Source organism: Vipera berus (genome assembly GCF_964194415.1).
Source record: "Vipera berus genome assembly, chromosome: 2".
NCBI classification, from domain to species: Eukaryota; Metazoa; Chordata; class Lepidosauria; order Squamata; family Viperidae; genus Vipera; species Vipera berus.
Genome location: NC_138203.1, coordinates 64,694,781 through 64,983,138, shown reverse-complemented (window position 1 = coordinate 64,983,138; position 288,358 = coordinate 64,694,781). Strand labels below are relative to the sequence as shown.

Sequence of the window (288,358 nt, the reverse complement as noted above, 5' to 3'; positions counted from 1 at the left end):
GCAGGGTGCAGTTATTCATTGACCTAGTTATGGTTTGGGGAAGGGGTGGGGTGGGCAGGGGAGAGGGGTGGAATATAGCTCTGGCTATGGGAAGAGTAACCCAGAAAAGCCACAACTTTTATTTGAAACAGCATGAATGGAAAATGCAAGTGCAAGCCATCTGAACAATCTTGTCTGAGTTAAATGAGGCAAAGAAAGCATACTTCTCTGTTTTTACACAGGAGTAATGGGGAGTCTCTTGATAATGAAAATCAAGGAATTCTTCCCTTCCCTCCGTTCCCTTCTAATAGGAAACAAAATATTTTCAATTCACCCAATCCACACTCAGCTTTTCTACACCTTTTCTGGACGAAATGGTGGGTTTAGGCAGTTTAATTTGGGACCGAACCATTTCCTCCATCCAGAGAAGGACTTCAAGACAACTTATTCCTTGATGTACTCATTTGATAAAGGAACATTGCATTACGTTCTGAAATAGTCAAAAGTATAACCCTGCGTTGATGTCAGTGATTCAGAATTCTACCACCTTGGTCTGCATAAAAGCATAGAGTGGCTCTTAAGCCTATTTCATATGTGTAAATCAATGCCCAGATGTATGCTTCTGAAACATGTACCCCATCATGAGTTCATAACAAATTATTTGGTTGAAAGGCTTCCAGTACTGAAGAATTTTTGTATAATAGCATATTCCTACTTGCAGAATCACATGTCTTTATCCTAAACATACATATGTATGTACTATGCAGTTTACTGGTCCTTCGCTTAGCACAATGGAGGGGTTCATACTGTCTGAGAATGGAGTTTCATAACATGTGCTTATAAAAACATACCATGGTTTAGCATGAAGCTCTCAGTATCATGAAAAATGCTCTCTTTGCTGGCCATAGATAGATAATCAGATAGATATGAAAAGATGGGTTTATGCCTTTTAAACCAGGGAGCCCCAAACTTTCCAGTTCTGCAGACTGGTGGCGGTGGCAGCAGCAGCACTGGTGGTGGCAGCCGGGAGGGGGAAGAGGGGATGGTTCTGCACAAGTGGTGGGTGCATTGGGGAGCGCTTGAAGTTCCATTTGTGCAAACGGTACGCTATTGTGCAAATGGAGCTTTGCATGCTTGCCCATGTGCCCGCCACTTGCACAAATGGAGCTTTGTGCCCTCGTCTGCTTACCACTGCTTGCATGGCCCAGTTTCCAGTGGGCTGCAGCCCTGTACTGGGCCATGGTCCTGGGGTTGGAGACCCTTGTTTTAAACAAGTGTTAGTGATATGGATTTTCTGAAAAACTTTCCTTATTATGCTTGATTAATCTTACCTTATAAAATATTTTAAAAAGGGGGGTCTTCAATGTAACAGAATAAGTATATATTAGAGGTTCGGTAAATGACTTTGGTTTTAGATATCTGCTGATATCCATCTTCTATAACTTCATGGTTTCATTTGATTTGTAGCTTTATTAAGGCCATTCTCTTAAGATGCAGTTGATTTTCTCCAACCATACAGTAATCATTTACATTAGTGGCTGTTAAATCTTATTGGCATTGAGTTGGATCCAGTAGGGAATTCATGGGAAAAATTTGCTTCTTCTAGTTTATGAAGTGTTCTTAAAGTTGACGATGAACTATTGCTATCTTCATTGGATAGTTTGGTTGGGTAGAATAGCATTGCTGTGGGAAAAATCTTCCTTTCCATTTTTTTTGTATTCATTCCAGGGCTGAAGAGAATTAGCACAATCCACAAACTATTTTGGCATTAGTGGTGGAAAACTAAAAATTCTGATATGGCAAGAAATTCTCTAAAGAGAGGTCCTGCAACTCATCACTTTTCTAGATGGGTTGAACTATAGTCCCAGTATCATATACGAGCCTGAATAAAGTAGCTTTACACACATGGAAAACATCCAACTGAGAAAGATTATCCTAAGGGACACAAGTGGATTTGTCCATCTAGAATGAAATTCTTTCAGATACTGTGATTTTTCAGAGTTTTGCCCACCAATATGCCTCCATCAATCACTTGGCATCATGCCTCGGCATTCACCGCCTTACATTACATTATGTTTCAGCTCTGAATATTTTTCACAATGGGGAAATACATTTCTGGAGGGAAGTGAATGTATTTTTGCAACATGCTTGTTTTCTGGTAGTAAAATTAAGAGTCAAGATGATAAAGGAGGAAGAAAAGAGTCAGGCAATAAGACAACATGCCTACAGGTGTAAGTTTGGAAAATCATCAAATGCAAAACCAATGGATCAGCCAACAAATGGGAACATGCTCAGTTTTCTTGAGGATTCGTAAATGGGGAAGAAGCAAGAAAAGGATGGGGCTGGAATCAAAAATGGGTGGGAATGGCATTCTACTCATTTTTCTTTCTTTCTGACAGATTCCCCCACCCCATCCCCATTTAGTTGCTCTTTCTAAACCTCTCTCTCTCTCTCTCCCCTTAGCAATAGACTGTTTTAAAGGCATATATCACTTACCAGAAGTCTGAACTAATCTTTCAGAAGGCTTTTGAAATGAAGCTGAGTGCTGCATAAAATTAGGATGGGAGTGTGGGATGCATTCTTGCTTATAGGAGCAGGAAATGACTCTGAATGTATTTGTCTGGATTTACTTTCTCCACAGCTGAGAAAGTTTAATGAATACTCCTTTTGACATGGAATTTGCAGAGAGCATGTGTCATCTGGGGAATTTTTTTAAAAAAAAACAAAACTTATTCAAAAAAATGGCAAGCCAGTTGGTGGAAATGTGGAAATGAAATTTTCCTAATTTTACCTTGTACAAACTGCTACCCAAACATGATTTGCCTGCAGTCATGAGACTGACTAAAGCAGGGGTCTTAAAACTTGGCCCTTTTATGACTTGTGGACTTCAACTCCCAGAATTCCTTAGCCAGGCATGCTGGCTGAGGAATTCTGAGGGTTGAAGTCCACAAGTCATAAAAGGGCCAAGTTTGAAGACCCCTGGACTAAAGGATTTTGACTTGAGGATTGCTCATTTTTGAACAATAACTCAATGATTTTGAAAGCCTGAGAATATGTTCTGCCAGGCTATGCCAGGGAACAATGGAAATTATTATATAAGTATCTCAAACTGAAATGATCTGATTGCTGCAGGTCAGCTTTCAGAGGTGCAGAGTACCACCTTGAGAATGCTAAGAGTTGCAAAGCCAACACATTGTAGAGTACTGTAGAGTAGCATAGTCATCTGGGAAGACTATGCTAGCTGAGGAGTGTTTCTAGCCAAAACACTTGTAGCGTGATACCAATCTCTGAGTTTTGCATTGGGGTTGATTCTGTGTAATCACCAAGTGTTCAGCAGCATCTGTAGCAAACCAAAATGGTGTTGAAATGACACACCCATCATACATCTTCACATGAACGACCACTGTTACATACTTAAGTCTCAAAGTCTGGGGTGGTTTGTAAGTTGCAGCAGTGAATTATTTGCAGCAGTGAATTATTAGAAAGAGAACTTGTTCACTTTCAATAGTGGAACAAGATTATATATATATATGTAAATTTTTTTGGATTGCTAACAAAGAATTAAAGGGAAACTGATATGATCATTTCAAACTTATTTGTTCTCATCAGTCAGCCATACCCTTCTGAGATTCAAACCTGGGCCGATTGCACCCTAGGCAATTGTTCTAACCTGGCCACTGGCTCTTTCTCGCTTTGTTAGCTGAGATGCAAGGGAGATATGTGTTAAGTGTTTGTTAAGTATTTAGAATACCTTGCTAGGCCCCAAACATGGGACAAATCTTATTTCCTGTTTCAGCCTAACCCAAGGCCATCCATAGGCAGTAGTCACAGCAGTGACAGCTCATATTTGTGTAAATAAGCAATCCAATTTTTTTTATATTTTATTTATTTATTTATTTTATTTCCATTTATATCCCGCCCTTCTCCGAAGACTCAGGGCGGCTTACAAGCTTAGCAGTAGCCTTCATTCTATGTATATGCCTGCTTATTAGGGCTTTCACACACACCGCAAGCGGCATTATTACAAAGTTAGCTTATTGCCCCCAACAATCTGGGTCCTCATTTTACCTACCTCGGAAGGATGGAAGGCTGAGTCAATCTTGAGCCTGGTGGGACGCGAACCTGCATATATATATATATATATATATATATATATATATATATATATATATATATATGTAGATCTAGAGTCTCGGGTTTCTTCCCGCGTTCCTTTCATCTTCAGAAAGTTGTGGCGACGTTTCGACGAAATCCCATCCGTCATCATCAGGCCAGAGTGTTCCTCCTGCTGCTTCCAGGAGCAATGCGTGGTCTGGCTGTTCCTTTCCTTCCAACTGCCGGTGGGGCTGTGTTCTGACTGGGTGGAGGCGTGGCTGCTTTCTGATTGGGTGGGGGTGTCCTCCGATTGGGTGGAGGCGTGGTTGTCTTCTGATTGAGTGGAGGCGTGGCTGTCTTCTGATTGGGTGGATGCGTGGTTGTCTTCTGATTGGTTGGAGGCGTGGCTGTCTTCTGATTGGGTGGGGTGTGTTCTGAATGGGTGGGGTTTTTTGTTGTGTTGTAATATCCTGAGTGTTGTGATTTGGTGTCCTGAGGAGTGGGCTGTGTAGTGGCCTCCAGAGCTTTGGTTTGGCTCCGCCTCCAACCAATCAGAAGACAACCACGCATCCACCCAATCAGAAGACAGCCACGCCTCCACTCAATCAGAAGACAACCACGCCTCCACCCAATCGGAGGACACCCCCACCCAATCAGAAAGCAGCCACGCCTCCACCCAGTCAGAACACAGCCCCACCGGCAGTTGGAAGGAAAGGAACAGCCAGACCACGCATTGCTCCTGGAAGCAGCAGGAGGAACACTCCGGCCTGATGATGACGGATGGGATTTCGTCGAAACGTCGCCACAACTTTCTGAAGATGAAAGGAACGCGGGAAGAAACCCGAGACTCTAGATCTACACATACAGACACCCGCGAGAATCTACGAAAACATATATATATATATATATATATATATATATATATATATATATATATATATATATATATATATATATATATATATATATATATATATATATATATATATATATATATATATATATGCTAAGTGAGGAGATGGAAGTTGGGTTTGGCCGTGTGCGATGGCAATGTTCCAGGTCACAGCTGTGTGTGCTGTGCAAGCTATCTTACCTCCCATTCCCAAACTAGCTTGGGAGATAGGACTTTTTCCACAATGTAGAGTACTGTAGTCAACTGCCAATTATGTGGCCTTCCACACATGGAATGGAAGAATGTGGGGAATGCTCCTTCTTCTTAATCCATGCCTCAAAAAGTCCTAGGCCAGCCTGGACTTCACTGGAATTTCTTTTTTAGTTTATGAGCACCGAATGAAAGCATCCCATTCCTTATAATGTCAATTACCCTGAAGCTTAGAGCAGAAGTCCCCAACCTTTTGGGCACCAGGGACTGGTTCCATGAAGAGAGATTTTTCCATGGACCGGAGGGTGTGTGGTTTTGTGTGCTGCCTGCATTCCATGGATGGGGTTTGCTTGTTTGTGTGGACCAGTTGATGGCATGCCATGGCCTGGTACTGGTCCATGGACCAGGACTTGGGGACCCCTGGCTTAGAGTGTATAGATATTAGGTAGGTGTGTGAAAGAGGGACTGTTAATGATCTTGGCTGTATGAGATCAGTTGTGGAGAATAAGCCTTTTCAATGTACTGTAGTAGCCTCTCTGGGGTGTGCCTTCACCCAAAGAAAGTCCCATTATTTTTTTGCTGGAGGGTTTTTTTTATTTCATCAAAGAAATAAGCTTTTACACCACATGGTTTTAGCTATTTGAATAGCTACATTGTGCCTTGGGCGATCATTTATTTGGTGTTTGATATGTATTTTAATGATTTATTTTTTTACGAACAGCTCTCAAAACATATTTGTAAAATGGCACGTACAGTAAATGTGAATGGAAGTAGTGAGGATAAAGGATGGAATGAAGCACAGAACAGAAGGAAAGAGACAGGATTAACTTCAGGTTGTAAATATCATTTCCCACCTATTTTCTTTGAGAACAGAGAAGATGTATCTGAGCAGTAGGTTTTTCTTTTCATCTGCTCCAAAAATCAAAATATTTTTGTTTGTTGTTTTTTTTAAAAATGACAGATATTCAGATGGTCATTATACAATTTTACTCCTGGGTTGCTATAAAGTGGATGTGTAGTGAATGCTAAGCCCACCAACAAAGGTAGGAAAAAACATCATGCCATCTCTTGATTAATGTGCACCCCTACACAGTACTTTATTATTATTATTATTTTACAAACAATACAGTTTTGATACTGGATGGTTCTCTTTCTCGGATGCTCATTAATCTCCCTGACTGGTGTATTGTCCAAGGCTGCCTGAGTTGACTTGGAGAATGCAATATGAGAATGCTTCTGCACTTTCGTGCTCATCAAGAAAAAAAAAACTTGCCAAAGTCCATACAGCATTTTCTTTTAAAAAATCTCTGATCTCTTTTAGGATTCAGAATCATACAGAGCAACCCTTTCTCTTTTAAAAAAAATTGCTTTCATGCAGAGGTGAGGGCCAGCATCTTGTGGTATTTGGAAAGATAGAAATGTATTTGTACATATTTGATCTGCGGAAATTGCATGCAAATCCATAATGAAACCATTAATGATCTGATTCTTGCAGCTCAGGACAAAGGCATTTTTTTTCAGGTGTTTCCTCCATGGTGATGGTCTCTACTCCCAGAGGTGAGATTTAAAATGTGCTTCAGGTTAATGTGTTTCCCACATTGTCTTGCATTGTTTAATTTCCAGAGTGCTGAAAGAATCAGTTTGCATCAGCTTGAAATAGATAAAGCACACATTTTTTTAAAAAAAGAAATAAATGCAATATTTTTGGAGATGAACTAATTATAGAACTCGGTGGGCTAACTGATGAAGTGTCTACTCTGGAAAAATACTTTCTAGGGCTTCCCCCCCAACTGATATTAACTATAGAGAATTTGTGTTTGAAAAGGAGATTGGAAGACTGGATGTTAAAATTAAAGTCCAGAATACTAATAAATTAATTTAATGTATTAATAAATTAACAAGTCACAGAAAATAAGGAAAAGCACGATTGGGACCTCATTGCAAGGCAGAAGGAATTGTTTGGGAACATGTGAGGATAATGACTTTCCCTGTGTCCACTGCCAATTATGCTTTATAAATATTGCCCAGTTTATAACATAATCCCGAGTGCCCCGTAACAGAGTGAGCGCCTGTTACTCGTCCCAGCTTCTGCCAACCTAGCAGTTCGAAAGCACATAAAAATGCAAGTAGAAAAATAGGGACCACTACAGTGGGAAGGTAACAGCGTTCCGTGCGCCTTTGGCGTCTAGTCATGCCGGCCACATGACCACGGAGACATCCTCGGACAAGTGCTGGCTCTTCGGCTTTGAAACGGAGATGAGCACCGGCCCCTAGAGTTGGAAATGACTAGCACGCATGTGTGGGGGGAACCTTTACCTTTTATAACATAAATAGGGACAGAGATACTCATTCTGCCTTCTGTGAACTTAAGTGCAATTAATGGATGTGGGAATGGCCTCTTGTCCCAGCTCCAGACAAGCTAGCTTTTATATTTGGAGGAGGATTTACTTATAAACAAAATCTATTGATTTATTTATATAATGTTATTGCTTCTTCCCTCCCCTCCGTCTTCCCCCTTTTCCTAGTGATATTTGCTTGCTGGAGGGAAAAGCTGGATGTGAACAAGTATTTGAAAATTTCTATTCTAGCAATAGCACGATATGCCTAGCAGAAAGCGCAGCAGATCTGGAAATATCCAGGAAGCATAGAGGGATCATAGTGAATTTCAGGATGGGCAACTGGTAATCTTACACTGATATTTTATGAGAATAAAATGAGGTGGCAGGATGGGTTGCTCTTTCTACTACAAGAAGCCTCACTAAACAAATTGCCTTGCAAGAAGAAAAGTAAATTTGAAACAAATGTGTATACCATCAAATCTGTTGTATAAATATTTATGTGCCAATTAGGTAGGACAAAGTGTGCCTTGAGAGAAGTTTTCTTTTTACAAATGCAGTTTTGCTTGCTTCTGAGCTAATACAAGTACAGGGACCCGCATGACATGTCCCTGAGAGGAAGCAAAACTCACTAAGACAAGACAATCTCTAGCCAGGGAAGAAGAAAAAAAATGGGTTGTTATTTATCCAAGATCTTGTTGATGAACTGGATAATCAATCTGATCGAGTTCAGGAGGAAAATAGAGTTTGAAACGGCTGACTCTTATGCAGTTTTGCAAAGTGGTGAAGTTCTACTATACTTCAAGCTCAACTTTGAAGAGGTTCATTTCTATTCTCAATATAACCATGTTACTTAATTTTCATCCTTCTATTATCAAACAAGTCTTAAGTAAGACTTAAGTAGACCAAATAAGTTATAAATAAGTCTGTTTGTTTGGAGCTGTGGTTCCGGCAATAACACTGAATCCATACATTTTCATTTTTTCCAATCTATGTCCATGTGCTTCATTGTAGCAATTTCTTTTTCTTTCATACATATGTACCTCCCTAAAATGATACGAAACGGTCCCAGTTCTTTTTCAGATGCCTCTATCACTACAGTATTGTAACATCTTGCAAATGGACTGATTCTCTGACTTAAGAAAGTAATGGCATATTGAACTGAGTGCACCGACCTTATTTAAAAAGTGTGAGTATCTGTAAATCAGCATTCATTGATATATGATCAAAAACATAAAAGGAACACATTTATTTAAAAATCATAGTCTTGATTGAGGGCAAATTTTCTGCCGTGTTGCCTTCACTCATAGTATAGCTTTGAAATGTTTGGAGCACACACTGAATTCTCTTGTATTTGTATTTGATTTGCACATATCAGACATAATTTGGATGCATTTTTCCTCAAGATCCTTCCAAGCTTGCCCTTTATTGCAAAGAGTTAATAAAGAAGTACACTTGATCCACATTGCAATTTGACTTCTGCGAGTCATCTGATACCACTAGAAGTTCAAGAAGGTCTTCGCTAAAAAGATCCAGACAAAATACAAAGCAGGAATCTGCCTCATTTGGAATACCACGAGTCTCCAGACTTATTGTGGAATTCAGTGTATTGCTGATTACACTCAGAAGCAATAAAATTATTGGGTGTTGATTTAACAGCAAATTGACATGCCCAGCAAGCATCAGACAATTTCTTCAATAGTTCTACTCCTAGTTTCATTTTGCAATTCAGTGAAATGTGAATATTGGAAGAATCTGATATGATCACATATGCTTGCTGAAGGAGAGTAAAGAAATTTAAAACAGCTATGTTTTGACCATCAGATGACCATCAGGTATACTACTGCGGACAAGAATCCCTCAGAAGAAATGGAGTAGACTTCATAGTCAATAAAAGAGTAGGAAAAGCAATACTGGGATACAATCCTCAAAATGACAGAATGATCTCAGTTCGAATCCAAGGCAAACCATTCAATATCACAGTAGTCCAAGTCTATGCCCCAACCACCAGTGCTGAAGAGGATGAAATTGACCGGTTCTATGAAGCCCTACAGCACCTTATAGAACTAACACCAAAAAATGATGTCCTTATCATCATGGGGGATTGGAATGCTAAAGTAGGAAGCCAAAAGATAACTGGAATAACAGGCAAGTTTGGCCTTGGAGTACAAAATGAAGCAGGGCACAGGCTGATAGAATTTTGTCAAGAGAATACGATGGTCATAGCAAACACTCTTTTCCAACAACCCAAGAGACGGCTCTACACATGGACATCACCAGACGGTCAACACAGAAATCAGATTGACTATATGCTCTGCAGCCAAAGATGGAGAAGCTCTATACAGTCAGTAAAAACAAGACCAGGAGCTGACTGTGGCTCAGACCATGAGCTTCTCCTTGCAAAGTTTAGGCTTAAACTGAAGAAAGTAGGGAAAAGCACTAGGCCACTCAGGTATGAATTAAATCATATCCCTGTTGAATATACAGTAGAGGTGACAAATAGATTTAAGGAATTAGATCTGATAGACAGAGTGCCTGAAGAACTATGGACAGAGGTTCGTGACATTGTACAACAGGTAGCAACCAAAACCATCCCAAAGAAAAAGAAATGCAAGAAAGCAAAATGGCTGTCTGAGGAAGCTTTGCAAATAGCTGAGGAAAGGAGGGAAGCAAAAGGCAAGGGAGAAAAACATAGATATGCCCAATTGAATGCAGAATTCCAGAGAATAGCTAGAAGAGATAAGAATGCCTTCTTAAATGAACAGTGCAAAGAAATAGAAGAAAACAATAGAATAGGGAGGACCAGAGATCTTTTCAAGAAAATTGGAGAGATGAAGGGAACGTTTAATGCAAAAATGGGCATGATAAAGGACCAAAATGGCAGGGACCTAACAGAGGCAGAAGAGATTAAGAAGAGGTGGCAAAATTACACAGAAGAACTATACAAGAATGAGCTTAATGTCCCTGATAATCACAATGAGGTGGTCACTGACCTCGAGCCAGACATCCTAGAATGTGAAGTGAAGTGGGCCTTAGAAAAGCTGAGCAACAACAAAGCTAGTGGAGGTGACAGTATTCCAGCTGAGCTATTCAAAATCTTAAAAGACAGTGCAGTAAAAGTGCTACACTCAATTTGCCAGTAAATTTGGAAAACTCAACAGTGGCCACAGGATTGGAAAAGATCAGTTTACATTCCAATTCCAAAGAAAGGCAGTGCCAAAGAATGTTCAAACTATCGCACCATTGCACTCATTTCTCATGCTAGTAAAGTCATGCTTAAAATCCTACAAGCTAGACTTCAGCAGTATATGGATCGAGAACTACCAGAAGTACAGGCAGGATTTCGAAGAGGCAGAGGAACTAGAGATCAAATTGCCAACATACGCTGGATCATGGAGAAAGCTAGGGAGTTCCAGAAAAACATCTACTTCTGCTTCATTGACTATGCTAAAGCCTTTGATTGTGTGGATCATAACAAACTGTGGCAAGTTCTTAAAGAGATGGGAGTACCAGACCATCTTATTTGTCTCTTGAGAAACCTATATGCGGGCCAAGAAGCAACAGTGAGAACTGGACACGGAACCACTGATTGGTTCAAAATTGGGAAAGGAGTCCGGCAAGGCTGTATACTGTCGCCCTGCCTATTTAACTTATATGCAGAGCACATCATGAGAAAGGCAGGGCTAGATGAATCAAAAGTTGGAATTAAGATTGCCGGAAGAAATATCAACAACCTAAGATACGCAGATGATACTACTCTAATGGCAGAAAGTGAAGAAGAACTAAAGAGCCTCTTGTTGCGGGTGAAGAAGGAGAGTGCAAAACTTGGGTTGAAACTTAACATTAAGAAAACCAAGATCATGGCATCTGGCCCTCTCAATTCCTGGCAAATAGATGGGGAAGAAATGGAAGTAGTGACAGATTTTATTTTCCTGGGCTCCAAGATCACTGCAGATGGGGACTGTAGCCAAGAAATTAAAAGACGCTTGCTCCTGGGGAGGAAAGCCATGGCAAATCTAGACAGCACACTAAAAAGCAGAGACATCACCCTGTCAACAAAAGTGCGTATAGTCAAGGCTATGGTCTTCCCAGTTGCAATGTATGGCAGTGAAAGTTGGACCATAAGAAAGGCTGAGCGCCAAAGAATTGAGGCCTTTGAACTATGGTGCTGGAGAAGACTCCTGCGAGTCCCTTGGACTGCAAGGCGATCAAACCGGTCAGTCCTAGAGGAGATCAACCCTGACTGCTCTTTAGAAGGCCAGATCCTGAAGCTAAAACTCAAATACTTTGGCCACCTAATGAGAAGGAAGGACTCACTGGAGAAGAGCCTAATGCTGGGAAAGATCGAGGGCAATAGAAGAAGGGGACGACAGAGAATGAGGTGGCTGGATGGAGTCACTGAAGCAGTAGGCGTGAGCTTAAATGGACTCCAGAAGATGGTAGAGGACAGGAAGGCCTGGAGGAATGTTGTCCATAGGGTCGCTATGGGTCGGACACGACTTCGCAGCTAACAACAACAATGTTTTGACAGTTATAAACTACTGTCAAGCTGATGACAGTATTAGTAATAATGAAGCTTGTGGTATCTCTTTCAGAAACAATGCTTGCAAGCTGTTTACTGCCAGTGTTGTATGATGGTTAAATTGGTGGATTAGGAATGGGGAGACTCAGAATATAGTTTACCCTCATCCACAGAAACTCACTGAGCTTCAGCTACCTATCCTTTCCTACCCAGCCTGCTTCACGGGGATGTTGTTCTAGGGAAAATAGGTCCCTTTACCTCCTGACTGAAGGAAGGATGCAAATCTAAATCAAATAAATTAAAAATAAGCCATGTTCCATTCATTATAATGATAGCATAATGATCTAAACTTTGCAATGTGTATCTTATTTTAGCTTGGATTAGCAGCTAGCTATATGAGCACAAACCAATTTCATATGTTATCACTCATCTCTTGACTTTTATAGTCTCCTTGCTGAACAATTTTTAGTTTACAGCGGAACAAAAGAATTTCTGCTAAAATAGGCATGTTTTTCTATTTTCTTTTGTTAAATTCTTTAAGAGTTTTACTCTCACAGAAGTTAGGGTCCAGAGTTGGGGTAGCATTGCTTTGTTATATAATCTTGATTTGGAGCTGATGTAAAGATAAGTGGCTATATAAATGCTTTAAATAAATAAGAGATATATGGGAATAGTATTTGGTTCATTTTTCTTCAAATATTGATTAAAAACTCATCATTTTTTTCATTAAATGAGAAAAAAAAATGGATTGATACAGTGAGTGGAGATTTCTGCTTGTAAAATTCATGAATACTTTGATATATATCCATGTTTCCATAAAAATAAGAATTTTAATTTTTGCTCCAAAAGATGCATTAGGACTTATTTTTTGGTTAGGGCTTATAGTCAGGGAAATATGGTAATAAATGCGTCCATCTGGCTAACGATCTTAATTTGGGCTTATTTTGGGGGGTGGGTCTTATTTATTTATTTATTTATTTATTTATTTATTTATTTATTTATTTATTTATTTATTTATTTATTAGATTTATATATTACAACTGTCCTAAAAATCATGCTAGGGCTTATTTTCTGGTTGGGTCTTATTTTCAGGGAAACACGGAATTTGAAAGCAGACTTATGGTATTTAAAGGAGGGGAGGAAATCATCTTGCTGAGGAGAATGGGGCTTGATTAGGGACTGCCCATGGTTATGTAAACCAAAAAAAACCCACCATGGATATTTGTATACTTAAGTGGAAATGCATTCTTCATTTCCTCCCCAAAAAGAACTGCATCAATTTAATTGATTAAACTAAATGCTAAAAAAGAGAGCTTTTTTGGCCATGAGAATAGAAAAAGTGGAGAAACAAAGATCCTACTTGGAGATAAAAGCAGATCTATGCTTCTCCTTCGCCTCCTCCTCCTCCTCCTCCTCCTCCTCCTCCTCCTCCTTCTTCTTCAGATAACTTTCCTGGTCCCTGATATAATAAAGTATATATGTCACAAGGGTAGGAGAACCAGTTTGGTGTAATGGTTAAGACATCAGGCTAGAAACCAGGAGACTGTGAGTTCTAGTACTGCCTTAAGCACCTGAAAACTTGGCTCTTCGAGCTGTCTGGCCCAGACTGAGGGGTTTTAATTTTAATTGGGTTTTAGTTTTAAATTTCAGGGACTTGAATTAATTAATTGTTTTAACTGATTTTAATTTTTGTATGTTATGCTTTTAATTTTCCCTGTAAACTGCCCTGAGTCCTATGGGAATAGGGCGGTATATAAATTTAATAAAATAAATAAATAAATAAACCGTCGGGTGACTTTGGGCCAGTTACTCTGTCTCAGCCCTAGGAAGGAAACAATGGCCAACTACCTCTGAGATCTTGCCAAGAAAAAGGCAGATACTTGCCCAGCCATTTGCTAGGAGTCCACACTGAATGAAAAGGACAAACAAAACAAAACAAAACAAAAACCCCAAAGGGGACATGTGTTCAGAGAGGTGCAAACTAAATTACTGATTCAAGGATGGAGTGACTACTCAAGTTAAATAAAGAAAGCCATGAACATGCTTTAGCTTCTGACCATGTCAATTAGTGTAGAGGAATGTGAAGAAAACATGGACACAAGTATGCAGGAATCATTAAGAAAAATTCAAAGAAACACAACTCAGTCCCACAAAAAGGGAAGGCATTTGAAAAAAAAAAGTTAAAATAACCTTACCTTGATTCTGTTCAGCATAAGAGAGGTCAGAGGGAGACTCTGGCAAGCTTTCAAATGCTGTAATTACAGAATGCAACCATGCAACAATACAGTAGCATTTCTGTAAATAGTGATTATTTCCTGACCTGACCTGTCTTGAAGGTCACATTCTACATTAATAAACAAAAATAAAATCTCTTGAGTTGAATCCAAGAACCTCTTTTTTTTATTGAAAAGTTTTATCATACATTTTATCTTTAACAATCCCCCCTACCCCCCCATCCCTCCCTCCCTCCCTCCCTACCCCTCCCCCCCCTCCCCCCCCCCCCGACTTCCCAGAGCTAAGTACAAGGTATAAAAAACCAAAAAAAAAAAAAACCAATCGTAGACATTCATATGCTAACAACCATAAACTCTGAAATCCATCTCTCTCTAGCTCATATAGGATAATTACAAACACTATTAATATAAGATATATAAAAAAAAAGGAAAAGAGAAAAAAAGAGGAGAAAAAAAAGGAAGACTTATTCAAATGCTACATGAAACTTCTTAGTCCCATATTTGTTCTGGATATACTCAATCCATTTTCTCCACTCCATAACATAACGTTCTTGCGAGTGATCTTTCAAATAAGCCGAGATCTTTGCCATCTCTGCCAGGTCAGAAACCTTTAAAGTCCATTCTTCTACAGTCGGCAGTTCCTCCTTCTTCCAATATTGGCCTATTAAGAGTCTTGCTGCCGTAATTAAATTCAACATCAGCTTAGTGTCCACAACCGTAGCATCTGTAATTATACCCAACAAAAAAAGTTGCGGACAAAACTTTATCCTTTGCTTGAAAATCTTCTGCATGTTCCACCAAATTTTTATCCAAAAGGCCTTAACCTTTTTACAAGTCCACCATATATGAAAATATGTTGCATCTTCTTCACCACACCTCCAGCATTTAGGCTGATAGTTCGGATACATACTTGCCAGCTTTTTAGGATCTAAATGCCATCTGTAAAACATTTTATAAAAATTTTCTCTTAAATTTTGAGCTTGTGTGAATTTTACGTTCCTCACCCAAACCCTTTCCCATGTGTCCATTGTAATAACTTCTTGGATATTTTGGGCCCATTTAATCATACAATCCTTAACGAGTTCTGTTTCTGAGTCAATTTCTATCAAGGCAAGATATATCCGTTTAATATGTGCTGGACCCTGATTTCTGATTTGCTTTATCAGATTTTCATTAGTCATTGTAAAACCATTTTTCTGATCTTCTTTCCACCTGGCCCGTAGCTGAGTATATTGAAACCAAGTCTGAACAATCTTGTCATCTCGCAAGAGACTATATGGTTTCAAACACCAGACATTTCTTTCCAAGCTTAGAATCTCCTTGTACGTAGTCACATCGTGTTTGAAACCAGCATGTATATTTTCTATTGCGTGTTTTGGGATTGCCCACAATGGTATCTTACAATCTAATTTATGTCTGTACTTCTTCCAAACCCTCAACAATGCCTGTCTTAAAATATGCACTCTAAAGACATTATCTACCTTCTTATCATACAACAAATATGCATGCCAGCCAAACAACAAGTCATGGCCCTCAAGATGTAATAATCTCTCTTGTGTCAAATTGATCCAATCACTTATTCCTGCTAAAGCAGCAGCTTCATAATATAATTTAAAATTAGGCATTTTAAGACCACCTCTTTCACGAGTATCCTGTATTATCTTTAGTTTAACTCGTGGCCTTTTCCCTGCCCATACAAATCTATTGATACCGCGCTGCCATTCCTCCAAGTTAGAATCTTTCTTAAGAACCGGTATCTAGGCAGGACATTCATTTTCACTGCTGCGATTCGCCCCAACAAAGACAATTGCAATTTTTCCCAACTCTCCATTTCTTTTTGGATTTTCCCCCATAATTTTTCATAGTTATTTTTATATAACTTTGTATTAGAGGGCGACAAAAGCACCCCCAAATATTTAACCCTTTTAACAATCTCAAATCCAGTTAATCCTTCTAAGAGAGCCTTTTGCGAAGCTGTCATATTTTTGGCCAGAATTTTAGTTTTTTGTGTATTAACTTTAAATCCAGAAACCTTCCCATATTGTATTATTATCTCCATCAGGTCCACAACAGAGTTCTCCGGCTGGGTCACTGTAACAACCAGATCGTCTGCGAACGCTCTCAATCTATAATCCTGATCTCTAATTTGTATACCCTTAATTTTTTCCGAATTCCGTATTTTAACCAACAATATCTCCAATGTTAGTACAAATAACAAGGGCGATAACGGACACCCTTGCCTTGTGCCCTTCTCAATATTACATGCTTCTGTCAGGCTATTATTAACTATTATTTGGGCAGTTTGTTTTTGATATAATGCCCTAATTGGTTGCAAAAAATTATCCCCAAAATTCATTTTATCCAAGACTTTCATCAAAAATTGCCAATTCAATTGATCAAAAGCTTTTTCAGCATCTAAAAAAATTAGCGCCGCAGGGATCTGGTTATTCCTTTCCAAAAACTCTAACACATCAACTATATGCCTCACATTATTTTTCATTTGCCTACCACTAATAAACCCCGTTTGGTCCCCATGAATCGTCTGTTGCAGAACCCTCATCAATCTATTAGCCAACACCTTAGCAAATATCTTGTAGTCTGTATTTAAAAGCGATATCGGTCTATAATTTTTAACTTGAGTAGCATCTTGGTCTTCCTTCGGAATCAAAGAAATAAAAGCAGTTCTCCAAGACGGAGGCACCTTTCCCCCCCTCTGAATTGTCTGGAACAGTTCCTTTAACGGTTTTATCATCTCTAATTGTAAATTTTTGTAATAAGCCGCAGTCAAACCATCCGTGCCTCGTGCTTTGTCCACCTTCAATTCCTTAATTGCTATAAGAATTTCTTCTTCTGTTATCAATTGATTAATCCCCTCTTTTTGTTCTTGCGTAAGAACCGGGATGCTAGCATTCTCCAAATATACATCAATATCTTTTTCATTAATCTTCTCCTTAGCATATAATTTAGAATAAAAGTCCAGAAAGGCCTCCTTAATAAGATCCTGTTGAAACACAACCCTTCCCTTATGCTCAATTTTATCTATATTAGAAGCCCTTTGCTTTTTCCTCAGTCTATAAGCTAACCATCTACCTGGTTTATTAGCATTGCAAAAGGTGTTGTGCCTGGCAAACCGCAAATTGGTTGCCACTTGGTCAGCCATTAATTTATCAAATTGTCCTTAATCCAAGAACCTCTTGAATTAACATTCCACCTGGAGTTTGAATGATTCTTTTAACTTTAAATCCAACATTAAAGAGAGAAAACTCTCTTTCTGACTTGTAAAATCACTAGTTCTGTGTACTATTCACATTTGTTTACATGGCAATCATCCCCGAGTTATCTAGCAAAGACAAAATCTCCTTTCTTTGCTGTTTCTCTTTTTATGACTTGTCTTACTTTTAACCACATCCGCCCTATTGTTTTCAGGACCTGCAATCACTTAAGTTAGTACTAAGAATATCAAATGCATGTCATTTAAATTTTAAACAAGAGTGATAGTTTACCCAGACAGTGCACAAGGTTTGTTGAATCACCCAGACTGGTGTGAAAAATAAACTGTGAATGTTTAACACATAACTTTAAATATTTTATCAGAAGTCACAGATGCTTTTGATTTCCCCTTTATTGAAGCATCTGCTCTTGACATTACAAAAAAAAATCCCACACTTAAAGCAACCTGTAAAATGAACTTGACAAATATTTACATGAACATCAAGGTGACACTCAGTCAGAAAGCAAAGATTGGGGAACCATGTTTGAATTCAGATTTTTTTTTTATTCTGGTTCTCATTCACTAGTTTTGCTCTGCCAGAAGTTCCATGATGCTATTTGGCACATGCATGTCTCAAATTGTATCTCATGAGTATTTTAAGGCAGATGGTTTTCAACGAGCATCAATATAAATTGGAAACAAAAGTATAGCAACTGCATCAGTTGAGAAGTGATTTTATCAAGGACTAAACCAAAACACTCCAGCCTGGGCATCTTCCAAATGTGCGGATTTCAGAATTCTCAGGCAGTGTCAAAGATAGCTGTGAAAAAACATACATCTGCACTAAATATTGTTTTATAAATTAATTGTCAAGGTGAAATGATGAACTCTCATAAGGATATGCAAGAATAAGTGAAAATGACTTAGTTAAATCCTTATCAAATTAAATGAAACCATGGGGATCTGGCGGAACATTTCAAATGCCAAAAAGATAGACCATGAGGCTTCACACACTGCTGAGTTGGAGTGCTCCAGGTAACAATACTCATTCATGTTTATGTAGGAAGCACCAAGATGCTTCCAGGTTGAAAGGATTACCCAGTGACATCACTGTTGCCTGGGGGATGCCCAGTTGGGGGTTCCTTTCATGTTCCATTTAATGTGCCCACTGAAGTGGTACCTATCTAGCGGTATACAAGTCGAAGTGCTACTACAGGTTTCAATGGATAGTTAGGACTGCAGAAAAACAATTGCAACCAGCCTGCCTTCCATTGAGGACCTGCAGGAGCCAGAAAGAGGGCTGCAAAAATATCTACATGCTTCTCACATCCTGGACATAAACTGTTTCAACTTCTCTCCTCAGGACACTGCTATAGGGCATTGCATGCCAAAACAACTAGACACAAAGACAGTTTTTCCCCCCATGCCATCACTCTGCTAAATATCTAATTCCCACAGCACTGTCTTATGCCTAAGGATGTTTACCCATGTAGTAAGGCTGTATTATCCTTCTTATCTTTCCTATTGCCTTCTTCTATTGGTATCTGATGATTATATCACTTTGTTGTTTGTATGTACACTGAGAGCTTATGCACAGGAGACCAATTCCTTGTGTATCCAATCACACTAGGCCAATAAAGAACCATTCTATTCTATTCTATTCTATTCTATTCTATTCTATTCTATTCTATTCTATTCTATTCTATTCTATTCTATTCTATTCTATTCTATTCTATTCTATTCTATTCTATTCTATTCCTACTTGCAATTGCATGCTTTTGAATTGCTAGATCAGCAGGACAATAAAATCAGTGAAAAATGGCAGGCATGACAGACCAGATGGAAAGAAGTCAGGGGCCTCATTCTCCCTTCCCAAAAGCCTAGGTGAAGTTCCATGTCCTCACTGCTCCTCTGAACAACTACAAAATAGAAGCCATCAGGATCCTGGGGGCAATCTCATTCCAAGGGGCAAGCACTGCTATAGAGAAGGCTATCTGGGGTTTCAAAAGATAGCATTGTTTGATCGAAGGAACCAGAAGCCCACCAATCTTACAAGGTCAAAGTGGTTGGGTAGATATTATGGGAGACAGATGTCCTCTTCAATTAACTAGCCCCTATGCCAGGTACATAAAATTCACAGAATAAAAATGCAAATATAAATGTTGGTATTCCAATATCTAAGGGGCTACCCAAAAGAAGAGGGGGACAACCTATTCTCCAAAGCATTTGAAGGCAGGACAAGAAACAACAGATGGAAACCAATCAAGGAGAGAATCAACCTAGAACTAAGGAAACATTTCCTGACAAGTAGAACAATTAATCAGTGGAACAGCTTTCCCTCAGAGGTTGTGGGTGCTTCAAGCTGGAGGTTTTTAAGAAGAGACTGGACAGCATAGGGTTTCCTGATTGAGGGGGGGATAGACTAGAAAACCTCCAAGGTCCCTTCCAATTCTGTTATTCTGTTATTAAATAATCATAAAAATATAAAACCAAATATATAACCACCCTAGGTGTCATGCATCATGAAAATGCTCAGGTGAAAGTGGAGAAGGGCCTTTCAAAAACAGACCCAAAGCCTTCTTGCCCTAGCTGTCCAGCTCCCTGTCTTTATACACTGGGATCTGAATTTGAAAGTTATTTTAGTCTTTTATATTTCAGAGTCACCAACTTTGCACAAGGAAAGCCATCTTTTCTAGCTCATGTGTTATGATTATGTTTTCTGCTGTTTTTCACCTTGAGATTGGTATTCCCTACATCTGCCTTTCTCCAGTGGTCACATGAGCTGAAGATAATGAGAACTGCAATCTAATACAGTTGGAAGGCTCCACGTTGACAAGGTCTGCTATACCCGAATGGCCTTATTGATCTCCTGAAGCAGTTTTTAGAGGGCAGATTGAAGGCAGATAAGTAGAAAAAGAGAGAGGATCTGCTTGAGTAGAAATACCAGATCAGTAAAACTCTGGAGAACAATACTAGAGGGCAGCAAAACATTAGAGATCTAATAGCCTAAGGTGTGGTTATTTCCCTGCATTATTTCCCAGTTTCAAATGCCTCTGCTTCCTTCGTTGGCTTCTCTCGCTCTGTAGATTTCAAGTAAGATATACATAGTTACTCAGTTAAGCCATTATAATTGATGATGACTTTAAAGAGTATCTTGTACTATAGTACCTACTTTGAAATATAAAAGAAATTATATTAGCCACCTTGTTTTATACTGTTAGCCAAAACAATGGTGTGAAAATGGGTAGAATGGTAGAAATACTAGTTGCCTAGTTGGGTAGCAATTCAAATATCTATGGAATGGATTTAAGACCCAGAGGGAGACCAGAGCTGCGATATACGGATATCTGCAAGAGGGATCTAAAGACTTTGGGAATGGACATTAGCAGCTGGGAAAACTTGACCTCTGATCATTCAGCTTGGAGGCTAAAGACACATCATGGCCTTCTCCAATTCGAAGAGACACTTGTGTGGCAGGCTGAGGCAAAGAGGCAGTCCCGGAACCAGCAAAATCTGGGGGCTGGACAGGGGACAGACTGTATCTGCCCTCAGTTTGGAACGGACTGCCACTCTCAAATTGGCCTTTTTAGCCACACCAGATGCTGCTTTAGGACCTCTTTCCACAGCACGATACCATAGTGTCTCGAGACTGAAGGATGCCAAGAAGAGAAGAAGGATTTAAGATCCACTTAAGAAGAAGAAGCCAGAATATAATCAAACTATTCTGCTTGACTACTATAATCAAGGATTGCAGGGAAATTAATATAAGCTGTTTTTGTTAAGGAAAGTGTATATTTCCTTATGCCGCTGTTATTATCTATCTCGTGGTTTATGACTTATATAAGCATTATATAAGTCGGTATATAAATGTAATAAAATAAATAAATAAATAAATTAGCTATCCATATTAGCTGGTATTTTCTTAAAGAATTATTTTACGCGATGGGTCTAACATTAAAAGGACATTACTGTGTGATTATAAATAGGGTGCCTGTATTGCATGAAAGCATTTCTTGGAAATTACATGCCTTAACATACAGGGGCAGTACAAATGGCTTCTTGGTAGCCTTTATCACTTCTACTCTAAAATTTGCCATTTGTATCAGGACCTATATGGAACATTCTTCATAGGGATGGAAGTAGAAAGTCTGGTCATAGAACTCTATACCAGTGCTTTATATCAAGTAAAGTATTGACTATTCTTTAGTTAATGATGGTGTCAGCTTTGCTTAAGAAATGAATTTGTAAGCTGGAAGCTAAGTCGGTGTGTTTCCCAATCAGAGAATCACATTGTATAGAATAGAATAGAATAGAATAGAATAGAATAGAATAGAATAGAATAGAATAGAATAGAATAGAATAGAATAGAATAGAATAGAATAACAGAGTTGGAAGGGACCTTGAGCGTCTTCTAGAATCTAGTCAAACCCCTTTCTCAGGCAGGAAACCCTATATCATTTCAGACAAATGGTTGTCCAATCTCTTCTTTAAAACTTCCAGTTTTGGAGCGTTCACAACTTCTGGAAGCAGGTTGTTCCACTGATTAATTGTTGTAACTGTCAGGAAATTTCTCCTTAGTTCTAGGTTGCTTCTCTCCTTGATTAGTTTCCATCCATTACTTCTTGTCCTGCCTTCAGGTGCTCTGGAGAATAGCTTGACTCCCTCTGCTTTGTGGCAGCCCCTGCGATATTGGAACACTGCTATCATGTCACCCCTCACCCTTCTCTTCGTTAAACTAGACATACACAATTCCAGCAACCGTTCTTTATATGTTTTAGCTTTTATATGTTTATATGTATAGCAAGTAGGATGTTCACTTTATGATGACAATTTGGGGCATCTGAAGATGTTTCCTCATTCAAAGATGTACGAATTATGTGAAAGTAATCAGACATAAATCAAACAAAACCCACTTGACTTGAGCAGCTTTCAGATGTAGCTTTGCACAAAGCATATGGGCAGTATGAAACAGGGTTTTCTATCACCAGAATGAATATTGTTAATAGATTTAATCAATGGGAAACTCCCTTTGTATTCTTGCCTGGAGAAAGGTTGGAGGAGTATATGAGGTTGTAGGTTAAGAAAAGGAAAAGTATCTTGAGACATGCAATCAGTTTGCCTAACATTGTATTAGGTCAAGGGTCTTCAAACCTGACCCTTTTATGACTTGTGGACTTCAACTCCCAGAATTCCTTAGCCAGCATGCACACTGGCTGAGGAATTCTGGGAGTTGAAGTCCACAAGTCATAAAAGGGCCAAGTCTGAAGACCCCTGTATTAGGTTTATTCAGTGCAGCATTCCTTGAACTGGTGCCTTGGACTATAACTTGCATAACTTCCCTCCATTGTTCATGCTGGCTGAAGCCGATGGGAATCATACCCCAAACAATTTGGATGGCACCAGCTAGGGGAACAATGCTCAAAGCCTTTTTTAAAAATATTATGAAGACCAATAATGCTTTTAAATGAAAAGCCTTTTAAAAATATTATGAAGACCAATAATGCTTTTAGATGACAGAATTCATTGGACAATTGCCTGAGGTTTAGAATGTGGCATTTTGTTTTTGTCCAGTTGTTTATTGATACAGTATATATACTGAAAAAAACAAGAATGCGATTTTGAGACAACAGAAAATGTCAGATGTATAACAAGCCACAAAAGCACCACACTTGTTAGTGGCCTACTAAAACAGGGAAGATCAGTTGTGCCAACTTTACAACCTGTGGATCTCAATTCCCAGAATTCCTGAGCCAGCCATGCTGCCTTAGGAATTCTGGGAGTTGAAGTCCACAAGTTGTAAAGTTGCCATTGTTGCCTAGCCCTGTATTAAAGTCTCAGGTGGTCCAGGATGCTTTAAACTGCATTTTGTCTCTGGACCACATGTCGAAGCTGTTTTACTGATAGCTAGCCAAGGTAAGTCCTGCAATAACCTCTCACCATTTTCCAGAGCCCAGATTATGTATTGCTCCTAATAACCAGCTTATGACATGATTTTATCTGAGGGCACCTTTCCCTCATCTAAAATCGTGAGAGTGAGTAAATCTCTGTGAGTGTAAGAAAGAAAGGATGGGAGGGATTGCAGTGTCAACCACACATGTACACAAGGGAATCAAGGACTCAAATCAAGGAATCAAGGACTCATGCCCTTGCGCTTGGTTCAGAATTTTGATCTCTCTCTTTCTCTCTTTCTCTAAATGGGAGGAGGATAGGTGTTGGACGGGTTGATTATAAACATAATAAAGGAGTGATACAGCATACCATAAATATCTAGTCTGCTCTTTTCCAGTTCTGATTCTATCATGATACTTTAGCAAAGAAAAACTAACATCTTGAAATTCCTTATTCAGAAACATTAAATAAGTTCCAAATGAGCAAACAACAAATGTAACTATTCCTGTTACATTAAAAAAATTGGTGGCTTTTGTAATGTGGTTAAATAATAAAATTGGCACAAAGATTTGAGTGGTTTCTTGAAAATCCACCATCTGAGCCAGTTCATGCTCTGCTGAAATAGCTGAAAGGTTACTCCATTTCTGCTGTGTTATTGTGGAGCGAAATGGATCTCTATTAACTCCAGCTTGGAGAAACTTCATACTCCAATCCCAACTGTTGCAGGAAATTTTTTGAAAGAACGTATCCGTGAACTGATATTCCAGAGCAACCTTTGGAGAGGATTCTGCTGAAATGTATCTGAAAAGGGCTTCTGATTCTTTCCTAAATCAGCAACACATTAATATTGTGCATTGTTGCTATAGGACTTCCTTAGAATTTGGACTATCACACGACATCCCAAGTAAACAACTAGGTGCCTTGAGTTTCATGAAACAATTTGCAGCTGATCGTTTTGCATAACCTAGCACCTGTTGCTGTTGTCTGAGGTTTCTGTGGAATTATCCCGGCTCTGTAATAATAGAAAGGTCTTTGGTGACTTTTTTTTTCTTATTGAATGAATGGGAAAATAGGTTCAAGCATGAAATTTCTCTTCCAACCTTGATGTACTTTTCAGACATATTCTTTGCCTCACAGGGATGTCTGTAGCTATGACTTTGCTTTGTCCAAGGACAATATTTTGGATTTTCTTGTTTAGAGCACATCAGGCTTCTTGCCAGAACTTAACAGTAAACCTGGCTCTTCAGACACTTAATTGCTTGTTCAAGAACGGTTTTACTTGGCAGAAGGCTCTCAGACATGACTTGGCTGGCTTAGACTTTTTATTGCAGACAAGAATGATGCCGTATATACAGAAATGATTTGCCATCTGCACTAGAAAGAAGTCAAAACTTTTATGTAGGTCTGTGTTCCAGAACTTAAGCTCTAGATGTTTTCTTCCCATGTTTCTGAGTTAACAGAATCTTGGTGATTTGCTTGGGTGGCTTGTAGGGTTCAGACACGTTTAAGCAAGAACAAGCCTAGCTTGGGAACCATATGTTGTTGCCTTGCTAGATTCAGCCCTTATATCACTTCTTCTATTTTTCTACTCTCCACCTCTAAGGTAGAGTCTAAAGCTGCAGCTGACCCTTTCTATGGGATTCTCCAACACACGCCAAAAAATTGAATGTTGAGGCACCTCAGTTGTTGAGTACAAGTAGTCCTTGACTTTTGACTACAATTGGGATCAGGATTTCCATCGATAAGCTAGGTGACCGATGAATGAGCTTTGTCTGTTTTACAACCATTTTTGCCGCAGTTGTTAAGCAAATCACTGCAGTCCTTAAGTGAATCACAAGGTTGTTAAGCGAAGCTCCCCCTCCTGATGACTTTGCTTGTTGGAAGCTGGCTTGGAAGGTGCAAATGGTGATCATATAATCCCAGAAGGCTGCAACCATAGTAAACACATGCCAGTTGCCAGGTACCCAATTTCTGGTCAAGTGACCTTGGGGATGCTGTGATGGTTGTTTGAGGACTGGTCATGAAGTCACTTTTTCAGTGCTGCTGTTACTTCAAACAGTCACTAAATGAGTCATTGTAAGTCGATGACTATCTGTAATGAACCTTTGGCTCTAAGTTACAGGGTTGTTCAGCAAGCCGAGTTCGTGTGTTAAGGACATCTGTTTTCACAATGCAGTTATCTTTTTTTATCTTAAATATGATACTTTGTTAAGGCTTCAGAAGAAAATTCTTAATAGGATATGTGAGCTTAAATTCAGACATTTTGGTGGTGTCTCCTCCCACGTGTTTTTTGTCCCAATTCCTTATTTTTTCTATCCCTACCCAAGCAAATCTTGATTAATACTGTCATGTTGTCTACAATGCCTTTATGAACCAGTTTCTCTTATGTTTCATCCAATACTTCTTTGTTAAATTAGGCACGGAAGCCTCTTTTCTTCACATTCAGAGTTAGTAGCTGAAAGTCAGTAGCCTATCCCCTACTAGAAATGACATATTTCAGAATTGGCAGTCATTCACTGGACTGGATCATCAAAGTTAGTTCTTAGGCATGCTGCAAAATTAACCTGTTGTCTAACTCCAAAATTAACTTGCTTGTCTAACTGAATCATAAGGGGAGGGGTTGTCAATTTTTCAATGCAAATAACTTAGATAGTTATCCAAGTTTAAGAAAACTTCTGTTATTTGCCATGTACAGCTGATCTGAAATGCCATAGAATATAGATTTTTGTAGGGATCTCTCTTAGAATAGAAATAATCTTTTTTTCAGAACATTTTCCCACTACGTTCTCTTTATGTTAATTATTTATGCAGAAACTATTATCTTAAGTTGTTTCTACCTTTGGAGTATTGTTTGTTGACTTGTGTTGTCCAATGGCATACCAGATTTCTAGCCAGATTTTTTTTCCCAATTCCTTGTTTCTGAAGAACCTAGTGTGGTTGGACAGCTGGGCTGGAAGACATTGCAACAAATATGTATGCAGCATTCTGGGATTTTCAGTACATAACCCATGAACCCTTATATCTACTTTCTCCATTAAAAGTTTGTTCTGTGCTTGATCTGCTTTTTTTTCCTTCTTGCAAAAGAGAGAGATTACTTAAGCAAGCTATTTCTTCCTGAGCAGTTTTTCTCTGTGACCTGGCACTTCACTAATAAGCACTAACCACAAACTAGCAAGCTCCACTCTGTGACTTTAGTTAATTTGTTTAGTTAATTGGTTTCCTCCAGCATGTCTCAAGCCACTGCTAGCAACTAACGAGCTTCCTGTCTTGACTTTAATAAGTTAATAGTTGATGGCTTTCACCTCCAGAATGGTTTGTGACTTGCCACCATAAGCATACTAGGCAAATAGCTGGCACTATTGTATTCCCTTCATCATGAATTGTATGCTTGTTTATTCTTTTGCATTCTTTTTCTCTTAAATGGATATAAGCACAAATATTAATTTCCTTCTAGTTAATCATCCCATGCCAGAGTAAGGATTCCAGTGGGTGGGGTTGGGAGTGGGATAAGGGGCTATAATATTTGACCCATGGAACTAACTTCTTGTTGAGTCCTTTCCTTGTCCAGAGAGGAATTTTGAAGACCAGCTCTTCATAAATTATTTCTGGACAAGGAGATGACTTGTGATTCCTGCCTGAGCAGGGGGTTGGACTAGATGACCACCAAGGTCCCTTCCAACTTATTATTATTATTATAAGTACTCCACACAGTTGCTTCCTGCAACTGCAAGGAGACGACAAGACATCTTGTTGTATAGGATATACAAATGACATTGGCTGATGTCTTAATAATTAAAAAGGGTATACAAATAACTAACCAAAAGAATGATTTGGATAACTTTCTCATACTGAGTTTACAAAAGTAACTTGTTAAACATCTGAATGCTGACTAGGGCTGAAATGACAAGGTTTTAAGGATTTGATTATCGATAAGAGATGGGATATAGAATGGAGAGATCATTTGTTGCATTTTAAAAGAAAGTGATAAAGTTACCAAAATTGTTTATATTCGTTGTGATGGAGGGGAAATTTCTTTATATATTTCTTTTCTGTTTCTTTTTTAAAAAAATTCTTATGTTTCTTTCCTTACGGCACCTTATATATTTTTTCTTTTAGTTTGTATTAGTTTTCATATTTGGTAATAGTTCATGTCACTATATGACTGACCCAATTTTACTATCTTTTTTGTGGTGGTCACTAAGCAAATGCCACAGCTGTTAAGTGAACCAAGTAAATACTGGTTCTCAGCAAAACCTTTGTAAAATGCTGCCATGTTACTATGGGAAGCTGCCAACAGCCATAAATGCAGGCCTATTGCTGAAGGCAATGACATGACTGTGATGGGGGACAATTGTTGGAACTTTGAATCTAATAAAGGAGAATATTTGTAGCTCAGGGTTGAAATGCACTGATGATATTACCTAGTTGGGGTAATGAAATGTCTGCAAGAAAACAGCCAAGCTCAGACAGCATCAAAGACCCTTCAACTTTGAATCCAGATCACAAGTATCCCCTAGGGAGGTCCCCAAGCAACTGGTTGTAAGTCTGTAAATACAGTAAGAGATATAGATATGTCCAAAGTGAATGCATTGAAAGAGAAAAATCACTTAATTGTTTTCATACTGTGTAATCTTATTTAAATACATCCTTCTATATATATTTAGAATATCCAAATACAGTTCTCAGATATGTTTGCATGTAAATCCAAGAGCAATCAAAATTTTTGTCTTTATGTTACTATGTTTGCAGTGTTGTGTACTTTGTTTTCAGAGAAGGATGTTATTTTGAGTGTGGGAGGTAGAGTTACAACTAAGTGGAAAGCAGTAGCTTTTTCTCCCTCCCTCCCTCCCTCCCTCTCTCTCTTTTTTTTACAAAGCACAGAACAGAACTTTAACCTCTTGTTCTGTTTTTAAATAGAATGACTGTGACCATTTTCTGAACTCCATAAATATATTATGCAAGCTTGGGGAATATGGCTCTATTTATGCACTTGGGAAAGGGAATCTAATGGACATGGATTATTGTAAGAAAATGCAATTTATATACTTGTTTATTGATAATAACCATCTATTAATAATTGAACCACAATTTCTAGTGCCATTATTTATATATGACCTGTAGTGTTATGCTAGTGCAAAGACAATGAGGCCACCTGAATGTTATTCTTTAAATAGTTTTATTAAATTTTCATGTAGAAAAATATTTCAGAGGACCAAACAAGAAAAGAAAAATCTGGATGTAATGAAGCAGGTCTGACTTTATCTATCTATCTATCTATCTATCTATCTATCTATCTATCTATCTATCTATCTATCTATCTATCTATCTATCTATCTATCATCTATCATCTCTCTCTCTCTCTCTCTCTCTCTCTCTCTCTCATTTCCACATCATACAGTTCCATTTGGAAGTAAGCAACATTTTGCAAAGTTCACTAAAAGAATAAGAGGTAGCTAAAATAAATGAAAGGCAGGAAAGAAGAGAAAATAAAGGAAAATTTAACTAAATCAAGTTTAAACTAGCATTTTTTTTACTATAATTCTCTGTACTTTTTTATTCTTGCAAACCGTTCTAGCTTTCACTAGTTTCTATGCACTAATGCATATAAATTGCCTTTTATCCTTTAAACGTAACATCTTTCTCATCAATTCCTTATTTTCCTCTTCAGTAATCATTTAGTCTCTTTATATAATCAAACCATTTCAATATAATTGCTTGGCTAATGTGGTCGCTTCTTTGATATTCTGTGCATATTCATTCAGCACCCTTTAATCTTGATCCTAGAGCATAGAACATGTACTTTTTAAGTACTGCATCATTACAAATGTGTTGTCAGATACATTTAGTCCGAATCTTCAGTTGAGATTTTTCTGGTATGAGTGACTCTTCTTGGGGCTTACCATAACCAAGCCCTCTATCCTGACAAAATAGAATCCATTGACAGGGATGATAATCATGCCATCATCCTCACATCCAGGGCTTTTTTTGTCATAGAATGCTCAGAACGGAGTTCCAGCACCTTTTTTGGATGGAACCTTGTAGGGTAGGCAAGGTGGGTTGTATGACATGTGTGAGTTCCAGCACCTTTTTCTTTTACAAAAAAGCACTGCTCACATCCATCATCATTATCATCTTTTTGAGAACACTATTCTAACACTGTAGAAGGGTAGAGCTAGGAGTTACCGTATATACTTGAGTATAAGCCGACTCGAGTATAAGCCGAGACCCCCAATTTCACCCCCAAAAACTGGAAAAAGTTGGTGACTTGAGTATAAGCCGATCCGCCGTTCTGCAAGCCTCCGCCGCCGGCTGCTTCGTTCCGCAGCGGAAAGAAGCAGGCAGGCTGCTTCGTTCCGCAGTGGAAAGAAGCAGCCTGCTTCGTTCAGGCTGCTTCGTTCCACAGCGGAAAGAAGCAGGCAGGCAGGGGGCGGAGGAACGGAGACCCGGCGACGTTTGGGGATATTTGGAGAGGCGCCCAAACCTCCCCAAACGTCGCCGGGTCTCCGTTCCTCCGCCCCCTGCCTGCCTGCTTCTTTCCGCTGTGGAAAGAAGCAGGCAGGCAGGGCACAGAGGAACGGAGACCCGGCGACGTTTGGGGATATTTGGAGAGGCGCCCAAACCTCCCCAAACGTCGCCGGGTCTCCGTTCCTCCGCCCCCTGCCTGCCTGCTTCTTTCCGCTGTGGAAAGAAGCAGGCAGGCAGGGCACAGAGGAACGGAGACCCGGCGACGTTTGGGGATATTTGGAGAGGCGCCCAAACCTCCCCAAACGTCGCCGGGTCTCCGTTCCTCCGCCCCCTGCCTGCCTGCTTCTTTCCGCTGTGGAAAGAAGCAGGCAGGCAGGGCACAGAGGAACGGAGACCCGGCGACGTTTGGGGATATTTGGAGAGGCGCCCAAACCTCCCCAAACGTCGCCGGGTCTCCGTTCCTCCGCCCCCTGCCTGCCTGCTTCTTTCCGCTGTGGAAAGAAGCAGGCAGGCAGGGCACAGAGGAACGGAGACCCGGCGACGTTTGGGGATATTTGGAGAGGCGCCCAAACCTCCCCAAACGTCGCCGGGTCTCCGTTCCTCCGCCCCCTGCCTGCCTGCTTCTTTCTGCTGTGGAAAGAAGCAGGCAGGCAGGGCGCAGAGGAACGGAGACCCGGCTTCGTTTGGGGAGGTTTGGGGAGGTGCGCGCGCACCTCCCCAAACCTCCCCAAACTTCGGCAGGTCTCCGGACGGCGGTGGCTTGGGAGAGGTGAGCGCGATCCCGGAAGCTCCAAAGCCTCGGCCGCGCACAAGTCCTCGGTAAGTTTTTTTGTTGACTGGAGTATAAGCCGAAGTGGAATTTTTCAGCCCAAAAAGTGGGCTGAAAAATTCGGCTTATACTCAAGTATATACGGTAAGTTAAATCTGAGACTTTTATTTCCCAACTGGCACCAATTATATTAAATACTCTGAAGTTAGATTTTTAATTTGCACTTAAAATATGTATAACATATTTTCTTTTGAGAGTCCTTAAGATTCCTAATATGAGATTTTTCTTGGATGAAAACTTTATTTTACTAGTTAAAATAAATCTTAGGCATAAAATGAGTCATTAAGTTGGGGTTTCAGTTTGTCAGTGAATGCCGAGACCTTTTATGTTTTGATTTATCCAATCTTTTCTGACAATTCCTAATATCAATTAAAATGATTATTTTCCTGAAGGGCCAGGCAAACTATAATACATAAAATATATCAAGGACAGGTATAATCACACAAATCTTCCTTCACGCGTGCTGCCCTCAACAATCGTGGCTATAGCAGGAATGGAGCAGTAGAAGGGGATGCTTTAGTTACTGACATGAGTTTCCATTTTCTTTCATCTAAGTTTTTCTTTTAGTCACTTGAGGGTTTTCCCCCCTTCTTTTGATTCCATAAGAACCTTCATGAAAATGTTGCCTCAAATGCAGATGGAGGAAAATTATCTGTCACCTTCTTTGATATTTCAATTATTTCCAGATATTTCAATTAATTAATTTTTATTAATTTGATTGCTGTAGCTATCCATCTCAACAAGTGACTCTGGGCAGCATACTTCATAAAACAAAAATAAAACAATATGCTAAAATAGAATAGAATAGAGCTGGAAGGGACGTTGGAGGTCTTTGTTGTGATTCAGCATCAGCCTGTGGTTTCGGCAGCTGAGTCGGACGATTCTGAAGAGGAGGAGGAGGGGGGTTTGGAGAGCCTTTGGTGTCAGAGGAAGGTTCTGATGCACCGCAGAACTCTCAGCCTGGCCCCTCCCATCTTGTTCCTCCTCAGACCCAGCTGTGTGAGCATGAAGGATTGGAAGAAGATGATCCACAGCTGGCTCTGTTCAGGGACACTAGGAGCAGGAGGCAATCTAGCAGAACTGAGCAGAGGAAAGCAATGAGGCAACTCGGGAGAAGGCAATGAGAAGCCACGCCTTGGGACTGCTGTTAAAAGGGGAATGTGTGGGAGGTGCTGGTTGCTGAAGGCAACCGTTTGAAGAGCTTCTGCGAGAGTCCTGGTCTGTTATTGGTTAACTCTTGTTTAACCTTTATGGTTTAAGTCTTGTTTGAACTTTTCGTTTAACTTTTGTAAATAAATTTGGTTGGGTTAGTTCCAGTCTGTTGATTATAAAAAGGGGTTTTCCCTGACATTCAAACAGGGCCGGTCGTAGGCTGGAACAAAACAGTCTTCTAGTCCAGCCCCCTGCTCAAGCAGGAGAAATTATACCATCTCAGACAGATGAATGACTAGTCTCTTCTTAAAAATCTCCAGTGCTGGAGTGCCCATGCTTTCTTACATACTTATATACAAATGCTCAAAGCTTGGGGAACAAACAGGGTGAACTAGAAGCAATAGTTCATGAGGGAGGGTATGACATAGCTGGCATTACAGAAACCTGGTGGGACGAAACCCATGAATAGAATGGACTGATGGATGGATACAAATTGTTCAAAAGAAACAGGTGTACAAAAAGAGGAGGGAGAGTTGCACTATATGTAAGAGAACACTACATATCTATAGAAATGCACATGATCAAAGATAAAATCTCTCCAGAATACACATGGGTCAATATAAAAGAGAAAAAAACTGGCATTACCATAGGTGTATATTACAGACCACCCAACCAATCAGAAGAAATGGACGAACTTTTGGCCAACCAGTTAACAAATGTATGTAGGAAGCATACCACAATAATCATGGGAGACTTCAACTATCCAGATATCAACTGGGAGACAAACTTTGCAGCGAGCAGGAGTTCAAACAAATTCCTAACCAACCTAGCCGCCAACTTTGTGATCCAAAAGGTAGAAGAGGGAACTAGACGAAAAGCCATACTGGACTTAATTCTCACTAATAAAGAAGAAGTGATAGAGGGAGTAGAAGTTACCGGAAGCTTGGCAAAAGTGACCATGTCATACTGGAATTTAATATAACACAAACACTAGCAACAGAAAACAATCCAACCAGGGTCTTAAACTTCAAAAGAGCTGATTTTAACAAAGTCAGAGAGAACCTAGGAAAGATCTCATGGATAAAAATCCTAAAGGGGAAAACAACCCAAGAAGCGTGAGAAATTCTGAAAAATGTGATCATAAAAGTCCATACCAGTACAATACCACTGAAAAAGAAAAACAAGAAATTCAAGAAGAAACCAGCATGGCTGCACAAAAATCTCTCTGACAAACTGAAAGACAAAAAGGACAAATACAAAAAATGGAAAGAGTTGTTGTGATTCAGGGTCAGCCTGTGGGTTCGGCAGTTGGGTCGGATGACTCAGAGGAGGAGGAGGGGGGTGTTGAAGACCTTGCTGAGGGGGTTGAAGATCTTGCTGATGAGAGCCCTCAGCCAGGCCCCTCCCACTTGGTCACCACGGAGACCCAGCTGTGTGAGCCTGACAGCGTGGATGAAGATGACCCACAGCTGGCCCTGTTCAAGGACGCCCGACGCAGGAGGCAGTCAATTAGGAGCAAACAGAGGAAGGCAATGGGGCTTCTCGGAAGGAGGCAGAGAGAAGCCACGCCCTGAACTCTATATAAGGGGAATGTGTGGGGAGGGCTGGTTTGCTGAAGGCAACCGCTTGGATTGTTCCTGTTTCTTTAAGCTCCTGTTTCTTGGTTTGTCTTGTTCCGTTTGTTTTTTGTAGTAATAAATTTGGCAGGCATAATTCCAGCCTCTTGCCTTATTGTAAGAGGGGTTGTCCCTGCCTTTTCTGCAGGGCCGGTAGCAGGCTGGTACAGAACAAGAGGGGCACATAACTAAGGCCGATTATCAGCAGACAGCTAAGATGAAGTCAGGAAAGCAAAGGCTCAGACGAACAAAGACTTGCAACACAAATCAAGGATAATAAAAAAAGTTTCTTCCAACGTATTAACAACAAGAAAAAAGTCAAGGAAACTGTAGGTCTACTAAAGAGAGAAGATGGCAAGGAAATAACAGGCAACAGGGAGAAAGCAGAGCTGCTTAACTCATACTTTGCATCAGTCTTCACACAAAAAGAAACTATAGCCCAACATACCCAAAAAAACCACTGCAAAAGACAAACTAGAAATAAAAATTAAAATAAGCAAGAAAATAGTAAGAGAACACCTATCCAACCTTGATGAATATAAATCATCATGACCTGCCAGATTACATCTCACAGTTCTGAAGGAGTTGGCAGATGTTATCTCAGAACCATTGCACCATATCTTTCAAAAATCCTGGAGCACCAGGGAAGCACCTGAGGGTTGGAAAAGGGCTGATGTGGTTCCCATCTTCAAGAAAGGAAAAAAAAAACAGATCCCGGAAACTACAGACCAATCTGTCTAACATCAATACCTGGGAAGATCCTGGAAAAGATAAAAAAACAGATCTGCAAACAAGTAGAAGCAAACAAAGTTATAACTAGTAGCCAGCATGTATCACCATGGCATTAAAACAAAATTTGAACAGTGTATGAAAAATAAAGGTTCCCTAAACATCTGCTGGCTATATCTATACATTTTCTTTGATAGCACTCTATTGCCTTCTTTTTAGCCTTTTTTTCAACTTCCCAGCTTAAAAAAGGCAAGGCACCGGGAGCTGAAAGTTACAGAGACTGTTTAAGCAGGTTGCTAAGCAACCTGTTCACACTCGGTCCTTCTTACCCTCCCACTTTTAAATTAGCCTGCATGGATCATATTTCCTTTGATTTGAGCCATCTGAAGGCCTGTCATTGCGATGCATTCTGCTGCTCTGCAACCTAGCTGCCTGAGGAGAATTTGGCTCTCCAGAACAGTTTCCTTCAGGTTTCTTTTTTTTTTGTTGGTGTGCAAAAAAAGGTGCCATAATGCCATTCTGAGTGTTCTATGGGAAAAAAAGCCCTGGATATATCACATATAATTGAAGATTGTAATTAGTTGCGTGTGCACGTTCAGCAAGTGTGATGTATTTGTGCTGGCATTTCTAGGCCTCTTTCCAACTACATCCAGAAAAATTTGTAACAAACATTGGAATTCTTAAGGCCATGTTTGGTATTTCCCAGCAATCTGTTACTGGAAGGAAAAAGCAATCCCTGCTGCGTTACTGATCCCAGAGAACCATTTGCACGTATGCAGGTATCCTTAGCGTGCCATAGTTATGGATGAGAAATATTGGTTGCAAAGTTGGCATTTCTGGATGTAATACAGATATTTTGGACTTATTTTTGTTTCTTTGCATGTTTGATATTTTTAAAAAGGCATATGCTACTGATTATGCTTATGCACATATGTAACATCTTTTGCTAGGATACATGACCACTGCTTTTCAAGAATGTGAAAAGTGAAAGATTGTGACTAAACAAAATTTTAATGTACAGATAATACCACCAGAAATTATTTTAACCATTTTAATAAATGTTGTTATTGATGTTAAGCTCACCATGGAAAACATCATATATTGTTATGTATATACTAGGTTAATTATTTAAAGACTGAAGTGCAGTATAACTAGATTCTAAATAATCTATTTTTCAAAACACACAACAGTCCAAACAGTAAAAGTAAAGTCCAAATTAATAATATTTCATTCTTAAGAATTGTTTAATTTAAAGTGGTTTAGTTGTAATAGATGGTTAGATTCAAAATAGTTTTCAAGAGTATGTACAAAAGATACTATTTTTTTTCTAGCATCAGCTAAATTAGACATATTACATTGAGAAAAATGTTTCTCATTTCTTTCCTGTTACCTTTATTGATTTCATTGCAGAGATGTTAACATAGGAAATACATTATTTTGTTATCTAATTTTACCTTCCAAAAGACAGAAGCAGATGAAAAATGTGAGGTTCTTTCCTGTTGGCTTTTTTGAATTAGCTGTTTTAGATTCTAAAAGTTTAGTTCCTAAAGAAGTAACCCTATAAATAATTTTAATGTCCTCCTCTAGTGCAGGCTCTTTTATGACTCAAGGACTTCAACTCCCAGAATTCCTGAGCCAGCATGGCTCAGCTTGGAAACCTCTCCCTTTCCCCTCAGCATGGCTGTTTCAGGATTTCTGGGAGTTGAAGTCCACAAGTCATAAAGAAGAGCCAAGATTGCCTAGCCCTGCAATAGGCTTTCAGAAGAAGCTTTTTTTAAAAAAAAAAAGGTGCTGGAACGCCGTTCTGAGCATTCTATGAGACAAAAAGCCGTGGCCCTATCCAACAAAATGAATTTCAATGTGGAGAAAAGTAAAGTTTTACATTTAAGCAGGAAAAATCAAAGGTACAAGTACAGACTGGGCAAGACCTGGCTTAAAAACAGTAACTGTGAGCGAGACCTTGGAGTCCTAGTGGACGATCAATTGAGTATGAGCTAGCAGTGTGCAGCAGCAGCCAAAAAAGCTAATACAATCCTGGGTTGTATAAAAAGAGGCATAGTATCAAGATCACATGAAGTATTAGTACTGCTTTATAAAACCCTAGTAAGACCACACTGCAGCCAATTTTGGTCACCATATCACAAAAAAGATGTTGAGAGTTTGGAAAAAATTCAGAGAAGAGCAGCTAAGATGATCCAAGGCCTGGAGACTAAAACATATGAAGAACGTCTGCAGGACTTGGATCTGGCTAGTCTATAGAAAAGAAGAAATAGGGGAGACATGGTAGCAGTATTCCAGTACTTGAGAGGCTGCCACAAAGAAGAGGGGGTAACATTATTCACCAAAGCACCAGAGGGAAGGATGAGAAACAATGGTTGGAAATTGATCAGAGAGAGAAGCAACCTGGAATTAAGGAGAAACTTCCTCACAGTGAGTACAATTAACCAGCGGAACAGCTTGGCTCCAGAAATTGTGGGTGCTCCATCACTGGGGATTTTTTAAAAGAGGCTAGATAGTCACTTGTCTGAGATGGTATAGGTTCTCCTGCTTGAGCAGGGGGCTGGACTAGAAGACCTCCAAGGTCCCTTCCAGCTCTATTCTATTCTATTCTATTCTATTCTATTCTATTCTATTCTATTCTATTCTATTCTATTCTATTCTATTCTATTCTATATGAAATAAAAATATTACTGAGTAAAACTATTGTCACAGATCATAGGTGGGCAATTATGGAAACTTTATGACCTGTAAATGGTTCAGGAATTCTGGGAGTTGAAGTCCACAGGTTGCAAAGTTGCCATAGTTGCCTACCTCTGCTATAGATGTTAATGTAGCCAAGAAATGGGTTTAACCTTAACTCATTCAGGGTCCCAGGTGGGGGCACATAACCAGGTCTTCTTTTGAAAGGCCAGCAGAAATACCTTTACTTTGCTGGGAGCCATGAGTACATCATGCAGGTGCGATCTAATTCAAGGCTGCAGCCGCTCTCCCATTCAATGCAGCCACCAAGGTTCAGTCAGACTGTATAGCACTCTTCCCAGGATTTAGTTTCCTCAGCTGTTTTTTGGTTGCATTTCACACTGTTCTTTCAGATATTGTAGGGGTTTTTTGTGCATTTAGGTACATATTTAATTTGCTTCAGTACGTTTGTGAAATTTGATATGACCATATATGTTTGATAGGCAGTTTTAAATCTTATAATCCATCAAATAATTTTGCCTATTTTTTATTCCCATGTTTACATTAATTAACTCATTTTACAAACCAATACCAACACAAGGATAGAATAGATTTTATTACCTGGCAGGACCCTTTATCAATCAAACTTATCAGACACCAGAATAATTCTGTATCAGAGGTTCCTATCTTTTTGGAACCAGGATCCCTTAAAACAGGGGTGTCAAACTCAATTTCATTGAGGGCCGCATCAGCATTGCGGTTGCCCTCAAGGGGCCGGGTGGGTATGGCCAGGGTGGGCGTGGCCTACTGGGTGGGTGTGGCTAGAGTGCGTATGGCCTACTGGGTGGGCGTGGCCAGCTCTACATCGTTCGCATCAAGGGTGCCTATGGGGGCCTGGGCAGGAGTGGGACAGATCTGAGGGTCTCTGGCAGAAGGAGGGTCTCTGGGCCAGGGCCAAGGCAGTGGGAGCCGTTCCCTCACTGTTTCTAGGATGGCTTCGCAGGCCACATGAAACCACTTCGCTGGCCGGATCCAGCCCCCGGGCCTTGTGTTTGACATGTCTGCCTTAAAACAATAAATACATTTCTGTGATCCCCTCATGAATAAAACTGAGAAATAAAGGAATAAACACATAATGAATAAAAGCACCGTAGTTGGCAGACGGTTTTGACAGATGATTAGATCAAGAAATTTAGCCATCTCTTAAAAGTTGATGCAACTTCGGTCCAAGCTTTGTCTTTGCAAGCCTCCACTCCAGTGAGTTTTGACCACTTGCCTACTTTTCAAATGTTTGTGCATGCAAAGTAGGGTGTTGTCAAAATTCACTCAGATCTCTTTGATTTGCAGTTCTAGAACTCACTCTGAATTTTGCTCTCCTCTTTGTCCTAGCTCTAGCTATCTCTAAAACCTTGGAGGGGTGTGTGTGTGTGTGTGTGTGTGTGTTGATTCCTATGGACCTTTCCCAGGTCTTAAGGAAGTGTCCATGGAGATTCTCAATCATCCAGGTCATGGTTATCTCAAAGGTGCTTTTTCCAAAAGGCAACTGGACGTTCTTGCTTTTTTTTTCCTTTGAAAAAATTTCACTTCTCATCAAAGAAGAGCTGAACTGAAAAAGTTTCTTGGATGAGAAATGAAACATTTTCACTTTGGGACATCTTAAGAAAGTGTTGCTATTGCAATTCATTCTGGGCTTTGCATCCTGCTTTCTCTGAACAAGCCAACTTCGACAATACCCAAACTATGCGTTATTTAGTTTTAAAAACTGGCAAGGTTGCTCCTATTCTAGGGAAGGGATCATGAGCCACAGCTTGAGATCTCCTGCTCTAACCAGATTGAACTATGAAACCTGATCCTTTAAATCTTTCCCTGGAGCTTAGCTTTAGCTGGTACATTTTCTCTCTTTCCATCTTTTTGCCCATAATTCTCACTTCACTGGAGTGGAATTCCTTAGAGATTAAAAACCATATTGGTTAATTATGACAATTAATAATTTGATAGTTTGCTAAGCTACTCTTTGTGGGCAACTGTGTAAAGAAGACAAAATATGCCCTCTCCATCAGTGGTTAACCTTAAAGAACATTTAAATCCACAATCGATGGCCATGGATGTCAATGTTTAACAAGGCTTTTAGCCTTTTAACCATCAGGAAATCTGTCTTTTAGGATATATGGCTCTCGGGGACTCTCCTGTGGTATTCCTGGGTTTAGAAGAGAAAAGAAGTCTCATTTTGTCACCAAACATTTGGTTTTCCAAAGTGTACAAAACTCAATAATTGCAGTAGGTGCACTCAGGAGGTTATAAGGAAAGTTGGATGTATGCTTTTCTAATCGGCAGCAAACAACTGTAACATTCCTCTCCAGATGTGTTAGGACTACCAGACCAAGAATTCCAGTCTGGCATGGTCACAACTTTCCCTAGCCTTGTATCAGCCAGATGTGTTAGGATGTTCATTCATTCATGGACCTCTAACCCAGATGCAATTCTGGCAGTTACAATGCTAATCCCTCGTGTGGGTGTGCACATAAACACCAGAATTGGGAAGGATACTATCCTACCTGTCCCAGTATAAATGTAACTTCTACCTCCCAGTCCATGTAAGGGGAGAAGGCTGCTATTTCACCCTTTACCTCAGAGAGCGGAAGATCTTCTGTTATCCCAGCTGCTACTTGCCAGCCAGAATAATGAGATGAAATCATGAGATTTAGTTATAGAAAATATCTTTGCAATAGTTGTTAAAAAAACAACAAAAACATGTCTTTTCCTTCTTTCCTGGGCAGGCAAGTGTACTTTTAAGGGGCGGCGGGGGGGGGGAATGGACTATATGTCCTGTGATGACCCTGTCAGATCCAGAGAGGTTTAACTTTAAGGCATGCCAAGTTTTCTTTTTATAAAACTGGTGGGAATTCAAGAGTGGTATATGTGACATATTGGAGCTCATGCTTGAAGACTATAGGATGGCCCAGTATTTTGCATAGTTTAAATTTGACAAATATCAGCCACAATGACTTTGTTGCAAACTGGAATCCTGAATGAGAGAATAAGCTTAGCTCCTGCTTCCTGAATTATGTTCAGGCCAGAAATGGCAGGTTACCATTTGAAATCTTTCTAAATACTAATAATAGTATTGGGATCTTGGATTTGGGGACACAGGGATGCAAATTGTGATGGTATGTTTGGTTCCTGTGTAAAATATTCCAAAGCTGATTCCTCCCATCTAAATGAATATATATTCACCACCAAAACAAGAATCTGCAGGCAACAGATACACCCAAATAGATACAGGCAGACCTCAACCTATGACTAATTGCTTAGCGACGGTTTGAAGTTATGATGGACGTTCCAAAAGCTATTTACAACCTGATTTAAATTATAATAGCATTTGGGGCACTTGGCAACCAGCTCAACTTAATGGCTGTTTGCAGTGTCCCACAGTCACATAACAGAAATTTTTGACATTTTTATTTATTTATTTATTTAATTAATTAAATTTCTATACCGCCCTATTCCCGAAGGACTCAGGGCGGTTTACAGGGCAGCATAAAATACAATATAAAAATAATATAGAATTAAAATACATTAAATTAATTAAGCCCAATTAAAACAATATTTAAAAAGCTAAAACCCATATTTAAAAAGCTAGTTTCCAGAGTTTATTTCTAGTTTCTGGCAAAAAGTATCAATTGGGTAAAATGTATTTGCTTAATGACCATGGCATTTGTTTAACAACTGTCACAAAAATGTCAAAAAATAAATTAATTAAAAATCATAAGCTGAAGACTACCTGGATTATTATTCCTACTTTGGTAGCTTCTTTCTCTCTCTCCTTCCTTATAAAAAAAACAGTTTGACCACTGTGACTGAGAAAATCCCCGCTCTCCCTTTTTGCTCTCCTGCCTGTTATAATTATTGACTTTTCATGATTAAGAAATAAAGGTGAAGGAGATTGCTTTTTCCATCAGATTCACTATTGACTCCAGAAACATTAGCTTGTCTAACATGATTAAATGTGATCTAATCAATCAATGATATGACTGCTTTGACATCAAGGCATATTCAAGTTTCTCTGTTAAACAACTCAAGTTCATGGATTCTTAGAAGTAAAAGACTGAAAAATGATATGAAATGCCTATGGGCTTGAATGTTGCCCTTCCACAGTTATTACAATATACTTTTGAGAGCCTTGTCTACCTTGGTTTGAACATCCCTAGAGACTGTGTTTCCTGTAAGCTCCAGATTACCAGAAAACTGGCATTAAGAACGAGCTAATTTTGTTTCAGCAATTTATGTTTCAATAGTTTACGCACAGTATGTCAATGCTGATAAACAGTAGCTGAAAAATATTCTGTTGGTAAATTTAAAAAGAATTTGCAGTAACTGGAGCATTATCTAGACCTGTGTTTCTCAATGGTAATAAATTTAAGATATGTACTGTATACTTCAACTCCCAGAATTCCCCAACCAGCATGGCTGGAGAATTCTGGGAGTTGAAATCCACATATTTTAAAGTTGCTAAATCTATATATGAGCTGTACATCAGATTTTGTTCTCCATGTGGATTCCTGCCTGTCCCCAGTGAAGCCAGCCCATTTATATGATGTAGAAAGATTTTTCAAATTACACCACACACAACTGAGGGATTGCTAGATCAGATGTTGAAAGATTGATTATACTTTTATTTTTAAGGGTTGTAGGGGGAAAAAAAGAAATTTAGATGAGGCTCCAGTCTGCAAAAGGAAAGAATTAAATTTATTTGACATACAAAGCCACCTAATTGAAAATGACTGAAGGTGATGTGCAGAAGGTTTGAAAACATCATAAAAACAATACAGGACTAATTCAATAATAGCAGTATGTCAGTGAATACCCAGAAATTAAAATAACAGACATTCAAGAGGTTTCATAAATCTTCCTGAGCCAGGGCCTGATGGAAGATGATGGGTGTCCATGATTGGGCACCCCACATTTTTTTACCATGTCTAAAAAGGCATTGCCGTAGGGAACTCAGTAGTTCGATAACATTGTATACAAGAATTCTTGGTTACCTGTACACAACCATCATTTCCATTCTCCAATGTCTCAGAAATTGATGCCATTCTCAAAGGCAAGAACAAAGTGTAATCAATTAATATCCCAGCCTTCCTGTTATTAAGGGTCACCATCAGTGGTGGGATTCAGCCAGTTTGCACCACTTCGGTTTAACTGGTAGCTAATTTTTTGTTGCCCAGGCCCAGAATGGGCTTCCGGAAGCGGCATCCACACAGAGAACTGGTTGTTCACATATTTGAATCCCGCCACTGTTCACCATGAAATTTCATTGCAAACTTTTCAGCAGAAAACTCAGAAGTTCTAAGTGGATCCAAGAGGGGGTCAAAGTTTTTAGGCACTGTATTTCCAATTTACAGTACCACGTGAAAGTGGTACTGTATTATATTATGCCTAAAGGATACTATTCTCCACAGCAGATCCAATGAACCATCTTGAAACTTTTTCATCTAATGCAAAATATACTTCAAATTGGATTGTTCTGATGGGTCTTCAAATTATTCCTGAATCTGGATGGGAAGAAACAGGATCCAACTTGTCCCTGATAAGATCAAGTAGCTCTGGGTTTTAATTCTGGTATTTTCCATTCCTGTCCCTGGTTGATGCTACGTTTCTCCATATGAAGCTGGTATGCAAATTGGGAGCCTTCCTGAACTGGCTACTCTGCTTGAAGAGCAAGTGGCAGCCATGGCCAGGGGGATCTTTGTACAACTTCATCTTATGTGCCGATTGGATCTATTTCTGGATTGGGAGTCTTTAATCATGGCCCCTCCTTCAGTCATCTCCCTATTGGATTATGCATTGAAGTCAACATGGGACTGCTCTTGAAGACCGACTGAAAGCTGGAACTGGACCAGAAAGTAGAGTTGCAGATTGTAATCTCTACCTTGATATGACAATGGAACATTTCTACTTTGCAAGTCGCCTCTGGCTCCTACTTGGCTTCTGGTGCAATTTAATTTGTTCATTATCTATAAAGCCCCTAGTACAGACAGGACTGTGGGACTGATTTCTTTCTTTCTTTCTTTCTTTCTTTCTTTCTTTCTTTCTTTCTTTCTTTCTTTCTTTCTTTCTTTCTTTCTTTCTTTCTTTCTTTCTTTCTTTCTTTCTTTCTTTCTTTCTTTCTTTCTTTCTTTCTTTCTTTCTTTCTTTCTTTCTTTCTTTCTTTCTTAGATCTGTCCCAGAAGGCAGGGTCAAGGAAGTGAAGAAGAAAATTTTTGATGCTTCAGCTAGCGTAGAAGAATCTTTGGAACATTCACCCTGAGCTCATGTTCAACTCTTGGTCCATAGTGGGATCTGTATTGACTTTCTGATACACAGAAAGTTATTTCAATTTCTCCCCCCTCCTTCCTTCCTTTCCTTCTTTCCCACAGAGCACTCAGGTCCTAAGCAGCCATCAACTTGGAGGCCATTCAAAAGAATTCCACTTACTGTCAAACAATGACATTTATGCCATCCCATTTACTTTAATTTGTTTACATTTACATTTTCTGTGTTTCCAGTGTTATCCTTTTCCTTATCCCACAGCATTAAAATTTCTGGACAGGCAATAGAAGTTCAGAGAGAAAGAACTGTCCCAGCAGATATAATGTTTGCAAAATTGCAATTGCAAAAGCCTAGTATTCAAGATCAGGAGGGCTGATTATGGCTTTAAATTCATGACATTGTTACTATTGCTACAAATGAGCATATAACATCAGGTTTCAGCTACAAATCCATTCTTACACATTTGTATCTGTAAAAATGGTACATCATCCTGTGTAGACAAGTATATCTATATCTATCTATATCTATCTATATATGTTTCTATATCTATATATCTATATCTCTGTCTGTCTGTCTGTCTATCTATCTATCTATCTATCTATCTATCTATCTATCTATCTATCTATCTATCTATCTATCTATCTATCTACCTATCTATCAATCTATCGATAGATAGATAGATAGATATAGATATATAGATCAATCCTACTCTATTTAGCACAGACAAAATGAAGTAGTAGGCTGATGACACGGGAAGCGCTTTTATAGGGAATAGGCAGGCAAGTCCCGCCCCCCCCCATCCTTCACATTCACTTTCACGGATGTGGCCCAGACATTCAAATACATCTCTTTCCCATCTCCAGCAGAAGTGCAGATTTGGGTACAAATGCAACAAGCAGATTCCCCTTACCCCTCCCCTTTCTCCCAGTGATGCAATACTGTATTTTTCTTCTTTTAAAATCAAGCAGAAATTGCTTTATCAGAGGTCAAAACCAAATATGAAATTAGCATCTCCTCAGCTCAACTTCAAGCTAGGAATTGCAGGAAGAAGAGTTTTCCAGGTAACAAAAGCACAAAGGTAACTTCTATTCTTTAGAGCAGGTATATCTAACCTTTTAAGACCCATGGACTTCAACTCACAGAATTTTGTGATTTCTTAATGTGTGGTGGTTAATATTTCATTGTCTGTAAACAAGCTCAGTCATTGCATGCTTTATCCACACAACACATCTTCTTTGCAGCAGTGTTGCATTAGTGTACAGGAGCCACCTTGTATTGGTTAGCAACAACCGATTGCTAAATTTTCTGGAAGTTTGCAAGCCCACTGAAAACAGAACTGAATCATGATGCCTAGTGCATTGATCAGCTGTTTGATGACAGAATTGGTTATTAAATATTTACCAGCTTTGCCCTGTTACTGTAACCTTCACCTTCTGATGCTGTTGTAGTTTAATTGAACAAATTTAGACGTTGTCCAGTAGAGGCCACCATAACTTATCGTATAAGGAGAAAATGTGTAATTTTTAGGCAGTGTAGATCAGGATTCTAGAGGGAATAGGCCTTTCTTCTATTAAAACTGTTTTGTTTCTAGAACTACTTTTCAGGCAAGAATGTAGAATTCTTGAGAGCCTGAAGGGTTTCCGATTGAACTTCAAGCAAGGAATCTTTGAAAAGAGTTAATACACATTATGTAAAGTACAGAACCAAAGGAGTACTCAAAAGTATTAAAAGTTAATATTACGGTTATTATTCATTGCAAATATTCATTGCTTGATGTATATTTTAACTGCATTTGTCCAATCACTGACAAATCTGTGGTAACCTTAATGCAACAACTTAATGGCTGTATAAGCAGATCTGGGTTAATAAAGGTTCTGGGCTAATGAGACAGGTAATTTCCTTTCTCTTTAAAAGTCTCTTTTATTCACTTAGAACCAAGATGGATGGCAAATACATTTAACAACTACAACTTCCAGCCTCATCCTGAACTAACACTCAAAGAGGCAGTGAACATGAAAGTCTTTGCACAGTGTCTATCTTGCACCCATTGCTAGAATGGGAGGGCCTTCAGATGCTCATGGATGCTTTAGTCACCTCATGGTCAGACTACTGAAATGCATTCTGCATGGGGCTGTCCTTGAAGATCACCTGGACACTAGTCCAAAACGCAGGGGCACAGGCAGTGAAGAGTGCAACTCGGTATAGCCAGGTGTCCTCAATGGTTTATAAGCTACAATAGTTCCTAGTTTTCTGAAAGGTGCTGTTTGAAATACAGTCTAGACAGCAAGGAATGCCACTTTGGAAACAAGCATTTTCTGATAGGGCACCTGCCCTCTGGAATAGCATCCGTTCAGGCATTTATAAATCCTCCAAGAGTTTCACAAATGTGAAAATGTGGTTCTGCCCTCTGGTCTAGATTAGGTTCATTGTGGAGCCCCTGAAAGATATTTTGTCGTGCAATGTTTGTTTTATTTGGATACTGATGTTCTTTTCCTTTTTAATTGCTTTCCCTCTTTCGATTATGTAAGCTGCTTACACAAACCACATTTGGACACAACATATCCTTATTTGGGAGTTGGAACAGTTTTCTAAAGCCAATAGAATAAAAGAATAACTAAAACTAAAAGGGTACATCCAAGAGCTTGCTACAACACTTTCACAAAATGGCCGTCATGGTGGACTTGGTTAATTACAAAAGCCCTATTTAACAGAAAGTGATCGGGGAACTCATCATGCTCTGTATCATTGCAGGTTACCATTACGAAAACCAAACTCAACCCATAATGATTAGGGGTAGTTGGGCACATTGCAAACAATATTGGTGGCAGTTATTTGCCATTTGATTTTTTGTACTCTGTTACAACTCATAATGGACTCCTGGAGACCCAGTTTGGTCAAGTGGTGCCAGGTTAGAAACCAGGAGACTTGTGAGTTCTAGTGCTGCCTTAGGCATGGAAGCCAGCTGGGTGACCTTCGGCCAATCATTCTCTCAGCCACACTCCACTCACAGCATTGTTGTTGTGGGGAAAATAGGAGGTAGCAGAGGTGTCAGGTATGTTCGCAGCCTTGAGCTATTTATAAAAATAATAATGGGCAGGATATAAATAAAATAATACAAAGGTACTGTTGAAATTCATTCTGCAATATTTTGCAATATTTATTCTGAAAAACTCCTATGAATGAGTTCATTGAGGGAGGCAGCACCCCGAGGGATTTATTTTATTTCCAGTATTAGTATACTGACAAATTATAGAAACTAGGCTTTTCTAGAAATTTGTACTCATAGTGGAAATAAATATACATTGCGTATGTATGTATTTAGGATTTTGGGATTTTCCAAAATACCCCATTTGAGTCCCTTCTATTTCTTGTGGTGATGGTGGGTGTCAAAAAAGCATAGAAGCTACTCCAGGAAATGGAAAGTTATTCCATTTTCCCAGCATTGAAAGTGAATCTTACCAGCGAAACTGAACAATACTTAAATATTTTTTTAAAAAAAAATATTTGTCCTTGAAGAAATGTTAAATCAAGACCAGAGTGCAATTCAGAGAGTAAAATATTTTGTTGCAATGTCTCTCAATATACACGGGGAAGACATGCTATCTTGACTTCCGGGGAAGAAATGGCAAACTGAGGAAAAACGCTCGCAGTTTTTCCGTGTCCAGCTCTACCTGACATTATGCTCATAAACGAAGCATAGATTGTTTTTCATTCCGACCAGTAGTTCACATGTCAGCCACGGGGTGGCGCCAGACCTCGCTCCTGCTGAAGACACTGCGGTGCATTCTCCTGCTTCTTTTTAAATTACTGCGGAAAGAGAGGGGAGGGGGAGAGAGCAACCGCTAATGAAAAGACGGATTCCGCGACAACTTGTTTTGATGCCTGCCATCCATCACACGTGCCCGAGTATTCAAGATGCTTAGAGAAGAATATATTCCCTATTACCGCATCTGTGGATATCTATCTATCTATCTATCTATCTATCTATCTATCTATCTATCTATCTATCTATCTATCTATCTATCTATCTATCTATCTATCTATCTATCTATCTATCATCTATCTATCTATTTTGCATCGCGGAAGATATATATATAAGATATATATATCGCTTGTCTCCAGATTCTCCCTTGTGTACATATTGCATGCATACATGTGACATGCACGCACGTATATTTCAGCAGAGCAAGCTAACTAGTCCCATCACCAAGGCAGGCAGGCTGGAAGGGATGTCGGATTTCCACCCATCTCCCGGGTTCTTAACAGGGTTACAACGTCTGCACCGACGATCCCGGACTTCGTCCTCTCCTAGCCTGGGAAAGCCCGCAGGCCGCCCCGAAGGAACCGCAGCGGTCTCGGTTTGTTGCAAGCGAGCGGCGAGCGCGTCGAAAGCGAAAAGCGGGACTCGCCCGACCGTCCCTCGCACTGCGGAAGGCGGCGAAACCTAGAGACGAGCCACCCTCCTCCCTTCGGGAAAGAGCCGGGAGGCGTTTCAATAGCAGGTCAAGCCGGGTGTTAATTCAGATCACGTCCCGGCCAGTTTTGGAAGGGAAGAAGGCGCAGCTGCGATTGCCCGTGCTCGGGTTTGCACGGCGGCGGCGGCGGCGGCGGCGGCGGCGAGAGATTGCAGGATTTATTTTTATTTATTTTTTTAAAAAAAATAAAAATAAAGGAGAGAGCGAGCGAGAGAGGAGGAGAGAAAGGGAGAGAGGAGAGGGAAGGAGAGAGTGAGTGAGTGAGAGAGAAGGAAGGAAGGAGAGAGAGGGAAGGGAGAGAGAGAGAGGGAAAAGGAAGGAAGGAGGGGAGGAGAGGGAGAGGGAGAGAGAGAGAGAAGGAAGGAAGGAGAGAGAGGGAAGGGAGAGAGAGAGAGAGAAGGAAGGAAGGAGGGGACGAGAGGGAGAGAGAGAGAGAGAAGGAAGGAGAGAGAGGAGAGGGAGAGAGAGGGAAAAGGAAGGAAGGAGGGGACGAGAGAGAGAGAGAGAGAGAGAGAGAAGGAAGGAAGGAGAGAGAGGGAAGGGAGAGAGGGAGAGAGAAGGAAAAGGAAGGAAGGAGGGGGGAGAGGGAGAGAGAGAGAGAGAGAGGCTTCGAGGCTTTTTGCCCAGGGCGACGGGCCGTCTCGCCCATCCTCACGCGTGCGCGCGTGTTGTGTGTGTTGTATCCAGACTCTCCGCCTGACTATTGGTATCTCGTTGCCCACACCTCTTTTCCCCTCCTCTTCCTCTCCTCTCCCACCTCCTTCAAAAAAAAAAAAAAAAAAACAAGAATCCGGCTTTTGGGGGGATTTTTCTACCCCGCTTTGCGTCAGCAGCCCAACGTCACTTCACCGGTGACAGCTCCCTCGGTTTGGGGCTGCAGCAGGAGCCGGAGCGCTTTATTATCAGCAGCGCGTGGACCGGGAGGTGGCGGCGGCGGCGGCGGCGGCGGCGGCGGGTGACAGCGCCTGTGTCTGTGGGTTGAGGCGGGGGGGGGGGAAGAGAACCGCCGCCGCCGACGAGGAGAAGCGACGACGCCCCCACCGCCCACCTCCTCCCTTTCCCAGCCCTGCCCCGGAGCGGCGAGCGGGAACCGGGCAGGAGGAGCGGAGCAGCTGGGTGGCGGCGCTGCAGCTTTGGAACGAGGTTCGGCCGCCTAGGTAGGGGGGCAGCGGCCACCTGGCCGAGGAGGAGAGGCTGCGCTAGCTTTTTAATTATTGCTATCCCGGGGTCGGGCGGCGGCGGCGGCGGCCGGGCGCCTCTCCGCGCGCGGGCAGCGTGGCCCCGGCTCTAGCGCGCGCCGCTGGCGCCCTCTGCTCGTGGGGCGGGAAACGGGGTCGGAGTCGGTGAGGGGAAACAAGCCGAGACGGCGGCGGCGGCCCCGGCTGCCCCTTCACAGGGCATCTCTTTCTTTCCCAGGCTTGGTCCTCGGACGCTCTTCTGAGGGGAGCCGCTGCGCCCGGGAGGGATTTCGCCGACTGACCAGAACCCCAGAAGTTGCTGCCTTCGGAAGGAAGGAAAGGAGGGAGGGGAGAGGGAAAGGAGGAATACGGAGGTGGCGGCTGCTCTCGGACAGGGGAGAAAAAGGATGCTCGAGTGACTGACGGCTCGGTGTCCCGGCGGCCGAGCTGGATTGATCGCGCTTGGCGGGAAGGGGAAGAAGAGCCACCGAGGAGCGGCGGCGGCGGCGACATGGGGGCCTCGCCAAGGGCATGGTGGTGGCGGCGGCGGCAGCAGCAGCAGCAGCGGCTTCAGGGTTCGCCCCAGGTGACGGCGACCGGCTTCTGGAGCTTGTGTTGGCTGATGTTGGGCGCCTGGCGGGGGCTGCTGGCCTCTGCTTGCCCCACCTCGTGCGCCTGCAGTCCCGAGCGGATCTGGTGCAGCGAAGCCGCGGCCAGCCTCGTGTCCTTCCCCGTGCTCGGCAAGAGGAGCGAGCGGGAGAAAGTCAGCGACATGTGAGTGGCCTGAGCGGCGCTGGGGTTGTTGGGGACCGGGGAGAACGGGAGGGAAAAGTAACGAAGGGAGCGAGCGGGAATCGGCCGGATGGTTGGGTTTGGGGGTTTGCTTTTAGTAGCCTCGCGTTCAATATAAGCGAAATTTTATTCTCGCTTATTTGTAAGAATGTGAGGTTTGTTGATTTAAACGAGGCTCAGGCGTGTGTGCAATGTAATCACTGCTTAGTAATTACCGCTTATATATATAGCACATATATATGCTAAGCGGTAATTAAATTGGCTGTATGTGCAATTTGATTTGTTCAGATCTACAACTTGCACAGTACATCTTGGATGTTTAACAAATACACATCTGTGTGCTCCTTGGAGAAAGCACTACCTTCCTTAGGGAGTACATAAAATGAGGATTAAGATGAAGCATACCTCTTCTTATCTGCTTTTTATGTCTCCCATTGTGGTGCTGGATGTGTACATGGTTTATGGATATTTTAAGGTACCCCAGGAAAGGCAGTGATCGTGCATGTGTTGCTTGACAGTCCACTGTTGAAAATAAATAAATAAATATACAGAGAATCTTCTGAAACGCTTTTAACTGGAGGTTTGCTTTTAAACACCACAATCCATTTGCCATTCCTTCACGAAGTCTTTCAGTTATTACCCAAACATTTTCAATCTGCTTTGGTGAACTGGGCAAAATAGCTTCCTAGCAATAGTCAAGTAGATTTTTATTATAGGGATTCTGCTTAAGAATATGCCTGTCGCTGTTTTGGAAAGAATGTGTAAGAGGAGATGTTCTCTGTATAGCAATGCACTTGCTTCAAAGGCTACTAGCTGAACATCTAAAAGCCTGGATTGATCTAATTTAGATTTGACTTTGCCTCAGATACAATTTTAAAAGCATTTAGCTTATGAATCTTAATTGCCCTGAGTCCAATTTCCTGGGAATCAACTAAATGATAAAGCAAGAGAGCAAATAGATTGTGTTCGTTTTGGTTGAACATTTATTAGTATTGTATTACCTCTAGTCAGTTTTTTTTTACTATGGAGAAGCTTGCTAACTCCCACATTCTTGTTACTCCTCTTTTACAAAAAATGTTACATTATGTAAATAAAGGCAAACAAGGCAAGTAGAGTTGAATAAGGTGGTTGTGTGTGATAGTACTAGTAAAAGCTGTGTGGTTTGTTTATATTCTTTTGTGTATAATAAACAGGGAAGATAGTAGGATTTATTCCCTCCTTACACGTATTCAGCTTTTACATTTAGTCAGTGTAACAGTAGTCTTCACTTGTTAATATGCATGGGTTTGTTTGCTGTAGAATATGTAGAATATGTTCTTATGTGTAAGAGCTGGGTCTGTTTGCAAAAAAGATATGCTTCCCTGTCATTCCTCTAGGATGGATTTTATTGTGTGTTCAAATGCAGGGCTACTGTTTTTGGAGGCTGTGCAACATAACAAGCAGATGGATCCTTCTCTCTGCACGTGAGGTCTATATGGAGAGATTGAAGCCCAGTGGCAGACCACACTGCCTGGTCTATACTGGAGCTGTGAGATGACTATCATCAATACAATCAGCTGACATTCATGAGAATGTTCATCGCTATATCCATACATTTGAAAGAGGGAGACAGAAATATTTTGTTCCTCTTTTCATTGGGTTCAGTTCCCCCTCAGGTATAATGGTCAGAATATATTCCTAATCTGCAGTTCATGCATACCTGCCAATAATGGCATGTGAGCATCTGCAGCAGGGAATTGATGGTGCAGTGGGGTGGTATCAGGGTGGTAATCTGACAAGGAAAGAGGAAGGGATCAAGTTAATAATATGGGGATCAAGTTAATAATAATAGGTAATATGCCGGATTACCTACGGCAACACCTGCGGCCGGCGTCAACCTCCCTCCGTCCAGTGCGCTCCCACAGAGAGGGCCTCCTTAGGGTGCCGCCGATCAAAGAATGCCGATTGGTGGCCCCCAGGGGGAGAGCGTTCTCTGTGGGCGCGCCAGACCTTTGGAACCGCTTACCGGTTGAGCTCCGGATGGCCCCCGACCTTCGCTCCTTCCGGCGCGATCTTAAAACCTTCTTTTTCGAACAAGCTGGCCTGGTCTGATGGGATGGGGTTGGGTTTTTATAAATAGCTCTAATTTTAAGATGTATTAATTATTATGGGCATAATGGTTTAATCGCTTTTAATTTTTGTATTCGGTTTTTTACTATGTATTGCCCTGTTCACCGCCCTGAGTCCCTCGGGAGAAGGGCGGTATACAAATTAAATTATTAAATTAAATTATTAAATATTGCTTGAGAAACCCTGGATTAAATTACCGTATGATTGTTTTAGCAATGTGCCCCAAATTTACTTTTAGTTAAAAGTAAATCTTTTAACTAAGAGTAAATGTTTTAACTAAACCAAATGAGTCTATTGGAGATGCTAATGTGCAGCCAGTGGGACTGTTTTAATTGCTGTTAAGTTTCTGTCATGGCAATTAACTTCTGCTTGAACTCAGGCCTTGTTCTTTATGAAATCAAAGTGGAGGTTTGTTGACTAATCATCTCATGCATATAGACATCTGTGTATGCAGAAAATATTTTGTTCCCTCACCTGCCTTGGTAGCATATTGCAAATTTTTTTAGCATACAGTATTATAGCAATTATTTTTGCTCTGTACTTTAACTGTTTATCATTATGCTTTTTAAAAAAGCTATTGCAGATAAGATAATAATCTTTGAGAAACCACTGTTCAGGATTGCTTTTTGTGATAAAAGGAATCCTGAAGAAGTTATCCTGTACCAGTTCCTGTACATGGCAGAAAGAATTTGAATTGTTTCCTTGGACAGCACTTAAAGGCCTTTATATTTTTGCTCTTTGCTTTACATTAAAATGCGTGCATGTTTCAAGCAGTTATTAAAATTGCTAGTATTAATGCTTATTTGTTGATTATCAAAATAGATAACATTGATTTTATAAATTCTTTTACAGATCCCAACCAATCACTGGGATCAGTTAAAATGTTCTTCGTTACATTTATAAATTTGTAGCAATACACTTAATATTATCTCTATTTAATCATTGGATTTGGATTCATCTCTAGACTAAAAATTGGTTTTTATTCTGTTGCAAACTTTGGCAGTTTTTCTAATACAAAGATTACAGATTTCCCAAGAGCACTTATTGTATATTAATATTTTACTCTGCAAGATATGAAGCACTGAAATTGGTCTTGACTTTAAAAGATGTTCATAAAAGATGAAAAGGCAAGGTTGTTCATTAATAATGATAATTAAACATTTAGCTGCTTTAATAGTTTAACAATATCCGCATGGCAACTACAACTTAATTAAAATGCCATTGTATTGCTTTGGAAACTAAACAAAGTAAGCTAGCACTGTAGAATATTACTTCAGAGCTCAAAGCATCACAGGAATAGCAACTACTTTTTTCTGCTCAAATGTATTGTCACTCATAATAGTTCCATTATGAAGTTTCTTATACCTTTCATATGAAAAATGTTTTTGGTTACTGATGTTTTCTGTAAACACTGTTTGGAACTGATGTGTTTTTGTCAGATTTTATGATAAAGACAAATTTAGGGTGTTGTGTATTTACTAATTGTTATTATAGTGAATTAAACAGAAGTACAAGGGCTGAGGTAAAACCGCGGCAGCTTTTGACAGCTGTCAAAAGCTGCCGGGCGAAACCGCGCAAGCGCCAACAATTGACAGTTCAACACGCGCTACAGATGACAGCTCCGAGCTGTCAAAACCGGACGGCTCCGATTGGCGGAGACTACGGCGCGGGAGCAGACTCACCCCTGATTGGTCAAGCCGCCGGCAGCTGTCAGTATAAATAGATGTCTTGTTCCCTTGTTCTTTGCCTGGTTCCAAATAAAAAGTTAAACTGTTAACTTGCTGTCTCGCCTGCTTCTTGAGCAAAGCACTGGCGACGAGGATGGGATGCTGCTTGCTTAGCTGAAGTCACTACCTAAGGGGAGAAGAGATTTTTTCCCTTAGCCGAGCTGGTCACTTGCTGAAGTCACTGGAAGTCAAACTTCCATTCAACGCAAGCAGCGACACCTCAATTCAGACAGCATGACGAACCACGGCCACATTCGAGAATTCGATACCCGCCACCCAGAAGGCTGGGAATCGCATCTGGGCCAGGTAGAAGGGTACCTGGTAGTCAAGAAGATCACGGATGACCGGGCCAAGGCGGCCGCCCTCCTCTGGCTCAGCGGCCCCGCCGTTTATGATGCCGCTGTGGGGATCTTCACCCCGGAGCCGGTCGCCACCATCTCCTATGCAGACCTCACTGAGGGGCTGAGTAAATACTTCATGCCCCTCAAGTCAGAACTCTACTGGAGAGTGAACTTCGCTCGGAAACTCCAGCTTCCTGACGAGTCAGCAAATGACTTCATAACCAGGGTCAGACATGCCGCACGTCGGTGCCGGTTCCCGGATTTGGAAGACCGAATCCGGGACCAGATTGTCATAGGGCTTAAGGACGAACGGCTGAGGAAGAAGCTGATCGCCAAGCCTGAAATGACAATGACCGATGTGGCTAGGGAAGTCATCGCATACGAAGACTGCCACGGAGACGACCGACGGGTACCGGACAGCGGACCACGGGGGTCCGTGCACCAGGAAGACGGCAGGTTCAGCGGGTCTGAGGACGACGATGGCCCCACAGATATAGACGCGGTGCAACGGCGGTTCGAGAAACTGAGGATGCAACGCAACTACAAGGGGGGCCCTGCCAACAATCAGAGGGGGCCCAACTTCCCGACAAACAGGGCGAAGTGTGCCAGTTGCGGCGGAAGCCACCCTAGGGCAACGTGCCGGTTCCGCAGTGCCAAATGCCACGGGTGCGGGAAGACAGGCCACCTCAAAGCCGTGTGCCGCAGCCGGAGCCGGGAAAACCTGCACGACCTGGAGGTGACAGCCGAAGGTATGGCCCCATATACACCCAGAGCTAGGCACAGCCCCAGAACCCCAGTGTCTAATGTAAGGGGGAGGGCGGAGAAACATACAGTCCACAGCATTCTTAAGCCCAAAATCAAGGTGGACGTCCGGATTCACGGAATTCCCTGTGAGATGGAGGTGGACTCTGGGTCCTCCGTCTCACTAATCTCATGGCAAACGTACAGGGACATTTGTAACCGAAGTAGGGAAAGGCCCGCCCTTAGACCCACCAAACTCCGCCTAGCCGACTTCCAGAAAACGCCCATTAAACTCCGGGGAAAAGCTTCCGTCCCCGTAGAGTTCAAAAAATTTAAAGGATCCCTTCCTATTTTGGTGACCCAAGAAAACAGAATAAGCCTGCTAGGATTAGACTGGTTTGAGGCACTAGGAATAGCGTTGACAGGTGTCAACGCCATTCAGCTGTCAAAATTGGAATCCGTCTGCTGTCAATTCGCGGACGTTTTTGACAGCTCACTAGGGAAATACACGGGACCGCCCGTATCACTTAAACTGAACCCAAATGTAATGCCTGTCAGAATCAAGGCCAGAAGGGTTCCCTTCGCCTTGAGGGAAAAAATAGAAGCGGAGCTTGACAGATTAACAAACTTAGGGGTCCTCGAACCGGTAGAAGGGGCCGAGTGGGAGACACCCATAGTGACCCCAGTTAAGCCAAACGGCCAAATTAGATTATGTGCCGATTATAAAGCGACCCTCAACCTCGCTTTAAACGCACATGCCTACCCGGTACCGGCTGTCAAAGACATCCTCGCGGCCATCAAGTCAGGCGCCATATTTGCCAAATTAGACTTGGCGCAGGCGTATTTACAGTTGCCTGTCACCCCTGACACCGCTTTGGCTCAAACAATAGTCACCCACAAGGGAGCATTCAAAATTAACCGCCTTCAATTCGGCATCTCTGCAGCCCCGGGAATCTTCCAGGAAATCATGGAAAAAACACTTAAAGGAATTCCCGGGGTCTGCCCATATTTTGATGACGTCCTAATTGCAGGGGAATCGGAAAATGACCTGGCGGACAAACTAACTAGGGTACTCCTAAGGTTCAGGAAGGCCGGTCTCAAATTAAAAAGAGACAAATGCTCCATCGGGGTGCCCTCAACAGAGTTCTTAGGTTTTAAAATAGACGCTAAGGGAATTCACCCCACGGACACAAAAATTAAAGCTATCAAAACAGCACCGACCCCCAAAAACAAACAAGAACTTCAGGCTTTCCTAGGGTTAGTCAACTTTTACCACACTTTCCTACCGCATAAAGCCTCCATTGCAGAACCCTTACATAGATTATTAGACAAGGGCAAACCTTGGACGTGGACCCCTGAGCATGATAAAAGTTTTAATCTCCTAAAAAACTTACTCTCCAGCAGCACAACGGTAGCCCTGTTTAACGATCAGCTGCCCTTATGTCTCGCCTGCGATGCCTCCCCGTACGGCATCGGAGCGGTCCTAAGCCATTTAACTAAAGAAGGAATACAGACCCCTGTAGCGTTCTATTCGAGAACGCTGTCAAAACCTGAGCGGAATTACGCTCAAATCGATAAAGAGGCTCTAGCTATAGTGGCCAGCGTAAAAAAATTTCATGATTACCTGTATGGTCGACCATTTACTATTTACACTGACCATAAGCCCCTGTTAGGACTCTTTACAGTAAACAGGCTAACACCACAAATATTATCTCCCCGCATCCTGAGATGGTCTACATTTCTATCAGCCTATTCATACAAACTAGAATACAGGCCAGGGAAAACCATGGGCCATGCAGACGGCCTGAGCAGACTGCCGCAGCCAATTGTTGACCCAGACCCAGCACCAGCTGGAAGGATACTGGCTATCTCAGAACTGCCAGAATGCCCCTTAACTGTCAAAGATATCTCCGCAGCTACCGCGGGAGACAAAATCCTAGGCAGAGTCCTAGGCTATGTCACCATGGGCTGGCAATATGCACCCCAAGAACCACAATTCCAACCTTACTTCTTAAAACAAAAGGAATTATCCACCCATCAGGGATGTCTCTTGTGGGGCTGCAGAGTAATCATCCCTGACAAACACAGGCTTAAGGTGCTAGATAGCCTCCACGAAGGACACCCGGGCACCGTCAAAATGAAGGCCCTGGCCAGGAGCTATGTGTGGTGGCCGGGTATAGACAAACACATTGAGGCACACGTAGCTGGCTGCTATGCCTGCCAGCTGGTTAGAGCAGCTCAGCCACAGGCGGCCGTACATAGATGGGAAACGACAAAGTCACCCTGGTCCCGCATCCATATAGATTATGCAGGTCCGTTCCAGGGACAATCATTCCTAATTGTCGTAGACAGCTTTTCAAAATGGCTCGAAGTGGCGCCGGTTGCCAACACAACCTCCTCGGCCACTATACAAGTTTTAAGGGGATTATTCGCCACTCACGGCCTCCCTGATGTTATAGTTTCCGATAACGGGCCCCAATTTACCTCCTACGAATTCCAGAGTTTCACAACGGCGAACTCTATTAGGCACACCACCTCGGCTCCCTTTCACCCATCATCGAACGGCTTGGCAGAGGTGATGGTAAAATCAACCAAGGAGGCCCTGCGCAAGATCATCTCCGGCAACTGGCACCAACGACTGGCGCAATTTCTTCTCTCCCAACACACCACGCCTTGCACAACTACTGGAAAGTCCCCAGCAGAGCTTCGCTGGGGCAAAAGATTGACCACCAGACTGGACCGTCTCCACCCAGACAGATCCCCTCCAGACCCAGAACTGCCCCTCCATCATAGAACCCTCACCACTGGGCAAGCTGTCTGGGCGAGAAACTACGGGGGAGGAAACAAATGGACACAAGGGGTGGTCATCGAACAAACAGGTCCCTTGTCTTACATCATTGACATCGGACAAAATATACACATCCGCAGACACATAGACCAACTACGCCAACGCAGTCCTCAAACTATAGGGGGAAGGGGTGACGACGAAATACCGACAGAAGCACCGGCGCAAAGACTGGCACGCCAAAACTCCCCTGACCGGAACATACCATTTCAACAACCCACTCCAATCAACGCAGATCCAGCAGAGCCAAACCCCCCACCCCCGGAGCCAACACAAGAAGCGCCAAGAGAACCAGAACATACCACCGAGACTACCCCCCGGCGCTCCGAGAGATTAAAGAAACCTCCCCCATACCTAAAGGACTACGAATGGGGAAACCCTAAAAAGAAACAGTTGGGGTAAATTCAACTCAATCAGAGGGAGGGGGAAGGGGTGTTGTGTATTTACTAATTGTTATTATAGTGAATTAAACAGAAGTACAAGGGCTGAGGTAAAACCGCGGCAGCTTTTGACAGCTGTCAAAAGCTGCCGGGCGAAACCGCGCAAGCGCCAACAATTGACAGTTCAACACGCGCTACAGATGACAGCTCCGAGCTGTCAAAACCGGACGGCTCCGATTGGCGGAGACTACGGCGCGGGAGCAGACTCACCCCTGATTGGTCAAGCCGCCGGCAGCTGTCAGTATAAATAGATGTCTTGTTCCCTTGTTCTTTGCCTGGTTCCAAATAAAAAGTTAAACTGTTAACTTGCTGTCTCGCCTGCTTCTTGAGCAAAGCATAGGGTTCATGACAATTTTTATAGGATTGAGGGGAATTCAAGGCCTTGTTATTAGAACCAGGGGGGAAAAAATCATAGTGCTTTTGAAGCAGGTGCATTTCAGCTTTTTTCAACCCGGAGCTCTTGAGATGTAATGAATTGGTAAAAGCCATGATGCATTGGCTTTATGAAAATTTAACAAATATAGAGGTGCTTGAAATACTGTATCTGGGAAGCCCATATTGAGAAAGGTACTCTAAATGAAAACAAGTGTTTTTCATAGAGTGCTTCTTATGGTATAATAAGAAAGCTATGGGTGGAGTAGATATCTACAGGTGAGTAAATCTGTTAAAACCAACAGATTAATTGTTGAGAGGTAAAATTGCAAAGCCATAGATTTTATTCGGGGCAAAAATGTTACTGTGTTTTAAGTATCAGAAGTTCAGATAAATTACTTCCCCCAATACATCTTATCCAGAACTTTTTTAAAAATATATTTTATTGATTTTTTAACATAGTCACCTTAATATTTGGTAAACAGCATATTGTCTGGGTTTACATTTAAAAATAATAACAATTAATTTCTATAGTTCCATAATCCACATAGTAGCTTTCTTTGATTTTCTCTTCTTCCAATAATATTCTTTTACCAAGCTTGAATTAATACATGTCTTAGTATTTTGATAGATAACAATTGAATATAAACATTTTTCTAGTACGTAATTAACAACCACATCAATATAAAGCTTCTTTTCTAATTAATCATCTTAATTACCTCATCATAGATCCTGTTTTCAAAGTTCTTATTTAGATTTGTTCCCCCCTTCTCCCTCCCCCCCCCAATGTTCAAAACATTCTTAGCAGTTAAGATTTTCTGAGTTAATTACACTTAAGTATTTAAGTCTTTTCCCTCATACAACCCATCCCAACATTTTTATGTTTCTCATATCGTAAAAGAAAAGAAAAAGAGAAGAAAAAAGAAGGAAATAGTATACTGCTTGAGAAACATGTCTCTCTTAAGCCAAGATATATTTATATCCAGAATTTTTCTATTCTTTTTAAACATTCAAACAAATGTTTAATCTTTAAATATTCCATCTAATAAATCCAATCATCTAATCTTTTGAATCTATTCAGAACATTCTTATCAGTTGAGATTTTCTCAAGATCAATTACACTTAAGTATCTAGAACATTTCCCTCATGTAGTGTCTTATCCAGAACTTACGGAGTGTAAAAGTTTTTGTTTGTTTTGTTTTGAAATTCAGTTGATGGAATCAGGAAGAAGATGGAATTTTTCTCACCAAGCTTTCTCTCTTTCTCTCTCTCTCTTAATAGGTTATTCACAGACTTGCTTGTCTGTTTTAATGAATAACATAGTCCTGATCTTACAAACCTATGCTTATAATGAGATTGTGTTTGATCCTGTTCCTTGGGGTCCTGGCAGGAGCTTGAAAAGCTTTTGTTACACACACACACACACACACACACACACACACACACACACACACACACTGATTATTGTTCCATAATGGACCATAATCTACTTCTGAAGCAATTGTTGCAGGTTATTGGTTAGACAAGTATTCCAATCTTTGCAGAGAGGCACTCTGCCATGAACATTAATGGAGGCCTCGCATAACTGTTGCTGATGCTAAAGAACATGTTTTAAGACATTTCTGTTAGAAAAAAAGATAAAAATCACTTTAGATTTTAGAGCTTATGAAATCACTTTAGGGTTTAAGTCAGAATTTTTTCATAGTAGAATTTTAAATGGAAATGGACATTGAGCTCTCAGGTTCTCGTTCTTCTAGTTCTTCCTTTTGTACTAAAATAAATGCAATTGCAAATAATGACTTATTCTATTAAACCATTTTATAGAATGGCTTAGCAAAATTTGATAGGGTTTGTAGCAAAACAATATTACACTGACAGGACAACTTTTGGGAACACCAGCAATTGAAGTTAATTGCTCTGTTCAATGTGTTTCCCCAAAAACCTCTGTGCTCCCGTTTTTTTAAAAAGAGTTCTGTATGTGCTGGTTACATACATCGAAAAACCACAAAAGAAACATGCAGCAGTTACATAAACTAATTCAGATATTTTAATAAATAATACATATTTAATAAATAACATGTATTATACAGTTTTAAGAATAAAAGTATAACAAAGTGAAGGTTTGGTGAAATCAGAGAGAAGAGAGTATTACTTTTGAATTCCTATTTTTTCAGTACTTTATTCCTTACATAGTTTTTTTAAAATGCAGGGAAAGTGCTTTTGAAAGAAGACCAACTGCATAATCTGCTGTTTAAAAAAATAACTTTATGGGTGTTTTTGCCTCTACAGAAAGTTCTTTTGAGATTGAAATTTTAGTCCTTTCTGAAGAGGACAACTCAATTGAATCAGATGTTACATTCAATGTGTGATTACAAGAAAAACACATGCAGAAAATCTTGGCAGATTTCAGTGTGTCTCCAACAGGCCCAGACAAATTTTATGATGAAAATACAATCAGTATCAACCAATATACTGTTCTGTGCCATTGCCTACAATGGTTCTTAAGAACAGAGACAGGAGCAAAAAAGAATAATCATACATGCATTATGATCCCAGAACAATTGAGGTATCTGAGATACTATATGAAAAATTGCTTGCATGCAATTTTAAAGGGACATTTCATTCTTTTTTAGCTGTACTGCTCTAGAACAAATAGGAAATGGTTAGAAAAGAACTTAAGGCATCATTATCCAGATATGATTTGGAAGGCTATGCTGTCCCTAATAACATGCCATCTTCCTTATTCTTCCAAGTTTTTTTAATCAATTTTTCAATACTATGACTTTATATGAGCCTTTAATCTGTTACCTTTTAATGAACTTTTAATGAAACATTTAGTTTATTGCAGCATTTATTTTTCTATACAAGATGTTAAAACTCTTTGATTTTTTTTAAAGAAAAATCTTGTTGCAAGTGAGTCATTTAATTTATATATGATTTTCACATGAGTAAGTATTTTAGAGGCTGAGTTCTAAATCTGCTACTTCTGCAGAACTATTCTCCTTATCCTAGAACAATAAATGTAGTTGAGCTATATTTTATTACTATTTTTTATAAATAACATAAGTCAGAGAACAAATGTGGTCGTCCATCTTCCTATTTTCAACAACCCTGTGAGGTGAGGTGAACTGAGAGAAAGTGACTGGGTTTAAAATAAATCTAAACTACTATAAAGCATAGTCATGAACTGATTATTCTTGATTAAAGCTAAATAAGCCCACAATCAGGTTTCAGTGATTGCTAATTCATAATAGTCCGCCCAAATAAAAAAAAACCAGTAAAAATGAAAAAATGGTTATGATATATTGAATTACAATTGGAAAAGAAAACTAAAATGGGTTAGGGCAGGGGTGTCAAACTCAATTTCATTGAGGGCCGCATCAGCATTGCGGTTGCCCTCAGGGGGCCGGGTGGGTGTGGTCTGGGTGGGCATGGCCTACTGGGTGGGCGTGGCTAGAGTGCATATGGCCTACTGGGTGGGCGTGGCCAGCTCTACGTCGTTCGCATCAAGGGTGCCTATGGGGGCCTGGCCAGGAGTGGGACAGATCTGGGGGTCTCTGGCAGAAGGAGGGTCTCTGGGCCAGGGCCAAGGCAGTGGGGGCCGTTCCCTCACTGTTTCCAGGATGGCTTCGCGGGCCACATGAAACCACTTCGCGGGCCGGATCCGGCCCCCGGGCCTTGTGTTTGACATGTCTGGGTTAGGGGAAGAAAGTACATGGAAATCTGAATAGGGATGTTCTTGCTTTGAAGTAAAGGCGCCCTACAAACATTTTGTTATAGTTCCCACTTGCATAGGTCTTATAACAAAGATACACATGACAAAAACTCTTGCCTATTCTTGTTTATTAATTTTCCACACAACTACACAAAAAGCATTTGTATCATGATGCGTGTTTTGTCACTTGCCCTTCCTTACCCTTCTTGAAGTTTCAGTGCCCACTTTTGAGGAAATTTATTATCAGTTCAAAAATCTAGGATGGGCGATATTATTTGATACTGTCTTTTCTAGTCAAAATATTTATTTTAATTTTTTAGGGATGGTAATTGTGATGCCAGTTAGAATGTCTTATACGTAGAATATTAAGGGATTACTCTGTCAGAGTTGTTAAGCAAACTTTATAAATGCTGGACAGTTTTTAATGAAGCATGAAAAGAATAATTTATCAATTATAACAAAACGCGTTTCATTTTTCAACATGTAATCAGTTTTGTTCCACTTAAAATACATTCTGATTCAGAGAGATTTACTTTATATGTAGGCAAATACATTTTTGCCATTTTTCTTATTATATGATTCAGAAAGATGCCCTTATGGTATTTTTACTTTAATAAAAAAGTATCAAATGCTAATAACAGAAAGAAATATAATAAAATTATGATTAGCTAAAGAAGTTATTGCTAGTTCAGTCTTTTGAGTATGTCCAAAGCACTCAATCTTGTGGATCTAACCAGCTACTGTTTTGTTTTCCACGAATTTGCCTGATATTATTTTAAAGGTTGATCACATCTCTTTGTATCACATCCCATAGTTATAATTATGCATTGCATAAAGTATTTTTTTTTGTATATCCTCACATGTCTTGTATTTTAAGAGAAGAAAAACTGTTCCCCCTTAACTTTTTTTAAATAAAAAGACCCAAATATTGTGTTTGTTTGGGGTAATGGTTGTACCGTATAGGGAGCATATCCTGTATTCCTGGAAAAGTGCCCTTAACACTTTCAAGATCTGAAGAAGAGAAAAGAAAGACTAGAGGTTTACAGTCATTTGGGGGAATTAAGGTAAAGAGAAGCAGTGTGAAAGAAAATTCATTTAAATCTCCATAGATTGTGGATTTTCTATCACAGGCTGTTCTTATGACTGGAGTTAGATTGAAATATTGCTTTTCCTCCAGAGACCTACAGTTTGTACTGTATGTAAGACCTATCTTGGATAAATGCTGCACAGGTTGCCAAGTTTCTTGGAACAGGTGTGATTTGCAGAAGCTGGTTGATGCCCTCTTCTCATTATTAGTTGTTTCAATTTGGTTTGCTTTTTCTGTATTTTAAATTTTGCATTTTTGTGTCTTGATATAAGACTATAGATAAATACTTTGATTTAATTTGATTCGGTATGGCTTAAAGAGGATTTAAAACTAATACCGGTAGTTCTTATTTAGCAACTGCCTTGTACAGTGACTGTTTACAGGCCTGTAAAGCAAAGGAAAGCTGAAGTAAGATAATAAGCATGGTCATAACCATTTTGCTTAACAACCAAGTAGCTAGTCCCAATTGTGGTCCTTGAATGAGATCTCCTTGTAAGCCCAAGTAAAAAAGTCAGTAACAATAAAATGCAACCATACTAGAGAAGAAAAGCAACTTTGACTACATCACAATTGTAATGGATTCACACATTATCCTTAATCTAGTGCTTATGGGAAGAATAGTCTCCTCAGGGAATTTGTATCAAGAGCAGAGCACTTAATTACAAACTTGAGAATGCTTCGCTGTGTTTAAGCCTTTCTGTGTTGTATAATTTTATTGCATGCTTAGAATTTGTGCATGAAACTTATATGTAAAAGAAAAGAAGATAGGCGCAAAGACTTTAGTCAAAGAAAACTAGAAACAGGCTTTAAAGAGGCAAAGAAAATGCAGAGCAGTTCTCCTGAAATTAGAAAGTTATTTTGAAAGTGCAAGGAACCCCCAGCAGAAAGTGAAATTAAAAATAATTGGGGTTAAACTGCTTTTGACAAAAATATTTATGATAATTAATAAAAATGGGAATGATATATAAAAGATGGGAAGTGAAACAACTGATATAACTCAAGGACATTGTATTAAATTGCAATAAATGCTGTGAATATTATGAAAGCATTAAATTATCCAAGACAGTTGTATTTCATGGAAAAATGGAACGAATGATGGGAAATTTTACCTAAATAGCAAAAAATTAGAGCAAATAAATGCATTTGTGTACTTCTGTAAATTATTTATTAAAGATGGGAATAGATGGGAAAATGTTAAGACTTGCAGTATTATGTGGTCTGCTTCAAGAGATGAAAATTGAAGCAAGTGAAGATGGCTGTGTGTGCTTCTCTCCACTTTGTTACCCAAAAGGAGAGTTGGTATATCAGTGGAAACATGAATGTTATGTTGAATGCAGTGGGAATGGGTTACTTAAGAAGTATGCATGATAAAACCAGAAGAGATGGGGCCAAATATAAATGGGTCCTTTGATTATTTATTTATTTATTTATTTATTGATTGATTGATTGATTGATTTGATTTGATTTGTATACCGCCCTTCTCCTGAAGGACTCAGGGCGGTGAACAGGGACATAAAAACCAAAGTACCCAAAATACAGAAATTAAAAACAAATTAAACCCTAGTGCCCAAATGCAGAAAATAAATTACATTAAAACAATAATTAAAACAAAACCCATCAGACCAGGCCGGCTTGTTCAAACAAATAGGTTTTTAGGTTGCGTCGGAAGGAGCGACGGTCGGGAGCCATCCGGAGCTCAACCGGTAAACGGTTCCACAGGTCAGGCGCACCCACAGAGAACGCCCTCCCCCTGGGGGTCACCAGATGGCATTCTCCGAACGGTGGCACCCTGAGGAGGCCCTCTCTGTGGGAGCGCACTGGGCGGAGGGAAGTTGATGCTGGCCGCAGGTGCTCCCTAAGGTACTTCGGACCCATGCCATGTAGGGCTTTGTAGGTCATAACCAGTACCTTGAATCTGACCCGGAAGGCAACCGGAAGCCAATGCAGCTCACGGAGCAGAGGTGTAATATGGGAGTATCGGGAGACCCCCAACACAACTCGTGTGGCTGCATTCTGCACCAGTTGGAGCCTCCGAGTGGTCCTCAAAGTGAGTGACTACTGGGAAGTATATTTAAGGAATTATAGTTATAATGTATAATAATTTGGATCAGCTATCAGTAGAAATATAAAAGTAAACCATATTTACACACCATTCAGAAGAAACAGTAAAAAACTAAGAAGGAAACAGAAAGACCAGAACACATTTTCTCCAGCAGCCTACATCCCTCAAATAAACCAGAATTAATACCAGCCAAACAATCAAGCAGAAAATACCCCAATCAAAGAACTACTAAGGAGAAAACCATATTCTCGCCAAAACTGGCAGAGTAAGCAATTGTGTATAAACATGGAGTAAAGTTATTTTTTTCATTATCGAGTGTTAAGTAGTAATGTGGTTGAGATTATTCCTGACCCTGACTCTTCTAAGTCCAGCTTGTACAGCTTGATTTAATGTTCCATTTGTTGTGGATATATGGATTAGTTAGGCAGTTTTAGCTATCTTGTATCTTTATGTTTACCTTATTGTTATTTCTTCTCTTTTATTTTGGTTTATGTGGTTTCTATAGTTAATTTTGGTTGGTTTACTATATTTAATATAATGCAGTTACAGCTCAGATGATGTGACTCTTGAAACTATCTCAGAAGTCTGAAAAAGGGGTATATTTAATTAGTATTATTATATCTGAGCTGGAAAGAAGTGGAGTAATCACTAGATGGCAGTAAACAATACAGAAAACCCTAGCTCCATCTTGTGGTCGCTTTGTTTTTTGCAACCCAGATCTAGTAGGCCTATCTTATGAGGCATAAATCCCATCACAGAAGTAGGAAGGTAGATCTGAAATAACTTTAGTGAAACTATTGTTCTGTCTATTTATTTGTTCATGTATTAAATATTTTGAGGTATCTATCCATTATTCAACAGCCTTGGCTTATTCTGTTAAGGTGTATTAGGATCAATCACTTGCTATATATATTTCAGAAGTCACCTGAATATGTTCTTACCTTGTGGAAAACATTTGTTCTTCTCACCTTGTTTTTATTCTAAATAGATGTGTTAGACATTGTATGAAGATTGAGAAATTGTCCTTGAATCCTGTTGTCATGGTTCCAAGATGAAACTATTCAAAAGAACTTTGAGGCATTGTTTACCTTAAAGGATCTTTTATTCGAGTAGCATAATATCGGCACTTACATAATCGAAGCCAAAAACTGAATTCCCCTCCCCTGGGCACATAGTATCAAAGCATAATTCCCTCCTCCAATTAACAGTCATAAATTAGCTTGAAGCATGGGCTTCCTCTCCATCTCTCCAGCCTGCCAATTCTTTATCAGCTCTGGGCTCAATAACTTTGATTCTCACGCTAAGTTTAGTGTTGTTATGTCTAGCTGAACTCTCATTCACCCCCCCCCCCCAGCATCATCTAACTCTAAAAGCAAAAGGGAAAAGATGGCTACATTTCCATCTGTTGTCAATGCAAAAACATTCAATGTTAGCAGCGCTGACACCTGTTCTTATGAATATAATTGTTATTTCTGAAATTGTCCTTATAAAGTAATTGTTCTGTACCAGCCTACTACCGGCCCTGCAGAAAAGGCAGGGACAACCCCTTTACAAAAAAGGCAAGAGGCTGGAACTAAGCCTGCCAAATTTATTGACACAAAACAGAGCAAACAGAGCAAAACCAAAACACGAACCATGAAACAGGAGCTATTCAAACGGTTGCCTTCAGCAAACCAGCCCTCACACACATTCCCCTTTTAAACAGTTCAAGGCGTGACTTCTCTCTGCCTCCTTCCGAGGTGCCCCATTGCCTTCCTCTGTTTACTCCTGATTGACTGCCTCCTACGTCGGGCGTCCTTGAACAGGGCCAGCTGTGGGTCATCTTCATCCACGCTGTCAGGCTCACACAGCTGGGTCTGCGTAGTGACCAGATGGGAGGGGCCTGGCTGAGGGCTCTGCGAAGCCTCAGGGCTGTCCTCTGCAGGCTCTCCAACACCCCCCTCCTCCTCCTCCTCTGAATCGTCCGACCCAACTGCTGAACCCACAGGCTGACCCTGAATCACAACAGTAATCATATATTAGAATCAGGAAGCCTTTTTGTATAATTGTGTTATTAACAATTTTAGGATTCTCACTAGCATAGAAATAAAAATAAAAACATTGACAATAGATATTAACGAATTCTAAATCCCGCTACTGCAAGAAAATTCTCCCCCTCTCCTCCAGTGTTCATAGACTATATGCCAATGTTAGATGAGAGTCATCCCTGATTTGCCTTTGCCAGTTCTGGATTTTGGTGTTTTTATTATGAATAATATGCATGTGTACTTTTTAAAAATGCTATTGTATTAGTATTGTATATTAATGTGGGACTTCTCTACATTGTATTATATTCTCAGAGTTCAATACTTAGGGATGTCAGTTTTCAAGTAGACTATGAAAATGGATAGAAGACCAGATCTTTAGATACCAATTGCATAATACAGATAAAGAAGAAAACAAGTATACTGTATCACCATGCTGGGCTTTGTTAATGACTAAAATAATTAGAGGATCTAGTGACTGGAGTGGCTGAAAGAATTTTAGATGTCTCAGGTTGTTTACATTTACTGCAGTGTATTAAAAGTACACCATGTTCTACCACATGACTTCAGTAATCTGCCCTCTTTGTGTTAGAACGATTTTTGCCTAACTTAGAAAGATGATTCAATTAAATAAAAGCCATTTCTGAGAGCAGAAAAACATACTGAATTTCTCACAATTGTGCTTAGAAAGCCATTGTAAAACCAAAGCTTTTAGAATATTAATGTTTGATAAGCAACATCAAGGCAAAGTAGTTGTGAAAAAGCTTTTGGTCAGATAAGCTTTGTTCTTAAATCTCTTTCTGACAAGATTATATTCAGAGAATTTTCTTCATCCATCCCCTAGTGAGATGAAGCTAAAGTGGAAGTTTTATATCACAATGCTCACAAAGTAGTAGCAGCTCACATTTTATTCAGGCAAATTCACTCCTGGGCTGGGCAAAGACAAATGTAATTCCATATTATAATCCACCAGTTCATCCTCCATGACTCTCACAGTGATAAAACTTTGAATGTCTAGGAAAAGCCTCCCAACTATGTTATTTCATTTTTTATTGAGAATGTGCCTGGTTGGCTAAATAGTGTCCTGTATATAAACTATATGCCGGGAAAAAACTTGTTGCCCAGTGTGCTCATGATGGTGGTGATGATGATGATGATATAAACCAGGGGTCCTCAACTTTGGCAACTTTAAGACTTGTGGACTTCAACTTCCAGAATTCCTCAGCCAGCAAAGTCCACAAGTCTTAAAGTTGCCAAAGTTGAGGACCCCTGATATAAACTATAGCTGTGAAATATAAGATATACATGGGAAAAGATATTATAGGCCTCTAGGAGTTGTTAATTTGTGGCTAACTACTATGGGTTGCTGGAAGTTTTATTTCAACTACATCTGATAGTCTGTAGGTTCCTTATCAAAGCTCTAATGAAAACCAGCTGGGTGACTTTGGGCCAGTCACTCTTTTTCAACCCAATCCACCTCACAGGAATATTGTTATAAAAAAACAGGCAGGAATATTATCTACATCCTTTTTAGTAGGACAAACAAAGGCAGGAACTAAATATAATAATAAGATAAATTAATGTTGGAATCGTTTAAATATACGTCTTTAATTTATTGTTTAGGCAATAATTATTGTAATACTAATTTAAACACAGCAAACCTTCCCCCCATAGTGTAGTGTTGTTTCTTTCTCCAGGTTGTTATTTGTCAACCCTTACCTTTCCAATTTAAGTAGAACAGTACTTTTAAGGTTGAAGGACATTTTATATTAACTGTGCAGTATGTGAATGATGTTGCTAATTTTATTGTGTGAAATCCAGATTTTTGTTCAGTTTGAGGGCTTAAAGCTTTCCATCCACATGCTTCAGTTTTTAATTAAAAAAAAAGATAATCCACCATTTGTACCATGTTAAGAACCTGGAAAGAGGAAGGTTTTAAGAAATCGAGGCACAGTGGTATCCATGTGATGCTTCCTTTGTTTGGAATTAGGTTGGTCAGTTATGCTGTGTAATCCAGAGGTCCCCAACCTTTTGGGCACCAGGGACTGGTTACGTGGAAAGAGGTTTTTCCGTGGACCAGAGGGGGTGTGGTTTTGTGTGCTGCCTGCATCCTGCGGATGGGGCTTTGCTTGTTTGTGCAGACCGGTTGCTGATATGCTGTGGCCCGGTACTGGTCCACAGACCAGGGGTTGGGAACCCCTGGTATAATCAATAAGTGAGTTGATTTTTGTACTCCTTTTATCTTACTCAGATCTCTTATTTGTTCAGAAATCTTGGTTGCTTCTATTTTATTTTGTAGGATTTTTTTTCAACATGGACACCCATAATTGCCCATGGTATTATAAATGAGGTTTTACTAGTGTTTATATTATGTTATTCAGGTCTTCCTATCCCTGGTACACATAGCATATATATTGCTTGGTGGAATATATCATATTTATAGAAACCTTGGCATTATTGTTATTTTCCATAACTGATTTCTTAACAAATAGTTAAGCCTTATACAGCTGGGCAAGATCAAGTAAACAAGAACTATGTAGGCTTCAGTAAAATATCTTTAATTCTAGTCTTAGAATAAATAGAGAATCTTGGAGTAAATAGAAATTATAAGCATTACCAACCCTCCTTTATAGTGAATTCAGTAAGGAGGAGTCCCCTTGAATAATTTAAATTGCTTTTTTTCCTATTTCTAGCTACTTGGATTGAATTGAAATTTATAAAATAAGCTGCTAATAGACTCACCTTCTATGTCTGTATTGTTTATTCCAGCCTCCCCACAGTTTCTCACACAAATTACACATGGCTTTAGGCTAGAATTTTTATACTATTACAGAAAAACATTCTGCTAAAACCAAAATCTTTATGTTTTACCTACCAAGTTCTTCTCTTAGTACAGTTTTTCGAACACTACCACTCCTAGTCAAGCTACAGATGTGACAAAATTCTTAACTTAGGCCTGGAGCCATAAGAATAGTGTGGAAAGAAAGAAGTAAAGCTAGTTGGTGTTGCATTTTGTCTAAAATGCATATGGTATACTGTTGGCATAGTTTGATTATGAACAGGATAAAGGTGCAGATCTGTGACTCAGAGGTTCTTCTGGACTCATGGCTATTGCTGTAAGTGAAATCCATGGGCAGGACAGCTTTCTGCAGCGGTGATTTAGGGCAGGAGAATGTGGCAACAGGCACACATTCCCTCATGGATATGAGGCTTGGGTTCATGGGGCTTGAATTGACTTCAGGGCACATTAAAGGCTACCCTGGGAGATAACCTAGAAACTGGAGTTGTGCAGAATGCAATTGCCTGCCTACTGGTAGGTGGGAACCATTGTAACCATATTTCCAAGAGATGCATAGGGTATGTGTGCTTTAAGAAGATTTGCTTCGTAATTTATTTATTTTGTTATTTATTAGATTTGTTAAGGCTACTCAACTCTTACAAAATAATAACTCTAGAGTGTTTACACAATATATTCTGTCTGTTTGGTATACAGGTAGTCCTCAAATTACGACCACAACTGAGCCCAAAATTTATGTTGTTAAGTGAAAGATTTGTTAAGTGAGTTTTGCCCCATTTTACGACTTTTCTTGCCACAGTTATTGAGTGAACCACTGCATTTGTTAAATTAGAAACACGGCTGTTAAGTGAATCTGGATTCCCCGTTGACTGGGCTTGTCAGAAGGTCACAAAAGGTGACCACATGACACTGCAGCTGTCATAAATATGAACCAGTTGCCAAGCATCCGGATTTTAACCATGTGACCATGGGGATGCTGCAATGGTCATAAGTGTGAAAAACGGTCATAAGTCAGTTTTTTCAGTGACGTAACTTTAAACAGTCACTAAATGAGCTGTTGCAAGTTGAGGACTGCCTGCATAGACCACCTCTGGATTTCAGTTCTACCCTCTGCATTGCTGACTTTGAGGGAGGCAGTGACAATTAGTTTTTCAAAAGACTTTCAGACTGGTTTCATGGGTTTGATTTCCTTTATGAGCAAGATGTTGTCAAGCTCCACATGGCTGGCAAATCAGAAAAGTGAGAACACACTGTTTTCAGAAAGGCATCTTTAATGCTAATCAGGGATAAAAACATAATCTTATAAACAGTAAGACTAAATTCCAGGCAGACTTATAGTGAATTAATTAAGGCACAGTCTTTCTGAAAGACTTCTTCCCAGCCTGTCGTGCATGCTGAAGCTTGATTTTTTAAAATTAACTTAAAACATTTGAATTCGTTTTTATTTTGATAGTTTTATGACAGTGAATTTTACCTAGTATTTTATCATAAACATTTGGATTAAAAAATATAGAGTTGTATAGCCAATAAACATTCAAATATTATTCTGACACCTTTATACAAGTATATGTAATGTGAACATAAACTTCTGCTCAGCACATTTGAAAAGAGTATAACGGAGTTTTAAAAAGTGTAAAAGAATGGAATTGAAATGGTCAGGGCCTTGAGCACTGTATGAAAAAAGTCTAAAATATTTGGAGTTCTTTAGCTTGGCGGTAAGGGACGCGGTGGCTCAGTGGGTTAGGACGCTGAGCTTGTCGATCAGAAGGTCGGCAGTTTGGTGGGTCGAATCCCGAGTGCCGTGTAGCAGAGTGAGCGCCTGTTACTCGTCCCAGCTTCTGCCAACCTAGCAGTTTGAAAGCACGTAAAAAAATGCAAGTAGAAAAATAGGGACCACTACGGTGGGAAGGTAACAGCGTTCCGTGCGCCTTTGGCGTCTAGTCATGCCAGCCACATGACCATGGAGACGTCCTCGGACAAACGCTGGCTCTTCGGCTTTGAAACGGAGATGAGCACTGGCCCCTAGAGTCAGAAATGACTAGCACGCATGTGCGGGGGAACAAAAAAAAAGCTTGGCGGTGATGAGGGCCTCACTGGATAAAATGGATGGGGAGACATTTTAAAATAATTGTGAAGAAATTTAGGACTGACAAAAGAAAATCTTCATGGTGCATAATTAGTCTGTGGAGTTAATTGCTGTAATACATAATGATGGTTACAGGTAATCATTGACTTACAACAGTTCGTTTAGTGAACATTTGAAGTTACAATGGTACTGAAAAATGTGACTTATGACAATTTTTACGCTTATGACCATTAAAGCATCCCCATGGTCACATGATCAAAATTCAGACGCTTGGCAATTGGTTCATATTTATGACGGTTGCAGTGTCCTGGGATTATGTGATCACCTTTTGTGACCTTCTGACAAGCAAAGTCAATGGGGAAGCCAGACAAGCATGTTTCTGACTTAACAAATGCAGCAGTTCACTTAACAACTGTTGCAAGAAAAGTTGTAAAATGGGGCAAAACTCACTTAACAAATGTCTCGCTTAGCAAGAGAAATTTTGGGCTCAATTGTGGTCATAAGTCAAGGACTACCTGTACCAAGATGGCATTAAAAAGGGCTTAGGTAAAAATCATGCACATTGAGTATATTAAGATCAAATAATAGTGAAGAAATCAGTGTTACGTCCAGGGGTGGGGTGGCGTGCCTTCAAACTCCAGTTGCCAGGGAATAACAGTGGCAAAGGGACATGTTTGCATCTTCTCCTTGGGAGGAACTCAGTGGCAATTAGTTGGACAGTGTGGAAAATAAATGCTAGACCGATTCGGTCCTTATTGCCTATATATATTGCCTAGGTCACTAACTTTGAAGCTGTGCACCTTCAGGGAACATCTTCTGCAATGAGTGTATTTGCTATGGAATCTCTGGCCTTAAAAAACCCTCTGTGTTAGAAGATCCTGGAGCACATTCAGTTCATAAAGAACTCTGGCCAAACCTGTTAATCCTTCTTGTCACTTTGCATCAACTAAGAATAAATCCTAAAATAACTTTCCCCAACCTGGCATGCTCCAGATGTTTTGTGAATGCAGCTTCCAGAATACCCACTGGAATTGGTAAATCATCCCAAACTTTCATGTGAGGGATCATGCCATTGCTGATCTTTTGGTCGGGGTACAGTTGATAAGCTTCCAAGGAAACCAAGGTTTCTAGGAACACTGTTTTGAAAACAACTAGCAGAGTGCATCTGGAATACATCTGGAATAACACATCCCTCTCAATTTTAATCACAATGTTTTACTTATTTCAAAGAGGCTGGCAACAAATAGACAAAGTACTCTGGATGAAGAGTACTCCTTTTCTCTTTCTTTTTCTCTGTGTTTTTTGTAAATATACTTGAAAGATCAGTGTGAGATTTGCAGTTATGTGATCCCATGCGCGACAAGAGTTTTACCCCTAAAATCTGTAGTAGTATTCTATTAGTTTTGCTGTGGCCCTTTGTGATGGCTCCCTCAGACTCCAGCTTGGATGAGGAAGAAGAGCTGGTTTCAGAGCTATCCTAGAAGGAGTATGGGGAGTATCAGGGAAAGATGGAAGGGTCTGTGCTAGAAGTAAGACAAATAGCAGTCGAAGAGGGCAATTGTGGTGAAGCAATTCCCGGATTGTTGGGAGAGAGTGGCCAGAAGAGAGTGGCCGTGCAATCCAGAGAGGACATGCACCTGCAACCAGTGAGCATGGACGAGGAGTTGCCGCCCCTTCCCGATCCAAGGGTGTGCAAGGCCTAGTGGAGAGAGGTGCAATGGAGATCAGTGAGACTAATCATGAAGAGGTACCCTCACCCCTCTTAATGGTTGGCACCTACTTAACAAGGATTTTGAACTTGGTTGGTGTTGGAGGCAACCACTCATACTCCAACTCACCGTGAATGTTTGGGACCCTTGTGTTCTTCATTATGCCTTGGATCTGTTGGAATCATGCTTGCCTTTGTCCTACTTCAACTTAGTGGAGCCACATTTGTTTCTGCCTTGCCTGAACGGGTGGGAACTGTGGTTGCTTTCATTGAGCTGTGATCCAACGGGACTAGGACTACTCTTAGGTGCTGTGAATAGTGGACTAGGCCACTATTGCCCGGGAGTTAGAAAAGACTTAAAGGGGACCGCCCATTAGACTTTTACATGCACAGTGGGAACTTACTTATTTTAAGTAAGATAGACAATGCAATTTTATTTTTCCTTCAGTTTTCCAATTCTCTGCATCCCACTGGATTTCACTTGGCAAGGTTAGTCTGTCAGTAACAACTTCTTTGAGATCTTCTTCATGATGTCAGTGATCATATCTTGCCATCTTATCTTCTGTCAGTTTCTTGATTGCCTTTGATTTTTCCAAGCATCAAGGTATTCTCCAATAACTCTTGACTTCACATTATGCATCCGAAATATCTCAGCTGAAGCTTCCAATGAATAATCTGCCTTCCTTCATCTAGTATTGAATGTTTTGTTCTTGATGCAGTCCAAGGTCTTTCCCACCATCTTCTGCAGTGCCATACAATTCAAAGACATTGATTTTCCTTCCTTCAGCCTTTCTAAGGATTCAGCATTCACAGCCAAGTGCTACAACTGGAAAACCTATAGCCTTGATAATACCTATCTTTGTTATCAATATAACGTTTCTGCATTTCAGTATTTTGTGGAGACCTGTCATAAACTTTCCCCTAGGTAGCAAAGGTCTATTTATTTCATGACTACAGTCATCACTCTTGTGATTTAAAAAAAATATTTGGTCAAAAGATAAAGTCTACTATTGTTTCAAGTTCTCTGTCTATTGGCTTTGGTTTGGCATTGCTACTGAGATAATCTTAGCTTTCTTTTTAAATTTTTAATGCTAAAGAGCAGTCCAGCTTTGCAGGCTCTTTTTTTTATTTTCAGCTTGAGCTTCCTTAAATCTTCTTTATTCTAGCCATGAAAATTGTATTATCAACATATCTATGATTATTAATTTTAATTCCTATTTTTTTAGTTAAATATTTCTCATGGTATATTTTTTAATAAATTAGGTAAATAAGTTGACAGCAAACAACCCTGGTATATCCTTTCCCAATATTGAGTCAATTAGTTGTTTTTCTAACTGTCACAAATTCTTCAGTAACAAATAATACATCCAAGCTTTTAAAAAGACTATTTAAGTTAGATAATGAGTTTAAAATATCCCCAATCTTCTTTCTATATTGTTGCAAGAAACATTGCACGATCATATCCATGTAATCATCAGAAGAATATGTATACTTTTATTCTTATTATATTAAGACTTGATTACTGTAATTCTCAGAGTTTCTGCTACTGTCTCCAGTGATAAATACACAAATTTAACAAATTGATTTACATGCTATTGACACCCAAGTTGGTATTGATTCTTCCTGACCACATAGATAGATTTTCTCCATGATGCTCTGTCCCTAAGCTGGTTTTTCAGATCTTCCAAAGGTATATTTGCTTTCCCTTATTGCATATTATTGGTCATTATTTTTCATAGATTGATTATATACATTTTGATACCTCATTTTTCTAACCCCGAGTTCCTTTCCTTGCATTCACAATATTCAAAAAGCAAATTTCTTATGAAAATAGGTACATATTTTATGTGTAATTCTATCCAAACCTTTGCAGGTGATTTGGCTTAAGTTTTTTTTATGTAGTTCTACAAAATGTAATACTTTGCTTCTATTCAGGAGTGGTTTTAATACTTTTTATTCTATGTACTATGTATTTTTTTTTATTTTCCCATTCTTTTTATGGGGGAAATGTGAAAAATTGAGAAAAACCAACTGAATGATAATAACTGCTTATTTTATTTCTGATTTGGTTTAGCATATGCAAATTAAAAACATTATATTAAAATCGGGTCCAAACTAGTTTCTTTTCCATTATTTCTATCAGGTAGTATATAGAATTTAGGAACTATATTATTATTGACTAGTTATTGGTTTTGTTTAACAGAAAAAGAGTGAATCAAAAGAGCAACAGATAAAAATATTATGGTATAAATGCCAGAACTGGCCTACTAAGATTCTAGTACAGGTACTCCTCAACTTACAACAATTTGTTTAGTGAATGTTCAAAGTTACAACAGCACTGAAAAAAGTGACTTATGACCATTTTTCCGACTTACGACCATTGCAGGATCCCCATGGTCACATGATCAGAATTCAGATACTTGGCAAGTGGTCCATTTTTATAACAGTTGCAGCATCCCAGGGTTATGTGATTCCCTGTTGCGACCTTCTGACAATCGAAGTCAATGGGGAAGTCAGATTCACTTAACAAGCTTGTTACTAACTTAACTGCAGGATTTCACTTAACAATTGTGGTAAGAAATGTCATAAAACAGGGCAAAACTCACTTAACAAATGTCTCACTTAACAGCTGAAATTTTGGACTCAATTCTGGTCATAAGTTGACTGATTTCCCTTTTCCTCAGTCTTGACTAATGTAATTTCTCTCCCCCTCTCTCTCCCTCTCCCCTTCCCCCCTTTCTCTCTTTCTCTTTCACACATTACACCCACCCAGCAGACACTTATTTTACATAAACATCTCCACAGTGACAACCCTATACTGAATCCTTGATTCACAAACAATCTATTACAAATTGCTCCATTACTCCCAGAATATACCCAAATTAACCCCTTGGTGGTTATTTTCCCTAGTTTAAGAATGACTGCTTCCATCTTGCAAAAGGCCTCTTAAGGTAGTATAGAATTTAATATGTTTCTGCATATCTGCCCTGCTGTATCATATTGTAATAGAGGAACGATTTATTTCTCCATTTTCCCATTTTCAAGTCAGACAACTGCTATTTGTGTGCCTATTATATAAATAAGAAAATAATATACTACCATAGTAACATTTCTCTTCTTCCTCTTTTTTTGTCCCTTTAAACAGTTATATTGCAAACCAGAGGGATTTAGAAAGCATAAATGAAATAGATGTTGGACTGTACACTGGATTAAGAAATTTGTAAGTAAATATTTTAATTACGTATATTTAGTATTATAAATGACATATTTTGCCCACTGTGTAAGCTTTATAATGGAATGTGCCGAGGTCTTACATGGGTCATTGTCTTCATTTATTTCATTAAAAGAAGCAACTCATTCTTTGATAAAGTAAGCTAGAAAAAGGTGGAATAACATCACAATAACATCACCATCAGATGGATCTGTAACTGGCTGGCAAACTGTACTCAACGAATAGTCCTTAAGGGCACTACATCCTCATGGAGAGCAGTAAGCAATGGGGTACCACAAGGTTCTGTCTTATCCCCAGTACTCTTCAATATCTTCATCAATGACTTAGATGAGGAAATTGAAGGGGAACGCATCAAATTTGCAGATGACACCAAACTGGCAGGAGTAGCCAACACCCCAGAAGACAAACTCAGGATCCAAAAAGATCTTGACAAACTTGAACAATGGGCTCTGTCCAACAAAATGATTTTCAATGTGGAGAAAAGCAAAGTTTTACATTTAGGCAAGAAAAATCAAAGGTTCAAGTTCAGACTGGGCAAGACCTGGCTTAAAAACAGTAACTGTGAGAGGGACCTTGGAATCCTAGTGGATGATCACTTGACCATGAGCCAGCAGTGTGCAGCAGCAGCCAAAAAAGCTAATACAATCCTGAGTTCTATAAACAGAGGCATAAAATCAAGATCACATGAAGTATTAGTACTGCTTTATAAAATCCTAGTAAGACAACACCTGGAATACTTCAGCCAATTTTGGTCACCATATCACAAAAAAGATATTGAGAGTGAAAAAATTCAGAGAAGAGCAACTAAGATGATCAAAGTCCTGGAGACTAAAACATACGAAGAACGGATGCAGGACTTGGGTCTGGCTAGTCTAAAGAAAAGAAGAGACATGATAGCAGTATTCTATTCTGTTCTGTTCTGTTCTGTTCTATATATGCATGGATCTAATTCATGAAGCTGACTTAATTCATTATAGTGAATAGAACATTTTTTCACATGCATCACAGATTGCTGAATTGGGGCAATATAATAACAATCTTGAACCATGATTTATTCTGAAATTCCTTGAGCTACATGCTATTCTTTCCATAAATAAATGAATGGATGATAGATAATTCAGTAACTGTAACTTGTGCTTGGGTACTTTTACAGAACTGTGGTGGACTCAGGCTTGAAGTTTGTCTCACGCCAAGCTTTCCTGAAAAATATTAACCTACAGTACATGTAAGTGAAAATCCACTTTATGACTTTAGGGGATTTAAAATATTGTCCTCTGTACTATATTGCTGGACTCAGGCTTGTGACTGGTTGCCACTTTTTAGAATATATCACTGTTGTTGTTGTTGTTCAGTCGCTAAGTCATGTCCTACTTTTCCTGACCCCATGGACCATATATTACTGTATGCAAGAGCAAAAAGTGTCTGAAAAAAGACAAATATATGTTTCCCCTATATTAGGTGTGAAGGATATTTAACGCGCGCGTGCACACACACACACACACAGACACACAGACAATAATAATAATAAAACTTTATTGTCAAAGTACAACATGTGTTCATTGAGATTAGCTGAACCTCCCCCTGTGCTCTCTCCCCTCAACACACAGTGACAACAAACCCTCCATCCTACCACACTATGTGAACCAACTACACCACACACCAGCCTCCCAAGTCAATTCTGCATAAGTTCACAGAGATTATGTCCCATTTAAAAGCCTAACAGCCCACGGATAAAAGCTATTTTTCAGCCTGTTGGTACGGCTGATATATATTCCTATATCTCCTACCGGATGGTAGGAGAGTAAAGAGATACCGTCCAGGGTGTGAGTCATCCCTGAGAATCTTCCTCACTCTTCCAAGGCAACGAGCCCTGGCGATGTCATCCAGTGGTGTCAGGGAACAGCCCACAATGTCTTGTGCTGTGCTCACTACCCTCTGTAATACTTTCCTGTCCGTGGCTGTCAGACCAGCATACCAAACCATAATACCGTACGAGAGGACGCTCTCTATAGTAGACCAGTAAAAGAGGGTCATTAGCCGTTGTTCTACCCTGTTCTTCCGCAAGACCCTAAGAAAGTGAAGCCTCTGTTGGGCCTTTCTAGCCACCTGGGTTGTGTTAACTTTCCAGGTCAGATCTTCACAGAGGTAGACTCCCAGAAATTTAAAGGAGGAAACTCTCTCTACACAGTCCTCCCCGATGTAAAGTGGGGCAGGTTCCTCCTTTTTTCTCCGGAAGTCTAACACCATCTCTTTCGTCTTGCCAATGTTTAGGTGCAAGTTGTTACTACACCATGTGGATAGTTTTTGTATGTCTGCCCTATATGCTGTCTCATCCCCACCTGTAATAAGACCCACCACAGTTGTATCATCTGCGAACTTGATTATCGCAGTGGATGGGTCAGATGATACACAATCATAAGTGTATAAAGAGTACAAGCACAATATAGTACAGTATACCCAGGCACCTCCCTTCCCATATATTTATCCTACATACATATATACATCCAGTTACAAAGATATTGTGCTCATTGCAATGTTGCTGGGTATAGATGTTAGGGTTAGGGTTAGGAAGCCTAGAAGCTGATGTTTTCATATGGACGTCTGATTGACCATGATAGGAAGATTAAGTTGACTAGAAGGCCCTTTAAACTAATGCAGCAATTCTCTTCTTGCTAATTATGTATCTGTCTCCTGACCCAAATTTCTCCTCCCATTTGAGAGTATTATAAATTGCTAGAGCTGCACATGGCAGCCAATCGATACATACTCATTTTCCTTTTCTGTTGTTCAAATGACATTTTCAGAAAAAATGGTTAGACAGTTTACTGCCAAACAGATGGCAGTGGACTGTCCAAGTTTAGTATTAAAAGGAAGATGACTGGAAAATATCCAGCTATTTTTGGATACATATTGCAACGTTGACTTTTAAATAAAGATGCGATTTACTGATCTTGCTCTTTAATGTAAGTAATTTCCACTGCCACATATAGCAAAGGCTAAAGATCTTACATAAATGACTTTAAAAGTTCTATCTTTAGGGACAAATAGCTGCTAAGGAACTGATTCATTTACAAAATTCACTTCTATAGAAATATCTCATCCATTAGAAAAGAGGAGAACATTGGATGAGTACAGAGGAAAGCAGAGGATGGAAGAAATGTTGTTTTGACTATCAGCTACCCAAGATTGTTGTGATAGTGTACAAGCTATTCCGTTGGCTATTGGAGGGTATATACATAGTTATATATATTATACATTTTATGTATAAGTACTGAGTACTTACAGAACTATCTCTCATTGGGGAATTTTTTTTTTTAAAAAAACTATTGCTTCGTTGGGATATAAGTTAATTTACATTCTTATAGCGATAATGTACATTAATAATTTCCCTGTGTCTTCTCTTAACAAGAATTTGGCACATTTGTGATTTAGAAACTTTCTGTTTTTAGAAGATAAACATAGACATAAATTATATGAACTTCCAGTTTTTTAAAAAAAAATATTTGGACTTTAATCAACTTATAGGAGATCTCTTTAATTTCATTTAAAATCCCTTTACAACAGATATGCTACAATATAAATAATTTAAAAATATCAGTATTAACATAGACGTATCCACCAACCTTATTAGTATCAAATTTTAAAGAGTTTTAAATACAATATTTTTATAAACATATTTGCCTTCTCCCCATTACCTAGGTGAAATTTATGTAGACAAAATGGCTGTCTTTAGTAACTTATGATTATAAAAATCAGTAATATTGTAAACAAAGGAAATTAAAGATTCCACAGACACTGCCTAAATGTAAACTCTAGTATCAGAGCAACATTCTAATGGAAAAGTCTGAAAATCTTTTCTATATTTTCAAAAAAGATCACTGCATCTTGTGTGCATGTTTTTCTATTGTGCAGACATAATAAAGAATATTTTCTACTACTTTTGTTACTTATGCATAGGCTGGCCCATGGTATCATAAGAGAAAAGTGTCACCAGGACTTTTTATTGACATTTCCTTGGTCTGCTTTGGTGTTCCAACAGTATTAAGATAAGACAAATATATGTGCTAGAGAGAATAGTAAAATTTCTGTATGTGGAAGAAAAAGGATAGTGACAAGAAGGAAAAAGTTTTCTGATAAGAAACCAATTGTAGAGAGAGGAGAACACTGGGCTAGATCACCTGTAGGTGTAGTTTTAGATTAACCGTACTGTTCCTGTAAGTTGAACAATCAATTCATATGAGAGATGTATCTTGGCAAAACATTATAGGTTTGCCATAAGGACTGCACTGCAAATTGATTATCTCAATATGCTATGTTCACCAATAATTGCTCATACTGGTTGAGAATTCTGCAAATTGTAGTCAAAAACATCTGGCTGACACTAGATTGGTAAAAGTTAAGAAACAGTTTAAGTATTTTATTCTCTTCTTAAGATGTAAAACAAAGAGAAGCTTTTACTTTTGTTTTCAGCTAACAGTGTTGCTCGTAACATGGAATCCTAGAAAAATGGGTTAATTTTCAGTATAGTTTAGAGTAGGAATGGGCAACTCATTGACTCTATGTATTCCTCAGATGTTGTTTTTTTCAGTCCACAATGATTACTTTTCTGAAATTTGATGGCAAATCATCAGATGGGGGAGGCATCACTTCCAATTGTTTTCCAGAGGAATTAAAAGAATTGAAGAAGAAAAAGGTGTTTTAGGATAGGCTTTAAGGAAGCAAGATATATATATACATGAACCCCAATGAAACACCTGTCTACAAAAAGAATAAAAACCCCTAATCTCCTGCTTCATTCATGTGCTATTATTATGTCTTGATTGAGTTAGGACATGGGTGTCAGACTGCTGGCCCATGGGCTGGATGCGTTATGTGGAAGCCGCACCCACCTCAGCTCCAGCAAGGAGGAGAAAATCGCGATATGTTGCGACACGTCACGTGACGTGGCGAATTTGACACCCCTGAGCTAGGACATTTTCTACCAGGGACATAGTGGTAACGCTGCACATTATTTCTAGTATGTACATATTCTATTAGATATTTTTGGCCATACCACTTTTTTCATGATTTTGACATCTTCACCTAATTGGCCCTGGTGTAAAATATAATACAGGAAACTGTTGTATACTTAGGGTAGGTGGATTTGGATTGAAAAAGTTCAGACAAGCACTACTTGGTAACATTTCTGATTTGTATTGTGGCAGGGAGTCTATATCCTGTTCAGTGAGAATATATTTCCTATGGAAAATAAAAGGAAAGGTGCTGCTGGTCTGGAAATCTTTATATTTTGTCCAGTTTAAATATTCTTTAGTAAAGGAGTGCCTACCACAGTGTATGTGATCCTGTGAATATAGTCAAGAGCAAGAATGCACCTGATTTTCATTGTAATGGAAGATGCTAAAGTGTATTCCAATATAGTACAGTAAATACTTAATTGAACTGAAAGGTTTAATGATTTCATGTTACCATTTTTCCATGATGTTTGCTGTGAACACATACTTTAAAAAAGTATTTCTAAAAAGCTTGTGATGGAGTTGTTTGGGATATAGTCAGGGTTTGGAAAAGTAAAACCTTTGATGTAAGATCAAAGACGATATGGTAAACATCTATTTTGCTTATGAATAAATTGAGCGTTTAGTCAACATCTGAGAACATCTTTGGAGTAAAACTTAATCCAATGTTTTTCCCCCCTTCATTTGAACTGAACTGTTTTAAGGTACATGTTGCAATCAGTGTTTATCTGTGCCCAGTCTAGATGTCAAGCTAGGATACAATCTGTATCAGTTTTGAAGTTCATCAGCAGGAGTTGTTTGTCAGAGTTTAACTTCCTGGGATGTGTCTCTCAAAACTCTTTTGTTTCCTCATTTTTAATTTTGACATTGTTTCTTTACAGTAATTTCTCCAGAAACAAGCTTTCAAGTTTGTCCAGGAAGACTTTCCGCCATCTGAATTTGACAGATCTGTAAGTAATTGCTTTTCTAAAAAATCAAGTTTGTTGTTATAATGAATTTTATTAGCATTATTGCCAGGCACAGTATTTTAGAATTTAGATTCTAGCAAGAAAACATTTAAAGTTTGTTTCTAGGAAAAGTAAAATTTGTTTTACAGTAGTGTGTGTTTTTAATGTGTGCGTTGGGGGTATGTGTGTATTTAACATAAGGGACACAGTCCAGGGAACATATAGCCGAGGGCCTATTGTGGCTATTCTTCCAAGCATCAACATAATTTCGTGTTTAGACTAACCCACACTGGAGCAAGAGGGCCATTGTTGCAAGAATGGTTTCACTTTTTAGATAGTCCTGGAGTTTTCTTTAGTCACCACGCAAACTAAAGGCTCCTTAACTCTGAACTTGCCATTAGTCCGTATTTGGATAGTATGAAAAATTACTACTATTCCAGGTAAGCCAAGAACAATCCATGACTATAGATTGAAGGTATAGGTAATCCTCAGGTTCCAACCACTAAATCAGTGACTGTTCAAAGGTTTGGTGGTGCTGAATTAATGGTACTTATGATTAGTCCTTGAAGTTTTACCATTGCAGCACCACGAGAGACACATGATAAATTTGGGTGGTTGACAACCAGCTGACACTTATGAAATTTGCAACAGTCACATGCTCACCATTTGTGACCTTCCCTGTCGGCTTTCCATAAGGAAAGTAGTGGGAAAGTTGACAGGGAAGGTTGCAAAATTTTCCTGTAAGTCACTCCTGCTCCCACTGTTTTTTCTCCTGAGGATCCACAATACTGAATAAGGGATTCCAGGGATCTCATACTCCATAGTGTCTGCCCAGAGCACCCCCTTGTTTGTACTCATATCCACCTGACTACATTTGCACTCGGCTGTAGTACTCATCCTCTATCTACCTGGCTGAGCTTGTACCAGGCCAAAGTACATACATTCTGACACCACTCTGCAGCACTTACTCCCCACCTGCACATGTACTGCACCTGTCCACCTCCTCTGGACTCAGTAGTTGCTCACCTTCCTACTGAGCTACACTCATGCCACACTGCAGCACCTACCGCCTGCTTGCCCATCTGTGTGTGTGCCACATTGCAACACCTATTGCCTTATATCTGACTAGTCTTCATAGACTATCATTTGTCCTACAGCCTAACATCCATCTATTGAGTTAAAAATAACAGTGTTTTCAGAGAGGCTGGCAACAAATAGACAAAGTACTCTGGATGAAGAGACTCTTTTGTCATAAATTTGTCAAACCTACAAAACTGTCTCTTTGATCTGAATATTTAGTTGAGTTGATCTTCGAAAACATCAGAACTGCTGTGAATATTCTATGAGATTACATTGACAGAGGGATCTGGAAGACCAAATCAAATGTACTGCCTGTAGATTGTTATAATTAGTGCTGGATTGTTTCATCTTAATAAAATGTCTTAGAGGCAACAAGTGGTACATCAATGAATTAGCTCATGAAATATAGGTTATGCTTTTATAAGCAAAGCTGAGATAATGTTCCTTGTCTGAGCCAGACATCTGGACTTTTTGCTGTTTCTTTTTTTATTCTAGCTTCTTTATGCATTAAGTATGAGAAATACTTTAAGTATGTAATTAAATAGGCTTTCCTGGATGTGTTAATTTTAAGTGGGTAATAAAGATTCCATTTTAATTCCTCAGTGTGAGCTTATATATTCCTCTAAGCCTTAGAGCCCAGTATTTGTTGTTGTAGTCTCAAATATTACTTAAGCCATTTTTGCATTTGTTCCAAGGGTTTAATAGATGACTTTTTTCAAGTCTTTGCATTGTTTGCTTGAAATATATTTCTGTATAGTTTGACCATAAGGGGGAGCTCAGTTTATCCACAATAATAGAAAACATCTAAAACTGTATTATGGGACACTGTATACTGAGAATTAAATACGATTCTTGTTCATGGTCCAGAATATTTTTTTCTACTGAAATGAAGAAAATGGCGTTCTTTTCTTCCCAGTCAAGACCAGATTTCTGAGTTGCAGCTTTTTCAAACCTACTTCTCTCCAAATGTGTCTAAGAAAGTTAGGAATTATAGTCCTAACACATTTGGAAGGGACCAGATTGTCGAATACTAAACTAGATAAATGGGTTAAAACTCTTTTGGACAAAATCAAACAAAGAGGATTTGGGACCTCATCTTAGAAGAGGCATCCCTTTCACACAGATGCAAAAGGGAATATATTTTGGTCCAATGAATGCTGTGAGAACCAGAGAAGTACTATTTTATTGATATATAGTCTTAGGCTAATTAGTAGATTAAAGCTCAGGAGCCTCCATGCAATGCCAGTATTATATTTAAATAACCACATATGAATCAGTGAAAAAATAAGTACATTAGTTGGACAGGGATGAAATGTGTTTTATTCTAATTGTGAGCCAGATCAGAGACAAACTTGATTCAATATGCTTTTATCTGCTGTTTTTATCATTGTTTAGACCCTTATTTAAAGTGTCTTTAATTTGTCAACTGTTATTTTTTTCTTAAAACGCATTGTAGGATTTTAGAAGGCAATCCTTTCAAGTGTTCCTGTGATATTATGTGGATCAAAGTATTCCAGGACACCAAATTTCCAAAAGCAGAAACTCAGGATTTTTACTGTATAAATGACTACAACCAGAGGATATCTCTGCTGGAGAAGCCTGTCCCAAACTGTGGTAATGCTCTTTTAATGAAAATTAATATCTGTATTTAAGATGTAAAAAAAGACAGAGTATAATAGATTAAGCTCTGCCTCTGTCCAAACATTGTAAATTTTGATAAAACTTCTGTTAGAGATTTTAATGGATTTTATTTTAAAAACAAGTTCTAGTTTTGATTGGGAGATGAATAAATCCTATTTCAGGTAACTCTTGAAGTTGCAGTCATATATTGGGTGTGTAAATTGAATCCTGATTAATAGGATTTAAGTTGCCTTTCTGCATGATTTTCTACCTAAAATAATTCTCTAACTTTTATAATTTTCAAATTCATTTTGGTGATGTGCTTATATTTTCCCCCATAATGTACTCTTATATCTAATTTGTCTAATGAAGTGTTTTTTTCTGTTATAAGAACATTGAAAACTGTTCATATCCTGTTATTCTATAAATAAATCTGTTGGTTAAAACTGAAACAGATAATTGTAGGTTGAATTGAACTCTAGATCTGTTCCTACTTCAGAAAGTTTTGCTTAAAAATATAATTTCAAACATTTCAAATATCAGAGTTCATTTTGAATATTCAGTAAACAAAATTTTCACTTGCATCTAGAATGAAACAAACTATTTATCTGAGCAAATAATCTGGTACTTAATGGATTGTGCTCATTCATGGAAAGTTCCTGTTGATAGAAAGCGAAACAATTTTCACTGATTCTGTTCTCTGTTGCATTTCAAAAAATATGAGATTTTGGAGGTTAGGGTGGGAGGGAGAAATTGACTAAATTCATAAAATTCCTTTCTATTAGTGGAAGGAAAATGTAGTATCTAAGATTCACATACATTTATTTATCCCTAGTGCTTTCTTTAGTTTATGCTGTAAAAAAATGGAAAAATCTTGAATATCATGAGGTCCTTTGCAGGCTTGTTTATGGTGCTTGGTAGCTTGTCTCCTGTTTTCCTTGCCTTGCATTAATATTTTGTGTCAATGGGCTTGCACCTTGGAATATTTCTTTTTTCTTTACTTTGCTACCTTTTCTTACTAAAGTAATTGAGGGGCATATTAATATTGCATATTGGAGCAGCATTATGTAGAATTTTCTTTTGAGCGTCATCTTGAAAAGTTTTAAGCTTTACTTTATTATCCTTTTAAAATGAATTCCACTGTATTTTTTTTATCTTTTTTCTCTTTGCTTCTGATCCAACAGGGAGTAAAATTTAAGAGATGCAGTTAGTGTGGTGTAATTTGTTTTGATGGCCTGTGTGATATTGCCTGAAGTACCTTTTTAAAAGATGTGAGTTTGGCACAGAGTAGAAGAAAGACACAGTTGTTTTACAGTTCTGTGGATCAATGCAACTGACAGAGATGAAAATTTAAGCCTTACAAGTTTTGAAAGACAAAAATCCATAAGGAAATTTCTCTGACATCTGCCCCTTTAAAACCACATTATTTTTAGCATTTTATTACAAGATTTCTGGATAAAGTCTTTTTGTAACCAACGATTCCTGTGGTGCTTTTAAATACTGGGATAGCTCAGGTTAACCATGATAGCATTTTATTGCCTAAAAAATACAAGATGAATCAAAGCATTTGGCTTTCATTGCCCTCCACAGTGTTTTTCATTCTGCATTTTTTTCTTGTTTGGTAAGAAATTTCTGTTTTAGCTCTGCTTCTTGGCAATAGTCAGAATAGAATTATTTACCCATATGGTATTATGGTCAAACTTGGAGTGATGGATGAATTAGTTTTGAGCCTTCTGTTGAAATGTATTCCTTTGGTAATTTTGATAATATATTCCTTAAAACATATACAACAATAACTTGAATAAGTGGTAACCTGTTTATTTCAGTACCAAAAATGACAACTTTAAAATAAGGATGTAATTGAGCATTTTCAAATTAAGCACAATATCATTCAGCATGAATAGAAAAATTGTCATAGGAATCAATATTTGGGCACAGTGTTGAAATATATTTGGTGGCTTTGATGATATATCTGGCAGTTTTATTCCTATGTATGGGGAAGATCTTTCAATAGATATGAAATCTCTTCTACAAAGACCAGTTCTTAGGGCAGACTGCAAGCTGTAATTCTTTATGGTTCTTTATGGTGTAATTCAATATAGTATAGATGAATTTTACATAGGGTCAGACCATTGTTCAGGATTTCTGGAATTCAAATGGTACTAATTCTTAATGCAAGGAAGAAACATTGATCCCATCACTGACACTGTGGTGTGGAATACATTACTCTTTGCTGTTGAAATATCAGCATCAAGAAGTACTGCTTTACTTAAGCTAAGCATATTACTTATATTATATGTATACTCCTTAGAGATTTTCCTCTATTTTTGTTTTTGGAGAGCTACTATAGTAGTAGCCACGTGTTGACCGACCTACCTACCTACCTACCTACAGCTTTGAGAAAAGATGCTGTGCTATTCATGTAGAAATCCCTGGACAATTTTACATCTGCCATATCTCTAGGCAAAACTAACCATTCTCCCTCGCAGGCCCCTCACCTATTATGTGAAAGACAATAGAACTTATTTAGCCAGATTTGGATAAGGTTTATAATTGGAGGGGATATAAATATAGATTTGATATATCTCAGAATACAAATGTTAACTTGTAGTATTGTGAATATTTCACTCTTTAGTATTTCCTTTCTTTTAATTTTGTATCTTTGTTTCCCATGGGAATCTGTTACAATTGCAGCTGCCAAGGGTTTGTTTACAACGTACAAATATACAAGGACAAAATTTTCATCTTCTGATGCTCTTGCTTGGGAGCACTTTATAAGACAGAGATATTTTAGTTGTCATAACTTCTCTATACAGACCTGCCATAATCAAATTACCCATATTAGACATCTAAACAAACCCTCTCCTGCCCAAATTTAAACAGTATTTAAAACCAGTGCTTCTAATTATTTTGCTTAAGAGAAAAGTAAGAACAAAGAAATTTAACTGAGGAGCATGGAAAATTTAAACGACAATCACACGCATGTTTATATGAGAGTTCCTGGGTTCATGGACCATACTGAATGACAGGCCCCAATGTCATATGTAATCCTCAGAGATTTCCAGATTGTCACCAAACTGGAATGATAATATGACAGGAAGTGAAAATGATCAGATACACAATGGGAGACATAATCAAATTAACTATTTTTAATTTTAATTACATTTTAATGTAAATTATATTTAGTTTTCATCCTGACTCCTGTCCAGTAATGTTGGAGTATAGTCTTTAGCATGGAAATATATCCATACCATGATCTAAGTCAATATGTGATTAGTTACAGAAGTGTAATATATAAAATCCAGCTATTGTGGTTTGTAAACCATGATTTACTGTGTTCAGTCATTACAGACAAATGGGCTTTAATTAATAAACTGTGCTTAAACAAATCTTGGCTTAGTGCATGTTATCTGAGGAGAGGCAATGAGGCTTGTTATTCACTAGATCTGTATAAAACAGACTTTTCTGTTTTTCTGTTTAATATCTAATAGGTTGTTTCTAGTTTTTTTATTCTGTTTTGTGGAAACATTTCTTTTTATCTGTCTACTGAGAAAGTTTATCTTGAGATATTAAACACCTTTTTTTGACAGATTAGAATTTGGCTTCACTTTTAAAAATCAATATTGCTGCACTATAGGGAAAAATGTGTAGTCTTTTTTTTTACTCAGTAGCTATATTTCTCATTTATTTATTTAATAAACTTATATCACTGCTAGCCTCATGTGTATGACATATGTACTATATGTATGTCACTTTCCCTAGCTCTCCCCTGGTTTCACCCAATTTATATGTAGTCTGTGCCTGGCCTACTCTAACTTGTTCACCAACCCCTTAAATCTGAGAAATTAGACTGATGGAAATTATGGAAAAATGCTTTAGGTATATGAAAGCAAAAGTGGTTGTAAATGAGAAAAAATCATCTAAGGCAGGGGTCTTCAAACTTGGCCCTTTTATGACTTGTGGACTTCAACTCCCAGAATTCCTCAGCCAGGCACACTGGCTGAGGAATTCTGGGAGTTGAAGTCCACAAGTCATAAAAGGGCCAAGTTTAAAGACCCCTGATCTAAGGGAATTATAAAAATAGAATGAGAAAAGGGTTATTCTATAACCTTATACAATATATAAAAAGACAAAAAGTTAGGTGCAGAGAGCGAGGAATGGTAAAGTTTAAGAGACCAAAGTGAAGTGGATTTGGGTGTTGTTGTTTTTTTGTGAGGGGGGAAATAATCAGAAGAGGGGGAATGAAAAAATAAAGTGATGAAATGATATGAGATGAAGTTAGCAGGGGGAATCGTTCTAATTTTATATTTATAGTTTATAGGGAGATGATAGTGAAAAGTCAAAAAGTAAAATTAAAAGCACCATAACTGTTAAGGCTCAAGCAAAATATATGAAAAGGAAGTCACATCTTCTGTGAGAATATTGGTATCAGCGCTCAGGAGTGGATTATATAATTTGAGAAATGTCCACATGTGGATGCAATTTGTCTGTAGAGTGGCTGTGTGTAGCTTGCTTAACATGTATGTGAAAAACTGCATCTAGGCTTAATTGGAAGAATGTTGTTACTGTTCCCTTATACAAAAGGAAAGCTAACAAAAATGAATCTAAGAATTACAGGGAGATTAGATTGTTAAATATGTCTATGAAGATGTTTGACAGATTTCTGATTGAAACTGTAGAAGAGGTCACACTGAGCAAAATTTGGGAAGTACAGTGTGATTTTGTGCCAAGCAGAGTGCGTAAACTAGACTTTTGTTTTCAGGAAGTCATTGAAAAACGTGACAATTTCTGGGGCTTGCACTTTCTTACTGCTTTTCTTTCTTTTTTTGCACAGTGTTCCTTATGCCAAATGGAAACAGCATGATGTGTACTTATGTATCTGTGTAGCAGCAATATGGATACTTATGTATCTATATATTCATCAAAAAGATTATAGTTTGGACAAAAACTTTTTTGTACTGTGCAGGCATCCTCAACTTACAACCATTATTTTTGCGACTATTCAGAGTTGCAACTGCACAGATAAAAGTGGCTCACAACTGATGCTCACACTTAATGTCAGTTGCAGAGTCTCTTTGGTCAGGGGATGAAAATTTGGGCCCTTGGAAACCCGCATGTATTTAATGGTTGCTATGTCCCAGGTCATGTGATCGTCATTTCTGGCCTTTCCAGTCAGCTTCTGACAAACAGAGTCAATGGGGGAAGTGAGATTTTTTTAATGACCAAATGATTTACTTAACAACTGCAGAGATTTACTCAACTATCCTGGCCAAAAGGTCAAAAAATCAGGTACAACTCACTTAATTACCACCTTGCTTTGCAATGGAAATTATGGTCCCAATTATAGTCATAAGCTGAGGACTAATTGTATTTCCTGTTCAAAATGTTATATGTTAATGAAGTCCATGTTTAAAATTTCATGCTGCTGATAACAACAACAACAACAACAACAACAACAACAACAACAACAACAACAACAAGAGCCTTGGTGGAGCAGTGGGCTAATGCCTCCTTAAGTAACACCAGCTGCCTGCAATTAGTGCAGGTTCGCGTCCCACCAGGCTCAAGGTTGACTCAGCCTTCCATCCTTCCAAGGTAGGTAAAATGAGGACCCAGACTGTTGGGGGCAATTAAGCTGACTTTGTAATAATGTCGCTTGGGGTGTGTGTGAAAGCCCTAATAAGCAGGCATATACATAGAATGAAGGCTACTGCTAAGCTTGTAAGCCGCCCTGAGTCTTCGGAGAAGGGCGGGATATAAATGGAATTAAAATAAATAAAAATAAATAAATAAACAACAACAACAACAATAATAATAATAATAATAATAATAATAATAATAATAATAATAATAATAATAATAATAATAGAGTTGGAAGGGAGCTTGGAGGTCTTCTAGTCCAACCCCTTGCTCTGGCAGGAAACCTTATACCATTTCAGACAAATGTTTGTCCAGTCTTTTCTTAAAAACTTCCAGTGTTGGAGCATTCACAGCTTCTGGAGGCAGGTTATTCCACTGATTAATTGTTCTAACTGTCAGGAAATTTCTCCTTAGTTCCAGGTTGTTTCTCTCCTTGGTTAGTTTCCATCCGTTGCTTCTTGTCTTTCCCTCAGGTGCTTTGGAGAGTAGCTTGACTCCCTCTTCTTTGTGGCAGCCCCTGACAGATGGCTGATTCTGTTCCCCTGAGAATTGAGTCTCCTATCACCAACACTTGCCCTTTTTTCCCTGCGGATAGGCTACTTTTGTTCCTATCACAGGCACACTTGATGATGTTCCTTCTCTGGGTGTCTGCATACTTCCTGGGGGGGGGGATATGAATTGATTGCTCAGCTCCAGTGAACTCAGCTGCAATGGACTTGGCTGCACTAGATAGCAGGGGCATTGTTCTTGGTTGTTTTCTTCTCTGAGTGACATGTAATAATAATCTTGTTGCAGATTATTGCACTGTTGTTAAAAATCTCTCTAAAATCAAGTTGTCTTGCATGAGAGAATAGGGTTGGATATTTCCCCCATTCCTAGGACTTCTTCCTTCTCTGGCAGAGGCCTTCTGTAATTCTTCATTGATGTCCTATCTTCCTTTTTGCTAAATAATTTTTTAAAAGGTGAACTTTTGCTCTTTGCTATCTTGACTAAATTTTAAAATGATCATGCTGGAACTAGTGACATGTAAAATCCCCCTGGTCTGAAGATAGAGGAGGCTGTTATGTCTTCGAATGGATGGAATATTTATCAATTTGCACGATGCCTTGAGATATAATTTACTTTAGGCCAGAATTATAACTCATTTAAAGAAGTTCCCATAAATGTGACTGCTAGTCTTGCTGCAAGAATGAAATTAATTCCAATGGGATCTTATTTTGTCATGTACATTCAGAAACCTCAGTTGAGTTAAGAACGTTATTTCAAAATATTATGTTTGTCTCTAGGAGTTTAACTAGTAACTTAAATCCCCCAATAAATTTTGAATTCTAACAATAAGATTTAAAGGATATACTTAATCCAAACATTGATTTGTTGGAAATATTGACAATAATATTGGCCATGTGTTTTATATACTACATATGGTTCACATGTTACAGAGATTATGTTTTTATACATTTTAATTTTAAAAACACTATACTCCAGCATTGCTTTAAAAAATCCATTACACTTGAATTCATAATCACACCTAGTTTTTCTTGACTTAATGCTATATGTCATGAAAATACTGTTATATATATTTTCCATATCTGGGAAACAATACGGAACAATTTGAATATCAGCCTATGAAAAAAATCTTTATGTATATTATGGCACAGAACTCTTAATTGTTCATGTTGAAATAATTATAGTTATTTCTGTCTTTCTAACCCATTTTTGACCATTAAGTACTCCTCCCCTTTCCCAGAAATGTTTGCCCTAATCATAGATTTCTCTAAAGCTTTTGGACCATTGTAAGATTATTTTAAACCCAAGACTTTTAGATACTGGGCAATGAGCAGCTAGATATTTACCTGAAAGGAAGACTTCTTTAAATTCAAGATATCCTTCTGCCAAAAAGAATCTAAATTTTAAAAAAGTCTCCATTACCATATTCTCTGAGAATCTTAAAATATATTTTCTCATTTTAAGTTATACTGATTTTATTTCAAGTAAATAAATGAGACATATTCTGTAGTTTCTTTCCTTACCAGTAGGTGGCAAGATCCTACAGAAATCTTCCCATGTGGAATGCCTTGATAAGATTCTGCCACAAAAGGCAATGCAGCCTAGTAGTCTGTGCTCTCAGTTTGATATCCCAAGCCAAGTTAAAACAAAAGAACAAAGTCAACCAGTGATCGATACAATCTTGAGATATACCAACTGTTATCAAAGAAAACATCAGAGTTGCTTTGACGTCCTGAACTCATTGACAGGGAACCAGAAGAACTATGGGATTAAATCAAAGGCATTTCTGAGGATGAATGTGAAATGAGATTACCCCAAAAATAGAATAAAGCAAACTGGATGTCAGAAAAGACAGTGAACATTGCCCAGAAGAGAAGACAAGACAAAGTCAAGAAAGACATGATTTCAGAAAGGAACTTAAAACAGAATTTCAAAAACTAGTTAAAAGAGACAAGAAATAGTAAAGATGTTGACAATGGAGACAGACACAGAAGAACAAGGAAAGTCAACCAAACAATTTCCTAATTTAGGAGATTGCAACCTTGAAATGATAATGTTAAGAGACATCAATGGATAAATAATAACTGAATTAAAAAATATCTAACAAAGAGGATGCTGAAACAGTAGAGATATCAACGTCCATGATACTTTAGACAATATTTCCTACTTATTTTTATCAGGGAATGCTTGGAAGAATGAATGCACCAGAAAAGTTTTAAATTATTTCTTTCAGTTTCCCTGTTTATAATAAGTAAAGGAGTCTTTTTGGATTTTACTACACTGGTTGTTGCTGACTATAGGGAGTGACGCTTATCTTCGTTTCCGTTTCTTTTTATAGTACATCCCTATTTATAATACTCCATCTCTGTTTATAATACTGATTATAAATTACCTTTGGTTATTTATAGGGCATTTTTGTTAGAATAAAAACAGAAGAGTTTTATAATGATTATAGTTGTGCAGAGGTCAAGATTTGAAGGGTAAAAGTTATTTGGAATACACGTGGACACATATGTAGCCCCTGTCTGATGCACCTTAAATCAGATGCATATTTTCCTAAGATCCTGAGATCTATACATACTCAGAATCATAGTTTGCTCTTTCAACACAGTTCCGTGTACAGCCATAATACTGACAGAGAAAGATATCTATAAATCAAAAAGATTCTAGATGAATGGAAGGTTTGTCAAGTTGCTTCTCCACAGATTTTGGATGGAGCATAAATATCCAGCAGATTCATGTGGCTTACTTCATTATGTACCCATCAACATCAGCTCCAGTGAGCTTGCTGTCCTCTGCAAAAAATATCCTGACCTGAAAAATTCACTTAATGATTCTTATTATATAAATGACAACAATAGGGAATAAAAGCTAGCTGAATTTTGCTGCTCCTAAAAAACTAAACAGAATTGAATTAGGTGCATGTTTGTATAGGAGACCACTTGGAAATCCAAAGGCTTTAGTCTGAGAAGCTAGAAAAAATAATAGACAAAAGCAGTGGCAAACTACTTCTATATTGCTGTCAAGAAGACTACATGGTTGTTTTCATATAGTAACTAGGAATTAAGCCCAACGCAAGAAAATGTGTACTTTATTGATGCACAAGAATGCAACCTTGTTATAAGAGATATACATAATCAGGAAATTGTGAAATGGAGTCATAAATATTTTTTTGCCTTCAGATCGACAACCTGCTTTGATTTATATGATTCTTCCCACAAGTGTGGCAGTGAAGATCAGATCAGAATCTCCCATTTTTTTTAACTAATTGTAGTTTTTCAGAATATTCATATCTGAAAAATGTGGTCATTTAGGGAAACAAATGAACTTTGGATGATATGGATAATGACTGGATTATTTTCTAATTATTTAGTTTAAGTATAATTTCTGATTTAAACAACAGTTTTCAACTGTTAATTGAAAAAAGAATTTTAAAAAAATGTTTTACTTGTGTCTTACTAATTGTACTGAAGAATGAGGGACTGTGGAAACTTATAAGCTAAGAATCATCTACAGCAGCCGCCGCCAACCTTTTGGGTACCAGGGACCAGTTCTGTGGGGAAAGGTTTTTCCACAGACTGGAGGGGGCGTGGTTTTGCATGCTGCCTGCATCCTATGGATGGGGCTTCGTTTGTTTGCATGCCTGGTTCCTGGCATGCCATGGACCAGTCTATGGACCAGTGGTTAGGGACCCCTGATCTAGAGAGATCACTGCTTTGGCTGATTTTAGAAACTTGAGTAGGATTGAACTTGTTAATATTTGGGAATGTAACCAGAAAGTTCTAAATCAGTTTTTCTAGAAAGATTCTGGAAATAAATAATGGCAAACCACCACTCCTGTATTTTTACCAGAATGATTTCATCAATAGTTCCATGGAATCACCAGGGTTTGAGCTTGACTCATGAGGAGATTTTGCCTTCACTGTTGTGTACATCACTCCAAAGTACTATTTATAAGCCGGCATTATATCTAAGTTAACTATGCAAGCCTTTTAGGTAAAGTCAAATGCTTTATGCAAAATGGCCTCTGAATGGGGGTATACAAAAACAACTAATATCTTATGCAGTGTTTCTATATTTAGAGATGCTCTCTCCTGTTGTCAAACTAATTAGTATGCAATTCCATTTTTCATTTCTTGTGCGTATATAGTTTGCAGTGTTACTTCTAAGTGGATAATATGTTATTTGCTTTGTGCAGTTGCAACCATGGAGATATTTTATGTGTAATGCACCTTATTGTATTAAAATATACATGCAGTAAACCAGGTTCAAAAATATATTCAGCACTAGGATTTTAATGGATGTTTTGTTTAATTTTGCTCTTGAGAGTTTGTCTAGTAATTCCAGTTACTGAAAGCTGTGGAAGGGGCTATAATAAACATGCAACTCACATACAGAGTTTTCTTCCAGTTTAGATAACTGCCAATCAAAGCTTTGTGATGACATGGTATGTCTTATTGAGTGAATTATGGTTTCCTTATTAAAACATATCAATATCATGATCTTAAAAAATCTGAGACCAATAGAAATAGTTGTCTATGAAAATAAGGTCCCTGTGATATAGCAAATATATATGCTGTTTTATAGACATTACACTGTGCTTGAGCATTTTAAACTATTTTAAATTATTTTAACTGCATTTTAGAAGCCCAATAATCTCACCTATGATTTTCAAAACCATTACAACAATATCAAGCTGAGAAAATCAGTCTAGAATGGAATTTTTTTAAGTAGCTTGGATTTAGGCAAGTTTGGGCATAAATTTTAGAGGACTGGTTAAGTAAGAAACAAATACAAGCTTGGTTCTATCAGAGCTCCTTCTTTGCTGACAATGGCTGGTGCAGCACATTCAAACTCTTGCTATAGAAAACTGAACAGCAAAATCCCAGCCTCACTCAGCTGTGTATCCATAGTACATCCATTTTGAATAATAGTTTTGCTCGTTTTAGCTCTCGGTCCTCTGCCCCTCAAAATGTTAAGTGCTGTTAGTTATTGAATGTTATTGACTGTGAGCTTGTATATATTTTCTTAAAAATAAGCCTTACATAGTTAGGTAGGGCTTGTTTCCAGAAGAGACTGTGAGGATTCTAATATTACTATTTCAGTACTGCTCACATTCTGTCTCAATCATACCTTCACATAAATGAACTTGAAATATGCTCTTGAAAGGTTACGTAATTGTTCAGCAGGGTTCAGAGTATTTTATAAATGTGAAGTAATAAATTACGGTACAAAAAGAGTGTAGTTTTTCACAGTTTGGAACATCTACGACTACATCTTTTTTTTTTACACTTTAAGTTAAAGGTTTCTGCTAGTTTTGTCTGCCCTGAATTTTTAGCGTTTCTCAATCTAGATTTTTTTTTAGTGCAAATTGACTGGTGCTGTATTTTGAATAGAAGCTTGTGGAGCTATTTAGAGGCAGGATGAAAGGGGGTTCTTTCATTTCAGATTTTATTTATTCATAACATTTCACAGAAGAAGGGCATTCAGTGTTCTAAGAGGTTGACTTTCCCCCCCCCCCAATTAGATAGCTCTGCAAAACCATCCCGTTGCCTCCAAAAGCAACACTTCTGCTAATGTGTCCCTTTTGTTAGGGACATACAGTGGGTATTTAAGTAGGCTTCTGTTAGACTTACCTGGCATTTTTTTTCTGTGTGTGTGTGAGACTAGCAGAAAGTTAACCAGCAACTTATCGTTCAGTCATCTTTCTGCTTGGAATTTTGGAAAATGTGCACTTGGGGTGGGGGATGATATCATAAACCTTCTTCTTTTCCATGTATAGATAACCCTCTGCTGAATCTTTGTGGATTATTTTCCATCTCACAGGAATGTAGATATCTTCAGTAACCTGAAATTGCCTAAATCCACTTTATTTGCTAGCCATATTTTCTCTCTCCTTCTTTGACTCCAACACGACCCTTCCTGTAACTCCTTTGGAGACTTTTATTTCCTTTTCCCTCTCTTGAGAGCTGTATGTATATGTGAAAACCTTATCTGTTTTCTCTGTTTCTTCCCATCCTTAAGTTTTCAGCTGCAAATATACTGTAGTTGTGTAGCTGGAAGATTATGTGACATAATGACAATGTTATGCTGTTCCATTCTGTTACTTAAATTGTAACTAGCATTATCTTTGCATTTACTTTCTGAAATCAATGAACAGGATTTCAGATCTGTATGGATAGTTGAGATCTGCAGCAGTCCATTAGCCCATAATTGGAAATTTCTGTGTACATATTCATTGTCAAATACATACAAGATTCACCTTATGAAGTAGTATTCGAAATGACAAACTGAAGTAGCAGTATCAGAATATAATTTCATTTTTTTCTAAAAAAAAAGAAATGTACAGTTTTTGAAAGAAGAAAATTACAAAGGCTCAGATTATCATCTTGGTCGTAATTCCACATTTAATTTTCTTATGGAAAAAATATATGTCCAACTTTCATTATGTTCACAAGTTACTAGGCAGCTACACTACAAAACATATAACATATTTTCAAGGACATCTCACAAAGGGGGAACATCCCTATCTGAGGAACATAATCAGTGGTGGGATTCAAATATGTGAACAACTGGTTCTCTGTGTGGATGCCGCTTCCAGAAGTCAATTCTGGGCCTGGGCAACAAAAAATTAGCTACCGGTTCTGCCAAAGTGGTGTGAACTGCCTGGATCCCATCAATGAACATAGTAGTCAACGTATTATTGCACAGTCCCTGATAATTTTTATGTAAATTGGAATGGATAATAGTTATATGGGCAGGTATTAATTTTCAATATCAGCAATGAGGAAAAAAAGGTTCTCTACAAGATTTTCCAACTGTCCTTTGTATACATAAACATCAAACGTTAGTTAAATGGATCTGATGAAATTTTATCAGTGAATGCTGTAAAGTCTATTGGTTCCTATATATGTATACACATTTCCTTGGGTTTATTTGGTGGTACCAGCATATAGCCAGGTTACAAGAAATCAGTAGAATTTTTACACACGAACAAACTTTCACGTGGCATGAGTTCAAAAATCATTCTTTTTTTTTACATATTCCACACAATTAAAACAGGAGTCTACTTTTTCAAGGGTGGCCAGGAAAAACAAAATTAGGCTTGGAGTTGGAAATGACAAGTCAGTATTTGTTCTGTGCTTTAAGCAAGCACAAAGCTAAAATAAATCCAGGCCTGTTCTAGATATCATGGAGAGATTTCCTCCAAATATTGGGGAAAGGAAAAGGATTTTAAGAATAATCTTTGGTGCCTATAGTCCCACCGGTGGCATAGTTGAGTATTTTAAACTGTAATCTAAATGATAGACTACTCCATGGAGGTCACTTTTACTATGAGGAATGGATTACTTTGGAGATGCCATCACTTGGGAAGAATGGAGAATAATCCAGTAAGTCACGTGATCTAAATTTCCTTTACACATTTTGATAAACATATTTAACAATGCAATAAGGAAGCAGGTGAATAGAGAAAAGAAATAGTTCACACTAGATATTAAGAAAGTTTTACTTCAGACAGGAATAGCATCCAGCAGTCACTGCTACCACATGAAACTGTCAGTAGAATGAAGTCCTTTTACTTTTGTGAGGCTGTCTCAACAAATGAATCAGTACTCTGTTTATTATAAAGTTCTGTTTTGATGCGCCAAAATATTGCTGTTAATTTCTGAGAACTGACAAACATATACTATACTGTATATGTTCAGGTATAAAAATATTTCTATCTTACTCTCTAGGCATGCCTTCAGTCAGGTTGAATACACAAAATCTCACGGTTGTTGAAGGCAAAACCATCACTTTATACTGTGAAGCCACAGGAAGTCCATCACCAACGATAGTTTGGGTTTTCAGTAATATTGTTTCAAAACATGAGGTAAGATTTTAATATTAAAATATGTGTATTAGCAATGGCGAAACTCAAGTTTTGAGCAGGCATTAATTTATCTTGGATGGTGGGAGAGGCGACATTTCATCTTCTTTAAGAAGATAAGGAAGGTTGAGGTTGGACCTGACTCTGGAGAATGGGTTGGGAGAGACAATTGGCCATGGAGAGTAACTGGCAACTAAGCAGCACATTTAAAATAGGTGTCATTCGGCAGTAGTGGAAGTGTCCTGCTAAGAGTTTTAACACTACATTTTATACTAACCCACGTAGACTACCTTACAATAGTCCAACGAATGGTGATGAGTTAATATCATCATGATTTTCTTGATGTAGACAGGATTGTAACTGATCTACCAACCAAAGCTAGGCAAAGGTTTCTCGGTGCCAGATTCTATCTGTTGTTTAAGCAGAGGATTTCTAAGTCATGAACCACCTTGTTTGTGGAGAGAACATCCCCATCCAGAGTAATTACTATGACCTTTGTTGATAGGATAGTCTTTATTTATTGATGAAAAACAACTTGGGGAGATTTAAGTTCAGCTTGTGTCATCCCATGAACCTTCAGCCCCTTGGTCCAGGGCTTCTGTTGCATCGCCAAGTGGCAGTTATAATTGGGTATCATAAGCATATTGATCACACCTCTTTCTGAACTTCTGCTAGTTGTTTCTCATAGGTGTTAAATATTAAAACAAAGAGCCCTAAATCCTGAGGAATTCCACATCAGAGAACCCAAGGGTTTGAGTGCTTCTCCACTTTCCACTAATTTCATCATTCTCATTCAAGAACTAAACCAGTGTGAAATAGGGACACTGTCTACTATCTACTATCTAACTACTGTCCTTGCTAACAGCATATAAAATTAACATAGTGAACTGTATCAAATGGTACCTAGAAGTCTAATGGGGGGTGGTTTTTTTGACATTTTCCTCATCTGTGCCCTGACTTATTCAGTAGAGTGATTAGTACCATTTCTATCCCATATTGGGTCTGAATTGTGACAGCAAAGGATCTAGAAAATGTCTTCTATGGTAGGATCCTCTGTTGCTGATTTTAAATTGCTTTCTGAATAACCTTCCCTAAAAAAGTAAGATTAGAAACTGGGTAAAGTTATTAAGGACATTTGGGTCCAAATATAACTTTTTCAACTTTTTCAACTTTTTCAAAAGAGAATGCATAATTACTTGCTGCTTCAGAATGGATGACATTATATCTTTTCTCAGGGAAATGTTAATTATCTCCTGAAATCATCTGGATGTCTTGCTTTGCTTCTTAAGGAGCTGGGAGGGGCATGAAACAAGCTGAATAATGGGGAAAATCAAACTACCCAAACCCTTTTCTACTCCTTTGGGTTCTACAAGCCCATAGTATCATAGGAGGCACCACCTTGTTCACCATGATGGATGTTGTCCAGCTGCCATCCAAGGTGGACTGGGCATAATAGACTGTCTGGAAAGAGGTCCGCAAAACATGCAGTGTGTACACGATGTTTGTTCCATTCATATTAGTAGTGCATAAAGGTTTTGAAAGTGTTCTTATGTAAATTAGTTAAGTACATTTGTTGGCATTAATAGTATGCAGAAGATCATATTTGGTTTTCAGTGAAAATTCTCTAAGCCTGTTCTTTGCATTTCTTCTAGAGTGATACAAATAATAACCCAGCTTCTCTTACTATAAAGAATGTCTCATCAAGTGACAGTGGCATACAGATTTACTGTATAGCAGAAAATACTGTGGGTGAAGACCAAGCTTCCGTCGACCTCACTGTGTTCTGTATGTAAATAACTTTATACAAAATTTTCATGCAGAAAATCGTAGCCTAATGAAAAAATTGGGAGCTAACATTTTGGAATTTATGCTAAACTTTTCCCAGAAAGAGATATCATTTATAACATAAAAGATTTTCAAGAAGTGAATTAGCTTGAGAATTGTATCCTTTTCTTTTCTGACTCTCCTCAGTAACTTATAGCCATAATTATATGCCATCACACCAATGAAATTCTTCATCTCAATTTGCTATAGGATTCAATGTATTTATTACTATTACTACATCAGCCATTAAGCAAGTGATATTGGTAAATGCCAGTAGCGGGGTAAATGCCATTAACAGATAATAATATGCTTATGATGTCTAGGACGATGTTCCAGTCAATATTAAAATTATTATTCCGTCCTCTAAAGTGGTCTATTTTTAAAGGAGATGCAGTTTCTAAGACTGTCTCTCACCAACTACTGAAATTTGCCTGGCAGTTCTTAGTGTTGATAGTGACCTTAGAAAAGGAATATGAAATGGAGGGACTAAATCAGGAGGCATCTGGTAGAGCAAATGCACAGCTGTCCTGATTCCCAGAGAAACCCCCAAATCAATTCCCACCACCCACCAATGGTGTGGTGGTCAACAGAGGTGGTATGGGTCCTATTCTAGCAACCTGTCTTCTAGATAATTCCTTTATTATTATACCCAAACAAGATTATTTTCAAATTCCATTCATTCTGCCTTTCTGCTTGTATCTTAGTTTCATTTGAACAAGCTGTCTGATTGACAAAGAAGAGAATACATGAAAGACTCAGGTTTTTTTCCATTGTTATTATAGTTGCACCAAATATCACATTTCTTGAAATACCATATTCGGACCATCACTGGTGCATTCCATTCAGTGTGAGGGGAAATCCACAACCTGTCTTGACTTGGCTGCACGATGGGGCTAAACTGAATGAATCAGAATATATCTGGACCAAAATTCATGTTACCAATCGGACAGAATATCATGGCTGCCTCCAGCTGGACAATCCTACGCATGTCAACAATGGCAATTATACTTTGGTGGCACAGAATCAATATGGAAAAGATGAAGCCAACATCTCTGCTTATTTTATGGAAGATCCTGGAGGTAGTAAGTAATAATAAAATTAGAACATTGTTGAAGCATTAAGTAGTTTTTTATATATATAATGGTAGCATTAGGTGTAATAATGTCACTGAAAATTAAGCATTCATCTATTTACTTGCAAGAGTAAAGAAAATTTTAATCCCTTGTACTATTAAGATAAAAGGTCAGATGATTAAAATGCTAAAAAGCAAAGATATGCAAATATAATATAATCTTCCTCTGAGTGAACAGCAATGTAGCCTTAACTTTCTGTGATATCTATATCTCTGCTTAGGATCTTTAGCCAATAATAGAGTATTCTTATATGGTTAAATTAATAGTAAAAGTAATATTTTCTTGTTTTCAATATTGCAGTACAAGATTAAAAGTATATTACTGCCACTGAAGGGAGCATTTTCCATCCATTTGCTTGCTTAACTTTTACTTTCTTTTTGTCATCAGTCACCAGGGTCTACTTTTAGTAACTGATTAGATCAGATGGATTTAGCATAGTTTCCTCAACGTGAAATTACTGTTTTCCTTTGAATAAAAACAATTAAGTCTTTTTTCCAGATATCCTTAAAGCTAATTGCATTTCTTACATTTACCTGTGATTTTAATTAAATGTGATTTAAGTCATATCATCTTTCTTTTTTATCACTACTGCTAGCAGAATTATTAATTATAGGAAATTCTATGAATGCTGGGATTTTTTTTGTTTTTTCTGTGATGAATAGATCACATAAATGCAATCATAGTGGTGGAATGATCTATAAATTTCTAACACTATGGGGACACTTTAAAAGAAAAAAAATGGTAAATTAATTGACTAGAGGTTGCCTGGCTATGGGCTAAGGTGGCTGGGGGCATGATGGGAATTGTATTATAATACATTTGGAGAAAACCAGCTTGGGGAAGGCTGGATAAGATTTTTTCTTCCCCTCAAGGAAAAAAAAAACGGCAATACATAAAGGGAAAAGAAATAAAAGTGGATTGAATGTGGACAGAACTGAGAGAGTGTTAAAAGCCTTATTCTGCTTATCTTGCAACTTATAAAAGTATAGGGTTAGAGTAGTGCTTGATGCCTAATGCCAAAACTCTGTCCTGGTGAAGAAGACTAACCTAAATGATACATATAATTTATTAATGGCTTTATTACTCCACTTAATATATCATTGACTTTAACAAAATCTCCTTGACTTCTGCACCTGGAATAGTTTATACATGGAATGTAATTATGCCACCCATTTCCCCGGCAAGGTGACTCTAACATCCCTAATGAGGAACTACAATAGATTAGTTCAAATTTTGTAAAGGTGTACTCTCTGTTCCCTGTGTTGTACTTTTCAAGCATAATAATGAATACTTTGACCTGGATCTTGTACAGACAAGGATGGTATCTTGGGATAGTTGTCAAATATTTGATATCCTGGAAATGTGCTTGTGCAGATATATGATAGTTTGGGATTCAGAACAGAATAGAAAAACAAAATTGGAAGGGACCTTGGAGGTCTTCTAGTCCAATTCCCTGATCAAGCAGGAGAACCCTATACCATTTCAGACAAATGGTTGTCCTGTTTCTTCTTAAACACTCCAATGTTGGAGCACTCACAACTTCTGGAGGTTACTTATGGTTCTTAAGTACTTATGGTATAAGTAAGTGTCAGCTACTTACGGTCTGCCTTAAAGGTATTCCCAGCAGTGTTCTGCACTGGATGCTTTAAATCATATTTCTTCTTTCAATCTAAGATATCTTCATTGCCTTACAAAGCAGCCCTACGAGACTTCCTGTGCTGCAAAGTTTTGCTTAAAGTCGGGGAGAGAGTCTTGAATGGGATAGATAAACTTGTACCCAGTGGCCTCACTCCTGCAGGAATATGTTTTAACATGATAAATGTGCTGCTTCTTTGGGCTCTGACCTAAATTTAGTATGCCAGAAACTAAAATTCATTTTTACTATGTAGTTTGATTATCAGCATTTTAAAAGGACATTAGAATAAACAGTATTTGTCCATCTTTTCCCATTATGTAAATAAAGATAAATGTGAAAAGATAAAATCTGCTGTGATTACATTCAAAGTTTTTGTTGCTATTTAAGATGAATACAAATCATTCTTGGAATCGTAGCATGGCTATTGTTTCTTTGCATTGTCATTGTAAATTGTACATTCTGCACAATGAAACATGACAAGTAGACCCACACCCTGGTATTATATTCATTTCCATGCCTACGTGCTAGCATTAAATGTTACTGGATGTTTAATGAGCAGGAATATGCTCCTTGAGATTAGAATTGATTTTATGTCATCATAGAACCGACAAATACTTGAATAACAGTGTGATCTTATACTTGTATACTCAGAGGTCAGTTTCACTGAGTTTAGTGAGGTATATTCTCACTGAACCTTGAAAAGTGTGTGCAAAATTGCAGATTTAAAGGCTATAAGATAAATCTATGCACTTTTTAAGTGCAATTACCATAATCAAATTCAGAAGATCATTTTTATCTCAAAGATGAAAACAGTCATAATGTGTGCTAAGATTCTGTACTGACAGAGACAGATAATTAATTATTCTTAATGTTTGCTATGTAAATCTTTCAATAGGTATGCATAATATCTAGTAACAATGTTCTGTCTGTTAAAGTCTATTGTTGCATGTTACTATGACTAAGAAAATGGTTAGAACTTTGCAGATATAACAATAGGACTATTAAGCAAATAAGAGCCTTTTATTGTCAGTGGTTTATGGGACGCAATAAACAATCTACAACCAGCCATTTTATTGTAAATCTCTGGCCAAGAGGAAAATTGTACAATTAACCCTAAACAGAGTAGTGCAACATAGGAAGGGAATTCATTCCGTCCTTCTCCATTGTTTGGGAGAGTTAAGTGGGAAAAGAAATTAATTTCTAATTTCCCATACTATTTCAGAACTTTCATATGCAAGTTTTTTTCAAGAAAGTATTGGCTTCATTTTGCTTTTTATATTTCAAACCATCTTTAGAACATTCTAAAGTTGCACCAGTTTTTCATATAAAACTATCAAATTTATTTTAGAGAATAATAATATGTTTCAAATGTAATTACATGTAATTTTTATTACTAATATTTAAACCAGTTAGACATAGAGACAAGTTCATTATCCAGATAATTTGTTAATATAAAATATGTACATAAAGCTGTACAGAAGATATATTTTTTGGTCTGAGCACAAAATTTTGAGGTTAAGTTTGGCTTCTGTTCTTATTCAGAGCAGGCGGTAAAATTTTTTTTTACTATTATAATTATTGAAATTGTTCCAAAAGTTTCTAAAATAAGTAATAGAGGATTAGAATACCAATTTACTTTTGAAGTAGGAGAGGCAAAATGGTTTTTGAAACAAATGAGAAAAAGTCAAACACTTGTTATATTCCTATGTTTTTGTTTTTTAATTTGGCTTCTGTTGGCAAGTTCTGAGAATTTTAGTGATAGCTACAACTAACAATATAATCACCCTTTTTAAAATTTGGAATAAGTCAAAAAGAGAAACGGAAAGATCATCTGGGTCTGGATTCCTCACTGGGATGTATTTATTGTTGCCTTTGGGAGCCTTCCCCAGCTCATGTCGGAGGACTAGCATACAGTGTACAAGGTCAGTAACTGACAGAAACCTTCTAATGGCATTAGTGTGCCCTGGCCTTCGTGTAATGGTTCTCCTATTTGAAAAAATGATACCATAAAGTGGTATCAGTTGCACCAAACAACTGAGTTCTCAAATTTCTGCTAATTCTTGTAGATCCCTTCCTTTCCCAAGGAAGACAAGACACCATACAAATAGTTATCAGAAGAAGTCAGTGTGAGTAAACTAAAGTCTTCCTTTCAGGCATTGAGTGGACCTCAGCCCTTTTTTTTCTGGAAAAGCTTGTAGGGCCTTTCCCTTTGAAGCTCAAGACCAGGTGGGTCAGGTCTTACAGGTAGGCACTTTAGTGTCTCATGAGTAAGCTCACAGAGCTCTTCCTCCACAGAGCAATACCTGGAATGCTGGTTTCCAACCCCAGATGAGACAGAACTTACAGGTAGGCAACCCAGAGTCTCCTAAGAAAGCTCATGTGAGAATTCCTCATAGGCACATAACATATATTATGGTATGCATTTATTTTCTCTAGTGAAATGATCAAGAAATAATTAAAAGAGTACAAATAAAAAGGATGCCACCTGCGTGAGTTGAAACAGGTGCAAAGCAGGGGTGAATACAAAGCAAGAAGTTGTGTTCTTGGCTCAGAAAGAAACAGTCCCACTCAGAACATATTTCTTAAGGATATTTGAGTGGATCGTGTTCTGACAAACAGAAATTGAAATATTTCAAGTGTTTTGCCATCTGAACAATCTGAACTTGAAGTAACCCTTTTACTCCCTTGTTTAGTGTCCTAGGTGGCATAGTATTCTGCGTACAACTTGATGTACAGAAAAAATGATCAAGGAAATGATTTTTATTTTTTTCTTCAACATTATAACAATTTCAAAAGCAAATTGTGTACGCAACAGTTGTTCCAATGCTTTCTGTTGCCAGGGCTTGCACAAGAGCCACAGAACTGATCTCAGCAAAAGAGTGGCACCAGTAGTTGAATTTCAGCACAACCCATTTATCATGTTGCAACAGCAAAATATATGTTTTTTTCTTACATAATATTTTTATAAAGCTCCACATAAAACTAAAGCAACATAGTGCTCGCGTTTGGCAGTGTGAAAGCTGAAAAGCAGAACAGTATTATCTGTACAACATATACATGAGGCAGATTTCTACACTTGGCAGTGTGCCTAACAAAGAAAACATAACAAATTACACATTGGGCAGCTACATAACTTAAAACTCAACTTCAATTTCTTCACAGCAAAGAATGTAAAACAATAGGAAATTTAGCTATGGGGAAATGAGAAGTCTTTTTTTTCTATGTCCAGTTGGTTGGCCTTTCCAAATGTCCTCAGTTGAACAGCACGTAACATTAGAGGCAGTGCACACTATGTAAGTTGGGTGAATTAACGATGGGGCCTAGCCACATCATCAGTGCCAATTAATGAATGTTTTGATAAACTGTAAGTGCCTGGTGATAGTCTGGAGGGTAAGGGTAGGGCTTGATATTCAATCAACCTCTGTTGGGTATTTGGAAAGTCCAATAACCAATGTATACATGTAGCAGGAAAATTATATGCACTGTGTACCAACATGTTACAATAATTTAATTGATTTCTCCTCAAATAAAGAACTACTTCTTATTTGGGAACTGTTTGGAGGAATGGAGGGAACTAGATGTGGAAGTATAATTAAAGGTAAATGAAAAATACAAGAGGCAGAGGAATCTCTCTCATACTTTTTTCCTTTCCTCTTAACCTCTTGCTTAACTAATTAATTAGCCTACACAGTATTATTAATTTTAGAGCATAGGACGGAAGGACAATTGTCTAGGCAAGCAACAATACTGTCACCTATAAATTTCAAACTCAAAAATCTGACTACAGTCTTTAACTTCTCTCTCCATTCCAAGAGCAACATTCCAAAATGGCTTCAAATCTTTTGAGCAGGTGACTTTCACTCTATCTTAACCTCTCCTTAAGTAGCTGTGCCTATTATTTTATTATCTCTGCACTTTCCAAGTCTATATTTTTAAGGAATTTAAAAACAAAACCAACACAAATGTGATATGTCGGAACACTCAAAATTTAGAACAAACATCCCACTTTTTCCAAGCTCTGAACAAAGCACTAGAATATGGTGTGGCTTTTTTTCCAGAACTTGGGAGTGTTCCAAGCTAGGATACATCTCTAGTGCAAACACGTTACATGTTTGAATTTATTTGTTCATCAGATAATTGGGAATGCAGTGGGGAGGAGAGGGGGAGATAGTCTTACCAAATTAGGCTAATCTTGTAACAGTAACATTATAAAAGAAAATTGTCTTTGTTGATCTTTAGTAAAAAGTGTATTTTTTTCTTGATGTTGATTTATGGACTGAAAATCTTTTATTTTCAAGATTAACACTTAAATTTCTGCAGCAGATTTAAAATGAATGACCAAATTTTTTAAAAAGTGTAATGTATGACACGTGTTTAGTATCAGAACCTTCCCTAACATGGTATCTTCCTAAATATATTGTACTGTAGCTGTCAGATTTATTAATTGTGAATTGTGGAAATTGTATTGCAACATACCTGGAAGGAACTAAGTAAGGGAAGTCTGCATTAAGGATTGGAGTGGAACTATTCAGACTGTTGTATTATTTTCTTTCTTTCAGAAAATATTGGTTCATAGTTATAGATATAAATGATCCCAATTAAAATCTGAACTCTAATTTTATGAAAATTGTTGAATTAGTATATTATCAAAGTGAAATCCAATTGTGCCAAACAATGCAGTAAATCTTTTCTCTGTACTGTAGTCATCCTTCATGTACTCAGTTCCATCCTGGAGAACAGGGTGTCATTCCAGATCTGAGATCATGCAAGAACTGCAGTAAGAAGAAGTAATGTTATGTGTAAAAGGGATCACTTTTGATTTGGGATTTTGCACCCATAGCCAGGAAATTGTAGAATTAATCATTTGCTTCTGACAATGGTAAGCTCAGTGCTACGTTAAATATAAAGTAAATGTAAATGTGATGCAATTACACAAGTTGTTTTGCTATGATATATTTCTTTTTCTTTCTGTTCTATAGGTAGTCCGTTCTATGATCATCCTGGTTACATTGGTATATTTTCCTTTTCTATTTTATATATAAACATGTAGTAATTAAATGTTTGAATGAGAAGATAGATATTTTACTCTGATATGATTTGCATGTTGTTTAAATATCACTAGAAATGTTTATGATGGGCATGATTCAGCTACGGTTAACATTTTTAGTGTCAATACTTTGAACTTTGGAGATGTTGACATATACTCAATTCTTTCATTAAAAATGATGTGCTATCCTGCTGACTTTTCTTAATCAGAATAATTTTACGAATGAAGGTGAATACATGTGTCCCAGGATAATGTTGCAGGATCCAATAATTTTCCTCATCATATTCATTTAAAATGTCATGCCATAACCAGTAGTTCACTTCTGAATCTTTGGCGGAAGGTATGATTATGCAATAATCATTGTGATACAATAGTAAAAAAAATCCCCATTCCAGTTCCTTAGGTCTTCATAGAGAGATCATGCAATTTTTAAATTTCTTTATATTTTGATCAATCTTGACAATGTCTCTTGTTTTATTTTTGAGATCTTAGTGCCCCTCAATCTAAAGAGAAAACATACTGAATTAAGATGAGATAATCCATTTTTATTTGTTGTTACTAATTTCAGTTCACAATGTGGAACAAAATGTACAACGTATAGTGATATATCCAGTGTTATTGATAAATCAGAAATTAATTTATTTCTCAGAGCACTGTTTAAATTTCAAGGTGCTTTGAATTTTCAGCTTTTTATAGAAATTTTGTCTGCTAACTTTATCATAATTTCCTGTATATGAAGAAAGTTAATGCTTCAATCCTATACAAATCTATCTGTAAGTAGGGCTTATTTTAAGATATGGGGTAAACTTCACTGCCTGAGAAATGGTAGGAAAATCTAAGCTAATGGAATTGTTATTTTAAAGAATACTAAATAGCTCTCAATTAGGTTTGGAATCCATAATTTTATTTGCTTGATTTGTGAGATATAGACTTAATTGACGCATCATTGGACTGGGACTTTTCATAAGATCAATAAACTATTTTTTTTCCTCACCTGCTTGAAGACTAATAATATGTAGGACTCGCATACTAATTAAAATTATTTACAATGCAGTGATATTATTTTATTTAAAATTCTATATTTTTGTATAATTGCATTCATCCTTGAAAGTCCATCTTAAAAAATGTTTCTGTACACCCTTATATCTGCTGCCAAAGTAGGAAAGCTGCTCAATCCTGATAAATAAATCGATATTTTTAATTGTGAATCAGTCAGCATAAATGTTAAAGGAATATGACTTTATTCCATATCATTAAAATTGTATATATTGAATTATAAATGATACATGGAAAGATTAAAAAGTTATAAACAAAAGGAATAGACAACAAAACTCCTGTAATATGGAACTCTTTCTGTTCTGGATTTCAGCCATGCAATCTTTTCTCCCTATTCTCTATGTTTCTTACCCCCTTCTCCACCCCCTTAATATTAGTTAGCATTCCAGGGCCATTGAATAAAGGACCATCAGTTGTTTTGCTTTCTCCCTGTCTTTCCTTAGTGCTAAAATCAATTTGTTCTATAGTATTGATGGAAAGTGATGGATACCAATAGACATTGTGCTTTCTAACAGAAAATAGCGCTCATCTGAAATAGATTTTAGTACGACCTTTAATACATTCTCCCCAATTAAGCCTAGCAGCATTGCATTTATATCAACCATTGCTCTCTCCTACAATTATCTTCATAGCACAGCATCAGAAAATCCCTTTTCCCCCTTGGCTGGGCACATTTTGCAATCATCAAACAATGGAGTTGTGGTGGAACTAGGTACGTGAAGGGATCTCATGCATATTGGACTCCCTAGACAACAAATGTTAGACAAATCCAGGAAACAGTTGCATTTTCTTTCCTCCCGTGAAGCAACTGAATAATTTTTTTATTCCGGTGGAATGTAAATTTGATCAATAAGTAACTATCCTTTGAGGTGGCAAAACTTAAATTCACTATTTTGGTTCTTTAGCTCTGAACCTTTATGGTTTTAAATATTTTAACAGCCCAAGAAATGTCATCTTTGGGGCAGCTTATAAGTTCTTTTAATGATTAAAATAGATTATAGGAGCAATGCACATTAAAATACTATCCAAGATTTTATATTTCCATACACTTGGTATTTTTATGTTATTTAGTATGGCGAAACATGTTTTCAGATTGTTTATGCAAAAATTAGGAAAGACTTAAACTGAAATCTAAAGTTCTCATCTTAGAAGAGGAGAGGAAAAGGGAGAGTGGTTGGAGTGGTTGGGCTTATAGAGGGCTAATATCACACTTAATTCTGACTTAGATAGCAGCTCAGTCTTTTTGCCAACTTCTTTTTCTTCATCCTTCCCACCCTCTCCCCAGGCTGTCAAAAGTAATATTAAAATAATTGCCAGCAATACAAATCAACTTGCTAAAAGATAAATGATAGGGAACAAGATATTTCAGAAAAGTCAAAACGTTTTATATAGTTTGGGAGAAGAATGACATTACTTAAAGTGATTCTCTAATAATAAGACAAAGAATCTGTATGAGTAAAATTATTATTTTTGCTTGCTCAATTTCTAGTCTTAGATCTGGAAACATCATTCCCTCCCACCCCAGAAGTCATTAAAATTATATAAAAGAGTGAACTCAAGCTGTATAATTTTCAACGCATTAACAGAAAACATTTTGCATGATACCACTTGGTACAACAGAAAACTAAATATTCCTTTAAATATTTATATAATTACACCGAACATTATGATTATTTATTTTTAGTTTTCAGAATTGGCTCAATCCATATGATCAGATATTTCTGTTTGCCCTTTATATTTTAGGTTCATATAAAATAATGTAACCATTTCCTACTTGTGCCATTCATTTATAACTCCTGTAATTTCTAAGAAGAAACTTATTTGGAGAAAACTTATATACAAGTAGTTGTTAACTTACAACAGTTCATTTAGTGGCTGTTCGAAGTTACAATGGCACTGAAAAAAGTGACTTATGACCATTTTTCACACTGATGACCAATGCAGCATCCCTATAATCATGTGATAAAAATTCAGGATTCACATTTATGACCGTTGCTGTTTTCTGGGGTCATGTGATCACCTTTTGCCACCTTCTGACAAGCATAGTCAATGGGGAAGCCAGATTCACTTAACAGCTATGTTACTAACTTAATTGCTGCAGTGATTCAGTTAACAAATGTAGCAAGAAGAATCATAAAAATGGGGCAAAACTCACTTAACAAATTTCTCACTTAGTGACATAAATTTTGGGCTGTATTAAGAAATGATAAAGAATGGAAGTTTGATGTGACAATAACCTCACTCTTGCTTTTGAATTTTATGACTTTCTTGAATCTTGAGAGGAATTGTGCTTGCTAATTAAGCCTGTCAGGAATACACTCTGCAAGTGGCTTTAATTGTGTTTGCATTTTTAAATTTTAAAATACATATAGGACATGGGCAAATTTTTTGACTTCTAGGTTTGGAAGGCTAGGCTGAAAACCTTTTCCTTTTTAAAAAGAACTTCTCACCAATCTCCACTTTTTTTTAAAAAAATGGTGTAGTCAGATAGGGTCACCTGTCTAACACCTTCAGGAGCAGATTGGCTTAAAAAAAACTAGTAGAGTTGATGATGGGAACCAATCCTTCTCTCCCCCTCCTCCTTGTTAACACTTGGGAATCTTTACTATCAAGTAAAATTCTCCAAAATGCAAATATTGTGTCTGTACTTTGCATGGGCCATACACTACAATCTTCTCAACTACTTGATATCCAAGTCACATCACAGAATTACAGAGAATTTTGCAGGAATCAAAACCATTCCTATTCTGCTTGGAATATTAAATAATTAATCCCAAACTTAAATAGTTAGCATTTCTCAAAAGGCAGCATTATTCCTCACAATACTTGAATTCTGGCCAACCTAGCACCAGGGAGAGAGCAATCTGTGAATTTTGTTTCTCTCAAGTTCTCATTTGTGCAGTCTTAATTTTATTTCAACACATTTTTGTATCAGTTAAAGAAATTTAGAAGAAAATTAATGGGGACATTATTGAACAGCTTTTCAAAAAAAATATTCTTTTGTCCATCCAGATTCCTACATGAATTAAATTGTTTTCCTATTGCATGGTATGTTAGCTGGAAGTTAGCTTTTTTGCCGGTCTGGAATGTTTCTGCATTGTGCAATAATTTAATTTTTATTGTATTAATAGATTTTATTATATTCCATCTTAAAAATTCCCAGATTTACTACATTAAAAACACTCCCACATCTTTTAAAATCTTTGCATTTTGTTTGAAAATAGGTTCCTTTTTCAGATTTAAAAATACACACAGAACCCACAAACAATAGCAGATCAGAAGCAGCAGAAAAAGCTAGGGAATTTCAGTTGTCTCAGGCAATCATGAATATTTCCAGTTTTCTACAGGTATCTGCATTTTGTCTAGTATTCTGTCTCATAGTACATATGAGTGTAGCTTCTCTCCCTCCCTCTAAATATCTGCACATCTCTTTCATTATTTCACATAATCTTCATTCTGACTTCCATGCACCTACAGTCTTAAACAAGTCATATAGCAACGTGGCAAATAAGTAGATAGAATTGGAACAGTGTGTTCCAAAATCTTTGCAAATTTTAATTGTATGTGTTTAGCTTTTTTAGCAGACACACACAAAAAAACTTCACAATACTGAAAGAAAATAAATATGTTCTTTCTCTTAGAAGATTATGGAACACCAACAAATGATTTTGAAGACACTACAAATAATAGTAATCAAGTTACTTCTACGGATGTGTCAAACAAAGACAATGAAGATAGCATCACTGTAAGTATAAATATCATTTCCTGGTTACTTTCTCAGTAAGAATCTAGTTGGCCTAGGATATTTTAGCTTGCAACAAGACACTATTTTGCATGTACCCTGGAGCTTTTAGCTGTCATTTTTTAACGTGAAACAATTTTGTAAGGACAAGCTGGTCAAATTTAGACATAACATTATTTACATAATTTGATTCATGCATTTCAGCTCATACTAGGAAATGATGGCTCCAAAGCCACAAAAATGTAGCTTTCATTTACACTTTGAACTTGTTTCCTTTAGCATGTAAAATAAAGCATAATGCTAACTGAAAGGCTACAGTGCACCCTGAAATAATTGAAATGACCAAAAAATTGGCACATCATGGTTTAAATCATGTTCACATTTCCTTCATTTAATTTTCTGCATCTTCTAAATGTGCTTGGATTACAGTCTCCAGATGTCTATCCTTTGATTTTACTAGTAAGCTCAGAGTTCTGGTACGTGTAGTCCAAGCGCATTTAGAAGATGCCAAGTTAGAGGAGCTATGTAAAGTTCTAGTCCTGCCTTAGGCAAAATGATAGCAGGATATCCTTGGGCCAGTCACTTTCTCTCATCCCTAGAAGGGAGGCAATGGCAAAACAATTCTGAAAAATTTTGCCAAGAAAACTGCAGGGACTTGTCCAGGTAGCCTCTGATAATCTGACATGATTGAATGGAAGAACCCCCCTCCACACACCCATACTATATGTTTAAGAATGTTGACAATATGTTAAAAAGGTAAAGGTTCCCCCGCACATGTGTGCTAGTCATTTCCAACTCTAGGGGCCGGTGCTCATCTCCATTTCAAAGCCGAAGAGCCAGTGCTTGGCCCAGGACGTCTCCATGGTCATGTGACCAGCATGACTAGATGTCAAAGGCGCACGGAACGCTGTTACCTTCCCACTGTAGTGGTCCATATTTTTCTACTTGCATTTTTACGTGCTTTCGAACTGCTAGGTTGGCAGAAGCTGGGACGAGTAACAGGCGCTCACTCTGTTATGCGGCACTCAGGATTCGACCCGCCAAACTGCCAACCATCTGATTGACAAGCTCAGCGTCCTAACCCACTGAGCCACCGCATCCCTTGACAATATGTTATGCTAATATTAATACCAAATAATCTAATTAATATTATTAGAATAGTGAAAATTGAAAAAATTGTGCAGTTTGATTTATTGTTGTTTGTTTTATTCCTAGGTGTATGTTGTAGTGGGAATTGCTGCATTGGTGTGCACTGGCTTAGTTATTATGCTCATTATTCTCAAGTTTGGAAGACATTCTAAGTTTGGAATGAAAGGTAAGATGACTCCTTTTAATTCTTCTTTCCATATGTTTCTCTGCTAATTGTTTTACATAGTTATTTAGTTTTTTTTATAATTAGTTTTAACTTTTAATATGTATCAATTACTACGGGCATAGTTGTTTAATCACTTTTTAATTTTTGTATCCTGTTTTTTATTATGTATTGCCCTGTTCACCGCCCTGAGTCCTTCGGGAGAAGGGCGGTATACACATTAAATTATTAAATTATTAAATTATTATTAAATTAAATTAAAATAACAGGTATACAGTTCAGTTCTCTTATTCAAACAGTTATTCAAATTGTTTAAATATGTATAGGTAACATATTTCTGTTGCAACGTTTCTGTTGAATTCAATGATTTTCAGTGGATTGATGTATGGTATTGGTTCTGACAGAAATTAATTTACATGCAATGTAGGTTCCACCTCACTTGATTGATATATAGTAATATATTTTGCAAGAAATATTACAGTTATTTTATTTTTGAAGAACTTTTCATATGAAGTCTGGGGACTTCAGATTGGACCTTGCCTTAACATTTCTTCAACACCTCCTCTGCTTCAATATATTTTCCTCACTGACCAACCAGAGGAGCTGCCAATAACCATGTTTCTTCTCCTTGTGTTAACCAGCATTGTTTTTTATCCATGGATCCTTAAGATAAGGGCATGAAATCCTATCATCAGTTCTAAATTACTATAATTCTGATATGATTACATTCCTCCAAAAAGTAGGTACGGTTTATTCCTAAAATAGACTTAATTGCTATGTAAAGAAGTAGAATACAGAATAACAGAGTTGGAAGGGACCTTGTAGGTCATCTAGTCCAACCCGCCACACAGTCCCCCTGCCCAGTACTCCCACTGTAAAAGAACCAGTTTAAGTAAAGATAGGGAAGTAGCATCTATCTATATGCAAAGAATATACATAAATCTGTTTTAGGTCCTTCTTTCACCAGTTTTCTTACCATAATGAGGTGTTTTGTCTGACTTTTATGTGAAGTGAGTTTTAGATAAAAAAAGAAGAAAAAAACATTTTTATTCTCAAGGCTGCAGTGAGATTCAAACTACCCTGACATTCCTGTGGTGATAAAATCAGCTGAAAACCCACACAGTTTTTCATGTAAGTTCTTTACTTAAAATGGTTGTTACCCAGGAGCAGAGCAGCAGTGCCTGCATGATAGATGGTCCAGTGAAAATTGGCTTTAATCCATGAATCAGAGAAGAAATTACTAAGGAAGGAGGGTGCATAGAACAGAACAGAATAGAACAGAATAACAGAGTTGGAAGGGTCCTTGGAGGTCCAACCCTATATCATTTCAGACAAAGCTGCAGACATCACTTCTAAAGTCAAGGTTTTAGCTTAGGTCAGTGGATCTTAAACTGGGGTAATTGCTACTTTTTAAATCGTGGACCCAATTTGGGACTACCATTGCTAAGATGCTTGTGAAAAAAATAAAGTTGGGGTTTTTTCTGTGTTAATGGCATTATTCAAGCCCAGGAAAAACGGTATTTGCCTGAAACAGTTTAAAAACTATTGTTCTAGGTAATTAGTATTCTTTCAGGAATCTGTAAGGATATACTGTATGTAGTAAAACTATATTTGTGCTTGGTTTTATTTTATTTTTTAAAAAAGTTTTATTAATTTTCTAATTTTACATCCAAAATATTTATGAAACAGTGTGGTGATTGGATAATCAAAAGTCCAATAACAAAAAATTTTTGTACATAGGTCAGGATAGATCAACAAAAATTCCCTCTCCAATTCCCTTATAATATCAAAATCAAATTAATACATTTCTGGTTGTGACAGAGTCAATTAGAACAATTATCAATACATTTTCACAGATACTTATCCATGTCCTGTTTTTAAGTTTTATCTAATTTCAATACAGTGCTCCAAATTAGCCTATGGTATCTAAGAAACTTAATTTTCAGGTAACCCACATTTCCCCTATTTCATTATGTAGTAGTTATCATATCTGAAATACATACATTGTTCATTTAAGTGCATTCTTGTTATATTTCAAAAACATATTCTATCATCTTTGTAATTATCAGTAATTAGCAAGGTATCTTTTGTTGTATCATTCCAAGTTCTATAATACAATTCAAAGTTATGTTCTAGTAGTTAATTTTCATTCCCTTACAAAATCTAGGTCCTAAATATAAAATCAGTTTATATCTTTTTAACAGTTCCCCTTAGCCCATTAAAAGCAATTTTAAGCTTTATTGTTACAAATCCCAACATTAAAAAACCCCATTTTTTAAAACTAACTCTAGGTTTCTTTTTGTGCCAGGCAGGCTTCCATATCGTTGCCTTTAACTTCTCAAATGTGTCTCCCTTCCTTCCTACACACATTGTTTGAATCCAGGGAGATCATCCAGTTGTCAATTTTTCAAAGAGAGTGACCCCTTTATAGTCATTAAATTGTCGTTGTAATAAATCAGGTCTCCATGTTTGGCATAGTATAGTTCTCATTAATTCAGTCTGGTCTTCCTTCTTTTGGTCCCATCTGGCTTAGGTAAGAGGTCATGTCCGGGGTTATAGTTTTTGCTTGGTTGGTTAGATTCTTAATGTACTGTATTTGAAGGCCTTTGGCATCCTCCATCTTAGTATTGCTTCAGCTTCTGTTGTTTGTTGAATTGTAGATTTTATAGTTGAAATTGAAGTTTGTATTTCAATTGTATCAAGTATAAGTTTATAGTCAAGTGGTGGCATATAATCCTCCATTTCTTTGATGTTACAGATAGGCCTTTAGTGGAGGCTATTTTAATAAGAGTCAGTGAATGTCCACCTCCACTATTCCTAAAGGTTGTTTTCAGTGCCAGGTGTTCCCAATTCTTATCTTTACAGATAATGTCAAGGACACACCTGTTACAGCCAGATCTCACAATAAAAAAAAGGTTTACTTGCTATACCAGGTTTCGCCACAAGATGTCCTCAATAGCATGTAGAATCTTTTTCCAGACTAATATGAGGCTTTTATCCAATTAGTCCATTTTTAGCAATAAATAGGATAGAAGGTCCCCACAGAGATAAGAACGTTTTAGTAGCCCAAAAATTCCAGAGGTACAAATATGTTTAATTATTTAGCTTAGTCATTTGGTTTCTTTTGAGGCTTTAAGGTTTTAGTTCCCCAAGTAAGCAGTCACTGATCTTTCAAGAGAGGGGGAGAAGATTTTCAGAAGAGTCCCACAGGGAAGTAATTAGGGAAGTAAGAAAGGTAAGGTCTCACCCAAATCCTCCAAATTGCTTCGTTGTGCTTGATGGTGATTTTGGCTTTTGGCAGGGAGCGGCTTAGTGATCGGCCATGTTGATGGCCGATCTCTTCTTCTTCAGGCCAGAGGAGCTGCTCTGGATCAAACAGAGGGCTGCCACCCTTCCGCGATCACAAGGAGGGCCTCCTCACAGTGGTCGCCCTTCCAGGGTGACTTTTGACCCTTTTCAGGGTCCTCCAAGGAAGATAGATCGGACAGCAGGGAGAGGCTTCTTCCTGCGCGTCCACTGGCGCCGCGTGCGCAGACCGGAAGCCTTGCTTGTTGAAGTTAACAACATAGTACTACATCTACAAAGATTTACAGTACAGTATTTTGTCCGTCAAGCAGATGTAGGCTAACATACTATTAAAGGTTAAATATTCTAAATGTTAAATATTCTGATGCAAAAATGGCATTTTGCAGAGCATAGAATCCTAGACCTTTTTCGTTTTTCTTCATGGCTGATTCCTTTCCCTTCAATGCTTCAAGTTCATTTCACACCATGTCACTTTTTATCCCAGTGTGGTTACTTTGAATAAATAAAAAGAGGAATAGCGGTTTGAGTGGATGTTTCAGAAGGCAGACTGTTGATTATCATGTCACCTGAGCACATTCCAATTCTGTGTCTTTTTATAAATGTTCCTTGACTCTCTGTGTGTCTCTGTTTCTCTGTCTCTCTCCCCCCCACACACAAAATATTGCAAGTATATTTATTTGCATAGGGATGGGATCTTGGCCTCCACATTTCCAGTAAGCAAGGTTATAATTAAGCCTTTGCCATTCTTTCAGAAGGGTTTTGAATGTGTGGGAACACATAAAAAAGGGTCTTTTCAGATCCTTAAAGCATCCCTATCTTTTTTCCAGGCTTGAATGGCTGTTTGTGAAGTTGCTTTGGAGCAGGTTTCAGAACAGCCTCATGATCCTGGAAGAAGACATGGCTGTTTTAACAATATGAAAAGAGGTGCTTGGTATGTGCGCTCACTTATTCCAAAGCACCTTTTACCAAGGAATTGAACAGCTCTAGTTATACAATCATATTTATTAGGTTATATGTAATAGTTTTTTTAGGGTTTTCTCTGATTTGAATATAAAAATATAAAGGAAAAACATTCCTGCACCTTAATATAAACTCCAATTCTTTAGATAAAATATTTTTGTATGTCATGAGTCACTTTTTTTGTCTAATTCTAAGGTCAGTACAAGTCAGAGGTGATAATAATTACATAGAAGGAAAAGATTTTTTAAGAAGTTGTATTTCCCAGATTTTCTATTTTAGATTTCTTAATTAGTTTTAAAAGATGATTGAAAATAAAATTTCTCTCTCTCTTTCTCTCTCTCTCAAATGTAATTTAGAAATGTTTTAACCTATGCTTATAGTTTTAAAGATTTTTTAAAAATGGGTTATATATTAGAAGTACACTACGCATTAATGTATGATGAAGAAGAAGAAGAAGAAAATGTTTCAAGTTAACAAAAGTGTAGAGTTGTGGGTTAACTTATAAGAAAGACACGTTATCTAGTTTGGGAATATTTATTTCTTGTTCAGGATGTAAAACCTATTTAAGATAAACTTTTTAGAAAATAGAAGAGAGCCATTTGGGACAGCAGCTAAGGCAACCTGTAATCCCTTCAGCCTGAAGCTGGCTGGGGGATCTTGGGCCAGTCACGCTCTCTCAGCCCTAGGAAAGGGGCAATGGCAAAGTACTTCTGAAATGTTGCCAAGTAAACTGCAGAGACTATTCCAGGCATTCACTGACAGTATTGACTTGAAGGCACCCCATCTCCCAATTGTAGAAAATGCTTTAAAATATCCTGGATCAGATGGAGAGCTATATTTGTCTTCTAATCAGTCTGAGTATACTTCCCTTTTAGATCACCTATTTCAGTGCATGAAGATTGGTAAATGCTTAAACACAGCTCATGCAATTAAATTAAGCTTGTTGTTTAACAAATTAATAGGATTACTCTTGGGTAAATGTGCATAGGAGAGTGACAGGAATTTGAGCGTACAGAGTTCTTATTTGCATTTATTGTTTTGTTTACTTCTGCAAATAATACAGATCCATCCTTCATTTCTTACTATGTGTAGAAGTGAAATGGCTGTTGCTACTAATGGAGCATGTCTTGCAGTTAGGAGAGTTTCTGATACCCTTTATAATACACATATATTTGTAGTTTGGAGCATTCTCTACTTTCTAAGACTTTTTAGAAGCAAAGGGTATCACAAATACTTCTGGGAATAAAGTAAAATGATAATAGATCAAAAAACTAATTGTTTTATGTCCTTTTAGACCCCAAAAATCAACTATGTGAAATTACTGGTACATTTATTCAATAAATAAGAATAATTTGATTGATATCCCTCATTATTTATTTTGTTTTAATAAAATATATAGCATTCTGAATTTCAAGTGTGCATGCATCTTCTAGAGTCTGGACATTCAGATTAATAGGAAAAGATATATTTATGCATACGTTTAATTCTTCAAATGTCTAATCTTGGCATCAGAATGACTGGGAATAGTTTTTACGTGTAGGAACACCACATTTGTCTACATAATATGATGGAACCGATGCTTCCCAGATGTGTCAGTACTACAATAATCAAACTTCAAATTCAAATACAAGTTGGGGAAACTACTATGATGCTTGTTCATGCTCATTGAAGACATGTTGATGTTGGCTTTAAAATGAAATAAATGTGCAAATATTTTTACAATTTTCGAGACCTTAAAAATAGGTTAACTTAGCATTATACTTTTCATTATACTTTTTATCTTATAATCTTTGATGCCATAATAAATGGTGGAAAGTACACAATTACCATGTTATGTTTTATTCACTTCATTTCAGAAATTGAATTTGTCTCTGCAGAGAAAAAAACACCAAAAGTAGCATACATGTACAGAGGTTAGGGACTCTTCATTACCCCAAATCGGAGATTCTTAGGGAGTTTTGCTAATAAATGTATTAGGAACAATCCTGATTTAATACAGAATTCCAAATTCTGCATTAGAAGCTTAGCATGTATTTCAGCTTCAAAAAAATTCCATGAGGATCAAGGAAACAGCAGTTTTTCAAAAAAGAAAGGTGGAGGGGGGCCTAAGAGAACACTAAATGAAAAATGTGGAGATTTTACACACACACAAAAAGAGCAAAAGCAGTCATAACTGGCGTTTCTTTGCCTCTTTTGGTATCTTTTATTTCAGGGAAAGAGAAGGGAAGGAAATTATTTTTCTAAAGGGTAATCATTGCTATAGCAAAGTGCTGGAATGATGTTTTAAATAATAATTTGATCAATGTGATAACACAGTTCTGCATTTTTACCAAGAAATGTAAAAAAGATACAGTAAAGGACTACGTTTGCCAGGGATTTCTTTAGCTCTTCCCACATATGAGCTATGTTAACAATGATAACATGTTGTAGTATGCGCATATGTACATTTTCAACAGTAAGCACTGAAGGCAAAATTAACCTTACCTTTCAACTACGCTTACTGTAAAATCATTTCTTCTATTTTCCCATCCTCCATCTTTTTATTCCTGGCCCAAGATTGGCCTCTTCCAGCCACCGGACACAATTATCAGCTCAGATACCACATTTTCACCAGTTATTTTTACAGTTACATATAATTTGTGACTTTTCCTTAGTATTTACTAGTATTCCTCTCCAATGAAAAACATATAATTTCCCCCCCAGAATCCATAGCTATTATTGAATTGAATTCAAAACACAAAAGTATTTTCATTATTTTAACTGTATACAGTTGAGTAATTGGTATTCATCTCTAGCTGCATTCTGTGTTATACTTCAAAACAGTGCTTTTTCTATCATACAACGCTCAGAACGGAGTTCCGGCACCTGTTTTGAATGGAACCTTGTAGGGTAGGCAAGGCGGGTTGTATGACATGTGTGAGTTCTGGCACCTTTTTCTTTTACAAAAAAAGCACTGCTTCAAAATATTTTTTGCTTTCTAACTGTTGCAAAGAGGGCCGTGATTCATTAAGAGAAGTTAGCGCAGGCTAGTAGTTTCATATTACTATAGGAAGGCAGGAATTGAACACCATGTATAGTAAGTAATACTTACTGCTGTCAATAGCAATACATTCTCCTTAGAGCAGAGGTTAAATGAATATGGACAGCCTCTATTTATTAAAATATTGATGATGTACCAATGAGTCAGTCATAATGTTTTTTCTGGATGGTAGAGAAAATGCTTTTTACCCAATTACTTTTAATGCCATGCTACATTTATAGTATCTTGCATTCCATAATAATCCCATAACAGTAAAAGTTTCTGTACCCTATGAAAGCAAGTTTTAATCCTTCATGTGCTATCATTCCATTGAATAACACTGCTTGGTGGGCATCGTACATATTTCCTTTTTAATATGGAAACCAGTGGCCTATCGTAGATGCGTACACATGCACACACTTACGCATGTTCATTTGCGAAGGCTTTTACTCAGTTAGTGCAACTATAAGTAGTGGCAGGCAAGATGTGCATGCAGCTGCATGCATAGTTTTGAACAGTCCAACTCTAAAAATTTCTCTGTAAAGAAGTTTTCAGTAACTAGGTCTGAAGCAATGGGCAGAAGCAATTTAGAGGTATGGTCCAAAGATCTCAGTATGGTGTGTAGGTTGTCAGCTGGTCCACATTCAAAGGAACAGTTTCGATATACAAGACTTCAAAGTGCAAAGAGGCAGAGATTCCGGCAAACAGAGCAGTTGTTCCCAACAAGAGTTTGTTTGCTAAGAGTGGCTCTAAAATACACCCCCCCAACATACGAGGTGGATACAATCACTGCAAGGAATGCCCTTGCCTTAGTCTTTCTTCTGCCCTTCACTCAGCCCTATGAGTCTTAGTGCTGAGAGATGGTCCTGGATCAGGCCCCACATCCTAATGTTTCCAGCTGCTTCAAATACTCTCTAGCCTTGCTGCCATCTGAGTGTCCTCTGAAGTGGCCCCATCCCAGAGTAAGAGCTGGCCCTGATACCCAGGAGATGGCCCCTGTTTTTCTAGAAACTTTAGCTCAAGTTCTTCAGTTTCCTTTTATAAAGACATATTTTTATAATAAATAAAAAGATCCAAGCAATTTAATGTTAAACGTAAATGGCTCATAGTGTTTTGATTTAATACAGTTACAAATTGCCCATGATAAATATAACACTGTCCTTGGGGGAAACCTTTATTCCCTTTATTCAGCCATTATTGCGGACATGATTGTAAATGGTTTTCATAGATAAAAAAATAAGTGATTTCAGAGTAGTTATACTGAACAGCGCAATAAAAAAAACTTTAAAATGTTAAATAAAGATGGTCTGAGTTAAGAAAGGCATACATACAGATATTTTGGAAGAATTCTAAGAGAACGTGCATTTTCCTTTTTCAAAGATAAATTAAGTTCAAAGTACCTAGTTGTAATTCATTAATGATTCAGAATGGTTGGTTTCCAATTTCACTCTTCTAGTCACTAGACAAATTTCTGTGCTGAGGTCACTGTTTTCACCTTTTCTTCCTTTTTCTGAAAGATCCCTTTTCTGCTCCAGTCCATCTTCTCTGACATTTTGGAAGCATTTAAGTATGGAACAGAAATAAAGAAGATTTTTTATTTTGAGTAAAGAACAAATAGAGCTATTTTTATTAAAATAATCAGTTAGTACAAGTTTTGAATGGAAATTCTCTCTTTTCTGCCTGGGGTGAGAAAAAAACTTATCTTAAATCATTGATATAGAGCAGGGGTGTCAAACTGGTGGCCCACAGGCCAGATGCGTCACACGCAGGCCACACCCACCCCAGCTCCACAAAGGCAAAAAACATGATACGTCACGTGGCTCGATTGAGTTTGACACCCGTGATATAGAGAATAGATAATTGAGATTTGGGCTAGGTGCAATTAGCCAGATTTGTCATAAATTGACTGGAAAAATTTAAGCTTGGCAGCTAGGCGGTAAGAGGAACTGAAATTAACGTAGAACTTTTGGTAAATGCAATTGTATGTCCATTAGCTACATATTATCTGTTTTCAGGTGAAAGACATTTTGCAAGCATAAATTATTTGAACAGCTTTGAAAACTTTTATTTAAAAAAATAACGTTAAACTTGGGCTGCTTGCTTACATACCGTATTTTCCGGCGTATAAGACGACTGGGCGTATAAGACGACCCCCTACATTTCCTGTTAAATTATAGGGTTTGGGCTATACTCGCCGTATAAGACTACCCCTCTTCCAACGCACACCAAATAAAAATTAAAAAACATCAGATTTGATTTTAATATGGTAATTTTAATTCAAATGCTTATGACATGCAGGTACTTAGTAGGAAAACTGTCACTTATAAACATAAGGCTGTTTGTCATCAAACATGTAAACATAAAACAGTGCAAGTGGATTAAACTTAATAATAATAATAATAATAATAATAATAATAATAATAACAACAACAACAACAACAACAATAATAATAATAATAGTAATAATAATAATAAGAAGAAGAAGTAGAAGTAGAAGTTGGAAGGGACCTTGGAGGTCATCTAGTCCAACCCCCTGCTAAGGCAGGAAACCCTATACCATTTCAGACAAATGGCTGTCCAGTCTCTTCTTAAAAACTTCCAGTGTTGGAGCATTCACCACTTCTGGAGGCAGGTTGTTCCACTGGTTAATTGTTCTAACTGTCAGGAAGTTTCTCCTTAGTTCTAGGTTGCTTCTCTCCTTGACTAGTTTCCATCCATTGCTTCTTGTCCTGCTTTCAGGTGCTTTGGAGATTAGCTTGGCTCCCTCTTCTTTGTGGCAGCCCCTGAGATATTGGAACACTGCTATCATGTCACCCCTCACCCTTCTCTTCATTAAACTACACGTACCCAATTCCAGCAACCCTTTTCCTATTTTCCTAATTCACTTTTTCACCTTTCCTAATTCACTCTAAAGCTTTCCCTGCGCAGAGCCTTAACCCCAGCTGCCTGCAATTAGTGCAGGTTCTCATCCCACCAGGCTCAAGGTTGAGTCAGCCTTCCATCCTTCCGAGGTAGGTCAAATGAGGACTCAGATTGTTGGGAGTAATAAGCTGACTTTGTAATAATGCTGCTTGGGGGGGGGGGTGAAAGCTCTAATAGGCAGGCATATACATAGAATGAAGGCTATTGCTAAGCACATTGATTTGTGCTTTAAATTGTAAGCCGCCCTGAGTCTTCGGAGAAGGGTGGGATATAAATGGGATTTTAAAAAAAGACCAAATGGGAGATCCACTCCAGGTTTTCCAGCCAGCCCGCCCAGTTCCTGAGTCAAATGTGTCCTTAGAGCTAAGCTGCTGTTTTGGCTATGCATTCCCCACCTGCCTTTCAAATTGCTCTTGCATTCCCCACCTGCCTACAGCTGCTCTTCAACTTTAGAAGGAAAGAAGCCCAGACCCCAGCCTGTAAAAAATCACAGTCTGCAGCTTCTACTCCAATTGGTCCCGCTTTCCCTGCGCAGACTAAATGGAAGATCCACTCCAGGTTTTCCAGCCAGCCCTGTCCCTAAAATTTCAGCACCCGGCGTATAAGACGACCCCTTTTAAAATCAGTAGCTAAATCAGTTTGTTTTTCATGCAGCATCCACCAATCTTCTGATATGTGAAGTCAAATACATTAACATTTAGGTGTAAAACCTGACTTTTGGAAACACTTGGTGTTTGGTTCCAATGAAAGCTACCATACATTTTTTCAATTTTATTAAGAAGCAACTGAAGCAACTTCAGAGTTGTTACATGTGTATGATAGCAGTAGCAATAGCACTTAGACTTATATGCCACTCCATAGTGCTTTCCACACTTTCTGAGTGGTTTACAAATGTTACAAATATGTTACAAATATTGCCCCTAACAGTCTGGGTCCTCATTTTACTGGCCTCAGAAGGATGGAAGGCTGAGTCAATCTTGAGCCGGTCAGGATTGAACTCCTGGCAGTGGGCAGAGTTAGCCTGCAATACTACATTCTAACCACTGAGTCACCAAGGCTCCTACAGTTTCTGTCTGGATTTCTCCAAGACTGTTCTCTTTCTTTAGAAATTCAACAAGCAATCAGAAGCTAAGAACAGGAGAACAAAAGGCCAGACTTGGATAGGCATTTTGCTTTTATAAAAAAATTAATAAAAAGGAAATAAATTACTGTTGAATCAAGGAGTCAATCTTTTAACAGGGCTTGAATCTTTGGGTACCAGGGACTGGTTCCGTGGACAAAGGTTTTTCCATGGACTGGAGTGCACGTGGTTTTGTGTGCTGCCTGCATCCCACAGATGGGACTTTGCTTGTTTGTGCGGACTGGTTGCTGGCATGCCGCAGCCCGGTATCAGTCCACGGACCGGGGGTTGAGGACCCCTGCTATAAAGGGCTTTATAACTAGCATTGAAATGGCAAAATTCTTGGTGCTTTCTAAACCTTGTTTACTTGCAAACATTTCATTACCCAATTAGATACCATAATCCATGTCAGTGTGGAATATGCTGCATGTATGTATGTATGTGTTTGTGTGTGTGTGTGTGTATGTGGAGAGAGAGAGAGAGAGAGGGAGAGGTGTGCTTGGAAGAGAGGAACCACCATGTTGCTGTACTGTATGTTCCCCCTTAGTTCTGTCTCCCTTCTGATCTGCTTGCCCCCTTACATTCCTGCTGCAGGATAAATTGCCTTAAACACATTTTTTTCATCTTCTTTATCTTCCCAGAGTTGTTAACCCCTCCCCTGCCCCCAGTCCCGTTCATGCTTACTTCCTGGAAATCTCATCCCTTTCATCAGGTTATTGCAGGATCCTCTTAAAATAAGAGGCAGTGTAGAAGTGTGAAATAAAGTAAAAAGCCTTTGCCCATCCAAGACAAAATTCTTTGGAGTCTCCCCTTTTGTTTCTACTGCTTGCTGATAGGCCTGGTCCTCTTCCCCAGCCCAGTAGGGCCAAGTGAAATGAAAGGCCAGGGAGTTGGGTGTTGATCATTAGGCCTGGGAATGATATTGGCTGTTGGGACTGGTAGGGCTGGAGCGGAACTACTGCTGACAGTAAAATGCTGAAAATCTATTCCACTAAAGGAGTCAGAATCAAGTTTGCACGGAGCATTCCCAAAGCAGCTGACTTTGGAATTTAAATTGGAACCACCAATTAAAAAAAAATCAGCTGAATTTTTGACCCAAGCATACTCTCTGCTTAACATGTAGAAAAGCCTGTCTTAACTTGCTGCCTGAGTGACAGCCCAAAGATGTCATGACATTTCAGAGATGCAACTGCTGGACTTAAAACCTGACATTGTTGCATAAAGCAGGGCAGGTTTCAACTTGTCCTGAGAAAAGTTTTTGTTTCCCTGATTTGTTTCTGAGCGTAAATCATTATTTTTATCTCATCCAATCCCCAGCTGCAGCGCAGTAAGAATATCTGTTTATGGTCTTTTTATTCTACCCCTCTCCTTTTCTCCATAAGAGCATACATAGTTACATAGTTGGGTGTTCCTTCTGTACAGATAAGAACATCTTTTTATTAGCACACTGTCCTTACTTGCAGGAGGAGTATTCAGAGATCCCCTTCATCAAAACCTGCTCATACTCCAGAAAAGTGTAAAAAGGCGAGAGACAAAAGAGATGTTATAAGCATGAACGTTTGACCTGATTTACTGACCTATTTCTGAGTCCTCTGGGATGGAAGCTGACCAATTTAAAATTTAAATAGAAATTCTAAATCATCACATAAACATTGATTTTCTGTTTAAAAGCAGGACTAAAAACAGGGGGGAAAAGTTGTGTATGCAGATGTAGAATGAAATCTGTTTGTGTGCCCAAGGGGTTTTGTACTTGTGTTCCTCAAGCAGAAGCTTCTAAACAGACTTTCGCTATGTGGCAATGTGCTTGAAAAATGAGGGAATTTTGAAAAGTGGATTAGGATATGGCACAGGAACAAAAAGACTTGTTAAAATTGATTAAGGCCTTCTTCTGCCCTTGAGGTGACTTTTTTTGAATCTGAGAAGGGCTGAAAAGGAAAAAAAGGATAATAATTTTGCATTTATGGTACACATGTACTTTTAATCAATATTTAATATTGAATCAACAATCTTTCTTGTTTTTTTATTAGTTCTCTTGACAGGACAAAACTAGTCATGGCATTAATTAACTATGTGCATGCATGCAGTCAACATTCATGATTTTTGTAAACACCATAAGTATTGACTCAGTTTGATTTAATGGTTAAAGCACCAGGTTACAAAGCAAGAGACCATGCGTTCAGGTCCTGCCTTAGCCATGAAAGCCAGCTGAGTGACCTTGGGCCAGTCACTCTCTCTCAGCCCAACTTGCCTCATGGGGTTGTTGTTGTGGGGAAAATAGGTGGAGGAAAGGAGTATTAGGTATGTTTTCCCCTTTGAATTATTTACAAAAACAATAAAGGCATGATATAAATACATAATAAATAAATAAAAGTAAACTTGGCATTATGATAGTGTAATTTATTTAGTTCCCTAATAAGCAACTTGGATGCTACCCTATGTAGCTTTCATAACAGACTTCCTCTAAAAGGTAAATGGCAGCTTCTGACAGATAATTTTGATTCATTCCATGGCAGAGGGGGAAAAATCCAAACATTTCATTCCAACCCCTACTTATCACATTATTGTTCAGCTCCTCAAGGATTGCTATTTAACCAATAAAAAGGTAAAGGTTCCCCCGCACATGCGTGCTAGTCGTTTCCAACTCTAGGGGCCGGTGCTCATCTCCGTTTCAAAGCCGAAGAGACAGCGCTTGTCCGAGGACATAGTTTACTGTAAGATCTAATTTGCATCATATCTCAATTGGGAGTCACATGCCACTATATTGTTCCATATTGTTATGAACACAAAGAGTCATGTATAATATTTATTTATTGATATATGTAATTTTATTGTATGTATCACACAGTTTATTTCCATTGTGTCTATTTCTCATGTTTTCCCTGGAAACATATTTTAATATTCTAATTTTATCCAGACCCTTAATCTTTCTATACATTTCTAAAATCAAAATCTTATTTAGCTTTTTCCTATTTATTTCAGATTCATTAAATTCTAAGGTTATGATTAAAACTTTCTTCCATTCATGATTGAAGGCAGACTCACCTGGCCCGTTCCAACTGGTCATTCTGAAGGTCTCTGATAACCTAAAATTAATTAATGGGTAAATTCCACAAGTGTTTATAAAGTAAGGTATTGTATATGAACTTAGTGTCCTTTAAAAGGCTCCACTTTGGTTGCAAGCAAGACAGCTAATCTTATTCTCCCCGGTGTTCAGACCTATCAAAATCACTGTCCTGTGGTCTCCTTGCAAGGAGCAGCTGTCTGGAGCACATGTGAGTGAAAGTTAAAAATTAATACAGATTAATACAAAGCAAGTAAGAAAAAAGAAAATAGCTGTAAGTGCAGGAAAGGAAAAAAGTAAAATAAAGAAAAATATAAAAAGAAGTGACTTCCATTCTTATTTACGGCAGTTATAAACACAATTTTAAATTTACCTTTCCCCCCCCCAAAAAATTAATCAACCCTATCTAATCATCAATTCCTCTAAATCAGAGTTCTGTGGAAAAAACTCTCTTCATGGATATGGTCCTTGGGGCCCAAAAGGTTGGGGACCTCTTCTTTAAATCATAAGTTCATTTTTTCTTTTACACCAAAAGTCCATAAAGAGTTTCCAGTAAGATATTGTCTTTTCTGTAATCAAAGAAGTAAATTTGGCCAGCTCAGAATATTCCATTATCTTCACCAATCACTCTGTAATTGTGGGTATTGCCACATCTTTCTACCTTTGTGCATACAACAACCTTGCCACAGTTATCTTGCATAAAAACCAAGCCCCATGACTGGAAAGGAATTTTTTTTGGAAATGTACATAAATATAGCTTTAACACCTATTTAGTCTATATTTATTTGCTTTGCAGATTTATGGAACAACACAGTAGGAATTCAGTATAGAGTTAAAACCATAAAATCCCAAACAAACATATATAAGAAACACCAGAGCAACTGCATCAGTAAATTCCCTTTTATTTTAAATATCCTTTCATATATATATCAGCATACAAGAGTGTTGAGAAAGATTTTTAAGTATCCAGCAGTCTGATACTATTGAAGAGTAGAAGGTTTGTACCTATTACTCTGATTATATGTTTGCAGAAGTTCAAGGAAAGCTAAAAAGGAGCCAGGCCTGCAGCTTATTTCAGCAACTAAAGGATATGTGATCTTGCTCAATGATTCAATTAACCTCCCTGTGCATTGATTAAACATTTGCAAAAGCAAGGTAGTCATTAGGAATTGTCTAAAGTTACTCAGTAAAGGGTCCATATTAGATTTACACCTGTTACTTGGGCCTGACTATCAATGTGAGATAAGAAAATAATCCAGAGTTTTTAAAATATTGTGGGGTTTTTTTTGTTCTTGTCATTCCCATGTTCGGTAGAGGCTAGCATATAAAAAGAAAGTGCAAATTTAAGTATTTGCCTCAGCTATGGGTGATTAAAAAATACATGCTGTTAAGAAAAGAAGAAAAATTTGAATGTATGTTGCAAGCCGTATAAAATAGTAGTAGACTTTGAATATTTTCATTGTAAGATGCTGATGTATTGACTTCGGTTCTTCATAAAATTTTATATAAAAATGTTCCAAGTTATCTACTGCCATGCCTGTATTTTGCTGATGACATAAAATATTAATACATTCTTGCCTAGAAAATGGTTTGCAGAAACAAGAAAGCATGTTCTTTTCTTTTCAGTAAACAAAATAAGTAAAATCATGTACAAATTATAAAGTAACAATAAGCAACATTACTGCCTAAAATAATCCGGTAGATCCAAATAACAAATGAAAAGGACCAATTGCTTGTTTTTGTCCAGTTCTGAACAATTCGATAAATTTTCTTTTGGGGAAGAATATCGCTGCATTTCTTTCTTCCCTGCTTCTCTCCCTCTTTCCCTTCCTTTTAATTTACCAGCAATCTTTTTTTAAAATCTCTCAATAAATTATTACTCATGTGAGGGTCTTAATCATTTCCAAATTACTGTATGTGAAAGCAAAGTTTATGTTTATATATTTTTTAAAATAGTTCTAGTGGTAATCAGCATTGAATAACATATACACACACACATGCACAGGTAACACATACTTGGAACTACCATGGTGTGGTCTCCCCTAACTTTATTTATTTGAGATGAAATGCACTACAACATTCGTTGTATTTCTAGCAAGGATGGTGGCATTCTAAAATATCTGAAAGGTATCTGGCTGAGGATGCTACTTTTTACAGGGAAAAACACTTTTTCCTTCAGAATAACTCATTGTCTTGTTTAGTTTTCTACTAAATGATAAACTTCTTTGTACAGGATTAATTAATCAATGAGTTTACACTGACTTCTAATCTTCAAATGCTACTAAAGTGCTACTATAGCAGAGTGGCTGAAGCATATCTGTTCATAGCTAGTTTGCTGAGAAGATTAACAGTGCCATTATATTTTATTTCACTGTGAAGTATTAACGTAAAATGAATGTGGTATTATTCAGAAGCAGTTGACATTGCAGCAAGTATTATCCCATAAAATTAATCTTTTTAATATCCTAAAGCCTTTCCCTTGAAACAGATGACTACAGAATCCTGGCAGTCGTAATTGATTGCCCTTGCTTTAAGATGATAATTTCTGTGTGTGATTTAGCCAAATCCCTTTTATTCTATCTGTTTTTCTTGGCTTTTTGTGGCAAGGAATAGTGATTGTTTCAACAAAAAGGAATTTAGGCAAGCCCTATTAGAAACATGAAATCACATCTAGTAAGCTTGTTTGGTTTTGCACATATTCTGTTACCTACAGTGAAGCAGAAAATAATCTGGCTGCCTCAGGTATTTAATTAGCAATCAGATGGAATTCAAATGAGGTAATTGCTGTTTACCCCATTATACGTGCCAATTTTTTTATCGATACATATAGTGTGATAAATGGAAAGACAAACAACAAACAAACTATGTGGCAACTTCAGTTGAGACAAATTTTCTACACGGAATCTTTCTGTGTTAGAAATCGCAAAAGTACTGCAAAAATATACATGTTTATAATTTGTTAAAGAACTTTGGCAGCAAAAATGCTGAAGAGAAAATTGATGCTAGTTTAAAGCACTGAGATCAGAATGGTACTCTGCTATCACACTGAAACTACAAGACAAATATTGCCTTACGTATTTTGTTGTACATGCTGGGACTTTTCTGTGGAAAAGTTGAACAAGAAAGGGTAGCAATGTTTTTTTAAGATATTTTTTATCCTGCCTTTATTATTTTTATAATATACCTGATGCTCTTTCCTCCTCGTTTTCCCCACAACAACACTGTGAGGTAGTTGGGCAAAGAGGGAATGATTGGCCCAAAGTCACCCACTTGGCTTTCATGCCTAAGGCAGAACTAGAATTCCCAGTCTCCTGTTTCTTGGTTGCTGCCTTAACCACAAAATCAGTTGGCTCTCAGGTTTGTCATATTGCCCAAAAAGGCAGAATTGTAGCCCACAAAAAGCACAAAGATTTGCACAAAAATTGCATATGGAATTTGTAAATGTGTCTGTACAATTAGAAACATTAAGTATTATGTAATTAGAAATAAAATAAATGTTATTGTAGTGAAAAAGGCTTGGACTAGAAATCACAGGTCCCCAACCTTGGCTACTTTATGACTTGTAGACTTCAACTTGCAGAATTCCTCAGCCAGCCAGCTGGCTGAGGAATTCTGGGAGTTGAAGTCCTCAAGTCATAAAGTGGCCAAGGTTGGGAACCCCTGGACTAGATAATATGTGATTCCTGCTTGGTTTACTTCTTAGTGCTCCTTTTTGAAGGGTTTCCTGCTCTCTCTATGGCTCTTTATCCAGATATGAGTCGGACAGATATCTCTTATCGGGATGGCTTCAAATAGGGTTTTAGCCACTGTGAAGCAGGATGTCTCATAACCTTAAAGAATATATGGGAATCCACTTAGATAAGAACTTTATTTGTAAACAGTGTTCTTACATTTCAGCCATAGTCCTTCCTCAGGACAAACGAGTTCCATTTATCTTACTCAAAGTTTTTGAATGAATTGTTTCTTCTAATATATGGGGATCCTCCGCTGCTACATTTGCAGCATACTTGAGTTTTTTCACATAATGATTTTTTTACGTTCTACTACCAACATAAAATCCACCCCGTTCTTTACCAATCTATTGAGCAAGTGAGCAATTTGGCTTCTGCTTCTCTGCCTGAAACCTATAATCTTCCCCTACTTTAAAAAAATAAAAAAATATAGTGGAATGGGCTTATATAATTGTTCCTTCCCCTCTGGCTAGTTGGGAGTAAAGCAGAACGTATACCCAGAAATGTTTTTTAGGGCTGCTTTTGCCTAAATGTATCATATTCAGTTCTGCATGTTATTTTATTTGTAAATTAAACCATACATTTAAGTCATATTACATTTTATTGAACTACATGTGCATTTTTTTTAATTTATGTTTTTGACATAATGTGGTATGTAAATGCATTTCAGGTTTATTTGATTTTTAAGAATTTATTTGTGTTTGGATCTTTGTGTTAATTTTTGTTAATCATTATAGACATTATTTCTCATGCATTTGTTTTGTTTCTTTTAGGTTCTGTTTTGTTTCATAAGATTCCACTGGATGAATAAATGAAATAAAGAAAAAAGAGGGCTGTTGAGCATGTTTTTTGAACTTCTGTGCTCCACATTAGGCAGTTTATTGTTTTGTCAATTGCTACACTCCTTGGACCTGTCTAATAGAGTTGGGTTATATTTGGAGGATGCAAACTTTTGGCAACTTCACCACAAATTCAGCCCTAGGCAGCTATAAAAGTCAAGAAAGCACAAACATGAACAATTATGTTACATTAACAATGATCTTCTTCACAAAGTGACATTTCAACAGATTTTTGCTATTTTGATTTTATTGTTTGAATTTAGCTAGAAAGAGAATTAATTTCATAGCTATTTATTAAAGGTGAACTGCAAATATTTTTGAGTACTAAAAGTAGTAAATAAATACAATCTTTTATATCATTCTGCAGAATGTTAATTTTTAGCCCTTAGAATGTATCATTGACCTTAGTAGAGCAATTGTTTATTTAAATTTGCCCTTCCGTGAGTTGGCAGGCCCCTAAATGTGTATTAAAAATAGCTCTGCACAGCTTCTCCATGTGGGTGATATGTATGGTGTAGAATGGCGTATGCATGGAGTAGTAATATAGAGTATGAATAGTATGGAGGGATTCCTCTGAAGAGAATGTAAGCATTAAAAAATACCTGTAAAATTAATTAATATTTATCTTAGTATTGCTTGACTATGTGCAATGACATGTTCTAAAACTGATCACTTTCCATTCTAAACATCTGTTAGCAAAGAAACCATATAAAAGCAAGTACTCATGTTAATTTGGTGTCTTCCATCACCATCTCCATTAAATTTACTGAATTGCTATTTTCAGTGTATATAGTCCAGATAATCTTAACATACCTGAACTTCTGTAATCCAGTAGAAAGTGTTGTGATTGCTCCCCTACTATCTGCTAGCTGTACTGTCTGAAGCCCTAAACAAGCCCTCTTAATTTTCTCCCACTTCATATCTCATATTTTCTTAAGTATGGTAGGAAAGAAAATAGCTAACATATCAAATTCTGATATTATAGAAAGTGAAACATTTTACTTGCTACCCTTGTAAAAGTTATGAAAAAGGTACAGTTTCTACTACAGTAACCAACAAATTTGATTATCTTTAAGGAAGAACAGATGTTTATATTTGCTATTTCCATTTTAATTCTGTTTCGTGCACATTTGGAACATCTTGATATAAATGAGATGAATTTTTCTACTAAGACTTTTTCTTGTTCCACCCATCCCTCCAGTTTTTATATTTCCAAATTGGCTTGTTAATGGGCAATGACAGAAGAATCTTTCAATATTGACAGCCACCTAATTTTAAAAATGCTATTATTAAGTAATAGAATGGTTGACAGAGCTAATGATATTTTTAACAGATTTCAGTCTTCTCCAGGTTCCATACTGTAGTTCATCTGCATAGCATCAATAGTTGAAGACTAAATCCCCAGTTTAGCTTTACCAAACTTCCAGTCAGTCACAAATTTATTTCTCCCAAAGTATGTTAGCTTCCAGATGAACATTTAGCTGCGTAATAGGTTTATTTCTGGATAGCTCTACACGTGCTGACAGAATATTTTGGCTCTGTGTAATTGAGGCATTTCTTTTAATAAAATAGAATTCATTTAAAATAAAATAGAATTCACTATCAATTGATATATGCACACAGGCAACGCCGAATAAACTTTTGGATGCTTTTGTATACCAAATGTATACAAAATTTGCCACTATGTATTGTTCTCATTGTAATTTTTCACAGAGTTTTATGGATTACAGCACATCGCTATTTGTTACTTTTGTTTTGGAAAAACCAAGCCATCTTAAATAATGAACGAAGCTAGCATTGTTAGTTAATTTCCTTTCCAATAGGGGAACAAATAAAACTGATTCAAACCAGATCTTTGAGCTGAAAATTGCACTATGTTTATTTCATTGATAAATGAATAAATCATAAATTATTATTGTCTGTCACTAGGGAGATTTAATCTGCCCAAACAGTATTGCTTTACAAATATCATGGTTAATTATAAAATTAATGATCCTTATAAACCATAGTGACAGCCACACTAAGAAATCAGCCAGGATCCATTAAGTTTGTTAGACACTTCAGTGCTCAGCATTCAAAGTTAAAATGGCATTTTCTACTTTACTAGGCAATAAAAATTGCTAATGGATTATTTAATTTTTTTATACTTTTTATACATTTATAAAACCTGAACAGGGAAGATTTGCCCGTAGTGTTTAAATTGGATTTTATAGCCCACATTGTCATGTAGAAGAACAAGGATTAGTTTGCATACAAACAAAAACACATATACACAGAGGGGGGGGGGAATCATGCTGTGATTTATGATGAAATCAGTTGAACTGAGCCTCCTGGGAATCCTTTTGCCAGATGCTTCCACTGGGACAAGCAACAAAGTGCATGCTAACCCATTTTTAATGCTCTAACATCATTTTCCTTAAAAGGTAAAGCAATTCCTTCCACAAATATCTCATATAGTGAACTGCTTTGCACCCTTTGTCATTTTTAACTTTTGGAATTTTTTGCTGACATGGCATAGAACTATTAAGAAAAGCTAAATCCTTTGATCTGGGTATGATGGCATACTTAATTAAAGAATGTGCTATTCTTCTGTAATACAATTAATATAAAAGCTCATAGTCTGAAAGGAATTAAATATTATTTGCTGACTCTTGACCAAATTCAAGTGCAGTTTTGATTTCCCAGGCTATATAACAAATGATTGTGCAGCAAACACAGGCTTTGAATCAATTTTATTTTTGGGGGTGGTGATATAGTACGACTCATTTTTACAAAGAAAATAATAATACGTTAAAGAATTGAGAATTTAAAATTATGATCATTTTATTTTTTAATAGAATACAAGTCCATATAAATTTTGCAAATTTTATATGATAATCTATTTTTGCAAAAGGAGAAAAACCCAAACACTCATAAATGTCATTTTCAATATAGAAAATATGATTATATCCCTAAAAATAATGTTTTTGATTTAAATTCTTAGTAGATTGACAAAACGGCATGTCTTACTGACTTCATCATCACTAGGCATAAGTATTTCCATCTGTTCATTGGACGATATTGCAAATAATACCTACACCTTGGAAGTCCTGTGAGGAAATTATATAAATAGGTGACATCCATGAGCAAATTTTTGTTGCATTTTGGTAGGATATTCTAGAAAATAAAATGAGCTTATGGTGCATTCATATACTAGTGAGGTCAATAGGCTTTATCTTATGTTTTACTCTGTATTTTATTAAGGAAAGAATCAAATACCGTGGTTCATGACCGATAATTGAATTGTTTACAGCCTAATTAAAGCATAACGCAACTGCAATACAATTATTATCAATGATTATTATTATTCACATCCAATTTTCTATTTGTGTAGGGATAATTAGCACTGCTGTAATCAATTAATTGACTGTAGAATTTTAAATACTCTTGCCATTTTATTTCAAAATATGCTCTTGATAATATGAGCAGACTGTACTTACTGAATTTTCTAAACTTATTTTTAACAGAGTAATAAAGTTTTATAATTTGTTACTGTTGTGTCTCGAATTTTTATAGATCTATCCATTTAGTTTTCAAAGCTTCATACAAAATACAATTTATGGTCATGGGATTCTTTCATTTCATTTTGTTCTTCTGAATTCACTATATATTTGCATAAGGTTTATAGATTATTTCTGTGATATGGAGTCAATTTCTTTTGTTTATTCCTTTTGTTTACATAAGACATTTTCCTTTCTTCAGAGAATTAAGGTTTGAGGACCTGTTGAGACAAGTAAGTATCAAATTTTCAAATGTATTTAACAATGGCTAATGACCAGCAAAGGAAAAAAAACCTTAGAAGCAATGATAAACTACAGTGTAACAGTTATATAAAACCTAAACTCTGTGTCAGGAAAAAATGAATTAAAATACAATAAAACATGGTAAAATACAAATAGGATAAAAACAGAAATACAATAAAAGAAAAGAGGGAGTAGAGTTCATAATATCACTCCAGATATCTAATGCCTTTTTATGGAAATTGCTGCAAATACACTGCTCTGGTCTTGGCCTGCGAGTAGGAAATATAGTGTTTCCCGAACAGTTGTTTTTTTTTTGCCTCTAAAAGAGGCACTAGGTCTTATTTTCGGGGTGTCTTTTATACTCACCTCCAGCACCAACAGCCCCACCCAGCTGGCCTACTTCTTCTGCTGCTGAAGGAGCAGCTTCATTCTGCAGCTGGGAATGGAGCTCCAACCTGCATTTCACAGTCAGGTGTTTCCAGAAGGCCTCTGCAGCTGAGAACCGAGCTATGGAATTAATCCATAGCTCGGTTCTCAGCTACAGAGGCCTTCTGGAAAGGCCTGTGACTGAGAAATGCAGGCGTGGCTGCAGAAGATGCCGCAGAAGAAGTGGGCTGGCAAGGAGAGGCCTGGCTGCAAGGTAAGTGTGTGCAGGGCACATAGAACAGCTCCACCCACTCCCTAGCTTGATTTTTAGGTGTGTGCCTCGCCCCGACACTAGGGCTTATTTTGGGGGCAGGGCTTATATTAGGTCCACCCTCAAAAATCAAGCTAGGGCTTATTTTCAGGGTAGTCCTTACTTTCAGGGAAACACAGTAGAGTACCCATCCCTCATAAAATAGGTACTTTGTTTTTTTAAAAATAGACGTATTTCTGCATGTAAGTTGGCATAGAAAGGGTAAGGGTCTCTTACTATAGATCCCATTGAATACTTCCATGGGTAAAGTATTGAAGCAAAAAAAATATTGAATAGTCTTCCGGGCAAACAGGTTTGAATAAGTAGTCTGTAAGCATAAACATTCCAAACTCTGTTGGTTCTAACATTCATATCTATCTGCTTTGCAATGTTTAAGATTCTTCCATGGATTTTGGCTTTAACTTTCTCTGAGTGAAGGGGCAGCATGGAGTAGACAGAAGGGCCTCAGTAACAGAAGTCATCCAAGCTTTTTTCTTTCCACATTGATGAAAAGCAATCAAGGGAAATTGATAGGGCCAGTGGGCCATTGGAAAAGAGGGCTTTAAGCCAATAGCAGTATCAACAAACGCACTTGCCTCCAGTATAATCACATCAGTTTCCAAGTTGATTAAAGGATTTGAAATACTGTACTGGACACATAAAATGGCTTATCAGAACCTAGACTGAACAGAGTCTAAGGGTTTAAAATCACTCTAAATACAAGCCTGTGTACCAAGTAGCATCTAAAAAGTTTAATGATTGGTAGGTATGAATGGAGTGCTGTTCCCTTGGTGCTTTGTTGGCTTTGGAAAAAAATGGCTCTAATCCAGGGGTCCCCAACCCCTGGTCCATGGACCGGCACCGAGCCGCAACATGCCAGCAACTGGGCCGTACAGACAAGCAAATCCCCATCTGTTGGAGGCAGGAAGCACACAAAACCATGCCCCTCTGGTCCGCAGAAAAACTCCATGTAACCGGTCCCTAGTGCACAAAAGGTTGTGGACCTCTGCTCTAATCTATTTCCTTCAAACTTTGGAGGGAAAATTAGGCATGGTATTTGAAGACTGAATCTTGTTCAGTGTTATTTCCAGTTTGCCAATGATCCCAAGAAAGACCCATTTTGGTCTTTAAAAGATTGATTCCAGCCCTTTCCCTTAAAAAAAATAATCCTGTTAAAGTCTACATATTTCTCCCGAGAACTATCTGTGTGAGGGAAAGAATCATTGCATCAGCACCGTATAGCAGAAATCTATGATTTCATATACCGTATATTTTTTGTTAATGGCCAGCACGTAGAGCTCTTGCACCATTTTTTTTATACTGTGCTTTGTTTTGGAGGATGCCATACTTATTTTTCTCTCTTTTGGACTGTCCACCTTTCTGAGGAAAAAACGTCTTCATTTGACTACTAGTTTTGTTTGCTGGTGGTGGCAGAGCTCCAAAACATGTCTCCTCCCACACCAATGTCAAGGTCGCACCTCTATTGGCAAATCTGTCACACTAGGGCAGGGGTCAGCAACCTGAAACAGTGAAAGAGCCACTCGGAACCGGTTCCCTCACAAAAGGAAAAATGGAGCCGCAAAAAATGTGTGCGCATGTGCGTACATGTGCGCATGCACAGAACAGGATTTGACTGAAGAGTGGAGCCAAGGTGAGATATGCACCTACCCTGCATATTTGAATTGATTGGTTGAACTTTTTTAGTCCCACTTTTTTTTTTGGACTGCACATGGCAGAGGACTGGGAGCCGCAGGAGTCGGCTGAAAGAGCCGCATGCGGCTCCGGAGCCGCGGGTTGCAGACCTGTGCACTGGGGGAAAAGGCTCAGATGGAAGAGAAAGAAGAGAGCACAATTTTGCTAAGCAGCCTGTTCTCCCGTGTGTGTGTGTGTGTATTACTTGGCACACTTAATAGGCTAATTGGACTGTAGCGTTAAGGGTTTGTGCAATGCTCAGGGATCGGTGCAGTTACAGATTGGATCCAGTCACCTGGCATTTGGAATGCAATGTTAATGGAAGTAAGCAAAGAAATTTTATTTCCCAGTATGATTTCACTTGGATTGGCAATATTTCTGATATTCACAAGATCAAAATGGATAAAACCGATACAGTGATTGGAACTATATTAACTTTCATAGAATAAAATCAACTTTATCAGGGTTTTTTTCTCACTTGATTTATTCCAACTCAACGTTTTCAGAATTCCCCATGTTTGTTTATTTAATAATCAGGAACCAGGGTCCTCGTATACAGAACAAATGGGGAAAATCACATTTATATTTACTAACTAGAAGAAAATAAGAGCATAAGCTCATCAGGAAATAGTTATGATAAAGCGTTATTATCTACACAGCAATACAGTAGTTAAGATAATAGTTAACGAGAGCCAGTCACTCTCAGCCTGCAGTGTCTGGCTTAGGTGATAAGCTGGTTAGGTGATAAGCTGATTAGTCAATTCCTATCGCAGCCAATAGATTCACAGCCAGTGGATCAATACTTGGCTGATCAGAAAAAAGTGGACCTTGCACTTTCAGGAAAACCACTTTAAAGAAGAAAAAGAATTAAATAGTTATGGTAAAACATTATTAGTATCCACATTCTCTCAATCCCTATTTGAAGGTATTTTTACTTCCCCATTTTTTCTGGTTGTTTCTCATTAACACATCTATCTCCTCCTACTGCAATGTCTCATAGTTGTTTCTTATGATGATGCTGAGGATGACATAATACAGATACAGCCAAAAGTGATTCAGTGTGGTCTCCCATATTATTCTCTTGGATCTGAAAACCAGGACTAAGACTGAACATGCTGAGGAGGATTGCTTAACTCTCAGGGGACACTTATAGCTTAGCTGGAATGTATCTCTGAGGCACCTTATTTAAATATGTCCTCCAACATTCTTTTAAATCAGTCCTGTACAGTATATAGCTTAGTGGATTGTCAGTTTTGCTTTCGCCCACATTATGTCATTTATGGCCTGTTGACTTCACTGCATTTTCAGATTCTTGTTCTTTTTTTTTTAAAAAAAGGATCTTTCTCATAGAACTGTGGAACAGCTGCCCTCTCCACAACAGTCTGAGAAATTGTGCTGCTTTCTTTTCAGAGGAAAACATAATGAACAGCTCTAAAACATTTTTAGGCGATTGTCTGAATGTCAATGGGCTATTATTCCCAATATCAGTTTTTGAATTTTCTGAAAGAATGAAAAAGCAATTTATAAAGCAATGTTGTTGTCATCTCTTCCTTTTCTTGCAATTTTTACTGTCATGTAGTTTTTTTTACCCTGTGGATCTGAATACTACTGTTCAAGCAATTAGGTAGATGTAGATTTATTTTTCTTTCATTTATGGAATGTGAACATGTACTTTCAATAATCAGTCAAATTTGACCAGTGAGAATAACTTTTTTTGCAGCTGATAGAATAGTTGATAATAGTCACATGGTATACTGTATGTAATATACATACTGCTTTTCAGTGCTCATGTGGAATATTCTGCTTAAAATATATTGATAGAACTTCCCATCAAATTATGAAATTGGCTTAATTTTAAAATACAGGTAATCCTTGACTTGCGAGCAGTCATTTAGCAACCATTCTAAGTTCCAATATGCCCCAAAAGGTACTTATAACTTATAATCCAGTTCTGAAGTTCCAATGGTTGGGCGGGCCTCTCCTTGCATTTTGGGCACTTCGACAACCAGCCTTAAATTTATGGCCATTTGCCATGTCCCACAATCATATTTTTACAATGTTTTACAACATTTTTGCTGAAAACCAGCCTTTACTTGCAGTTTTTGGCAAAAGATGTGCCATCGTGAACACTGAGTTTGCTTAATGTTTCTGGCATTTGCTCAACAACTGTCACATGAAAGACCGTAAAATCAGACTACCTATACTGGATAAGTTCATAATATATCAGATCTGTTTTGGCTCCCATGATCTTCCCTCCCTGTTATTTAGTCAAGTACCTTGATTTAGTTAATGATAACTGTATAGTTAACTAATGAACAGCTGTATTTATTTCAGGCAGATCATGGTATTCCTTTCGGCCTTTTGCTAAAAACAGTATTTCCTCATACTTCTGTCCAGGTTCTAAAGTCCTGTGTGAGCACTATTACTCATGTAGACAGAGTTCATTTGTCCTCGAACTGGAACAGTTGCTCTTTAACCGGGTTTTTCAAACTGTCTTGCTGAGAACCTTAGGGAAATTGATCGGTTCCGTGAAGGGGAAACAACCACTTGAAAGCAGCCTTAGATTTGTTGTTGTTGCTAGTTGCAAAGTTGTGTCCGACCCATCACAACCCCATGGACAACGTTCCTCCAGGCCTTCCTGTCCTCTACCATCTTCTGGAGTCCATTTAAGCTTACGCCTACTGCTTCAGTGACTCCATCCAGCCACCTCATTCTCTGTCGTCCCCTTCTTCTTTTGCCCTCAATCTTTCCTAGCATTAGGCTCTTCTCCAGTGAGTCCTTCCTTCTCAATAGGTGGCCAAAGTATTTGAGTTTCAACTCAACCTTCTAAAGAGCAGTCAGGGTTGATCTCCTTTAGGACTGACCGGTTTGAACGCCTTGCAGCCCAAGGGACTTGCAGGAGTCTTCTCCAGCACCATAGTTCAAAGGCCTCAATTGTTTTGGCACTCAGCCTTTCTTATGGTCCAACTTTCACAGCCATACATTGCAACTGGGAAAACCATGGCCTTGACTATATGCCCTTTTTTTGGCAGGGTGATGTCTCTGCTTTTTAGCGTGCTGTCTAGATTTGCTATGGCTTTCCTCCCCAGGAGCAAGCATCTTTTAATTTCTTGGCTGCAGTCCCCATCTGCGGTGATCTTGGAGCCCAGGAAAATAAAATCTGTCACTACCTCCATTTCTTCCCCATCTATTTCCCAGAAATTGAGAAGGCCGGATGCCATGATCTTGGTTTTCTTAATGTTGAGTTTCAAGCCCACTTTTGCACTCTCCTTCACCCGCAACACTCTTCACTTTCTGCCTTTAGAGTGGTATCATCTGCATATCTTCAGCCTTAGTTATCCATAACCAATTTTCTAAGGTAGCAAAGAAAAGCCAGGACTTCCATCTCCTGTGGGAAAAAGTGCCACAGCTGCCATTTAGTGGACAAGAAGGGTTCTGGGATTTTTTTTTAAAGTGATGGATTCCACGAACTGAAATCCCCTGCTATAGAGCAGTGATTTTTTTTTATAAATTACTGGATTCTTCTGCTGAACGTTAGCTCTTTTCACATCTTTGGTAACCAAGGTGGTCTATAATGAACATTCGCTTATGCCAGGGTTCTGCTACAAGAACTAGAATTTGCTGTCAGCAGGTAGCGACATCAATGTCTTCAACCAGCTTGAAATCTAAAAGCTTTTTATCATGATTCCTAGGACCACACCCTGCTAATTAAAAGTGAACAACTCCTGCTTCGTACCTTCAGTGCTATACCATTATCTCCTTTGGTTGTAAGGAGGCAATGAGTAGGAGGAATAGGAGTCTGACTCCCAGCTGACGTATAGAGCATAGTGGTTATTCAACTGTTTATTTTGTGCTTTTGTTCAGTTTCCTGTCCTTGAAGAATGAAATTAGCTGACTTGCTTTATGTATCAAACTGTTAGCTCCTTATTGCATGTTAGGGGGGTATTCTCCATAGTTATTGTGCTTCTGACTTTGGTTTAGACTCCATCTTTCTGTCCACAGGGAAGTCTAGGGAGCACTAACAACATATAAACAAAATAGCTAGAACAGCAAAAATAACTCGTAGTACTGCAAAAAGTCAGATTGAGAAGGATTGTCTTAATGCTTTTTTTGAAAGGATAAATAGCTAGGCTGCCTTCCTGAACATTTTTTCATCAAGATATTGAAGTTCTACACTGGTTCACAATGGGAGAATGGAAATATTAAAAATTCATTGGAAAATCTAATATGGTAAATCGTGTGAGGGATTATGTCAGAAGCTTTAACTTCTTTCAGCTTTGATTTGGTTTAGGCTAGGAGGGATTGTTTTAATGCTTACTGTAACACTGCAAAACTTCTAGCATTGACTTTGATATTCCACAATCTTTTCATCAAAAATATATGTTTGATGAAAAATTATTATTTTTATGTGTCTGTCTCCATTCCTGTAAATCTTTCTAAGCACTGGTATATATAAAGTGGGCAAAACCAAAATGAACAGCATTTAAAATGAGGCACAGGCAGAGAGGTAGCCCTGGGCTGGGTTAGCAGTTGGGACCAAAATTTCTGAAATTAAACAACACAGCTGTAAAACACAATGTCACATGAGCATACCCCTGAGTAATAGCAGTTCTGGCACTTCCGGTTGCTGTTGTTAAATGAATCCTGCACTGATGTTAAGCACAGTATCACAGGGTTGCCATTTTAGATTTCCTGTCGGCTTCCCCATTGACTTCGCTTGTTGAATGCTGGCAGTGAAGGTTGCAAATGGTGATCATGTGACTTCAGGATTCTGTGATGTCATAATTGCAAGCTGTTTGCTGAATGCCTGGATTACAGTTGCTTCTGTGAGGATTCTGTGACTAAGTATGTGGACCGGTCATAGATGCCACTTGTTCAGCACCATTGTAAATCTGAACAATTGCTGAACGTGTGGTCATTAAGTGAAGCCCACCTGTTTAACATGCAATTCCAACAAACAATATACTTAAAGATTGTCTGGTTTTGAATATAAGGTCAAAGTTAAAGAGAATGGACTGTTAGTTTGAGAACCCTCTTTCACACACATAGACATGTCTATTCGACAATGTTAATAGCATACATTGTCATTTGAATAAAAGACATTAATTATTGTATGTAAAAATAAATCGTGATCTGTATTTTGGGAGCATAAATGGTTTTCAAAATTAGCACCATTAGGCTTTTTAAAACTTATCATTTTAATCTCACTATATATATAAATCAATCAACCATTTTAAAGCTGTAAAAACATACACATGTCTTTATTTCAGGCTTCCCCCCCCCCCACAAAAGAACATAAATTAAGTCATGCTAAATAATTGTATAATGGACTCCTAGAACATTTCTAATGTCAACAACTTGTCAAGCTATAAATATTCTCTGATGTTTCATTATGCAAGTCTATGTTCAGAATTGCTTTCTTTCTAAGTGAGTGCTAGTCTTTGATTATAGCTTCTGGAATAAGCCTTTATCTACACCAGAAATAATTTTTTTAATGTTTCTTTATTTAGAAAATTATCTTTAAATGGACATTATTTCTTTTTAAATAGTTCTGTAGAAATTTTCTACAGAATTAAAAATTAGAAAGCCACTATCACTGAAATTGAGACTTTTTAAGGAGTTTAATTTCTAAAAAAGAGACCTTAATTATTATGGCTATTATTTAAAACCACTTGCCTTGGAATAAAGATTATTCACTAAAAGAGACTTATTTTTGAGTTTAATCAATGTGTATAATTTATCCACAAACAGTTTTTAAAGTTTCCAGAGCCATGTTTTATTATGTTAAAACCTATCATTCTTCCAGTGAACTCAATAATATTTCTATTCTCCGCCTTTTATTCTGTTCTGAACCACCAAATATTCTGTGACATAGGGTACGCTGTATGACAAGGAAATAATCCAACACCAGGCCATGACTTGTATGTTTTTATCTGTATCTTCCCAGTTCTAACTGGTACATCATACAAATCCACCCTCCCGTCTGATCTTTCCATTATTTCCCATTAATAGAAGCCAGATTCACATTCTGTCATGCCAAATAAATTTCTTGCTCATGATAGGAATGTTTGTACAGCTTTGGTTTCTGATGTTATTGGTTTCTGATGCTATTGGTTTCTGTTGCTTTATTATAAACCCCATGTTAAGAATACATAAAAGCTCTTCCCAGCAGGCAAATGCATCATAATTTATTTTGAAACAGTCCTGTCATGATCCTCCTCCAAATTCGTTGGATCATGTTTGATTTGAAAAAAAAATTGGTGTCATAATGTACTTTTGTATCATATAATGTTATAATGAACCATATATACTTCAGATAGAAAAATACCACAAAATTTCTTTCCATTTATAGATTACATGCCTTTAGACATGAAAGTGCAAGCTTTTTATTTGGCTGATAAAAGGGGGCAAGGCCTATAAGGTGCTGGTACTTACCTTTAAAGCCCTACATGGCTTAGGCCCGGGATACTTGCAGGACCATCTGCTGCCGGGAACGACTTCCCATCGCCCAGTGCGCTCACACAGAGAGGGCCTCCTCAGGGTGCCGTCGGCTAGACAATGTTGGCTGGCGACCCCCAAGGGGAGGGCCTTCTCTGTGGGAGCGCCAGCCCTATGGAACCAACTCCCCCTTGAGCTTCGGATGGCCCCGGATCTCCGGTCCTTTTGCTGCGGCCTCAAAACACTACTTTTCCATCAGGCTGGCCTGGACTGACGGATTTTAATTATGTTTTTAATTTTTAACTTAATTTTAATTTTAATTTATTCTACTGGGGCTATTAATTTAATTTCTTTTTAACTTTTGTATTATTGTATTTTATTGTTGTTAGCCGCCCTGAGTCCTTCGGGAGATAGGGCGGCATATAAGTCCCAATAATTAATTAAACAAACAAACAAACAAACAAACAAACAAACAAACATAGTATAAAATGAGTACGCAAGATTCTTCAGACCAAACAACAATTAGAAACTGGTTGTTGGAACAGTGGAAAAAACTTAAACATATTAAAGAGTCATTCCCATTGTTGGGAAGATAGATGAGGTTATATCCCTCTGCACCAGTCTGAACTCTCAGGCAACTGAAATAAAAGTATAATAGTAAATAAAATTAAAATCACCAAAGCACTCTTAACTGGGAAACTGGTAACTTCAGTATTCTCCATTTGTTTCTATGTGCGCATAAGGGTTTATTATACCAAGCTTTATCAAGAGTAGAATCTGAAGACGGACCTTCATTTACAACTTCATAACTTATAGACTTAGGCAAGAGTTTTGTTTGAAAGGTTTGTGGCAAATAACCACATCTTTCTAAGTAATGCTGAAACAAAGAAATGCTTTGTTTTCTTAGGTTTGATTGATACCATGTGCTTTGCAGGGGAAAATAATTTGTTATTTCTTTGAGTTGGTGTGAATGGTTGTACATATCTTATACATGAAATGTTATTTCCATACCAGGCATATAGGGCACATGTATTCCAATCTGCAAGATCCCCAGCTGAGCTTCTGGAAACTTCAGTTAAAATAATCTAGGTTAATAATAGGGCTTCAATGCCCTTTAAGAACTATTGCTAATATAAATCAATAGTTGTGAGCTAGATCAGCCAATACACTGTCTGGTGTGACTTTCCTGAACATGATACAAACCACCAAATGACGCTTACTAGCCAAGATAGGAAGCACACTCCTTATATGGAAAGTTGATCCTAACATGCATGCTCTTGGAACAAATGAAAAAATAAATTGCAGTTTTATACACAGCCTATTTTCTCTTTTCCTAGCCCATGGATTATATAGAATGATAGGAACAGAGGAATGGGAAGAAAACGGAAAGAGACATAATGAAATATCTGAGACAGGGATCAGGTTTTTTTCAATTTTCATGGGGAGAAGCCTCTGTACTATAAATTCTTTGTTTTACATCCTGTTTTGTGTTTTGGGCTGGTAAGGAGGCAATGTTCTGAGTTTGCTGGCCAGACAAAGTGTTATTTATTACTTAGTGCACAGTTGTGTAGTCCCCACAAATGCAGAACCCTAGTATTTTTGCCAAGAGGTTTGGCAAAGCCAGGGCCAAGACTTGAATAATGTGTTTTTTGACATAGATGGATCGAGGGAATAACTCAGTTTTCTTTAATGTTGTGGGCCAAGTCACGCAGATCTTTAATATTAAGCTGGCAAAACTCCCATTTGTACTTATGTCTCAGCATGGATCAAGGTATTTTCAGATTTGATTCTACATTTTATTTCTTGAAGAGTTACATAAAGCAGGGATGGATTGTATGGATCTTCAGTGAAACATTAGGTGGACATATAAGTGCCTCCCTTTCTAATATAGCTGCTTCCATTTTGCATATCTAGAGGATGCACCCAGTGGATGCTTTAATAACATCAGAGTACTTAATTATTTTAAATAATTTGTTATATATTTTACACTAAAAATGTAGAAATACCTAACAAGAACGAATAATTCTGAATTCAAAACTAAACGAACTAGTCCAAATCCCTGCTCAAGCAGGAGACCTTATATCATTCCGGACAAGTGCATGTCCAATCTCTTCTTAAAAGCCTGCAGTGATGGAGCACCAACAGCTTCTGAATAGCCTCAGTGCCTATGCTTTGGAACAAATGTCTTCAGCTTAATAAGATGAATGTAAAGTCCTTAGAAGAAATGTTATGCAACTAGTAGATTACCTTGTCAAAATATTAAAGCTTCAGGCCTACATATTGTCATGTATATATACCCAGCAGACTTTAGAATATAGAGGAAAGAGAAGTAGCATACATTCCTTTATTCTGCAAAGGATTTTCAGGAAAAAAAATCATGCTGCATAATGCTTGTGTGTGAAAGAGAGAGAGAGATTGAAAGATTTTCCTTTTCAAGAAATGTGACTTGAGTGTGCTAGGACAGTGGAGCAGTGCATGGATCTACTATCTGCATGATCAGATATTATTGATTAAAAACCAGCTCACATCTTTTATTATTAATATATTATGGAAATGAGGGTTAGCCCAGATTTCCTACATGCTAGATTATTATAACTACCAGAAGATTTACGGTACTTCTACTGAAATAAGTAAATTCTAGTAAATTTTTAAATTCTGAATTCAAACGCACATAGATTGCACCAAACTTGAATCATAAAGCTGAACACCCTTTCCATCTCATCACAGCTGACTCAGCATGTGAAAGTAACCATGCTGTAATGGCTCACCGATAGGTGTTATGGATTGGTTTTCAAATTGCTACAGTACTGAAGACCTTGGTTGAATTAGGCAGTGTGATAGCCATGGCCATTCTCTATAGAAGAATAATAGAATTCAACCAAAAGAGATTAGTGACTGGTATCTAGAACAACTAGGCAATATTCTGGAAGGGACAAATGAGGAGGCAAAGTTTTTAGTACTTTCTTTCATAGACAAACTGTTCAAACTTGTTCAAACTGAGCAATCAATCTTCTAACTTTTATAGGACCACAAATTTCCAGGAGATTCCAAAAGTACCGCATATGGCTGTGCTGATATAATATTGTTTATTTTATTGCACAACAAAAATCAAGATAGCCTTGTCCCTAATCCTGAGAGCTGCTCTCTTGTTATAGGAATGCAGCACCTATCTTCCAGGTTGTGGTCTCTGTATCTAACAAGGAAGAACATCCCATTTTAAAATCAAAATAATATTTCCAAGTAACCTTTTCTCACATTCATTCACTTCTGGTGTTAAAGTCATAACTAGGAGGAAAAAAATGGGGCTGTTTCAACTATTTGCACTTCTTAAACCATGAATGTGGAGCTTTCTTCGAAAATCTTTATTTTAAAATTAAGTCTTTAATTGGTGCAATTCTATGTTATTGGAACAAGAAACTAAACTAACCAATAAAACTTGGTTATCTCACCAGAATAACTAAAAGAATAATTAACATAACAATGAAGAATTCTCTGAAAGCTATATAAATGCCACTGATTATGGCCAAAGATGATCCAGAAGGGAGATACGTTGACCGGTGTATCAACTCCTATCAATGATTGGCATCCTCATAAAGAATAGGAAGATAGAGAGCACCAATTTTTCTGTGGTTCATTGCTGTTCTGTTCATTTGATCGTTATCAGCAACTGCCTTCCCTCTCCTTGCAAACAGTGCTACAGACTGGAAAAAAACTTTGCCTGTTAAACAAGGGAAGGTAGGAAAGCATTTCTAGCTACTGTTGAAATTGACAATGGAAATGTAAAGTTATCTCAAAAAAAAAAGATTTCAAGGACTGAATTAAAAGAGAATCTTGTGTTTGCCCAAGAATACAACCTACACAATCACATCTCAAGTGGGTCGTCCTTCTAGTTGCAACAGAATAGGAATATAAGAAACAATTAACTTTAGATTAAAAAAAGAAAGAGTGATCCACTCTATGGAACCAAAAAACACCAGATTGTATCAGTGATCAGTTGTTCACTGTGTTTGATTCAGAGCTATGATAGGTTTTAATTAAGCACTTTCTCCTAAACTTTGGAAGGAAACATGCATAAGAACTGCAAGTATTTGGATGACCACTGCACAAATACAAGAAGATACTGTAAACTCTTACCTTCCATTTACTGGCTATCTGGTTATTTGTTACCCACACATGATCACCCTAAGCCTGTTGCCTCTAGGTAAGATGTAGATAGCCCTCGGATATCAGCCACTCCGTGCACTGCTGAATGTGATACAGTAGCTTAAAAAGCAATAACTAATGTCCTACCTTTTGGGTGGAAAATACACTGTACCCTTAACACAGCTTAAAAACTAACACAAGCAAGAGATACTTTCAAGCCTATATCCATCATACTTGGGGATGGAGGAGAGACTTGTTTCACTCAGAAGCAAAACATGCTTCTTCCATTTTGCCTCATCTCCATGCCAATGGCAGTTCACAGTCTCTCCCCACCTCATCCCCTAAAATCTGCAGCTTCCTTCCATCGTACATTTCCCACCCATTCATGTTGGTAATATATTTAGCACCAAAGTACAACTTGGGAAAGAGAGTCAGTGAGAAGTTCTGCTTCTACTGAATTAACTCCCACATCTCTATTTCCAGTAGTAGCCTCCTGGTTTTGGAACACATTCCTCTGCTCATTCATTCAATTTGGACACAATTCTAGTTGACTTTGGACAGTATATATCAAAAAGTAAGAGTAGGTAAAATTAAGTTAAAAAAAAACAAAACACAGATTGGAGGTCACTCACCACGATGCCCTAAGGCAGAGGTCTTCAAACTTGGCAACTTTAAGACTTGGGGATTTCAACTCCCAGAATTCCTCAGCCAGGGTGGCTGGCTGAGGAATTCTGGGAGTTGAAGTCCCCAAGTCTTAAAGTTGCCAAGTCTGAAGACCCTTGCCCTAAGGCCTTAATCATTTCCTGAACATCATCAGGGTAGGAGCCATGCAGGGATGCTGTTTCCCCAGCTTCTGATAGATGGCAGTGCTTTAGTGAAGGGACCTAAAATGAATCTACTTTGCCCATTCTCATTGCCTGGGCAGAAAATATCAGAAAAGTCCCTCAAACAGCCACTTTTTATGCCATAAATGGTGTTATATGTGATAACCAACATTGTGGATATCAAAAGTCAACTGCAGCCAGCGCAACTTACAATCCATTTATGATTCATTTGCATCTTTGATCCCTTTGGAGAGCAGAGTGGTAATAAAATGCAAATAATTCAAAGGAAATAGCTTCTATTTTTCTTTCTCAGTGGAGCAATTATGATAAAGGACCTGTCCCATAGTTAAAGATGTATTTAAATTAGCAGGTGACCTTCTGACATTGTTGCAGGTCGCTTGGTATTTAGAAAGAAAGCACTGCCTTCCCTGTTATTGACTGGCAGCGTTATTAAGAGTGGGGAATGTTTAAAATGTCATCCTGGCTCATTTCCTCTTCATCAGAATCAAATAGCAAGGTATCCCACTGCAGTTCGCTTAAGCTCTAGAGAAATTGATTTTTCTGTCAAGCAAAAAGGTGTAACATGACAGTACCCTGATAGATAAAATGAAAAATGCATGAAGAGGTGTCCCATTCCAACAGGATTCATGAAGTCTGCCCTTGTACTGAGATCCCATCCAGTCCTGGATGACAAAAACCCAGCAAGTTGGTTCTTGAACTTGAATTTTAGGCACTAGCAGCCAATCCTGTCAAGCATCAAAAGAGAATGCTCTCCTTCCCAGTGTGTCAAATGTCCTTGAAATAAGCCAGCTGCCTACAAAACTTAAATAGAAAGAACTAGCTTGGAAAAATATTGAACAAGTCCTCATATCACTGCAGCTGGATATCAGGGAATGTAGAATCGCTTTATTTATTATTGATTTTACTCAAGTTCTGACTGGGAAAGGTGTATTACAAGCTTGACCGTATAATCCACTGCCATGACATATAAAAGCAGAGGATTACATGCATTTTATGTTATTATTATTGCAGCCCTGTGTGTGTTTCAGTTATTCTTGTTACAATCACAAACTGAGATTGTGGAGAAAAATCAGAAACAAGAACTTGAGAACTTTAGAGTGACGCATAATGTGAAAAGCCAACTTCAAGGGAAGCATAGGAAATATATTGCTTATTTGAAATTAAGACATCCAGATCTTTACCATTCATGGGTCATAATATCATTCTCTGTCTTCAACTAAAAGACAGCCCAAACAATCTATAGTAGGAATTAGGAATTTTAAAATTCTTTCAGGATGGCCAGAGTTGGGATCTGTGCAAGCATTTAGGGTTGTTGTTTTTTCTTTAATGAAGACAACAGGATGGTTTAAAATGTAAATTAATACATAATAACACTACAATTATACAGTATACAGTAAAAGAAGTAATAGTTTTGCTTCTCTTATATGCCTTCCTTGCCACTTGATTTTTTCCCCTTGTTTGAACATGGGACACAACCTTGCTAAGCATATGAGTAGTGCTCTGTGGAACACAATGGGAACACAATGAGTAGTGTTGCTGTTGTGTAGTGAGTTCGTTGCGCAGGAATGAAGACGAGGCGAGTGAGTTCAGCAATGGTCATGTTTATTTGCTTGCAGGAACTGAACTGAGGAACTGAGCTGCAGTCTGCAGCAATTTATAGCCTGGCCCCTAGGCGGCAGCCAATAGGTTTAAAGCGACCCATTGCCGCCTAGGGGCAGCCAATAGCAGCACTGGAGACGGGGTGTCTGAGTTGCTGGGAGCCGTTAGCTAGCTCCAGCTTACCACCGTGGTGTTACAATTAAGCCCAATACACAACAGTTGCGTTGAAAAATAATTCTTCCAGACAACAGCCCTGTGTCAAAGTTGTTGCCCTGTCATTCACAGTACTCTTCAGTGCACAGAAATATATGTTTAAAATGTATATTTGATTTTTAGCCAAATAAATACAGATATTCTTGATGTAACGTGAATAAATGAAAATTCCCTGACAATGTAATTTGTTATCTATAATTCAATTATCGTCCATTGCATTTAATGCAAGTCTACCTCTTGTAAAAGCAGCTTTCATGCTATCAGGTAAAAGTAGTATTCAGTATACTACAGCATATAGTAGTATACTATACAATATACTATACTAATAGTACTAGAATTGTATAACTCACCTGTTTCTGGAGAATGAGAATAAAAACTAGTCAACATTGTCACCTATCATAATTAGTCATTAACAGGACATTGACTCATATGTTTGTCAGAACTGTCACTATTTCTAAGGAATTACTTAGACAGAACATCAGCTAGGACTACCTTATTTCCAGGATAATAATGCAACTGAAGAAGAACCTTTTATAAATACAGAGATATATCGGATTTTTCCTCTGTAAATACCAAATGTATGATTTGTGATCATTTTCTACTACATTCAAGAATAACTGCTATTTTCTAAGTTTCTGTCTTGTTAGACAGCTGTCTATCAGAAATATCTGCAGTTATTGCTTAAATGTTTGTTCATCCACAGTAGTCTTATTTATGCAAGAGAATAAAAGGGTGAAGGATTTTCAAATATTCCATTTTTAACATCATATATTTATTCTTGTTAGCAAATTTCTGGTACCATCTTAAAAATCTGGTCTTCATTAAGGTCAACTGAGTAATTTAACTATATATTCAATAAGTAATAACTTTGCTATTTGCAGCACTTTATTTTTTAAGTACAGTATCAGTCACAGCCTGCAGGTGACGTTGGATAAATCCTATCCTAACTCAAAATTCTTTTAATAAAATCAGTTAGTTAGACAGGATGTTTCCAGATATTTTTTTTTGCCACCATACATTAAGTTTGTCCTCATATTTGAAATCTTCCCAGTTATAAATCTATGGAAGGAGCTCTTCCCAAAAATTGTAATAGTACAACATATTCTATCCTGTCACTAGTAGGCACTGGTGGTATCAAAGGGTTTGTGTATTCAGCCCACTTCTCATGTACCTGAGGGAAAAGAGGAAATACTGTAATTACTGTTAGAGCCAGGAAGGAAAGTGAGTGTGATTTGTAGCTCCTTGCTGTGAGTTACTGCTGAAAATACTGGAGCAGTTGTAGTAGGGATTCCTCAGCCTTTCCAGATATGACAGTAGTCCTTGATTTAGGATCACAACTGAGCCTAAAATTTCTGTTGCTAAGTGAGTCTGTTGCTAAATGAGTTTTGCCCCATTTAACGACCTTTCTTGCCAGAGTTTATTCACTTAACAATTGCGTCGGTTGTTAAGTCAGTAACACGATTAATAAATGAATCTAGTTTCGCCATTGACTTTGCTTGTCAGAAGTTTGCAAAAGGTGATGACGTGACCCTGGGGTACTGCAGCCATCATAAATATAAGTCCGTTGCCAAGCATTTGAATTTTGATCACATGACCACGAGGATACGGCAACAGTCATAAGTGTGAAAAACGCTCATAAAACGTTACTTTTTTCAGTGCTGTTATAACTTTGAATGGTCACTCAATGAAGTGTAACTTGTAAGCTGAGGACTACCTGTAACATGCAAGGCCTACATCTACTCCAATGATACATAGAAACCTTTGGATCTTGGGAAAAATATGATGAGGAGCAAGTGCTAGAAGTATTGAAACAGTTGTAGTAGGAATTCTGGTCTTCTCAGCTTTCAGAAAATAAGCAATATCAGTTGCTTAACATCAGAACAATACCAGTATGAATTTAACTGATGTCAAAGAAAACAAGAAGATTCTTTTTTTTTAAAAAAAGGAACATTTATTGTTAAAACATTGAAATTTAAAGTAGAGAAAAACACATACTGTACTGAAGTATGAAGAAAATTAAAAAGGGCAAGATGATATAAAAAATATTTTACATTTAAATAAAAAAACATAGTGGGAAAAAAAGTTAATTACTTTTTAGTCCAATTATTTTTCCCTTCCCTTTCTTTTATATCTCCAATCTCTAGCCACAGTTTAACTTGTAGCTTGCAGGCGTCATTACTATCATATGCCTACCCCTATCTTTCATTTCCTTTGATCCAATATATAAATATATATACTAGGTAATAATACCATGGAGATCCTCATATGAAGTAATTAATTTCAGACTGAAACTATTGTTACGTAATTGCTACTTTGATATGGTTTGTTTGTTTATTTTTTATTTATTTATTTATTTATTTATTTATTTATTTATTTATTTATTTATTTATTTAATTTGCCGCCCATCTTGCCACAAGGTGACTCTGGGCAGCTTAACAATAGTAAAAGCAGTAAAAAGCCAGATTCATTTAACAATGGCATTACTAACTGAACACCTGAAGTGATTTACTTAACAACTGTGGCAAGAAAGGTTGTAAAATGGGGCAAAACTCACTTAACAAATGTCTCACTTAGCAACAGAAATTTTGGGCTCAGTTGTGGTCGTAAGTTGAGGACTACCTATATTTCAAAACAGATTTCAGTGTGGCAATGTTTAGATAATATGATTATCTAAGAGAGCCAGTTTGGGGATGGCCTAGTAACCAGGAGACTGAAAGTCAGGCTCTAAAACCCAAGAAAGACACCAGAGTTACTTCCAAGCTGTTTCCTTCATTGTTCCTCACCAAAGTAAAGCCTCTACTTGCTTCATCAAAGATGTACTCTGATAATTTATAGGGAGGACCTATCTTGACCCGGTTTCTTCCAACCATACTATCTAAACTTCATTGTCTCTTGGTCCTCCGGAATGTAACCTGTCCCTCCTGGGAATCCAGACTACATTGCTCCACAGTGAGTTCTAGTCCTGCCTTAGACTTGAAAGCTGGCTGGGTGACTTTGCATCAGTCACTCTCTCTCAGCCCAAACTTCCTCATACGGTTGTTGTCGTGGGGAAACACAGAAGGAACCTTATGTATATTCGCCGCCTTATGTATATTCGCCTACATATAAAGTAATAAAGGTGGGAGGGAAATCTAATAAATGAAAAAAATAAAATAAAACTGAAAGTCATTATCATTCTGTTATTCAAAAAGCTTAAAGTATTGAAAAGAGTAAGAGAAACATTCCATTATTTAACTTTTCATCCAAAGCTGAATATACGATCAAAAGAGCCACTACAATTCCCATCAAATTAATAGCTGAGTCTTGAAATATTTATTTATTTATTAGATTTGTTTGCACCCATCTCACTTTGAGTCCAGTAAATAATTTATTAAATAAAAATTTCAATATGTTGATAAAACAAAATAGAAAAAAAAACAGAAAAAGCACAGCCAAGAGGATTAAAGTGATATGGTCCAGTTTGCTAAACTAGCCCACAGGGAAGACTTAATTCTGTTTTCAGATTCTATCAAAATTTCAGTTCAAGCCAAAAGTGAGCTAAGAATAAATAAAATAGAGGATCAGTTTTCTGTCACTGAAAGGTTAGAAGACGACATTGGAGAAGAATAAATAAAGAGAGCATTACAATACAGGGTTTTAGATTTTTAGGGTTTGCCAGATTTCAGCCTGTGATTAAACACTTGTTTTTGAGTAGCCATATACAGTATATGATTGCATTGCCACTCATGCTACAGTTTCTTAATATGGAGCAAAATGAAGTACATTATTAGTGTCTATATTTAAGGTGGGGGGGGGAAACCCTCGCAATTTGATTTTAACAGCCACATTTTTATGAAGTTCCTCCAACATTCCTTGGAGGTGTTGGGTGGGAAGCATTGTGCAGATGACAGAATAGGAATTCAGCAGTGCTGGATTTTCAGGATCAGATTTGCTACTTGTGACAGCAGGCAAGAGTTCTTGGTCTGCAGAAGTCTTAGTGGGTCATATGAAGTATGCTACTAATTTCATTATAAGATTCTGTAAGTGGATTCCTGGAGCATTAATGTTGTATGTGAGAATATGAGTGAGGGAGAGGGAGGTAATGTAGAGGCAGATTATAGGACAGTTTCTATGTTTTGAATGGCTTGGGTAACAAATGACATTCTTTCCACACAACTTCACATCTACAAAAAGGCTAGTCACAATCTGTGCTCTTTTGAGAAACGTAGCTCCATCCTAAAACACATATGATACACATGACAGAGAGAGGCACAATTCTGAAATTGTTGAATGTCTCAGAGGAAGAAATCTCTGTCCTTATTTTCTCTAATTTTCTGTTCTCTCTTCATGACAGAATATTAATTCTTATCTGATTCGAGCTGCCATCTTGTCAAAATAGCAAAGGATTGTTTTCTTTAAAAGATCCAATGAACATACCAAGAAGACATTTCTGCTTTCACAAAACCTTTGCTATTCTAAAGATGATTGGCTTGTTTGCTTGTTTTAGTCTTAGTTTAGTCCCCCACCCTAACCCTACCCTCCACCTCTGGTAAAATATGGTCATTATTAGTGAGCTATATTTTTATGCGAAAGCTGGGGGTTTTTTTGCTGTTTCTTTTTAAATTTTTCAGCATAAGCCAAAACTGGATTGGTGAAAGCTAAATCAATAAGACCAATAGTTCCTTTCATTCATCTAAACCAGGGGTGTCTAACTGCTGGCCTCTGGGCCGGTTGCATCATGCAGAGGCCGCACCCACCCCAGCTCTGGCAATGCGAAAAAAGTCATGATACGTCGCAACATGTCATGTGATGCAGCAAGTTTGACACCTGTGATCAAAACGATTCATTTATTCATTCACTCCTTTCATTCATCTATATGATTTAGATGAGAGAATGCAAGGAGAACTAATCAAATTTGCTGAAGACACTAAACTGGCAGGAATAGGCAACATGCCAGGAGATAGGCTCAAGATCCAGATGGATTACAACAGATGTGAACACTGGGCCCTATCCAACAAAATGAAATTTAATGTAGATAAAAATAAGATCTTACACCTAGGAAAGAAAAATGAAAAGTACTGGTACAGACGAGGTGAAACCTGGCTCAATAACAGCAATTGCGAGAGGGATTTTAGAGTCCTAATGGACAGTCACTTAAATATGAGCCAGCAGTGTACAGCAGCAGCCAAAAAAAGCCAATGCAATCCTAGCATGCATTAACAGAGGGACAGAATCAAAGTCATATGAAGTACTATTAGCACTTTACAAGCCTTAGTAAGACCACACCTGGAATACTGCATCCAGTTTTGGTCAGTACATTATAAAAAAAATGTTCTGACTTTGGAAAAGGTGCATCAAAGAGCAAAAAAGATGATTAGGAGCCTGAAGACTAAAACATATGATAAACAGTTGCAGGAATTGGGTATAGAGCCTTGGTGGAGCAGTGGGCTAATGCCTCCTTAAGTAACACCAGCTGCCTGCAATTAGTGCAGGTTCGCATCCCACCAGGCTCAAGGTTGACTCAGCCTTCCATCCTTCCGAAGTAGGTAAAATGAGGACCCAGATTGTTGGGGGCAATTAAGCTGACTTTGTAATAATGCCGCTTGGGGGTGTGTGTGAAAGCCCTAATAAGCAGGCATATACATAGAATGAAGGCTACTGCTAAGCTTGTAAGCCGCCCTGAGTCTTCGGAGAAGGGCGGGATATAAATGGAATTAAAATAAAAAAAATAAAAATAGCTAGTCTAGTGAAAAGAAGGACCAGGGGAGACATGATAGCAGTGTTCCAATATTTGAAGGGCTGCCACAAAGAAAGGGGGTCAACCTATTGTCGAAAGCACCCAAAGGCAATACAAGAAACAATGGATGGAAACTAATCAAAGAAAGATCCAGCCTAGAACTAAGGAGAAATTTCTTGATATTGAGAACAATCAACCAGTGAAACAGCTTGCCTTCAGAAGTTGTGGGTGCTCCATCACTGGAGTCTTTTAAGAAGAGACTGGACAGGCACTTGTCTGAAATGGTATAGGGCCTCCTACTTGAGCAGGGGATTGGACTAGAAGACCTCCAAGGTCCCTTCCAACTCTGATATTCTATATTCTATCTTTTATGACAATTACCTGCCCTCCATTTAAGCCTGACATAGAGGCATTTCAGGATTTGGGTAAAGCACAAAGATCCCCTTTGCCTGCAGATTTCTGCTGTACATTTCAGAGATCTGGTCCATCAATGAATACTTGTTTCAGTCCAAAGCGAGTATTTTTACATTCTCCCTGGAAAATTGTTCTGTGTTCTTTAAGTTCCACTTACAAATCTGATTGTTCAACTGAATTTTGGCTGCACAGCAGTTGCCTTTGATTGTGGTGTAATTTCAACATTGCATTGAGTAAATTGGGATGTAGCCTTTTGCCTAATAGCTTGTCTCTGGAATGAGCAAGCATTAAAACTGTGTGTGGCAGTTTACTCATTTGTCAAGTGTACTGACAAATTAAGCTTTAAATATATGGATGTTTAGCAAACCCCCAACACACAGAGTCTTGCCATCTGTTGCATCACAAAGATGGCATTCACAAAAAAACACCCCGCAGGTACTGCGAGATCTGAAAACCTATTCCATTCTTGCATTATCCCAGGATTTCTTTCTCATCTTATGAAACCTTGCAAGACAAAAGGGCCTTTGTTTGAAGATTTTCCACTTATACAATTATAGCTTGAGCCCATATAAACGCTTCCTGTTATCATCAATGCCGTACTATCCCTAGGCAGTAGAGATGGGAACATAAAATCACCAAATAATCCTCTCTATCAGAATTCCATGTCAAGGAAACACAAAGTGAGGTTGACTCCTGTACAGTTTTATTATTTAGGAGAAAAATAAGTTAAGGACACTCTTGAGCCGAGCTCAATTCTTGGTAACCACATGGAGACCATTACAACAGTTCATTTAGCGACCGTTCGAAGTTTGAAGTTACAATGGCACTGAAAAAATGTCACTTATGACCATTTTTCACTCTTACAACCGCCGTAGCGGCCCCATGGTCAGGTGATTTACAGTTGGATGCTTGACAACTGAGTCACATTTGTGCCCGTTGCAGTGTCCCAGAGTTATGTGATCCCCTTTTGCAACCTTCTGACCAGCAAAGACAGGAGGGAAGCCAGATTCACTTAACAGCCATGCTACTTATTTAGGAACTGCACTGATTTGCTTAACAGACGTGGCGAGAAAAGTCCTAGAATGGGGCAAAACTCACTTAACAAGCTTCTCACTTAACAACATACATTTTGGGCTCAATTTGTGGTCGTACGTTGAGGACTACCTGTATGCAGTTTTCTTGGCATCGGCAGAGAAGTGTTTTGCCACTGTTCTTCCTCTAAGATGTTTTTATTTTAAAACTTTGCAGTCTAGGGTACAGCCCTGAGATTCCCTTCAGGAATTCCCGCCAAGTGCTAACTTGAGATGATTCTGCCCAGACAAGATCAGCCCGCTGCTGTCAACCTGCTTGCTTTATATTACAATGCCAAATGATACAACTCAGCAATTTTTCTACCCTCAGGCACTCTTCCGCTCTTAAGCAACCAAGACTCACAATTTCCCTATATGCCATCAAATTCACATGAGCTTTCACCAGCTCTCATGCTGCAACCTCAAGACATCTTTGACCAGCACTTCATGTTTTTGAAGTGTTTGGTCATTTTGTAAATTGTAAAACGCTTCTCATTGTATGCTTGCTTGTTTAGAATTTAATATCTGGAGCTGCAGACCTCTTTAACAGGTGCAACGTAACTCATCTTGAGTATACCTTTGCTCTGAAAGGCATACAGGTAGTCCTTGGCTTGCAACCATAGTGACCGTTCAAAGTTACAACAGCACTGAAAAAAGTGACATATGACCGGTTCCCACACTTAACAACCATTGCAACATCCACATGGTCACATGATCATGTGATCACCATTTGTAACCTTCCCAGCTGCTTTCGACTAGCAAGCAAAATCAATGGGGGAAGCAGACTTGCTTAAGAACCATTTGATTCATTTAACAACTGCAGTGACTCGCTTAACAACTGTGATAAAAAAGATCGTAAAATGGGGAAAACTCACTTAACAACTTCTTTGGTTAGCAGTGGAATTTTTGGGCTCAGCTGTGGTCATACTTCGAGCACTACCTGTATACATCCAAACATAATTAAACTAAAATGTTTAGATAGAATATTGAAAATCATTTGGAATTCCAAATGTATTTTTAGCCACATTGCTCATTCAACTCCTGTCCTTGCATATAGTTGTGTTATATTAGGACCATTCATTTGGACAAGAAATGATAAATGTTCCCTTATCATCTCACCTTATTATCTCATCACATATCCAAGCATGTCGTATTAAGAAGCAATATCTTTAGTTTTACTTGTTATAATTTATCCAGAGATTGACATGTAAAAACAAAGGCATTCTCACAACTTTTATTGTTCTCTTTCTGAAGTACAAACTTCTGTAGCTCTCTCTTTTTCTCAAAAGCACATACATCTATACATTTCAACCTCAATGACTATCAAATCTGGCTGGGTCTGAATGCCAGAATAATTCACTCTCTCTGATGGCTCTAAAGCACTATAGTTCTCATCCACTTATAACTTCTGATAATATTGGCCAGCTCCAACAAGTGTTCTCCACTTACCCAATTCACATGGAAACTTGCAATATTGCGTGGTTGTATGGAGAGGCGGACAGTTGAGCTGGGTAGTATTTCTTTATTGAGTCAGAAATGAAGCTGGAGCAAAGGGGTTACCTGGCGTCTCTTTATACCTGCCCAGGTGAATGGTGACCAATAGATTTAAACCTGGGCTTACCGCCAGTGCAGGTGGCCAATGGATTTAAACCCTGGCTTCCCGCCGGAGCTGACCATGCCCTGGGGCTGTCAACGACTCGCTCTATTCAGGCTTTCCCGCCAAAAGCAGTTATAGCCTGGAGCTGTCCAGCCCCCTGCTGTGCTGACATTTCTGTGTATGCTTTACAGGCATACACTACAAAACTTATTCTTGTTTTAAGTACCATTGCGCTGAGAACTGGCTGCTGTTGAGTAGGAGAACTTTATTCTGATAGTTTCTACATCAGGGGTGTCAAACTCGCAATGTCATGGGACATGTTGCAACGTATCGTGACCTTTTTTTGCCATTGCCAGCCATGGGGTGGGCATGGTTTTGCTATGATGCATCTGGCCTGCGGGCCGGCAGTTTGACACCCCTGTTCTACATGTTCCATTAGCTGAATCCAGTAGAATAAATTTTTATTCCTCTGTGACCTACTTCAAATGGGTTTAATGTATTCCATCTTTGATAAATGTCCATTCATACATTTTTTTATGAATACAAGGCACAAGTTACATGATGTGTCAATAGATACGGTAACAATGTAATAGTAACTACTAATGGTGACAGAGGTAGTCAGTATTGTTGTTAGGCATATGGTGCTAGCCTACAATGTTGGGTTGAAAATATATTAACCATAATGCTATGGCTTTAAGTTGTTAATTGGCCAATGGGTGTGTAAGTGTTCTCATGGCCATAAGAGGAAGCTAGGAACGTAGCTTCTTTCTCTCTCTGAATTCACTGATCTCTACTATTACTGTTTTTGCTCTGCTGTTGGTTTACTACTGTTGTAAACCTGAACTGTGTATTGACCTCTGGACCGGTAAGAAGACTTTGTAGTTTGGATTACTCCTTGGACTGTTGCTATTGTGTATGACTTGGACTGTTTATTTTTGACTGTGCATTTTTGTTTTTACACCACCTCAAAGTAAAATACTTTTTGCTTTTAGAACTCAGTGTATTTCTGTGTGTGATTTTTACTGCTCTCAGTGCCCTTCCTTGTCTGTGCAACTCTTTGGTAGCACAAGGAGACCTCTGCACAATAAATTCCATAACACTGGTTATGGGCCCAGGCCTGTACTGAGAGTAAGTACACACAGTATTCCTAGCTGAGTTTGTATTTGGTGTAAAATGGCACAAGAACAGTTGTCAGGCATCTCCTGGATAACCCGGTTGGATGGGACAAACTATGTTTCCTGGTCCACAAAATGCTGCTTGCTTTTGCGCAAGGAAGGACTATGGGCTGTTGTAAATAACCCACCAGATACTACTGCTTGGGATCCAGATGACGAAGAGGATGCAAAGAAGTTAGACGACTTTAAACAAAACAATGAGAAAGCTCTTTGCATTATTGGTCTAACACTGAATGACCAGCAGCTTGTCCATATTCGTGGTGAGGAGTCTGCTGCTAGGTGTTGGGATGTTTTGCGAAGGCTTTATGTTCGTGACAGTGTGGGTGCACATATACACCTTACACGTAAGCTGTTTAGGGCTCGTCTGCAGAAGAATGGAGATATGCTGACCCATTTAAATTACATGAAGGCAACTTTTCAAGAGCTTCATGAAAAGGAGCTGATTTTTTCAGAGTTGCATCAGGTCTACATTATTCTGTCATCTTTGGATGAGAGTTATGATGAGTATGTTTCTTCTTTGGAAGTCCTGACCAGAGAGGAACTGACATTGACTAACATTACTGGGAGACTGCTGGAAGAGTCCAGAAGAAGGCGTGACAGAGACCAGCTGAGAGAGACACAGCCACAAGAGAAGCAGCAATTCACCACTGCTTACAACGTCAAGAAATGTTTTTCTTGTGGGGCTAGAGGGCATATAGCCAAATTCTGTAGAAAGGGAAGAAAACAGAATGCAAATAGCAGTGGGAAGGCTAAGAAGAGCATTGGTTTGGCTATTTCTGATGAACCAACATCCAGAAATAATGAATTGTGGGTTGTTGATAGTGGGGCTTCACAATGCATTACTAAAGTGAAAAAGAGGTTTGTTAATATGAAAAACAGCAACCAATATGTTTCACTGGCCAATGGTTGGAGGATGAAGGCCTCTGGTGAAGGTAATTCCTATTGTCCATGCATTGATGAACAGTTACCTATGTTATATATACCTAAACTAAGATTCAACCTGTTATCTGTAAGGGAATTGGTTAAAGTTGGGTTTGTGGTAACATTCAGAGGGGAGCAATGCACTATTGAGAGGAATGGAACCTGTGTAACTGCTAATTTGAAAGATGGTTTATTCGTTCTCACAAGTAACCAGGTTAGTACAGTTAAAGCTAACTCAATATGTGAGAACAAGAAGCCACATGATGAATGTATACATTTATTGCATAGGCGGTTAGGGCATGTAAACTTTAACTCACTACGTAAAACAGTGGAATTAGTAGAAGGAATTAAACTGAAGCCATGTAGTAAGTATTTGAATTGCAATGCCTGTAATCAGGAAAAGAGCAAGGCAACTCCTGCAAACAGGTTAAACGGCTTCAAAACAACTGTACCTTTGGAAGTTGTGTTTGCTGATTTAATTGGACCCATGAAACCAAGTTTAGGAGGGTCATGTTATGTTTTAAGTATATTGGACCACTACTCTAGATATGGTTTTTGTTATCTGCTTAAGTCAAAGGCAGATACTTTCCAACAATTTGTAAACTGGCTGAAGTTCGTGGAGAGAAAAACAAAGAGAAAGGTTCAGTGCATAATTACTGATAATGGTACTGAATTTACAAATAAGTGTTTTGTTGATATGCTACAATCAGCTGGCATTGAGCATAAACGTTCAGCCCCTTATAGGCCACAACATAATGCATTTGTTGAGAGACGTGGGCAAACATTACAAGCCATGATGAGAACCATGTTAAGAGATTCTGGCTTAACAGATAGACTGTGGGGGGAGGCAGCAAAATGTGCAAACCATGTTCTGAATATAGTTGTTAATACTTCTACTGGTAAAATACCATATACTATATGGCATGGTAGAAGACCAAACCTTGATTACCTGCACACATTTGGCACCCCAGCTTGGGTCCACATTCCTGCACAACTCAGGAGTAAAGGCCAACATAGGGCTAGGCAATTATACTTCGTAGGTTACGAAGCTAACCATAGATCCTATCGTTTCTGGGAACGAGGCACAACTAATGTATATAACAGTGCTAGTGCAAGATTCCTTGAGCACGTTGGTTGGGATAGGTTAGAGCAAGTAACTGTTAATACTGATCCTCTAGTGTTTGAGGACTCCTCTGATAACGTAACTAGTAATGATAATGCATCTCCTGTAAATATAAAAGATGATGAGGAGATAGGGGAGATAAAAGATGAATCAGAGGAAGGAAAGGAGTCAGAAATTCAAAGCCCTGTAATTCTTTGGCGTTCAATGCGTATCAGACATCCACCTGATCGCTATGAAGCCAGTGTAATATGTCAAGTTAGTTCAGTACCTTCTAACTATGATGAGATCAGGATGTATCCTGAAAAGGAACAAGCATCATGGAAAGCTGCAATGAACAGGGAGTTGAAGTCTTTGCAGAATCTTAAGGTTTATCAGAAAGCAAAACTGCCACCTGGTGAGCAAGCTATAGGTTGTAAATGGATATATAAAATAAAGAAGGGTGTAGATGGAACTATAACCCATAAGGCACGTTTGGTTGCACAAGGTTTTGCCCAAACTACTGAGGATTATGACGAAGTGTTTGCACCCAGTCTAAGGGCAACTACTTTAAGAGCAGCTTTAGTATGGGCGGCTAAAAACCAATATATGGTTAATCATGTAGATGTTGAAACTGCATATTTACATGCTCCATTGCAACATACTATTTATTTAAGAATACCACCAGGATTGACCAGTGATAGAGACCATGATTGTTGGGAGTTAAAGAAAAGCCTCTATGGATTGAAACAATCAGGCTATGAGTGTAATACATGTTTAGTTAATGAGTTAAGTGCAATAGGTTTTGTAGCCAGTAATGCTGATCCTTGTTTGTTTAGAAGAGAACACAACGGAGCATTATCTTTTATTTTATTATTCACAGATGATATTGCAATAATAACAAAAACTGAGTTAGAAGCACAAACTATCATTTCAAGATTGCAAAATAAATTCACAATTAGAAATCTTGGAGAAATTAGCCACTATTTGGGGTTAGATATTGTGAAAACAAATAGGGGTTTTAAGGTGTCACAAGCCAGTAAAATATCTCAGTTATTAAAGAGATACAACATGGAAATGTGTAAACCAGCAAAAACTCCGATGGCTATGGATTTTAAGGACACTAATGTTGAGAGTCCTGTATTTGATAAGACTATGTACCAATCTTTGATAGGAAGTCTTATGTATCTGAGTAATTGGACTAGACCTGATATTTCTTACTGTGTAAATCAATTAGCTAGGTACAACAATAATCCAACTGTTAGACACTGGCAATCAGCTAAACGGGTATTAAGGTATTTGAAGCAAACTATTCACTACTCGTTATATTTAGAGCCAAATCGTGAGTTAATCCTTACTGCATATGCAGATGCGAGTTTTGCCTCTGATTCAAACAGTCGTAAATCTACCTCAGGGTTGGCTGTAATGTTGGGTGATTCTTTGATTGGATGGAAGTCTATTAGACAAAAACACATAAGCTTATCTACAATGGAGGCTGAATTTTCATGTCTATCAGTGTTATGTACAGAACTGCTAGTGTACAAACAACTATTGTTAGATATGGGTTTAAATGTAAATGATCCATTTATTGTGTATGAGGACAATCAAGCTGCGATAAAGATGGCTAATAATGCTGCAGTAAGAACAAGATCTAAACATACTGATCTTCGTTATTTAAATGTCAGACAATGTGTCAAAGATAAATTAATACAGTTAGAGTATTGTCCATCTGATGTAAATATTGCAGACCATTTTACGAAGGTACAAAGTGCTGTGAAACACAATGCTAATTGTGAAAGAATGTGCATAAGATTGTAAGAGTTATATATTATTCTACCCAAAGGGGAGAATGTTAGGCATATGGTGCTAGCCTACAATGTTGGGTTGAAAATATATTAACCATAATGCTATGGCTTTAAGTTGTTAATTGGCCAATGGGTGTGTAAGTGTTCTCATGGCCATAAGAGGAAGCTAGGAACGTAGCTTCTTTCTCTCTCTGAATTCACTGATCTCTACTATTACTGTTTTTGCTCTGCTGTTGGTTTACTACTGTTGTAAACCTGAACTGTGTATTGACCTCTGGACCGGTAAGAAGACTTTGTAGTTTGGATTACTCCTTGGACTGTTGCTATTGTGTATGACTTGGACTGTTTATTTTTGACTGTGCATTTTTGTTTTTACACCACCTCAAAGTAAAATACTTTTTGCTTTTAGAACTCAGTGTATTTCTGTGTGTGATTTTTACTGCTCTCAGTGCCCTTCCTTGTCTGTGCAACTCTTTGGTAGCACAAGGAGACCTCTGCACAATAAATTCCATAACAATTGTTTCCTTGTCCAATCTGATGTAGGGATCAAGATGCTGGACTAGGCCTAAGGGGATCCATATTCCAGTTTCTCCTTGGTTGTGGAAGCATGCTAGGTAATTTTTCGTTAGTCCATCCCTCTTTGATCAACTATCCCAAAGGGTTTATGTGGAAAACCATTAAGAAATGGATGCTATATATGCTGCAAGGTGCAATTATTCAGATAGGGGTGATAATTCAGAACACAGAAGGTGGAAAAGGATTGTCCACATCCTTTACTAGTTTTATTTTATGTCTTGCCATTCCCCCAGAGCCTAACTTGTAATTCTGTCCGGTGAAGGCATAGTGAGATTGAGCAAATAATAAGGTATATTTTCCCCATATTGCAGAATGGATTAAAATGTTATTTTTATTATAGAACTTAGTTTACTGAGCTACAATCATATATTTATCTTAAAAAGGCAGCTCCTGCCCACCCTTGATATGGAAGATAAGTAGAGTTAGATCTGATTAGTATTTAGGAGCAGATAATACCAACATAAAACTTCAGGTTTATAGCTTGAATGGCAATTTTAAAAGAAAAAATAAAATAAATGTTGGAAGAGAGGAGTGTAGAATGGGTTCCATAATATTGCCAAAAAAGTTAGACTGCATGAAATCCATGAAATCATCAGAAGCCAAGCTTAATTTCAACCTAGCCTTTAGCACGACACTAGAAAACCAGCGCCCTGTTGGGTCATCACTTCAGAGATATTTCCTTACCTAAACAGAGAAACAGAATGACGGTGTTTGGGCAAAAAAGCAGTGGGAATGGAAGCAACCTCTGACTTCCTGCCAGCTTCCCCACTGAGTTTCCTTACAGGAAGCTGGCAGGAAGCATCAGAAGTCCTCCCTCCCTCCCTCCTTCCCTCCCTCCTTCACACCCTCCATCATTTTCTACTGGCTTGTGGGCTTCTCTTCCTTTGCTTGTGGGAAGCTTGCAAGGAGAAAGTCAGTGGGGAAGTCAGCAGGAAGTCACAATTCCAAGGCTAGCAGGCAGATAAGTGGCTGCTGCCAGATGGGGAAGGGACCATCAGGGTGCACAGAGTCAGGAATGGTATATGGGGTATTTATTTATTTATTTTATTTTATTAGATTTATATACCGCCCTTTCCCGAAGGACTCAGGGCGGTTTACAGGGTATTTAAAACCAAACCAATACAAAAGTTATAAACAATTAAAAAAGATTAAATTATCCCTAAAAAATAAAAACCCCAGTTAAAAATTCTCAGCCTGGGCCAGAGAGCTCAAAGAGCCAGGTCTTCAGGTCCCGGCGGAATGAACAAAGGTCAGGGGCAGTCCTAAGCTCCACGGGCAGCTGGTTCCAGAGGGCAGGCACACCCACAGAGAAGGCCCTCCCCCTGGGTGTTATCCAAGCCATTTAGGGCTTTATAGGTCATCACCAGCACCTTGAAACTCACCCGGAGGGCAACCGGAAGCCAATGCAGCTCACGGAGTAGAGGTGTTACATGGGAGTATCGGGAAACCCCCATCACAACTCGCGCGGCCACGGTACATGAAAGGTACCGTGTGGGCTGGAAAGGGTGCATGGGTATGCACCAGATATATTACATACTGGGAGCCAGTATCATTGCAAATTTGAAAATATCTAGTTTCAGTGTCAAAAATTACCTGAAGACAAGGTAAAATAGGAAAAAATAATTTGCATTTCCATCTTATTTCGTATTATTGGCACTGAATTGCAGAATGCCCAGTGTGCAGCTTTTCCTAGAGGGTTTAAATTATTTAGGAGCTTTTTTTCTGTTCCTGAACATAATTAACTCTTCAGACATTACAGTGTTAACATGAATAAAGCCTTTGTGATGTGGTTTGAGAAAAGGTCTTAATTTAATGAGTTTAATGAGGATTACATCTGGATTGTTGCAATTGGAAGCTTTGAATGTTTAGATCTAAAAATTATAACTGGATGATTTTCTGTTCCAGTTTAAATGACATTTTAAATTCTACTACTATGTTTTATTTTAATGTCTCAAGAAGCCTTGATTATTGAAATATACTCAGCTAAATAAATAAGCATTCCTCATATTATGGAAATGTTTAGAAATACATTATTAGTGATGTCAAATGGAATGAATATTGGGAAATACATAAAATATGTTGTTGATCTTGAGGAGTACAAGTATTTTGGCTGAGGACTTACTTCAAGGAGTGTTTTTATGGAAAGCGCAAAAGTATTTTCACAAAGCAAAAGATTTTCTTTTCCACTGATGCTATTTCAGCTTTGGAATATCTTTCTCAAAGATATGTGCATTGTGCCAACTTTCAGCACCTTTTAAATCATTTTTATTTAGCTATGTATTTTAATTTAAATAATTACTCTGCCTCCCTTGTAATTTGTCTGTAAGAGTATATATTGCACGTGTGTGCCTGCTATTTTTTCATTATGTTTGCTCGAAATTTGGGAGAAAGCCAGTGGAGTCTATCCAGCAACAAATAGCATCCAAGAAACAAATTCCACATTTACCCTGCAGTCCCAAAACTTTGCGGAGCTCAAAAAAATTCCTGGGGGAATTTGTGAGGCTGTAGGGACAGGGAGAAAAAAAAAGCAAACATCCTTTTGTTATTCAGTCCATGCCTCTACTTTGAGATATTGCTCTCCCATTTATTTTGCAATATGTTCCACTTCAAGTAGTTCACAGTCTACATTGGGGTGTGCAACCTAGGCAAGTTTAAGACCTGTGAGTTTCAACGCCCAAAGTTCATGTTGGCTGGTGAATTCTGGGAGTCCACAAGTCTTAAAGTTGCCAAGGTTGGAGATCCCTGGTCTACATTATTGTACAATTCTCATTTGAGGAAATGTGGTACAGAGATTTAATTATTAATATAAGTACCCCTTGCTTTCAGTTCAGTAGGTTATCATCAACACCTAAAAATGGGAAAGAACTGTTTCAGGGAAAGTACTTGTTTCAATTTAGAAACTCCCACCTTGCCAAGTGGGCGGCACAGTGGCTCAACAGCTGGCCTTGTTGGCTGGCCTTGTTGGCTAGAAAGCCAGCAGCCCAGGTTCGAGACCCAAATGCCTCATGACAGGGTGAACTCCTGTCCTTGCCTCAGCTCCTGCCAACCTAGCAGTTCAAAAACATGCAAATGCGAGTAGATAAATAGGTATCCCTTTGGTGGGAAGGTAACAGTGCTCCATGATGTCATGCTGGCCACATGACTGTGGAAATGTCTTTGGACAACACTGGCTCAATGACCTTGGAATGGAGATTAGCATTGTACCCTGTGGACAGCAACAATTAGTGGAGTAAAATCCACAGGGACTCCTTTACCTTGCCAAGTAGAAAGATCCTTGTCAGGAAATATAGAGACACATATCAATTAAGACTGAGCTGAATGGTTGAAGGATCTTCTAACACAGGGGTTCCCAACCAGGGGTGCGAGAGGATATTCCAGGCGATGCAAAAACGTGGGTTTTCAAAATTATAGTGTATATGCATAATTCATTGCCGTTATTTCAAACTTTTGTAAGGGGTGCAAGAATATATCAGTAGTGTTCTAGGGGTGCGGGGTATAGAAAAGGTTGGGAACCACTATTCTAACACAAGGACTGCCCTGATCTGCCTAGCATACAACACTCAATGCTTGGGTCCTAGAGATGTGAGACAATTAACAACCAGCTCAGCTCCTGTTCAAAGCAAAATATTGTGAAAGCAGTTTTGCAATGTGTTTGATGGAGGTCCAGCACAGGGAATAGTAGTGGTCATGATGATGATATTGACAACAACAACCACCACCAAAATATTAGTCCAGATATTAAGGATTGGATTTAGGAGATGTGTAATCCATGCGTCCAGGATGCAATATGTTACCTGTTGGTACAGCTTTCATAATATTTTACAACAATAGGCTACAGGTAGTCCTTGACTCACGAACATTTGTTTAGTGACTGTTCAAAGAAGTGGCTTATGGTCATTTTTCACATGACCATTACAGCACCCCCATGATCATGTGATAAAAATTCAGACGCTTGGCAACTGGTTCATATTTATGACGGTTGCAGTGTCCTGGAGGTCATGAGATCACCTTTTGCAACCTTCTGACAAGCAAAGTCAATGGGGAAGCCAGATTCACTTAACAGCTGTGTTATTAACTTAACAACTGCAGTGATTCACCTAACAATTGTGGCAAGAAAGGTGATAAAATGGGGCAAAACTCACTTAACAGCTTTCTCACTTAGCAACAGAAATTTTCGGCTCAGTACTGGTCGTAATTGAGTACTATCTGTCCTCCCCAGTCATGAGGGACTGTTTTATTGGTCCACCTCAATGGCCAATTAGATTCTCATTTTTTCCTTCAATGCCAAAACCCAGTAGGGGAATGAGGAGCCTGGGGTCTGCTCAATGACTGATGGCTATTTTTTTTCTCTTTTCTGTTGGTAGCTCTGGAAAGAGTACTGGGTGGGAGAATGTATGAGCACCAGGGACACTGCTGAGGTGGGAGAAACCTGCTTCCAAAATTTGAAAGGGGAGGCTAATGGCTGTGCAGAAATGCTCTCAGTTCCTTGGATGGGCAACCTACCTCAGTGGTGCTGAAGATTTATTTATTTTATTTTATTTTAATTCCATTTATATCCTGCCCTTCTCCGAAGACTCAGGGCGGCTTACAAGCTTAGCAGTAGCCTTCATTCTATGTATATGCCTGCTTATTAGGGCTTTCACACACACACCCCAAGCGGCATTATTACAAAGTCAGCTTAATTGCCCCCAACAATCTGGGTCCTCATTTTACCTACCTCGGAAGGATGGAAGGCTGAGTCAACCTTGAGCCTGGTGGGATGCGAACCTGCACTAATTGCAGGCAGCTGGTATTACTTAAGGAGGCATTAGCCCACTGCTCCACCAAGGTCATAGAATGTAATTTCTAAGTGCTCTGGGCTCTTGACAGCCAAGGAGACAGCAGAGGGAGGGAAGAACTATGCCAAGTTACAGGGGAATCTTTGTTTCTAACTTTAGGCCCTTCTTCAGTTATCAGCAATGACGACGATTCGGCAAGTCCTCTTCATCACATCTCTAATGGAAGCAACACGCCATCTTCTTCTGAGGGGGGCCCAGATGCAGTAATTATTGGAATGACAAAGATTCCTGTAATTGAAAATCCTCAATATTTTGGAATTACAAACAGTCAGCTCAAGCCTGACACATGTAAGTACATATTTACATATATTTATATTTATGTATGTCTGTAGATAATTAGGTCTCTCCCTAAGTGCATATAATTTATGATTGATTTTCCCCCTTTCTGATATTGATTATGAATGCTAAGTAACAGTCTATCCATATAACCATAAACATGCTTCTTCATATTACAACTTATGGGGCTTAATAAAGTTTATTTTATCAGGTGTGGTTAAGATTGGCCCATTGTTAACATTTTCAAATGGAATAAATCCAATATATGGATTCTAATTAACTTTTATTTCTTTGGCCAGATGATTAATAAACATTGACCTTTAAAGTTTAAAATGTGTGGTTTTTTGAATGAATATAATTACAAATTCAGCAGGTGAAATAAGTTTTAGTGATTGTTAAATCTTTTGAACAGTGAAGGTCAAATGGTGATCAAACTGTGATACACATTTCAGGTGAAATCAGAGATATTTGAGTGGATAAAAAGGATAGTTGATTCCATAGACTTTGAGGTAAAACCAATAGCAGACATACACACATTTCTATCACCTATTCCCTTTGGGGATAAGCAACATTATTTAAAGTATAGAAAGTGAATAAGAAATTTTGAGCCAAAGTAAGGCACAATAATGGCATAAGAAAATAAATAAAACATTACTAGTTTACATCAATAACACTCTCAGTGCATTAATATCTTTCTTCCTAGAAAATCATATTTACTTCCACGACATCCATGCACTGAATTGGACATTGCTTTTTTGTTCTCCAAAATCCTTACCTTTCTCTCTTTTTGAGGATTTCATCAGTTGCATCTGACAGAGAATCTTCCTCTTTCCACTTTGCTTTCCCTCTGACCTCTCCTTCCTAGTATCTATTTGTTTTGTGTTCATATATTCTCTCCATAGCCTATACATCTTTTGCAACAACAATTCACTTTTGTGTTCAATGCACACTCATTCATATTCATTCATGTCTAGCCCTGTCCCTTCTTTAGCCCCCACTTTCTTTAGACTGCCACGACCACTGTCTCTGCCTTATTCCTATGGTATTCCTAACATAAAGGTAGTCCTCAACTTACAACAGTTCATTTAGCGACCGTTCAAAGTTACACCGGCACTGAAAAAAAACGACATGATCATTTTTTACACTTAACGACAGCTATAGCCATCCCCATGGTCACGTGATCAAAATCCAGATACTTGGCAACTGGTTCATATTTATGACGGCTCAGTGTCCCAGGGTCATGTGATCAACCTTTTGCGACCTTCTGACAAGCAAAGTCAACGGGGAAGACAGATTCACTGAACAACCGTGTTACTAACTTAACAACTACAATGATTCATTTAATAACTGTGGCAAGAAAGGTAAATTGTGACCGTAAGTTGAGGACTAGCCTTACTTACTATCACTTCCATATAACTGAATGGGCAAAGCCACTTTCATGTAATTAATGTAACTTCTTTTGACATACGTTCTTCCCTTATAATACACCGCTTACTATCTTTCTTCCAGCATTTACACATCTTAAAAAAAAATCCGTCTCATCTTTAATGAACATTCTACTTGCTCAGGGTTTTTTTTTAGCTGTTCATCTTTAACAATTCTTCACTCCATATTCTCTGTGGAAAACAACCACCATGATCTCAGACTTAAGCATTTTCAGATCCATCCCGCAATGTTGAAACTATCTATTGACAACACTGTGTCATGTTGCATACATAAGTACACAAATATTCCCATCCCCAATGAGCACATTTCTGCCATCACTGTAAGCATTTCTTTAGCCACAAACATATTTGAAATACATTTAAACAACCATGGGAACGTTATATATCCTTCTCTTAAGCCTTACTGAGCCCAGCACGTTTGCTAAGCATCCTGTTTATTCTCATACTTCATTTACTTCCATCATATAAGGCCCTTAATGCATTCGAGAGCTAACCTTCAACTCCACATTTGCATAAAACATTCTGTAATTTAAGCCTACTCACTTTATCACGCATATTCTATAAATCAACAAATGTACAAGCCTTGTCACAGCTATACAATTCACAGGGTCCTGTTGAACAGAAAAATCAATTCAGCATGAAGTGAGGTACATTTCCCAGAGTTTGCTCACGGCCACCTGTATGGACAGAATTCTGCCAAACGTATTTGCGGGCACCCTTGGCAAGTTAACAAACTAATTTCCCCTGTAGTTCTGGCATTTACACATGTTACCCTATGTTTTGTATTGGGGATGAGTAACAGCTTTCTTCCAGTTGTCAAGCATAGAGGCTACCTTTGTGCACACTTGAAACAAGTTGCACTGCCATTTTGTAAGCAAATCACACATGTATTTTAATGGTTTCCATCTTCACTTGCAGCCTTATCATTTTTCAACATTTTTCATAGCATTTCTGCTTAGTTTTTAATTCACTTTTTCTTTTTTCTTTTCTTTTTTTGGCCACAAGCATTTGCAGCATTCAGAGGAATGTCATACCACTATTGTTCCCATGAATTCTACCTCTTCAAGTTCATTCCAAATCTTTTTTTCATGTGGTTTTTCCTTCAGTTAACCTTGCAAGCAGGTCCCAGTTTAGCTGTGTCCCATCCAGTTCCTCACAGCTTCTAGAAACCAGATAATGACCTCTCACAGTGGAGAATCCATGCAGAATTTAAATAGCATTGGGAGACCACTCAAGGAGTTAAGGGCTGAACTGCTGCTCCTTAATAAATAGTGGCTAAAATTGTCCTGTCAGTAAGGAGCAAAAAGAGTGTCTCCCACCCCATCCTTTACCAGGACAGCAGCATGGGCAATGGTTCTGAACACAGCCAAGAGGTGTAATAGGATCATTATTTTTGACCACCCAGGTCCTTAATAAAGATACATACCAAAACAACCAGTGCTGTTTCCGCCTATGTTCAGATCTGAACCCTAACTGAAAAGTCATGTTCTTCACATAATTGGATCATAGACCATTGTCTGTGACTCATCACACTTTGGTTGCCCAAGATTTTCAAATGTTAATAAAGGATAGATGCCCATCGTATTTGCATCATTTCCTGATAACAGTATGAGTAATATTGATATGTTTTGCCAAATTGGGGCAATCGGCCAGATGTGTAACCGAAGCCCACTTCCAGCCCAAGTGTTCTTACACTTGTTTATGCACACTGAATCTCCAGTCTAAACACTAACCTGGATTTTACTGACATTCCACTAAAATGGAACCATATGCAGCATACCGGTGCACGCTCAGGCGATCTCTAGTAAACTTTTAATTTAATTCAGTGATATAAATTTACAACTTCATAAAATAAAAATGAAACATTTATTGAACTGTATATCTCCACAGTTACCCCCATGCTGGAAATATAAGCTTATATTTCCAAGAGAAATTGAATCAGTAGCATCTGCAGCTCAAAAAAGGCAAGATGGTGCTTTTAAAACACAATTGAAACCCTCCCCTTTTGTATATTTGTGTAAATCAATGTACATCCCAAAGGACTGGATTGGAGTGCCACAACTGGCATCGTTCCTGTTCTGACCACCCTGGTTGATGTTACTAAGTTGCACCAACCTAACTGTAATCAAGGTCAGTGGATCCCCAATCTTCAGTAATAGTGTTAGTTTACGTCAGGGGTCTTCAAACTTGGCCCTTTTATGACTTGTGGACTTCAACTCCCAGAATTCCTCAGCCAGGCACGCTGGCTGAGGAATTCTGGGAGTTGAAGTCCACAAGTCATGAAGGGGCCTAGTTTGAAGACCCCTGGTTTACGTGGTCAATAGGTGTTAGTTGTGGTTCTTGTAGAAATGAATGTTTTGCCTATTTCACTTGTGTTAAAAATTTCACTTGTGTTAAAAATCCTAACCCACAAAATACATTACGCTGGAAACAGAACAAATTACAAAAGCTGTATCAGTATTTTTCTGATGACAGATTTTCACACATGCATTTACACAGATTGTAAAACAGATATGTGAATACCAAATAAGTTCACTTCATAATAAGGACAGCTTATTCTATAGCCATAAATAAGAATTTGAAGAATTGTTGCTTGATTTGGAACTCATATGTCCTTGCTAAGCAAGTAGAAACTGATGTATATGCTTACTTGGACTCAGAAGACTGAGCTTAACTCCCATGCCTGAGTCACTTCCCCCCCCCCCTCCAAATTTCAACTGTTCTCTAAATTGTGACCCTGGCTTCATGCCAATAAAAATACTACTACCACTGAAACCAAAAGAGGAAGCAACCTAAGAAAATAAGTTAAAAGGAACTTTATATGATTAAAACCATTAAATAATATCATATTGGATAACCCTATCAAAGTTCATTTTTTCTCAACATGTAATCTTGAACAGTAATCAGTCAGAGTGGTCCTTTCCTTTCCTTTCCTTTCCTTTCCTTTCCTTTCCTTTCCTTTCCTTTCCTTTCCTTTCCTTTCCTTTCCTTTCCTTTCCTTTCCTTTCCTCTTTCCTTTCCTTTCCTTTCCTTTCCTTTCCTTTCCTTTCCTTTCCTTTCCTTTCCTTTCCTCTCCTTTCCTTTCCTCTTTCCTTTCCTTTCCTTTCCTTTCCTTTCCTTTCCTTTCCTTTCCTTTCCTTTCCTTTCCTCCTTTCCTTTCCTTTCCTTTCCTTTCCTTTCCTTTCCTTTCCTTTCCTTTCCTTTCCTTTCCTTTCCTTTCCTCTCCTTTCCTTTCCTTTCCTTTCCCCTTTCCTTTCCTTTCCTTTCCTTTCCTTTCCTTTCCTTTCCTTTCCTTTCCTTTCCTTTCCTTTCCTTTCCTTTCCTTTCCTTCCTTTCCTTTCCTTTCCTTTCCTTTCCTTTCCTTTCCTTTCCTTTCCTTTCCTTTCCTTTCCTTTCCTTTCCTTTCCTTTCCTTTCCTTTCCTTTCCTTTCCTTTCCTTTCCTTTCCTTTCCTTTCCTTTCCTTTCCTTTCCTTTCCTTTCCTTTCCTTTCCTTTCCTTTCCTTTTTCCTTTCCTTTCCCCACAAAGAATGGCTATTTTTTTAATGAACATCAGAAGCTGGGAAGGCAGTGAACTGTGCACCCAAATTTGAGTCCAGCTATTTAATTAACCTTCTTTTCAAGATGTCCAACATGTACAGGATTATCACAAAGTAAGCCAGATTTTTCCAAAAACAAATCCAAGCACCAGCTCTTCATCTCTAAACTTTTAATTAGTTTAATTTTATCGCTTAATTACATTAATCCAACCAGAGTAAATATTTCCACATATTGAAATCTGTTCCTACAAGTGTTTTTTCTTGATCTTGTTTAAGGGAAATGAAATGTTTGTCCTTAGTGCAGAAAAAAACAAGCCCCAGAGATGGAGGAGAAATTCATTCCATCCAAATTCCTAGATAATTTATTCAAATAAACTTCCAAAACTGAAGCACAAGTTTCAAAGGAATTCCATGTCAATTATGTATTTATGAGGAATTTTGCAATGAGGTTGCCACCTCAGTTGTGCTCAAAAGCCGTCCACTCCGATTATGCATTGTGTATTGTTTATGTATAATAGACAGTGGCTCCAACTCATCCAGATAATCTCCTTCAACTCAAAAAAGCCTGTTCTTTCGGAATTACTCTAGTATCCAATATGTGGCAGCTGCCAATATTTTCCAATAAATGGAATCTATGGTCCTTCTTGGCGAAAATGTTGACTCAAATATATACAGGTGGTCCTCCACTTATGATCATAGTTGAGCCCAAAATTTCCATTGCTGAGCAGGACAGTTGTTAAGGGAGTTTTGCCAAATTTTACGAGCTTTGTTGCCACAGTTGAGAAGTGAACCCCTGCAGTTGTTAAGCTAGTAATATAGTTGTGAAGTGAATCTGGCTTGCCCATTGATATTGTTTGTCAGAAGCTTGCAAAAGGTGATTGCATGACCCCGGGACACTGTCACCGTCATAAATATAAGCCATTTGCCAAGTGGCTGAATTCTGATCATGTGACCACGAAGATGCTACAATGGTCATAAGTGTGAAAAATGGTCATAAGTCACTTTTTCCAATGCCGTTGTAACTTCAAAGAGTCACTAAATGAAAAGTTGTAAGTTGAGGACTACCTGTACATTATCCATCAATCTAGAATCCATTTCACTGCCATTATTATTACAGCTGCCACTGTGATGTTTACTGTTTCTATATGTTTCAGATGGACCCTAGTGCAGTTCTGATGAACCTTTTCATGCTTTCAGAGAACAAGAGGAGGAAGGGAACAGGACTGTGCTCTGCCCCTTAGTGCTTGTGCGTCCTGCTGGCAATGCCCCCCTCCCATGAACTGAGTTCATTTCCTCCAAGGGGGTCCTACACAGACACACCTATATGTACATAGGGACTTTTGTGCAGTCTGGCATTCAGTGTGACCAGGGTTTTAGTCTCATTCAAGTCTTTGTGCATTCTGCTGCACTCGTATAGGTATCCATTTTATGTGTTAAGCACATAAAGTGTACTTTGTTTGTATGCTTGATTCAGTATAGCACAGGGGTAGGCAACCTCGGCTCTTTTATGACTCGTGGACTTCAACTCCCAGAATTCCTGAGTCAGCCACGCTGAGGGGAAAGGGAGAGGTTTCCAAGCTGAGCCATGCCGGCTCAGGAATTCTGGGAGTTGAAGTCCACAAGTCATGAAGGAGCCATAGTTCCACCATGCTGGCTGAGGAATTCTGGGAGTTGAAGTCCACGAGTCATGAAGGAGCCATAGTTCCACCATGCTGGCTGAGGAATCCTGGGAGTTGAAGTCCACTTGTCATAAAAGAGCCGAGGTTGCCTACCCCTGGTATAGCGCATAATGTGAGGCTATTATTCAAGTTGTTCTAAAATCCATTATTATTATTTGCTATGATTACTTTGATTACTTTACTTTAATGGCAAGAGTCAGCTGAAAGGAAGAAAAAGAAGTCTGCAAGCTGCAGTGGAAAAAAAAAGAGTTTAATTTTTAATTCCTAATGAATTTGTGTTTGTGTTTGTTGTTAATTATCTTTGGATTAAAATATCTCAGAAACATTAAGGTAAGAATGCTAGGAGTAAATTAAAAGAACTATTCACGAATCAGTCAAACTTCTCTCTAATTTGTTATTAAATGATCATGTAATTAATCAAGTGTCTGTACTTGCATTATGTTCCTTGCCTCTGGCAAGAGTTCCAGAGGAGAGTCTGGAATAAAAGCAATTGTTGATTCAACAGACTTCTTGTTGACAAGCTGGTGTTCAATTATAATAGTAACTTTGTTGCTTCCAAAGGATTGTTTCCACAGTGATATAATCAGAAGCAACATGAGTAGCCTATTAATGTGTGGAATACTCTGTTGGCTTCTTCTCCTTTTCTTCTTCTTCTTCTTTCTCCTCCTCCTCCTCCTCCTCCTCCTCCTCCTCCTCCAGGTCATAAAGTATTTTTCAATTTCTCCAAAACTCTTTATCAGATTGGACTTAAAAAACATTGGGAAAGGCAGCAATCTCATTGTTCTCCAAGTCTACAAGTACTAACTGTTTTTAGCTGGAGTGCTAGAGAATTTTTATGGACATAATTAAATTAACGTCCCAAAATTCAAGATGGATAACAGAGCTGTTGGATATTACTCTTATTTAAACACTGTTTCCAAACCTTTATTGGAACACAAAGATCCTTTGAAGCACTATCAGAGAGTGAATATGAAAGGCAGACCTGAGGGTTAATTTGAAGGTGGTGTACTAGGTTTAAAAAAAAACACTCTATAATTTTCAGAGTTTAATGTTCTGTTTTCAGATTGGATCCAGACCCTGCAATTTCAAGAGAAATGTGTATCTGATAATTGAACCTATTAGATTATTTCATACACTACAGAAATCTGAACAAATTATTCTATGCTACCTGCCACTTTCCTAATCCAGACTGGAGGAGCAGGATCAAGCAAGATAAAATAAAAACATAATAAAAGCTTGCCAATTTCTGATTCAGGTAGTCCTCAACTTATAACCATTCATTTAGTGACTGTTCAAAGTTACAGTGGTGCTGAAAAAAGTGACTTACAAACACTTTTCAGACTTGCAACCATTGCAGCATCCCCGTGGTCATGTGATCAAAATTTGGGCACTTGGCAACCTGTGTTTATTTATGATAGTTGCATTGTCCTGGGGAGGGTCATGTGATCATCATTTGTAACCTTTCCAGCCAGCTTCCAACAAACAAAGTTAATGGGGGAAGCCAGATTCATTTAACGACTGCATGAATCACCTAACAACTGCAGTGGTTTGCTTAACAACTGTGGCAAAAAAAGTTGTAAAATGGGATGAAATTGACTTCCTTGCTTGGTAATAGAAATTTTGGGCTCTTGTGGTCATATGTTGAGGGCTACCTTTACTCACAAGGTGGATAAGAGGTCTTTAATTTTCTTTTTAATCATTCAATGGCCTGGAACTTTCTCTTCGCTAGGGTATTTCCCAGAAATTTATGGAATGCCAAAGCAATCATGCATGCTGTATGGCAAAGCTGGCTGAGGAATTCTGGGAGTTGAAGTCCACAAGTCTTAAAGTTGCCAAGGTTGAGGACCCTTGCTCTATGGACATTCTAGGAAGTAACACTCCTGATGCACGTCAGGAGAACATTGTGCACCCAGAAAATACTTTTGTGATTGTATCAATGTCTGAATGAAAGAGGTGTTAAGATTGCTCAGCTTGTTTACTGAGAACAATATATCAAACATCCTCAATGGTAGCCAAGTTTACCCCTGCATATTTGAAAGAAATGTCATCATTAGAGTGTGAAATTATATCAAGAATTCCTCAACGGGGTCTAAGGAAAGTGCTTTGGGGGGAAAAAGGAAGGTGGAGATTTACTTCTGACTATGGTTTGTTTGGTGGGTTCATTGTCACATCCTGGCTGCTGCAGTATAAAACTCTTTGCTGTGTTTGAGGGACATATCCCCTAAGTCTCATCTCCAACCACTGCTAAGCCAGCTATTCTTGTTCCAGTTTAAAAGGGGAACTTTCCTTCTTTTCCCAACATGAAACATTCCATGAAGAATGGATGACACAATGGATTATGGAGATGATGCTGTAAGAAATGGTCCAGATGGCCCAGCAAGTACTGCCGAAACACACCTTCCCTATCCAGTTGTTGGTCCATGGCCTTGGCTATTTTCCCCTTAGTTGTGAGAAAGACTGAACACCTGATTTTTGTCTCTTAGCCTTGAAACACTGAATTCTATGGAGATTGATAGATTCATCGCACAAGAATCTAGTAATGGGTACATTTTGGGTGAGTGTGTGGGTCTGTGTGCTGGGTAAGATTATAAAGTAGGCAAAATATATGATAAATGCACATTCACAAACACAATGGGGGATGAGGGTTTGTGAGAGAGGAGACCGCTTCCCTGACTAACATAGATTCACGGAGGAAATTGGTTTCAGTTGTTGGAAGCTCTAGAAATACAGTAACACTGAAAACTCTCCAATTCCAACTTCTCTGCTTTATATCTCAAACCACACTCTTCCAAACACGTAGGCATACTTCTGGGATGGGGATGCTTTGACATAAGTATAAATATCTTCTGATAGGTTGACCACAAGAAGGCTTCATTTTGTGGGATGATAGACCTTCTCCCAGTAGATAGAAGGATAGAGGAACCTGCCTCGAAACTTCCTGGTATGAAATTGTGCAAGGACAGCAGAACTGCCCAGCTTCCTTGCTGAGGCTCAGTGAAGATTAGGCTATAGTTGCAGCATAATTGTCTACATCAGTGTACTTTCCTACTGACTCAAAAGCCCTATATCTTTCACGTTCAAGACTTTTATCCATCTTCTTTCTAATATGTAGACTTAAATCTTAAATCTTCAAGCATTGCATTTCTTCATAGAAAAAAAAATATTGCCCTTGGAATAATTTTGGGCAAATTTCCCCAGACATGAATGGAAACTTATTTGCCAGAGAACTTAAATTGCAGATTTATATCTTGTGCATTGCAGTAATCATGCTGTTAACCAGAGCACCAATTCCCAGTCACCATCCTCTCAATATGGTGAACTCTTTTTCATGGCAGCTACCATACATGCATCCGAGGTCCCTTTGTTCATTCATATGTTGGGCTTAGGTAATCACTGACATGGCAGTAGCTAACAAAATTAACCGCTGCTCATTCGGGAGTTTGCCTCTGTGCTCAGCATACCATTTGAGGTAGCACGGTAAGCAAGGCACACTTAAATTTCTAAAGTCCTTAACATTTTAAGTTCTAACTGCTCTTACAGCCACACGCAATTCATTATAATCGAGTACTTTTTGACCCAAGCTTTCCTTTGAAAAGGGAGAAGCAGAATTTGTAGATAATCAGCTGGCTGGGTTTTGCTAACGAAGGCAGGGGAAGTAGAATGCTTAAAATAGTCACTCTGTGAAACTCGTGATAAAAAATACTAGTCTTGAAAAGTTGCAGGAGAAAGAGCGGCAAGAGGCAGATAAAAAGGAAGGCAGACCAATATCTAGCAGCTGTTTGCTTTTATTCACTGAGGGCTTAGCATCATAGGGTTGGAAGGGACCTTGGAAGTCTTCTTCCTCCTGCCCACATCATGAGATCTTATGTCATCTTGGACAAATGGTTGTCATTGGAATTTGAGAACCCACAACTCAGAGGCAAGCTGTCCATTGATTAGTTGCTCTCTCTGTCACAAAATTTCTCCTCAATTCCAGGTTGGACCTCTCTTTAATGAGCTTCCACCCATTGCTTCTTGTCCTACCCTCAGGAACTTTGGAGAATAACTTGACCCCCACCTCTTTGTGGTAGACCCTCATGAACTGAAGACAGCTATCATGTCACCCTAATTCTTCTCTTTGTTAGGGTAGACATAAATCACTCCCTTAACTGTTCCTCATATGATTTATCCTGCAGACCCCTGATCATCTTAGTTGTTCTTCTCTGCACACTTGTTAGGGTCTCAGTGTCTTTTTTGTATCTTGGTGACCAGAACTGGAATTAGTATTCCAAGTGTGGCCTCACTAGTGCAGTATAAAGCCATACTATTACTTCTTGTGATCTTGATGCTATCCCTCTCTGTTAATGCAGCCTAAGACTGCACTGCCTTTTTTTTGCAGCTGCAGCCCACTGCTGGTTCATACTTGAGTGGTGGTCCACTAGGACACATAAATCTCTCCCACAGTTACTATTCTTCAGCCAGATACTGCCTCTTCTATACCTGTGCATTTGATTTTGCTTTCCTAGGTGCAGGATTTTTCTTTTCTCACCACTAAACTGCACCTTGTTAGCAAGGTTCCAATGGTCAAGACTGTCAAGTTCCTTCTAAATCTCCTCTAAAGTGTTAGTTGTTCTCCCTATCTTGGTGTTGTTTGCAAATTTGATGAGCTCTCCTTCTATTCCCTCAGCTAGATCATTCATGAACATGTTGAAGAGCACTGACCCTAAAAGAGGTCATGATATCATATGACTCCCAACTTGCAACCCCCTGATGGGTTTCCAACTGACTTTGTCAGAAGACAGCTGTGAATATTGCAAATGGCGATCATGTGACTGAAAGACACTGTGATTGTCAGAAATGCAAGCTAGATGCCAAGTACCCAAATCACAATCATGTGATAGCAGGGGCACTGCAATAGCCACAATTCATAAATCTCGTTTTTAGCACTATTGTAACTTTGGACAGTCACTGAATGTCCTGGCTGATAAATGCACCTGAGATTTAAAAATGTCTTTTCCAAGATCCATCCTTGTGCTATTAATATTTGCATGTATACACAAGATAATTAAGAAAGAATAGGGAAGAGAAGATGGAGTTAGGCACAATTGAACTTTTGTTATTATTTCACGCCTAGTTTGAGAGTTGGGTGTATTGAAATTTGAAAAGAACACAATGAAAATCCATGCATACAATTCAAACCTGTCTTCTAATTAAACAAGCACATAACCTGCCCAATAATAATGAATTAAACACCTGTGGTCAGAGAGTTGGGTGGCTTATAAATGTAATATGTTTGGTTGCACAGACATCCAGATGTTTAGATTGTATTTGGCATAGCATGCACAAATATAATGGACAATTTCTCACTGAGCAATCGATAGACCCACTAAAAAGCTCTTTTTCGAAGCAGATGTTTGGCCAGTTGGTAAACAGGTGCTCTAGGCCATGTTAAATTAATTTAAATTAATAGTCACTAAAACGCTTAACTAGGAAAATAGGAGAAAAATCTGATTAAAGCAGCAAATCAACTGGGGTCTGGAGACTCTTTGATGCACAGCAGGTATGCCACACATGTTTATATTTTGACTAAAGGTTATTATGAATTTACTTCTTTTATTTGAAACCCAAAAAAATTCACACACAGCAAAAGCTACTTAGAAAGCCAGCATCCTGAATATTAATGTACTTAGAAAGAAATTAGTAATGGATGGAGTTTCAATAAGAACTATGGCGTCGGTCTTCTAACATAGTTTTTAGTATAATCTGTAAGCCTCCTAGAGTCGCCTTGTAGGGGAGATGGGTGGCATAAAAATTTGATTGAGAGACAGAGAGAGAGAAAGGGTGTTTTTCCAAGCAGGTCGTGGCTTCTGAAATCTAGCAAAGCTCATATCATACATAATTCTTTGTAAACTTCTGTAAGCTGTTGGTTAGAGTCTTGGAGGATAAAATTAGTCCTGTTCATTATGCCTTAAACCTTACAATTTGGGGAGTCCAGTAGAGGGCTAGTGTCAGGTCAAATTCTTTTGAATGCCTTTCCATTCTCAGTTTGAGGATGTGGTCAAAAGGTGCTTGGTAGAGTTTGTTCACTCAGGTATTTTCTTTCCCCTGGCCTCCCATGTTTATTACATTTAAGGCAGGGGTGGGCAAGAACAGCAATTTTACGACCTGTGGACCTCAGCTCCCTGTATTTTGGCTGGCTCAGGAATTCTGGGACTTGAAGTCCCACAGGTTGCAAAATTGCCATAGTTGCACACCCCTGATCTAAGGGAATGGGCTGTCCTTTGATGGACCATGAAATGTATAAATTTGTCTGTACATGACTCTTAAAAGAGGCCATTGTGACACCACTTTTGGGGGGGGGAATTGCAGGACCCAGGAGACCTGAATCACTTTTCTGTTGTGACTAAGGTGCCTTTCTTAAGTAAGGTGTTTTAAAAGTAATGGCTGAATCTGATCAAATCCATTCATGGCTGAAATTAGATTTCCAGATCTCTTTTAATTAGAATTTACTTGTTTTTTTATACTGAAAACATTGTGGTCACACTATGGGATGAATTTTGCTGGGAAGGAAGGAGTTTTATGATCTTGTTAATTTTGCTGAGCCTCTCAGCTGTTTTCTGCACCATCCTTCAATAATGAAGGAAAGTTTTTTCTGAACAAAGGATTTGTTGACACAGCTTTGTAGTAATCCCACTCAGAGCTGGATAGGTTTTTCTAGAAGAGGGCACTAGGGAATTTCTGCTCTACTTTGTGGTGTTTATACTGTGGAGTTCTGCAAGGCTCGGTTTTGTTCTCCATGCTGTTTAAGATTTAATGTGAAATTACTAAGCAAAATCATTCAGAGATTTAGAGTGACATCAGTGTGTGGATGACATTAAACTCCATTTTTCCTTTTCATCAGATTCCGATGAGACAGTAGAAATGCTGAATTAATGCCTACAGTAATGAACTAGATAAAGGTCAACAAATTGAAGTTCAATCTGGACAAGGTAAAAATGCTTTTTAGTGGATGGTTTACTTGTCCAGGTCAGTGATGTTCAGCCAGTTTGGAAGACATGGTATTCCTCCAAAGGGGTCAAAGCTTATAGATTGAGGGTGCTTTGAGATCCATCTTTACAATTAGAGGTCCATGTTCTCTGGCATGAAGTACCTTTTACCAGGTTAGGCTGCAGTACCAATTATGGTCTTAATTAAATGAAAATAGCTTTGCTACAGTAATCTTTTTCTTCTGGGAACATCTTATGAGGCTGCTTTAGAAGATCTGGAAGCTTCAGTTAGTACGAAATACTGGAGCAAGAGTATTGGCCGAGATGATGAAAACATTACACCAATTTTATCCAATTTTCACAAGCTCCCATTTGTTTCCTCTTCCAATTCAAAGTGTTGGTATTGAGTTATAAAGCTCTTCAGGGCTCAGGATTATAGTATCTGCTGTTTTTATTGTAGCGTTTGGTGGTGTTCTACTTTATGTTAGAAAGTACTAGTGTATGAAGTCAGCTTCCAAAGAGAGTGTTAAAATGCTTATCATTATAACAACCTTCTGGAATCAGTCACAAACCCTGTCACATTTTGGAGGAACTGTAGCTTCTTAGTGTTTTTCAGGAATAGCCCTCATAGAAAAGATTATTATTAACTAAAAAGCCAGGAGAATGAATCAGTTTGATCATATCAGAATGATTTAGAAATATTTGCTGTTAATGAATCAATCAAAACTGAAAAAATAACTTCTTTACCAAAAGAGTGTCCTAAATTTTCAGAGGACAATTCAATGATGCTTATTTCTCCCATTCACCCCCCTCTGGGTTTTAAAAGTCGGAATGGGAGACTTTTGAGAAGTAAACTGCTCCCATTCCTACCTTTAAAAAACCCAAACCCTGAAAAAAACCCCTAAACAGGTTCTTTTGGTGTGTGTGTGTGTGTGTGTGTGTGTGTGTGTGTGTGTGTGTGTGTCTGCACAGGTGTGTTGAGTAGATATTCCCTAGCATCATATTTTGAGAATGTAACTATTATGTCCTGCCTTAGATATGAAAGCCATCTGGGTGACCTTGAACCAATCACTCATTGCTCAACCCACCTCACAGGGTTGTTGTTGTTGTTGTTGTTGTGGGAAAAATAGGACGAGGAAAGTATGTTGGATACGTTGCCTGCCTTGAGTTATTTGTAAAAATAATAAAAGCAAGATACAAATAAGCAAATACATAAATAAATATTATGGGATTCCCCCATACAACTATTCCCCTCAGTATATGCATGGAAAATAGGCCAGGAAAATAGCATGAATTAATAATATTGAAAAGTTCTGAAAAATCCAAGAGGGACACATGCCCTTTTTCAGTTCCAAGAGAGACCAAGGGGTTTTCAGTTCTGTACTAAGACCTGAATCCAGATTGGAATGTGTTATGGCAATGGGTTTCCTCAATAGTCCTCCTGCCTCTGCAGAAATATGGTGCCTCACCAATATTTTCAACATAATGAATGAAAAGGTGACCTCTACCTTTAAAATGTTCTCCAACATAATAGCAAAAAGCAGATGAAATGTATGCATAGGATATAGGTAGAACCAGTTATTACCTCCGAGAGGTCCCCAAAATGCTTCTATTTCAGAGATAGCCACATCTTCATGCATATTTAAATCCACCTGGACTCACAGCTGAGGAACCTCAATGCAGCAAGTGCCTCCAGCAAGCCCACTCAGGAAGCAAGAAGGTCAGTAGAGCTACAGAATTTTCATTTCCCTCTGATCTTAATTCTTATCAGCAGATGACTGCTTTCTGGATATTGCAGTAAGAGGATTGTGAATCCTCTTGCTGTAGTTTCAAAGCAGAAAATACAGTGATTTGGGGTCCTTGTCACTGCTGATAAGCCCAGCGGAGTGCAAGCTATGATATGCTGATTCCCCACTTCACACAACCAGGTTTCAGGATCATGCCAAGATCATGTTATGCCAGTGATCCAGCTTTTAATTTAGGTCAGAAAAGAAGTATCCAGTGTCCCCATTCTACATCAGATCTGAGATGATAGGTAAATAATAACAGTAACTTATTTTGCAGGATCTGTCCAAATCTTGTCTGTTGGAGAAAGCGTCAGAAAACAAAGCTTTCTGTAATGTGGTGATAATAGCTTATGATATCTTAGAAAGTTCAGGCCACCTTTTCTAGTTTTACAAACTGATTGTTTCAAGTATCACTTTTTTAAATTCTTTGGACTGTGTCCACAAGATTACTGGAAAAAAAGTTATTTAATTTCTCAACCAGAAAGAGGGGATGCTAATCATCTGATGTTCAGAAAGAGACCAAATACCCAGCTTTTCTGAAGAAGGCACTTTACATACAGGGAAAAAATGGGTATGAGGATAGTCTTCTTGGTGTTGTCTTTTGGCAGCCTTCTATTTATTCCACTGCACAAGTCCTCTTTCCAGTGCTTCCATTCTTGCTGAGGACAACCAGACACTCCTGAGTTGAATCAACCTCAATGCCATTGACTTCTCACCACGCTGCATACTTTTATGAAGTAAAAAAAGAAAGACTGCTATTTTCATATTCCAGTATTTGTGTCCTATCTCGGTGCTGCCTGTACTATAATAATTAGGTATCCACTGTCGGCAGTATTTTTTACTTCAATAAACAAAGGATGGCAAAAAATTGGATAGACTTGGAGGGAGGTTATACCCTTCAAGAGCTCTTTCCCGCCATATTAACAAGATGACAAAATAAATATTTTTGGTAGGAAAGCGTATCCCCATATCTATCTCATTTGCCAGAGAAGCGAAGTAAAGGATCCATTTGTGTTTTCCCCTCAAACAAAAGCAGCCAAGTAGGAATTAAATACACTTTGTCATACCGCTGACTCAGCAAAATGATAGCATCTTCCATCACTATGCATTACTACAGCTGGCTCCACTTTGCTGAAAGCTAAGGCTAGACCTGAGGAACTTCCCTTCAGCGAGGATAGATTACTCAAGCAGCAAGACTGACACCACTCTAAATAAGTGTTTAGAATTTCATAAAACAGAATGCAAAGGGAACTGCAACAACTTGATGTTGTCTCCACCCTGCTTCTGTCCATGGCCTTATTCATGTCACAACTATAGACTATTTCAAATGGAATAGCAAACTGTCCTGTGGCTTGGAGCTCTCATAGTAGAACAGTCTCTCTTTCAAGGTAAATCAGGGGTCTTCAAACTTGTCCCTTTTATAACTTGTGGACTTCAACTCCCAGAATTCCTCAGCCAGCATGCCTGACTGACGAATTCTGGGAGTTGAAGTCCACAAGTCATAAAAGGGACAAGCTGAAGCTTCCTGAGGTAAATGAACTGCCTTAAACCTTCAGGTTCTACTGATTGTTTGACAGGGTTATCACAGTGAGTTCTGGGCTAGATCCACATCAAGCCTTGCATCTTCAAAAGCATCTTCAAAGTTATATCAGCATATATTCACACTAGTGTTGAATCCTAACTACATTAACTATTTATGAGAAACTGTCATTTCAAGACCGAAAGAGATATGTTTTGCACCAATAATTTGCAGAATGCAAGCTTCAATGTATCTAGTATGATTACCCCTTTCTTTGTTTCACAACAGATTAACCTACTTACCATTGGTAACATTTTGCCTTATGGGTTACCAAGGGCCCCAAGCCTTTTGTGTAAATATATGACATGTGCAATTTGTTTCTATGTCTCCAAAGCATCATTTTGTCCCCTTATTTAAATGTCTGGTTCTTAGTCATATATTCTCACCAAAAGCTATCCTGCTACATAGCTCAAGGACTTCTGCTCCTAGAATCTCTCAACCCATGGATTAATTATGAGAATACCTCTTTTCTTCCTCAAAGATTACTCCATTCAGATAGGCAACTGTAGATACTAACAGAGGAGAAACTTTCTTCTGTTTGTTACCAATGTGTACTTTGGGTGTTTCCGCACAGTATTTCCTCTTTAACAAGCTGACACCATCCTACAACTGCTGGGCCTTAGGGCAACTGCCCTTCAAATGTCTGTTTCATTTATCTGAATGTGCCCCCTCCAGGTATGGTCCATCCACTCTAATTTTCTGAACTTGGATGTGACATCTCCTCTTCTCCATTCCACTCTACATCTAGGAATCCCTCCACTGGTGGCTGTTCTCAGACAATCTTTCTGGAGATGTTCCCTTTATGCCTTTCTTCATGATGCATGTTTTCACTACAGTGGGGAGCACACCTCTGTGTCATCTGCATCAAACACTGAAAGTGTGGAGGGCAACTTTAGCTTTCCAAGACTGTCTGTATGGTCAAACTGTCCAGATTATATTGCAAAACTGGAAATGGTCTCAACCAAATATTCCATAAGAAATGTACCTCTTGAAATCCAGCTGGGACAACTGATTTATTTGCATCGTGGAGCAACAGGAAAATTCTCACTTTTTTCCCAGTAGAGCAGGATAAATCTCCAGGGTCTTCAGTGATGCTTTTATTTTCTCTTAAAATGGATATCCGTTTCATATTTCCTTGGATTGCTGTCAATTGATGAAGATTGACAAAAGATTTTTTCAACTGCATTCTTATCACACTTTTGTGGTCTTGGCAACCATTCTCCACAGAGTGGACACAGTCAATATTGGAAGTGTCTATCTTTTGTACTCTTGACTGCTGAATAAAACCAACACATGTATTGGGGGGGAAAGGAGGGGGGAAATTAGGCTGTTGAAATCTCAACAATTGGACTATACTGATTTCAGATGTTATTTTATACAAACAAGAAGCAATGGTTGGAAACTAACCAAGGAGAGAAGGAACCTGGAACTAGGAAGAAATTTCCTAATGGAATAACTTACCTTCAGAATTTGTGGATGCTCCATCACTGAAGGCCTTCAAAAAGAGATTGGACATCCATTTGTCTGTTGGACTAGAAGACCTCCGAGGTCCCTTCCAATTCTATTATTTTATGTTCATCTCCCAGCCTACCAAACCAGAAACTTTTTCAGTTCCTTAGCCCATAACCTTTGTGTGAACAGCTGAAGAGCTTGTTCTTTGGATTGATAAGTAAGCAATGCCCAAGTGTCCAAAATCAGAATCTCTGTCAATATTGAATATACAATTATCTCCTCTTTTTCACCTGCTGGGAATATCTCTGCCTTGTGAGCTGATCCAATAAATTTTCTGTCCATCAAGAGGAAATTTTCTTTGCAGGTCTCAATTTCCTTTGCCTTACAGCTTTGAAGATTTGGTTCCCAAACCCTATTGGGAACAAGCAGAAGGATTATATATCACAAGGGCTTCTTATGTGGCTGAAGAGAAGTAACTTGAAGAATTCACCTGGAAACAACAATTTAATCCCATCCCATATCAGATCCATCTTATGTTGGCTTTTCTGCTGCACCTGAAACAACAAGATTTGTTGTCTTTTCTATAAAGTAATATCTTGTGGTATTTTCTTGTTTCCTTTGTCAGGAATTACTTTTCTTTTTTCTAAATTGCTGATAAAGCATTTCATGAAGGCCTTGTGCATTTTTATCATCCAGCATTCCTGACATTTCAAGCTTGGAACCTCTTGTTTTCATCATGTTAAGATTGAAATATTTTGATTCCCATTGCTACATCCTGATTTAGTTCTTCTCAGGAAAAGTAGAGTTTTTGGTAGCCATATATTTGTTTGCTGTGTTGGAGAACTGCGTGATTTATGAGGGACTCTCTCAGTCTCTTTTTTCATTGAATAACATCATTTCTTGCACAGATATTTATTTCCAAACCTGGTTGCAGTTTTCTACTTGAATCAAAACATTAGATTACCTATCTTTTTCCCAACTGCCCAACAATGTTGGAAACATTATTTCATCCCTTGGATGTCTTTCAACTTCTTATTTCTTTTACCTCTAGTGTGCAGCAGTGTTTCACGTGACCAGCTTTTTTTATTATTATTTTGCTTCTAGGATGCATCTAAAGGGTACGTTTTTCTCTCTGATAATTTTGTTGTGAACTAGCCAGACATCTGTGCCTCCTTCTGATCTGCCTTTATTTTATAAGTGTGCTGGCAGCATCAGCAGCTTTCTTCCAGTTACTACCCTGCAGAAGCTGTCCCAAGTTGCCAAATGGGTTCAGCCTTTCATCACTGTACAACTCTACATATTGAACCTCCCACCTCCACATAGATGCAACCTTTGGAAGAGACATCCTCTTTTCTGTCATTTTGTCTGATGTCCAGACAAAATTCCAGGTAAGAAACATGTTACTCACTAACAGCCCATTACACTCAGTTATATCTGTGTATCAAAGAGACCATGATGAAGAGGAACTGGTTATCTTCCTAACTGCAGTTCTTTGATTAGTCATATGAGATTTCAGAAAACTTGCCATCCTATCTGTTTTGTTATCAGATGTACCACCTGGATCTCCTTTGACAGTAAAGGAGTTTGATGGAGACATGGTATGTGTGAGGTGGGATTCCCTCTGAAGGTACTATTCCAGAATCTGAGTAAATGCTTAATCAATGAGTGTAAGAAACCAGCTCATAGATGCATATCCATAAACAGTTCCTGATGCTTGCAATGGTGGCAAATATCTGTAGCTTGGGTATAGGATGAGGGTGGAGGTTTGTTCTCCGAACCTGTGCGTTGCTTTGTGAACATTTTGTTACCAGGCTACGTTACATCTTCAGCAGAGTTGAGGGGATATCGTTGTCCCTCTATTTATAAAGGCTTTGTGTGGTTAGTGGGTCTTGTGGGGAGATCACGTCAGGTGAGGGTCTTGTGAAGCCCAGACATCTTTGTCAGCTGTTGTGTTTCACACAGCTTTCAAGTCATGTATCTTTATTCTATTTCCTTCATTTTATGTGACCATGGGACTGATTGTATCCAGTTCATCTGCATAAAATGCAATTTAATTCTGAGTCAGTGAAGATCAGATTGCTTAGGGACTTCTGGGATGTAGTTGCAGCACCTTATAGATCGTTGCTTTTAGTATGTGTAATACCTATGGCGCTTGTTCACTCAACCAAATTTAACGAAAATCCTATCATCTCGGGATCAATAATCAATAATGAATTAATTGTTCAATTCCTCTTTAAACACTTAAGGTTGGAAGAAACCTAACTATAATCAGGGGTATCTTAGTAAAATGTATTGATTGCAAAGGACAGTTTAAAGGTTAGCTAAATGAATAAGCATTTTCAAGCTAATCGGTTTTTGAAACTCAGTTTATTACCCCTCAGAAGGAAGGCTTCCTAAATCAGAACCATTCGTTGCCTTACTGACATGTATTCTGAAGGGAAAGCATAACTGTATTTGTATCTGCACGGCTTTTCACCCAGAGGACGCTTTTGATCTGGACTGATCTTGTATCACTTGCTGAGAATCATTTCCCTGACTACTGTACAGGTAGTGCTCGACTTATAACCTGGTGTTTAGCAATCGTTCCAAGTTACAACAGTACTGAAAAAAAGTGACTTACAACCATCGCCCCACATCCTCATAGTCATGTGATCCCAAAACGGGCACTTGGCAACTGTCATGTATTTAAAATGATTGCAGCGTCCTGGAGTAATATCATGTAGCCAGCTTCTGGCAAGCAAAGTCAATGGAGCAAAGCTGGAATTGCTTAACAACCACATTATTCACTTAAGTGCAGTGATTTGCATGGCAAAATAGAGTGTAAATTGAGCCACGACTCACTTACCAGAGCAAATTCTGGCCCCAGTTGTGTTCATGGTAGTCAAGGACTACCTGTATGTCCTTAATACTGACATGGAGCCTTTTCAGGAATAAAGTGAGAATAAGTTATCATTTTTATCAGAAATTTGGTGATCAGCCTATCTGCAGATTAAGAAAAGCCCCTCAATGTACTTTATTCTTCTAAAACAGGGGTGTCAAACTCGCAACCTCATGTGTTGTGTCGTGACGTATCACGACTTTTTTGCCATTGCCGGCAATGGGGTGGGTGCAGTTTCGCTTTGACGCATCTGGCCCATGGGCCGGCAGTTTGACACCCCTGTTCTAAAATAAAGATAAAGGTAAAGTAATGCATTTTGTAGCCCTCAGAATAAATTCACAGATGCAAAAGCATGGCATTTTCAATATATTTACTTGTCAGTAGCTTCTGTTGAGTAAATGTTAAGCATGTGCCATGTTTAATTCTTAAACATTTTTTAAAAAAATATGTTTTATTAAAAATTGTCGTAGTTAAATGTATTGCTTAGTTATGTAGCCCTCAAATGTTTCATGCAGTTGTACCAGTGTTTATTATTCCTTTGAACTACAAAATCATTCCTGATTTTCTAGGTCTACAAGTCTTCAGATTGCTTGGATTTGTGACTCCAAGGGTTAGGTTACATCTTAAACTATATCTGAAGTTTTTCTTCTTTCATTATAATTCTAGAACTTCAACTCATACAATCAGAATGTGCAAAAAATAAAAACAAAAGTAAAACAAATACTTCATAAGATACATTGTTAAATTATGGAAATTGTTTCCATAGGGTGTTGCAATACTATTAAATTTGATTATCCCAGTGTATCTCTGGTAGGATCTGTTATTTCCAAGAAAAGATTCAACTCATTTTGATGATATCTGAGATATATGGAAGGAGATCATTCTTTTTCTGCCCTTGTTAGATTAACCATGTTGCCATAATGTTTTTGTGTATAATGTGCTGAGTTCTGGATCGATCAGCTGATTTATATTAGGAGCCATTGACTTCTAATTAGCCATTAGTGTCATAACCCTTCTAGGAAACACATCCATTGGAGTGATTGGGAGCCAGTGAATGCATTGGGCCAGCAGAGCAAGCATGGAGATATTAGCCTGTAACCATCAGATTTGCAGAACTTGTATTTGAGCCAAATTACTCAAAACATCTCAGAGGAGCAATGGTGTTACTGGATGTAACCAAGAGGTATCAAAGCTCATGAAATGTGCCTGAGAACAATGACCTCCTTGGGAATCACTGTGGCTTCCAAATACATTTGCATTCTGAGCTGAATTAGATGCATGCCTGTTTATTGTCAGAGGACTCCTAAGAGCTTTTGCATAAAAGCTTACCTTAGGTTTAAAATTTAGTAATGCAGCACCAAAAACATTGTCCATACCTTGTGCCTAGTGCATTGTTTCTCAACCTTGATAATTTTAAGATGTGTAGACTTCCACTCTCAGAGTCCCTCAGAGTTTTGGGAGTTGAAGTCCATAAATCTTTATATATAGCTAGATTTTTTTTTACAGTGTTAACAGATAAACACAAAACAATATAGAAGAAAAAAAAAGAAATAAGGCTAAAGAAAAAGGCTTGAAAAAAAACTATAAAGCAAAGCAAAAGTCAAACAAAACCAAAAAACAATACTTATAGAAGCAACTTCCGATCTTATTTATAACAGCTATCAACATACAAAGTTCTTAAAGATGTTAAGATTGAGAAACACTGGCCTACTGATCAGCTATTGGAAATCCTTGGACTCTTAACTTTTCATTTCTTGTGCTTTTGGAATGAAGCAAGCAATGTGCCTTGGAGAAGGATTTTTTTAGTTTTATGAGGGGTGGACCTATTCTCCAAAGCACCTAAGGGCAGGACAAGAAGTACCAGATGGAAGATCATTAAAGGAAGCTGCAACCTAGAACTAAGGAAAAATTTTGTGACAGTGAGAACAATTAATTAGTGGAGCAGCTTGCCTGCAGCAGTTGTGAATGCTCCATCACGGGAGGTTTTCAAGAAGAGACTGGGCAACCATTTGTCTGGAATGGTATAGGGTCTCCTGCATGAGCAAGGTGTTGGACTAGAAGACCTCCAGGGTCCCTTCCAATCCTATTATTGTATGTTCTAAGTCCGTGGTGGCGAACCTATGGCACAGGTGCCATAGGTGGCATGCAGAGCCCTCTCTGTGGGCACGCATGTCATCACCCAGTCCTAGGCCTTCAGCTGGGTTTTATAAAACCTTTTCACTTTCAGCCTCTGCTGCCATGTACCCCCCAAAAAAGGTTCAATGAATCAACTTCTCGTGGGGGAAAAAAGGTCTCGCAAAGTTGGAATTGATTGATTGAACTTTTTAGTCCCACCCAGTCTGCAGCTACCACTGCAGCCATACCCACCCAATTGGCCACACCCACCCAAAGGGCCACGCCCACCCGGCACCCGATGATACATAAGTGGGTTTTGGGTTGCAGTTTGGGCACTCGGTCTCTAAAAGTTTCACCATCACTGTTCTAAGTGATCATATACTCCACATATATAAATCTTCCTTTCCTGACACTGAGTTCTGCTCATTTCATTTTTATTATGATTCAAATGGTACCCTCTAAACTTAGGCCAGGCACTGAATGGGATGCTTCATTTTGCTCAAGGGGCTTCCTCAGAGCTGTCCTACGAAATGTTTGGTGCCAGGACATGGTATATAAGCACTGATTGACCAGGGTCCGCAGTATTATCAAGGACTCTACACATCCTCTCCATGACCAGTTTTCATTGTTACCTTCTGGGTGGAGGCTTTGTGCCATATAGTATCAATCCTGTGAACTCTCAAGACTCTTTTCTGCTATGTTTTCAAAATGGATTGTGCTTAATATCTATCTCAATCTCTATCTTTACCTCTGTGTGTGTGTATGTGTGTGATGTTATCATTTTTGTATAACTTGGCATTTTTGGATGCTGCTGTTATTATTATCTTTATTATCCTTAGGATGGTGACATTGTTGGTGGGTTTTTAAGAGCGGTGAATCGAAATTTCATTTTAATGTGTGTCGTTGTGTATACAGGAAGATGACAATAAAAGTTATCTTATCTTAAAAGTTATCTTATCTACTAGAAGGGTGCACACAATCACATCTCCCCAAGGTCTGGGATAATATCCAGGTCTTCAACTGTTTTTGGCCAAGTAGTTGCTCCCCTGGCCTTCTCCTGTTTTCTTCATCTGTAAGTATCTGCATAGAAAATATTCCAGATAAAACAGTGTGTCTGACAGAAGTGAGATATTGGCAGCATTGAGGAGGAGCACTTTATTTTTTGAGTTGAAACACTTTTTCTAAGCAGACCATTCCAGTGATAGGATCAAGGCGTGTGTTTGGAAGCAATGTGATAGCATTTCACACAGGCTTAATGGTATGAACATCAGAGGGTTTTTGTGCAGTATGTGGAACATGCTTAATAAACCCTGACTACAGAAGGTTTTTAAAAAATAAGTAATAGCTTCATATTGTTGAGAAATAGAGGGGAAAGTCACATCCATTGTATATCTGAAGATGACATTTTTAACCTTCTGTTAATAGGAGATTCAAATGACATAGTGAGTAAAGAGTGAGGAAAACATGATTTGTGTATAATATTTGTACACCTCTTTTAGCTAAAACTGCAAAATTAAGGATTCCTAATTAATCAGAATGTCATTTTGGTCTTCTTAACAGAACAATTGGCCTTAAGTTTCAAATTCTCAATCTGTAAAACAGACTGTAGAAGGCCTATATATTCCCTCAAGGACTGTAGAAGGGAGACTAATTAGAGTAATAATTAGAGATGCTAGGCTGAATCAACCCTTTTCCCCCTATCAAAATTCCCAAGCCCTGTATAGGATGAATTTGTGCTGATTGATCCTCTGACTCATCCACAACTATTTCCCCCAACTATTATAGGTGTTGTGCAGGTCCTTGATTTTCTTAATTGTTGTTTCTTGCTGGCACTATGATATCCAGTACAGAGAATTCGTTAGAATGTTGGATTTTGGCTGAGGAAGACCACACTCAAATGTCTGCATGAACAAAAAGGTTGTAGAGTAACCATGGGCTCATTCCTGTCTCTTTGTTAGTATAAAAAAGGGAGGGGGGAATTTATACACTAAGCTTCTTGGAGAGAAACAGGATTTTAAACCATGCAATTAGGCAAAAGTTAGAGTAAATTTAGAAGTTCCAAAAGATTGATGCCTATTTGAAGGTCAAATTCATTAGTCTAAGCAAGTGAAAATCGGAATAAAGCTGAAACAGCCATTCCAGTCAACCAGTCTCTCTCTCTCTCTTTTCGCTCTCTCCCTCCCTCCCCTTCCCTCCTATGTGTGTGTGGGTGTGTGGGTGTGTGAATTGCCCTTTGGCCATGTGCATACGTATTCAGCAGCACCTTACATCTGTCAAAAGGCTAGATCCGTTACCCTTCTGACAATCACAGCCACTCTTGGATGTTTTCCGGATGCTCACTATTTAAGCAAGAGTTTGCTGGGCGTAAGGGACAATTGTGAGTACAGATTCTCCCAATTGTTTCCTCTCCTTTCAGATGCATCAGAACAAAATGTCCAAGCTTGTAGTCTATGTTTCACTGTGTCCCATGCTATGGATGGAAGGAAGCCAGTGGGAGAGTTCATTATAGTGTACTAAATTAGCCAATAAGCCTGCATGCATTGTGCAGCGGAAGTATTTGGGCAGCTCCTGTTCCTCAGTGACAGCTGCTTGGCACCAAATGTTGTAATTATCAACTCAGAAAGAGAGAGGCATTTGGAGAGAGAGACTAAGAACGGCAGCTAGTACTGAAAAATTAGGATGTGATTTGCTTGCCATTAGACTTAACATCATATTAGGAATTATCCTATCTGTTGAACTTCCGGTAGATTCTCAGTCATTGCATCCCAGGAGCAAATATTAGCCTTCCTTTATAATAAATCCAGCACTTCTGTATTTCTGCTAGATGTTCTTTCCTTGGCCCTTAGCAGAAAAGTCAGTGTCTTGCACTTACAGCCTGCTGCTCCTTCAATTCACAAAACATCTGAAGGAGAAAGATGTTTGCCTAGATATTGTGGTGCAACTAACAGTCAAAGTTTATCAGCCTTCTCCCACCTGGTGTGGTCTAGATGTTTGGGGACTACAACTTTCAGGGAATTAAGTTCCAATACATCTGGAAGGTACTGAATGCTACAGAAAAGAAAGCCAGCTAAATCAGCAAATAAGATTGGTTCAGGTCTTCATAGAAAACAATTAGTTCAGCAAAGCTTAGTCTCAATTAAATTGGAAAACCTGAGCTTACAACTGGAGGTTTAGTTTGCTCTGTGATTAGGCTCCCTTATTCAATTTAAATGTGGGATGTTTGATTTTGGAACCATTTTTACAAAGATCATGGATAAACAAATAAGCTAGCTTTCCTTATCTTATTATTGCAGTATCCTTTGCACAACTATAGACTCTTCTCATTATCTTAATGGCATGCAGCAGTAGCCAGGAGACAACAATGACTCAAAGGCACAGCAAAACAACAAAACAAAACAATAACAACAACAAAAAACAGACCCAAGGAGCATGAAGTCCACAATTGATAAAAGGGCCAAGTGTGAAGACCCCTGTCCTAAATCTTATCTATTTTCAAAAAGGAGACTTCAAAGAAAACACCAGTGAAACCAAAGTTTAAGTCTATTAGTAATAAGTTCCTTTAGCAATCTATTGTACAAACTCCTTTAGAAATATTGGCCCATCTTCTTTCTTATCTCTATCTCTCCCTTTTTTTTTACCGTGACCACAACTGTAAATCTTATTTGATAGAATGAAATGCCTTCTTTGTCCTACTTGTTGAATGAAACAGACAGAGTAAGAGGCAGTTTAAGAAGAGCAAGAGATCTGAGCCACAGAGAAAGCTGGATTCAATTAAAAGGGGGCATACTTTGTCTTCACCCTTATATGAAATCCCCATCCCTCCCCCCCAGTTAATAAAGAGAAACAGTTGTTAAAGGAGCTAAAAAATTATTGTGACATATGACAAATGTGCTTTGTTTTCCTCCTTTTAATTTATTTCCTGAAGTCCACAGGATCAGAGATGTCCCTAGATGATTAACCGTCTTGATTCTATAAAAAAATGAATACCTTTCTGTAAAGTTATTCCCGATATCTTTTAGGAGTTATTTCAGCACCACAGTTGTCTTCTTCATTGACAAGAAGACAACTGTTAATACAATTAATGCAAGTTGAATAGTGCTGGTTGGACTAAAGATCAGTCTACTCACATTCCTCATCCTCTGCAGGGCCCATAATAGGCCCAGAAGGAGAACATGGGGCTTTTGTTTCCCAGGGACCCAGTGGCGTAGCGTGGGTTGTCAGCACCCGGGGCAAGGCAAGTAATTTGCGCCCCCTAACCCGTGGATTTTAGCACTCGAGTCTCTTCCACTAGATTAGTTAAAGAAACCCTTACCCCCTAAGCACATGTATTGTTTGTTATGAAAATACTGATGTAATTAAAGTAAAATGCATCTAAATACAAGTTTGTTGTATGTAAGATCATATGCAGTTCCTACCTAGTAAGTTTTCCTACCTGAGTACTGGTCATATTGAAATCTCTGAATGTACATGTACAAAGAATACCTACGTCAGCCCTGAGGGTCAGGATGGTGTGTCTTACAGGAAGTGCAGGAAGATAGTGGAAGGAGAAGAGACTCACCACGTGGAAGCTGGTCTGGTGTGGTTCTCTCCCGCGCTCAGCGCTGCGCTGGGCGGCCGCTGCACTGTCCCTCCCCCAGATAGTCCCTCGCTCTCTCTCCGCACCGCACCGCATGCCTGGCACCCCCCCCCTCCACAGTGGGCGGCGACCCAGCGGCTCGGATCGGATTCGCACAGCCAGCACTGCAGTGAGAGTGAGTGAGTGAGCCAGGCAGGGGCAGAGAGCTGCGAGTGCGAGCGCGCCCCCCCAGATGTTGCGCCCAGTGCGGCCGGCCCCCCCTGCACCCCCCACGCTACGCCACTGCAGGGACCACTATTCAGAGACATGGTTCCTTTGATTCTTGAAGTGTCATAGCCATTAGGATTACCTGCCATTGGGTTTTTTTTGGTCCTTGATTAATTTATCTAATTCTCATTGTAAATCACCTGAGTTGGTGGTCATCACCACATTGTTCTGTACCAGCCTACTACCGGCCCTGCAGAAAAGGCAGGGACAACCCCTTTTACAAAACGGCAAGAGGCTGGAACTAAGCCTGCCAAATTTATTAACATAAAGCAAAGAGAGCAAACACGAACCATGAAACAGGAGCTATTCAAACGGTTGCCTTCAGCAAACCAGCCCTCCCACACATTCCCCTTTTAAACAGTTCAGGGCGTGGCTTCTCTCTGCCTCCTTCCGAGGTGCCCCATTGCCTTCCTCTGTTTACTCCTGATTGACTGCCTCCTGCGTCGGGTGTCCTTGAACAGGGCCAGCTGTGGGTCATCTTCATCCACGCTGTCAGGCTCACACAGTTGGGTCTGCGTCGTGACCAGATGGGAGGGGCCTGGCTGAGGGCTCTGCGGAGCCTCAATACTATCCTCAGCAAGGTCTCCAACACCCCCCTCCTCCTCCTCTGAATCATCCGACCCAACTGCCGAACCCACAGGCTGACCCTGAATCACAACACACATTTTGTATTAACTGGAAGAAATCCATCTGGGGTTTAGATCAATGTATATTGACCTTTTGAAAGTTTTGGGTGAAGATTAAAGCAGTTGATCTATACTATATATTTCTATAGATTCTATACAAGTATATCATGTATAAAATAGTTTTACGATTATGTGTTTATTTGATCACTTTCTTTCCTGCATTGTAAGTTTGGGTTTCCCAGTTAAATTTATTTTTATTAACTATTGCTTTGGCATTCTTTGAATAGTTGGAGAGGTTTGTTTTAAGGTGGAAGGATGTATCTTAGTGACTGATGTTATGATATTTGTTATTTTTATGGTTCTTGACCATTTTGATTTGATTTTGAAGAAACACAAATTAAAGTCTGAGTAAAAAACAACATACAATGCATGCAGTCCTTGACAGGTAGGAAATAACACTTTCTGTGACAGTTTTCCTAACCCAGCATGGCCCAAGTTATACCACATATATAGGATCTCTGCAAGATCTGTGAAATCTCCTTTCATGACCACCCAAGGAGTTCAGAAAGACTCAATCTGGACAAAGCTGGCATTGTTCCATTAAATACCGACACAAATACTCCTAAGTATTTGTTACTTGAAGTTGTCATAGTGGTATATATGAGCATAAAGATGAATAAGGAAATAAAGCAAATTACCTGAAAAGATTATAAGGTCATATGGTCCAGTAATGTTAATAAAAAGATAACCAGGCAGTTGTAAGAAATTGATTGGCTGATTGATTGAATGAATACTTTATTTGGCCAAGCATGATTAGAAACATAAGGAATTTGTCTCCAGTACAGAGGCTCTTGATGTACATGCAAAGGAACAGAATTATCATCATCATCAATCATCATCATCCCAATAAGAAGGGGAAGTAAAGAAGATGATGATAATAATAATAATAATAATAATAATAATAATAATAATAATAATAATAATAATAATAATAATAATAATAATAATAATAATAATAATATAATAATACAGCCATACTGCAAATTATTTGAAGACAGCCTGTTTTGAAGTAGGAAGCCCAGCTAAGGTGTCTTATCCAGTGCTGGAATAATTCTGAACTTTGACATTCTTTAAACTTTATCATTTTCTCTTCACTTTCCTGTCTTTTTTTCACACCTTCTTTCCTTTTCTTTTCATTTTACACCTTGCACTTTGTCTAAATGAAAGTACAAGAAACTAGTTAAGGTTTTAAGGTTGGGAGCAGGTACTTGACATTTTCTCCAGCCATGCGGGACTCACTTGACTGGAGTCACTTTCTGGTTGTCTGAAATTTTATTATATTCAATATTAAATTATATTCACCATTTTATATATTGGACTGCTTTTTAATGAGGTATGGGTGATTGCTTTTTTATTAATGTTTATTTTTGCTGCACTTCATCCAGAATCACACTGTTTGAGTTGGGCTGCTATATACATACTGAAAATAAATATATAAGTGAAATATTAAAATGAATATATTTATTTTATGTGATTTTTGTTTTGTTTTTTACCACCTTGGGTTCCATCTAACATCTTCTCAAAGTAATGCTATGTATTTCACAATCTTTTGGCTGCTCCACATTACAGCCATCTTGTTTCCTTTTAACAAAAGTTGAATCCTCTTAGAGTTATTGTCTTTAATGATATGTAGAGTTGTTTAACTTTAAACAACTCAATAGAAGACTATTCGTTTTCATCTTTTTTTAATAATGAGAAGAGGCAAAACCTAGACATCTCACTTTCTATGACCCATTTCAACAGGACTTGGCAAACCCAGATAGCAAGCTTCATTTAGTATGCTGTAAGCTCCTGCTATTGACAGTCTAACTAGAAATTAATGACTGATCCTCACTTTTTTACCTTACAGTTGTGCAGCATATCAAGCGCCACAATATTGTCCTCAAGAGGGAGCTGGGAGAAGGAGCCTTCGGCAAAGTCTTCTTGGCTGAATGTTATAACCTATGTTTTGAACAGGATAAGATCTTGGTTGCTGTGAAGGTAAAAAAAATATCCTATAGACTTTTGTTATACACCAGTCAGTTCTGTTTCTCCAGAATAAACTATTTCTTTCTGAGAATATTACTTTCTTTAGCCTCCCGTTATTGCTGATCCACAAAGGCATTTGGGTTTCAACAGAAATACTTACTCCTTAGTCTATGCATTTACAAAGTTATATTAATTGCTGTTGTTTTAAGGCAGAGTCCTACCATACAAAGTCCCAGAGTTATACTTAACTCTGCACCATTTTGGACCCTGGGTGTCCCACAAGTTTCACTAAGAACTGCTAGTAACTGTAATGGTTATTGTGATGAAGCGAAAAACTATTAGATATATAAAGAGTCATCTTGCTACCTGTGTTGAATAAATTCAATGCAATGTTAATGATGCATACAAAGAAATGCAATCTGGTTGAAGTTTTTATCCTGGCCCTACTCAGTGGGAGATTATGGCCCCTCCAGAACACCCCACAGGGGAAAGGTGAATCCTTAAACAGAAAATGTTCTGGACCTCTGTGGCAGATCTTGGTGAGCTTTGCAATGAATCCCACTGCATTGCATCTACAGATAGTCCTTGCCTTAGGACCACAATAGGGAATTTTTAAGTGAATTGCACCCACTTTTACAACCTTTTTTGCTGAGTCCTTAAGCGAATCATGTGGTCATTGAACAACCACATTGCTTGTTGGAAACCTCTTGGGAAGGTTGATCATGTGATCCCAGGATGTAGCAATCATCGTAAATACATGCTGGTTCCCAAGAGCCCAAATTTTGATCATGTGACAGGGAGAACGCTGCGATGATCATAAATATGAGGACCAGTCGTAAGTCACTTTTTTCAGCACCTTTGTAACTTTGAACAGTTGTTAAACAAATGGGGTAGGCAACAATGGCCCTTTCATAACCTGTGGACTTCAATTCCCAGAACTCTGGAGCCAACCATGCTGTTTCAGGATTTCTGGGAGCTGAAGTCCATAGGTTGTAAAGGGGCCATAGTTGCCTACCCCTGGTTTACTCTGTCAGCATTGAACAGCCCCAGTGTATGTAACCTTATTCTCTTCTTCAACTCCTTTCATACATTTAACAAATATACACAAAATAGGTCACTTTTTGACAGATCTGGGGATTTGACTTCAAAGCTAAGCATTAGCTTTCATTTGGGTTTACTTTGTTTTTCAAACCCTGTGGTTGTCTTAGTGATAAAGAGATGAAATGGACAAGCACAATTCATGCAAGAAAAAAATCCAGAAACACAAACATAATAAGGACACATTCTGGAGACTGGTGAGGCAAACTCCAGAATAGGTGCAGAACTGAGTTGCGCTGACCACCAGTTTTGCAAAATAGTTTCTATTTTCTCCAGTTGAGATGGAGTACTTTGTGACTGATATGTCCATTTCAGAAAAAAATGTAGATTGAGGAGCAACAGAACAAGTTGCCCCATATCTTTGTTAATGTTCAAGTATCGTCACATTTTCTTTTCATTCATTGGATCTTTGACATGCCTCTTCACTGGTTGCTGAGCAACCCAGAACAGCATTGTGTACTGTATGCATGTGAAGAAATAGCTACTGTTGTGCCTTGTGGGACGTCTAAAGCTGAAAATGAAGTGTTTGGCAAGAAAAGGGGAAAGTGAAAAAATTCAGCAGATATTTTGATCTTGTAACCATAAATGATTTGAAAAGAGTAGGTATTCCGAGATCTTATATAGAAATAGGGTAAATAAATTTATACATGTTCACACATAGAAAAGAAAAACACACAGCTAGCTTTTTTAAAAGGAGAAGTTTCCAAAGGTGCCATTCAAAAGGTAAATGGACTTTCTTGATTCACCCATTCTTCAGTTCTGAAATAAAGAAGCTTCTTAAATGAGAAGTGAAACATTTTTAAGGAAAATATCAGGCAGGTCTAGCTGCTTTTCAAATTGCACCTTTGGGATAACCATGACTGATGACTGAGAATCTCAATAGAGAAGGAGAAGGAGAAAGAGAGGGGGGGAATGGGTTTATTTTTACTTTCAGTTTGTTTGTAGAGAGCTTGATTTGTAGGCTTCCACTTTCCATTCAGCTCCTGTGCAAGATTTAAGTGAGATTTAAATGGCATGGTGGCTTTCTGTAAGCCCTCTAAAACCAATGCGCTGAGAGGGTGTGCTGAGTGGAAATGGCCTTTTTCTATCTTGTTTGAAAGTTGACTTGTGTTACATTAGTTTTATCCAGAAGTGGAGAAATCTTATTCTAAGAAGCCACACTGGCAACAGGCTAAAGTTCAGACTTCTGTAAAGATGGACAAAATTGCCTATTTTGTTTGATATAAAATTAGTATTTTTTTTCTAACCAACAAATTTTCTATCCTGATTTGGCATCTGTTTGCAGTATACATTCTTATGCATTTTTTGCTCTTAATATGTGCATTTCTTTGCAAGCAATTTCCCCTAATATAGGTATTTTCATATGCCGTCTTCTATGCTATTTTTAGATACTTTTATTGGTCAAAGAACTACACTGCAAAAGATAAAAGATAACTGTGTTGGCATTCTAATTTGTCTATTATCAATTGTGGGAGCACAAATTAATTCAAATTGTACCAAAGTCTGGAACTGACCAATTTCTTCTCTAATTCTAGTCATTAATACACATTGCTCTCTACTTTGCCTGATTTCTGAAGGGTTTTCATGTTTTCATTTTGAATACATTCAAGTCACTAACATTAGAATTTTGCTGTTTAAAATTACAATCAAGGTAATTGTATGACTTCAAATGAAAATTTATGTTTATCCTTTTTATGGTGCTAGGAGAGATAAGGATGAGTATTCAAAATACTAGGGATCATTTTCAGTATATAAATGCAATTTTATCTGGAACACATCTACAGCTATAACTTAGTTATTTCTAGAAGATTATCTCTTATCTTTGCAATATTGCAAAGCTCATGATAATCTCTGAGCCTTTCTATTTTATCATAATATTCCCAAAAACCTTACAATGTTATTTTGACCTCATAAGGAATTACAGTAATGTGGGGAAAATTGCCCAAAGTATAGTTTTCTCCATAAACAGATTTGCCTCCAATTTTTGAATTCATTCTTCCTTTTCCTGGCTTCTGCCACTTATAGAATTTGGTCCAGTTCTGTTCAGTGTTTAGGGAGTTATCCTGCAGATCGACCAACAGATAAACAAACATTTACAGTTCAGGATTATTTTAGGTAAGTTGATTGACAAACATTTTAAGAAGATAGTAGAGATATTTACTACTGTATCTCTTCTAAGGAGTGCCAGTTTGGTCTAGTGGTTAAGGCACCAGGGTAGAGAGCAGACTATGAGTTCAAGTCCCGTCTTAGTCATGAAAGCCAGCTGAGTAACCTTGGGCCAGTCACTCTCTCTCAGCTCAACCCACCTCACAGAGTTGTAGTAGAGAAAAGGAGGAGGAGAAAGCAGTATTAAGTATGTCCACCGCCTTGAATTATTTGTAAAAATTATATAGTTGTGATACAAACAAATAAATAAATAAACTGTTGAAAATGGATGAGGAAAATAAAATTTTCTTCCAGATACAGCAGTGATCCCGACAAAGATATCTATTCTATTTCGAGAAAAGTAAACGTTCATCTGAGGAAAAGCTTTATGACAATTCTACTGTTGTCAGTATTTAGAACATGTACATGGAAACTGTCCTCAGAGTTTCCAGTAAATTCATGGAGATAGCAGGAAGGGATGGCCACTGAAAGGTCCTCCCTCACAGTGAATCCTGCAAAAGACATCTGGAAAGTGCTGAGGTCTCAGAGGGATGGAGAGGGCAAGGAGGAAAAAAAAATATTAAGCAAGTTTCTAGTTGTACGAGAACTGCACTGAGGACCCCAACGTTAGAGGATGTCATAAAAATGTTCCCACAAGAGTAATTCTCAGACTAAAGGAACCTATCTGGATTAAGAGAACTTGTTCATTTGGCTGTTTCACAAGGCAGTGTATCGTTACCACAGCAACCGTTCCATCATAGAACTCAGCAGCTTCTTGTAGATCAAAAGCAAAAGCTCATTGGGCTCCTTAGGGGTTCCATAGCAAGGGCTTAATAGCACTAGAGATGCAACATGTTCTACCAAATGAAGTTTTACAGTTATCGCTGTAACACTCCTGGGAGAGATAAGGGCGGGTATATTCAGCTGCTAGCGCTGTCTTTCTTCATAAATACCATTTTGCCTGTATGTAGATACGGTTACGACAGTAGTTCCTCAGAAATGTACCTCCATCTTTATGGTATTACAAAGTTCAGCAAAAGCTCCTTGACATTTTACTGCAGTATTTCCAAAAATATCACAATATTATTTTGAGTTCATCAGGAACAACAGTAATGTGGGGAGATGTAGCCCAAGACAAAAATGAAGGATGTTTGGGTTTTTTAGCTCATGTGACCTCATTCAGTACAGGTAGTCTTCAACTTAAGAACATATTTGAGCCCAAAGTTTCGGTTGTAAAGTGAGACATTAGTTAAGTGATTTTTGTCTGATTTTACAACCTTTCTTGCCACAATTGTTAAGTGAATCACTGCTGTTGATAAATTAGTAACCTGGTTGTTAAATGAATCTGGCTTTCCCATTGACTTTGCTTGTCAGAAGGTCGCAAAAGTTGATCACATGACTTGGGACACAACACTCGTCATAAATATGAACTAGTTGCCAAGCATCTGAATTTTGATCACATGATCCTGGGGATGCCGCAAAAGTCATAACTGTGAAAAACAGTCATAAGTCACTTTTTTACGTAAGTGCTGTTGTAACTTTGAATGGTCACTAAATGAGATAAGTCAAGGATTATCTATATAGGTTTGAGATAGTTGCCTTGATGATGGACAGACAGATGCAATGGACATCATTCTGCCCAATATTCCAAAATTGGGTTGGATCAGAAATGTGGATATTAGAGTCACTGAGTTCAGAGTTGAGAATCCCAAGAACAGAATAGAATATTTTATTGACGAAGTGCGATTAGACACACAAGGAATTTGTCTCCGGTGAAGAAGCTACCAATGGTATCAGTAACTATGATATAGTTACACCAAAGCACCTTATCTTTTTAAGCTAACTCCTTCCAATTTCATGATTTTTCCTGAAGACTAACAAGATACAGAAGTTAAGTGTCTGGAAATAAATACCTTTCTTTCAACTTTTGGTTCTTTCTTTGTAGACTCTGAAAGATGCCAGTGACAATGCCCGCAAAGACTTCCATCGAGAAGCAGAACTACTGACTAATCTACAGCATGAACATATTGTCAAGTTTTATGGAGTGTGTGTGGAGGGAGATCCTCTCATCATGGTCTTTGAATACATGAAACATGGAGATCTCAACAAATTCCTTAGGTAAATTAAGAAATGTTTGTGGTACGTTTTTATTTATTTTATTTATTTATTATTTTTCCACATTCTACGTTCAGATCTGAATTCCCTTGAACTCCCCTGACATTTCACTATTAATTTAGAGATTTGGAGAGTCAAAAACCTGCATGTGGTGTTTCTGTTAATATCTATATTTTTTCCTCCAAGCATTTTATATGCAGGGCTAGGAACCTTTGGCCCTCTAGATGCTGCTGAACTATAGTGCCCAGAAGCCACAACTAACAAGGGCAGCAGGTATACTCAGAGTTGCAGTTCACCAGTATTTGATGGGATATATCTCTGATATAAAAAAAGGTGTGGAAAAAATGAAGGAACCACAATGAATTCAGCTTTGTTTTTTGCGATTAAAATCAAAACAGTACATCATTTTACTAAGGTTTTACTATGACTACAATTGAGCCCAAAATTTCTGTTGCTAAGTGAGAAATTTGTTAAGCGGATTTTGCCCTATTTTATGACTTTTCTCACCACATTTGTTAAGTGAATCACTACAATTCTTAAATTAGTAACACAGTTGTTAAGCAAATCTGGTTTCCCCATTGACTTTGCTTGTCAGAAGGTTGCAAAAAGGGATCACATGACCCCAGGACACTGTAACCATCATAAATGTGAGTTGTCAAGCATCTGAATGTGAATCTAAATTATGTGACTACTTATGACCATGCAGTGGTCATACAATGGCCATTAGTGTGAAAAATAGTCATATGTCACTTTTTTCAGTGCCATTGTAATTTTGAATGGTCACTAAATGAACTGTTGTAAGTTGAGGACTACCTGTATGATAGAACTAGCAGTATCTGGTTGGCCTTACTTGGGCGCAGAAGTTAAGGAGTGTTGGTGACTGACAATGAGAAGGTATAGCTCCAAGGAATATTGGGGATATAGGACAACTAGATACTGAAAAATATATGTTGAAGAAGACAAATGGCAAACAATGCTCATATTGCTGCTAAATAAGTTTCAAGATTGGGTGCAGCATGAAGTTCATCTGAAAGGAGAGCTTCCTTGTTTTCTTACTAACACTTAGTAGTCTTTGTTAATTCTCCATCCCCGGTATATGAAACAATCTGTGAGATATGAGGGGCATAGTCTCAAAACTCAAATCTGATAGTTGTTCGTATTGGAAAATGCATTTCTTTTTCAGAATCCCACTTTCCTGTAAATGCACAACACATTTCAAAGTTTGGCCTTAAAGAAAAATCCCTGAAGCTGTTCATCTTGAATTTGGCAGCTCTGATCCACTCAGAAGGGGCAACTATGCTCTCACATTTCATCTAATTTTGTCCAAGTTCCTTTCTGAAACTTGGTAGACTTCTTCCTCTTGTAATATTCTGCCGTACATACACATTTAATAGACCTCTGTGGGGAAAAAAAGGTAAACAATTATAGTCATGTGTCAATTCTCCGTGAAAGTCAGTGAGTGTGCAAAGATTCACATTTCCAACTCTTTAATTTGCATTTGGCCCTGTAATCAATCCGGATAGCTTTCCAAAGGGTCTAAGATGAAATTGGTCTATTTTCCAAATTGCTGAGTTGTGGTCCAAATGGAATAATTTGATTGGGACACATTCCTGCGTAAGAATAGTCTTGCTGGATCAGGCCAAAAACCCATCCTTTAGTCCAGCATTTTGTTTTTCATAGTGGCCTTCCAGATGTCCCTATGCCATGTGGTAATGAATTCCACAGGCTAATTATGCTTTCTATGGAGAAATGCTTTCTATTGTCTGTTTTAAATCATCCACTAAGCTTTATTGCATGGCCTTGGTCTTAATGTTTAAGAGCCAAAGGAAAAAAAAACCCCTCTCATCTACTTTCTCCAGCTTGTGCATGCATGATTTTATATGCCTTAGTCATGTTCTCACTCAATTGTCTTTTTTATCAAGCTCTGTCCCATAAATGGGGATTACAAAGCTGGCATGTTGTTATTTTATTTTTAGTCCCTTTCCTAATGTTCTTTTGCTTCATTTTTCACAGTTGCCACACCACTTATTTTACTGTTATTCTATAACCCCAAGATCTTTGTCATAGTTACTTACAATGCTCAGACCACATCAAATTCTATATAATGAAGGCTTGTATGCCCCAATATGTGTTACCTCATAGCTACTTAAATTGGAATACATTTGTCACTTGGTTGATCATTGATCCAATTTAAAGACATAATTCCATTGTTCTTTAGTGTTATTTTTGTTATTTATCAGCCCAAATATTTTATTATCATCCCCATACTTGGGCAGTTTGCTGTTTAGCATCATTTCTGAATAAGCTGAATAGATTCCCAATAAAGGTTTTTGAGACCCTCTACTTTGTACTTCCCTCCACTGAGATAATTACTGCTTTATTTCCAATCTCTCCTTTCTGTTCTTTCTAACCTGTTACCAATTTATAAAAAGACCTGGCCTCTTATCCCATGGATGCTAAGTTTGCTCAAGAGCCTTTGATGAGTAACTTTAAAAAAAATCTAAGAATGTTGGACAGTTTGGCTTCTTTGTCATCCAATGCCTCAGTTGCTTTGAATGCCTTTCCTGCTTCTAATATATATGTAAAGGAGTTTTTACTATTCTCTTTTTGTTTTTTCCATATACATGTTCAGCCCCCCCCCCATTATCTAGCAAAGCTTATTCTCCTTCTTGTACTCCTAATTACGATGGGAGAGGGCACAATGGCTCAGCGGTTAAAGGTGCTGAACCTGTCTTCTAGAGATATGACAACCTGGGTTCAAGACCTGAATGCATGATGGGTGGCCACCCATTACTTGTCCCAGCTCTTGCCAACCTAGCAGTTTGAAACTATGCAAATGCAAGTAGATAAATAGGTACCATTTTTGTGGGAAGGTAACAGTGTTCTGTGCACCTCAGAGTGTAATCATGTTGGCCACAAGAACATGGAAGTGTCTTCAGACAATGCTGGCTCCCTTGGCTAACAAATGAAGACGAGAACCGTACCTTACAGATTGACATTTATTTTTATTTATTTATTTTATTTTAATTCCATTTATATCCCGCCCTTCTCCGAAGACTCAGGGCGGCTTACAAGCTTAGCAATAGCCTTCATTCTATGTATATGCCTGCTTATTAGGGCTTTCGGCCCCATCTCAAGCGGCATTTTTACAAAGTCAGCTTATTGCCCCCAACAATCTGGGTCCTCATTTTACCTACCTTGGAAGGATGGAAGGCTGAGTCAACCTTGAGCCTGGTGGGATGCGAACCTGCACTAATTGCAGGCAGCTGGTGTTACTTAAGGAGGCATTAGCCCACTGCTCCACCAAGGCTCTTTAACTGGGCAGGGAAACCTTTGCCTTAAATTTTGACAGACTTTTCATTCATTATCTCTTACAGTTACCTGGACACTATTCCAAAGCCATGCTGGCCTCATGGGCTTGGTGGTCTTTTTTACATTGTTAATGTACCTAGTTGAGCTTCAGTTATTAAGGCTTTAAATAATTTCTCTTTGGCCCTCTGTTTTTCATCCATCCCTTCATTCTGATAAATATCCCCTTCTGTACTCAAATGTGTTGGACCCCACAGGCAGTTCCTCAACTGAGTGCATACTAAATATAATAATATTATAGTCAGTGTCCTCTATAGATTCTGTAGTAGTTACCATTCATCACAAGATCATAGTCATACTTTAGGATTAAGTCTAGGGTTGCCTCCCTTCGGCTGGTTTTATGCCCAGTTATGCTAAGGCTAATCACTTAATCACTGGTTTCTTTGTCACAGCTTAAGCTCTGTCTATGTCAGAGTAATAGAAGTCTTCAATTATTTTAAAAACATCTATTTTTCTATATAAATATTGCATATTTCTAATCTACATTTGTGGCCAGGTATTACTTCCCATTGTGATTCTCAGGGGGAAACTGGTCTTCTATGTTGTCTATATCTTATGTTCTCTGAACTGTTTTATCTTGCTTGCTACTAACAGCATTCTGAAAAGCATTATGATAAAAATTAGCCATATACCTGTGATTAAAAATGAATGGTAGTTAGGTTATCAAAATAACCTAAGGTCTAAGGCTGGCAGCTGAGACCAGCCCATACACTCAAAACACCTCCACCCAATCAGAACACACCCACCATTCAAAACACACTCCCACCCAATCAGAACACACTTAAACTCCCACCCAATCAGAGCACACCTCCACCCACAGAACACACCCCCTCTGGCAATTTAAAAAAGAGGAACAAACAGCCACATGCTTCTCCCAGAAGAAGGAAGCAGAAGCCAGAATTAGAAGTCTGAATCAAAGCTATTGCATCAAATGCCAAAATGCATTCTTTATTAAAATGAATACCTTTTGTTTATTAATGCATGTACAACATTCCCCTGAGAAAATATAAAATATTTCAAATGAGAAACAAACAAAACTGTCTAGTCTTGTTCTGAAAGAAGAATGCATCCATAAAGAAATGGCAAAGTGAAATGATAGATATATCATCATCATTGTATATATAAAGTCCATGTTCAAGACTAGGTGTTCCTAATTAGGTGAAGTAGTTTTGTTTTAATAACCCAAAGAATTGCTGCTGAGCATTGGTATAGCTGTATTAGTATAGTATGATTTATTTTTATTGGGCTAATATGTTCCACAAACAGTGTGATTTGCAAGCGATTGTTGTCCCCAATTCGGATCTGAGCCTGGTGCCGAAGCCGATGAAGAACACCAGACACAAGGTGCAGGTTTTGTTTCCTTTTATTGAAGTTCTTGAAGAAAAGGGGTCCTGGCCAAAAATGTCACGGAACCCTGAATAATAGAATTAAGAAAGCTTTATACAATTTCACTAAAGCGGAAGGTGGGATAAGCAGAAGGTGAGATATATAAGGAATGTTATCTAATAAACATTTTAGTAAAGATCTAACAATTGTTCTATTGGTTTCTAGCTGTCCATATTCCTAAGCCTTATCTAATGAATGCTTCAGTAGTTATCTAATAGAGAGGTCTCCAACCTTTCTTGGTTGGTGGACCAGAGGGAAAAGGGAGAGGGAAGCATTTTGCGCACATGCGCGCACACACACAAACAGGGCCGCAACACGTGTGACGCTAACTGGGCGGTGCTAGCACCCACGTGACCCTTGCTAGCACTACCCCATTTTCGCCATGCAGTGTCCCATTTTTGCCACATGGGTGCTAGCACCACCCTGTTTGCGCTATGCAGCGACCCGTTTTCACCATACAGCACCCCATTTTTGCTGTGCAGTGCCCCATTTTTGCCGTGCAGTTCTCCATTTGCCTAGCCACGGTGGCACTAGTGCAAGTGGGGGTGAGTGCACACACACACACATGCACACCCTGGGCAGCCTGTTCCACGGCCCAGTGGCCAGCAGGCCACAGCTCAGTAGTGGGCCACAGCCCACAGGTTGGAGACTTCTAGCTGTGGTATGCAGGATGTCTAACTTTTGTTACTGTTATCATTCCTTTAACCACCCAGAGTTGATACAAATTTTCAACCTGCATATTCTCTGTCAATAAGCATTCTTTATTCTTGCCAGACAGGCTCCACAATTACAGCCTTTTTGGTTTTCTTTCAAATGTATGCCATAGCCGTGCTTTGTTTTACCCCCAGACAGCCCATTGCAATATTTTAGGATTTAGGTGTTGTGTGAACTCAGCTGGGTTATTCACCAGCTTAGCTGAAGGAATGAATCATCTGTCTATTTCAGTATATTCAGTATATTTCATTCTCTTATTTCACCTAAAATGTTTCTTTGTGAAATATTTTTAACATAGAATTTTCTTCTATAAAATGTTTTAGATTAATATGTTTGGAATAAAGCCTTGAATCAAGAATTATGATACTTGGGGTTAACTCAGGAGGGGTTTTTCCCCAGTATTTATCAGTTTAATTTCCACAGGCTGGGTAACTAAGATGGTGACAGAGCAGGAGCTTCCCTGCTGAGCATCTAATGATATTTGAATTATTCTATCCATTTTTATGACTTTTAAAAATTTAGTTTACACTAAAGCAGGGTTGGGAAACTATGGCAATCTTTCTTTCTTTCTTTCTTTCTTTCTTTCTTTCTTTCTTTCTTTCTTTCTTTCTTTCTTTCTTTCTTTCTTTCTTTCTTTCTTTCTTTCTTTCTTTCTTTCCTATGGCAATTTTTCAATCACTGGAGTTACACTCTCATGGCTGGCTCAGGAATTCTGGGAGTTAAAGTTTCCATATTTGCCCACCCCTGCACTAAAGTGTGTACAGTTGCCCAATTTTTGTTAGACTGTTAGTATGCAGACACAAAAAAAGCTTCATGTATTGCAGATGGTTAGATTGAAACATGGCCAAGTACTTTTCACTCACCTATTTGTTTTCCTCTCCCCCCACCCCCCTCAATAAGCCAGTAAGCCTGATTTTCTTTGTTATTATATTGCTTTGTCTTGATACTTTTCTTTCCATCTTTTTATCTATCTTTTATAGGTACAAATGGTAAGTGAAGAATGGCATTACACCACACCACAAACTGTTTTTCCTAAGAAAACTCTTAATGAGAAATACCACTAACCACAAGCAAGCAGAGCCTTTTTGCTTTATTTTAAATAAATAAATAAATAAATAAATAAATAAATAAATAAATAAATAAATAAATAAATAAATAAATCATAAATAAATAAGTAAGTAAGTAAGCAAGTAAGTAAGCAAGCAAGCAAGTTCCCTGGATGGCAAGCTCTGGGATATACATATATCTATTATTTGCTTGCTTATTCTGTGCGCCTTTGGCATCTAGTCATGCCGGCCACATGACCACGGAGACATCCTTGGACAAGCGCTGGCTCTTCGGCTTTGAAACGGAGATGAGCACCGGCCCCTAGAGTTGGAAATGACTAGCACGCATGTGCGGGGGAACCTTTACCTTTACCTTAAAGATACTCATTAGCCTTAGAAGGTTTGGAAAACCTATTGATAGAGATTTACTTCTATTGCATGTCTGGGAAATTAGTGGAAAGAGACAGCCTCCCACAATGGAATGTATGCATTAAACATTAGTCATAACTGCATTGCTTTAATAGCAACTCAAGCACCCATATATTATGGTAGTGGCTTCCCTTCTAACTGTTGCATTTTGAGTTGAAGCAATGTGACGGTAATATATCTTCCTTTTAAAAAGGTGTGTTTTTTTTCATCTGTAACATCCAGAATGGTTCAGTGAAAAAGAGACTCTCTTAAGCGAAATTGAAATTTAGCATTCTTCTCTCATTTGACACTACTTATGATAGGAGAGAAAATCTGCATGTAATCATGCTTTGGAAGCACATTTATTTCTTACCCTGCAGCGCCCCCCAAGGCCATGGAGGGAAAAAAAATGATCTCACAATTTGTAGGCAGACACACACAGGCACAACTCAAAACAGATACAGACAGACAGACAGACAATTGCAGGCCAGGATCTAAAGATCAAAAAGGATTCCTGAATGTGAAATTTAGGCAGTGCAACACTTATTTTATTTTATTTTTATTTTAATCCCATTTATATCCCGCCCTTCTCCGAAGACTCAGGGCGGCTTACAATTTAAGCACAAACCAATGTGCTTAGCAATGTGCTTGAAATGTTTCAGGAGCAAATGCTGACAAAAATAAATCCACTTCAAGAGGAGATGAAGCAGTGACTAGAGAATGCAACTCAAAAAAAAAACAAAAAACCCCACCAACCCCAGGGTATGCATAATTGTCTACAGAAACTCTAGAAGCAACACAATCAGAGTTTGTATCTTTTGGGGTTATTCTAAACCAGGGGCAGGCAACCTTGGCTCTTTTATGACTCGTGGACTTCAACTCCCAGAATTCCTGAGCCAGCATGGCTGGCTCAGGAAATCTGGGAGTTGAAGTCCACGAGTCATAAAAGAGCCAAGGTTGCCTAACCCTGTTCTAAACTGACCGAGTTGGTCATGGCAGCAAGAGGATATAGGAGTGGGTTCTCATTCTTGTATTTCCTTGGATAGTCTTGATATATGACTGTAGAAAATTATATTGAATTGAGATAGATACACTTGACTTTTGCGGGGGAGAATAAGAATGGGGCAGAAGGACAACATGACGAGATCACAGAACCCTGTTAAAAGCTGGTGGTATTTTAGCCCCTCGGAAGCCTTCAGTTATGTTCTATTTTACACTCCAAATATTTGGCCAGAGGCAAGAATATGACTGTATGTGATTTTCAGCGCAGTGTTCTTTGAGCTTCAAAGAGTGGAGTGATTCTGAAGTGCATGTACTTCATGGCCTTTAATTTGAGCAACCTTGATCTGTGCTTCTACTATCTGAAAAGAGTTTTTTCACAGCTCTACAGCTCAGAAGCAGGAATAGCAAGTGCATCACCCAGTAATGATATGGCACATTTTGAAGTCTCACATTATATTGAGGAAGAAGGAACAGAACAAGCTCCTGAAAAGTAGCACAAAAATGAAATGCAGAGTTGAGTGACTCTTGCCTAAGCAGGGAAAGAAAGATATTTGATCGGGGAAGTATATTATAGATGTTTTTGATCAACATTAAGTGGAAATAGCAGTAAGGTACATTGACATTAAAAAAATAACAAAATATGTTCAGAACAGGGTAGGGTGGATGATTTAATAGCAGGAAAAGGAAAATTGTTTGTGCTTCACTGAGAAATCAAGTTAATTCATTTTCAATATGTAAAGAAAGAGGATTCAGATAGTCCTTGAGTTATGACCATTATGGAACCTGTTTATCACAGTCACAAGTCCTAACTGTTGTGAAAAGACTAAGCCCATTTTAAAATGCTTTTTGTTGTACTTGTTAAGAGAAATCAGTGGCTGGACGTGTAAATGCCACGATTATTAAAGGGACACTGCGGTTCTAAGTGCAAACCCATTGTTCACTATGGTATGGTGCTGCCAAAAAAATCAGAAGTTAGTGCTGGTTTTCAGGAAAAACCATTATTTACCAATTGCAGCTCATTTAAGATGCACTTCTTTGCTTTTGAATGTTGTTTGCTGTTAATTATCAGGGAGGCAGCTTCAAGCATTTCATAGTAATGATACGTATACAAGCAGAGGAGGCAAAAATCTAAGCTTGCTGACATACCCTGAGACCATGGTGGGATTCAAATAATTTAACAACCAGTTCTCCGAACAGAACCCTTTAAGAGCTTTCCCATTCATCATTAGTTGCACTCTGTGTAGCTAGACAGGAAAAAGTTCCAGAGCCACAACCCAGCTAATACTTGGTGCCCTCGCTCCCTTTCCCATATGCACCAGTTGGGAAACTAGAGAGATGAAGCGTCTATTCCTGAAATTACCTCTGAGAAGCACCACCTAGTTTTCGCCTGAATGTCATTAGATCTCCTACATTTCTTCTGTGTTCCACGCAGGGCTCATGGACCTGATGCAGTTCTGATGGCCGAAGGGAGTCTTTTAGCTGAACTAACCCAATCCCAGATGCTGCACATTGCCCAGCAGATTGCAGCTGGTATGGTTTACTTAGCATCACAGCACTTTGTGCACCGTGACCTTGCTACTCGGAACTGCCTGGTTGGGGAAAACCTGCTGGTGAAGATTGGAGATTTTGGGATGTCAAGAGATGTATATAGCACAGATTACTACAGGGTAAGTAATGCTGTACTTTGGTTTTAGGAGGAAGGACCTATTTTCATAAGGCAGAATTTCTCCTAGTGAGAACTTGGAAGAAGAAAAAATCATCTGCATCCGATGCTCAGTGTAATGAGGAAATTAAAGTCATTGCTGATAAACTGATTTATTAAATATCCACAGAGTGTTACCAAAAAAACCCTAAAGCTCCTGTGCAAACAAATTATTTATTACTGTCCTCATTGAAACTTCCTTTAATGAGACAAGTGGCTGTGGTCATTGTAAAATGACAAGTTTGGGGAGAACAGAATGTGGTTTTGATCCCATAAAAGGAAAAGGTCACATTTATGTTACATTTGGATCAAAGTGTTTTGCTGTCCCAGCGAATTCATTCTTTATTTTAACAGCATTACTTTGACTGGATAGAAGCTCTTTTGAGCAACTCCATCATCTTGAGAGTTTGCTTCAGAAGTGAATGGTTTCATGTGATTAGTAGCAAAGCTGATGAAGGACATTATTTATATTCATGCAGCTGTTTTCATTGTGAGCCGAGAAGAACATTTTTATTTTGGTTTGTGCTATTTCTTCCTTTAGTGATCCAGACTCAGCAATTAGTTGACATCTGAACTAGATTTCTGTCTTTTGGAATAGCTGCTTTCCATGTTCTCTCATTCTCACAGTACAAGAATAATATTATATCACATGAGTGAACATGGGATAAAAAGAAGGATTTAGGAGCAGCTGTATAAGCTGAGCATGGAAAAAGGCCATCATCAGCCAGCTTCTATTTCACAAAGTTGCAGCAGTTGCCATCATGGCTGGTTTAGCATTCATGTTTTGGTCCTTGGATCCTACGAAGCATTTGTTGCTTGGACAAATTATGGTACCCAAATGAAAATAACTTCAGAATCCCATAGTTGGTGATAAGAAGCAGGAGAGTAGTGGCATATTTGGGGTTGAATCAGCAGAAGAAAGTCAAGCAACTGTAGGATTTACCCAAAAATATTTGCTTTTGTAAAAAATCATCATGAAATTGCACACTGTTGTGGAGGAAAGCACTAGACAACCATGCTATCATCTGCATTTTCCAGAGTGATGGGAAGGCCAGGTTCTATACTCTATAGTAACAATCATCAAAATCCCTAGAGTTTATGGAAATGGGAACTTTAACTTCCTTGAATCAAAAGGGCCTTTTTTGTTGTCTTCATTTCTCTTTTACTATGAGGAGCAGAGGGAACCAGAAGTTCTTGCCCAGAGTTCTCCCATCCTTGATAGTTTCATTGCAGGAGAAAGAATTAATGTGAACAAAGGTAAATATAGGTGCCCTAGGATAATGTTGCAGGATCCAATTTGAGTTGGTTGCTGGGACCAAAGGTTTATTTTTCCAAGTTTTCAGGCTTGTGCTGGAGCCCATCATGAGGGAATTTCTCTCTCTCCAGAATATGTGCACTGAGTTGTTCTATGCATTGTATTTATATGATTCCTGGTTGTGTGTAGCTTTTAGTTGTTTATTAAAGTGTTGATGGCTGGCTATTAAGTCCTTAAATTGTTGTTTCCTTGTGACGCTATATCCTCGGCTTCTAAGTACCTGATAGGCTGGTGGTAAATCAGCATCGTATTGACTGACAAAGGCCTGTTTTCCAGGCTTCAGTGATTTCTCTGGCTATTTTTATCCCTGCTTCTCATCTAACCACTCACTTGTGTTCTCACAATCTGGTAATTAGCTTCCTCTCTGCCCCACATAGTCACAGGGGCAATCCTTGCAGGGAATCTGGTAAATTACATTCAAAGTTTCTCCAGTTTCAAACAATCTCTGTAGTACATGATTTGTACTCATTTGGAAGCCACTAGATGATGGCCACTTGCAGATCTCAAAAGTTGGATTCTACTGCTTCTGAAAATGTTTTTAATATATGGCAAGGTGTGCCATGTAGTTGGTCTTGTGCCTTCTTTCTTCCTTTCTCTCCCCAGCATATTGCGCAGGCATCTTGTGATAAACACTTGTGAATACCCATTCTGCCTAAATTGTTCACGTAGGTAGCTACCCCCCTAAGATGTTTTTCTTGCTGGGTACTACAGTGTGTTCTGCCATACTGTGTTCTGATACAGCTCTTTTTATGTGACAGTGGATGGTTGAAATTCAGAATGCCTGGAGTGTTGGTAGCCTTGCAATATGCCATGCTTTCTAGGCTTCCATCTTCCCATCTGTTGATAAGCATGTCTAAAAATGGCAATTGTTTAGCTGTTTCTTCCTCCACTGTGAATTGCATGTCCAGGAAGATGGAGTTTAGTAGGGTATGGAAGTCTTCCAGAGCATTTCTTTGATGATGATGATGATGATGATGATGATGATGATGATGATGATGATGATGATGATGATGATGATGTTGATGATAATAATAATAATAATAGTAATAATAATAATAATAATAATAATAATAATAATAATAATAATAATAATAAGAAGAAGAAGAAGAAGAAGAAGAAGAAGAAGAAGAAGTTGGAAGGGACCTTGGAGGTCATCTAGTCCAACCCCCTGCTCAGGCAGGAAACCCTATACCATTTCAGGCAAATGGCTGTCCAGTCTCTTCTTAAAAACTTCCAGTGTTGGAGCATTCACCTCTTCTGGAGGCAGGTTGTTCCACTGGTTAATTGTTCTAACTGTCAGGAAGTTTCTCCTTAGTTCTAGGTTGCTTCTCTCCTTGACTAGTTTCCATCCATTGCTTCTTGTCCTGCTTTCAGGTGCTTTGGAGAATAGCTTGACTCCCTCTTCTTTGTGGCAGCCCTGAGATATTGGAACACTGCTATCATGTCCCCCCTCACCCTTCTCTTTGTTAAACTACACATACCCAATTCCAGCAATCGTTCCCTGTATGTTTTAGCCTCCAGTCCCCCAATCATCTTTGTTGCTGTTCTCTGTACCCTTTCTAGAGTCTCAACATCTTTTTTACATCGTGGTGACAAAAGCTGGATGCAGTATTCCAGGTGTGGCCTTACCAAAGCATTGTAAAGTGGTATTAGTACTTCACTTGATCTTGATTCTATCCCTCTGTTAATGCAGCCTAGCACTGTGTTGGCTTTTTTGGTAGCTGCAGCACACTGCTGGCTCATATTGAAGTGATTGTCTACTAGGACTCCGAGATCCCTCTCACAGTCACTACTATACTATACCTATACTATGCCTGTGCATTTGATTTTTCCTGCCTAAATGTAGAACCTTACTTTTTTCACCATTGAATTTCATTTTGTTAGATAGCGCCCAGTGTTCGAGTCTGTCCAGATCCTCCTGTATTTTAAGCCTATCTTCTGGAGTATTGGCTATTCCTGCCAGCTTGGTGTCGTCTGCAAATTTGATGACAACAAATATATCATCCATGTAGTGGCACCAAACTTTAGGTGTTTTGAAATACATGGTGCTCTACTTTACATGGGACTGTTTCTGCAATGACTCCTGATATTCAGGATCCCATGGGTGTCCCTTTTATTTGCTATTTTTTTTTAAACATGAAGAAGTTTCATGGACAGTATTGGAGTAGATTCATGATTTGTGTTCTGGTTAGATCGTTTTGATCTGTGTTGTAATCTTCTAGTTTTCTGTTTATCACTTTGTATGCTAAGTGGGGAGGGAGGTATGTAAATGGGATCTCTACGTCAAAAGAGACCATGATCTCATAAGGAGCCACGTTTTAGCCTCATAGCTATGTCAAAAATTATGCAGATGATGTGACTGTGGTATTTGAGGGTGAATTCAGGAAGCTTAATCATTGTGCCAGCCATTTAGCCAAGTTGTAGGTAGGAATATCCCTTGGTGCTACAATAGGTCTGTGAGGGACCCCTAGTTTGTTTATCTTGGGGAGTCCATAAAACCTCACTGTGGTGACATTCTCTCATTTTCCACCATTCCTTTTCTGTTATACAGTTGCTTTGTTTAAGTTGGCTGAGATAAGCTTTCAATTGTTAAGCTCTTTCTTTGCACCTCCTGGCTTCTAGATCTCTGGGAGCTACAATACCCCTTTTCTCTTTTTTTGGCATTCATAGTATTCATCATTCATATGCTTAGCACAGTCATTTGTAAACAAGTATCTTATTCAGGAACCAAGGGATTTGGGCGTCTGGTCAATTCCTTTGCAAACTGGGTCCCTCAACGTGTGAATGCAGAGAGCAACTTTCAGGGCTGGCACTAAAAGCAATGCCCTGTTTTTGTTTCAACTTGGCAGGACCTTGTATAGCCCCATAAACAAGCTTAAGCATCCTGTGTTCCTGAGTCGGTGACACGTTTTCAAAGATATTTATTTACGTAGTATTAAACTATAAAACAGGGACGCGGTGGCTCAGTGGGTTAGGATGCTGAGCTTGTCGATCGGAAGGTCGGCAGTTTGGCGGGTCGAATCCCGAGTGCCGCGTAACAGAGTGAGCGCCTGTTACTCGTCCCAGCTTCTGCCAACCTAGCAGTTCGAAAGCACGTAAAAATGCAAGTAGAAAAATAGGGACCACTACGGTGGGAAGGTAACAGCGTTCTGTGCGCCTTTGGCGTCTAGTCATGCCGGCCACATGACCACGGAGATGTCCTCGGACAAGCGCTGGCTCTTCGGCTTTGAAATGGAGATGAGCACCGGCCCCTAGAGTCGGAAACGACTAGCACGCATGTGCGGGGGAAACTTTACCTTTACCTTTAAACTATAAAACTCTAGATGCGTGGTTGGCTGGGGAATTCTGTGAGTTGAGTCCACGGGTCTTAAAGTTGCCAAGATTAGGTACTCCTCCTCTCGATGATCTTTTCCCTACTTGTTTACACTGGCAGGACCCTTGAAACAATTTTCAGGTTTCAGGGAGCATGTTCAGTAAGCTGAGGTATGGTGTATAAACTTTCCCACCACTTAGAGTGCTAGCCTTGCAATTAAAAAGGGACCTTTTTTGTTCATGATCTCTTGTGTAAGTGTAGGGTTCAGTAGAACCTCAGATGCAAAAGGCTGCTTTAGGTGGTTCACAAAACCAATGATAACACCCCAAATCCTCTAAAGCCACAAGGGTAAAACAAAGCTTTAAAAAAAACCCTTAGTTATTTGCTCAAGTTCCTGCTCTTTCATAACATCCTCCACCCTCCAATACAAGTAGCAGTTGTTGCCTTCTCAAATACCAAGCTGATGGTTGGGTGACCCAGGTTTAACCAGAAATCTTCAGCTAGATATGATTACTTCTAACTGTACTATGCAAAAGGTATTAATAGATGAGATTAACAGGCGTATTGAAGAAAATGTGGATTCTGACCATTATAAAGCAACTATAAAAAGCATTGGAACACACTGTTACTCATTAATTGTGTGGTCTGTCACTAATTATTGTATCATTTTTGCCTTGCCTGTGAGTCTCTTTGGGCTGCAAAACATGATGAAAAGGAGGATGAAGGATAGCAGTGTCCACAAAATAATTTTCACTGACGGTTTAGAGAACCTGGGTCATGTTTCAGGAAGATATTAATCTGCCCCCAGGTTTTTGGTCGTCTGTTGTCCCATTATAACAAAAAATAGGACCAACCTTTTCCTTGCCCAATTGTCAATAATGTTCTGCGCTGTGTCAGCCACAGCTATTAAGAGATACTGCAGAGATGACTGCAAAGAGAGAGATAACCTTTGGATAATTGGCACGGTGTTGGGTGGTGATGGTGTTAGCAACATGGCCTCTGTTTGTTTGTTTAGAGTCTGAATGGTAGTACAGATAGGATGGGAAAGTAATTATTCAGTTTCGGAAGCTCGGTGTGCAAAGAAAGGATCTTTTGTTTGAAAAACTAAGCCCCCTCCCAAAGCCTTAGAGTTTAAATGGCATATTATCTCCCACATTTCCCTTCCTAAACCTGGCTAACCCAGATACTTGTTGCATCCAGATGAAGCTTTTTTAGAACAATTTCTTTTTAACCCTCGCAGAGGATCCAATGAAGAAACAATCCATTTGTCACCATATTGTCTTTTTTCCACTGGTACACCCATGAGAAACCACAAAAGCCTGCCACAAAATCTGGCCGTGAGGGAATGAGAACATGTGTAGTACCATTTTTTCAGCAAGGGTGGAATGAAGAATGTGGCTTTCACAGGCGTAGAATGGAGCCGGGTGGAAGGATCTGGCTCAGAGGAAGGAGAAGAACTGGTTGGGAAGCTGTGCCCTGTGTATTTCAGAATCCCAAAGTTTATTTGGAGTCCTGTAAAGTTAGTTCTCACCCTTTGTGGTGGCGCAGTGGTTAGAATGCAGTATTGCAGGCTAATTCTGCCGACTGCCAGCAGTTAGTTCGATTCTCACTGGCTCAAGATTGACTCAGTAATCCCACTAGAAAAGGGATGCTGTGAAAATGAATTCATCAATGAGATGAATCTGGCATGTATTTTGTCAATTCCCTTCTCCTATATAAAGACTCCCTCTCTTTGCGAATAGTGACTGGAAGGATATTCAGTTTTAGAAGAGAGCTTAGTTTCCAAAAAGTTCAGGCAATTTCATCAGTTCTTTCTAGCAGTCATTCCCATGCATTCTCTTAAATAATTTGCTATATATCAGGAGCATCTCCTGCAGAGGGATTCCAAAAGTCAGGATGGCAGCCATGACTGTGTGATTGAAATCCTGGCCATTTTTATGTGTGTTAGGGGGGGGGAGAGAGAGGGAGGGGATTTGGTTACATTGTTATAGCTGCTTTTTTTTTTGACCTGCCTTGCAAGTGCCCTGTGCTATATGATGCAGAGAAGCATCTCTTTCCAAATGTCAGGCTGAAATGTAAGAAAAGCTTATTATGATTAATAAGAAGGCAGAAAAAGTGCCATTTGGCAATGTTGGCTATGCATAGCTCCCTGCCCTGTGGACAGGCTGTGGAAGGCCACCAATTGCTTACTCTTACAAAGGAAGAGCAAGGAGAGCAGCCTTCTGTTTGGCAGCCCCAAAAAGATAAAAATATACTATCGTTAAAACAAAATTACTAGACTAAAAGCTGCATCCAAAGCAAAAAGTACAGAGAGCCAGAACAAACAATAAACGAGTTAAATTAAGCAACAACAGAATCATGAGCTTGTTTAAGAAGAAACATTTGTTATTGCTGTCAGAAGATCCTGAGAGAAATATATCCTAAGATCTCAGGGAAGCTCTGTAGATGGGGTCCTGCCACAAAACAGTCCTCATCATAAGCCACCCTTAGAAGGAAGTGTAGCAAGTGACTGAATCATAGGTCTTAAAGGACAAATAATTTGGAGTTGCTGCCTGTTTATTTTATTCTTCTGTTTTACACACATGTTGAAATCCAAAATTATTAGCCCTCTTTCTTTCCTGTGTCCTAGATTCTTTTGGCATCCTTTGTTTCTTATCCATACTATTTCAGTTTCTCCATTTTACAGCATGGATCCTAACCTAAACTGAACCACTTGTGAATGTATCTGCCCAATTGATTTAACGCAGCAATTTGCTTGATCTCTTCACTACTATGTCCATTAGCAAAAGACTAAACAAGTGTAACAAAGAGGGATAGACAGTTGTGAGTTGGGGGTGATTTAAAGTAAAATCTGGTAGAGGAAGATGTCAGAATTTGTCTTTGTATAATTGACTAAATTATATCTCCCATGGTTGGCCCTGTTGTTCAGGACTTCTGTTGGACCATTTTTAACTGTAATATCTACTAGCTGAATCCAGAACTTTTGTAAATAAAATGTGCCTTGAGAAACAGTTGATTAAAAAAGCTTTTACAATGTAATTGGTTTATATATTAAGAGCTAAATGGAAATTAATTTGTTGGAATCATGCCCATAATTCTGCCAAAATGCCATGGTATTATTCCACAATACTTCTAGTTAAATGTATTTCCGAAGAAAGAGGAGTCAAACGAAGTAGCATCACTAGAACAGGAAGTACAGTATATCTTTGCTGTCTCCTCAATTTAACTTCCCTCCCACACCAGAGGCTGCTATTTACCTCAATATAGAAAATACAAGTGCTGATATAGGATCATATGTTTCTTATGACAAGCTAATTGTTGTTATTTCTTCAGTAGCTTTGTGAAGGTAGCAGAACAGCCTCTTTCAATGGGGTTTAGGGGAAGGTTTCCATGAGAAGTTGCTAGAGATTCAGGAAAAGATAAAGGGGAAAAGAGTAGTTCCTGAACTTCACATGCTGCACGATGCTAGTCTTGGAATTTGTATATGCTGCAAATCAGCTGTCAGCTTGCTGCTTTCACTTGTGGTTCTGCAACAGATCATTACAACAAAGCAAAACATTATTGAAATGTGAATGCTACACAAAGCTAGCAGTAGACATAATATTTTTATGCAGGGGTTCCCTGAGAAAATGAGCATTATTTCAAGAATTTCTCCAAGGTTATGAACGTTAAGAAAGAGTTAGTGCTGCAATAATAGACTTTAATCTTTAATCTTTCTGTGTCTTTTTGTTGCTATCTAAAGATTGTATGGTGTTTTGCAACCCAGATTTGATAGCCTAGACAAGTGCTGTAAATTTAGGATCACGGGAAAATGATATTATGGAGAGTCAGATGGTTCATCTAACACAGCATTAATTTAACCAGGAATGGAATCTTTGTGTTATGGATCTAATTCAGTCTATTGTTGACCCAGTCATTCAGGAGTGTATCAAAAAATGGATTCTCCCTCTTCCTCGAAGCTCCTCCCTGCATAACCAGCAGCCAAACTTGGCATTAGTTGGAAATACACATGTTTGTGTGTTCTCTCAAAGGAAATAGGATGAAGCAGCTGAAATGTAGGCGTGCCAGAGCTCTCCTTTAGCCACCTACTATGTTCTTGGTGCAGAGCAGCTAAAGCAGCGCTGGCATTTACTACAGCTTGCAGCTGGAATCCTCTAGTACAGGGGTGTCAAACTCAATTTTATTGAGGGCCGCATCAGCATTGCGGTTGCCCTCAAGGGGCCGGGTGGGTATGGCCAGGGTGGGCGTGGCCTACTGGGTGGGCGTGGCTAGAGTGCATATGGCCTACTGGGTGGGCATGGCCAGCTCTGCATCGTTCGCATCAAGGGTGCCTATGGGGGCCCGGGCAGGAGTGGGACAGATCTGAGGGTCTCTGGCAGAAGGAGGGTCTCTGGGGCAGGGCCAAGGCAGTGGGGGCTGTTCCCTCACTGTTTCCAGGATGGTTTCGCGGGCCGCATGAAACCACTTCGCGGGCCGGAACTGGCCCCCGGGCCTTGTGTTTGACATGTCTGCTCTAGTATCCTAGAAGAAAGGATTGCTTTAGGGCAGCAGAGGGACATGTACTTTCCAGAAAATCTAGGTCACACCTCCGTAGATAGAAGGGAAAGCTGAGCTAAGTCATTGGGATCTAACACAGGGATTGAAAAGCTGTTCCTGCTCCAGGAAGTCTCTCTTAAAATGCCATATTGACCATAACCTGATAGCAGCTGATTCAGATAGCTCAGTGCTTTTGAGAGCCTACAGTTGTTAAAAGCAGAGCTCTTTCTGTCCTCTGCCTTTGTATTGGGGATAAAGTATGCATCTTCTCCACACCGCTTTGATTTGCAACTAGAGATGTTGTTCCTTTTCACACACTAATGTCTTTGCCTGGTAACAGCAACATGCTACAATGTGAGGCAGAAGGTCAGCAGATTGTGTTTGTTTTATGCTGGAGTTGGTTTGCCTCTACAATGGGCTATTGTGGGGCACAGCTCATTGATCCCATCTCCAGTGCCCTATGGCTTCTGATTTTGCCTTTACTTATATTCATGTGTGAGTATGAATATATGCATAAAACATAAGTTTCAGATCCTTTGGCAACCAAGGTAGTTTAGGATACTTTTAGAGCAGAAGCGTTGTTCTATAGACAACGAGCAGTGAATGCCTATATATAAAAAGCCCTTGCTGAATGGCAGAGTCCTTTCTTGAGTTTCTGGACCTCAAAACAGGGCTGATAATGGGGACTTAGTGCTGATGGACTCCGTGGCCACTGAAAAGAAAATAATTCATGACTTCCAAGGCAAGTATGGCCTTGTTCCAGGTAATTTTGGCTTAAGTCATAAAGACAGGCACGCTATAGGGTGGTTAGTATGTGATCATCGTTAATTCTTTCCTGATCTAGGTAAAGTTCATCCCTGCTACCAAGCTACTGAAGATGGTAGACATTGCTGATTAACATAGTCTGTCCTAGATGATTTGTGCATGCAGAGGTTATTCTAGCAGGCAATTGGGAATTTACCCAACTACTTGGTCAACCTCTGAATTCAAAGGTTGCTAGAATCCTGGATGAGATAACTCCCAAGTGGCCTCTCAGTCCATTGATCCCAAGAAGCCATGTATATTAACAAGAAATTCTAAGACATGAAGTAATACAAGATATACTTAGCATGCTGTGGAAGGAAGAGGATTAGAAATGAACTTGACTAAATATGTATAACTGTAGGCAGAGCACAGGGAGTTTGAGTTAGAGGTAGGGCTAAGGCTAATGGTGGCCTTATAATGGGACCAGTGCAAACATTTATTTTAATTCAATTTAATTCAGTTCAATTCTAACTGTAATTAAAATTACATTCAATTAATTGCTCAGTCTCTGTCAAGGGACATTACTCTGCTCCAGTGTGGTAAAGCATCAAGACACGACCAATTAGCCTCTCTTTCTGCTTCTTTTAAAGACTCGCTTCATAAGCAAAGTTCTGCTTCTGCTACGCTGTTTAGAAGTGACATGCTGTGCTTCACAAGGCTTTTCTCCAATCAGTCCCAAACTGTTACAGGCATGGTGGTGGCACTCTACACTAATAGGAGATAATATATGTAGTTCAGGGTTGAACTTGGAGTCCTCGGCGCTCTCTGAGCTTGATTATTTTCTTGCAGACATTTTATTAACCAGATAGGTAACATCATCACTCCTTGTGAGTGGCTATTTCTCCTTGTTTATATACTTAGGTTACCCTGCCAATCATGGTGGGGTGTGTGTTTTTCTCCTTAGTAGTTCCTGATTAGGGTATTATTTTCTGCTTGATTGTCTCCTTAATAGCTCCTAGATTAGGGTACTGTTTTCTGCTTGATTGATTGTTTGTCTAGTGTTAATTCCTGCTTATCTGCTGGTGTTGGCTGCTGGAGAGGATGTGTTCTGGATTTTTGTTTCCTTCTTAGTTTTTTCATTGTCGTTTTAAAATGGTCTGTACTTGTGGTTTATTTCTATATTGATGGCTGATGTGCCTAAATGCCAAGCTTCCAGGAATTCCTTAGGATTTTGGAAAATCAATGGGACCAAATATTAAGAAAATTAAAATAATTTTAAATAATTTTAAAACAAAGCTAATTCATTAAAATATTATTTTAAGTCAGCTGAGCCTCTTTAAGAATTTAAGAATTACAGAAGAATATTAGATTTCTTATATTGGCAATGTAAGAAATGCAGAGCATATTTTTAAATACTTGTTTTAGTTTAGTTTTGTTATAGCCCTGTTTTGACTTCAAGCCAACATATATGTTAATGTAATGAAATATTAAACCTGGACATCTCAGTATGAAGCTGAATTATATTTCTACAACATGGATTCTATCATTTCATGAATAGCTCCATCTCTTTCAAACCTGGGGTACAGCAGAGAGAATAGGCCTATGTAACTTGAAAGGAAGTCACTTTTTCTGATTTTTAAGGAAGGGATCCAGGATGTGAGTTTGCTATCCTTTTTCATACAGCATTTGAGTTCTAAAAAATGAGAAGGTGGCACAGTATGCTATATACAGTAGTTTAGATTTAATGAGAAGTTTATCAACTAAATAAAGTCCACATGGATATTCATACTTATATGGATCTTCCATTTTGTTTTGCATCAGAGGAAAGTGATGTATGTACTTATGTTTTCCTCCACTTTATAATATAGATTTCATTATTTTAACATTTTTTTAAAAAACAAAATGTTGAAAAGTTGTTTCTTTCTATTGACACAAAGTGCTTTTTCAGATCTGTACAGCCCTATTAATTAAACACTGTTCATCTGATTGGTACCAATGCATTGACTTATTTGCCACTTCTTTCACATTAAACTGAGAACTTGGTGACATCTGTTGATACTACAAGGTATTGCGGGCCCTGGAATCTTGGTATCTCTGAAGCGAAGACATCAGAATCTCTTTCTCCTCCATTTATCCAAGGTTACTTGTAGCTGCTTCACAGCTGGAAATCTAGAAAGCCCTGGGGGGGGGGACATTCAAAGGTCAATTTGGGCACAGTTGTGCTTTCTTATCACAAGTAAATGTATTATAAAGTAATAATAATAATAATAATAATAATAATAATTCAGGGCGGTGAACAGGGCAATAAATACTAAAATACAAAGATAAAAAAATTAAGAAAAGATTAAACATAATGCCCAATACAAAACAACAATAAATACAGTACGTTAAAAGCAATAATAAAACCCAAACCCATCAGGCCAGGCCGGCTTGTTCAAACAAGTAGGTCTTTAGATCACGCCGGAAGGAGCGAAGGTCAGGCGCCATCCGGAGCTCAACCGGTAAGCGGTTCCACAAATCCGGCGCACCCACAGAGAAGGCCCTCCCCCTGGGGGCCACCAGACGGCATTCTCTGACCGGTGGCACCCTGAGGAGGCCCTCTCTGTGGGAGCGCACTGGACGGAGGGAAGTTGATGCCGGCCGCAGGTGCTCCCTAAGGTATTCCGGACCCATGCCATGTAGGGCTTTAAAGGTCATTACCAGCACCTTGAATCTCACCTGGAAGACAACTGGAAGCCAATGCAGCTCACAAAGTAAATGTCACAAAGTCCAATGTTCTAGGTCAGGGCTCTTCAAACGTGGCCCTTTTATGACTTGTGGATTTCAACTCCCAGAATTCCTCAGCCAGAGTGCCACAAGTCATAAAAGGGCCACGTTTGAAGAGCCTTGTTCTAGGTTCATGTATTATGCAATACAAGTAATAAAATAATGGAAATTTTTGTGTAGTAACAGGAAGAACTACAACTTCTTTTTTTTCCTTTTGATTAAAGGTGGGATAAAAAATTCAGATAAATAAATTTGTATATTTATACTAGAGACAATCACATTCAGATATTTCCCTCTCCCCTCATTCCCCCATATTTTTCCTACTGAATTATATTAAGATGTTCATTGCTTATCCCAATACCACAGGAAACTACCTTGCGTGTCAGAAAATAGCCATGAATATTTAACAAGAAGGTGGAGTACCCTGACTGTTCAATTCTTGAACACTTTCTCTGCCCTTCTTGAGCATTTAGAAGTTGCCACGTTGGAGTTACTACAATTGTGTGTTTTAATTTGGCTTTTAAACTATAACAGCATGCTAATTTTTTCATCAATATATGGACATGCAACTTTTTATGCTACCAGTTTTGTCTTAGTTTCTCAAGTGTAACGTTCACTTTTCCTCTTCTTTGTGGAATCATGCATGTTATGGAACAATGTTATAGTCCAGAGCCTCAGCAGCTTTGCATCCTCCAGGTATGTGGGAGCATAATACAACTTCTACTTACTGGATGTACTGGCCAAAGTTAACTGGTGATGAACTCCCAAATAGCTGGAAGACAGCTGTTGCCAGGAAAGACTACAACAAGAACAAATAACACGAGCATCCATTTCCATGTTGCTGTTATTCCAAATCCTGCTTTCATTCATTGTAGACTTTCCTTGTGACTCTCTTAAGAGCTATTAATGGCAGTGTAAGAAGCCCAGAGTGTTATTTTGCTAAACGTGTATTCATTTGAAAATCAACATAGCAGATTTTTTTTATCCTTTTCAAATAATAATGGAGGGGGGATTGTTTAACTGCCAATACATGCACCATACTACAAATGCTCAACGCCAGGGATAAATTGTCTTTCTCTCTTCCTCCAGCGCTTCAGAAATGGCAATACTAGCAAACACCTGCAGGTTTCAGTTGTCACTGCACAGCTGTATACCTGTGTGGGTGAGTTGTGTTGAGGTCTTCCACAGGAAAAGTAAGAGTGAGCTGGTGACAGTTGAGATGCTTGCCAGGAGTGCTTGTGGGTGTTTCTATCGAACTATCACAGTTGAAGGCATTTTATTAGATGCTATTTTGGCAACGGGTGTTCAAATGAAATTAGCTTCTTCCCCACGTTTGCTTTTCAGCTCGACTGCTACATCACTGCCAGGTTTGTCCATTGCGTCACATTGCGATCTGGAGGATGACGAACGTGTTTTTCAGGGCTATAAGTGGGTGCCAAAATGATCACAGCAGCTGGCTTTATTTTTAGCCTACTTTCAATGGGTTTTTAAAAATATGCAATTCTTAATTCATTTGCCCCAGAGTAAGCCTACATAAAAATGATTTGTGAATTAAAAATTTGCCAGATTGTGTGGATGTCTCTGGTAGCAAAAAATGGGAGAAGTGAGAAAAAAAAATATTCTCAGTTGGATCAGGTCCTATTGAACCAGCTAAGTATCCAAACCAATTTTAGCACAATGTTTTTTACAAGACAAGAAAATGTGAATGAGGATGAAATGGACCCTTGCATGGAATTCTTAAAAGCTATTTGGCCCCACCAGAGTAGAATTGTTGTTTACTTATTTGCTTGAGTCTATAGCGCTACTGATTGATATGCATGATCCTCTGGGTCCTGAAATATCACTATCGGTTCCTAATTGTCATAGGAAAGAATGTGGAGAAAAATGAAATATAATTAGTGATACAATTAACAATATATGTTATTAACTAAGGTAAATGTGGTAGATGACCAGGTAGACCCCGAGGGCTGTTTGGTTGTTACATTGTTACGTTCCCACAAGACACCTAAATCCAATCCTCCATGAACTCAGTTGACCCTTACCTATCACCCAATTGGCTTGACTGTTAGTAGATCAGATTTGTGTGTATAGGTAGCATGAAATAAACTTCGTGCTTTGAATTCTACTGTTTCTGGTTATTTGTGTCTTACAGTAAAGAAACCATTAAATCTAGATAGACTCCTGTTGACTGCAATAATGAAGTTTTCTGACAGAATTACAGAAGTAATTTGCCATTATTATTGTTGTTGTTGCTCTTGTTATTATTATGGTTAATTTTCAATTTGATTCACAGTCTGGGACTGTGTTGCTGTCATGCGTTTAGCTTGTTATTGTAAGGTATGAGATTTAGAGTCAAAGATTATATTGAAGAGTTTTGAACAATAAGGTAGAATTCGAAAGGAAAGAAATATATGATATTGCATGTTTCTGGTTGTAGCAGTCAATGCATCAACATATATTATTTGTTTGTAGGAAATAATGCATGTGGAGTAAAGTATCACAATGCTATCAGTGGATTTACCTTTTACAGTATAGGATATATATGGTAGGGAAGAGCATTTGGTAGATTCCTAGGAACAATTCAAATGTTTTTAAAGTCATCCATAAGTATATATAGATAATCATGTAGGATGAAACAACTTAGAGTATGGTTGCTTGCCACTTCTCATATAAAGGAAGAGTTTTCATGTTAGAAAGTTTATCTTGCATTGAGATTTGAAGCAAGATCCCCTGCCAATCTGAATATTTTTCTTTACTTTTTTCATTAAAAAATTTAAAACTTTCTCTTTTTCCGTTTCTTTTGCAAATGTTGTTGTTCTTATTTTTGTCAAGATTATTAATATACATGTTCAATACTCAATATACATTTTCTGTATACTCAATAATCAGTATACATTTTCTTTCCTGTTCTCTACATTCTGAAAACATTTGGAACAATGTCTTCAATGTTTCCAGCAATGTGGAACAAGGAATACTGATAGTTTCAGCTGATTTATTGTATTTAAATCAGGTATGAATTAAACCTGATTAGGAAAGATGCATTTCTTAAGACGAGCATCATTATTAATTGACAATTATTTATATATTGCCCAAACAGATTGATTCAAGATGCTTTACCAAAGTCAAAAGCATAAATTAAAATATGTATAAAACACCCTTCCCTTAAATCCCCAGACACCACATTAACAAAACACAAAACAAATAAAACCAGCAAAAGAAAACTCACCACAACAAAGTGACTCCACACCACAATTAGCAACCCATATTTCCTAGATGAGATCCTTCTTGAACATTTTGTAAAAAGCCAATAAGGAGATACACTTCAGGCCTTGCTTAAGCTAATCTTAAGCCTTAGGCAACCCCCAAGAAGGATTGTTGATGTGCCCCCATTTTCTCAACCACTCAGGGCAGAATTTTCTAGCTGAAGAAGTAAACTCAGGAAAGGAAACCACAGAGTGATGTAAAGTTGTATAACAGGAAACAAACTAATTTTAAAAAATGGATTTTCTGCCACATCACAGCAATAAAGTCCCCCAAACAATATTCAGCAGTCTCCTTAAATTATGACAGGAAAGCAGATGCCGAATAAAAATATTTGAAGACCACATCTGGGGCATCTTTTTAAAGGGTTTGTTTGGAAAATGTTTGATGCAGTGAGGATCAGTTTTAGAGAAAGAGAATGGCCTCCAGATGGATATATCTGGGAATCCTGTGGTATGTTGTGGTAGAAAATAAGGGCACAGATAATTTCATTTTGAAGGGCTTCCTTTACCCATTTTCCTTCTCAGATCCATGCTACCATCTGTACTTCCCTCTCTGATGTTCTGAATTCATATATTGAAGAGGGAACTACAGTGAAAACACAGTATGTTAAGGAAACCATTTTGAACTGGCAAAGAGGATCTAGGGAAATGAGTCAGCATCTTTCTCCAAATCATTTCCCATCTACCTGTGCATTTAAAATTATTTCCTCCAAGACTAGTTGGACCTGTGGACAAGGGCCTTACTTGACGTAATGTCTATGGAGCTTCTCCATCACTAAATCATGGTTATCCCAAAGGTACTTTTTTTTCAAAAGGCAGCTTATTTTTTTTCCCCTCCTTTGAAAATGTTTCACTTCTCATCCAGAACTGAAGAAACTTCTTGGATGAGAAGTGAACCATTTTCAGAGGAGGGAGGAAAAAAAAAGTCCAGTTGCTTTTTGAAAAAAGTATCTTTGGGATGGCATTACTATTTTTTTGTATGCTTCAGTTGCTGCAGTCCAAAATGAGAGTGAGGCAAAGATTTAAAAACTGCATGGAAGTGATGCTCAATTAATATATTAAACTTTCTGTATTAAATATTTAAAATTATAATACATTGGCAATTTAGGAGGGTCTTTGGGGAAGGAAAATGGGCAACTTCCTCTTGATCTCAGCTCATAAAACTCACATTAGCCTTCTCAGATACATCCTACTAAATACAGTTTTCTTTTCACCTGGCTCCACATCCATATATTGCTAAAGATTTCTGAGTTCTGAAGCCACCCTAATTATGCATACACACTGACACGTAACAGACTGGTGTTTTGAGATATTTTAGGATTTATCTCAAATACAGTACATATATTCTTTTCTTTTTGTGAAGTTGAATTGATTCCCCCCCCCCCCATTCTGCTCCAGCCTATTGGAACCTGCACCGATGTCATTATGAGCTCACTTTTTCTTTAAATTCTAAATATTTTTAGAAAGCTGCCTATATGAATGGTCTATTTTTCCTGTGGGAGACTGTGATAATGCATGACTTTCCAGTTTCACATTACCGGCGGGGACCTGTCAGTGATTACACAGTAGATACAATGAAAGTTTCCCCTCCGTGTTGTGTTGCGAAAGCTTTCTCTTTGCATGAACATTGCTTAGAACTTAACTTTCTTTATTCCTCCTTCTCCACTTTTATTTATATGCAACTATGGTCATAATGATTGGGAAAAGCACCTAGTTGGCAAAGTGGTAGCATGCAATCATGTCATCCTCACAAATGCCAGGAATCCTTTAATTTAATACAATCATGAATTGGTGCCCCACTGAGTGGACACTTTGAGAGAAGAGTTCAGTGGATTAGTGTATATTTTTTACAATCTAATTTTCTCTGCATTGCTTTCTCTCATAGCGACACCTATGATTGAAGAGTTTGGACTGAAGAGTTTGAAGGACTAATTATTTTATTTACTTTATATTTCTGTTACTTCATGATTAGTAGCTCAGAGGACAGCATTCTTCATAGTATTCTGTTGGCTGGCTGGAAGCTTGTGGTACTCCCTTTAAGCAGTAGACTCTCATGTACATAGATATGACAATACTCACTGTGTTTTGATCAGTATATCATGAATAGAGCTTGATTTCATACTGATTTATGAGAGGTTGGGAGGTAGAAATCCCGGTGATGTGAAGTGCTATCAATCAGCTGCTCAAGGATTAAGGAGCTCATTTTCCATTTGTTGGTAGTTCTCATATTAAGTATTATACAGGCAGGTAACAGAAGAAGGTTTGTTTTTCTGATTCCAGCCAAATTCTCAGGTTCTTATCTGTGGGATTAATAGAATACACACACACATGTGCGCGCGCCCACACACACACACACACACACCATATGTGTGTGTGTGTGTATGTATATGTGTATATATGTACGTATGTATGTATATATATATGTATGTATGTGTGTGTGTAGATAGATAGATAGATAGATAGATAGATAGATAGATAGATAGATATAGATATAGATATAGATATAGATATAGATATAGATATAGATATAGATATAGATATAGATATAGATTTAGATTTAGATATAGATATAGATATAGATATAGATATAGATATAGATATAGATATAGACAGGGCTTTTTTGTCATAGAACGCTCAGAACGGAGTTCCGGCACCTTTTTTGGATGGAACCTTGTAGGGTAGGCAAGGCGGGTTGTATGACATGTGTGAGTTCCGGCACCTTTTTTTTTTACAAAAAAAGCACTGGATATAGATATAGATATACAAGCATACAGACGCCCAATATCTGGGTGAAGAAAAGAAAATGCAGCCTACTACAAGACCAGCAAGGGAAAAAAGAATCCTAGATGTGGCCCCTCTTAATTCTTGGGGCAGTTGTGGAGGTGCAATTTTATTATTACTGTATATTGTGAGATTTATTTTCCAGTCTCATGGATTTCAGGGGGCTGCCCTTGCAATTATAAACATTGTTTTTGGCACCTAGATTTGAAAGCTCAATGAACAGTTACTCTGCAGATGTAATTTTAATTACATAGACATACTCTTGCCTTCTGTGAAGCAGCATCTCCGAGCCTTAAAGAAATCTGAAGACTGTTGAGTATGAGCAGGTTAAATTACAGTTATTAAGAGGAAAGTTATTTAAAGATCAAAGTTGACTTACCTCTGAGGAGCTATAACATGAGATTTCACTGAAATGAAAAGTTTCCAGGCTTCCTCTTGCTCATTACGGTTTGTCCAGGTTTTCCAGAACATTATTTTGTCATTGCCTTCTCCACGGAAACTTGCTTCACTGTGAATTTTTCCCTATCCACTTTCACTGTGTATCCTTCCCTATCTACGTTCCTGAAAGCTTATTCCAAGATCAATAAAGAATCACACCCATTTGTGTTGGAGGTGGGTGGGGATGAATGATCCAGTTTTGTTGAACTTTTAAATAGCAGAAGTACTGTTTCCTCATAGATAAAATTAAAGTTTACACCTGAACTTGAGTCATATACCATCTCTGTTATGCAGGACATCTTTCTTTCTTTCTTTCTTTCTTTCTTTCTTTCTTTCTTTCTTTCTTTCTTTCTTTCTTTCTTTCTTTCTTTCTTTCTTTCTTTCTTTCCTCCCTCCCTCCCTCCCTCCCTCCCTTCCTTCCTTCCTTCCTTCCTTCCTTCCTTCCTTCCTTCCTCAATTATAGCAATCACATAACCCTGCAGTCAAAGAACTGACAAGTGTTTTAAGAAGAAACTAGACACATTTGCTGGCAATTCTATAATTTTGAATTTTTTGAACTAAGCAGCATATTGGATTAAGGTTAAGACTCTGACTTGCTCTATATTCTGTAGTTCACATCAACAGATTTGAATTCTCTCTCTCTTTCTTTATCACATACTTAACGCACATATACCACACATAAAAGGAAGGAAGGGAGGGAGGGAGGGAGGGAGGGAGGGAGGGAGGAAGGAAGGAAGGAAAACAGGTGATGTGTTTCCTATCTTCAAAAAAAGTGGGGGGAACCACATCCAGGAAACTACAGACCAATCAGCCTAACATCAACACCTGGGAAGATACTGGAAAAGATAATAAAAAAATTGATCTGCGAACAAATAGAAACAAAGTTATAAGTAGAGGCCAGCATGGGTTTGACAAAAACAGATCATGCCAAACCAAACTTATTTCATTCTTTGATCAAGTAACTAAATTAGTAGACCAGCAAAGTGCTGTGGATATAGTATACTTAGACTTCAACAAGGCATTCAACAAACTAGACCACAACCTACTTCTTGGAAAGCTAAAAAAAAAGGGATAGATAGCATCACCATCAGATGGATTTTTAACTGGCTGGCGAACAGTATTCAATGAGTAATCCTTAATGGTACTACATCTACATGGAAGAAAGTAAGCAGTGGGGTACCACAAGGCTCTGTCCTAGGCCCGGTACTTTTCAACATCTTCATAAATGACTTAGATGAGGGAATAGATGAGGGAACTTATCAAATTTGCTGACGATACTAAGCTATAGGAATAGCCAACACCCTAGATGATGGCTCAAGATCCAGAAGGATCTTGACAGACTTGAACACTGGGCCCTATCTAACTAAATGAAATTCAATGTAGAGAAAAGTAAAATCTTACACTTAGGCAAGAAAAATAAAAAGTACACATATAGACTGGGTGAAACCAGGCTTAATAGCAGTAACTGTGAGAGGGATCTTGGAGTCTTAGTGGACGGTCAATTAAATATAAGCCAACAGTGTGCAGCAGCAGCCAAAAAAAGCCAATACAATCCTAAATTGCATTAACAGAGGGATTCAATCAAGAACAGGTGAGGTACTATTACAAGTCTATAAAGCCTTAGTTAGACCATACCTAGAATACTGCAACCAATTTTGGTCTCCACACCATAAAAAGATGTTGAGACTCTAGAAAAAATGCAGAGAAGAGCAACAAAGATGATTAGGGGACTGGAGGCTAAACATATGAAGTACGATTACAGGAACTGGGCATGGCTAGTCTAGTGAAGAGAAGGACCATGGGAGACATGATAGCAGTGTTCCAATATTTGAGGGGCTATCACAGAAAGGTGATCAACCTATTTTCCAAAGCACCTGAAGGCCAGACAAGGAATAATGGATTCAAACTGATCAAGGAGAGATTCAACCTAGAAATAAGGATAAATTTTCTGACAGTGAGAACAATCAACCAATGGAACAGTTTACCTCCAGATGTTGGAGTTTCATCACTGGAAGCTTTCAAGAAGTGACTGGACTGCCATCTGTCAGAAATGGTGTAGGGTCTCCTGGCTTGGGCAGGGGGTTTGGACTAAATGACCTACAAGGTCCCTTCCAACTCTATTATTCTAATTTTAATTCGAAGGGAGGGAGGGAGGGAGGGAGGGAGGGAGGGAGGAAGGAAGGCATACATGCTTAACTTGTGTTAAATCTATATTTATTTTGCATTGATAAATTTTGTTAATTTTGCTCTGTTTGTCAAATGTAATAGCTTCAGATCCCTTACTAAACAGGAGGGTGTACTTCAATGGTCCATTCTAAATCTGTGATTTTATAACTTCAGAGCTCCATTAATAAGAAAGCTGCTACATAAAGAAAAAGAGAGGTAAATGTAAGTGGAAGGAGTACTTTGGTCAGGGAGTAACCTGACCATTAAAACATCAGAGTATAAGCTATCGATGAATTAAAACAAGCCTTGGGACCTTTATGCTAGTATTCAACACCAAAAGTACCAAGCAAGAGTTCCACAATTCAAGGATACTGGTATTACTGGGATATCAGTGTTTTGTCATATCTACACCTGGGGTTTCACGTTATTTGGATATTATTTGTAAGAAGATGCTTTGCATCTTTGAGTAAACTTTGAATAAAGTAAAGCATTATCAGTGACAAGGATAGATAATTTGTATACTTTGGTGCAGCCCTTAGTCTAATTTGAAAACCTTTCTCTAGAGGATCACGTCAGGTACTAGGGAAAAAATATCCTGATTTTTCGTGGAACCAAGCTGGGTAGGAGAAGAAAAGAGAGAGAAAAGAGATGATTCCTGATCACTGTTTGCTCTGGTTTCCATCAACTGTTTTTTCCTCAACAAAATGCCAAAATATTAGATTCCTTGATGTAAAATATTGGTGCAATGGCCAGCCACTATCTCTTGCCATTGCAATTATAACATCATCAATGTCTGTTTAGTATAAAATAATGGTTAAATGTATAAATAGAAGCTATTAGGTGGGCATCCTTACATATTGGTGTTTACTTGCTTGTACGCTAGTAGGACTGGCAAGTCCTTAAAGAGATGGGCATACCAGACCATCTTATTTGTCTCTTGAGAAATCTATATGCGGGCCAAGAAGCAACAGTGAGAACTGGACACGGAACCACTGATTGGTTCAAAATTGGGAAAGGAGTCCGGCAAGGCTGTATACTGTCGCCTTGCCTGTTTAACTTATATGCAGAGCACATCATGAGAAAGGCAGGGCTAGATGAATCAAATGTTGGAATTAAGATTGCCGGAAGAAACATCAACAACCTAAGATATGCAGATGATACCACTCTAATGGCAGAAAGTGAAGAAGAACTAAAGAGCCTCTTGTTGCGGGTGAAGAAGGAGAGTGCAAAACTTGGATTGAAATTAAACATTAAGAAAACCAAGATCATGGCATCTGGCCCTCTCAATTCCTGGCAAATAGATGGGGAAGAAATGGAGGTAGTGACAGATTTTATTTTCCTGGGCTCCAAGATCACTGCAGATGGGGACTGTAGCCAAGAAATTAAAAGACGCTTGCTCCTCGGGAGGAAAGCCATGGCAAATCTAGACAGCACACTAAAAAGCAGAGACATCACCCTGGCAACAAAAGTGCGTATAGTCAAGGCTATGGTCTTCCCAGTTGCAATGTATGGCAGTGAAAGCTGGACCATAAGAAAGGCTGAGCGCCAAAGAATTGAAGCCTTTGAACTATGGTGCTGGAGAAGACTCCTGCGAGTTACTTGGACTGCAAGGCGATCAAACCGGTCAGTCCTAGAGGAGATCAACCCTGACTGCTCTTTAGAAGGCCAGATCCTGAAGCTAAAACTCAAATACTTTGGCCACCTAATGAGAAGGAAGGACTCACTGGAGAAGAGCCTAATGCTGGGAAAGATTGAGGGCACTAGAAGAAGGGGACGACAGAGAATGAGGTGGCTGGATGGAGTCACTGAAGCAGTAGGCGTGAGCTTAAATGGACTCCAGAAGATAGTAGAGGACAGGAAGGCCTGGAGGAACATTGTCCATAGGGTCGCGATGGGTCGGACACGACTTCGCAACTAACAACAACAACAACGCTAGTAGAGGGCCTGGCCCATTTGTATCCCTGGGCTGTATTCTGATCTTTGCAGCTCTGCTTAACCATACTTTAAACAGCACCATTATGCTTTTTCAGATATGATATCACCACAAGCTCAGTTCTGTACCAAGGTAAGAACGTAAGTGAGAGTCCTTTAGTGACACTAAGGGACCAGATTAGAAACTGGGAGACTAGTTCTAGTTGCGCCTTAGTCATGAAGCCAGCTAGATGATCTTGGGACAGCCTCTCTCTCTCTCAGCCCTAGGAAGGAAGCTATTGCAAACTGCTTCCAAAATCTTGTCATGAAAACCACAGGGACCTGACCTGGCCATCATCAGGAGTCAAGACTGACTCAAAGGGATAAAAAAAAGAAGAGAGGAGAGGGATTTTGCTACCATGGTATAGGAACAGGAGGCAAGTTAGCTGCTGTGTTTGAACTCTGATGGTGGGAGGTGTACTATAATTTATTAGTGTACAAGCATGGTTGCTAGGATGCTACATACTACATTCAGTGCTAAATAGTGTTTACTAGTAGAATGCATGTGCAAGCTTTTATCCTCTAGAAAATAAATCTGTCAGGATTAGAGCGCCATGCCTGTAAAGGCAATCACTTTCCTCATGGCCCTCTCCCCATCTATTGTATCTTTTGGAAATTCACCAGCAGTATGCTCCAAAGGTTGATGTGGTGGGTTTTGTGCATTTAGAGACTTGGTTTCCATGGTTGCGAGCTGCACATGCTTGAAAGCAGCAATTCAGAGAAGGGGATGGGCAAAGAGGGAGTAAGAGAAGGCAGTCATTAAAATGTGTCAATTAGTAGGCAGCAGCTCTCTCCTTGCTGCCTTTCTTATGCACTCCACAAAAGCAGGCAGTGTTTATTGTCACCATGACCCTAAAGTGAGCATGAATGAAATAGTAAGCAAGGGAAGGAGGTTTATATTATAAACAGGTAGCCCTTTCTGCAACATGAGTGTGCCTTACAACAGGCTGAAAGATGCATGTTTAAGAAGGGTAGGAGTCCTACTGATTAGCAGGTGGAAGGAAGGAACAGTGGCAATGAATGCAGTGCTATGATCCTGTCTACTCTTGCCATTCCCAACCAAAGCTCCCATCATTGGCCCTTGCTTGTCTGTATGAGTGTGTGTGTGTGTGTGTGTGTGTGTGTGTGTGTGAAGACTAGGGAAATGAACAGCACAGTACCTGTCAGATTCCCAGTCATCCAGGTCACGATTGTCTCAAATGTGCTTTGTTCCAGAAGGCAGCAGGACTTTCTTGGTTTTTTTCTTTGAAAACATTTTGCTTCTCGTCCAAGAAGCTTCTTCAGTTCAGTCCAGTTGCCTTTTGGGGGAAAAACAGCTTGGGTTGGCCTAGTCCCTGTTGCTCCTTTATGGTTTTCTTGCCAACTGACAGAGGCAGATAACTGTTATGTCAGCATCTCCCCTAAGTTTCTTTCTACCTTCAGTTCCATTGGAAGCCCTTGATGGGAATGGGCCTAACAGAATCTACACTATGCATATTGTTAGCCTCAATCTTTGTGAAATGTCACAATATCCAGACGTGAGATCAAAGCCAGCTAGATGAAAGCATAAGAATCGTTCAAGGGTTATATTTTGTAATTAGGATTTAGGCCTGGGAGAGACTTAATTTTTGTTTCACCATAAAGGTAGAAAGTTGATCTTCAGCAAGTCATTTCACAGGAATGAAAGGTGCAGAAATAAAAATAATTCTGATATTATGATGGCTAAGTTGGTTAATTAAACCAACTTAGAAAAATTAATTTTCCAAAGCACCAGAGGGCAGGACAAGAAACAATGGGTGTAAACTAATCAAGGAGAGAAGCAATCTGGAATTAAGGAGAAAATTCCTAACAGCGAGGACAATTAACCCGTGGAACAGCTTGCCTTCAGAGGTTCATCACTGGAGATTTTTAAAGAAGAGACTGGACAGTCACTTGTCTGAAATTGTGCTTGAGACAGGGGCTGGACTAGAAGACCTCCAAGGTCCCTCCCAGCTCTATTCTGATTCTGATTCTAAACATTAAGTATTCTTAATATATTTTTTTCTCCCCATCCCTCCCCTTGTTAGGAGTATATAATCTTAACATGTGATGTTCTTATATTTCTGTTATTGTGCTACGTTATCTAATATAACAGGCTAATAAGAAGAAGGAATATTGCTTCACTGACTTGTAGGCTTTTACATTTCTTAAGGCTGAGGAAAAAACATAAATCCTAGAGAAATCTCAATAAAAGAAAAAGATAGGTTTTACAGTGCCCGTTTTCATAAATTTTTTAAAGAGTGTTCCATAAAACCCATTGAAAGGGGTTTACGGCTATAGATGCAACATGGTGAACAGATTTTAAAGCCACTGAATATTTAATGAACCCCAAGCCTCTAACAACTAATAATGTTCTAATGACACTTGCCCTATGCTCCTTGTGTGCAACCACATATTTCTATGAGGTTTTTTTTTAAAAAAAGCTTTCTAATAAAGTGAATGAAACCACCAAGCAAATGAAAAAGCTGTTTGCCATCCCAGCTCTTCTTAGAGCAAAGGTCAGAAATGAAATCTGTGTTTATGTCTGGTATGCATGCTGACAGTACATTATTAATGCTCTCCTTTTCATATGTAGCCATAGATCATATTGATTCGGTTAAGAGAATTTTTTACACATCCTGGCTCTGACAGCCCATGATAAGCAGCTTGTAATGTGCTCTAGAAGCAAAACAAATCTCTAGAGGAACAGAGAACACCAGGAGTGCTTCACACATAGATCCCAGATGTGTAAAGTAACAAAGGTATTACAAACACAGTAGCAGCAAATGATGGAAGCCCATTTACAAGATGTTGGATGCTGAGCACTGAGACCCAGTAACAGCTTTGGTTATGGTATATGTATGCATGTGATGCTGCTTAGTTCAGGAAATCCAGACTTATGGGATCACCAACAAATGGTTTTCTAGCTTCTTGAAAAGTTTATCAACCCTTTGTATATTATTTATTTATTTATTTGTTTATGATACCTTTGAGTCTGTGTTGGCTCCTGGTGATTACCTGGGTAAGTCCCTGCATTTTTTATAGCAAGGTTGTTGGGAAGTGGAAGTACCTGGAAATGGTTTGCCATTGCCTGCTTCTTATGGCTCTGAGAGAGAGTGACTGGCCCAAGGTCACCCACCATGGCAGGACTAGGCCTCACAATCTTCTGGTTTCTAGTCTGATGCCTTCATCACTACACTAAATTGACTGTTAAAATATAGGATTATGCAGTGGTTTTTTTGTAAAAAAAAAAGTGTCGGAACTCACACACGTCATACAACCCGCCTTGCCTACCCTACAAGGTTCCATCCAAAAATGGTGCTGGAACTCCGTTCTGGGTGTTATAGACAAAAAAAGCCCTGGGGTTATGTAATTGTTATAATCCAGTACAACTGAAGCAAGCCATAAATAAAATATGTCTTTGTCTACTGCCTAAAATATCCACTTATTCATTAATGAATCAATTGGTGAGTCTAACACTCTCTCTCTCTCTCTCTCTCTCTCTCTCTCTCTCTCTCTCTCTCTCTCTCTCTCTCTCTCTCTCTCTCTCTCTCTCTCTCTCCATACATACATACATACATACACACATACATACAGTATGTACTGCTCTGGCCATATCAGAATCAGTTTTTGCAGGTCAAGATAAGAGTTTTATTGTAGTCCAGAATTGTGACAAGACGTTCATGTATTCGGGCCTAGAAAAAAGAAAAACTGTTCCTAATTACCCAGCTTCCTGCCAAAATCTGACATTTAATCAAATTCAATGGCCACCTTTCGTTGTTTATCGTATTCCAAGTATTCTGGTCAGGAAGAAGAGATTATCTGGAAAATATCAATTTTCACTCTATCTCATATTCCCTGGAGAATATAAAACAAGAAAGGCAGCTGGCCCTTTTTTAAGGGGTGGTGATGGTGGTCAGAAATCAATAATTACTTGTAACAGAAAATACATTTTGGGTCTTTTAAATTTCCCCCACAGTACTTTCCACATGGAGCTCAATTGTAGTACATGCAGCGGAATTCTCTAAATATAGTAATATGGTGGAAGAAAATGCTTGATAACTCTAGTCGAACTTGTAATCATTGCACATACTGTAATATGTCAAATCCAAATAATAAAACATCATGCGACTTTGGATATTTCATTACTCCCCCAGACACTTAAGCTTCTCTTTTTTTCACCAGGTTGGTGGGCATACCATGCTACCTATTCGTTGGATGCCACCTGAAAGCATCATGTACAGAAAGTTCACCACGGAAAGTGATGTCTGGAGCCTTGGCGTTGTTCTCTGGGAAATCTTTACCTACGGAAAACAGCCATGGTACCAGCTCTCAAACAATGAGGTATGTGGTATTGCTCTATATTATCATTCTGTACTAATAAGCTTCTTATTTTAGCGGAACCTTCTTTTTTAAGTTTCCATCAATGCCAGTGCAAAAGCCCTGCATAAAGTCAATCGCAACTTAATTCAGACAGGAAATTTAAAGAAATTCAGTTTGATTTTGCAAATTGAGGAGAAACCACCTTGCTTCAAATTTCTTTGAAACTTTCCTTGAAAAAGCATTTGTTCATAGGCTAGAATGAGGAAGTATCTAATTGGCAGCTGCTTCATCTTTGTCAAAATGGGATGAAAATATGATAGCAAGCTCTTTAGAGCAGAGGTCCCCAACCTGTGGGCCACGGCCCACTACCGGGTCATGGCCTGTCAGCCACTGGGCCACATGAGTGGCTGGCCAGTGCGCACACATCATGTGCGTGCACACACACTGTGCTAGCACCGCCATGAGCATCTTGTGCATGCTCGCAGCCCCGTTGGCGAAGCGTGCATGCTTGCGGCCCCATTTGCACATATGCATGTACAGTGACATTTTCATGTGTGTGCATGCACATGTAAAGGTGCCTGCCCCTCCCTTTCCTACTGGGCCACCAACTGAGAAAGTTTAGGGACCCCTGCTTTACAGGACGTGAAACTGATCTAGGTCTGGATATCTTCAGGGGCTTCACCGCCAGAAAATTTGAAAATATTTTTCCTGCATTAATTTTAAGGCAAAAATTGCAGGGAAGGAATTGACCACAACCTCCAAATTGTTCAGTCAAGACTAGGTTGTGCTGTAGCAGTGCTGCCAGCATCCCATCAGGGAATTGCACAGCAGGTGTCCAAATGAAGTCAGAGACACTGAAACAACTTGTGGTTTTATATAAATAAATATATTTACTGCAAATAAGATAGTGAGGCAAACAGTCACATCATGAGGTAAATCACAGAACGCACATAGCACAGAGAAGAAAAAGGCGGGAAAAAGGGAAATTCTCCCTCTGCACCCAAGCAACCAATCACAGCTCAGATTGCCTCATGTGGGAGCCAGCAGTTTCCAACTAATCAACTATAACTGTGTGTTCTGGCTCATTGTACAATTCAATTGTTCTAGCTACTAAATTTAAATTTAATTCCAAAATAAAAATATTCAAAACTGTTTAAGTGGTAAACTCTTATTTTAAACTGCCCAGAGTCCCTGGGAGTTGGGCTTCATAGAAGATCAATAAATTACTATTATGAGAAAAGGAGGAAAGAAATATTGAAAGATCTTCCTTGTGTACCAGTATAGCTCATTTTCCCCAATGTATCAATGAAATGTAATGACTTTATTTTTTTTATGTATTGCCTTGCCTTGCCTTGCTGTCATTATTTGGTATTTCTGGTGCAAATAAAAAAATGGTATTTTTTTTACACTAAATAAATAGGAATAAGAGTACAAAAGTGTTAGGCAAACATGTTGCAAGATTATCTTTGCAAGTATTGGCCAATGATGTATCGCCAACAAAACAAACAAATCAATGGGCTCTCTTTTTGTCCTTTCTTCAGGTAATTGAGTGTATAACTCAGGGCCGTGTCCTACAGCGACCTCGTACCTGCCCAAAGGAAGTATATGACCTGATGCTTGGGTGCTGGCAGCGGGAGCCTCATATGAGACTCAATATCAAAGAAATCTACTCCCTCCTTCAGAACTTGGCCAAGGCCTCTCCAGTCTACCTGGATATTCTAGGGTAGAAATTTCTAGCACTTCCTTATATGAAGTGTGTGAATGAATGTTTCTGTTGCAACTAAACTCCATTACAATGTGTTATTAACTCTGGCAGTATTAAATACAAAGATACGGAGAAGCTTTCAAAGGGCAAGCTGTGTGCATCTCTTCCTCTGTAAACACAATATTGACATTATGACTTCACTGACATATATCTCCCCTTCTGCTCTATTTCCCCCCAATTTCTATTCAATCAGGCTTCTGCATTATTATAACTCTGCATAGACAAAGGCCTTAACAACCTGATCTGTTTTATCAGCAGATACTCAGTTTTGCTCATCACAGCTTAAATGCCTTGTTGTCCTTTTGCCTTTGATCTGGATAAAAAAGGGAAAAAAAGACTCAAACATTGTGACTTCTGCTATATGGATATCTGGAACATCTATGGAATTGCCTCTACTTTATTTGCTTTGGCATCTGTGTGGAAAATGGAAGTGTCAGGTGCAGTAGACTGGCATTCTCTATCGAAAATAATTATTTTATTTCCAGTTGAGGTCAACCTGAAGGGGGAAAAAAATCAGTTGGCCTCATATAATCTTCTCTTTTGAAAAATGATCAGATCAGTTGGCATCCAATGAAACATTTTACAGAATAATGTAATTATTTAATGAAAGAGTAGGAACCTGGTGCTTTCCCTTGGGAGACATATAGGGGAATAAAGGCGTCATTTCCATTGCAAAGTTTTTTATAATGAAAGGGGCTTCTGTGTCAACTGGACTGAAAAGTAAAGGTCTTGGTCACATTTCCCAGAATTGTATCACCTTATGCACAGTTAGAATTCCCCAGGTTCACCTTGCTATAGTTTCTCCTGATGTCACTACTACAAGAATTCCCTAGTTAGTTTTTGATAATGCAAGTGCATGGTTGGGTATATTAAAGTGCAGAATAGTTTCTAGGGCTCTTTTGAAAACAGGGCTATAATACTGTGGCATTATGTCAAATATATTATGCCTCAAATCTGATGCCTCTGGTTGGGTTGGGTTGGGTTGGAATGGAATTGAAACCCCACACATCTAGGTTGTTTTAGCTTAGGATGCCCAGGATATGGGGAAAGCTAGACATAGATAATATAGAGATTACAACATGATGTTTTTATCAGCACTTGCTGATCCTTGTCCTTTTATTCATCTTCTGTTTATCCTTGTTAGGCACAAGCAGTCAGAACCACTCGTAAATGGCTGAAGTAAACAACTTCATTGTTTTCTACCTATATTATAAGATTTTCCCCAGACTATCTTCCCCCGGGAATGATCAGAGCTTCATGAAACTTGGGTGGAGGTCAAGCTTATGCCTCTTGTGGCTGTGCAAGAACTCTAAGCTAGGCCCTTGCTTGATCCCTCTTTCCAGCCTACCTGGCAATTTCCTAACAATCCTTTCCCCAGACTCAGCATACATTTTATCAGTTAATTCATTCTATTCATTCTGAAAAACATCCCATATCTCATTGCACACTCAAGCAGGCATAATAAATTCCTATATTTAGTTGTAACAAAATTGCTGCTGTGAAACATATGTACAGTATTGTTACAGGTGCAATAGGGTCATGGAACAATGTTGAATATTTATTACTGATGTGAAATAGGACATATTTGAGAAACTCTGGAGAAAAGTCAGCAAAATAAGGATGAGAACCAGTTACTGGTTGAACAGATAATTGAATATTGAATGTTTAGAATGGCCATCCTTTCATTTAGGAGTGGCAAATATTATACTACATGGTTAACAGAAACATATAACATATAGATGTGGAAGGTTTAGGATATACATGTCAAGTTATTTTTATTATAAGATATCATGATGAGATAAATTCAAAACTGCTGCAAAAATGTGGAGGGGATATTTTAAATCACTGAAGGAGGTCATGAATATAGAGCTCCTAAATGTTTTGTAATTGTAACTTTATTTTAAAGATTTGACACTTATTTTTCTAATTGTTTCCAGAATCATTTTAAATGTGTTTGACTTACATTATTTCTTTTAAAGCATCCTTTTTGCAATCTAGAAAGATGCTGATCTTGTTTCATATCTGATCTAAAATTAGAAATGTGAATAGTGGTGAAGTTGGATTCTATTATGTCATGTTAGAAGTTGCTAAGTTATACATATAACAGTGTATGTCTAAAGCGATATATATATATATATATATATATATATATATATATATATATATATATATATATATATATATATATATATATATATATATATATATATATATATATATATATATATATATATATATATATATATATATATATATATATATATATATATATATATATATGTTTTCTGAGGTTTTCGCGGGTGTTCGTATGTGGATCTTTGGTTATTCGGGTTTTTCCCCGCGTAGAACTAAAGGTGTAGGTGTAGCCCCTACACCTTTAGTTCTACGCGGGGAAAAACCCGAATAACCAAAGATCCATATATATATATATATATATATATATATATATATATATATATATATATATATATATATATATATATATATATATATATATATATATATATATATATATATATATATATATATATATATATATACACACACACACACACACACACATATTAGTTCCTATACAAGTTTCAACAGGATTTTTTTTAACTGTCAGGATGATTAATATGAAATAGACTTTGAAGATTATTTAAGTGATGACTGAAAAGTAATACATAAAGACAAAAAAAGAAATATTGAATGTTCATTTTTGCATACTGACTTTAAAACCAATTTTGTTTATACAGTGTCATTCTAGTTCAGTTTTCTCAAGTTTGATGCCCCCAGTTATGCTAGAACTGCAATTCCCATTAGAATCTAACTGGGAATTCTATAGTTTGCAGTCCTGAAAAACATTAAGGGTGACAGTTTGGGACAAACTGGTCTAGTCTGCTTCCAATGAAATAAAAAGCTATACAGAAAACAAAATTTGAAGTGTCAGAGATTGCCAAAAAGCACATCTATCCATGGACTATGCACTTTCATAATTTCTGAAAATTTGCAATTCTGACAGATTCCCTAGTTTTGATGACCAGTGGGGCAAAATTGGAATTAAAAGGAATGCTACTCACAACACCTCTGATGGTAGTAAATTTTCAGCTCTGTTCTTTTCTACATTCAAGAACTTTAATATTTAGTCACAAGTAGAGATGCTCAGCAAGCCCTCTGGCAATCAATATTCATTAAGATTTCCCACTTTGCATGTCCCATCAGTTTCTCTCTTCTGGTGGAGAATGAGAAGCCTTAATGGTTGTTTTGCTTGGAAAGTTATTTTTTAATAAGGAAATGTTATTTCATTATTCAGAATAAACTTAACCAATAAATCCCACCAAGCAAATTATGTTGAAGGCTTTCCTCATCAGAGGAAATAGAAGCTGACATAAGGTCCTTAAGAAAGGCCATTCAAGGGATAATTAAGAAGATATTTATCATTAATCATTCAGCCTTGATCACAGGGAACCAATAAAACAGGTATGACCTATAAACAAGAACCTAGTTTAAAATGTGCTGAGTGTTCTGAGGAGCCTTAATGGCACTTTGCTTTTCCACACTGGATGAATTGTTGCATTTGTGTCTTGGGGTGTGTGGAAGTGCTACAAATAAAACTGAAAATATGTGGAATGTCAGAGATGGCCTGAATTTGATAACAGCTGGATTATCAATCACAAGTTAGTGTGGAAAACACCTTCATTAAAATGTATCAATTTAAAGATGGCTTTAGTCTGAGAATAAGCATGTGTATTATATGATTGCTGAAGAATTGTATACCAAAATGGATGTAATTTTTTACCAGATGGTATCCTTTTTTCCTTTCTGGAAAAGAATAATAGAGTAATTAAAAGTACTGTGTCATAATGTAGTGTGCAGTAGCATAACCACATATCCTTTTAAAAGGATCAAATGCTCTATACAGTCAGCATTCTGTACAGTGTGGCTAAAATTTGGGTTGTGCTGTAAATGTGGACCTGTGAATAGAAACTACTGTCTTGTAGGAATGATATTAACTTATTTGCATTTAGTCATTCAAGTGGAGATTATATATATATATATATATATGATGTGTGTATACATGTATGCATATATACATGTACACACATCATACCCAGAGAAAAGAAAGGTTTTAATAAATATTGTGTATAGCATATAATTGTCATGCTTAAAGTGTCAACTAACATTCTACATTAAGCAAATGTGACAATCACGCTTATTAAAGAGAATGTCTTTCTTCCCTATGCTGCAAATATAAGTGTATAAATACACACATACACTAATATATATAAAGATGTGTGTGTGTGTTTACATAAACTCTGTATATATCAAGAACAGAGACATACCTGAATATGTGTCTTATAAATATTTGATCTATACATATGCAGACTTTGGTGATTGTGTATATGTAGAAGCGTGTGTAAACTACACATACAATTTTTACTGGTAATGTATAGAAGACAGTAATATGAATAGGCTGAGTATGCTAAATAACCAAAATTTCCATTTCTAAAAAAATGAATGTATGTTTTTTCTATATTTGGTGGGTCAGTTTTAAACTTCCACACAGATCTACATAATAGAGGAAATTCTTAAAAATAGATTATTTGCTCAACCCAAAAATCCTTGACTGTTTTCCTCCCATCTATTTATTTCTTGATTTTAGTTGTTGACTTTAGGACACGGGTGTCAAACTTGCCGTGTCATGTGATGTATCGTGATGTATTGCAACTTTTTTTTGCATTGCCGGAGCTGGGGGGGGCTACGGCCTCCATATGATGCAACCGGCCCATGGACCGGCATTCCTCAAATGATCTAAAGTTTATATAGCAGCTCAATGTGACTACAGACAGCACTGGATTGTTTTTAGCCAGATAAGTTGTAGAAGAGTTTACACAGAATACAGGTAGTCCTTGACTTACAACAATTCATTTTAGTGACCATTCAGAGTTACAACGGCACTGAAAAAAAGTGTCTTATGACCATTTTTCATACTTTAAGACCATGGCAGACTCATTTTACAACTATGGCAAGAAAGATCATAAAATGGGACAAAATTCAGTTAGCAAAAGTCTCACTTAGCAACAGAAATTTTGGGCTGAATTGTGTTCATAAATTGAGGACTACTTGTATTACTGCATTCTTAAAAGAAAATAGTATCTAGTTAAACACTAGGTCAGGAAGAGCACATCACTCTTTTTCAAAATGACATTGTCAAATAAAGCAGAGGAGGTTGAATATTAATGTGTAAAACTTTGGGATGGTTTCACTCTCTGACATGATTTATATTTACATGATTTATATAGTAACACATGAAGACCTTATTATTCACCCAAGTCTTTTTAACAATTCATGGAGTTCTTTGAGCCAGAGCTTTTCAAATTCATCTGCCTTGTTTTTAATTGAGTTGTAAGCCTTAAGTGTAGCTGTTTTCATATTACATTAAATTAGGAGCAGCTATATATAAGGAGGTAGGGATGCGGTGGCTCGGTGGGTTAGGACGCTGAGCTTGTTGATCAGAAGGTCGGCAGTTTGGCGGGTCAAATCCCGAGTGCCGTGTAGCAGAGTGAGCGCCTGTTACTCGTCCCAGCTTCTGCCAACCTAGCAGTTTGAAAGCACGTAAAAATGCAAGTAGAAAAATAGGGACCACTACAGTGGGAAGGTAACTGCGTTCTGTGTGCCATTGGCGTCTAGTCATGCCAGCCACATGACCACGGAGACGTCCTCGGACAAGTGCTGGCTCTTCGGCTTTAAAACGGTGATGAGCACCGGCCCCTAGAGTCGGAAACGACTAGCACGCATGTGCGGGGAAACCTTTACCTTTTTATATATAAGGAGAGTAAATACTATCAAAAATAAAATACCCAGAAGCATTTGAAAAGAACTTACTAAAAGACTTTCTTCAAACAGTTAATATCTAGGATTTTTTTTGGTAAAAATTTAAATAATCATGAGAAAACTGATATGAAATGACCTGTTTTAAGTAACTCTACTGGTAATTCTTGACTTTTTGGGTAAGGGAAGGGTCTCCATAAATATATTTTATGAAACTCTTTAGATTGCTATGAAAATTCAGTCTTGTTAGTGACAAAAATTTCCTGCTGTGGCATGAGGAGGTTGACATTCTTACAGGATTTCTTTACCCTTGATTGTAAATAACCTGGACATTGCTACAAACACCTATCATTTAGCAGCCACATAAGTTAAGGTCCTTGATCTGCATTTCCTATTTCCTCAGCAATTTGACTTCATTTTGTTTAATTAATTTTGTTTCTCTTCATTTCCTCACCAGGTATTTGCATCTTGCATTGCAGATCCTGCATTGAGAGGATCGATAATTAGATGGCCACCTGGTTCTTTCCCTCCCTATAATTCTTAACACCTAGACAAAGCTGCAAATTGTTGCCTCAGAAAGATGAGTAGCTAGGAAGCTGGTTCATCCTTCTGATCTACAACTTGGTAAAAAGCAAGAGACATTTAAGATAGGCCAGTGAAGTTTTTCTTGTCCTTTCCTCCTCTAAGCCCTACTCCATTGAAAGCTTTCCCTTACAGCACACCGTGGAATGAATGGATGAATGTGTGTGTGTGTATATGTATACGTGAGTATGTGTATGTTTGTATGTATATTCTTCAGTTATGTTTTGACTTTTAACATTTAACTAACCCAGAAGAAGGCTATCCAATTAACTCAGTTTATTAAGAAGACCATCTTGGTTATCCCAAAGATGCCTTTTCATGAGGCAACTGGACTTTCTTGTTTTTCTTTGAAGACGTTTCGCTTCTCATCCAAGAAGCAAAATGTCTTCAAAGAAAAACAAGAAAGTCCAGTTGCCTCGTGAAAAAGCATCTTTAGGAAGACCATCTTGGGTTTGCTGCAACCGGTGAATGAACTGTGAGTGCCACTTTGAAAAATATACATGAGTTGGGGCTTTCTAACTAAACAAAACTTTTGATGGCCCACACAGGAGTGTTTTCTTCAGGCCAGAAAGAGGGCTGCTCTGATTCAAGAGACACATATATAGCCTTGGTTAATACTAGGTTCATACTATCTGGGCTGCGGATATCTGGATTCCCACTTGATGGTCACAAAAAGAGGTTCCTTCTCAGGATATTTGCAGCCAGATAGGGTATTCTAAAATAAAATCCTTTATTTTAATGTTATACATTCATTGCAAAATATGAAGCAAAAAAAATATGTTGTAGGGGAAACACTGTGAATTTCATACAAACAACTAAGTGACTAGATTGCCATCTTTTGAACATATGTCTCAGGAGCTGAACTGGGATCGTTATATATTATGTTTACTGTCTATGCATTCAAAGCCAAGTCTATGGTTTCATTGCTACGTATGTTGCCTGCTAGAAAAAGGTTGAATGATAATTGACTAAATCTAAGCAGGAACATCTGAGAAACTGTTCATATAGAGAGGGTGCAACAGGAAGATAGACAGAATCAAACCTTTTCATAGACCTACATGTAGCTTTTAAAAACATATTTATGTAATTTTAAAAGAATACTTACATGTTGAATGAACACTGAGAATGTTTTGTAAATCAGCAAGTAGCCCTACCTACTTATGTTTGCATCATAAATAAGTTTAATTTCAAAACTGTTCATCCCAGTGCTGTAGGGCTACTTGGTACTGTACGTACATAGATATATGTATATAGATAATGGCTCTAGATTTTTCTCTGTGCTTCTCCTGTTTTGGTGTGTGATAAACAAGAGAAAGATCTAGACATCAATAAAAATACCTGTAATGTCACCCAGACTGTGAACTGGTATTTAGAATTCCTTTAATCCTGTTCAATTTTTAGTTGAATGTGATGTCTCCGTAAAGGTATTTAGTAGTTCTTGTTTTGCACTTTGGTATCAACATTCATTGCTTAAAAAAATGAAATAAAATTAAAGACCTGTTGCATCTTGGCTGAAATTAAAGTAAAGCCCGAAAAGCAGCATTAGAAATTTTGTTGGTGGTGAGTCATGTGATCAGCTTCTCTCAGTCTGACATGGGAAGTCTCTTGTACTAAACCATATTTAATACAAATTATGTCCTCAAATAAAGAGTGTCATCCTTTAAAAAAGGACAGAGATCAGCTACATACGGTAATGACTGTTACTTCGCAAAGGACCACACTGTAATGAACTGCAGTCTCTTGCTTTCTTCAGATCACTGATTGTCTCAAGTGTGTGGTTTTTTTTTATGAGGATCACATTCAGGATAGGGGGAAGGGTAGTTCTTCAGCATATCTGCAATATACAAGGATAGTACCACTCTTTGTACATCTCTCTCTTACACTACATCTATTTTTCTGCTACCTGGTTTTCCAACACACACTCCTTTTGCAACAGTCAGTCAACACTTGGTTGCGATCACAACTGCTTTCTTCTCTCCCTCTCTCCCACCCCCTCTCTCTTTTGAAGACTTTGGAAACAAAATTGATGGTCATGTATCACAATTCTTAAAGACCCAAAAGTCACAACTTTCCTATATCTGGTTTATTTAGAACCAATCTTTAAGATATTGTGGCTTTATAGGTTGCAATCAGGGCTTATATTGAAAGGCAGTGCTCAAACAAAATTTCTCTCAACTCTTAGCATGCATCAGTCTAATACAGTGTTTCTCAGGAACTTTAATATGTATGGAATTTAATTTTTAGAATTCGCCAGTTGGCTGGGGAATTCGGGAAGTTGAAATCCATAAATCTTAAAATCCCCAACACTGGACTAATGTTTCCACTGCAAGGAGAAAAATGTCTACATTTTTCTGCTACATATCACCATTTCTGTCCCTTGCCTAGATTCACCCTAGATTTTCAATTGACATTAATTAGGACACTCCTGTTCCATGTTTATTGCTGAAACGTTTTTGCAAGGCCACAGATAAGTGTTTTGAATTTAGTTAGAATTTTTTTATTTGCTTTTGCAGCTCAAGAACATAACCATCTAAAAATAATAAGCTAATGGAAATGGACATATGCCTGGCATGGCCACACCTTGCTCCTTTTAAGGAAAATTTGCAGATCATAGCTTCTGGAATTCTTATTAACAGCTCTGTTCTGGATCATGTGATTGGGGAAATTGAATTTGTGTGTCTGTGTGTGTGTAAAAGTTGATCTAGACTTGTTCGCAACTGTGCATAGGTGTGGGCGCGTATCTACACAACAAAGGGGTTGATGGGTTTCAGATGGTTGCAGACAGGCCAAGGTGTACATCTCCCAAATCTCAACTATGTGTTGTGTGGAGATGTGTGTCCAGCATGCTGATTGGTTGATTTGATTTCCTGTTCAGAGGCGGGCAGAAAGCAAGGCACATTCGCCCATTAGCCAGAACATTAACATTCACAGAAGTATTAATGCAACAGTTATGTAACCTTCTCCGAATGACAGATGCATACATACAGGGATAAAGTTGAGGATTTTTTCAGGAATTTTTTTCTTTGGAGTCTCCAACATGGCTTAACTCACATTCAAACTCTATGTTGCTGGCTTCTCTTCTCAGCCCAACTTTTGTCCATTCTGTTCTCTTTATGGAGAACTATAATGCTGGTGGACAGAATGGCCCAGCTTCCAGATACTTTTTCATTAATTTTTCTCCAGCATCAGAAAGTTTTAATAATAAGTTGTAAACATTGTCAAAACTCAATGTTGTTTTCTTGACACAACTATAGAAACTATACCACCCACTGGGATGGTGTTGCAACTTCCCTGTCTAGTTTACAGTCATGGAATGTAGCCTTAGAAAATAAGTCTCATTTCTGTGAATTGTCAGAAATAGACAGTGCACAAGATTAAGAGGTTTCTTAATCCTCTTAATCTTAATAAACTGGTTCAAATTAAATTCAGACTTTGCATGTATAAATTGCTTCTCTCCAGAGGCACCTATTTTTATGAAGGTCTCGGATCTAATCTGTTAATAGCTGCATGTGGGTAAAACCAGAGCCAACCCTTTCCTTTCCTTTCCTTTCCTTTCCTTTCCTTTCCTTTCCTTTCCTTTCCTTTCCTTTCCTCTCCTCTCCTCTCCTCTCCTCTCCTCTCCTCTCCTCTCCTCTCCTCTCCTCCCTTCCTCCCCTTCCTCCCTCTCAACTTCCCTCTGTTAGAAATTTTGTTTATATATCCCTTCAGACAGTGGTGGGATTCAGCTGGTTCGCACCATTTTGGTAGAACCAGTAGCTAATTTTGTGTTGCCTAGGCCCAGAATGAACTTCCGGAAGCAGCATCTACACAGAGAAGCGGTTGTTCACATATTTGAATCCCACCACTGCCTACAGATCAAAAATAAAGTACAGCCACCATGGGCCTTGCTGTTTAACTGTTTGACTGTAACGGGAAACTGTCCTCGGAACAAAAGGACAATTTCTACCACTCTCCTCAGCATGGTACAGCAAAGGGACTGTTATGTACTGGGCTTTTTGAGGGAATACCACGTGGGTTGCTGGAGCAGCTAATAGCTCTCCAGCAGCCCAGACTACAAGTCTCCTGTGCTGCAATTGGCTATCCCCAGGCGGCAATGGTTGATTCAAACCTATTGGCTGCCGCCTAGGGGCTAGACCACGGGTCGGCAACCCGCGGCTCCGGAGCCGCATGCGGCTCTTTGAGCCGTCTCCTGCGGCTCCCAGCCGCCCGGTGCACGCGCACCTCTTCGAACGGGCAGTGGTGCGCACGCACCTCTCCAAATGGAGAGTGGCACCGCCCGTTTGGAGAGGTGCGCGTGCACCTCCCCAAACCTTTGGAGAGGTGCGCGCGTACCTCCACGCGAACGGGCCGCGGCGTCGCTCTTTGAGGACGCTGCCGCGGCCCGTCTGCAAAGCTGCCGAAAGCGGCAGCTTTGCAGATGGGCCACGGCAGCTTCCTGAAAGAGCGACGCCGCGGCCCGTTCCGAGAGGTGCGCGCGCACCTCCCCGAATGGGCGGAGCTGCGCACGCACCTCCCCGAATGGGCGGAGCTGCGCGCGCACCTCCCCAAACCTTTGGAGAGGTGCGCGCGTACCTCCGCGCGAACGGGCCGCGGCGTCGCTCTTTGAGGAAGCTGCCGCGGCCCGTCTGCAAAGCTTTGCAGACGGGCCGTCGCCGTCGGGCAACCGGGAACCGGTTCCATCTCACTTTTTAAAAAAAATGGCAACCGCGTGCGTCCGCGCATGCGCAAAAAAACGTTTTGCGCATGCGCGTGCATGGACACACGCGCGCGGCTCCCAGTTTTTTTAATTTGTGATGGAACCGGTTCCCGGTGGCTCTTTTCCTTTTTTAGGTTGCCGACCCCTGGGCTAGACTATGTATTGTGGCTGGTTGCAGCCATTTCCCTCAATACAGTCACAGCACGAAATAACGTATGAGTTACCTGTTCGCGTCTTCATTCCTGCATCAAAGAACCTGCTGTTTAACAGGGACAAATCATTCTTACTAGAAATTTGAACTGATTTTTTTTTTCCTTGGGCCAAAGGCCACACATAATTAATCACTCACTTGCATTAAAAATGGTGTGTGACTTCCAATGAAACCACACATTTCAACTGCAGAGGAGAATCTCAACCTTTTAAAACAATATATTAGTTAATAAAGAAAATATTCCTGCACTCCGCTCTTCCACAGTTTGTGATGAGCTGTCCCACATCTATTTTTGCCCTGAAAGCCATTTTAAGAATAGGGAAATGCAAGGTCACCAATTTACATCAAATTTAAGCCTTAAGCATCTCACCGAGCACCATCTGCTATTTCAGGCAATGGTTCTGCAGAAGGAGGGAATGAAGGCTGCCATCCTCCGTGATCCAATTCCTTGAACTGGAATTTCAGACAATGTGCTGTCTCAGTTCTCGGAGCATCTGTCCCTCTTTTACCATCAAACTCTCAAATATTTTGCTTCTAAAAGCTTTGTTTATGTTGTTTGATGAGATTAAACATTGCACAACTGGTCTGCTTTTTATATTCATTTCAGATACAAATCAATTCAGTTGTCCCTCTTTATGTTGGTCCCTGTGGGAGAAGCACAATTTTCTTGATTCTACCTATTATATGCAGGATGGAAATAAAAGTTGCATTTTACTTGTTGGGAAAGGATGTCTGCCCAAACGCTAACAAAGATAGTCCTTGACATACAACCACATTAGGGTGCAGAGATTCCATTGCCAAGCAAGTGAGTCACATCCACTTTTACAACTTTTTTTGTCTCAGTTGTTAAGCAAATCACTGCAATTGTTAAGTGAATAATGTAGTCATTAAGCAAATTGACTTTGTATGTTGGAAGCTCTCTGGGAAAATCACAAATGGTGATATAGTAGTAGTAGTAGTAACAATAACAGCAACAGCAACAATAGTAATAATACTGATAGTAATAATAACAATAACAACAACAACAGTAGTAGTAGTAGTAGTAGTAGTAGTAAAGTTGGAAGGGACCTTGGAGGTCTTCTAGTCCAAACCCCTGCTCATGCAGGAAACCCTATACATTTAAGACAAATGATTATTCAGTCTCTTCTTAAAAACTTCCAGTGTTGGAGCATTCACAACTTCTGGAGGCAAATTGTTTCATTGATTAATTGTTCTGTCAGGAAATTTCTCCTTAGTTCTAGGTTGCTTCTCTCTTTGGTTGGTTTCCATCTGTTGCTTCTTGTCCTGCCTTCGGGCGCTTTGGAGAATAGCTTGACTCCCTCTTCTTTGTGGCAGCCCCTGAGATATTGGAACACTCCTATCATGTCACCCCTCGTCCTCTTCATTCAACTAGACATACCCAAATCCAGCAATCATTCCTTATATGTTTTAGCCTCCAGTCCTCATGGTCCTGGGCTCTTGCAACCATTGTAAATACATGCTGGCTGCCAGGTGCTTGAACTTTGATCACTTGACTGTGATGATGCTGAGACAGTTGCAAGTGGAGGACCAGTTGTAAGTCACTTTTTTCAGTGCTGTTGTAACTTCAAATGGTCACTAAACAAATATCTGCAATACAAGGAGTATCTGTTTGTTGCTTGCTATAACACCAAGTCATGCCTTTAAATATCTTCTATTTGCCTTAAATACGCTCATGATGGAATTACTGAAGACTATCCAGAAGTCAATATGAAATATAGTAGCCATTTCTCTTTTTGATACAAACACATTATGGCTCATATTTTACATAGTTCTTTTGTTAATTGCACGTAAGCTGATTTCAGGGAACATTTAAAAAAGGGGGCTTAAATGCAAAATCATAATAATTGGTTTCAGTTAATTGCCTAAAACCCCACCTTTTCCAAATAAGGTTTTTTTCTTAGCATTTCCCCACAGGTTATGGTCCATTTTGGGTGGGATGATCCATTGATTATGACACTTGGTTGATTCATTGGCTGTGACAGGAATTGACCATCTAGCTTGTCGCCCAAGCCTGACATCGTTGACTGAGAGAATGAGTGGACTAAAGTCAGCCAGCCAGATTTGTGCCTAAGACAGGACTAGAACTCACAGTCTACTGATTTCTAGCCTGGTGTCTTAACCACCAGGGCAAATGGCTCTCATAGTATAAGAACTGTCTATTTTTTAAGATAATGCTTTAGAGATCATTCTGAATTTTTTCATCAGCAGGAGAAATTAGACTGATGGGAGAATATGACTGTTCCTTTCTCCATGGTTTCCTATATTCTTTCTTAATCTCTTTCATGAAGATATTTCATTTAGTTTGAGTTAGTTGTTAAAGTCATGTTCATTTTGATATGACTTTTTGAAGCATTTAAAATACATGAGATCTTTTGTTTGGTAAGAGATTGGAGTATTTTTTTTACCTAATTTTGCTACATGTTTTACTTTTTTATTGCTGAAAGTTTGGATTTTTACATTTTTATGAAAACTCTTCTGGGTAATCAGCAGCTCAAAAATACTTTTTCAAATGGACAAAGTAAATAATGTCAACTGCATTTTTCATTCAGTTATATCTTTTACAATCATTTTCTCATTGCATAAACCAAGATAGACAGTAAAAAACCCATCTGTAAATTTTCTATGTTATACCATAGGGGGAATGGATGTGTGTGTGTGTGTGTGTGTGTGTGTGTGTGTGTGTGTGCCTGCATCCATATATGTGAATCTAAAACTATGTAGTGAAGCATTTTGCCTTCCTATGAAATCCTTATCAGCAGATTTTTCTCTTATTACAGTGATGCCGTATCTACATGTCCAGTATATCTTTCATTCCATAGGACTGAATGGCAAACATTAACTTATTTAAGTAAAAGCAGATACACTTTGAAAAAAAGTAGGAGGGATATCTGCACTCTGCTCAGTGAGGGTAAGTCTATTAGCTTATCTGCTCTGGGTTCAATATTTTATTTATGTTAACTGATTCCCTTGGAGAAAAACCTTTGTGAAAATGCATCAAGTCCTCTAAGCACATAGCTGTTTATTTTGAACATTTGTTTGCTGATTTTCCAGGAAGGAGAGCCAACTAACTCTTACTAGTCCAGTGTTTATTTGTAATCTTGGCCAAGAGGTGGTTTCTGAAGGAAAAATTGGAATTATCATTCATGTCTCTAATGTCTATTCCTAGTTTGATGCTATGGGAATAATGTCTAACTCATGCACAGAAGCACAGAATTGGTAAAACCTGAAAGCTCATCTATAATATTGATGGGTAGCCCTTGATTGGTCATTCTGTCCCCCAAAATCACACTAGTGAAATGAAGGCAACACCATGCTTAAAATATATATATAGTCTCTGTAGGGCCATCCCTGATCTAACCCAATTATCTCCAACTGTGCCATAGTTGACTCTCTAGCCTCTGCTTATAAATCATGGTCAAATATGGTTGCTTTGATCAAAACAAACTGTTCAAATTATCAAATTTCTTCATAATGTTTATTCTGGTAGTACTTGTAATAGGAATCTGTAAATTCAGTTATCTTTTGGAGTAACGTTAAATTTGATCCATTATCTTTCAGTTTAGCTGCCTTTGCAATATACGAAAATGGGATGCAGGAGGAAAAAAAGACCATCGCATTATAAAGTATTCCAGAAAGCTTAGTGTACATGTTCGGTAACAATGTGTAATGTCAGGACTACAGAGGTGTCCTCATTTATTGAGAAAAGTGCACATTGCCTTCCCACTGCTCTGATCAATGGTCCCATTGCCTAAGGTTGAAAGAATGACAACACTCAGTAAGGGCATTGTCACTATTCAGAGTGAAATCCTCTATACATATAGTAGATATAAAAATATGAATAATTCTTTTTTTTTTTTCATAAAAATCAGTTCCAAAAAAAAATCACTCAGTCCTTTCCCATATCATCTCTTCTCCAAAATCAACATTTTCAAATCTTTGCTGTTCATCCTGTTTATCCTCCCTTCTCTTTCATGCAGTTTCTTCTAAATCTGGGATAAATTCCAGGCCTTTTGTGGGAGAAGGACAGGCAGAGCCTGGAGGTGGAGTCAAAAGAGGAGTCAGCCTAGAGTCATTATGTTCCAATTCCAAGCTCTCTTGAATTCCTTTAACTTTTATCTAGCAGCCGATTTAGTGCTGACCATTAGTTGACTAGACTCTTATGTAGAAACCATGAGCAATAAATCAGCGTAACTAGAACATAATGTATGGTTCTGATTCTTTGCACCTGACATCTTTGTAGTTTTAGCTAGTTTAACGGTGATGTTGCTATTCTTATGGAATGCTAGGTATTATACATATATTCGTTGTTAGCTATCTCAAGGGCATTATGAGCAGAAATAGGAAATGGATACCACACAAAGAAAAACAAAACCCTAATACAAATCCCTACCCCAAAACAAAGTGAGAAGAGAAAAAGAAAAAGAAAACAAATGCCCTTCCAGGCAATCTCTGCTATATACATACACACACATGGCAGCAGCTTACTTTTGTGTTTTGTGACTGTTGTGATTTTGAGACTAAATTACAAAGGTCTATGATTTGGTCTTATTATCCTGGGTTCATTGCAAGAAATTCTCAATGTATAAATGTACAATAACCCGATAAATAACTCTCCGTGTACACCACAAGCACTTGTAACTCAGTTTGTCACAAAAAAAATCAAATCAATCTTAAATCAGAGAAATCAGGTACAACACAAAGCTGTTTCATTTGTAATCTCCAGTTGCTGCTTCTTAACCATCTTCTTCTCATGCAGAGTGGGATTTCATTTATTCCTTCCTAGTATCATTAGCGTTTCAGGTTATTTTAGCTTTGGTTTTATCTTCCTTAATTTTCTTTTGCAAATATATTTCTTCAATATTTTGGGAACTGGCATGTATGTGTACATGCTCCTTTGTGTGCGTGCATGCGCACGTGCGCACATGCACGTGCAGACACACACACACACACACACACTGGTTGCTTCTCAAGCCAGTAGAAATATAGATGTCCTGTCGCCTAGCAACAGGGTAGGTAAAAATCCCAGAGACCTGGTTGCCGAGCAGTGCTCTCCATGTGAAGCATTTGCGCATTTTGCCTTTGTTGAACTTGATTGCTATTTCTAAAATAGACTTCTTATACATCAAATTATATTTTCATCACCAAAAAAATTCTTATTTAAGAGAATTCCATTAATACCCCCGAATCCTTGAGTCAACATGTCAAGCAATTGTAACCGGAAGTAGGAAAGGGTGAGTGACAAAATAAGATATGTTCAGGAGATATGCATCTGTTTGGACAAGTTTAAATAAAGCAAACGCCTTACATAAATATATTGCTTGTTTATTATCACATTTCTATAGTTGCCACTATAGATTTAAATAATCTTGAATGTCAAATCCAGTGCCCTATTTCATTTCTAAATCATTTGTGACATATTTTGAAAGACAACGATCAGTGGTTGGATGACTTAGGAGGGGGTTCACCGGTCATTGTTCCCCTGTCATGGTCCGACCATTATCTCCTGCGGCTGGTCTTCCGTTATGCTACCCCCCACTGCTGGGCGGTGGAACCGACCAGGTGGTTCCGCCCCAGTCGCCTAATGGACCCGGAACGGTTCCAGATGGCGCTTGGGTCTATACCCATTGCCCTCACCCACAGCCCAGTTGAAGCCTTGGTTGATGCCTGGGATAAGGCAGCCACTGAGGCACTCAACTGTGTTGTACCCTTGCGACCCCTGACCCGGCACAGATCCCGTTGGGCCCCATGGTTTTCTGTGGAGCTCTGGGAGATGAAGCGTCGGAGACGGGGTCTAGAGAGCTGTTGGATATCCACCCAATCCGAATCTGACCGATTGCAGTTAAGAACCTTTATAAGGTCTTATCTTGCGGCGATGAGGACGGCGAAGGCTAATTACTTCGCTGCCCTTATCGCGTCCGCAGATAATCGCCCGGCCGCCCTGTTTAGGGTGACTCGCTCCCTTCTTAACAAGGAGGTGAGGGAGGATCCCTTGCAGGGGCGGCCCGAGTAGTTTAGTCATCATCTGACGGACAAAATCGCTCAGATCCGGGCCGGTTTGGACTCTGACTGGGCAGAGTCTGACGTGGAGGAATCGGACGGTCTTGAGCATGTTATCTGGACTGAGTTCGATCCTGTTTCCCCTGATGATGTGGACAGGATGATGAGGAGGCTGAGCTCCACCACCTGTTTGTTGGACCCGTGCCCCTCCTGGCTGGTTTATGCGGCTCGGGAGGAGACACGAGGCTGGTTCCAGGCAGTAATAACTGCTTCCTTGAAGGAGGGTGTCTTCCCCGCCTCCCTGAAGGAGGCAGTGGTGAGACCCCTCCTCAAGAAGCCTGCCCTGGACCCAGCTGTTTTAAATAACTATCATCCGGTCTCCAACCTCCGCTTTCTGGCGAAGGTTGTTGAGAGTGTGGTGGCCCATCAGCTTCCTCTGTTCCTGGATGAAACTGATTATCTGGACCCGTACCAATCGGGTTTCAGGCCTGGGCGCAGCACGGAGACAGCATTGGTCACGCTGGTGAATGATCTCTGGCGGGCTCGGGACAGGGGTTGTTCCTCTGTCCTAGTCTTATTAGATCTCTCAGCGGCTTTCGATACCATCGACCATGGTATCATACTGTGGCGTCTCAGCGGGTTGGGAGTGGGAGGCACTGTTTTGCGGTGGTTCTCCTCCTATCTCCTGGGCCGCTCGCAGTAGGTGTTGACGGGAGGGCAGAGGTCCACCCCGAGGCCTCTTGTTTGTGGAGTTCCTCAGGGGTCGGTTCTCTCGCCCCTCCTGTTCAACATCTATATGAAGCCGCTGGGCGAGATCATTCGTGGTTTTGGGGTGGGGTATCATCAGTACGCTGATGATACCCAACTTTTTTTCTCCACCCCAAACCAACCCAGCGATGCCCTCGCCGTGATGTCCCGTTGCCTGGAGGCGGTCCGGGTCTGGATGGGGAGAAACAGGCTTCCTCTCAATCCTGCCAAGACTGAGTGGCTGTGCATAGCGGCATCTCGGGTCAACCAGACTATTCCATCTCTAACGATGGGGGGTGAGGTGTTACCCCCCGTTGATAGGGCTTGCAACTTGGGCGTCCTCCTGGATTCGCAGCTCACTTTTGAAGACCATATAGGAGCCGTGACCATGGGGGCTTTTGCCCAGGTTCACCTGGTGCGCCAGTTGCGACCCTACCTGGACCGAGATGCCCTACGCACAGTCACTCATGCCCTCGTGACCTCCCGTTTAGACTACTGCAACGCTTTCTACATGGGGCTGCCCTTGAGGACCACCCGGAGGCTTCAGCTGGTGCAGAATGCAGCCGCGCGAGTCGTGATGGGGGTCTCCCGATACTCCCATGTAACACCTCTACTCCGCGAGCTGCATTGGCTTCCGGTTGCCCTTTGGGTGAGATTCAAGGTGCTGGTGATGACCTATAAAGCCCTAAATGGCGAGGGTCTGGGATATTTGAGGGAACACCTGCTGCCAGCATCAAGCTCCCTTCGTCCAGTGCGCTCCCACAGGGAGGGTCTTCTCAGGGTGCCGCCGGTAAAAGATTGCCAGCGGGTAACACCCAGGGGTAGGGCCTTCTCAGTGGGTGCGCCTGCCCTGTGGAACCAGCTGCCTGCGGAGCTTAGGACTGCCCCCAACCCCTGTTCATTCCGCCGGGACCTGAAGACCTGGCTCTTTGAGCTCTCTGGCCCAGGCTGAGAATTTTTTTAAATTTTAATTTTAACTGGGTTTTTATTTTTCTCAGTGTTTTATTTAATCTTTTTAAATTTGTTTTAACGTTTGTATTGCCTTTCTTTTAAATGCCCTGTAAACCGCCCTGAGTCCTTCGGGAAAGGGCGGTATATAAATCTAAATAAATAAATAAAAATAAATAAAATAAATAAATAAATCCATAGTTTGGCACAGTTAAAATAGATAGGAGCCATTCTCCTCCCACTGGTTAACTTTTATTGACCTGGTGGCCTGATCTATAATTGTTATATTACATATTCAGTTTCCATTCCCCAACCTTTAAAGTAGATTATGTCGATTCACATTGGGTGAGATGTGTTGAAGTGTATAAGCAACTGAACTGATTGTATAATACAAAGGGCATTTTCTGTTTCACACTTTGAATCATGTGAGCCATTTTGATATATTCATTGTTCAGACAGATAAGATAGATTTTTCTATTATGCCCTTCCCTGTTTTTCCATAGACAGGATTAGAGCTGCAAAACTTCTAGGGCAGGGTCTTCAAACCTGGCCCTTTGATGACTTGTCAGAAAAGGGCCAAGTTTGAAAACCCATGTTCTAGGGATAGATATAAATTTGCAAAATATATTAGTTTTTAAAAAAAACAAAAACAAAAAAAAACTTTGAAAACTCTGTTATACAGTACTTGGTACAAAGAAGCATAAAGCGGCTAATTGATAAAAACATTCCAAATTAACAGGCTGGTTTATTTAATATAGAAGCTAAGGATGGTCAGCTCTGGATTGTACTTAGATGGGAGACCTCCAGGAAATACAGAGCCATAGACTGGCAAGAAAAATTGAAAAATGTAGCAATGGCAAACCATTTTCATAATGTTACCAAAAAAATTACAGAGCTAGATGGCCACCATGAGCTGGAGCTGGCTTGCAGAGAGCTATATTTGTTTTCTTCTGAATAGACTCTTTACATTAAAAAAAAGTTAAGACTTTCAGTGTCATCCTCTGTTGCAGTCATCATACCATGCAAAGAGGATATTCTTAATTGCAATCCTAATGCAAGTTATCTTTCCCTCCAATAACTACAGATTTAGAGAAGATTTGGATTTGAATTGCTTCTTAGAATGCTTTAGTACTACACCTACATTCAAATCTGCTCTGCTTTATGAATTTGCATCCACCTACTTTATAGTTGCCAAGGTTGAGAAACACCGACTTAGTGAATGAACCATTGCAAATGTGTAAGATTTTTTTCTCACAGCACTTATGGATTGGTTGCAGGAGAAAAAAAGTTGGACTCAACCACCAAACATAATTTTTAATAACTTAGCCAATTTATTTCTGTGCAGTGAGACGGATTTAAATACCTTAATGCAATCCAGTGGGAAAGCATCGAAAATTATTATGGCTCATTTCCAGTTTAGTTTGTCTCCATCATACTCTCAATCAATTCCTACATCTAGATCAGAATAAGCACATGCACCACTCGGTTCATCTAGAAAAAAAAGATTGCTGTTTAGATATTAAACAGCAGCAAACACCTAAACAGTTAATTAGCAAAACAGGACAAAAAGGTTAGGCAGAAACAATGAGAGAAATAGGCGACATTTTATATTATCTGTAAAGTTTTGTATCCATACCGGTAGTCCTAAACTTAACAATCATGATTGGGACTGGAACTTTCAACAGTTAAGTGATGTGGTGCTTAAGTGAATTGCACCTGATTTTATTACCTTTTTTGCCTTAGTTGTTAAGCAAATCACAAAGTTGTTAAGTGACTCCACCTCCCTCCATTGACTGCTTGTCAGAAGCCCCTTGGAAAAGTTGTAAATACTGTTGTTTATCATGTGGCTCTGGGATGCTGCAACCTTCATAAATATGGTTGTCCAAATTTTAATTGTGTGACCACGGGAGGCACTGTGATTGTGATGCAAAGACCCATCGTAAGTCACTTTTTAGTGCCATATTAACTTTGAACAGGTGTCAAACAAAGGGTCGTTAAATTGAGAACTACCTGTATATAAAAATCATTATTGCTGAGACAATAACCCTAATCCTAATCCTTTTCAAAGCACTGTAAACAATACTGTGGATAATCAGTGTGGAGAGTCCTATAGGGCTATTGGTCTTTGGTTATTCCATTCTTCCATGCACATAGCAACAAAATGGAAAGTAAAACACCAGGTAATCCATCCTCTGCTTTGCATCATAAAAAAATAAACAATTTGGTGGACTGGGATGATGCTTATGACATGGGTTTTATTCTTAGGGTGTAGTGTGGCTTTTGTCTTTTTGTTCTCTCAGATAATGAAAAAAATGTGGGGAAAATTGTGGAAAGTTGGAGACAGGCCAACATTCCCTCTCAGAAGCTAAATAGGCATTGCTAAAACTATAATTGGTCATCATGAATTACATCTTGCATTCTGTAAGCACATTTTAAAGGGAAGACGATGAGCAATGATAGTTCTAAATATAATTCTGTGTGTGTGTGTGTGTGTGTGTACGGAGGGAGGGAGGGAAGGAGGGAGGGAGGGAGGGAGGGAGGGAGGGAGAGAGAGAGAGAGAGAGAGAGAGAGAGAGAGAGAGAGAGAGAGAGAGAGAGAAATGTGTAAATCTGCTTTAGGTGAAGCATCAGAAAAAGTGAGGTTCATGAAATTTGCTCTCTGGGGAATATATGAAGTGAAACCTGAATGTCAAACTTGAACATATTGTGACAGCAATTTGAATCTGAGAAAGCCTGTATGATTTATTCAAATTCCCTAAATTCCCAGGAAAGCAGAATTCAACATAGAAAGGCTCATGCCTTTTTCAGGCTGAAGACTGACTTGGCCTTTAAGTATCGTACCAGGGGCCATTCCACTCAAAATGGGTGAGACCAGGAGAAACTGTACATTTGATTGACTTTAATTGGAAGTTAATTAAATGCAATTGAAATAGTAAATACAATTGTATCTGCTAATTTTGTCCTTCTGAGAGAGAGACAAAGATAGAGGAGAGACAGACAGACAGACAGACAGACACACAGAGAGAGAGAAGAGAGAGAAGAAAAGAGAGTTGATGCCTTTGAGTCAATGTTGATTCCTACCTTAACAAGTCTCTGTGTTTCAGAAGTGGTTTGCAATTGCCTGCTTACTAGAGCTGTGAGAAAGTGATTAGTCCAAGATCACTTAGCTGACAATCAAAGAGAATATTTGCAGCTCAGGGTTGAACTCTGGAGTCCTTGGTGCTCTTGGAGCTTAGTGGTTTTCTTGCAGACATTTCATATTACCCTAACTAGGTAATATTCTCATTGCACTAATGAAGTTACTTAGTTGAGTAATAAAACATCTACAAGAGAACAAACAAGCTCAGAGACCACTAAGGGCCCCATGTAGCTGGTTTTGTGGCTGAAGCAGGAGTAGAACTTGTAGTCTTCCCCTTTTCTACCTTGATGTCTTAACTGCTACATCAAACTGGCTCTCTTCTCTTATATAGAACATTATAATTTATTGGCCTCTATTGAAGGGGAGGCACCTAGAAGATTAGAGAGATATTTGCAGCCTTAAAAGCATAGGTTATGCATCCCTAACTAGCAATTTGCAGTAACTGGATTCAAATTAACACTGGGTCCCAAATGTGGACTCTTTTAGAACCTATGAAACAGTTACCATCATCACTACCACAATTACCCTCTCCCTCTTACTGCCTGCAAAGTTATGGACTTTCCTTTCAGAACAACCCAGTATCCCATGATTTCGGTTTTCAAGGCAGCTTAGAACACTAACTCTTCTATTGGTAGCTAAGTCATGAAAATACTTTTCCCCATCTGCATTTACTTTTTTCAATGTTGCTAAAATAGATATTGAAGAATATGTCTTGAATGCACTTTTCTTAGACTTGGAATTCTCCCTTTATTTATTCAGGGGGATGAAAAGTAAATTCTGGATGTAGATTTTATGTTGCAAGGCAAGCCAAGGAATCTTTACCATCCAGATCAATGGAAGTGAATAGTTGGGGCCAAACAGCAAAAAGCAAGTCTCTTTTTAATGGAGATTCAATTACTGGAGACACCATCCTCATTCAGCAATTAAGAACTTTTCACCTTCAGATGAATGTTTTCTTTCCATAACGGTTCATTATTAGCAACATGTTTCAGAAACCCTTCTATTTGTGTTCTCAAATTTTTGTCCTGTATATTATCTATTTATGAAGTCAGGCAGAAATGATGGGATCACTGGAGGAATGAGATAATATAATTGTCCTTGATTCACTGACAATCCTGCAGTCCCCAGTCGGGAATATATTGTCAAAAGACAAGTGCAACTTGTTTTTCCAGTGATGTGACTCTTGTGCTAACAGCCTTGATCACTCCAGCTACCTGAAGTTCAGCCTCTACGTCCTCTAATTTTGCTGTGACATCAGGTTTTTGTCAAGTGAGACTAGTTACCATGGCACTGTTTCAAAAATAGAACAAGTCCAATACACATCAATAGCTATGCAATAAACAGATTAAGATTCTACTTAAAACATAGCATTCTGTACTTGTGAGGCTAGTTATGAAGTATTTGTGAACACAGAGAAAGCTGTACCTAATTCTGAATTTCGTCCTCTCGTTCAGTCTAATTAGAAGAAACAAGTTTTGCAGGTCAGAAACTGGATGAAAAAGAAATCAGAGAGACTTCAAAAATGTGCAGAACATAGCAATACTTATGTCTTTAAATAGCTAGAAGGATTTGTGTCCTCCCCCCCTATATTTCAGTTGCTTCTTTCAGGCAAAAAAAATATAGAACCATATTACTTGATACAGGCAATTCAAAGGTCTTTGCCACAGTCAGGAACAACAACAGCAACAATAACAACAAAAAGACATGCAAATGAACTATGAGAAAGTTTTACAGACAACTGGGTTGGTAGTTGGATCATGCTTTCAGAGATATCTTCTTACCTAAACAGAGAAACATAATGACCACATGTGGGAAAAAGTGCAGTAGGAATGGGAGAAACCTTTGACTTCCTGCTGGCTTTCCTATTGACTTTGCAAGTGGGAGCTGGCAGGAAGCATTAGAAATCATGATCATATGACAGCAGCTAACTTCAGTCATGCTGGAAAAGGCACAGATTTGCAAGTACAACTGGTGTGAAGATCTTGAAATTTCAATTCCATGGAAGTAATAAGTTCTAGATTTTGTATGTATTCTTTAAATTAGCAGATTTGAGGTAACTCGATGCAAAACGTGTTGTGATCTGATGCACCATTTGGGACAATAAAAGGTTACAAACAGATAAACAGATTGGAGGGTTGGAGCATATGGATTAATGGATGCCTGGTGTCATGGTTCCGACAGATGAGACCAGTAGAAATATGAACTCTGAGGCATTTGCTTTCCTCAAAGAACAATTTTAATGGCTACATAATATCAGCATGAACATAGGTGAAACCAAGACTGGAAGTTCCCCCCCCCAAAAAAAAAAGTTTGCAAAGTAAAAGTTAAACTCCCCACTCGGTAAATATGTAATAAATCACATTCTCCAATTAACACCTTTGGCGGGCTCTCTAACGGTAATTCTAGCCTGCCAAACACGAGAGATTTGACCTTGGTTCCCACAAGAAAGTTATTGTTTTGACTGAACTAGAAGAATGCATCTTTCCTCCCCCCCCCATAGCTGTGGCAAGCCAAAAAAAAAAACAAATGAAGAAAGATGGCTGTAACCAAAAGTATTTTTGTTGGTTTGACACTTAGAAGGTACAGTATTCCTGCTGGTGTGTAGACATCCAATGAAGCTCCAACTCTTTTCATAGAATGATTACAGATCAGAAAGAACAAGCACAGCGTAGTGGTTGAAGAGCTGACCTAGTAATGGTGTTCCCAGGTTTTAATTCTCCATCAGGTATGGTAGCCAACTGGGTGACCTTGGGCCAGTTACTTCCTCTTATCCCCAAATGAAAGCATCGGCCTTTGTGACAACTTGACCGAAAAACAAAACTTTTGTGGGATCATATATTGATCAGCTTCATTGTAACAACAGTGTTTAGCGCAAAATAAATGGAGCCTGAAAATAAGCAAGACAAAGAGGGAGGAAGAGGAGGAGGAGATGGGAACAAGTGATAGAACAAACTGTAAATATAAGAATTAAGGCAGAAGCAAACACAGAGCTTTTTGCAAATATTTAAACTGGCTAGAAAAACGCATTCCATTATCGTTATGGTGGTTGTCATTATTATTATCCATCTTTTGAACTGTTTCTCTCTTCTTAATTTACTCTAACTTATGCTGACTTGACTTACTGTAAAACTAACTTTTAGTGAGGTTTAGGAAAATCTGCCCAAATATATTATCCTGGCATTGTGGCCTTTATCTCATGATTTCCATTCCATATTCCGGGGACGTTATTTTAATATTATTTATAATTTCCTATTTTACTTCTGCTGGCATTTGTGACGATTCTTTGGAACGACTTCAGTTTCCATGTGCTGACAGACATAAACGTTTTAAAGCTTTGGGCATTGCAGCTTCTTGATAAGAGGATTTTGAATGGCAGAAACGGATGGAGGAGCAGAATATGCCTGTAGAAACAGGCCTGGGGAAGTTGCACTTCCTTGAAGCCATACAGAGGGTGGTGAAATAAACAGCTAAGTAAGAAGTAAAATTGTATGCATTAATGGAGGTTTAAGGAGTGGAAGATACAAGGGCGGGGGACTTTTTTTTTCCCAAGAGGTACATTAAGCAAACAGCAAGGTGACTTCAAATATTCTAAAGGACATGCACTATATCTTAATTCTTTTTTAGACCTCTTTAGTGCACACAATCAAAAGTAAATAAAGCTAGTCCTCAACTTACAACCATTCGTTTAGTGACTGTCTGAAGTCACAATGGCACTGAAACAAGTGACTGATTACCGTTTTTCACATGACCATGGTCACATGACCAAAAATTGGATGATGGACAACTAGCATATATTTCTGATGGTTGCCATGTCCCATGATCATACGATCACCTTTTGCAACCTTCCAACAAGCAAAGTCAATGGGAAAGCCAGATTCACATAACATCTGTGTTACTAACTTAACAACTGCAGTGTTCACTTAACAAATGTGGCAAGAAAGGTTGTAAAATGGAGCAAAAGTCACTTAACAATTGTCTTGCTCATCAACAAAATGTTTGGGCTCAATTGTGGTTGTAAGTCGAGAACTGTATCTTAATTGGAAACAACTATGGAAGGAGCCTACAGCTGCCATACCATAACGTGTTCAGAAATATGGGGCTTGGCTAGCACATTCTAATTCTTCTCCCATATGCAAATGTGATTCCTTATAATATGAAAGATGTAGGTTCTACTTGGATAGATGCCATACCAATGTGCAGTTACTTCAGTTTCTGTGTCACCTCTGACTGGCATGTGACTGAAGTTGTTATGTCCCCTGAGAGCAAACATGTTGTTCTTTTATAAAACTAATCTTTGTAGGAATTGTACAATATCTACAGTGCTTAACATACCTGTCTTACATTAGTAGCAATATACAGCATATACAGTACTGTGCATATAAAATATATATGTAGTAGAATATAGAAACAGCATTATTAGTCACTTGTTGGTGAAATGGGAGGCATATAAATTTCATAGATAGATAGGTAGGTGGAAAGAAAGAAAGAAAGAAAGAAAGAAAGAAAGAAAGAAAGAAAGAAAGAAAGAAAGAAAGAAAGAAAGAAAGAAAGAAAGAGAGAAAGAGCAATAACACTTAGACTTATATACCACTTCATAGCTTCATACTGCTTTACAGCCCTCTCTAAGTGGTTTATAGAGTCAGCACAACAATCTGGGTCCTCACTTTAGTGACCCTGGAAGGATGGAAAGCTGAGTCAACCTTGAGCTGATGAGAATCAAGCTGTTGGCAGTTGGCAGAATTAGCCTGCAATACTGCATTCTAACCATTGCACCACCATGGTTCCTGATGATAGATAGATAGATAGATAGATCGATAGATAGATAGATAGATAGATAGATAGATAGATAGATAGAGATAGAGATAGAGATAGAGATAGAGATATAGGTATAGGTATAGATAAACAGATAGAAAGCTAGAGAGATATAGACAGATAGACAGATAGATGAAAGAGAAAGTTAGTCCTCAACTTACAACTAATTGTTCAGTAACCTTGAAGTTACAACAGCACTGAAAAGAACGTCTTACAATCTGTTCTCAAACCTATAATCATCATAACATCCCAATGGTCACTTGATCAACATTTGGGTGCTTGGCCACCAGCATGTATTTATGATGTTCCCAGCTGACTTCCAACAAGCGAATTCAATGTGGGAACCTGGATTCACTTAACAACTGCATATTTCATTAATAATGGCAACGATTCACTTAACAACCATGGCTAAAAGGTCTTAAAATCAGGTGTGATTCATTTAACAACCACCTTGTTTAGCAATGGAAATTCTGTTTCCATTTGTTGTCAAAAGTGGAGATCCTGTAATGGAATCACGTCATTTGCTAAGATTTGTCTCTAATGATTGTATTGATTCTCTGGTTTGTTTGAGGTTCAGTCAATGTCACATCAAACAGTTGAACTTAAACTGGGCTATTATGGAATAAGAAGCAGTTCAGATAATTATCCTTCTTCAGTCCCATCCTTCCACGTGCCTACCTGTACATGCTGAAACTAATTTGCATGCATTGTTCCATCGATGGAAATTAATTATAACATGAAAAAAACCAAAACACTATCCTTTCTTCTTTAGAAAGGGGAGAAACGATTCTGGTATCTCATCTTTTTAACACAGGACAGATCATATAAGAAGTGCCTGGGAAAAATAGAAATAAATAATAATTATAATAACTTAGTGAGTGGCTTGACAGGGTAAGGTAAATATTTTAAACCGTATTCTTGAACCCTTTGAGAACTACCGGTATATTTGAGATTAATGTGAAAAAGTACACCACCTGAAGAGTTGAAATGTAGAGGTCAAGGTATTGGGGCTGACTAAAACAATGTCTCTGACTTGGAAAACTTAAGAAGTGTGGACTTCAACTCCCAGAACTCCCCAGCCATCCATGGATGGTTGGGGAATTCTGGGAGATGAACTCCACACCAAGCAGAAGGGAAACCTCCAGTGGGAGCAAGCTGTACGGTATCACTTCTAGAAATCAAATAAATCAAATCAAATAAATAAATATCCTTTGTTGCTGGATCTCTCTTCTTTCTTCTTATGTAGTCTTCTTTTAATGGCTGTACTTCTCCTTTCCTCCTGTACCATTCTCAGTTGCCTCGTAGACATCATAGATACTTCAGCTCCAGGAGAGTCGACCTCTCCGTCTACTTCAGCAGGCCACACTAGAGCCTCCAGGACAGATTTTCACTTGCCAGAGCTAGGTCTCCAGTAAGATATTTCTGGAATATAGAAGCAAGATTTAAGAAAAGAAAACTGCTTCTTCTTAACTATGAATTAAACTATTACTATGGTGGGTTATATTGGGTATAAAAAGAAACAGCATTAACATAGACTGTAGTCGAGGAGAATATTTTTACTGATGGTGTCTGAAAGCAGACATGTTGACCTTTCTATGAATTGCATTTGTGCCTGCTTCAATATCTGCTGTGCTCTGTCCTAATCTGAAATCAGATTCTTGAGAGACATCAGCAGTGACATTTGGTTGCCTAGCAACAGCAGAACATGAACAACAATGCGAGGGCCACTACCAGAAATGTTTTTCTACTCCTTCTGATGGTAACTGCTATTAACTGCAATAATAAAGCATTAATTATTCAGAAAGAAAGGAGACGGTTTGAGTTGGTTATTGGGGCTGTGTAACTAGGTGTTCTGAGGGGATGGTGTGATTGTCAGGATAGCTGGACAATTTCTTTTAGAGCAGCTGGAAGTTGTAAATGGAGAAAAAGAATGTCCCACAAAATAGAGGAAAGTGATGCTTGCAGATCCTTTCTTGTTTCATCTGCCATCCCAAGAATTTTAAATACTGTATATAGATTGGAAAACAAAGATCACATATATTCCTATGTCGTATCTTTTGTGAAATAATGGACAAAAATGCATCATGTTAAAGAACATTATTGGAAAAAGCTGTATTTTTCTTGTTGTTCTGATACAAATTAGCATATAACTCTGTCTGACAGATTTAGTTACACCAGCACAGGATAATTCACTTGAGACAGATATATTAATGATCCAAAATACATCAAATACCTAATCATTGGCTTATTTTTTTTACATTCAGGTTTTAAGTGGAAAGTATAAAATCTTTCATGACATTATAAGGCTCAGTAATTAAAAAAAACCCCAATTTGATCAGACCAGTTCCTGTTTATGCCTTCAGAATAACATTTTTGAAGTGGCTGAAGGACCATGCTGGGACAGGAGGCTGGCTAACAAGGTTTATTGGGAGCAAGGCAAAAGGGTACAGACTCGTTCAGCTTTTATAGCCGGCTGCCGGTTGGCTGGACCAATCAGGTTTTAGTCTTTTCGCGCCGCGCCTCTCTCGTCCAATCGTCGGTGCCGCTCTCTGACAGCTCTTTCTTCCTCGTGGCCGGCGGCTCTCTGTTGTTTTGACAGCCGCGAGCTGTCAGTCGGCTGCGCCTGCGCTCTGGCGGGGAATTTTGACAGCTGTCAAAATTCCCGCGTGTTCTTCTGTCAGATTGGCTTTACCTCATAGTTTAACGTGTTTAACAATAGTCATAAGTATTTACATTATATACACATATATTACACCCCTTACCCTTCCCCTGGATTGCTTCCTTCCCCCTGTTGTTGGTCGTTGCTGCCTGCCCATTCGTAATCTTGTAGATAGGCCGGTGCTCTCCTGGTTCGGCCGGATCAACGCGGGGGTGTTCCGTTCTGTAGTTCCCCTTCCTCCTGCGGTGGTGCTGGCAGTATGTTGTCGGGGGGTGGAGTTGCGTCATTGGTTGCGGGGAGGTCTTGGTGGTGTGACGTGTTTTCTGGTTGTCTGGGTCGGAGCTGGTCTACGTGTCGCCGTAAATTGCCTTCGGATGTAGTGTGTATTAGGTAGGAGATAGGTCCTGTCTGCTGTATGACGACCCCTTGGACCCATTTGTTGTTGGTGGTATATGACCTGGCCCAAACTAGTTGTCCCAGTGAAAATGTGCGTGGTGGGGGGGGTTGTTCTGGTTCTGGAATGTTGTTATCGGGGTGCAGTCTGTCCAGCCGTGTTACTAGCCTCCTGCCCCACCTGAGTTCTGCAGGTGTTTTGCCAGTTGCGGTACATGGTGTGGTATGTTGGGCCATGAGGAATTGGCTGAGCCGGCGGTGCCAGTCCCCCTTTACAAACTTTTTTAAGGCTTCTTTGGTTGAGTGAACCATAATTTCTGCCATCCCGTTCGTCGATGGGTGGAACGGCGCTGATGTGACCAGCTTAATAGAGTTCCTCATAGCGAACATCTGAAATTCACGAGAAGTGAATTGTGGTCCGTTATCTGAAACTATGACGTCTGGGAGGCCGTGGGTGGCAAAGACCCTCCTGAGTGCTTGTATGGTGGATCCTGAAGTGGTTTTCTTAAGGGGAATTACTTCGAGCCATTTTGAATAGCTATCTACGATTACTAAGAAACTTTGTCCCCGGATTGGTCCTGCAAAATCTAAATGGATGTGGGACCATGGGTTTCTAGTAGTCTCCCATTTATGTACTGGGGCGTGGGGTGGTTCATCTCTTGTTGATTGGCAAGGGTAGCATCCCCCCACGTGGGTTTCTATTTCTTTATCAATTCCGGGCCACCATACATAGCTCCTCGCTAGGGATTTCATTTTAACCATCCCGGGATGTCCTTCGTGAAGAGTGTCAAGGGTTTGTGGTATGTTTTTGGTGGGTATTACTACCCTGTTCCCCCATAAGAGGCATCCTAAGTGGGACGACAATTCGTGTTGTATGTTAAAGAATGGTTGGAAGTACAGTTCTGGGCATTTGGCTGACCATCCTGTGGTTACCCATCGTAGGACCCTGCTTAGGATTTTATCCTTGGCTGTGTTTTTAGCTATGATTTTAGCAGAGAGGGGGCACTCCGGTAGTTCAGATATTGCTAATATGTTTCCTGCGGGAGCTGGGTCTGTATCTTCTGATTGAATGGGCGGTCTGTTAAAACAATCAGCGTCTCCTAGTTCCCTTCCTGGCTTGTGTATTAGCCTGTATGAATACGCTGACAGAAAGGTGGACCAGCGCAGAATTCTTGGGGATAAAATTTGGGGGGTTGTTTTGTCCCAAGTGAAAATCCCCAGAAGCGGCTTGTGATCGGTGAAGATGGTGAATGGTCTTCCGTATAGATAATCATGGAACTTTTTTACGCCTGCTACTATGGCTAGAGCCTCCCTGTCAATCTGCGCGTAGTTCCTTTCTGCTTTTGATAGAGTGCGGGAATAGAAGGCGATTGGTCTTTGTGTGCCATCCTTATATAGGTGGCTTAATACTGCCCCAATTCCGTAGGGGGAGGCGTCGCAAGCGATGCATACTGGGACCTCCTCCCTAAAAAGAGTGACCGTAGAGCTGTTACAGATAATACTTTTCAGTGATTGGAAACTGTTTTCATGTGTCCTGGTCCAAGACCAGGAAGTGCCCTTGTCTAATAGTCTGTGGAGAGGCTCCGCTATGGTAGCCTTGTGAGGTAGGAATGCGTGATAGAAGTTTAGTAATCCTAAAAAGGCTTGGAGTTCTTGTTTATTTTTGGGACTGGGGGCTGTTTGAATAGCTTCTAATTTTTCAGTGGTAGGATGGATGCCCTTGGCATCTATTTTATAGCCCAGAAATTCTGTAGAAGTGACTCCTATGGAGCATTTCTCTCTTTTTAGTTTGAGACCGGCTGTTCTGAGCCGGTCCAACACAGCTGACAGCCTGTCTGCTAAGTTGGCTTCAGTTTCTCCGGCGATAAGTACATCGTCGAAGTATGGGCAGACCCCGGGTATTCCTTTTAAGGTTTTCTCCATTATGCCTTGGAAGATCCCCGGGGCTGCCGAAATGCCAAACTGTAGCCTTTTTACTTTAAAAGCCCCGTGGTGCGTGACGATTGTTTGTGCATCCGCGGTCTCATTGGTTACAGGCAATTGCAAGTACGCCTGCGTGAGGTCAAGTTTCGCAAAGATGGCGCCGGAGCGGATGGAGGTGAGGACGTCTCTCACCGCTGGAACCGGGTAAGCGTGGGGACTTAGGGCTAAGTTTAGGGTTGCTTTATAGTCAGCACATAGTCTTATCTCCCCGTTAGGCTTGACGGGGCTTACTATTGGGGTTTCCCAGCTTCCCCCGTCGGTAGGTTCGAGTACCCCTAGTTTTACGAGGCATTCCAGTTTGTCCTCGATTTTTTTCTTGAGGGCAAATGGAACCCTCCTGGCCCTTATTCTAATGGGTTGGATGGTCGGGTTTAGTTTTAAGGAGATGGGGGGGCTGTGTATTTCCCTAGTGAGCCGTCGAAGACGTCTGCATACTTGTTGCAGACGGCTTCGAGGCTGGCGGCCTGTACAGAATTTACCCCAGTGATGGCGATGCCCAAGGGGCTGAACCAGTTCAGCCCTATTAAATTGGTGCGGTTCCCTGGAGTTAATAGGACTTCTAGGGGTCCCTTAAACTTTTTGTATTCGACCGTAACCCTGGCCTTCCCCTTCAGTTGGATGGGGGTTTTCTGATAATCTGCCAGCTGAACGTGGGGTTTTTCTAAGGGAATTTTCCTCTTGCACTGGCAGCAGATTTCCTGGTATGTTTTTAACGAGATTAGGGACACTGCTGACCCGGATTCGACCTCCATGTCGCAGGTGACTCCCTGAATTTTGGCCTTAATTTTTACTTTGGGACTTAAGCTATTCACCTCATCTACCGTTTCCACTAAACCCCCCTGAATCCTTTCCCTGCTGTTTTGAGGGGTGTTCCTACCTGGGGGGCTGGCCTCCAATTCGTGTAAGTTGTCATGGGGGCGGCTTCGGCAGACAGGCTTGATGTGGCCGGTTTTACCACAATTGTGGCACCTTGCGTTGAGGAACCGGCAGCTGCCCCGGGCATGGTTGCCCCCGCAGCTGGCACAGTTGGAGCGTTGGTCTCTTCGTGGTAGCAGGAGGTTTCTTGCTTTTTGGCGGTCTGTAGTGTCGTTTCTTCGGGGTTGTCGTCTCTCCATCCGGCGTTGTAGTGCGTCCCCATCGGTGAGGTCTACGGACTCATTGTCATCGCTGAAGGTCGCTTCATCTTGGTACACTGTTGCGTGGCTTTCAGGTGTGGTCGTGGCCGCTTTCTTCCGGTGGTTGTCCTCGTAGGCCATTATCTCTCTGGAGAGCTCGGCTAGACTCATATCTGGCTTCGATATGAGTTTCTTCTGGAGGCGTTCGTCCCGCAAGCCTATGACCACTTGGTCCCGGATTCGGTCTTCCAAATCCGGGAAGCTGCAGCTCCGGGCGGCGTGCCAGACCCCTGCGATGAAATCATTTGCAGCTTCATCCGGCCGCTGCTTCCTTTGGGCGAATTGTACCCGCCAGTACAGTTCGGAGCGGGCCGGCATGTAGTGTTTGTTAAGTTGGTCAACGAGGTCAGCGTAGGATACTTCGGTGATCGGCACGGGGCTGAACAGCCCCACTGCGGCATTGTAGACCGGGGGACCGCTGATATAGAGGAGTGCGGCGGCCTTTGCTCTGTCGTCAGTAATTTTGCTGACTAGGAGGAAGCCCTCGACCTGCCCCAGATGCAATTCCCATCGCTCCGGATGGCGGGTGTCGAACTCCCTGACGCGCCCAAAATTGGCCATGCTGTCCGGTCCTGGGGTCCGCTCTGTTCGGGAAGTTAGAACTTCCAGTGACTGCTCTTTGGCCGGGAACTCTCTTCCTCGGCCGTGACTTCAGCTCAGTGGAGCGATCCCACCTTCGTCACCAGTGAAGTGGCTGAAGGACCATGCTGAGACAGCAGGCTGGCTAACAAGGTTTATTGGGAGCAAGGCAAAAGGGTACAGACTCGTTTGGCTTTTATAGCCGGCTGCCGGTTGGCTGGACCAATCAGGCTTTAGTCTTTTCGCGCCGCGCCTCTCTCGTCCAATCGTCGGTGCCGCTCTCTGACAGCTCTTTCTTCCTCGTGGCCGGCGGCTCTCTGTTGTTTTGACAGCCGCGAGCTGTCAGTCGGCTGCGCCTGCGCTCTGGCGGGGAATTTTGACAGCTGTCAAAATTCCCGCGTGTTCTTCTGTCAGATTGGGTTTACCTCATAGTTTAACGTGTTTAACAATAGTCATAAGTATTTACATTATATACACATATATTACAATTTTATGCCTTACTCTGGTTTGTGGCACCTACATAAAAAAATAAGAGATTTAGCAGTGGCTTTTAATAACCATCCATAGTTGCATTTTGTTTGTGTTCTGGCTCTCAAATTGTGGGATATTCTCCCTAGATAGGCCTTTCTAATGTAATTTTTTTCAGTAAATGGTAAAACGATTTCATTTTGTGGGACATTTTAAGATTTAAAATTTAAGATTTCTCTTTTTTTTAAAAAAAAAAGTTTTCCCCCAAATATTTGCTAAATAAACAAGGTCTTAAAATTATTTTTTCTGCTTGCCTATTTATCTTCCAGATTTGCTTGCTTTTATTCTTGTTTTTAAAATTTCATAGGATTACTAGACTAAAGCAGTTAATCTCAGAAATTTTAAGATGTATGGACTTCAAATCCCAGAATCCCCCAGCCAGCACATCAATGCTTTGTGCCCAGATATGCCAGTATTAGCCTTTCCGATGGAAGAGAATAAATGCATACCAGCTCTGGTAAATATTAGATGCTAGTTTGGAAATAAATTGCAAGCTACCCCTTTGGTCAGTTCTCTCCATACCTCTCTCTGTTTCCAATGTGATGTTCAGCACTAGGGGAGAAAAAATCAGAGGGATTATAGGACATGGGGAACAGGATTCCAGCATAATATTTCTCTCCAAGAGGGAAACATATAAAGATGAAAACTCTGATATCAGTTGAGATGCCTTTCTTGGCATTGTAGAATTACAGTCTTATACTGATAGGAGAATCACAAAAGATTTGTATATTAATTTGAATCAATGTGGTAAGAATATCAGTCTTGCCAGGAATAATTGCTTATAACAAATACATAACACCCAGATTCAGCTAGTTAACTTTTCAGACAGCAGATCCTAAACAGTCTAATAAATGATTCCTTTTGCAGAAAACAATACTAACCATTTAGAGTTTTACATATTACTGATCTGTTCTTTCTCTTTTCTTTTCTTTGGTGTCATATTTTTTTTTACATTGAAATGTACAGAATTATCATGTGAATAGAATTTTTATATATAAATAAGACAAGTTAAAAGATGAATAAAAAATTAAGATAGCTTAATAGGTTATAAAATAGCAAGCCATTATCTAGTTATTCTTTTCTCCTAGTTGTTATGTTGGTTAGGTTTAGCTGCAATTCCCCATTCATTAAAGAGCTAACAGTGCAATTCAACTGCTGGGAAAGCTTTAATTCAAAGCACTTGGATCTGAAAGTAAGTCTAAATAATACCAAGGAGACCACTCTCTTCCTGCCTGGCAAAGTTCTTTGGCTCCAGCTCTAAGCTCATCTTTGATTTAGCTTTGTTTTGTTTTTGCAATCATAAAACTATTTCACAAATGCAAGTTCAACTATGGCAGTAATTAAAATTGAATGAAAGCAAAGAGTTAATTCTTAGTAAGTTTGATGACAATCTTTGTTGTGATGTTTATAGACCTCAATTGTTGAAAGAAGCCCAACAAGTCTTTATTGACTATCCTGCGTTTGGACATGACGACAACAAGAAAAAAAATACCTCCAGGGCTAGGCACTGCTAGTCCTGGAGAACATCTCAGTCCTTTTAAAAGCTAAGGAAAATGATGACATATTTTATTTTTGGCTTCTGTCATGCATGTTCTGGGATAGGAATAATTTCATAGGATACACAGGTATGACCTGGATGACTGAAAATTTTCACAGCTTCTTTTCAGAGCTGTATTTATAGTTGCAAAGTTTTGGTTGAGGAGAGATGGATATGAGTGGGCTTACACTAGAGTTCATACACTATAATGTACAATGCAAACAAAAATCCCAACCCCACCTCCAGCCAAATTATTTTATATTCCTATTCTGAACTATTGAATAATACTAAATAAAACTTCCAGTTCTTGCTATTTATCAGTGCTCACCACTTCTATTTTTATACATTACCACAGGAAGCAAAAGAAGTGTGAAACCTGATACCAGATAGGAGATGTTAACTAGGCATGATGGAGAATTTTATTTACGGTAGTCCATACGTTTAAGCAATTAACCCAATGGCATATATGAGGCTAATATAGGATCAGAACACTATTCTTCAAATTTTGTTTGGAAAACTGCACATAGCAATTAAAATGCATGTTCCGGCTTTTTAAAGTTTGCTAGAAAAATTTAGTCAAATAGATGTATCTCTGCAAACTTGTGAAAAAGATATAGATTTTATAGAGGTTAATTCTAGCAAAGGGAAATGCCTATCCAAGAAATCTGTCCCAGGAAAAAGTTTGCATATATATTGATTTCCTTTTTTTACATTATTAGAATAAAAGGATGTCAGCCTTTCTCATGTCCAGGTAGATACACAGAAAACTGCCATTTGTGTTCAGTATGTTAGGTTTTGTTTTTATTACCTGTTCAAGAGGGATCAGATTAAAAACAGAATATAAACCAAACTGCTTACAATATCTTAAATCTAGATTTAAAAAACAGAATATAAGGAATTACTGCCATTATTCTCCAATCCTTGCCATTATGCCCATATTAAGATGCATAGTATCTAAACTTGCCATTATATCCAAACTTAAGAAGCAAAGCTCACATCACTAAGACTTATCCATGTATGAACATGTATAAACAAAGCAGAACAACAAAAAATTCAGTGACTTCTTACTAATAGTGGCAAAGTTAAAAGTTTCATGAAATTTAAAAAAATCAAATTGATCATCATCATCATCATCATCATCATCATCATCATCATCATCATAAGTTGGAAGGGACCTTGGAGGTCATCTAGTCCAAGCCCCTGCTAAGGCAGGAAACCCTATACCATTTCAGACAAATGGCTGTCCAGTCTCTTCTTAAAAACTCCCAGTGTTGGAGCATTCACCACTTCTGGAGGCAGGTTGTTCCACTGGTTAGTTGTTCTAACTGTCAGGAAGTTTCTCCTTAGTTCTAGATTGCTTCTCTCCTTGACTAGTTTCCATCCATTGCTTCTTCTCCTGCTTTCAGGTTTGGAGAATAGCTTGGCTCCCTCTTCTTTGTGGCAGCCCCTGAGATATTGGAACACTGCTATCATGTCACCCCTCACCCTTCTCTTCATTAAATTAGACATACCCAATTCCAGCAACCGTTCCCTATATGTTTTAGCCTCCAGTCCCCCAATCATCTTTGTTGCTGTTCTCTGTACTCTTTCTAGAGTCTTGACATCTTTTTTTACATCGTGGTGACCAAAACTGGATGCAGTATTCCAGGTGTGGCCTTACCAAGGCATTGTAAAGTGGTATTAGTACTTCACGTGATCTTGATTTTATCCCTCTGTTAATGCAGCCTAGCACTATGTTGGCTTTTTTGGCAGCTGCAGCACACTGCTGGCTCATATTGAAGTGATTGTCCACTAGGACTCCGAGATCTCTCTCATAGTTACTACTATCGAGCAAGGTACCACCTATACTATTCCTGTGCATTTGATTTTTCCTGCCTAAATGTAGAACCTTACTTTTTTCACAATTGAATTTCATTTTGTTAGATAGTGCCCAGTGTTCGAGTCTGTCCAGATCCTCCTGTATCTTAAGCCTATCTTCTGGAGTATTGGCTATTCCTGCCAGCTTGGTGTCATCTGCAAATTTGATGAGTTCCCCATCTATCCCCTCATCCAAATCGTTGATGAAGATGTTGAAGAGCACTGGGCCCAGAACAGAGCCCTAGGGCACCAACACATTAATGTGCAAAAACACATTAAATATAATAAGCTTAATCCTTCATATATCCTATTTATATCAGAAAAGCTAAAATCAGAAACAATATGTTAGAAAGTATGAAATGTTATTGCTGATATGCTATTATTAATTTATTTAGTATTTTATCATTAATTTACTTCCAGTTGCTGATAAAAAATTCATGTGTTGTCCTTCAAATCTACATTGTCAAGAAGATTAGAGTGTACAGTAACTCTCTCAATTTATTGTAAACATATCTAGCAGGCATTAGCAAGGATTTCTGCAGATATTTATTGGTAAAATATGGAAAAATTGGTTTCTGAATCCATTTCATTTCTTCTTATTCTTCTAGGAAATGAAAGAGAAAATGTTTTCTTCTCAATCCTTTCCAACAAATCTTATATTTTAATTCCATTATTTCTATGATAAATGCAATATCTCTGATGTAATAGCTCATATATTTCACTGTCTTCAGTAGCAAGGTGTGATTGTGTGTCTGAAGTCTAACATAACAAGTTATAGCATGTAGATACTTAGCACTGAATGTCTTTAGAAAAGAAAAGAATACTGATGGAGAAAAATAACTGTTCTGTACCAGCCTGCTACCGGCCCTGCAGATAAGGCAGGGACAACCCCTTTTACAAGAAGGCAAGAGGCTGGAACTAAGCCTGCCAAATTTATGGACACAAAAGCAAACAGAACAAGACACGAACCATGAAACAGGAGCTATTCAAGCGGTTGCCTTCAGCAAACCAGCCCTCCCACGCATTCCCCTTTTATACAGTTCAGGGTGTGGCTTCTCTCTGCCTCCTTCCGAGGTGCCCCATTGCCTTCCTCTGTTTACTCCTGATTGACTGCCTCCTGCGTCGGGCGTCCTTGAACAGGGCCAGCTGTGGGTCATCTTCATCCACGCTGTCAGGCTCACACAGCTGGGTCTGCGTCGTGACCAGGTGGGAGGGGCCTGGCTGAGGGCTCTCATCAGCAACCTCTCTAACACCCCCTCCTCCTCCTCTGAGTCGTCCGACCCAAATGCCGAACCCACAGGCTGACCCTGAATCACAACAATAACTTCCCTGACTGAATATCTTTCATTCCTCCCCTATTCCTGTCTCTAATAATCTAGCTTCATACAAAGTTACAACACAGAAAAAGCCTTAAAATGGCTTGCCCCTAGTAATAAAAAGTATTGAACAAACCAAATCACATAACAGATCAGGTACATAAATCATATGTATACCTGAAGAAATATGTTGGACTGAATCATGACAAAAAGAGGGTCACGTTGGGACATTCACTAGTTTATTTGGAGTAGTGCTGGGAACCAAAAAAAACAGAGGCTTAGTTCCAGCCTCTTGCCTTCTTGTAAAAGGGGTTGTCCCTGCCTTATCTGCAGGGCCGGTAGCAGGCTGGTACAGAACAGTTATTTTTCTCCATCAGTATTCTTTTCTTTTCTAAAGACATTCAGTGCTAAGTATCTACATGCTACATGCAAAGATTCAACTGTCTTCACCAGTGGAAAGATAATTTTATCAAAACACTGATGTCTAAGTTATTGGCTGTGGTACATCGTTCCTTCACAATTTTAGAGCTACACTTCTCCCTACTTGCACCTAATCACAGACAATATATGCCCTAGTACCATTGTTTTTGTGACATTGTCTCCATGAGGTTGCCTTCATTTTGTCCCATGGAAGTTATGAAATGGGTTACTTACGCTGTTAATAAAATAGTATTTACATCCTTATTCTGACACATCCAAAGGCAGATGCAAGAGTTGTAAATGTATTAGGGTATAGTACAGATGACTTTGAAAAGAGGGCAAGTAACTGGCAGTAATGGGAAACTGAAGCAATAGAGGCAGGATAGGGATCAGCAATAGGGATCAGCAATGGGGACAGTATCTTTGAAGCTGGTATAATTTTCTGAGGATTCAGGAATTATGGAAAGCACTTCATCTCATGCAAAGGCCCTCTGAATGAATTTGAGACCA

At 38.7% G+C, this 288,358-nt stretch overlaps 1 protein-coding gene across 1 annotated transcript; it reads left to right on the top strand.

The window, feature by feature from the left end:
- Positions 1-48,728: 48,728 nt before the first annotated feature.
- NTRK2 (neurotrophic receptor tyrosine kinase 2) lies at positions 48,729-248,396 on the top strand (the record flags this gene model as incomplete). Its single annotated transcript, XM_081317128.1, has 18 exons — positions 48,729-48,779; positions 49,039-49,574; positions 76,792-76,866; positions 78,032-78,103; positions 82,772-82,840; positions 85,374-85,531; positions 99,421-99,557; positions 101,207-101,339; positions 102,161-102,460; positions 109,127-109,159; positions 113,892-113,995; positions 115,208-115,307; positions 172,961-173,149; positions 203,953-204,083; positions 209,260-209,432; positions 218,787-219,021; positions 246,532-246,690; positions 248,211-248,396. The coding sequence occupies exons 2-18, from the start codon at positions 49,312-49,314 to the stop codon at positions 248,394-248,396; spliced, it is 2,517 nt and encodes an 838-aa protein (XP_081173254.1). The 5' UTR covers positions 48,729-48,779; positions 49,039-49,311.
- Between the last annotated feature and the right edge of the window lie 39,962 nt (positions 248,397-288,358).